Raw genomic sequence first — 288,358 nt, 5'->3', positions numbered from 1 at the left:
CGCATGAAACGTCTCGTTTTATAAGATTTATGCAGATGAAAACCTATAAGGACGTGATCAAGGGTCTACGGGGAAAAAACATCCTTTTAGTTCCTGAGACATCTATGCGTTAAGTTAATATCTCTAATTTCCTTAATTAACTGAGCCACAGTCATGGATGGCACAGAACGGATTAAACTATTGCAGCTTCTAAACATCCTTCACTGCAACCCACTGGAAACTTTGAGAGAATTGTACGTGGCTACCCATTTGTATAACAGCAAGAATCTCCTCGTTTGGGGCGAGCTCAGAGTGGTAAATTCTCATCCATCCGAGGTTCAAATAGTCAGATTGACTTTGATGGCGAATATCTCCATTCCGTCGTCTACGAAGTGCATAATCGCTAACTCCAAAGGCATTCAAAACCACCGAACAAACGTAAGGCCAATTCGATAATTTTGTTGAACGAATTAATGGTAGACTACTTGCGAATTTGTAATAATTAAAATGAAATAAATCGGGTTGAACAGTTTTTTTAAAAAGCATTCGAAAAAAAACGATAAATAAATAAAAAACAAATTTTTAAAAAAAGTGTAAATACACATTTGCTACTCACCCGTTCCCGTGGATACCAGACGATTGCATCTGTGCGGCGAAGTCCATTTTAAGAAGATAGTCGGTACTTGGTATTTTCGCACTCCTTTTCTTATTTTTTTTCTACTTCATTCTTGGTCTTTTCTTGATTTGTGAACATCTTTCACTTCCGATTCCCCACGAATCCCTCTTACTCCGTGAGATTCCAAATTTTGGGCATTCTTTATTTTCGACGACGACGTCCCAGAGATTCCGCGTTTCCCTTAGGAACTGAAACGAGTAAAAAAAAAGACGGTTGAAAATGCGCTGCGGTCGAAAGAGAGAAAAGAAAAAATTTCAAACCAGAAGACTTTTAAGATCTCCCGCCCTCCCACGAGTAATTTGATCCCCCCCGCCCTGTGCGTTTATGGCTTTTTTTCCCCATCCTCCCTCCCATATCCATCATTGAGGGTCGTCTTCAATTCGACACGCGTGCGCTGTTGGTTTCCTGCCTCTCCGTGATGACGGAGCACGGACATCAAAAGACGAAAGAAAATGTCTTGACGAATTGCAGACGAGAGTAAAAGGGGGGGAAGGAATGGATTCGATGAAATGCGGCGGAATGTCGTCACAAAGAAAGCGCACCAATTTTAAACCTTCATTAGATATTACATCCACGTAATGACCTGCAAGCCACCGGGGAATGTGTGTGGCAGGGGATGTATATACAATAGGAATGTACAGCACACGAACAGATAAAGTCACGCACCGTGGATACAACTAGAGTATACTATTCTGAAATGCAAATTAATTTGCAACCACTCATCGGATTCTAGAGGAATACTAGTACATTCAGGGTACCACTCATAATTTTAAGTAAAATCATGGAACCAGTGAGATGAGTCAATTAATAAATTTAGCCTCGACTACTTTGGTGCATATTACGAGGGAAGCAACCTGATTCGTTCATTTGTTTAAACAACTCGCGACTGCTTTGATTCGATAATTTTGATTCTTTCGATCAGATCCAGAATAGTTTCGATACTTTTCCGATACGACGCCGTGACGATAATGCTTCAGACTTCAGACAGCAGCGCCAAATGTGTGTCGTAATCACTTTTTACCGAATTTTTATCCTCATCTATACACTACCTTGCGGGCCGTCTCAGTAATGTATGGCTGGAGGTTTCAGGTTACCAGCCATACTAGATCTAATCTAGTACTTCAAGCAACATATGGCACCCCGTGATCCAATTAAGGGTTCATGGACGGAGGAGACCCACCTTTCACGAATGGATTGAAAACGGCTTGAAAGTCGGAAAGATTTTACATTGTTTTTTTTTCATTATTTTAACAGCTTCAGAGCTTCGAATATTTGGGAATTTATCTCTACGCAGCAGCAATATGCCATCTAGTGTCGTTATGATTACATTTTACTCTGCCGCACTGTTAAATTGTCTGATTTTAGAAAAGGGAAAAGGAAAATTTCACGGGTGAGTTCACAGGGGACTTAAAATACAACCTCATTTCTCAGGTTGTGTTTTACATTATGCACAATTGTATAGGCTATTTCCATTCAAAAAATAACTATAATGAAAATTACCAAGAATATCAACAATAATAATAACGTAACCAGGTTAATATACAATTCATTATTTGAGCATACATTACAAAATATTTCCAAGCTCGATAATTTACCTTATTTTCAAGACTTGACATTCAAACTGGACCCAATATCCGCATCAGCTCAACACGTCCCCTTTGGAGACGGAGGGAACGAGACACGCCGAACGATTTATGGCGTCCCTTAAAGTCCACCCAAGGTTCCCTGAGTTAATCCACTTCGGCCCCATTAAAAACTCACAGCCCCATGGCAGCGCTCGAGTTCCTTTAAAGTAACGTAAAGTGAGCGGTCGGACTAGAATATTTTCTGAAAAAAAATGTCCAAGTTACGAGGGATGCCCACTAGCTGATCGAGGAAGGCGTTGATGGTTGGAATTATGTAACTTGAGAGAAAAAATCCAGGAAGATTTGGATAGAGAAATATCATTCCCTCGCCGGGAGACACTTGATTGGAACTACGTATTCTGCTTGATTATACATGAATTTCCACTTCTGTACAGAGATGTTTAGTCAATGTTTTCCCCTTTTCCTAACCCCTTAAATACCCTCCCTCTCCATTATCCCTAAATTATCTCACCTGGCGCTTGCATCCCCTGCCACACACCTTTTTGGTGATCGCGGGGTATATATGTAGATGTAGATAGTTTCTTCTAAGATAGCTCTGGTAGTAGTAGTTCCTATGCAATGGGTTCAACACCTGAGGGTAATAACGCCATGAGGAATATATGAGTATTTCCATAGGGTTATGACTATCAGGTTTATGTAAGAAGGGTGGAGAGAGAAAACTGGCGTTCGACGTTATCGGCTTCCTTACTATCTTGAAAAATCGAAGACTTATTACTTACTTTAGATGCTTGGGAAATCAAACTTATTGTTCTGTAGTTCTTACATATGGCTGCCTTCCCCCATGGCAGTTTACAGGGTGCAACGTATGCAGATTTAAACATTTACAGAACTTATCCGTGCAGTACGTTTCATAAACTCAGTCCGACTGTTCAGGGATAAATATTTTTCTCAATCAAAGACCATGGTGAGTTGTCATAACGTACGATTAGTGTATGGAAGGTCAGTTTCGGCTGAGTTGCCATCGAGGAGAGGTGATAATTTATTTTACACTTATTCTCACAGTCGTCGAAGTCTCTGAGCATGATTCGTGTCGCAGAAATGGGAGAATAAATTATTAGATTCTTTGCCCGGAGAGCGCGAAAAATGTTTTATGTCCGCAGAAGTGGAATCTTATAATCTCTGTCCAACTCTTGTTTCAGAAGTATTTCCATTTAAAGATGAGCAGCACGGCAATTTCTTCATTCGCTAAAGCCACTGGAGGAAGTTGCGACATTTCAGCTACCCAGAATGTTCTATGAATCTATTTCCTAGCTCCTGGTGGGACACTCATGTCATAAAGGTCGAAGGGTAGATGACAGACGAAAGGTGACTCTCGCCTGTCCATCACTGACGCGGCTGCTATGGTCATTGAGGGATGAGGAGAGGAAATATAGTTATTTAATGCTGAGCGAGGTGAGATTCTGGGATAGTGGGGATTATTGAAACGATAATTATAGAGTAATGTAGAGCGGATATAAGTGTACAGCGGATGAGAAGAGGGCCAGCGAGGGTTACCAATAATATTGAATAAAAATTTACGGAGTAACGTTGTAAATATAAAGAAAGCGATTGACAGAGATTTATTGGTAGAAGTTAAATTTGAGCCAACAAATTTGATGATCGTTCAGCTATGGATACATGCCACCAAGAAATGGTAGGAGGATAGAGTCGACAGGTTATACGATCAGTTAGAGGATACAATTGCCAGACGAAGAGTAGGGATTAAAGCTAAATGGGAAATTACTTGAATTATTTAATTAATTATGTGGGCCCTGTGGCGCAACGGATAACGCGTCTGCCTACGGAGCAGAAGATTCAGGTTCGAATCCTGGCAGGGTCGATTTTTTTTAATCACCTAAATTATGGTATTTCAGGTTGAGGTGCTTAAAACTTAAGGTGCTTTACACAAGTCATTTATTCTCTAGCATTCGGGAAAGACGCTCGTTTTTCCCTGATCCAATACTTTCAGGATACCGACGTGATGGGAGGAAACATGGGATAGTGATGGCATTGTCGACAGGAGACGAATTATGAGCTGGTGTAGCGACAGGAACATGCGCCAACAATCAAAGATACATCTTGAAAATAATTAATTGAACCAAAAAATATCAAAGAGGGGTGGTCGAAATATACATAAAAATGTAATGTCTGGAGAAACTGTATGGTAAAGAACTTAATGCAGTAAGATTAGAAGTAGAATATGACGTAGATGAACATACCTTTTTCCTGAACATAGCTTTTTCCGTAGATGAACATAGCATAAGTCCAGGGTGACTCGTTGGCGAGATAGCGCGGAACTACTAAAAAGTCGGGAGGAGGAGCTATTATCTACATCTACATGATATCCTGGAAACTACCAAGAAGGTGCGTGGCAGAAGGTGTATCTATTGCGGGAATGTACAACACCAGAACAGATAAGGTCATGTGCTTTGCATGAAACATTACTACAGTAAAAAATGCTAACATATAAATCTATTTGCAACCACTTATTTGAAAGATAGAGAGTCATAATGGGTTTACCTGTCACAGCGAGGAATTTATTAAGAACCCAGACCCTTGATAAAATAACATAAAAATACTGGTGCCTTTTTGGATTCGTAAAATGTTTTTCTCTCGGCCAATTTGCGAATGCAACAGGATTGAGGTTACGGAACTCAATAGCATTGCCAGAAAAATCCAGGTTTCAATCTGAAATCCGTATCACGAACACAACACACCCGCCTGAACTGAAATGATACAGAGTATGATGGAAATATTCATGATAGGAGGGTAATCCCAAAAGTACCCGACCCAACAAAGAAAACACAAAACATTTGGAAAAAATGCATTTATTTTTCAATGTAATATCCTTTTAGCTCTATACACTTTTCCCGTCGATGGTCAATAATTACGATACCCTTTTTATATTAAGAACTGTCTTGCTCCTATAAATAACCATTAACTGCCGACATCACTTCTTCACGGTTGGAAAATCTTTGACCACCGAGCCATTTTTTCAAGTTTGCGGACTGAAAATAATCCTAGGGGGCTAAATCTGGCGAATAGGGTGCGTGAGGTAGACATTCAAACTTTAATTCACCAATTTTGGTTTTTGCAATAACGGATTTGTCAGCTGGTGCATTGTCTTTATGAAACAACACTTTCTTCCTAGCCAAATGCGACCGCTTTTGCTTGATTTCTTCGATCAAACGTTGCAATAAGTTAGCATGCATAATACTCGCCGTTGATAGTTTTTTCTTTTCCAAGACAGCCAATGAAAATTATCCCACGCGAATCCCAAAAAGCCGACGCCATGACCTTGCCTGCAGATTAGACGGCCTTCGCCTTCTTTGGAGTCGGTTCTCCCTTTTCAATCCATTGTTTTGATTGTTCTTTTGTCTCGGATGTGAAGTAATGGACCTATGTTTCCTCCATGGTTATGAAAAGGCGCAAATATTCTGCTTTGAAAATTTGCTAGACACTCCATTGAAACGTGTTCACGACACTAGTTTTGCTCGAGTGTGAGAAAACGAGGCACCTATCTTTTCTATCACTAAGCTATGTCATGTCCGAATTTTCAGTTAATATGCGATGTACTGCACTTTTTGAAATGCCTACTATGCCTGCTAGCTCGCGCAATTTCAGTCGACGATCATCCAGTATCACTTTGTGGATTTTCTTCACCGTTTAAGGAGTCGTCACCTCATTTGGTCGACTAATGCGATATTCGTCTTGACGGGTCGCACGGCCTCGTTTAAACTCTTCTACCCAATATTTTACTCTTGTAAACAAAGGAGCAGGCTCACCCAGAGTATAATCCAGTTCGGCTTTTGCATTAGTTGGGTTGAGGCCTTTCAAAAGATAGTATTGTATCCAACAACGATGACTAATTTTCTCCATTTTCACATTATTAGAGGATATAATCGCCTGACCAGGTGTAGGTATTAAAACTATAAGTAAAACCACTTAAATTATCCATTTCCCTACCAACGTAGGCCCTGTGGCGCAACGGATAACGCGTCTGCCTACGGAGCAGAAGACTCCAGGTTCGAATCCTGGCAGGGTCGATTTTTTTAATCACCTGAATTATTTTAGGATCAGGTGCTTAAAACTTAAGGTGCTTTACACAAGTCATTTCTTCCCTAGCATTCGAGCAAGACGCTCGTTTTTCCCTGATCGAAGACAGTCAGGATACCGACGTGATGGGAGGAAACATGGGATAGTGATGGCATTATCAACAGTACACGAATTATGAGACGGTGTATTGTCAGGAACATCCTCAAACAATCAAAGATAATTTTCGAAAATAATAAATTGAACCAAAAAAGATGCAAGAGAGGTGGTCAAAATATACAATATATAATGTATGGAGAAACTGTATGGTAAAGAACTTAATGCAGCGAGATTAGAAGTAGAATATGACGTAGATGAGCATACAGGGTTCGTCCGGAAAATAAGTGTACTGAGCTCAGGAAAAAAAAATTATTACACTTTTACATATCTTAAGCTAATATTCCTCAAAATAGGACCCTTGTGAGTCGATACACTTGTTCCAGCGGCGTTCCCATTCCTGGAACGCACATCATCGGGAACCTCTCGAAGACTCGTCGTCGACCTCTTCTCTGCCCTCCACGAACATTTTGTGCCACCTAAAGATCATGTTTCTGGACATGGCTGACTCCCCGTAAGCCTGGTTAATCATACCGACAGTTTCGGTAGACGATTTCCCAAGCTTTACCGCAAATTTGATGGAATAACGCTGCTCCAAAAACTTCGCCATCGCGTTCCGTGACGTGGGTCGAAGCGTGGAGGTTCGCGTTAACAGAGCTCCTCACTACACCACAGCTCAGAGCCGACTGCCTTTTTCAGCGTCGCTTGCCAACATACCCCCCTCCAATCGCAGTCCGTCGGAGCGGTGCTGGGCGCGCTTGGATCGGCGCGCCCAGCCCAGGAGTCAGTACACTTATTTTCCGGACGAACCCTGTAGCTTTAAGTCTGGGGTGACTCGTTGGCGAGATAGCGCGGAACTACTAAAAAGTCGGGAGGAGGAGCTATCATCTTCATCTGCATAATATCCTGGAAACTACAAAGAAGGTGCGTGGCAGAGGGTGTATCCACTTCCGGCATGTACACCACCAGAACACATAAGGTGAGGAGTGGAACGAAATAAGTTTGTAAAAGATGTCATGGTAAGATTAGTAGTTCGAATATGCTGCTACTTGGAGATATATGTGTTTAAACAATTACTAATTAAAGGTAATATGCTGGCGCAGTCTACAAAAATGTAAGTCTTCTCGGAGGGTAACAGGCTTGTATTGGTTTCCCACCCCATTAGATGGAACGGGCTCGAATACCGGAGGTGACAACTTTTCAAAGGCGTCCCGATTCCTATTACTAACATGTGGAGAGCACTTCAAGTAGTGTACCCCGTCCGTCGGATGGGATTTTTAATTACGTCATCTCTTGGCTTATTTCGTTCTTAGAAACGGTCAATTCCGACGCCGGGTTTCTCCTCCCTCATCCCCTGAAAATTCTAACTTTACCAAATTACCCAACTCCCAAACGCCGCGAATGTCCTCAGCTGTCGATCGCCTCCCACCCCATCACGAATGATCAACAGCCATTATGGTTGTGCACAAACTCAACAATGGGATGATTATTGAGGATTAGCTGTGTGATTTGTAGGAATTGTTGCCTGCGATCCTAAATGTATTGCAAAATTGGTCCCACTGTAACACTGATGTAAGTATTCTTCCAGCATATATATTGTATTCATAAATGGTAGTCTACCGTTTAAGGTAGATTTTGAATGCCCAAACTCTGGAAAATGCTTACGTCCAAGTCTAGCCAAGCAAGACACAACCTGACTCATTAAACAATACAACAAGTCCCCGTATACTTCCTTCCCCCATTCATTCCGTCCAACATCTTTGCCCTATTCCTAACCCTTTCTCGCGTGCCTAACATTCTTCCCTTTATCACAGTCTTCAACATCCCATCGTCAATCATGATGCTCTGTATCCGTCTTTTCTGCCACCTTTGGATTACGTCGTCGCTTGTTTCCCTTTCTGTCCATTTCATCTCTTCCATCCTTCTCCACATACAACATATCCCAAATGTCTCCATTCTACGTGTTCAATCTTGCCTCAACGACCACGTTTCCGCGCTGTACAGAGAGTGGTAGTTACGAATAAAAGAGTGATGCAAGTAAAATTGATTTAAATCGAGTGGACGGGACCTACCAAAGAGTAAATAACTGATAACTGTGCCGACAAGGAGAGTTTACAAATTTTGGAATAGAAATATCCCCTGATTCACACCAAGTCGTTGGATTAAAAATTTCTTATAACATACATGTGGAGAGGACGTGGTAGTCCACGGTGGGTAAAGTACTGTGCATCCTCAGTCCTTCACCCAAGCTGTGTGTGGTTTTCTGGGCGGCAGATACTCCTGGAAAACCATAGGTGGCACAGGGAAATGAACTAGACCTTCTTACATTGACGTGTGATTTTCACACAGCGTATCAGGGTTTAGTGGACCTACTAAGTAAGCTCTACGTACGCTTACCTATCAAACCAACCTTAGGGTTGACAACTGTGGTTTGGTTAGGTGGGCTAAGACGTAGACAAACGGCATCTTCTCAAATATCGTGGTCTACGATATCCAGGTTGTGAGTGGGGTGGGTAAGAGAGAGGGGGAGGGATATACCGAACTGCGGACACCATCGACGAGGTGGGGAAAAGTTATGAAACACTCTCAAAATGGCGGAGGGGAACGGACTTGACGCAACAATCGTCAAGCGGAGGAGAACGTAGAGAGGAGGGAGAGCTTGGGTATTGTGGTTGGGGGGGGGTGACAAGGGAAAGAGAACGGTGGACTGGGCAGGGGAGCAGGGTGGTGAAACGTTGGGACGAGCGGAGGAATTGAGAGGAGGGAGGTCGCGGACGGGACGAAAAGAGTGGGAAAGAGGGCGGGGAAACGGGTTGTCCTGAAGGAAAGGGGGACGGCCGTGATCAACAGCGGAGGGTCCGGATATTAGTGATTTAGGAGAAGGGTCGCCAGAGAGCGGAGTGGGGGTAGGGGACGGAAGGGTTGGGGATGAGGGGTAAAAAGAGGAGATGGCCTGCAGTGTAGAGGGAGAGAGAGAGACCCCTTTCATTCCAACCCAGTTCGTGACGTGCGTACGCCATTGAGTGGACGAGGACATTGGGGTTCGTGCTGCCACAGGAGAGGGGTCGGGGTGTGGGACTGGAGGAAGGGCTTAAGGCGGGAGGGGAGAAGGGAGGGCGTTCGGTCAAGGTGGATGTTGTACGAAGAGATGGAGAGAGGAGAAGCCGAGGATGAATGGGAGGGAGCTTTTGGTTGGTTGGTGACGGGGACAATTAACCGTCATGGGGTTATAGCGGGCGTGAAAGACTTGATTGGGGGAGGAAGGCGGACGGATTGATTGATAAAAGTCAATCAAATGGCGTGGGTGGGGGAGGACGGCGGTTTTTTTTAGAATGGTAGCAGGTTGGGAAAAGAGCAATCAATATTTTTTAGCACTTTTTTTTTCAAGGTCTCGAGTTCGGCTGTGGCTCTGCGATAGGTGCCCAATTTCGCATATCGTGCCTCCACGCGAAGAGGAGATCAAATTGATGACCACATGTTAACGCGATAACAACGCAAATTTCTCATCAAAATTTAGCACTTTCTAAGAGTTGATGACGGGACTACGAAGTGCATTCCATTCAAAATATGACAAAAATCACCCAATTCCGAAGGGAGGGATCTACATCTAAATGTATGTACATAATACCCTGCATGCCACCGGAAAGGTATGTGGCAGTGGGTGCATCCACATCAGGTATGTAATGCATATGAGCAGATAAAGTCAAGAACCACGGCATGAGACAAAACTAGAGAAAACAATTCTGATATGCTGATCAATTTGCAAGTACTTATTGGGTACAGAGGAATGCACAGAGGGTACCAACGCCTTTTCTAGCAGATTAATGAAACCTGGTTGACATGTAGCTTATTAAATTTAGCCTGGACTACTTTAGTACACTACACGGAGATCACTTAAAAACTAGTTCAAAGTGTTGGGCTCACGTAGCTGGTATTGGCCACCCAAACGAAAGAGAAAATGAATAACGTACAAATGAGTCGCTGTTATTACAGTCAGGATAGTACCTGCGACATACCCTGCAGCTGGATACTTAGATTAAAAAATAAGTATTCAAACCGAGGTGATATCATGAACATTTACATCATACTCTATATCCTATCATGTTTATTCAGGCGTTCACGCAAATATGTAATTGCAAATTGATTTGTATGTTAGCATTTTTTCCGTGGTAATGCCTCATGCATGACTGTATCTCTTCTGGTGCTGTACATGCCCACAGTAGATACAACTTCTGCCACGCACCTTCTTGGTAGTTTCCAGGATATGATGTAGAGAAATCTCCTCCCAACTTTTTAAGTAGTTCCGCGCTATCTCGCCATCGAATCACCCTGGAATCAAAGCTGTGTTAATCTACGTCATATTCTACTTCTAGTATATCTAATCTTGCTGCATTAAATTCTTTACCATACAGTTTTTCAATACATTACATGAAAATGTATATTTTGACCACCTCTCTTGGATCTTTTTTGGTTCAATTAATAATTTTCGACATCTATCTTTTACTGTTTGCGAATATTCCTGGGCTCTACCATCTCATCATTCGCCTCATGTCGACAATGCCATCACTATCCCATGTTTCCTCCCATCAAGTCGGTATCCTGACTGTCTTCGATCAGGGAAAAACGAGCGTCTTGCTCGAATGCTAGGGAAGAAATGACTTGTGTAAAGCACCTTAAGTTTTAAGCACCCGACCCTAAAATAATCCAGGTGATTAAAAAATATCGACCCTGCCAGGATTCGAACCTGGAATCTTCTGCTCCGTAGGCAGACGCGTTATCCGTTGCGCCACAGGGCCTGTGTTTGTTACCGGGATTGGATAATTCTAGTAATTTCCCCTTTAGCTTTAATACCAACCCTTGGTCAGGCAATTATATCCTCTAACTGATCGTATAACCTATCGTCTTTATCCTCCCTACCATTTCTTGGTAGCACGTATGTATAGCTGAACGATGATCAAGTTTGTTGGCTTTAAATTCTTAGAACTTTAAATTCTACCAATAAATCTCTATCAATCGCTTGCTCTATATTTACGGCGTTTCTCCCTACATTTTTATTCAATATTATTGCTAAGCCTCGCTGGCCCTCTTCCCATCCACTCTAAATTACTCTATAATTTCCGTTTCAATAATCCCCACCATCCCTGCACTCTCACCTCGCTCAGCCCTAACATAACTATATTTCATCTCCCCAACCCTCAGTGACCATTGCAGCCGCGTCACTGAGGCGAGGGTCACCTTTCGTCTGTCATCTACCCTTCGACCTTTATGACATGAGTGTCCCACCAGGAGCATTTATCATTGATAACGTCAGCATACCTCTAGGGGTCATCAGATCGCATAAGCCCTTCCACCACATTAATACGTAGTCCGTCGGGAGGGATTTTGAACTTACACATGACTACCAATTTTACGTCAACCTTTTGCAACCTGAGAAATAGATTCATAAAACATTCTAAGTAGCTGAAATGTCGCGACTTCCTCCAGTGACTGTAGCGGATGAAGAAATTGCCGTGCTGCTCATCTTTAAATGGAAATAATTCTTAGTTGGGCAGAGATTATAAGATTCCACTTCTGCGGACATAGAACATTTTTCGGGTTCTCCAGGCAAAGAATCTAAGAATTTATTCTCCCATTTCTGCGACACGAATCATGCTCAGAGACTTCGACGACTGCGAGAATAAGTGTGAAATAAATTATAACCTCTGCACGATGACAACTCAGCCGAAACTGACTTTCCATGCACTAATCGTACGATATGACAACTCGCGATGACCTTTGATTGAGAAATATATTTTTCGCTGGTCAGTCGGACTGAGTAAGTATTGAAATCTACATACCTTTCTCCCTGAAAACTGCCATGGGGGAAGGCAGTCATATGTGAGGACAACAGAACAATAAGTTTGATTTCCCACGCAGCTAAAGTAGTTGCAAGCAATAAGTCCTAATCTTTTTCAACAAAGTAAGAAAGTCGATCCCCAATGTAGACCACCCTTAGAGAAATTAAAACGTACTCGTTTTGCCCTAACATGTTGGTTGATGCCGTAAAATTGTAAATTTTCATGCTTTGTATCTCAAATATGAGGTTTTATAGGACGAGGAATATGCAATGAAAATGTATGATTGAGGTGTAACATCGCTTTAGGTAGGCCACGTTTGGAATGCCCGGCGAGTATTTTGGATCCATGGGAGAAAATGTTTTTCAGGATTTGGAAAATGTTCAAGCAAAATCCGTTGTGATTGTTAAATCATTTCCAGGCTAAGAGAGTAAGCGAGATGGGAATGTATGAGACAATAGGTCAATAGGCCCTTGATTCACAAAGGGAGTAGGCAAATCATCTATGACCTATTAAAAAGATACAGGACACCCGAGTTTTCTTGCGACGCTAAGGGAATTATTACGACACCAAAATATACGAGTGCTGTCCAGTGACTAACCTCCGTTATGCTATATAAAATATATTGGAAAGGATGCAGAAAATTTATCAGTTTCACCTGAAAGCTACATATCTCTACTATTTTATACATATTCACCAAACAGATTTAAACATTTTTCATGTCTCTGAATTAGTTTTTAAATTCATTCAGCAATAAAATTCTGCCGCCTGAGATCGCAGCCAAGCGATGACGGCGTCTTGAAGTTCCTCGTCGAGATGAGCACAAAACATGTTATAGGATAACTTTTCAGTCCTGTTTCCATGCAATAGAATCGTAGAAATCTGTGACAAACTTTCTAATTATTCCAGATATATTAAAATGCCCGTTTTTACGAACTTTTCGTCAATTTTCAGGTGCAGTTCATTGTACACCACAGACGGACGGCCACGTCTGTCATCATCATGAGCATTTATGTTCACTCTTAAGCAAACGACAGCACTGAAACACCACTCTTGTCAATCATCACATTTGGTCCATACAGAGCTAAAATTTCCTGATGAATGTCAGCAGGTTTGAAGCTTTTTATCAGAAAAAACCTTATCACTGAACGATCTTCAAATTTTTAGCGGAAATTTCAAATGTATTGCTTATTTTGACTCGATATTGTAAACAAATGACAAGCGGCTCGATCTTCTAACCGCTGCTGGTTGAGGCGCTCTGACCTACTGTGTGAGTCAATACAGCGATCATTCGGCTCCATCCACTACTTCTCACGCTGCACGGAAACGGAGGTTACTCTCTGGGCAGCCCTTGTATATAGATCGATTCGACCACTTTGGATGAAATAAGATAGAGATTGACACGTCTTGGACAGACTCAAGTGCACATTCTTACCTCGCACGACACAGGCAGTCATAAGACATCGAACCCAAGCACCTGAATATATTTACTAAAAGACATGTAATAATTTAGTCAATTATATTACGTAATGTATGTATATGTAGGCATGTTAGTGTATTTTTGTACGATTGTTCTTTTATATTAACTAATATATATTCAAATACAGGCATGAATTTATAGTTGTATATATACGATATGGCTGGTACCAACACACTTTTACTTCGTTTCGTCCCTCCATCCTCCCTTGAGGCGGCTTGCGGGGTATGACACAGACGTAGTTACTTCTTCCCACCTTGCCAAAGCCATTTATTGTTTCACATATGCCCATCTGTTCCTGAGATTCATATTCCTCGTTTTGGGAGAGGAATCCAATTGCCTACACTCACTCCTGACTTTCACGGTCGAACCCTTCCTTTCCTTCGCTTTTAAACGACTTCACACTTTTCGCACATGTAACAAATAAATAAATACGTACATAGACTCGCACCCATGCTATCAACATACATAGACTCGCACCCATGGTATCAACATAGCCAAACCAGATAAACTCACTTCTGATTTACTTCCTATTCATTGAGGCACGCAGAGCATGTAATAATTCATTTTTATTAGGCTGTAACGTTCTCGTAATGATTTCTCGTATTTTAGAGATGGTAAAACTCGAAGACACACGATTGATAGAGATTGAATTAGCTAACCCCGGAAGTTTTCACCACCCTGAAGTATAAATCTATATCTACATGAATTACCCGAAAACCACCAAATAGGTGCGTGGACGGGGGTGCAAGCACCAGTTGGGAAGGATAAGGGATGCGGGGAAGAGAAAGGACGTTTAACGGGGGGGTAAAAGGGGAGAAAGCACTTCAAATCCCTGAAAATACGTGCATTGGGGTGAACACATATAAAAGTTTTAGTGGGAATCTTGGTTTTAAAGAAGTGTTAATTTTTTACACACTACAGCAATGTAACCCCAAGAGTGTGCATTCAAGATTTCTAACGAAGTCTTATAGGAACCACGGTTGGGAAATTGGGTCCGCATGGCATAAAGAGTTCGCATCCCGATCCTCAAAACATCCCTTTATAGGCGTGAACCCTTATTTTTCGCATTCCGTGGTCTCTGGATTCCCACATGCGACACAGGAATTCCTTGGACGCTGAGGCGTTAAGGGGCAAGCGATGGACAACCGAGGGAGAAATTAATAGGGCATCTTGGAACCCCTTCACTGGTGGACACACCCCCTACCCCTCGGCGAGAGCCCAGCCTTCCTCGAGCCAGACCCTTAATTAATGTTAAACTCTTTAAGAGAGGGGAGATGTGAGGTCCAATTTAAAAAGGTCGGAAAGATTCCAGAAGATTCGTGTAGTCGTTTGAAGGAAGACCAAATTGAAAGATTTAGATCTGAGCGGGATATGGATCAATCACTAAGGGATGGAGAAGTAGGTGCTATTTAACTTGGGGGTTGAATTATACCTTCTATGCCAGATGAATGAAGTATATAAATCGTATAGATGTAAACGGATACGCCACAAGCCGAGTTAAGGACCTATGGTTGGAGGTTTTCTGACACCAAATATTTATTTATATAAATTCATGTGTGCAAATATATGAATTATTATTATTATTAATATAAGTAATATACCGCTTCAGGGAGGTTTTGGATGGAAACAAAAACCGAATAAATCTCTTGCCTACCAGAACAAAAAACTACCCGACATTCTACTGAACAACAAAGCCCCTCTTCATCTCCGTATACGTCCTTGCTCTCTTCCTTCCATCCAAAATCCCTATCCTATTTCTGGCCCTTCCTCGTTCTCCCAAAATGATTCCCCCTATCACAGTCTTCGACATCACATTGCCAATCAAAACACTCTGCACCTATCTTTCCGGCCTCACTTTGATTTCTCCCAATAATCCTCTCTCCTCCCCAACCTTACATACCACCTCCTCATTAGTTTTCTTTTCAGTCCATTTCACCTTCTCCATTCTTCTCCACACCCACATTTCAAAAGCCTACAATCTACTTCTAAAAACCTGCTTCAGTGACCACGTTTCCGCGCCGTACATAGCTACGCTCAATATCAAAGTTTTTACGAGCCTTTTCTTAACATCCTTGCTCAACGTTTCTCTTATCAATTCTCTCCTCCTTGTGAAAGCCTCTATGCCTAACCAATTCTTTTCCTTGCGACCCTACTACTTTGACTATTGTGGTCCAAAACGCTTCCGAGAGACGTAAACTGTTCCGTCTGCTCTAGTTTTTGCCCTCCTATTTTAAAATTTTACTTAGCAATTTTCTTTCTGGAAAATCGCAAAACTTTTGTTTCATTGATATTGATTCTCATCCCATACCTGTCGCACTGAATTTCCAATTCATTCAGCAATGCTTGCAACTCCTTGGCTGACTGACAAACTAAAGCTTGGTCATCAGCAAACCTAACTGATTTTACGAATTCCCCGCCCACTTTTATTCCTACCCCCAGTTCTTCCCATGCCCTTTTAATCATTTCCTCCCCATATTGGTAGAACAGCATCGGTGATAATGGATAATCTTGCCTTACTCCTCTTCCTTAGGTTGCCCATCCGAACTCTCCGTCGCCTACTCACACCTGAGCAATCTGAGAAATGTACAGATTGGGGATCGGTCTCCTTTCCCTCCAATCTATTCCTATTTTCTGCGAAATATTCATTAGTTATTCCCATTTCACATAAATATAAATATACTACATATATATATATATATATATATATATGTATATATATATATATTTGTATATATATATATATATATATATATATATATATATATATATATTTCTATTGTAAAACATTAATGGTTCAGTACTTCGTCTAATATTTCAGTGATAGAAGTCTAAATTATAACATTGTGAACAAATTTCATAATTTGAACACCATTTTCGCAACACGAACAATTTAACAAACACCGTTCCGTGCGGCAGTTATCGGCAGCAAGGAATGTTTTAAGGCAAATGGTTCAATAAAAATGCCTTCATATACATAATCTACAACTATAATAACATGAAAGTCACCGGGAAGGTGTGCGGCAGGGGATGTCTTCTACGCATACAAAGTGGATGGTAATATTCAATGCTGATGTGAACTATGCTCTTGAACACATGCATGCATATTTCAAATTGCAATAACCACGCTCTGCATTGTGTAAAATGTACATATTCTGGACGAGGACGGTATCTATTTATCGTCTGTGACATCCTAAGAAGATTGGTAACCAGAGTATTACAGGCATTAAGTTTTTCTATTTCATCAGAGCTTGAGATTTTTAATAATCATATAAATAATGTTAACCTTTTTCGTAACTCGACATGCACTGGAATTTTACTAAACTGACGATGCCCAGTTCATCGTCAAAATTTCTCGGTTAATCACCAGCGGCTCAATAGTATGAATGGTGACCTGACACCCCCTACTACAGGTCCTTGCGACTGCTTGCGGGGTAGTATGCAGTGGTAGATATTTTTTACATCGAGGACTGAAGCACCAAGGGTAATGGAACTTTATGCAGCCATGTCATGTAAAACAGAACGTTTCCATCCACACGTTCACTGTGAAAGAAGTCCGTTGTTAAATCAATACCTTTGGGCTCAACTTCGTGAAATCGAATCGCGTTATGAAGATCGAATCAGTTTTCTAGAGTTTTCAGGCGTAGGAATGCTATGTTTCGCAGTTTTCTACAAAAATAGCTACTTGAAGTTTTCACCCATGTGATTAAACCGATCGTATCGGAATAAACTTTTCCTATGATATCTACAAACGTTTTCATTCTACCCTCGAGGAGGGGCACACAACTGGGGGAGTATTTTCGGCTTCAATAAAGTAAAAAGGAATAAATATTACTTTCCCAAAATTACTTTTCAATACCTTTTCTCCTAAGAGCATAAAATAAAATGTACTGTATGTTACGTTTCGGTCTTGTGAGTTAACGCAATTGATTCCAATTTCTACATGATTTTCTAATCAACTGCCAGGAAAAGAGAGTATAAAATTATTTTTGTCCATAGTATATGAAAATGGCTGGCCACCTTGTGTAGATTTTCTAGACCCTCTTCTGTCTTCATTTCCATTGTTGTCAAATTCTCCACCGCGTGGCCTTTAGTTCGAACAATAGTGGATGATTATTTACGGTGGAAATTACGGGTGGAAATTTCTCTACTACTTATTATTATTACTTACTATAAGGTACCGGTTATCCCTATCCTAGAATACTCGTCCATAGTATGTGATCTATATGAGGTGGGACATATTAATAAGATAGAAAAAGTTCAAAGAAAGGCAGCAAGATATGTACTCGGAAGGTACAAAAGAACAGATAGTGTCACAGAAATGTTAGATATACTGAAATGGGAGAGTTTGAAAAAATAGAAGAAAAAGGAGTAGGTTAGGCGCGATGCATAGAATTGTTAAAAAGGATGAAGCGTGGGAAGATTTATGGCAAGGAATAGAAAAGCCTAACTTTAAGGGAAAAAACGAACATAGTTTCAGAATAAAAATAAAGGATGCAAAAAACTAATAAGAAAAAATACTATTTTTTAAATAGAACCATAATTGATTGGAACCAGCTGCCTGGAGGTTTGTTTGAGCCCTTTCCATCGAATTTTAGAAGTTTTAAGAATAAATGTAAAGCAGCCACTGGGTAATAAACTTCATTGTAGTTATTGTTTGTATGTGATGTGGACGGCATTTTGAATGTGATGTGGAAGTTTGTTTGTATTTGATGTGGAAGTGTCATTGTATGTAAGAATATTTTGTCTCTGTTCTGTTTTTCTAGTGCGTGTATGCATGTAATTTTCGTTGTAAGAGTTATCTTTGACCAAACTTGACCGTTGCCATTAGGAAAATCGCCTAATTGCAACGTAACTGTAAAATAATAATAATAACTCGTATATAACAATGGTAGACGAGTTACTTGATATCTATCTCTCCAGCTCTGCAAGACCTGTCTTAGTTTGGTGGCAGTCTATCGTTTTATGTCGTTGATGTCCATTTTCATTCACTCCTTTTCAGCATATCCGAGAACTTCTACGGTGGGAAAAACTAACATTCGTTTGAAACAGTTTTACGCAAACAAACATATATGGGTTTACACAACCATGCAAACGCCCTTACATTTTTTCACCTGGTGATTTTGGACCCCCTGCCGCACACCTTTTCGGGGGATCGTGGGGCATTTGGTTGGATGCGTAGATTATCTATCACGCGAACAGATACGTAATTTATGTAAGATCTGCACACATGATAGCCTCATCGTGCAGAATAAATATGGCGGAATCGCCTTTATGTCGTCCCAGCCCGCTTCTGCCCAATGGACGGTCACTCTTGGAGGGGAGCCACTACTGAGAACTAATCCTTGGATTGAAGAGAATTCCCGACAAAGGCCCCCCAAGGCAAACCAGTCAGCCAAGATGCGTGCAGCACGAGCAGAGATGGCATGGAAGAGGGATGGGTTTGGAAAGACCTGGTCATACGATATGCGCAATACCCCCATCTTTTTCACGGAAAGAAACGGGACTGATATTTCGCAAGCGACAAAACTGTGCGAATTACGCTCGTAGACACTCAACTTTGAATCGGTGACGCCTCGCTTGGTATATATACGTGACAAACATTTCGGACCCGTCCGAGAAGCAGTTGAATTAGTTGAGAAAGGAAAATTTGCAAAGAAGGGCAGCTACGTTTACAAATAAATATGTTACGTTAAGAGAGCAAGTGTAACTAGGTTAATCGAGGGAAACTAGGGTGGGGGTCCCTCCAGTCACGAAGATAGAAGGCTAGACTAAGTATGCTTAATACAGCGTGCGGTGGCATAATTTGCTTATTTGGATTGAATATGAATTCAAATCAGCATATTATGCTGCCGCATTTGGTAAAAAAGGTAGAGGACGCCTGATTTGACTTAAGACGCCAAAGAAATCATTATGACTCCTCGTTAGATCAGCAGATTCGACCATTTGGGGAAGATAAACTGTAGCATCAATTGATTCAGGGAGTCTTTCCATCCTTGCTCAATCGCAACAAGCACAAAGCTAAACAACGAAAAAACTAAGGGCGGTTAACCTAGCCACTAAAAACTAACCTAAAACCCCTATCCATTTAGTTAATTTGGGCAGTGGGTGATCTTACACCCACTGCCATACGCCTCCTCTATGGTTTGGAGTGTACGACGTAGATGTAGTGACAGTCTCAAATTCAAGACGCTATGCTCGCTGTCTAAAGATCATCAAAATGATCGTCTCCGATGAGGTTCTGAATGCCCTCCTGTATTCCACATCTACATCCAACTGGCATGGTTTGTGTCTGGAGATGAATCCACATAAGTCATGGACAGCGAGAGAATAGTTGAGGTGACTTACCGTGAAAGACAGGTGAATACGAAGACTTCTGTCACATAGTTGAGCGAAAATTTACTAGTGTCAAAATCGAGGAGCAGGCAGTGATTATCACCATTAGTAGAGAAATAATTCACATAAAAAGGCAGATAATAAAATATGACTGATACCTCAAAAAAATAAAAAAAACGAGCAAATACGTAAGGAAAGAAATGAATGAAAAAGTAATACTGACACAATAGGGATGAAATTTATCTCCAGCGGAGGATATCGAAACAGAATATCGTTAAATGACCGCGATAAATGAAGAAAAAATATTCGTAAAATTCTAAGCAGCCTAGAATGTTGTCATGGTTTTAATCTAATCCCCTATTTAATTGTTCATTATTTTAACTCTCAGCCGATTTCGCAGGTGTAGGGAAATATGTTCCCGGGTCAATTTTGTGGAAGTTCATGTTTATTAATGAAGAACACAATGTATCTTTCCATTGTCCTTCATTCCTCTCACCTTTTACACATTTACACTGTCCTTTATCCCTTTCCCCCCCTCCCCATCCGCAACGCCGATCGCAACCCCACTTTTCCCCTCCTTCTCCCCCCTCTCTCACCCACCCCTCCTCTCCCTCATGAATGGTATATAAATGGACTGCGACTTGATTAATATGTACCTGATGATGACGCTTAAGCGTTGGAACTAGTTGTACGTGAATAAAGGACAGTGGAAATATACATTGTGTTCTTCATTTAATAAAGTAGGGAAACACCCCTAAATACCCCTGTTTCCCCTTAATACCCCAGCGCCTACAGCTGTACTTCACATTACTTCCATCACTCGATATCTTTCAGTTTTAGCGGGAAACTAACTCTCAAGCACTACTTAATTTTGATTTAACATGCCCAAAGTGGAGTCACTCCCTGCCAAACTCCCTAGCTGTGGTTTAGAGGGCACCATGTGGATGTAGAAAAGTTAATTTTAGTTAGAATAGGTTTGTAAGCGTAGATTTTAGAAGTTAGAATAATAAATACATAAAAAAGTCGTAAATCCATGCTACCTTATGATGATTCAAATTCCATAGATGATGTAGGTTGTAGTTATTTCTCTTCCTCATTCTTCTTCAACACAACGACATCAAAAACTAATCCGTTTTGCAATCTACCTCTCCAGTCTTGAATGAACGGAATAAACTTTCATATTAAAATGGAGTTTCAAACTACGTATGCTGGACGTCTTCAGAAAACTACGGTCTCAATTTGATTTAAGACATTCAGTCTGTGAACAAATCTTCGATTTTGAAGTGGTTTCCATCCTAAATCCTCTGATATTTTCACTTACACCCACACAATTAGAAGCTTATTGTCAAATATGACGAAAAGATTAAAGTAAAGTGTTCTCTTTCGCCTCATTTACAATATGCTGCAAATAAAAGTGCTAGTCAATTGCATCCTCGTGAAGTTGGATTTATAGCCGGATTGGATCGCGTACAGCGTAGAGGAGCTAGATTTGTAAAACGTTGTTATGATAAACTGAGTTATGCATTAAAATTATCAGAGAAGCGGAGTTGAAGTTGGGAATCACTCAAGGAGCAAAGCCTAAATTACAGATTAAATCTCTTGCATCAATTTGAATGGATGTCACTTTAGCAATGATGCTGAAAATGAATTATTAGCCCCATCGAACAACAGTAGGAGAGATCATGTCAATAAAATTAAAAAAGAATAGCGTAGGATAGCTAAATTAAATATGCCATTTTTTTCCCACAAACGGTTATGGGATCAGAATAAATTTATCCGACTGAACTCGGGGGGGGGGGGGCATTATTTTTCTTTCCTACTCCTAAATAGCCTACTATATTTTCATTATCTAGCCTAGTTTTATTGAATATCCCAATTGTTACTTACAGCTAGTCTCGTACACGCTGAGAAGTATAGATCATCCCGTAGATACCGAAGTCCATGTACCTGTAATAATCATGACCTACCATTTTTGAATTATTCAATTGAACCATTTTTGATTTATTCAAATAAATTTACTGTGCACGTAACAAACAATGAGGTAAAAATTAAGTTTTAATGCAGCGTGCCTGGTTTGTAATGACACCCTCACACCCTGCATTACCTTAGCGGCGGCTTGCCGGAAACCGTGTAGAAATAGATGTAGATGAACTAGTACTTCATTCTGTCACGGTAGAGTCATTTTACCCAGCCATCTTTGTCATTTTACCCTAGTGGTCTAATGCAATGTGGGGCCACAATTATTCCCTTGGTCTTAATAAAAAATTCCACTGGTCGATACCTCTCTTGTAGTATTTAGCCCTTTTTCTCTGTTCGAGACCCTAGTGCCTCCCAACCCAGTGCCTTCTCTTAGTAACCTTTAGCAAACCTAAAGGAATTTCTCTCAATTTTTCCGATTTCTTTTTGCAGGTGTGCATGCATCCTAAACACTTCGCGTGACGCCACAACGGTAATGGTGTCAACTAAACTAGTGATTTTAAAAAAATCAAAAGCTCGATATAATATGTGCGATCACGTACAGAACATATTAATAGCACGAGCATAGTTATTTATAAAAGAAACATCGACGTGGTATCTTTTCACCGATAGGGATACCACCGCAACTTCTACATCACCTACAAAATACCCCGCAAGGGCGTGCGGCGGGGGTGTTATTTTTTTACTTTCCCAATCGCCTAAAATACCCTCCCTCATCCCTTCCCCTTTCCAACTTTCCTTTTTTGTGGATCTAGGGGACCAGTCAAATACGATAATGCCTCCGTGACGATTCGAAATGGCATTGGTACACGAATAAGTAGTAAAATAGAAAAACATTCACATTTACATAATTGACACAATTCAGATGTTCTAGGCTCAGATAAATAAACCATGCCTTGGCATCTATTCCAAAACCAAAGACACATCTAGTTCCCAATCGAGAGGAATATAGTATGCTTTATGCCAAAGTTACATTTTCATCATAAGTAGTCTCAATGACAAAATTACATTTTAATTACATTTTGGTAGGTACCTTAAACTTATCACATACCACCGGGACTTCCTCTACTTGGTCTACGTTATTTCCTTCGACAGTTATTCCTACTTCCAAAAACCCTTTAAATGTCTCCGTGTTCCCCTTTTAGTTCAAAATCTTAACATCTAACACAAGTCTCCTTAATATCCAAAGCTAATTATCGATGTATAATACGACCAACCACTTTTTCTGCCTTCTCCAAAATCCACCGAACGAATTCAGCACTGTTCCCACGATATTCAGTCTTTCTTAATTCTAAGTAGCTTGCTGTGTGGTGATTATTTCATCTAACCTTTATTTTATTGCCTTTCCTGTTACCAGCAGCTCGTTTCGTTGCGTTGAGAAGTACTTCCCTCGTAGATATCGCAGAGCATGTGTCTGTAGTTATCATAATTTACATTATTTGAATTATTTTAGACATTTATTGGCAACTGTCAATTAGGAAAACCTTAACTTTTGACGTTTCATGCATTTTTAATCACCCCTTCCGCCCACGACACACGCCCAATCTACGGTTTGCCGGGTATCTTGTATGAAGATGCAGATTCAAAACCTTCCACCAATGTTATGTAGAATAGAGTACAATTTAATTAATACCGCCGTGATTTAACACGCCCTATTCTGCTCAATTAGACCACTTTTGGCTCTCTTCATAACGATCGCATTGAGAGCTCAACGAATTCCGTAAAACACTCACCCGCTGGAAAGAAATGAGGGAGGTTGCGTAACACCAAGATTAAAGTGTTGTGTGTGTGTGTGGGGGGGGGGGGAATTGGAGATAGTTGTGGGAAGACGAAAAAGGAATTGCATTGTAGGAGGGGGAGAAAGAGGGGGCCGCAGGACGGAGAGGCCGGGCGAGGTGCCAACGGAGGGCGGGAGAGGAGGGGACCCACAGGCCCTGACCTCGTTGGGATGCTGGGACGTCGCGCGGGGGGAGGGGAGAAATAGGAAAGGGAGGATGGGGAGAGAGGGGATCGTTGATATGGAAGGGAGAGATGAGGTGGAGGGGAAAAAAGCGCGTAGTTAGGTCATCTACGACCGCCGCCCTCCCCCCTTCCCACACACCCTCAGTTCCTCCCCTTCTTGAAACCCCGGCCCCACACATCACCCCTCGACTACTGTCGTGACGTACAGACGGAAGTGACGTTAGAGATTGAAATGGAGAAGGCGCGGGCTAGCTGCTGATATCACAACTTCCCCGAGGAGAGCAGTAATGTTTCTAAAGAGAAAGAAATGCAAAGCATGCTGTGATCCAACGGCGGAGATGTCCAATGTAGTACAAATTTAAGTATCACCACGTATGTACTACCTTGATCAAAAAGTTCCCGGAATAACCACCGTGTGGCGCTCCCATCGTTCCGATTTGAGTTCTGTTTTTTTGTTAAATTGGTACATCTGTTGTTGATATTCCCTTTAAATCTTAGTGTCATAACTTGACATTTGCAAAAGTTACGTAGCCAAGAGTACATCTATCTCTGTGTGTGTTGGCGATTTTTTACAATTGCAGAAATGGATTTAAATTTGCAACAACGAACTTGTATTAAATTTTGCGTAAAAAACGGATTTAGTGGCGCACGGACGTTGGAAATGTTGGAAAAGTGTTTCGGCAACGATTCTCTAAAAAAAACGGTCGTTTACCAGTGGCACGAGCGGTTCAGAAGTGGTCGTGAGTCAATCGAAGATGATGAACGCAGTGGCAGACCATCGACATCGAAAGTCGGTGAAAAAATTGATAAAGTAAAAGAAATGTTGGTCAATAACCGCAAATTAACCATCAGAGAAATAGCGGAGGACTTGAACATTGCCTATGGATCCGCCCAAGACATTGTGGTTAATGATTTGGGTTTCCGTCGTGTAGCAGCAAAGTTGGTGCCAAAAGACCTCAATTTCATGCAAAAAAGAGACGTCGCAAAAGACATGATTTGCGAGGCTGAATCCGATCCCACATTCATCAAAAGGATCATTACTGGAGACGAGACGTGGGTTTATGAGTACGACACGCAATCCAGACATCAGGCAAGTGAATGGCGTTCACCAAATGAGCCGAGACCAAAAAAACCACGTCGTTTTCAGTCAAAAAAGAAGGCAATGCTGACGGTTTTCATGGATTACAACGGTGTAGTGCATCATGAATTTTTGCCAGAAGGCCAGACAGTAAACAAAGAGTATTATTTGGGCGTTATGAGACGTTTGCGTGAAGCAATTCGCCGAAAGAGACCAGAAATGTGGGCAGAAAACTCGTGGATTTTGCACCATGATAACGCACCGCCGCACAGTGCTATCATTATTCCTAATTTTTTGACGAAAAATGCAACAAATACCATCCAACAGCCACCGAATTCACCTGATTTGGCTCCCTGTGACTTCTTTCTGTTCAATCGAGTTAAAAAGCCATTACGGGGAACGCGTTTTAGCAGCCGAGAGGAAGTAATGGAAAAATCGCAGGAAGCACTGATGGACATACCGAAAACCGAATATAAAAAATGTTTCGAGGATTGGATCAAGCGCTGGCATAAGTGTGTTGCAGTCGATGGGGATTACTTTGAAGGGGACAATATAGATTTAGATGAATAAACTTGTATTTTTAATTTTCTGAATAAATTCCGGGAAATTGTTGATCAAGGTAGTATGTTCACCATCAAGGGTTTATTCTCAGAGAATTGCCGACTTCCTGACAGTGTTTCAGCCTTTCTGTACAGTGCACAAATTTCACCCTCCCTCAATAAACTTTTCATAACCTCACACTTCATTTTCCACCACTCTTCATTTGCTCTATGGATATTTGATACGCTCCTTAATTCATAATGTAACTCATTAAAACTTCCTTTCAGTGAATTGCATGGGTGCCACGTATTCCTGGAAGCATTGGAGTAGGTGTGCGTAGTATGGCTGGTGATCTAACACCCACTGCCACACGTCCTTTGTGACGACTCGCGGCTTAGTGTATAGATGTACATGTAGATATTAGTAAGGTGGAAGGGGGAGGAGTGAAGATTTGTCAAGTAGGGAACCAGGGTGGTTATTTTATATGTGGTACATTTATAAAAAGTGTATTTAAAGAATTCAATTGCGATTGTACGTTATAAAGATGCGAAAGAATTTGTTTTGTTCGTATCAACATCTCCATACGACCCTCCGTGAATACGCCCCGTCAAGCACACTTGTCGACCTAGTTCATTCAGCTGCTGTAAGGGGGTGTGGGGTTTAAGGTACTTGGAACATTGTAGTTGTTGAACGGGAGTGAGCGGTCTTCGCGAATTAGCCGCTCACATTTGTTCCGATTGACCACGGCCGAAAACCGCGCCATGCCGTCCACCACGACTTCAAGGGGGGGGGGAAGGCTCTATTGACCTGTCAATATGCGAATGAGCGCGACAATTGGTGGTGGGGAGTTTGAGCTTCGTCGTTGGGACGAATCCGGATGAATGAAAGGACAGAAGGACATCAACTCCGCTCCTCTCCCCTTCGAATGTCATGTCCTCCGAAGTCGTCCCTCAACGTAAAATAAATTGCACATTATCACACGAGTTGATCCTATGGTCGTAGCTTTGGCCCATCCGCGATAACCTAACCGACATTCAGTATCCTAATGCAGTTTTAATTATAAGAACTGGATCGTGTTCAGCGATAAGACAGCGAGACTTTTTCAGCAACGTTAAGAAAACTAGAGGTGTACAATTATATTTTGTTCTTGTTACCAGCAGTTACCAGCAGCACGCAAACAGTAGTATTTTACATCAATATTACTATGGTTCATGTGTATGTAGCTAAGGTATCTGCATTGCTTGAAATGTTTTTTTCAAATTTATTGGCAACTAACCCTTAAGTAGGCTAAATGTTTGATACTGCATACCTGATGTATCACCCCCTGCCACCCATACGTCTATACAATTTCCCGCAAGCCACCACAAGGACGTGTGGCTGGGGGTTGGTAGGGCACCAACATTACATACACAGTTATTTTTCTTTCACGCACTTATATAAATATTGACTTAAACACATGTACACATTCGTATACATACATGTATATGTACATGCTCATCGTTTACAACACACAATAACTGAATAAATCATTAAATGTTTGTGTTTACGAAAACATATTCAAGTTTTCGGGTTCTATTTCGTTATGACTGCGTATCGGGTGTGAGGGAAGACCGAGTATTTGAATGTTAGAGTAACGATGTCTATCTCTCTTATTTTATACTAAGCGGTCGAATCTATCGATTAGCCATCGAAATATTTAGGTGTCTCAAAAAAATCTCAGGGGTCCTATACCTTTTCAAAAGTCTCAGCGATGGCTTTCAGGGTTCCAAGTAGGAAAATGTGGAAAAAATGACTAAAATGTTGAAGAATTCAGCATGGGAAACACTCCTAAATCCAAAATTACTGAATAGGTGGAAACTCTTAAGTAAATTTGAGACAGTTCAGTTTTTTTCAAATATGTCCAACATATTTCGAAAATTACTTCGCAGAATGCGATAATTCGTATTTCGAACATGGGTACTTCAGTAAATTTTAAGCAATATGTAAAAAAAATAGTGGGCGAAGAGAGGGGTTTGTTGGGAGAAATCCTATGGAGGCAGGAAAAGTGGATGAAGGGGGTATTGACCGGCAGTGGGGTGTTGAAGACTGTCATAGAGGGGAGAATGTTAGGCAAGTGAGGAAAGGGAAGGAACAGGATAGGGATGTTGAACGGGATGAAGGGAGGAATAAAGTACTCAGAAATGAAGAGGGACCTGATTTAGAGTAGGATGTTGTGTTTTGCTAGGGGTCACAAATTATTTATTTAGTAGCAGTGTCCATCCAAAAACCTACCTTAACCCGTAGATTACCGAATAATAATGTAAAAAATAATTCCCATCGTTTGAATTAAACAATTTATCCTTACTCATTAACATTTAGTGCCCTGCAATATCAGTGGTGGGTGCCAGGTGTGGACACACCTTAGCTGAGGAGTGTAGGACATGAAGTGGTGGGTGAAATCAGAAGGGATCGTAGCTCAAATTGGGTAACCGCGTGTGGTAGGCAGGCAGCATAAATTATTATTAAATTCGATGACTTTTATTTAGGTGCAACATCAATTGAACAAATTGACCCACTTTTAATAATGATGCAGGTCATAGGCAAATGTTTTCCTCGGAGTAACGAAACCACAAGCGAGGGTACATCGTAAACAAATCTTAATATACATTCCATGAAGAATCAAATCAGCTTAATAAAATTAACTGGGATTTAGAAATTATCCACGAAATAATTTATGACTAACCATGCTTTCGACAGTAGGCTGTCTTGTTTAAGTTAGTTTAGGCAGGTTTCGATTAAGTTAGTTTAAGTATACAAGCTAACAATAAATCAAGATTTTTTAAGAAGATTATTGGGAAAATGAGATGAAAAGATTAAGGAGAAATATTATCTTTCTTTGGTTAGGCCTCGTTGAGAATATGCTGCGGTTATGTTATGGGATCCTATTGAAGTTGGATTGATCGCCGAATTGAATCGCGTGCAGCGTAGAGGAGCTAGATTTGTAAAACGTTGTTATAATAAACTTAGTGGTGTGACAACATTATTAGAGGAGCTAGATTGAAAATCACTCACATAGCGAAGGTTAAATTACAGATTAAATCTCTTGCGTCAATTGGAAGGATGTCTCTTAAGCAGTGATGTTGAAAATGTATCATTAACCTTACTTGGTAGGAGATATCATGTCAATAAAAATAAAGAGATTAAGAAAAGACACATTTAACATGTCATTTTTCCCTTGAACGATTAGGGATCGGAATAACGAAGTATTTTGGGTCAAAATTAGTCTGGTGTGTAATCACCCACTGCCACACGCCCTAGCGGTGGCTTGCAGGTACTATGTAAAAGAATATTTATGACCAATGTCATTATTAAGGGGTCCAATTGTTTCTGAATATGTAGAAACCATGTCGTGAGTAATAAAATATTATGCATACATAAGATTTAAAAAGTCGGTTCTCATATCAACCACCGTTTCCGCTTATCGTTAAATGAAACGAACACAAAAATTAGATAATTTCCAGCAAACTGCATCCTGGAAATCGTAAACGACAAGCAGATTTTGCCGTAAGTGGCATGTAAAAAGAGCAGGGTTATCGTATTTGACCCAATCATCTAGTGTGATAATGGTACTGCATACTAAAACACGAGACAGCACGAAGAGCAGTCACGCCTCTCTCTTGCGAGGCACAAAAATTCAACGCCAAGGTCCGGTCGAGTGTTTTTACGTGGGCGGAGAGGATCACTTAACTGCTGGGGTGTTTATTAGAAAGACCTAAGGAGATGGGGGCACTTCGCCGTCATTGATCCAGAGAGAGAACGTCTAACGATGTTAATTTAAGAGGAAAATGGATTGGCACGGGAGACTCGACACCTCCGAGTTGGAGGCGATCCAGAAGAAGGAAAATGCCTTTCCTCGTTGATTAAGAAACGTTGCTAGGAGTCAAATGCCTACCACGTGCACCACGGTTCCGCGAAATGGGGTGCACGCCCCCATGGTATTAATGCAAATGGATAGGCACTGGCGAAACTAGCTAGGAACTTGAGGGTTACATTCCCCGTCAACTCACTTAATGGCAGGTGTCCTAACGTCTCCCCCCCCGTCACGCCCACACTGCTACGTCCCCTGGTGCTGGGCGGTGGCCGGATATCCTACAGATAAAGGTGTAGAGCTAGCAAGTGGATTCGTGAATTTTCCGTCCCAAAATTTCTTAATGGGATACTTTATTTGCTTTCTTAGTGAAGCCAGTGGAGTTGTTACTAGCAGTACAGTATTCATCATTTGCATAAGGCTTATTGCATGGATGATGTCTGGTCGCCCCCCTTCCACGTGACCTCCAAGTGGATCAAGGGGTGTGGCATATTGGTAAAAGTATTGGAGTACCATATATGCCATTGACGCAGGTTAATAGGTATAGATTGGAGGCTGACGGAATGGAAGGTCAAGTTAACTGAAAGGAAAATAAACGAGGAAGTGCTAGGTGGGAGGAGAGAGGATTGTTAAGAGAAATCAAAAAGAGGCAGGAAAGATGTAGTGAGCGGTTTTAATAGCAATGGGATATTGAAGACTTTAATAAAGTGGAGAAAGTTAGATAACCGAGGAAGGGGCAGTAAGGAGATTAAGGATTACGAGAAACTGGGGGAGATGCCGCGACAGTGACTTTTTGACGGAGTCATCCGCTAGTATGCTACAATTGCAGAGTGTAAAAATAATTCGCCTTGACCGTGATTCGAATCCGAATCCCAAAATGTCCGGCCTAGTGCTTGAGCCAGTTAAGCTATCGAGGCAGCCTCTTACACTCTGAAATTTTGTGGGCTTTAAAGGAACAAGATGTTGTGACGAAATACCGTAAATCCATACAATGTCACGGGCATTCTTAGTCGTGCGCGACGCGCCACAGTCCACGAAGTTGAAGCCAACGTTTAAACACTGAGGGTGTTTAACCTTTGACAAATTACAAGAAACTGCGGGAGATGCCGCGACAGTAACTTTTGGACGGAGTCATTCGCTAATATGCATTACAATGCAATAATTGTAGAGTGTAAAAATCATTCGGACATCGCGGGATCCAGGTTCAAATCCCAGTCAAGGCCAATGATTTTTACACTCTGCAATTGTTGCATTAGAATAAGAATGTTGGATGGAATGAAGGGAGGAAGAACGTATGCACGATTGAAAAGAGACCTCTTGCAAGGTTGGTTGTCGAGTTGTGTTTTGCTCAGAATGTCTTTTTATACACACACACACACACACACACACACATATATATATATATATATATATATATATATATATATATATATATATATATATATATATATATATATATATATATATATTGGATGCTGCTAATATATATATATATATACATATATATATATATATATATATATATATATATATATATATATATATATATATATAAATTAAAAGAAGAACAGTTGTAGCGACAGGAGGCTAATCCGCAACCTGCACATGTCTCATACTGTTACGGTGTGAGTGAGGAACGGAGGGTCCCGTTGGGCAGCGTTAGGAAGCGGTGTAAGGCAGGGTTGCCCATTATCACCGTTTCTGTTCAACCTGTATGCAGAGGAAATGATTATAGAGGCACGGGAAGAACTGGAGGTAGGAATGAAAGTGGGCGGGGAATTCGTGAAATCAGTTAGGCTGGCTGATGACCAAGCTCTAATTTGTCAGTCAGCCAAGGGGTTGCAAGCATTGCTTGGTGAATTGGAAATTCAGTGCGACAGGTATGGGATGAGAATAAATATTAATAAAACAAAAGTTTTGCGATTTTCCAGAAAGAAATATGCTAAGTAAAATATTAAAATAGGAGGGCAAAAACTAGAGCAGACGGAACAGTTTACGTCTCTCGGAAGTATTATGGACCAACACGGTCAAAGTAGTAGGGACGTAAGGAGAAGAATTGCGCTAGGCAAAGAGGCTTTCACAAGGAGGAGGGAGTTGATGACGGGGACGTTGAGCAAGGATGTTAAGAAAAGACTAATAAAAACTTTGATATGGAGCGTAGCTATGTACGGCGCGGAAACGTGGTCATTGAAGCAGGAGGATAGACGTAGACTGGAGGCTTTTGAAATGTGGGTGTGGAGAAGAATGGAGAAGGTGAAATGGACAGAGAAGAAAACAAATGAGGAAGTACTTGGTATGGTGGGCGAAGAGAGGGGTTTGTTGGGAGAAATCCTATGGAGGCAGGAAAAGTGGCTGAAGGGGGTGTTGACCGGCAGTGGGATGTTGAAGACTGTGAGCGAGGGTAGAATGTTGGGCAAACGAGGAAAGGGAAGGAACAGGATAGGGATGTTGGACGGGATGAAGGGAGGAAGAAAGTACTCAGAGCTGAAGAGGGACCTGATGTAGAGTAGGATGTTGTGTTTTGCTAGGGGTCACAAATTATTTAATTAGTAATTATGTCCATCCAAAAACCTACTTAAACCGGTAGATTACCTAATAATAATAATATATATAAATTAGCAGCAGCCAAGCAGTTAAGGTGGATATGTGTTTAATAGACCCAGGTATTAAATAAACCACTATTAATTAAATAATTCGCGTTATTTTCTGAACACACCTCGTAGATGTAGAAGCTGTCATTTTTCCCACCAACGATAAGGGATCAGAATGACTGTAAGTGACCAGGCTAAGGGGAAAAGGTATTTCCCTTTTTTATTCTAAACGATCTAGTATATACAATTACTAAGAAAACACATAAGGAAACCCATTGAAAAGGGTGGGTTCACATGCAACGCAGTCACTAAATGCCAGGGAGCATTCCACTCAATTCATACATAAATTAAGTCTACGCATTTATTTACACGACACCCTGGCAGCCATCCGTCTCAAGGGTATGTGGCGGAGGGTGTTAGGCCATGAAGGGAGTTGAGGGGAAATGTAACTTGTAAGTTCCTCACTATTTTGGCTATTGCCTATCCATTTCTGTCTAATTATTTCCCCTATGTTTTGTCGAATCTATCCGTTGGGCAGTCTATCTCTCTTATTTTGTGACAATTGTCTGTTCTACCTATGTAATTAGGGGAGCTGGATTATATCTTATAAGTCGCATGCAAACCAAGCGATTTGATTCTTTCACAATAGTTTTTATCTTACTCTGACTCTTAGCATATGAAATGTTTTCTATTCATCAGATCACTTCAGTAATTATGTGAGCTTAATGTTCATTAGTACGCATTTTTTAACGACCTTGGAGGTCCGTCTCTCGGCTTTGTCCAATTCCGTAATCAGTGTTTTTTTAATTGTTTAATTTGAATCAAATTGCATATAACTTAGTAACTAACGATTAGAACCATCACCAACGTTCATTCTCCAACGGTGATTTTAGGGGCGCATGACCTGACTTGGTATGGTGGAGGTCTGTCGTATTAATGGTTGTGGCTCTTTTTTATCGCATTTTTTTCGCATAAGAGAGAACTAATTTATCAGATGAAATTAACACTTGTTTTGAGATAGGTCTTCCTCCAGCATGTATGCATATAAATTTGCACGTTGTTCGTAGTTTATTACTGAATATTTTTTCCCTTCCACTCCCATATCCTCCCTAAGCCCTTACCCTTGCATCATAGTGATAACACCCCTACCACACACCTCTTTGGTGGATCGCAGGATATTTACGTAGATACAGTACCCTAAATTCGATTATCTTGAACGTTTTGTGAGAACATTCGTCATCACACCCAAATATTCCCTGGTCATATTCCATTACATTCATATTAAACTTTGAAAATATTCAGATTAAAAATTTTACTTATTCACGAAAGGTACTTCATGCACATGCAAAAATACGCAATGCGAATTATTCATTCCCTTTATTGCGAGATTCACGAGTAGATCATTTGCATTGTTTTTTCGTACATGATCCAGAAATCATATAAAATGTAATGTACATTTAAATTGTTTCACCTCCGTAAATTTGCCGTGTTAGGTAAAGTTCGAAACAAGTTAGGCATTCATAAATTGCAAAATACTTCCGAATTTGGATTTGCTCCATTAAAAGGTTTCCTTTCATAAACACGGCGCTAGCTGACGATAGGCGGGACAGTTAGGCTCTTAATTTTGATTCCAATCGTACACTTAGTCATTATAGCACACAAATAGGCCTCCGGTTTCTCACCGAATCAAAAATATCACTATTCTATTACCCATTCCATCAAAAGGTGTTTAGCTCTTGAATAAATTGGAAGGTAGTCTCTTTAGCAGTGATGTTAAAATTGTATTATTACCCCCATCGTACAACGGTAGGAGGAATCACGTCAGTAAAATCCGAGAGATTAAGTGTGGAACAGATGGATGCCATTTTTTCCACGAACGATAGGGGATCCTTTTAAAATTTTTCGACCTTGGTAGGGTCATGTTCGGGTGAAATTATTCTGGTGCGTATTCACCCCCTGCCACTCACCCTAGTGGTGGCTTTCAGAGTATATACAAATAAAATAAAATAATCAGCCACTAAAACAGAAGTAGGCATGGGAAATTCGAATAATATTTTTTTTTGTAGAGAATGTTATCGATATTTACGATTTTCAGGAGAAATGCTTACATCACGTATGCCTTTTTTCAAAGGGGGGGGGGCGAGGGGTACGCAAAAATGAACCGAGTCCGAAAAAGTGGGAAAAGTGTCAGCTCCACATTGAATTCTTTAAAGTTTCCACACTAAAACAAAAATACTGCATGTTTTGGTAAAAAGATCTCTCTGGTATCTCGCTGTCGACCACATTCTGACGATATTCATCCCTCCGAAGCGACTTCCTTTTCTTCCCTCACTCGTTTCAACTCCAGAATCTCTTCCAGCATTCATTTCCAGCGATGCCAGCTCTCTCTCTCTATCTCTCCCTCCCTAATGCCCCTTCCTATTTCTGACCACGGATCCATTCATTCTCACCACTCCTTAGAGGTGGTGGAGGGAAAGGAAGAGGAAAGGATTCCTGCAGTAAATATAAACGCGGGGGAGTGGGAAGGGGTTTTTACGAGTGAGTCAGTCGCCCATCAACGCCCCTGCAGGCCTTCCCGCTACAGGGAATGTCGCGGAGGGTGAAAGATAAGTCCGCCACGGGCGGTTTTATATATGGCTGTGCGCTTAAATTACGAAAAGGGGTGAGACGAGGGGGTGTTCCTTTCCATGATCTTCTCATACGAAGACCAAGAGGGGTGGGGTTCAAGAGGAAGAACAACGAAAAAATAAGCTAATGCACCCACACAGAAGTATCTACATCTACACAATATCCGCCGTAAGGGTGTGTGGCGGGGGGTGTTAGCTAACCAGCCATGCATTCACAACCACGATCAAGACACATCCACACAAATATTGGTTTAATCATGCACTGGAAGAAAGTTAATCACACGAAAGAAAGTAATTGTATATTCAGGCAAATCTTATTTTAACTAACATTCAAATACCTATAGAAGCCACTTATATAGACAAGCACCTGAATCTATGAACGTGTCAGATGTCTGTGTGGCTTTTAATCTGGTTCCTGTTAGTAACAACGTTGATTCCTACTTTGTTACTACAAGGTGTGATCAAAAAAAGACCGGACTAATGTTATTCTGCGCAAACCGTTCCATGGATCCAAACGAGACAATGTGCGCCATCTAGCGACACATCTGATGACTAAAACGAGAGATGTTGCGTTTGTTTACGTCGAGTCGTTACGCAGCAGCAGCGGTACATGTCTTAACCTGTTCGTCGCCGCGTGCAACGGCAGCTAGGAAGGAGCTAGAGGAACAGCGTGTGTGCGTGAGATTTTGTAACAAACTTGGAAAAAGTGCTACGGAGACATTTGGAATGATTCAGAAAGCCTTTGTTAATGAAGCTATGAGTCGATGGCAGTGTTTTGAGTGGTACAGTCGTTTTAAATCGGGCAGTACCTCGACAGATGAATATTCGCGAACGGGGCGGCCTTCCATTTCGACAGACCCCAACCATGTCACATTGGTGAACGATTTGGTGCGGGCAAATCGCCGGTTAACTGTTAGGAAGATAACCGAGGAAGTGAACATTAGTTTTGGCTCCTGTTAGACAATTTTGACAGACATTTTAGACATGACGCGCGTTGAATCAAAATTTGTTTCCACCACGGTAACGTGCTGGCTCACACGGCGCTGATCGTGACAGAGTTTTTCGCCCGAACCGGAACTTCCGTGATCCCGCAGCCACCCTACTCTCCAGACGTGGCTCCATCAGACTTTTTTTTGTTTCCAAAGTTAAAATCAACCTTGAAAGGGCGCCGATTCGACTCTATTGCGGACATTATAACTCATTGTACGGCGGAACTAAAGAGTATCCCTTACCACGCAGGGTTCCAGAGCTGGAAGAAACGTTGGCAAAGGTGTGTCGTCAGCCAAGGCATGTACTTTGAGGGAGAAATGTTCGATTAAGCTGTATCCGTCGAAATAAACAAGTTATAAAAATCAGTCCTGTCTTTTTTTGATCACACCCTGTATTATGATTCCTGGTCGTCTTAGGAAAGAACGAATATGTATATTTATACCTTTTTCATCTCATCTTTGTGGTCCAGCCTGCCGTTGTGGTGTGAGGCCATAATATTTCCCTCTGCGTCTTACTTAAGTTTGAATAATGCCAGCAATTGTTTGTGAAGAGAGAAGTTAAATTATCCTCGTTCAAGAGCGTAAATATCGTGAAAATCCTCGATGATGCAGTTATACACTCGGAATTATTAAAGAATTCATTGATAAGGTAAAAAGAGGGTCGAAATGTCTCTCATGTACAGACATCTACATGTACATAATACTCCGCAAGCTGTCGCAAGGGTGTGTGGCAGGGGTGGGAGAACACTCCTCGTAAAACAATGAAAACGCCTGCCAAACAAACAAAAGCATGGCAATTCACTCACACGTACATATGTTCACGAAAAAAACATTTTTATCTAACAGGGAATGCATACTAATGTTCCTAATCAATCCTCACGTTCCGTCACTCAAAAAACATTATTTGTTCCGCCGGGAAAGTCGAGAATATGCGGGAAGTATGAAGTTATAAGATATTTTGATAGTTCCTCGGCATACAAAAATTCTCCAACTTTAATTGGAAAGGAAATACTAATCTCTTATAATTTGTTGGGTGAAGAGGTTACCAGCATTACATCCCGCAGCATAAGGAGTCCTCCTATATTCAAAGCATGCAATTTTTTTCATAATTCGCATGTGAGAATAAGTGAGTAAAGAAACGTTAAGAAAAATTACTCAAGACGAAAATATATTGAAGACAAGGCAGGGAATAACATCGTTAAAACTTCAGGTAAATATTTACAAATTAAATATTGCAACATCAAGTGAAAAACTCGCCAACATTTTGGATGCCTACCAAAGCTACATATACATCAACACAAATACCCCGTGATTCAACAAAAAGGTCTGTGGCAGGGGGTGCAAGCATCAGGTGGAAAAGATATGGGATGATCGAGAGGAACGGTGTTCAAAGGGTTAGGAAATAGGGAAAAACACTCACTGAATATTCCTGAGAAGGTCGTAAAAGGTGGTTATCATAGGGAGAACCCAAATCCATGTTCAGTCGTATGTGCGTACATGTTTATTTAGCTACTACAAATGAAGAGTTTTATCAACAGAAGATTCAAGGTTTGTTAGAAAAAAAGCTTATCATCCCTTTATTTTAATAATGATTCCGTTTCATTAAGGTTAAGTTAAATAATCATGCAAAAAAAAAGAATTACTAAAATACCAATATCCTTGTTAATAGCGGCTAGTAAATTGATCAGAGGCGTGGGTCATTTTAAAAATAAACCAAAGGAGAACTAGAGCCTTCGCAATACCTAATTACTAATATGAAAGACCAAAGGAGAATGGAGCCTGCGAAGTAACAAAGTACTATTCGCGTTGATTTGGGATAACAAAATGATCAGAAACGTGGGTCATTTGAAAGAAAGACCAAAGGAGAACTAGAACCTTCGCAGGACCCAAGTACTATTCGTGTTGATTGGGGATAACAAAAGGATCAGAAACGTGGGTCATTTGAAAGAGGGACCAAAGGAGAACAGAGTCTTCGCAGTAACCAAGTACTATTCGCGTTGATTTGGAATAACAAAATGATCAGAAACGTGGGTCATTGGAAAAATAGATCAAAGAAGAACTAGAACCTTCGCAGGACCCAAGTACTATTCGTGTTGATTGGGGATAACAAAAGGATCAGAAACGTGGGTCATTTGAAAGACAGACCACAGCAGAATAAAGTCTTCGCACTAACCAATTACTATTCGCGTTGATTTGGAATAACAAAATGATCAGAAACGTGGGTCATTGGAAAAATAGATCAAAGGAGAGCAGGAGTCTCCAAAATCGGGTACTGGGGTCGAATGCTATGCTTCACTAATTGAAAAAGGAAAGTCTATACAGAGAAGAAAAAAAGTGAATATGGTAGACCTTGAGGAAGATAACAAAAGAGCGGTGTGTTTAGGGCACACCTTTAAATCTAATGGGTTGTTAGGGATATACATGTAGTTAGAGAACTGAAGCCACGAGGAAGAGAAATGCCAAGTGAATGATACGGTAAAGTAAACAGGGGCTCTGGATGGAGGGAAGACTTCAGTCGATTCTCGGATTGAGAATACGGAGATCACGGTGCGTCTAAAAAAGTCGATCAGGTTAAAATCACAGGCAATCAGTCATTTCAGTGAAAGCATGCCAGCATAAATTCCAAATTTTTCATTGCAAGTAAGTACAAGGAGAAACATCACCTATAAATGACGCCAACCACAAGACCAATTTACAAACACCAGTTCCTCCCATCACACATATATATGAGGTATGTTCCAGAAAATATCCAGCCATGCATTATATTGAAAACATTGGCTATCTATAACAATTAGGCATTTGTCCCTAGGTACTTCAATTACTAATCCCAGCGTCCCTTCCACTTTTTATAACAATCACATCACAATAAAAATGGACATCAGCTGCCTCGTCGCATTCCCCTTTACCTCACCAACATCAAGAATTTCGTGCTACAGTTGCAGAGGACTTGCTCCCAGCCGCAAACGATGACCCTGGTTTTCTAACAAAGGTCATAACTGGAGATGAGTCATGGGTCTACGGCTATGACCCTGAAACAAAGGCCCAGTCCTCCCAATAGAGGGTTAACGATCTAAAAGAGAATGCGAAGAACCAGCTCATGACCAATCCGATAAAAGAGGACTTCGCTGATTGTTTTGAAAAGTGGAAGAGACGCTGGGATAAGTGTTTGAGATCCCAACTGGAGTACTTCGATGGGAACTAAGGCCTCCTAATTGCTCTAGGCAGGCTGTTTTTCTCAAAATATTGTATGGCTGAATCCTTTCCTTACAGACGTCGCAAAGTTGCTAATTTGGTCCTGTACGTAAAAGTAGTACGCAACGTTTCATGAAATCATTTGTTCGTCCGATATCCCATACTCTTATCAATTCCAGCTTCTCTTGTATTGACTGTTCATAAATCACGCAAGCGCTCTCCAACCAAATGAAGGAGGCATCATTTCCTGATCCAAAATGGATCAGGAAATGCCCCTAGAGATCATAAGTACGCAAAACGGGATAAGAGCCGAGGTGCATCAAATCATGGACCCGTAGTCAATTGTTCCAGGCTCAACTTTGTGGTAGTTCATGTTCATTAAATGAAGAACACAATGTATATTTCCAATTAAGAACAGTGGAAAATAAATATAGAAATATGTATATATATATATATATATATATATATATATATATATATATATATATATATATACTCATTTATATAGAAACAGATATAAGGAAAAGGGATAGGAACACACATAAAGGACGAACACAGGAGAGGTGGGGAAGGCGGAATCAAGCATATCACGAGAGAAAAAATATTTGTATTCTCGTGATATGCTTGATTCCGCCTTCCCCACCTCTCCTGTGTTCGTCCTTTATGTGTGTTCCTATCCCTTTTCCTTATATCTGTTTCTATATAAATAAGTATTTGTTCGCCGTTTGGCGGGATTTCGTGTTTGAATGTATATATATATATATATATATATATATATATATATATATATATACATATATGTATATATATATATATACATATATATATATACATACACATGTATATATATATATATACATATATATATATATATATATATATATATATATATACACACACATATATGTATATAAATATATGTATATATATATATATATATTTATGTATATTGTCTTCTTCATTTGATGATCATGGGTCCGTATTGAATAAGAATTAATTCTGACAGCAGAAATATTTTCCTCGCTGTTCGTCATGTAATGAAGAAGAGTTCGCGCTAAGACTCAGGACGATATTTAATAGAATGCTAAGTGAATGGGTGCTTCTCTCATCTGGCGATGATTTCGTCACTCCAGGGCTGATCAGAAATCAGGGGTCACATGAAAGAGGTAGGGGGTTATATGGAAAGCATAAAATTCACAACTTGAATTTGAATTGAATAAGTTTGTGCCCATTCCAACACAAATCAGTGGCTCAATGCTTAAGATCAATCACAACATCTGGTCTACGTAATGATATCGGTATTGTATACGTGATACACTGATAGGAGTATTTTTACCCTCAGCTCCTCATGTATTCGTAGAGAAGTATAGCTAACTTAGATATCGCAGTGCATGGACCTGTTCATACATGTATGCATTTTTTTAATAATCTTAGGGAGGTAAAAGAGAAATGCTGTCTTTCACTAGCTAGGCCGCATTTAAAATTTGCTGCTAGTATATGGGACCCTCATGAAGTTTGATTGATTGCCAAATAGGATCGCGTAGAGGAGCTAGATTTGTAAATTTGTTGTCATGACTGAGTGGCGCATCAAAATTATTAGAGCAGCTAGGTTGGTAATCACTCACGGAACGAAGGTAAAATAAAAGATTAAATCTCTTACATAAATTGGAATAATGTCTCTTTTTAGCCATTATGCTGAAAATGCATTATCACCCCCATCCTACTACGATAAGAGAGATCGTTTAATTCAAATTAGAGAGTTGAAGTGTAGAAAATATTTTGAAGACGTAATTTTTCCCACGAACGATATAAGGGAAAGGAATGCTGCCATCCGACCGCGCCAGGTGGAAAAGTATTTCGTGTTTAAGATAGTCAATGCAATGTAGGTGTACTGTTTTGAAATGTAAAATTTTTACGGTTTAAAAATAATTCGCCTCGACCGAGACTCTAACCCGGATCCTCCGAATGTCCAGCCGAGAGCTTTGATCAATTAAGTTATCTAGGCGTTCTTTTAGACTGTGAATTTCTAACCGAGGAATACAAGGATCCAGGCGCGAGCCCCGGGCGAGGCGAATGTTTTTTACACTGCGAAATTGCTGCAGTTCAATGCTCATCTGCGGACGACTCCGTTAATAGTGATGGTTGTGGAATTTCCCACAGTTCCCTGAATATATAGTCTTGCATAGAATATCATAAGTTTATGTTCACAATACACGCAAACACATACATTCGTAATTACAAACTGTTACCGAATATTACCCACGCATGAATAGATGTAAGTGAATGATATGGCCCTAATTATCTGCATTTATTTTCCAATAAGTCTCTCGGTTGTCGAATGGAGGAAATGTTTTATTTCCACGTCAATTAAGTTAAACACGAGTCAATTTTCACGCTTTATTACATGCATCTATCATGGTTTCAACACAATGCGTCATTATCAAGCCGTAATAAAGACACGCAGTGATGTAATAATGATTGTTGTTACAATCCAGTGCACAAGATGGCTAGCGCTAACCTTCGTGAATTTCTTTCCCAAGAAAATTTTAACCCCGCGGACATCATAGTTAGTGCTCATAGGTCAGACCCATTGCTACAATAAGTAAATGTTTTCGGTATCCACTGTTCGCAATGATTCGTTTGGTCCTTACTATTTCCCTTTAACCTCGCGCGACCAATTTTTCTGTGAAAAAGAATCGAGAATAAATTCCTCTGCGAAAACTTTTTTCTTGTTGCGACCCTCACATTGGCTTCCCGCGCAGTGTGCCAACTTCCCAATATTTCAGGTTTCGTGATTAAATAACCGCGTGAACTCGAGTGATCCCAGCTCCACCAACAGCTGATCCCAATACCTGGGCTGCGACGCTATCTAGCGGCGGCAAGCTGAAGTACTTCCATTGAGCCCGCCTTTTTCAAAATGATTGAGAGTCGCGCATCTGTAACTTAACTTCAAACTTCTCTGAATTTCTGACCATCTCTTCCATTGTCTCTCGTGAACGTATTAATTACAAACCCTAAACCTAATTTAAACACTACTTATTTGATATTTATTGTTGCAAATGTAAAAGTTGAAATAACACTTTACGTGGAAACATATCGCGTTTAACCTTCATGAGGATTCATAACCATTCCAATAAAAACTATCAGCTTACGATTTTTCAGTGCTTAAATGTCGTCCAACGAACTTCGCTGTCAGCCGTTTCGGGAATCAGACTGGCACAGGTATGAAAGATTCATCTCTCGTTCAACAAGGCATTAGAACTATGTTATCGCCCGAATTAATTCAAAACTAATAATATAAATGATTCCAGTTGCAGCTTTTCCGTTGGAGTGAGAAAGTTTGCTTCCAAATTTTCCATCCAGATTTCGTGCATACCGGTTGGTTGAGTGCTATTTACTTGTGTTTATAATCGTAATACCCGCAAATATTATATTCTTTTTCGTCAATTAGGAAATCGATATTTGTTTCATTTGAGTCGCCTTCTTTTGAGATTCTTCCGACCACAGTTGCTACTTCGTCATGAATTTGGCTTGAACATGACGGCCGGCACAAGAAATCGAGTTCTACGCCCCAGGATGGTTTTTATAGCCCGCAAATAAAAGTTTGCATTATAGAACTTGGAGTGAGGTCTATAATACATGTCATGTGGCTGAAGCCTGGTCTTTTTTATTTGTTTATTTCTGTACCCTGCGAGCTACTGCCAGGATGTGTGGCAGAGGGTGAATATACACCAGACTAATTTTTACCCGAACCTAACCCTACCGCGGTCGGAAAATGCTATTCTGATCCCTTATCGTTGGTGTAAATAATGACATCTTAAATCTATCTGTTCTACTCTTAATCTCTCTAATTTTACTGACATGATCTCTCCTACCGTAATAAGTTAGGGGTAATAATACATTTTCAAAATCATTGCTAAAGAGACATCCTTCCAATTTATGCAAGAGCTTCAACCTGTAATTTAACCTTCGCTCCGTTAGTGATTCCCAGCCTAGCTGCTCTAATATATTGGATACGCTACTAAGGTTATCATTACAAAGTTTTACTAATCTAGCTCCTGGGCGCCTCACGCGATCCATTTCAGCGATCAATCCAACTTCGTGAGGATCCCATATACTTGCAGAGTATTCTAAATGAGGGCTAACCAAGGAGAGATAACATTTATCTTTGACCTTTTCATCACATTTACAAGTACTCTTCTGGTAAATCCAAATTTTTTGTTAGCTTGTCCATATATTCCCTATATGTGTTTCACCCAGGAGAGATCGTTTGTGAGGGTAACCAGGTATTTAATTGAGTCTACACATTCCATTTCGGTGTTCCCGGTGCATTAGGCGTTCGGGAGGGAATTGCTATTTTTCCAAAAACTTATCACTATCCAATTTTTAAGTTTAATTCTAATTGACAAGTGTCTCACCCGCGCTGTTTAACATTAAGGTCATGTGATAAAGCTGTTGTGTCCTCAGGATCACGGATATCACGGTAAACCACTGCATCATCGGCAAATAAACGTATCTTACTAGTGACTACGGAGTCAATGTCGTTAACGTAAAGTAGGAATGAAAGAGGTTCGATAACACTTCCCTTGGAGAACACTTGAAGTACTTCTCCTGCATTTGAGCTATCTCTATCTTTTAATACTCTTTGGACCCGACCATTCAAAAAGTCATTAATCCAACCCAGAATTTCATTATCTTTGCTATATGCTTCTAGCTTTGCGAGTAGTTTACGATGAGGGACTTTGTCGAAGGCTTTCTTAAAACCTAGAAAAATCGCATCTACTGGAACATTGCTCTCTCCCGAAAAAAGAATATCATGATCAAAAAGTGTAAGTTGTGTCTCGCAGGATCTCCCTTTTCGGAAACCGTGCTGATTTTTCATCAATATCTTCTGACTATCGAGGTGTCTCACGATCTAACTAGCAACTACATGTATATTCCATGACCTTGCGCGAAATGGATATGAAGGAAAAAGGTCTGTAATTTCTCGGTTCCTCATTGTCACCGTTTTTAAATATTGGTGTTACATTAGCCGTTTTCCAATCTCTGGGAACATTGTGATCTACCAGCGACTTCTCGACTACTATTATTTCTAGGTACGGCGCAATTTCTGAAGCTAGATCCTTAAATATACGAGCGGGTATTTCATCGGGCCTGGAGGATTTATTCGGCTTGATATTTTTCAGCAAACGTACGGTTCCATTGCATGAGATTTCAATTTTGGCAATCGGTCGATTTGGCAAACTATGGGAGGCATTCGGTGAGATATTGGTGAAGACGCTTTGAAATAATGAATATAATACGTTGGCCTTTTCTAAACTACTGGTTAATCTTTCACCTTTATCATTTTGAGTGAATTTACAGTTGACTTATTTCCGTGAACTCCTCTGACGTACGACCAAAATGCTTTCGGATTATCTTTCAAAATTTCCGCTAACCTTTTCCTTTTGAATTCGCTTAACGCTTTCCGAAATTCATTCTTGGCATTCGCTCTAGATATTTTGTAATTATAAGTGATCTCATTATTTTTGTCGCTGAGATATATCATCACTAATATATATTAACTTGGCGTGACATAGCATTTGACGTCGCAATGCCTTTCTAACATCCGCGTTCTACCATCTAGGTTCCGTGTTATCTTTTATACATTTACTGGGAATGAACTTGTTGACAGCTGAGCGCGTGATCTGAAGGAAGTGAGTCCACGTATGCCCAGTATTTCGGTGATTACTATCTTTCTTAAAACTCGCAAATTGATTCTCTAGCACGCTCTATAGACCATCATAGGCTCCTTATTTAAACAAGTAAATTTTCCTTTTATGCTTCTAATTTCGGCCCCATGTAGCGAAAAAAATATTTGCGGTATTGCTTTCTTTTATTTAAGTACCTTACAAGTCACCGCTAGAGTGTATTGTAGGGGGTGAATACACACCAGACTAATTTTGACTCGAATAAGATCCTACCGCGGTCTATCCATGCGAATTAGTTACGCTAATTACATGCAAAAATACCTGAGTATCATTATTATTACAGACATTTAACTACGTGCATCACTAAACATAGCATATGCATGAGTTTTTTTGCATTGAGAGAGACATGGTGCCTAATGACCTATTTTGGTTTTTGATACTCCTATAGAGGCAGAGAAATAAGAACAAATGATTTAGTTTTGGGTTTAATGAATGGGAAATAGTAGGTGGACGAACAAAACAAGTTACCAAACCGAAGTTTGGTTTGATAAGCGATGATAAATCTCAACGGCATATTGGAATTCACACATCAAGGCAGACAAGTTTCTTTATTCTTTATGCCGCATGTGGTATCTCAGAAGGAATATGTGGTACCCGTAAAATCTCACAACTTGGGTGAATCTGAGGGTTACCAGAGGCGGGAATCGAACCCAGGCCGTCCAGTCATTAGTCCAATGCTCTAGCCGCTAGACTCCAACCTCTTGGGGAGGGGGACTAGGGGCACGCCACAGTAGGTGGGTTGGAAAATAATGAAAGAATAAGAGAAATTTAGAAGCTGAATTATTGGTATGCGATGGGAATTGTATTCACAGTTGCACGCTTCGAATTACACGAAGGAGATCGTTTATGTTAGAAGGATATACGTAATTTAAACGTCAAATGCCTATTTTTTAAAATTTACATTGTACCCTGCAAGCCACCGCTAGAGTGTGTGGCAGGGGGTGAACACACATCGGGCTACTTTGGACCCAAAATACTTTTAACTCCTAAAGCGGTCCGTCAACGCTATTCTGATCCCTTATGGTCAGTGGGAAAAATAACATCTTAAATCTATCTGTTCTACACTAAATCCCTAAAATTTTATTGGCATGATCTCTCCTACCTTAGTACGATGGGGGTAATAAAACATTTTCAACATCACTGCTTAAGATATCTCTTTCTAATTTATGCATGAGATTTAATCCGTGATATAACCGGGTCGCGGTAGTCCAGTGGGTAGAGCGTTCGACCGCTGACCGGAGGGTCTTGGGTTCGATTCCCAGGCAAGGCACTCTGGGCACCTGCAGCTCCACCCAAACTATGTGATTTTTCGGGTGCTTTGTCTTCCTGGGAAACCATAACCAGCACAGGGAAAGGAACTGGCCCCCATACCCTGATGTGTGAATTTCACACGCCGTCAGGCTTAGTACTTGGTGAACCATGCCATCACCTGCCAAACCGACCTTTGGGTTGATTATTGTGTTTATGGTTCATCAGTTTATCATAATATGGTTTTACATATCTAGCTCCTCTCCCATTGCACGAGATCTAATTCGGCAATCAGTCCAACTTTGTGAGGATCCCATTTATATTAGTACCATATTCTAAATGAGACCCAACCAGCGAAATCAAAAGATACCTGGTACGAGTAAGATTGTAACGCCTGTTAGTTTGTACGCGGAGAAGGCGACAGTTCGCCAATGGATTTGAACTGGAATTTATTGTATATAATAGTAAACTATCCCCTTTTTACACCAAGACAGTTCCTTTCTTTTGAAAAAAAATTACGGATTACTAAAAAAAGAATAACGTGGCTTATTTGCATCGGTTTTATGCAACCAGTACGAGGGATTATTACATGTGGGTTGCAAGACTCCGAGGATGTAAAGGTAGCCTACAACCATTTTTAGACAGACATGAAGTGACAACATTTTTAATAGTACATTAATTTCAAAATACATACAGGTATTACCTGTATTTTCAATTAAGTATGGAATAAAATGTACAAAACAATTCACTAAAAGTCTTGATGTATTTCCTATTCTCGTTTAAATGTTCCACTTAATATTATCATTAGGTAATCTACCGGTTAAGGTAGATTTTTGAATGGACACAGCTACTAAATAAATATTTTGTGATTCCTAACAAAACACAATCCAGCATCCAAGTCTACATCAGGTCCCTCTTCATCTCTGAGTACTTTCTTCCTCCCTTCATCCCATCCAACATCCCTATCCTGTTCCTTCCCTTTCCTTGTTTGCCCAACATTCTCCCCAACATCCCACTGCCGGTCAATACCCCCTTCATCCACTTTTCCTGCCTCCATAGGATTTCTCCCAACTAACCCCTCTCTTCTCCCACCATACCAAGTACTTCCTCATATGTTTTCTTCTCTGTCCATTTCACCTTCTCCATTCTTCTCCACACCCACATTTCAAAAGCCTCCAGTCTACGTCTATCCTCCTGCTTCAATGGCCACGTTTCCGCGTCGTACATAGTTACGTTATTTATTACCCAGTGGCTGCTTTACATTTATACTTAAAACTCCTGAAATTGGATGGAAAGGGCTCAAACAAACCTCAAGGCAGTTGGTTCCAATCAATAATAGTTCTATTTAAAAAAAAGAGTATTTTTTCTTATTTGTTTTTTGCGTCCTTATTTTCATTTTGAAACTATGGTGGTTTTTTTTCCTTAAAGTTAGGCTTTTCTATCTCTTTCCATAAATCTTCCCGCGCATCGTCATTTTTATAACAATTCTATACGTCGCGCCTACCCTAAACCGCGCTTTTGTTGATGACACAGCAATGTATACCAAATATGAAGTCAATGCCTGCTTATAATATAATCAGCTGATATAAAATTACATCTATTCACTTGCCATACACACTAGAGGCGAGGTAGCTTTGCGGGAAGGGATGACTGAAGAGCCTAGGTTCGATTCTGGGGGATGCCTTTTGGCACCCTCAACTTCATCTAAACTTTAGTTTTAAGTTACCAAATCTTCCGAAAACTACAAGCGGCACAGGGAAAGGAGCCGCTCGGCCACATAAATTACCCTTTTAAATAAGTGAATTTTACACGCCGTATCGGGTTAATTGCGAATTCAGCTTTAACCACATGAATCAAAAACTTACCCCCGGTATATGAAAGTTTTTTCTTTTACCGAGGTAGTGAATGAAAATGATAGGGGTTTTTTTTCTTAACCTTGACTTCAGTCGTATATTGTTATCGTAATACAACAGACGAATAACTAAAAGTATAAAAAAAAGTTGTTCTGAGGAGTTTTGATTGAAATCAAATGAGTCGGGCCGCATTCCCTGAAATGTTGACTGGTAGAAGTAGGTCATGGATATGACAATTGAGATTAAATGGCCGCGTGACAATAGAGAGTGACAATATAGAATAAATAGTTAAAAGCCATAACACAAGGAACTGACTTCTTATTGATAATATAGCAGAGCAAGGCCACAACCTTGTGATGTAATGTCTGTGCATCCCGATGATCCCACGAGCTGGGCTGGCGGGCGCAATGGTGATTGCTCCTGATAGGGTCACCCATGCAAGATAGGTCGAAGGTTAGGAGCCAGATGTGGGGTCTTCAGTAACGAACTCTCCTGGGTGAAGCATATACAAGGGATATGTGGACCAAATTACAAAAAAAAATATTTATTAAAAGATTATTAGGTAAACGTGATGAAATATTTAAGGAGAAATATTATCTTTCTTAGTTAGGCTTCGTTCAGATTTTACTGCAGTTACGTTATGGGGTCCTATTGAAGTTGGATTGCGTGCAGCGTAGAGGAGCTAGGTTGGAAATCACTCACGGAGCGAAGGTGAAATTACAGATTTAATCTCTTGCATACATTGGAGTTGAGCAACGAGGTTGAAAATGTATTATTAACCCCATCGTAGTACGGTAGGAGAGGCCATGTAGATAACATTAATGAGATTACATGTAGAACAGATATATTTAAGTTGTCATTTTTCCTGCGAACGATAAGGTATCAGAATAACGTTGTCGCTAGGAGGGAAGGGTGTTGTTTTGGGTAAAAATAGACAGGTATGTAATCTCCCCCTGCCACACACCCTAGCGGTATCTTGCAGGGTCTATGTGATAAAAATAAATAGTAATAAAAAAAGGCAGTGCATGCAGCTTCTGTTCCTTAGTAAGACAGCTGAAAATCGCCTGATCATATTGAGACGGCCATTGAGTAATGGTGTATGTTAAAACACTACAAAGGAAGGTCACGGGAAATTAAGTATTTAGCCAAGGAACGTGGCCGGGAACTTTGCGAGGTCATATTACGATTTTACGCAATGGCCCTGTGGCGCAACGGATAACGCGTCTGACTACGGATCAGAAGATTCCAGGTTCGAATCCTGGCAGGGTCGATTTTTTTCAACACGAGAATTATACTCTATGATGATCAGGTGGTGATAGACTCCATGCATACACATACCCCTTCCCTATTGTCCATGGGGAAACGATGAAAATGTTTTTTCCCTTAACTGACAATGATACACATTTACCGTCATCTTCATTTATAGAAAGCGAAAGAAACCAATTCACCGGGTAGCATATTTTTAAATAATTATTAAGTATATGACAGAATAGGAAACCCAAATACTAAAATGTTTCTTTCAATTCCAATCCTGTTTGATGTTGTAACTTAGTAAATATAATTAAATGCAACCAAAGGGATAAGTGACCACAAAGACATTGTTGCCGATTTGCATGGGTCGATTATTAGTAAAATAAGAAGGAAAAATAAATACTATAAAATAGTAAAATTCAGAAGGAAGCTACATATTTTAGAGAAATCTAAAATTACTCTTTTCCTCCTACACCTAAGTATAATTGCTATCCTTCCATCTCACCTTTTACAGCCCTAAAATATCTACATTTCCTATACCCATCTCTCTTTTTATATTTTCTAATGTTCCTCTCCTCATTCTCGTTCTAACATTTCAAGTCCCTATTCTAAATAATTAGGTCCTCTGCTGCGTCTTCGGTGCTTCTGCTGTCGCTATTGCTTTGCAAGGATTACGTTAGATGACGACCACGGAGTCTTGCCGATTGCACCGAGTCCCGTAGTTACCAGCATTCATTTCTAATAACTGTCTATCATTGGTTCATGGGATAATAATTGAGATGATTTCCCGTTGCCTTCCTCAATAGTGTTTTCAACGTGACACCATCACTCAATAGCTTTGGGGTCAGACGCCGTTGCAGCCGCCCCACTGAGAAAAAGACGCTGCACGGACTACCTTTCGTCTGTCTCCTGCTGCCTTCTGGCTTGAAATGGACAAATGCACACACACACTAATGTAGAAGGAAGAATCAAGATTTAAACGATATACTTAGGCGGAATACAAACAGAGCGAAAGAAGCGTGGTAAAATACGAGGTGCGATGATATCGAATGGCCAGGAAGTAAGAAGGGCAACTTCATTTAAACAAATATAAATCAGGAAAATTATTAATTCAACCACGGAAGATTGAAGAGCACATGTAGAAGAGTGAATGGTAATAGCTTCAGGCATAGAAATAGAATATGACGTGAATGATAGCTTAGGTCCAGGCATACTGGATGGCAAGATAGGAATTGAAATCAAATAAGGCCGCGGTGATCGACGACATTCCCGGGGAAATACTTAAAGGTTTAAGATAGGCCCTGCAAGCCTACTAGGCTGCGAGCTTTAATAGGTTGTGTGGCCGATCGTCTTTGCACACCACACTACCCTTAACCACCGTGTCCCTCTCGTATATGCCCCTCCATTAACGAGTACGTATCGATATGACTGACGTTTAACTTCGAAAAGGAAGGCCTGGTTTTGCCATATCGTCTAATCGCAAAGAATCAAGTACCTCAATGACACGCTAGATGACACGGGCGTCGCCTTTCCCTTCATTACTCCCCGCCTTGGAGTTGCGGACGAAGACTGGAAGAGGTCAGATGGAATTATTAGATAATCTACTGGTTAAGGTAGGTTTTTTGATGGACAAAACTACCAAATAAATATTTTGTTACTCCTAACAAAACACAAAATCCAGCATCCTACTCTACATCAGGTCCCTCTTCATCTCTGAGTACTTCCTTCCTCCCTTCATCCCGTCCAGCATTCCTATCCTTTTTCCTACCATTTCCTTGTTTGCCTAACATTCTCCCCTTTATTACAGTCTTCAACATCTCACTGCCGATCAATATGCCCTACATCCATTTATCCTGCCTCCATAGGATTTCTCCCATATGAAATATTTCTTTCTTAATATTTCTTTCATATCTAATATGGGCAGGAAAATCTTCAACTGCAAGGTTTATTGACGTTTCAGCAAATTCGTCCTTGTAATATCGACAACCTATCGACATAAATAACGATCCTAGATGTATCGAATTTGTCGACATTAAGAAATATCGACATTTCATTGATATTATAGCCGTATAGCATAGCCATGGAGAAACACCGCTCAACAAAGTGTTTTAATAAAGAATCTCATTTCTTGCAGCTGAAGTATTGCGAAAGTTGCGATTCGTGAATAATGCAGTTTGCTGATTTGCTTGAAAATAGACGCCCTTAAGTCTCAAGTCTCAAAGGATGAAATATAACCGTCATCAGCCGAGACTCAGTGATCCGATATTTTATTTCCGCAGCTAATAAATAATTCATGTCTTGAGATTTGAGTTTGGAGAACAAAGATCAATTGTGGCATTGACTTAAGACTGAACTGAGAAGTTTTTGGAACTTCCCGGTTTCCCTAACCTGGCGTCCCAGAAGTTCCACAGTGATACGGGAGATGGCACAGGTATCGCTTTGCCTTACTTTTCCACACCCTCCCCCTCTTCCACATTGGATTCTCGCAAGTTGGTGGGAGAAGGTTGAGTGCGATCGAAATTCGACTCCGCGGGGGGGTGGGGAATGTGCAGGACTTACTTCGTTCGCGGCCTATACACCGTGCTTCTATCGTGCTGCCCCCCCCTTCCAAAGAAAAGAGTGACGTCACGCCGGACATTCGCTCCGTTGTCAAATTTCCGTGACCCCTCTCTCTAACAGACGAACCTTACGAAGGAGTTTGCAACCCCGGGAAAGTCTGGCATCTACGCTCTCCTTCCCTCTCTCCGTCAGGCTCGTTGCCATTGGAGGAAAAAGCTCTGACGCCGTCGTGTAAATCCATGACGTCACCCTCATCTAAGAGTGAATAGGGTATTAAAATCGCGAGAGGTCGCGGAGACCGGTATCGAAAAGACCTGCGGCATGACACAGTGATTTATTTCTTTAAAAAAATACAAATGTAACATGGGAAGGAAACCAACCTACTGACTCAGTCAGAATTCACGAATAAAATCGAAAGCGAGGTATTACCGTTACCTCAGAATGGACAATTCGATGATTGCTTCGCATAAATCACTAAGGATACCACATTGGGCCCCCACTCAAAAAAAAATAATAATTTCGCACACCCAAGAATTTCACCAAAAAATTGAGATCATTACTTAAAATCAAGCCAACTTCCCGTCGCCAAGGTCACGGATAAAAAAAGCAGCCGCCGCCGGTCTCGACGAACGAGGAGGGAGATAACGAGGAAAACATGACAGCGGTGGCACCCTACGTAAATTCCGGGAGTCCGCTGGGAATGTCCACAGGAGAGACGGAGATGCAGGAAAGATGAAACATAACATGAAAAACGAGCACGCGTAAGAGGGAAAAAAATGAATTCCGCAATTGGATTCTCGTGAACGAATCCCGACTTCTGCGGAAAGATAAGGGATGCGTGGATGAGTTTATCGCGGGAACGAAAATTTTACACGAAGGAAAAACTAGTTTTCAGACGGCAGCGTGAGATGAAATTGACGCGGGGGGGGGGGGTGAGTGAAGAGAATTTGTTTAGGGGTTGGGGAGGGGTAGATTTGCAATATCAGTAGACGAAGGTATGAGAAAAGAGATAGAGTGAGGGATAGGCGGGGAGAAGAGAGGTTTTTTTAGCAAGGAAGTGGTTTTAGGGTTGAGGAAGACGATGGGAGAAATAGGGAGGAGTAGGAGAGGTTAGGGGAAGCGGAGGGGGGGTGGTTGAAAGGGGGGCATATACCACTGCAGAGAACGTGCGCGTTAAAATCGACCCCTCTGAACAAACCTCACTACTGGGTCCGTCGCGCAAACCACCCCCCCCTCTCTCTCCCTGCCCCTATCCCCCCTCTATTTCAGCCGCCCCCACCCCTGACTTTCTCCCCCTCTCCCTTCGCACCTGCGTATTTGGGAACACTGCCGCCGGGAGGGGGAAAGATAGACGAAGGGAGTGGGGAGGGGGTGTTCCCGGAGGAGTATAGCGAAGCCAGGGAAGATATTGGGAGTGGGGGGTTGGAGGAAATGAGAGGAGAGGGGCGGTAGGGGAAGGTGAAGAGTGGAGGGGGAAGGGGGATTTCTGAGACGGAAGAGGGGCGTTTCTACGGTGACGATCTCAGTCACTGCGGTAGTTGCTAGCCGGCCGGCAACGCAGTAGCTTGGGATAGGGTCTCACACGCGGGTAGGGTCTTAAGAAGGAAAGGGTTGCTGCTCTTCGGAAAGGATATACACATATATATATATTTATATATATACATAAGTCACAGAATAGTAGCGTGCAAATATATATATATATATATCTATATGTGTATGTAAAGAGAGGTGGGAACTTTTTTTTCGGAGGAATCCCCTTTTTACCACCTCCGATACCCCCTCACCGCCCCCCCCCCCCCCTATCTGAGGAGGGAGAGAGGACCGCAGGGTGCCGAGTGGGAGCGACGTTGAGTGGAGGAGGCCCGGGAGACCGAGAAGGTTATATATCCGCTGGAGGAAGGAGAGAGCGAAGGGGGAGGAGAGAGAAAGAGATAAAACGCCGCTGCAAAGAGGAAGCGTAACCGTGAAGATTCGCCCCGGGAGGAAAGCCAAAGGGGGGGAAGAGATCTTTCCGAACGCATTTTAAAGGGAGGATCGCTGCGGCCAGATATCTCTGATCCGTCTGTCGGGAGAAAAAAATAAAAGGGGGTTTGGTCGGTCGAGACTCGGGGAGCAGGAGAGCAGACAATTTATTTATACGTATATAACGAGAGGGACAACGGCAAGGAGGAGGAGTAACCATGGCGGACAAGGGAAAACAGGAGCAGTATTACACACCGCCACCCAAGCTGGGAAAATGGGAAGGCTGCAAGCTTTTCATTTGGAATTCTGAAACCCACCAGTTCTTCGGAAGGACAGGAGCTAGCTGGGGTGAGTATTGATTCTTCAACACCACGAGAAAGAGTTATTATGCGTTTTATTTTATTCATCCGTGTGTGTGTGTGTGTGCATGTGACTGTATGTGGTCAATAATCCATCTCGCCTCCCCCACATCTGTAACCTTCGTCCTCCAAATTAAGTCCCAATTCCAAACCAATACACCCCTCCCACATCAATCCCTACCTCCCCGGAATTTCCACGCGAGAAAGTAAATATTCCCGCGGAGGCTCTCTTGGAGAAGAATTTTTGCATGTGACTGTATGTGGTCAATAATCCATCTCGCCTCCCCCACATCTGTAACCTTCGTCCTCCAAATTAAGTCCCAATTCCAAACCAATACACCCCTCCCACATCAATCCCTACCTCCCCGGAATTTCCACGCGAGAAAGTAAATATTCCCGCGGAGGCTCTCTTGGAGAAGAATTTTTGCCGGAGTTAAGTCGGTCGACTTGACCGACAATCGTTTCGACCCCGTAGTTGAGGAAAAATCCAACCCCCCACCCCCACACACACACATACACAAAAATTCACCCAACCACCACCACTAACTGAGGGATAGCGAAAATGAATTATCTTACGTTAATATCGATGTATGCATGATCTATCGAAATCAATATATCGAATGGACTGAGATATCGGTGGCGACATATCGATGTGTGTTAATGTTTCTTTTTTCGCGCAATTTGCTAAGGGTATAAAATATATTGGTTTGAGAGAAGTGGAGGATTAACGGGGAGACTTGAAAACTAATTTAACGGAATTTTGCGTTTTTCTCACGGTCCAGAATGATTTTAAATGTGTAACTTTAAAAAAAAACTCCTTATTGAATTACCAGTCGGTCGGAACATTTTTTTTTACATTATCTCTCAAAACCCTGCCATTTTGTACGTAGCTTTTAGAGTAAGTATCTACTCCCTGTACCAATTACGTACAAAACGGCTGGGTTTTGAGGGTTTATGTTAAAAAAATATTCCGACAGACTGGTTTATGGAATTTCTAAAAATAATTGTACGAGACATTAAAGGCCAGTATCTACTCTTTCTCTAAACGTACGTTGTTTCATCCAAAATCTACTTTAACCGGTGAAATACCAGAAATAATAATTATCTTATCCGGAAATTTCATCGATTCTAGAATTGTTTATAAAATAAGCCTACCAGCTGAGAGTATATTTCTTCTGCGAAGAATTTACAGTAGTAAAAGCATGAACCAATGTAACCGAGCCCTCTAAATCTTGCAAAAAATACTGTCCATTCGGCGTAACTCAGGCGACACCTCGAATACATTCACGTACCTAACTCTTCCACTGTTTCACGCGATGTCGGTCGATAATTATTCATCGATGTATTTAGAAAAAAAATATCGATAGGTCACATGAATCGATTCATGGTTTGCCATCCCTACCCACCACCAACACCACCCCTCGCTAAATCCTCTCTCTCTCCGTCTCCACCCTACTCTCCCCTACCCCTTAACCCATCATGGCCTCAAACTCCTCCTCCACCCTACTTCCCACCCCCGCGCTCAAAGCACAGGTCGATAGGTTTGAGGGCGTTTCAGGGCGCGCTCGGGGAGGTCAGGGGAACGCGGGTGGGAGGAATGAGCAAAGGGGTCGCGGGGCGGAGGGGGTTGAGGGAGTGCACGAGAGAGAGAGAGAGTGAGTGAGGGGTGCAAGTTCCCTTCGGAGGGGGTTGAATGTGGGTGTGTGTGTTTGTGTGTGGCGCGTTGGAGGGAAGTGGGCTTTCCCGGCGAGATTATGTAGGGTAATGGGGGGATGGTTGTGTGTGGGTGTGTGTGTGGATGAGGTTTGTTGGTTGGTAGGGATTTTATCTTCTTCAATTTTCCTCGACCAAAGTACCGCAGGTTCCCGTTCACTTTCTTGTACCCTGGTTTCGAGATCAGGGTCTCCCTAATTCTCCCTTAAACTCACCCTCCCCCCCGCCAACGATGTCGCATTGTCCCCCCGTGTTGTCGATCGACTTCTGAATAGAATATCCACTGATCCAGAATTTCGCTTAAAATGAAGGGAGGGAGAGAATCAGGTAGGCGCGTTTCGTTATTGGCTTTAAATACCTGAGAAACTAACCTGCACATATTATCCTCATGCCGTTGATTCCGTTTACAATAGGTAGGACAAGATATATATATATATATATATATATATATATATATATATATATATATATATATATATATATATATATATATATAGGTATATATATATATAAAATATATATACTTATATGTATTCATTCAAATGGAAATATATAAGGAAAAGGGATAGAAACACCTATAAAGGAAGATCACTGGCGAGGTGGGGAAGGCGGAATCGAGCAGATCACAAGCGCAAAAATATTTCCTTGACCGGATCTTTCGACTTGCCGGGCCGATGCTCTAACCACTTGAGCTATCGTGTGTGTGTGTGTGTGTATATATATATATATATATATATATATATATATATATATATATATATATATATATATATACATATGCACACACGCACTCACGTGTATATATACATATATATATATATATATATATATATATATATATATATATATATATATTTTTATATACACACGCACTCACGTGTATAATTCCCCTTGCCCGGATAAACGATAGCGCGTCAAGTAATGCATTTTTCGCTCTATCCGCGATTATTCCTGAGGTAACCGACCCGTCGCTTTTTCCAATTGCATTGTGACATTCCTCAATCCTCCATTATGCCATCCCATTTACATTACATCCGCATATATAGTATTCTCCATATGCGTGCCCCTTGCGTTCCTAATCTTCCATTCCAATTATCCTTGCCTCCAAATGGTGTGTCTCATGCATCCATTGCACTGATTTTTCATGGCATTCCTTAGTACTTTCTTTTATTCCGTATGTCTTCATGGTCGCATTTTTCGACGGGATAGTCTCGTGCCTATTTAGCTGCCTCGTGCCATAGTCCATTAAAACAATATTAAATTAATTCCATCCCTTTTATTTTCGTATTTCATCATTTGGGCTCATCGCAATCGCGTTTTTTCACATTTTCCTCAGTTGTAGCGTTGTGAAATTAAATAATTGAAAAATTCCAAAGAAACTGCGGGAGATGCCGCAACAGTAACTTTTAACGGAGTCATCCGCTAATGTGCATTTCAATGCAACAATTTCAGAGTGTAAAAATCATTCGCCTTGACTGGGATCCCAGTCAAGGCGAATGATTTTTACACTCTGAAATTGTTGCATTTAAATAATTGAAAGCTACGCATTGTGGTTCTCCTTAAAAAATGAAGATTAATTTTCTCGCTTAAATACTTGCATAATTTTATTTTTAATGCCCAGATTTGTAAATGTAAATGAGAAATGACCTCATTTCTCCTAGACGACCCACTAATTTTCCATTATTTATAATCTAATTTCATTGCTCGTCTCCCTATCTTATAATTTTGAATTTGGAAACCCTAATGTCTTGATTTCATGACTCTTCGGGTTAATATTCCACCAGGTTTCTCCCGCACGATAGCTCGAAACCTTGAAAAATCACGTCTTATGTATGTAATGATCATATTAGCCAAAGGGAGTTTCAAAATTTATATTCCTCGGCATTACCTAGGAGCGAAAATGAATTAAAATTGGTTGGTAAATTAATTTTCATCTTTGTCTTGACAGCATTACCTCTTTTGTAATTTCCCATGTCAGGGTACCAGAAGCGATCGTCTAGAGTGCATTCACGAGGGTAAGTCAATAAATAAGTCGCAAACGTCAGCAAGACAAACACAAGAGCTGTTACGAACAGCATTTCATTGGGAACGCTTGGAACATCCACTGTACAGTCCACCGACTTAGAGCTCTTGTGATTTTCATATGTTCGGGCCTCCAATAAAAAATCCTTCGGGTGACCATAGACCTTAGAGGTTACTCGTTGGCTGCGATAGCAAACAAAATATTTCTTTACTGTCAGCTATCAAGGACTTAGAAAGAGATGGGATAAGTATGTCTGAATGTACAACAGGGTGAATAAACAGAAAAGTGAGATAAATTTTTCAGGACGTTACTACTTTGACTATTATTACCTGTATCCAGTTTTGTGAGTTACCAACTGATTTACCCTCGTATGACACAAACGCCATTTATTTCTTCCAGCACGAGAAAGTCAGGGTTAAATTTTGGAAGAGACACCTACGGTTTCATGCACAAACGTCGGGTTGACTAGTCCCCAAAGAATCGATCGTCAAAGACTCAAGACGGTATCCACTCTCGAGGGATCGATGTTGATAAAAAACAAAATACAAGGATACTACATCGTAATTCTTAGTTACTCCTTATTCGAGTTGATCACGGTAATCCTCGCACTGAAACGTTCAGTTACGGATGACAAAACATCGACCTGGGTTCGCGAACGTTCTTTCACTCTTCGTTCCAACACGCCACGCTCATCGTGACCACTAGGATGGTGGGGGGGGATGGGGGGGGGAGTTCCCTATAGCTTTTAGTCTGTTGAAATGGCCGTGCTTAAAATTAGAACTCTTAAAAAAAATAAAATAAAAACGAAAATGCGCGCGCTCACACACAAACACTCCGGGCGCCACTGGCGTGCGGTGAAGGGAGACTTTGCATCGTTGTGGGGGATAAGGGAAGTAGAATGATGCACGTATGATGAATTTTGAGAGGAAAAGTAATGAAATCAGACTGAAGGGGATGGAGTAAGGAGTTTCCTTGCGTTATCGACCCGTTTTTGACGCGCGATAAAAGGTCCAAATAAATACTGAGAATAACCATCGGAGCTGCCAAACTGAAACTCATTTTCATCTTTTCGAGAAAATTGAGGTGATTTATATAAGTAGTGCTCCTTGCCAGCGTACTTTTGGCATGCATGTGGTGTTTGTAGGACTTCATACGACATAAAAGTGTCAGACTATAGTGCGCAGGGTCACCCTATTCAAAAAGACAACCGTGACCTAGTATTTCCATTCTTCACATAATTTCTAGCTAGCTATTTAGAGATTTTATAAATTGCGAGTTCCTCAATGTCGAAAAAGCATTTCATTCTAATGCGATCCTTTTTAGAAATACCTGCTTCCTGATGCTTTCCGGATACTTCTTGAGGACTCAAACAGAGTTTTTACATGTAAGGTGAAATAATAACCGAGAAGTTCGAAATGACACTCACTTGTGCACGCAAGTATTTGAAAGACGATTTTTTTAAAACCTCAATCCCACCTCGAGAGGGTTTTGTTTTCGAATTGTTCTTACCCTTAATCCATCTTTATTTCATCCTTAGGAGGTTTTTAAGGACGCAAAAAGGTGTAAAGAAAACTTCGATCGATCGAATACTCTGTCTGTCTTCATGCTCGGCTGGTTCCATCGACTAATCATATCGTTCCGTTAATCGCATGATCATATCGTTCCGCCTGGGCAAGTATCGAACGACTCTTTTTCGTAATACTCATGCAGACAGAGGTGGGAGGGGGTGGGGAAACTTTCCTTAGCGAGGTATCGTGGATATGGGCACGATTAGGGGAGAGAGGGGGGGGTACTATCCAGCATTCACCGTTCGCGGCCGCGCCATAAATGAAAAAAATATACTAGTTTGTCGCGTCTATATATTCGCCCCTTCAATATAGGCCTACGGTATATCAAGGCGATCGAGTGGTGGCGGTTAGCGCGGGATAAATTCGGATGGGGCCACGTGATTTATATTTTTTTTATTTTAATTTTTAACTCCTCGATTGAACGCTGGACGCAGATCGTTTTCGTTATGTATTTCAAGAGTTGAGGAAGATATTAAGGAAAAATTTGAAAGTGTTTTCCATTTCCGTGAATGTGAGTCGGGACGATATCCTTGAGGACGTTGGGCGAATCACGATGTGGTACACCCTGGCGTTGTCGGATTAGGAAACGAAGGGGTTAAGAGAAGTGACCCACCAAAAAATTAAATAAAAAAAGACGTAATCATTCATTCTCCTTCCATCGATTTGAACCAGCAACTCCGTCTCGTCCCCATCAACTTCTTACTTAACCTCCTACCGTAATTCTAACGTGACTCTCGAACTAGTTCATCGAAAGAGTCGAATGGAATGGTGTTCGAACGCCCCGGGATAATGCCACAGTAAAATGCCCCATTTCAAGGTATCGAACGGTTTATAGGAAGTAATTGTTGAAAACTACCCACTATGCTGCAGGATAGAGGCTTCGCAGCCTGTGGTTTTTTTTACCATCAAATTTTTATCTATTAATTTTTTTTTCAATTCTCAGTTGTTTTCATGTCGCAAGTTTCAAAAGTATTCCTCGAGGACCAATACTGTTCCATATTTTAAGATTGCTTGGTATTCTACGGTAAACATGTACACCTGCGTATCCGTGTATCACTACTCAACCAGGAATTTTGCTCACCATGACGGAACTATCAGTTGCGAATGTTTCCTGACCTCCTCCGTCTTTCCGACCACTCAAGAAGGGTACGAGAGGATTTTTACTCGGGACAATTTTTTCGCACAAATGGTCATATTTTACTGCGATATTCGCAATTTCAGCCGCGCTCACTGCCGCTCATGAGTTCTTCATTGAATTGATTTTTCCGTCTAATATTATCAGTTTTGTCCATTATATATGTATAAAGATTTTAGTAGAAAAGGCTTGGTGAAACTTTGATGTGGAGAGTGGTTTTTTTACGGTGCCGAAACTTGTCCGTTGAAGAAAGATGATAGGCGTAGATTGGAAATTTTTGAATCGTGATTGTGGAGGATGGAGAAGGTGAAAAGGACTGAGAGGAAACAAAAGAGGAAGTTCTAGCCATGGCGGAGAAGGACAGAGGACTTTTGGGATAAATTTGAAGGAGGCTTGCAAGACGAATGCAGAGCATATTGATGGTCTATGGCGTACGAGAATACTGAGTTAAAATGAAGAGTGAGCGTTAGGCGGGCGAAATAGAGAGAGAGGAACAGGGAATAGGCATGTTAGACAGAATGAAGGGAGGTAGAAAGTGGGCAGAATTGAAGAAATAGAGTCCGGTGTCAAATAGTGTTTCGTTAGATTAAGCTAAGAAATGGATCGATGTTCAGTATATGTCCATCCAACGTCTTCCATAAACTGTAGACCACCAACCTATTATCAATTATTACCTAATTAATTCATCATAAAAATAAACTATAGTAATTCATCGTAAGGTTGGTTCGATAGGTGAAGACAGAACCCAACTTACACCTATCCCTACGTGATATGAATTTCACTCTCCGCATAATGTGACATTCATAGAGAGGCGAGATAGATTTATTTTCAAATGATCCAACTGTGGTTTCCTGGGAAGATATGGTACTCGAAAAATCACAGTTTAAATGAAGCTCCAGGGATGTCCTAATTCATTGGGGATTGAAGTCCGGTAATAGCACAGCTCTCCGGATGGATCACCACTGGACTTACGAGTTGAAGTCAATAAATGAAATCACAAGCGTTTCGCAAACCTAACCAGTTTTGCTAGACATTTATCGATTTACCCTCTTGCCTACCATTGGATCTCAAATGGCTGTGACGTTGAATGCCATCCAAAATGTCTTACTTATAAATTAACAAGTCCATTCATTCCATGATAAATTAAGGATAAATAGCGAGCAAAACGGGCTAAATGGATGGTTACCCACGATGAGGGTACCTACTAACGTTTTGCTGGACTCGAAATATATCGAATCTTCTGTATGAAACGAGTCCAATGTCCTTTTCGATCCGCTTCCATAGCACGCAAATTCATTGTCTTTAACTGTGTGCCCGACCCATCTGATCCCTCGCGTTCGTGTTTTACGGCGTCCCCCCCCCTCTCCTCTCTCACTCGCAGTTGCACCAACCACGAACGTTGTCGGTCGATATGGCTTTCGTCTGCCCCCGATTTCTACATGATTTGGAAGCTTCCAGTCTCGAAGCTCTCTCAAATTATCGAGGAATTGGACGTGAAACGACTCGATTGGAGAGATTTCGCTGGCAATACTGCTATAGACAAAATATTCATGAGGTGTGTCGATACCGAGGTAAAACCAACTAAAATCCCCGAGGTTTACGCTCGTGGTCTGCGAAAACCTTTCTGTTTTCGGTGAAGTGATATTAGAATCGTACTGCGTCAGGAAAAATGATCTGAAGAATGCCAAATCTGCATTCCTAGGTTTATAACTGCCCGTGCGTGTGCCGACTCGCAAGATTCGAGAAGAACTTGCTCGGAAGCCCGGAACTGTGAATGGCGCATACGACAATTCAGCCTCAACAATACATGCGATTGCCAATTGTTTCAACTATCGTTTAAATGACTGCGGTGTGCTGAACCTGTGCATTTGAATCAAGTAGTAGTATAAGTCAGCGCAATACATTGGAGGGCGAAACTTAAGATAAGCTGTTTCATGATTTCAATTTGAAGCCAAGAGATTACAAAAATGACTAGAAGAAGAGGTAGAATCAAGTATACGAGGATTCACCTTGCGAATGAAGCACTATATAGAGGAAATTATGATCAAGTAATGTGACTAACGAGTAATACATCAATCTTTTATTAGCGTCATTGCCCTCGCTTCCTGGGGTGAGAGTTGGACGAGGGTTTTACCCATGGTAAGGGACGAGTGCGATGGTATAGCTGGCACAAGGTAAATATTCGGAGACGCTTGCCTACATCATATGCGTCGCTATGCAGATCCGTTTCAACCTTCGACCCCGCTCCGCTAGACCCCCACGAAATCGGGGCATGTCACATTCGTCTAGTCCATTAAGAGGAACGCCCTTTCAAAACGACAGGCAACGCCCATCCCAACCCCCTTCCGCCCCTTCAACTATTGAGACGTCATAAGTAGTAACCCGCGTCAACGGGGGGAGGAGGGGGGGGATAATCTATCGCAAATTAACAATTGACTATCGAAATCCGATCGCTTCGGATCGATTGGTCCGATTCTTCCCTCCTCGTGGAGGGTTTCAAATGTTTTCGCGGGCCCGGATGAGGGGTGGAGACGAGAGAGGGAGATGAAATTGGGTGGGTTGATATTTTAGGAGAGGCCATCCACAAACCATTCCAAGGGGGCGTTGGGGTGGAGCGGGTTGTTAGAGGCGCGGCTCCATGAAACCGCGCTTGAAATATGCAATGGGTGAATGGAAGGGATTAATACTGAATAACCCACACGGGGTTGTTTCCCTTCCCAATCCCATGATCCTCTTGAACGGATGGCTTGGATGAATCCAGTACAATTTTCTCTTTGTCTTTGTTGAAAAGATTCCATTTCACTCGCAAGGTTCGATCCGATGTGAACGGATCTCTTTTTTTTTTGTAACAACTCACTAGCGAAAATAAGGGGATCTCTTTGTGCAATCCTTTCTTTGCCATCCCAAAAAGTATTCAAAGAAACCCTTGACTCTTTGCCATCCTTAATTCTAAAAAAAAATACTGCTCAGCAGAAAAAAATCAATATCACGCCCCAAAAGATTTTTTTACAGGGATCATCAACAAATGAATATCGCTTCATAGGCTTTTCAGGTGAAGAATGTCGGACGCCGTTAGAGGTATTAATAAAAGGTTTTCGATGATTTTCTCATACTTTCGAATCTAAATATGTAATGGGCAATCAAATAAATGATTGCTCCTCGATTTTCTCGATGGATCGAAATTGCGCAGAAGTAATTGACCCAGCAGGAATATTTTATCCAATTAAGATGGGAGGCCCACAGTAGAGTAGGAGGATAATGTTGGAACATCAGTCTGAAATCACGCGTTATTTTTCCCGTTACACTTCGAATTTACATTGAACAGCGAAGCCGACATGTTGGCACGATCCCCAAATTGGACTCTGCCACATGATAAACCCCTGAACCCTGAATCAAAGTTAAAAATTCCGACGCGAAAGGTCGTAGCTCTTAAGGTCAGGGTTCATAATGTCTTGTAAAACTGGATTTTAATTTTAAACTCCGGTTAAGGCCAGGTTTTTTGTCGTCCTCCTTAAATCCAATCGTTAAATAATCTTCACGTTAAAATAACGTAGAGGTTACCAACAAATTCCATTTTAAAGGCTAATAAGATTATTTATTGTTGAATGCGAAACTTTTTTAACCTTAGTAACACCGTCTTTCAGTTATTAAATAATTTAACGGTGGGTTTTGAACTAAACTAGCGGTCATAAAACTTGAGTTCTGGCCTTACCCGGAGGTTAAAGTTAATTATGAGTTTTGCGAGATATTATATAGCCTGAACTTAGAAAATCCTAAGACGTCCGGGAATATTTCATTTCCCCTCCATCTAATCCAGGGAATTTGAAGTTTTTGGTGAAGGTGTGTAATACACACATTATATATATATATATATATATATATATATATATATATATATATATATATATATATATATATATATATATATATATATATATATAAAATTTTATCAAGTGGAAAAGTACTAAGATCAGTTATTCATCACTGATTTGAATTGGAAAAGTACTAAGATCAGTTATTCATCACTGATTTGAATTCGGAGTGCATTTCAAAAACTTTTACTGCAGAACTTTCTTTCAAGAAAACCTTTTTCTCTTCTGGCACAACCAAGTGATTTTTCCTATCGCTTTGAAACTTTTGGGGTTTTGAGTATCCATTAACCAGTAAACCAGTGGTCAATCACAATAATTACGCCTTAATACATAAGTAAGTTGCCGGTTTGCTCTTGTTGTTTATTTCTGTCGCCTCCCAATTCCACATGCGTATAACACTCTGCCATGGTTTTTCAATGACCCCCAACCTTCTCTAATCGGCGATTCCTCATGCGCAAACCATCCGCGAATATTTCACAACTTTCCACACTCTTTGAGTGAGACGCCGGAGCAAAGACAAGTGGCCCTGACACATTCTTATCGAAACGTCGTAAATTCACTAAAGTGATATTACAGGTAGTTAGTTTTTTTTCCTACACATGGTAAGTTATCGCGTCGCTTACTTGGGCAATCAACGGATCGATCCACTCAAGTTTCCAGGTGTTTGACAATGCTGCTACATTTGGTATGATGTAGGTCGCAAAATAGTGTGAGGGGCTTCGAGTGTATGTATAAGCTTATTAAAAACAAGACTGATATCAATTCATTTTGAGGAAATTCCGTCCCCTTTTGCAGATTTCTTCCACGCTATACTTCCCTTGTATCGTATTTCAATTGCCTCTGTCAGATTCATGCACCTTTTTTCACACGTCCTCATTTTGTTTCTGAAACTTGTGAAATATATTTATCGCCTCTAGACAGTTTATTGGACCACGTCAACCCTGTGACATTCCCGGTTCAGTCCTTCCTCTAAAAACCATCGTTTTCATTCATTGAAGAAAGTTCATGAGAAGTTGTTGATCTTTAAATATTAGAAATTTTTGAGCGTCGAAATTAATGATAACTACGATGCCCACTACATTATAATGAAAGTAAATGTGGTCGATTGTACATTTTCTTTCCGTGTGTGCAGTGATTCGGTCTCAAAAAATGCGGAATTAAGAAGTGAAAAAAAAATGTAATTCGCGAGACCTCTGAGTTAATCGGAATTAAAATTCTTTTTTTTTCCCGAATCTCGAAGCGAAGGCGAAACTCCTGGACAGGTTATAACCCATTCCAAAAGCTTCTCGTTAAAACTGCGATATCCAAAATCATCAAGGTACGTAAGACAATAGATTGGAACTACGCCAAAGAAATGAGTAACTTGGGAATCTCACTTAAAAAGGGTCAACGAGCTGCTTCAGAAATTGCCGACCCGACCTTATTACCCTTTTTCGCGATTTTGTTCCAAAAAAATCCATTATGTAACAGCGATGTTACTCGTCTTTGATCACCTGAAGGTTCCCGATGCACACATACGTATATACTCCCCTCTTCGCGTATTCATGAAGGACCCTAACAGTCCCGCCCGCATTTGCCGGTGAGCCGCAAGGACATTTCTAGCGGTTTTTTACTTTCAGGGTTCCTTCAGGATTCATCGTCTAACCCCCCCCCCCCCACCACTTTGTGCGATGTGCTTCCTTATCTTTTAATCCAAGAATATCTACGAACGAGAGAACGCAACATAACCTAGAACAGGAGAATGATAAGACGAGAAATCTCAATTTCACCCCCGCCAATCGCGAGAGAGGATAGGCTGTAAAAACGAGTGCGCTAACGTTTTTACGACGGCTGCGGATAGGGGCGGACGGCGAACCACGGCAATAACTCCGAAGTCACGAGCGAAGTCGGTCCCAGTCTGCACGGACGTGCCCTCCCGCCGTAGATGGCGGGGCGTGGCGAACGGAATGGCGTTGTGCGGGCTAGCCCTTATCTCCGGAAAGGATTGACAGCGGAAGAGACTCGGGAAAGAGAGAGAGAGAGACGTTTTTCCTTTGCACCACTTATGGCACCGTGCACCCCCCCTCCCCCATAAACTCACACAATAGTTGCAAAGCTTGCGGCTTAGGGAGATAAAGAAATGGTTAAGGGAAAGGACGATGTCGCGCTAACTTTATTCTTTATCACTGCTTCAAAGAGCGTTTAGCGTTCGTCAAGGAGAGGAAAATCCGCTTCGTGCCTCACTAATTAACTCCGTTCGTCACTGACCATGGCCTAACTCGAAAAATGTTGGCATCATGAGCCAACTTTCTGTTGTTGTCGTGCACATCCCACATAGTATGTGCATATGAGGTGAGAGAGAAAGTATTTTAAATCAACGGGCTTTTTTTTGAACAATAAAAACTGCATCAAGGGGTTACTGCTTCGTCGTTCAGATATATACCGTTTCCTATGCATGTACAAAAAAAATACTGCGTTGAAACTAATCACATGATTCTGGTCAACTGGCATTTTTGTTTTATTCAACAGCCTCTTGTTTAAATAACTCTTATCTATAATAAACCGAGGGATTATTCATAAAAAAACAATTGATATAATTCCAGATAGATAACATGCAGTTCTGCATTGAGTTACGTTTTAATCGCCTCCATCAATGCCTTTTCTCACCCGGTAGTAGTAGTAGTAGTAGTATTTAGGGGAGGTGACCGACAGCTGAAGTCATTTGCAACATTAGGGATGGATACGAAAGGATGAAGGGTGGAGAGAAACCCGGCGTCGGCATTAGCCTACTCTTTACGAAAGGCGCCAAGGGGTCCGCAGTTTAACGTCCCATCCGACGGACGGCGTACTCACTCAAAGTGCCCTCCACAAAGCACCTCAAGTAGGGATCGAGATACCCCTGAAAAATATTCAACACCGCCGGGATTTGAATCCTGGCCCTCAGGGTGGGAAGCCAGTACGTTAGCCCCGGCACAATCTCGATCCCCATTTTCTCACCCGGTCTAAGGACATTCCACGACTGCCACACAGAAATGACGACTGTGGTCGACTCCAAAGACAAAAAGAAGGGATGCGAGAGTGTAGTTTCTTGGAAGGCAGGATTTATAAAGGGAGCGAATGAGGGGGGGGGGGATTTAAAAAAAAACAGTCTGCAAATTCCTTATAATACGGATTCCAAGGGATAAGCATTGAAATTCTAATCCGAAGGACGCTGAATTCCGTTTGAAGTACGAAACCCATGTAGGGATATCCGCATAACGTAAAAACACCCTTCACGTAGTTCCCTTTCAAGGTTGGCAAATCCTAAAAAAAACCTCATTTAAATTATGTCAGGAATCCCTTTCACTAATAATCTCCCACGCTGCTCCAACTCTGCTTACATCTGTCGCATGTACACATGTGTTTTTAAAATTATTTCGTTCGTGAGACTTATAATATTAAGGCTGAAAAATCCTCCAAAGCCTGAGTTTTAAATCCAGACCTAAAGCGAGTTAAACCGTCAGCCATTGCGTGGTAAATCCATCTCCACATTTTCTTTCGGTTATCCCATTATTCTCATTGAAAATAGTCCATCGCAGGTATGTTTTTTTCTCCCCAACCGTCTCAATGAAAGGCCGAAATGGAAGTGTTTTTTTTTTAATACTGTCAATTCGTGTGCCATATTTGAAGTATTCCTCCAAAAGAAAACCAAGAGATGATTGGGAACGCGGCCAAAAAATATTTTTGTCACTCATCGAGAATCGAGCGGGTAGGGGTCGCGCACCACATCGATACCCTCAGACCTAATTTATTCTGGCCGGCATCGGTGGTGATTCATGAAGAGGGAGACACTCCCTCTCCTCCCCAGTCTTTCTCTCCCTACCTCCCCCCTTACACAGATAAAGAGCGACCCCGAGGTTCGATTTGTATCCTTAACGTGACCGGAGAAGGATCCGGTCGAAAGGAGAATATACTACTCGTATGTTGGAAAAAGAGGAAAGTAAAGGCTTGCTGCCCATATCGACTCGACGCCCCCGTTCGTTGTCCGTTGTCCTGTGGTTCCAGACGGAGATTCATACCGTGAAACGATGCTGGCAGGTTGAGCGTTGGGGAACTACACACAACATAGACACACCCCTACGGGAGAGTCCTAGATTTCTACGCGGAGCGAACGTCACAGACACACCGCCCTAGTTTCTACATGCGGCGTCGGAATCCCGTCGCCGAAGACGGCTGAGAGGCCGATCAATACGCGTGCTAGGATGGAGAAGAAATCCCTTTTGGTGACCCCCTCCCCCCACCCACCCTATCTCTCTCTCTCTCCCGCCTCATTGGTTCGCGAAATTTCGCGCCGGTCTCCGGGAAGCTGAGCCTTCTGAGACCTTCAGTATCGCGCTCATGCACGCACGGATGTTCAACCATCGTAAACCACACATCTATCAACCTTCAGGTTGGCTTTTGGCGCAAGCAAACAGATAATCTACACCAGGTTAATCGTGCGCATAGTCTGTCCCAAAAAATAAATAGAATGAATCCAAGAAAATAATTCATTGCAATTCAAAGTACGATTTGCTAAAATTCTTCAAAATAGCACGCCTCGACACATCATTGATGCCAACGCCTCTGCCAGTCGCGGCACGCTTCCTGGGAGGGGTCGAAAAGAACCTACTTCGGACACCTCGTCACGGTTTCTTTGACTTTATCCAGCGTTCCAAAATGGTTGCCTTTGAGCTCTTTTTTATTCTTGGGAACAATAAGAAGTCAGGCGGTGCCACATCGGGGCTGAGGGGTGGCTTGGGCAGCGTTACCACCTTGTTACTTACGACCTTCCAACATTCCAATTACCCCACTATACACATCTTCTGACATATTTGGACTTATATTTAACAAACATCCTTCTTAGGTAGTCCACCCATATGAGGCCGTCTCTAACCGTCACCACTCAGGACCGTCACTAACAATTAGCATCCTGGTAATGTCCTGGTAACGATTAACAATTAACATCATGGACACTTGTCACGATATTCAACCATTCCATTGTTCCACTTCACACATTTTCTGCCTTCTTCGGGGTATTATCTAAAAATGTTTCTTCATAGGCGATCTGCCCCACTGAAGGTACGCTCTGGACCGTTATCAACATTCCCAGTGACGTTCCGGTAATGATTGATGCTTAACATCCTGGACATCTCAATCATTTGATACCAATCTAGACTCTTTCTTGCCTCGAATTGATTCCTTCCGCATTTCTTCACACCTTCTACAAATGTTCATCCCTTCCTCTTTTCCTCCTAACTTAACATTCTCCCTTACATCAAGACCTTCCAACATCACTCTACCTTTAAATATTTTCTCCAATCGACATTTTCTGCCTCCTGCAAATTCCAACAAATAATTTCCTCTCTTTCATCACATTATTTAAAACTTTTTCGTCTTCCTCCCAATCCTACTTATTTCATCCATTCTTCTCCACGCACGTTTCTCTTGCCGGTACCACAGAAATTCAATTAATATCGGAGTGACACGTTAGCTAAGCAGTAATATTTTTGCTAGAGTTTCACTATCAGCAGTAACAGCCTGAGGAATAGGGGATCTCCGCTATTGCCGCCTACTCATTTTTCACGTACTTGGGTGTGCAAACTAAGACGAAAGAAAAAAAAACTTCCTTCCAAAACACACTCCTTATTCGGCAAAATTCCACTGAAAATGTTAGAGTCACAGAAACAATACCAGCGACCGTGATGTATATATTTCCCGAATAGTTCGGTGACGACCAACTTTCCACTGGTCCTAGCGTTGCTGCTAAGTTAAGAAACTCATCATTCTATGGCGCTAAACCGTTATCTCCTTCAGTATCTTGCTTCGGCTATAAAAATGAGAATATAAATAGAATATCTAGATAGAGAATATTTCCATGCCAGGATTATTGTTATTAGGTAATCTACCGGTTAAGGTAGGTTTTTGGATGGGCACAGCTACCAAATAAAACATTTTGTGACTCCTAACAAAACAAAAAATCCAGCATCCTACTCTACATCATGTCCCTCTTCATCTCTGAGAACTTTCTTCCTCCCTTCATCCCGTCCAACATCCCTGTCCTGTTCCTTCTCTTTCCTCGTTTGCCTAACATTCTCCCCTCAATTACAGTCTTCAACATCCCACTGACGGCCAATACCCCTTTCATCCACTTTTCCTGCCTCCATAGGATTTCTCCCAACAAACCCCTCTCTTCGCCCACCATTACAAGTACTTCCTCGTTTGTTTTCTTCTCGGTCCATTTCACCTTCTCTATTCTTCTCCACACCCACATTTCAAAAGCCTCCAGTATACGTCTATCTTCCTGCTTCAATTACCACTTTTCCGCGCCGTACATAGATAAATATAAACGCTCGGATATAAATTTAAAATGACTGTTATTAATTTTGATGAAAATAATTGCATTTAACAAGTTTTGATAAGCCTTAAAAAAGTTTAATTTGGACAAAGTTATATTAGGATAAAAATTTGGTGGTTTTTGGGAGATACTGCGCGGTAGTGGGAAACCTTTCGTCCGGGTTCTCCTTAATGACGACAAGTGCCCGAAAGACACCTATACCACTCATAAACGTTGAGAAAACCTACCATTAAACCACAAATTATCACTCTGGTCAATCATTAAACAACAACAAATTTGTAGTGTTTGGGTTCACTCAGGACCAATAAATTAACCCAGGACCAATAAATTAATGGTTCCCAGAATGTACGTATGTAATCTAATTGACCTAAAGATTATTATCGTTCATGATCATTTACAGATATCTTGCAGGTGCTCAATAAGAGTAAGAAAATCAGATTTACAAGTTACCTTTTTGGATAATATTTATAGGTGCGATATTACATTAAAGGTCAGCGGGATTCCCTTCCGTTGCGAGGAAATATTCACCAGATCAACCTGGAAATTATCCAAGTCATAGTTAAAATAACATAACAGCAAAACTCTTCATTAGAGGTTTTTCTGGTGACCTCCGACGAGCATGTTTCGAGATGTGTCTGTGAAGAGTTTTATTTAGATCCAACTCCTCTCATGGGTATAAAAATGCATATTTCTCTTAGACCCTTCGGAAGCTTATCTTTTGAGAAAGCAATAACCAGGTCGACTAGGTAATTTAGAATATTTACCAGTGTTAACATTTTTTAGATAAAAAAAACAAATAATTATATATATATATATATATATATATATATATATAACGATTGTCCAGAAAAACTCATACGAGCGGCACAATAATGGGCTGACACAACATAACACAAATAGAAAAGAATAGACACATATAAAAGAACACTTACACGGTAAATTGTTCGAGCTTTCGGCCCTCTCAGGGGCCTTCTTCACCGTGTAAGTGTTCTTTTATATGTGTCTATTCTTTTCTATTTGTGTTATGTTGTGTCAGCCCATTATTATATATATATATATATATATATATATATATATATATATATATATATATATATATATATAATATATACATTGCAACGATACTTTGATCAAAAACTTATCTAAACACAAAGTAAGAACACTTGCGTAAATATTTGACGTTTCCACAGCAACGCCGCCATCTTAATTTATACATGTGTGTGTGTGTATATATATATATATATATACATATATATATATATTATATATATATATATATACATACATACATATATATGTGTATGTATATATATATACATACATACATATATATGTGTATATATATATATACATACCTATATATATACATATATATATATATAAAGAAAAATATATATATTTATACAGACACATTTTAGCCTTTCCAAAATACTGCTCTTTATCACTAACCCCTCAAGTAATATAATTAAATATCTAATAATGTACACACACATGTATATGAATGAATACATACAAGTATGTATAGAGGTAGATAAGAGGGCGTCTTTTCAAACAGAATGCATAAAACCAGAAATATGGGGCACGGGAGATGTTCCACACTCGGATTCGTGACGCGCCAAGCCCGGATATTATCCAGCCGCCGCTCCGCCCCCCAAAACTCTCACTCCCTTCCCCATCACGACTATGGGGAACGGCGAGAGGGGGGGGGGCGGCGCGCGAAGGGAGTGCTTCCCAAGTGGGACTCGTGCTCTGACCTGGTCTGGTGCAGAGCTTCCCCCCCCCCCACAATTGGGCCTCTCCCAAAGCTTGATTTTCCACGCTTCGCGCGAACCTCAAGGCCGGCGGATCGCAATGAACAGCATGGGGACGTCAGGAGAGCAAGATCTAAAGGTGGCTGCGTATACAAGTACTTTTATTTTGTATAGGTGCGTTGGGATTCGATGAAAATTTGGCTAATCCTTTCCTATAGACGGTAGACGTGTACGCAAAAAGCAAAGGTCGCATTGAACGAGGTTAATTTTATCCGTAGCACAAACGTTTTTCGAAAAACCCTATCGACATAAGCACAATGGCGAACGCATTCATTAATTTCAATGTTGGTATCCATGTGCATAGTATCTGGAGAGTGAGATTAAGGTACTTATGATCATTACAATTAAAATGATTAAAAATCGTACCGATTTTTTCCCCAATCCCAATCCCCAATCTTAATTTTCGTGCTAGGTCGATTCGAGCAAATATCTTCTTTGCTTAGAAAATGTACGTAGTTTCAACGGATTCAAAATAATAACTAAAGAATGCAGAAATTTAGAGCATAAATTTTTACCTTTTATGAATTATATATTTACGAAGTTCACTTAAAATAACTTATAGGTTAAGACCTAAAATCAGGTTCCCGTATTCCACAAGCAGAGATGTGAATTCAGATAAATGAAAAAGGCTCTCGATGACTCACAATTACCTCTCCAGACACCACAGCTTAATCATTAGTAGTTGAGCAGCTGCATGAGGACGGGTAAATCCGTATATTTCTTTCTTAAAGAACATGTACTTGCACTCATGCATATTACCCAGCCAGGAGTCGCACGGGGTGTTGGGTCTCATGGCGAAGGCGCAGGTCATTGGTAATTATTGTCACTCTCATATTATTTCCTAATCAAGTAGTTCATAATGTCCTACGTACCCTCATCGCGAAATATTACAATTTTTTTTAAAGAGGGTGTTAAGTTACACTCAATATATTGTGAAATATTATTACCCTTATTCATATTTTAAGTGGTAGTTAAGTTTTCCCGATTACGAACGAGAATCGAGTTCTGAACGTAATCGACAAAAAAAATTAATTAAATAGGGAATCGTAGTCCACAAGGATTCAATTCTAGGAAAAGAGTAGACTGTGGGACTAGTCGAGTAAAAAAAAGTCACGAATTGGGAGAATTTTATGAAAAAAAAGAAAATTAGGATAAGGAAAACTTTCTGTAACTAAAAAAAATCACGCATTTTACAATTTAAATTTTTCCACCGAACTAGATTCCGCAACATAATTAGGAATGGAATTCCATCGTTGCTAAGCTGTCACTGAAAATGACTTTTGGAAGGTTTTGTTTCAATAGATCGGAAATAAATGGTTGCTAGGTTCTGTTCTGGTGAACATGGAGAGATTTGTAATTATTTTTGAAAGCTTATTAATTAATTAAGAGGATAAAAATAAAAATGTTCCAAGAAGATATTTCCGACTTGTACAGGTACCTAATGTTTCAAATCAAGGAGTAAGATGCTCAACTTCACGTAAATCGAAGAAATGTAGCGAACTCTTGAATATCAGGAGGCGCTACAGCACAAAGTTATGCTCAACCGTCGAATCAATAAAGATGACACAAAAACAATAAAAATTTTAAAAAATTAATGATTTAACGAGTAAATGTCGGGTTTATAAAGGCAATACGTTTTTATCAAACTCAAGTTGGCGTAACGCCATACTGATTTTATTTGAAATATATAAAAAATTAAAAGAATTAATGATTACTTTCTTATATATCAATCAAATTAAACTCTGCCCGAGAAGAAAATTTCCCTCCTACTTTAAGAGCAGAAATTACTCCAAATCGCTTGCAAGATGTGGCTCTTAATTTGAGGATTCCGGAAATAATACGTAATGAACGCTGGGCACCGGGTGAAATAAATGAGTGGTATCGCACGCACTTTTATCTGACATGCACGATCTGATATATATATATATATATATATAATATAAATATATATATAGATATATATATATATATATATATATATAAATATATAATATATGTATAAATATATATATACTACCTTGATCAAAAAGTTCCCGGAATAACCACCGTGTGGCGCTCCCATCGTTCCGATTTGAGTTCTGTTTTTTTTGTTAAATTGCTACATCTGTTGTTGATATTCCCTTTAAATCTTAGTGTCATAACTTGACATTTGCAAAAGTTACGTAGCCAAGAGTACATCTATCTCTGTGTGTGTTGGCGATTTTTTACAATTGCAGAAATGGATTTAAATTTGCAACAACGAACTTGTATTAAATTTTGCGTAAAAAACGGATTTAGTGGCGCACGGACGTTGGAAATGTTGGAAAAGTGTTTCGGCAACGATTCTCTAAAAAAAACGGTCGTTTACCAGTGGCACGAGCGGTTCAGAAGTGGTCGTGAGTCAATCGAAGATGATGAACGCAGTGGCAGACCATCGACATCGAAAGTCGGTGAAAAAATTGATAAAGTAAAAGAAATGTTGGTCAATAACCGCAAATTAACCATCAGAGAAATAGCGGAGGACTTGAACATTGCCTATGGATCCGCCCAAGACATTGTGGTTAATGATTTGGGTTTCCGTCGTGTAGCAGCAAAGTTGGTGCCAAAAGACCTCAATTTCATGCAAAAAAGAGACCGTGTTGACGTCGCAAAAGACATGATTTGCGAGGCTGAATCCGATCCCACATTCATCAAAAGGATCATTACTGGAGACGAGACGTGGGTTTATGAGTACGACACGCAATCCAGACATCAGGCAAGTGAATGGCGTTCACCAAATGAGCCGAGACCAAAAAAACCACGTCGTTTTCAGTCAAAAAAGAAGGCAATGCTGACGGTTTTCATGGATTACAACGGTGTAGTGCATCATGAATTTTTGCCAGAAGGCCAGACAGTAAACAAAGAGTATTATTTGGGCGTTATGAGACGTTTGCGTGAAGCAATTCGCCGAAAGAGACCAGAAATGTGGGCAGAAAACTCGTGGATTTTGCACCATGATAACGCACCGTCGCACAGTGCTATCATTATTCGTAATTTTTTGACGAAAAATGCAACAAATACCATCCAACAGCCACCGAATTCACCTGATTTGGCTCCCTGTGACTTCTTTCTGTTCAATCGAGTTAAAAAACCATTACGGGGAACGCGTTTTAGCAGCCGAGAGGAAGTAATGGAAAAATCGCAGGAAGCACTGATGGACATACCGAAAACCGAATATAAAAAATGTTTCGAGGATTGGATCAAGCGCTGGCATAAGTGTGTTGCAGTCGATGGGGATTACTTTGAAGGGGACAATATAGATTTAGATGAATAAACTTGTATTTTTAATTTTCTGAATAAATTCCGGGAAATTTTTGATCAAGGTAGTATATTAGAATAACATGATGGACTATACAGAGATTTTGAGTCCTGGCAACTACGGAGCTCGGCCCAATCGGCCGTGTGTCGTGCCCGGCAGCGGGGGAGGCAAGGCTTCCGCGGTCATCATCCCAAAAAAATAACATATATATATATATATATATATATAGGTAGTTGTCCCGGGAAGTTAATAACGCAAGTTTGGTGCAAGTTTGCAGTGATGCCAGCAAATGTTGGGGTAGCGTTATGCTGAAATTCTTTTGGCGATCGAACATAAAATATTCAAACATTGATTTTCCCAACTTTAGTGCTGTTTCTCGGAACTGTGAAATTGGTCACTGTGCTTTCCTTACTCTTCCCGAAAGCATGATTTTGATAGCATTGAAAATCACCATACTTGAACTCACTTGAGTAAGATCGAAATATAACAAGTGTCGCTGTCTGTTTCATTGCAATCGCCCCTGGAATTCTCTTGATAATCAGCGTCACACCCATGATCCCATTAGTCCTACACCTGATTCCGTCGCCATCCTTGGACATTCGCACAAGAGGTTACGAACCCAACATCTTTTTTAAGCGACAAGCTAGGTACTTACATGAAGATCGCATGCAATAAAACTTCACTTCCAAATATCGTCTCTAAGTCCTTGTCCAGGACATTCCTTTACAATTTCATTGCACGCGATAATCCTTTCATATTTTTTTCTTCCTGCAATTTTATCGTAATCATTTAACGCATTAAAATGTTCATTATACCTCTTGCCAACAATTTAAACTACGGAACTTATTTGCTGTTTCAATGTTACTTGGCACTTGAGACGTGGTGAACTGCTACCGTAATCGCAGGTGGACAAATTCGTTCCGATGTGTACTCAGTCCTCGCTTCAAAATGAGAAGTATGCGAAATTGCTCCGATCCCCCCCCCCGTGGTTTCATTACGATCACTCTAATTAAGACCGATTTCGGACACCGTAATGAATGGGAACTGAACTCGCAGAGATCGAATTATCGATTTCGAAACAGCACGGAGGGCAGCCATTTCGAAAACAAGGACGAAACTCAAGGGCGGCGACTAGGGGATAGAGAAAAAAATACAAATAACAGGATATATTTAGCGCCATAGGGTACAGATACGGACGGCCCTGAAGTTTCATTTTTATTTATTTTTTTTTAGATTTTTCCAACACTGAAAACCTCATTGACACTTGAACTCACTGGAAAAACTTTCATTTCGGTTTTTTTCATGGAAAGGGTGGAAAAGTTACCCCCTTGCCATCATTTCCGTGACCTCTCCTCTCTAGCGGCGGGGACACTGCGGGTCCCTGGATTTCATCCTAGATACACCCGTCGGGGTGTACGGGGTTGAGAATGGTAAAGGGGGGGAGGAAGGGCGACGGGGAGGCTAACAGGAGCGGGGTGGGGTGTGCGGGGGCGAAAGAATTGATCCGACCGTCAACTTAGTCCCGTTGCCATGGTGATGGTCTAGGAAAGAGAGAGAGAGGGGGGGCGGGGGAGGAATTCGGGGTGGGAGGAGGCGGTCTGGCGTGTTTGAGGGGGGCGTGGTCTCACTCCTCGGCACCACCGGCGCCCCACTACGTTCTTTTTTTCCCTTAAACCCCACGGGAAGGCGCCATGAAGGAGGAATGGCGGAGATGGATAGGGACGGAGCGAATTACATTTCATTCCCACGCAGCATTCACGTGGTAGGGTCACGTTTATTTAAGAGATAAAATAATGTATTACGGTCGACGTTTCGCGCAACGCAATTGTAGGTTTGTGTCTATTGTTATTAAAATGTATTAATTAAAGAATTCAAATAGCATTTCCAATTAATGATACTGTATCAAAATATTAAGCACGCGAGTACACTCAAAAATAAGGTAAAGACTGGATTACTACAAAAATGTCGTGATAGGCATTCAATTCCTCAATATGTCAATTTTATTATGTATCGTTGGTTCTGAAAAAAAAACATATTATGCCTAATTTGAGAGGCATATTTCACTGCAAATATTTATAACTCTCAACGCAAAGATTCAAAGTGCAAAACAGAATTATTTCAATGTGTCCACATATTACCCCTGCCGAGAAGTTTGAATAACAGGTTTTCAGAAAGCATCTTTAAGATTAAAATAAATATGGGCAAGTAAAATGGGATGGGAGAAAATATTTCATTCGTTAAATGCGTATAACTAATTCTTAATAATAAAGAAGTGCATAGTGACATTAGCAGTCAACCGGTCAGCGTAGTTGTTCCTGGTCATAGCGGATAATAAACACACACACACACACACACACACATATATATATATATATATATATATATATATATATATATATATATATATATATATATATATATATACACACACACACACACAAACGTGCATTTCAATCACACAAAGGTTCTGCTCTTCTAAAAGGTATGAGTTATTTTTTAGCTATTTTTAGGTAGTTATGGTAATTTTTTGAAATGTTTATATTGATCACCTTACTGCGTATGTTTCTACCAATCGTAATAGAGTGAAATAAGTCGAAATCCCATTAAAAAAACCCCAACACAAAATAATTCAGGGAATACACCGAATGACCGATAATGGCTCAGCAAGCTAAGTCGATCTTGATAAGTAATCAAGAACTTAGCCTGTCTTAAAATGTCCGACTACTGCTGGTAGGATTCTCCGGTTTAACATCCCGTGTGGTGCCTTTGGTCACCATCCGCCTACATCCCAAGCCGTTTAATCTTCTCAAGCACCAACCAGGGTGTTCAGTGCGAAACTATTCGATTCGTTCGCTTAACAGAGAGAGAAGGCGTCGGCCATTGTTGTCCAATTTCGCGCCTCATGTGTTTTGGTTCGAGCAATGGGGCCCCTTTCATGGTGGATTGGCGGCGACAATGCGGACGCCATTTCATTTCGATGCCCGCCCATTGTAGGGAAGTGTAATAAGAGCCTCGATCTTTCCGGGGAAGCTGGCGCGGTTGGAACTCGTACCTTCCCATTCCGCTGAATACCTATACTCCACTAATATTAGGGTTTACTGTTTGCCATTCAAGCATAAAATCTCCTTACATCAAACCCGCCATCGAGTATGTGGGAGTAGGGTTTTGCAATATGACCACGCATTGACGCCATATCTTTTTATACATTTATTTCGGCATCGATATTATATGAATATATATATATATATATATATATATATATATATATATATATATATATATATATCCTAAATTCTCACATAATCGTGTTATTTTATCTTTTGCACACATAACATGGATGCAATTTTACATTATTATATTATTATTGCATTATATTTCATTTAATTGCCTAAAATGTTGCAGATTGAAATTTTTTAATATTATACTCAAAACAAACCTCTCTGTGTCCAAGTTAATTATAGATTTCCCCCGTTATTCAAGTATTCGAAAGATATCAGCGTCCACGTGACGAAAATGGAGATTATACTCCATGGCCATACATGACCATAATACCATATTTCGCCTCGCCATATGAGCATTAACTTTCACATCAATGTACCCGGACGGTAGGGTCTGTATACGATAACGACGACACTGACTTTTCAGACAATAGTGTACGGCTTGTCATACCCAATATGATCGATATTACCCATGGGGTAGTATCACTCCGCGTCGCACAAATAACGCACGCGATTGGAAATCCGAATAAATATTTTAAAAAAAGAGGACACAGTAAAACGAAATCTATAAGGAGGAAGAAACAAAAAGAGAGAGACAGTCATGAGACGATACGTAACTCTGAAGCCGAAACAAAAGAAATTTACCCTTAGGCTCGTCCCAAAAGAACTTCCTCCGCCATCTTGAGAGTTTATCCAAAACGGATTTTTGTCTCCAAAGCCTTTAAAATACCGAAGAATTTTAACTTCACGAGTTGTTGAAAAACTCCTCGACCCTATGTATACAAGGCCACTACGCCTAGATATTAAAGTAATATTTAACTCTTAAATAATCATGGCAGCCATTTTCTCTTTACAAAAGCGGAAGCGAAATGCCTAATGGCGAATTTTCATCTTTCAATTATTTCCGAAGGATTGTGAAGTGCACTTTAGAAGACCTCCACAGAACTCTCAAGGGGATATGAGATATTAAAGATTTTCCCTGGTCCATTCCATCACGCACCGCTGGATTCTCCTCTTCCGGTGGATGTGTGAAACACTCATACTCTGTGCGATCTATAGTTAAGGGTGACGTCACGACGGATTTCTCCAGTGTTGCCAAATTTCCTGGCCCTCCCAAATTCGTTTTCTCTCGGGAATCTTCCCGAGTTTGTTATTCTATGTACATTTGACCACATATGACTCTCTTTCTCTCTCTTCGGACCATGCCTCATGGGAGAGAAATGTAAATGATGTAGGATTCGTCATGGCGTCATTCTCGTTTCAGGTGAGCGGAATACAAGTCCTTCTATGCGTAAGGATTGTCATGGACATATATACATACATACGGTATCACAAACTGACCGTCATCAAATCATTCACGTTTCCAAGCAGTGTAGTGCGAATTGAAGTCTCCGATTGCGTATGGCGGCACATTGACCTAAGTGCCACGTACCAGGCGGGAATAAACAGAATCTGAGAGAAGAATGAATAGGAAATTTTAATCGACATGTAAGAGATAAACCGATGCTATTACAACTGCAATTATGAGGAATGTTAAAAAATAACCCTCACGAGTCTTCCAATTCAATTTTATCGAAGTTGTGTCGGTCAAAAAGGGTCTACAAATCCGCATTGAAAATTTCCCTACCAGTTGGATCGGTCATTTTTCTCGGATGAAATTTGAGTACGGAAATACGCCAATTGTAAAATGCGCCCGGCTTAGCGACTGGCGTCAAATGCCTCTCGGTCGCTCGCACGTGGATTCGCGATAGGTGATTCCCACCCATCACCGTTGGGTGGGGTCGACGAGAAGATGATGGCAATCGCTTCCTCGCACATGAGGGCACCCACGAAACAACCTCCCGTGACTGACGAAACGAACAGCAACACCAAGGCTGTGGCTAGCGAAGGGTCACCGAATACTGGATATAATCTGACGAGGAATACATATATGAAGGAATTCGTATGGATATTGAAAATATAAGCATAAAATACATAGGAGAATGCACTATGATTTTCAGCAGATATTAGATAATCTCAGTGTCCTTTTTAATCAAGAATTAAAATGTCTCTTGGGCGGAATGACGAAAAGGCGGTTTTTGATCACTATAATTTCCAATTAAATATAAATTTCCAGAATTCAATTATTGAAATGGCTGTTTTATGCTCTAAAATATGTTTTTTTGATAAATTGTGTGAAAAATTCGAATTGTATAAGGATATGCGATTGTTTTCTGTTCGTCTGAGTACGGCGTTAAATATGTGGTCACAAGTAATTGGTAGGAAACCTACGTCAAACATGAAAGTAGGAGGAAATGAACTATTGTAGCAGCGGGAGAAGTTCCAGTTGCATTAGGATGGTAGTATTTTAGAGGAAAATAAGCATTGCGAATGGGGACAAATCAGGAGAAGAATTTCGTTAGCGAAAGAGGCGAATGCAAGAAGAAGAAAATAAACAGTGAGTACACTTGAGCCCAAAGATGTGAACAACAATTTATAAGTAATGGCTTGATATATGGTGCGTAGTGCTTGATATGGATGTTAGACAGATTCTTTTGAGGCAGGAAGACGAGTCGTGGATCCAGAGGCCTTTTGAGGTGTGGCGGAGAAGAATGGCGGAGAGAATAGGTTGAACAGAGAGGAAGACAAACGATGAAGTATTTTATAAAGCATGATGGGCGAAGAGAGGAGGAATTTGCTGCCGAGAAAATCCGAACAAGGTAGAATAAAGAGTAAGGATGAATTATAGAAAGGTTATGATGGTTATTTTGGTAAGGCCGTTTTATTAAAGGTAGAACACGTTGAGTAAGCGGGGTACAGAGGAAATGAAGGAAGAAGAGACTGCTTTTATATACAGCATGGAGACAAAGGCAAAATTTACGAAGAAATAAAGAAAGAAATAGGAAGTTCCCAAGATAGTTGGTAATAAACAGTCGCTAGGTTTTGCTCAAAACTTACTTTTAAAAAAGTTTGAATACCCCGACTTATCAATTGATGTGATACGTTAAATAATTGATGGAATATTACTCAAATTTATTGGAGGCCATTATCGAAACTTTTTTCGTCATCATGGCTGCTATCAATGTTGGTTGAAAGAATTGTTCCTCCCTGATTCGTCTTACTGGATAGGTCTTACAGCCATTACTGTAAAATATACAACAAAAATATGGTGGATCCGTACCATATTAAGAAATCTTGTTGAGTCACTGAGGAATATAACGATCAAAATTTTGCCAATAATTTTCCCAATAATTTTATAACCCTTTAACTAATTTTACCGACATGCGAATAACTATTGTATCCCATCCGACGTCCCGAATAAGGGATCTCATTTCAATCAGCGTTCGCAATCGGGGTCTGTCTAACTGTTGAGGGTGCAGTCACCAATTCTACCCTATCTCTTGTTCAACCTAATTTAAATCTACAATTTTAAAATCGTAAACCGAAAGTTTAGCCAACATTTCTTTATTTTATCCGCGAAACAATATGATGAGATAAAAATGTCAATAATAGCTGGTGAAACGAAGGGACGAGGGCTTACAAAGTTATCGGATTTCTTCGTTGCAAACCCTCGTGGAAAAAGTCCCCCCCCCTGACGAAACGCAGTCACCCTTTTCCTTTCTACCACAGAAGGGTAAAAATCCTTGGGTATAGAATTTCCCTCCCTAGAAATGAGATTTTTTTTAAGACCATCCGAAATTTTTCCTTCGAAAAGGTTTTCTTCCGCACTTCCTCTTTCATTTTGTTTTTTTTTAAGTCCTTTGGAGCGACAAACGAGGGTCACCGAGGAAAGTTGGCCATATTGATTTTTTTTTCATTCCAAAACCATAATATGCTAGGAAGTAATTTTGTCCCGGCTATTTTCGAAGTAGCGAGTTATCACGCGTCTGATAATTCGTGGAACGTATTGCACCAAGTATTCGTGCGAGTAGATTTAACAAACAGATACGCGAGAAGGGTGAATAGTGCGAGAACGAGGGAGGGGTTGTCAGTGAAAGTCACGAAACGACTATTCGGACAAGGGTTACATTTCAAGTCTCAGGAACGGAACGAGAAAGTATGAAATAATGTATGACGGCGAGAAAAAGACGATGGAAACATTCAAAATTATCCATTATGGTGGACATTTATTAAAAGGGTGTGCAAGGAAATTCCGGAAATAACTCGAATCGGTGAGGTTTTTTTTAACCGTTGCCTATATCGTAAAGGAACTAAGTGAGTGGTACTTTTGCACGTATGCATATGCATGTTATGCTATGAAGTTTTCGTCAATAAGAAGTCGTTGGCAATGATGACGTGGCGCGAAATTCGAAACCTGAGTAGACATTCGTTTTTAAATGAGTTTAGGGTTTAATGTAAATCGGACATGGAAGCCGATTTTTGAGAAAACATTATCTCTATAATATATATTTAGTATTTCGCATTGACAACATTTGATATTTCTTAAGTTATCTAGAGATATTATAAAAATTTGATTATTATTAGGTAATCTACCGGTTAAGGTAGGTTTTTGGATGGACATAATTACTAATTAAATAATTTGTGACCCCTAGAAAAACACAACATCCTACTTTACATCAGGTCCCTCTTCAGCTCTGAGTACTTTTTTCCTCCCTTCATCCCGTCCAACATCCCTATCCTGTTCCTGCCCTTTCCTCGTTTGCCTAACATTCTCCCCTCAATTACAGTCTTCTACATCCCGCTGCCGGTCAATACCCCCTTCAGCCACTTTTCCTGCCTCCATAGGATTTCTCCCACCACTTCCTCATTTGTTTTCTTCTCGGTCCATTGCACCTTCTCCAATCTTCTCCACACCCACATTTCAAAAGCCTCCAGTCTACGTCTATCCTCCTGCTTCAATGACCACGTTTCCGTGCCGTACATAGCTACGCTCCATATCAAAGTTTTTACGAGTCTTTTCTTAACATCCTTAATCAACTATTTCTGTATCAATATCACAGTCATACACGTATGGGCGCGAGTGGGTTAGGTCAAATACTAATAATGTTGAATATCGACAGAGCTAAATCAGAAATATTACTTAATTTCGTTCTTTTCTAAATAAAAGTCATTTAGGAACATTTTCTTCAAGTTCCAAATTCGGTCTATACTCACACCAGTATGCCATCCAGTATCTTAAGCGAGAAGAAATATTTTCCGCGCCTCAGGCATTTTCAACCTGCTATCTACCACATCGAAATTCAGGCATCTGGATGATGTCTGAATTTCCCTGTGGTATATTGCAGAGCTTAGGCATGTGGATGAGGAGAAGAATGAGAAATTAAAACAAATAAAAAGGATATAAAAAACCAGAAGTGCTATGAATGGTATGAGAAGTGAAAGGTTTCCAGAAGGAATTCAAGGAATGCAGGAAAAGTGGATGCAGGGGATATTTAGTGGCGATGGAATTTCGAAAAAGCGGATTGCACTGAGGGGTGAAAATGTCAAGTACGGCGAGTTGGAGGGATGCAAATATTAGAGGCATGCTGTACTAAAGGAAGGGATGATAAAACTATACAATCCCTTCCTCTGATTATGGCGATTTGAAACTTTTAATTAAATTATAAAGAAATAAATAGCGGAAAAAAATGGAATCTGTTACATTTTTTCTCCATCTCCATGATGCTGTTCCACGATATCACGCCTGACAGTATTCGTTTTTACACGGAACGAAGGGTAGGTAGAAAATACATGTAGCTTTAATTAAATGGTCTATTTTTTGATAAAATGTCCAATTGAGTCCAATGAGCGTCGGGTTAGGCGGGGGTCACAGCAGTACCAACACAACTGTTTATTCCCTGGGGGCAATCAGTAAACCTATCTTGATCGATAGACTAATATTCTTAATTTTTATAACTAACTTAACTCAATGGATCGTAAAAGATTAAGAAAATCGAACCTGGGCGAGAGTTTCTCCTCTGGTTGGTCTCACGGAATGAACGGATTATGTAAGAGAGCCTTGGTGTGTGTGTGTGCGTGGCCAGCGGGGCTATCGATCCGCCGGCATCCCGTCGGCCCCTCGCGGGAGGTCTCTCTCTCTAACTCCCCGTGCAGCAGCGACGGCGGGGTGGTGGTGGTGAGGTGTGCATCACGCACCGATCGGGCGTCGAGGCCTCGCCTAAAATGGCCACCGACCGTTATCTTCAGCGCGACAAACGACTAGGGTAATCCAAACGGAATATGCATTGTTATACGTGTCGGTCTGAAGAACAAATGTACCGTTGGGACGAGGACGATCTAGACATGGCCGGGTTTGTCTGTGTGAGCGCTAATCTTTACGAAATATCTTACTCGTATCAGATGTGCATGCGGAAATTTATAATTTTTAATTTATTTTCATTTATTTAGAGGTTGCAATTATTGAAGAGTTTATTTTACAAGCCAGCGTTCGTTATTATTCTTAATATCAGTTGCATTGTTACTCGTGATATTGTTATGAACACTGTAGTCTACCGCTTGAGATAAGTTCATAATACCTGTACATCTATAAACAGCCTACACTACAATAAGCCATGTTCCCAATTCCGAATTCTCCCTGCCTCCCTCCTTCATTCCATGTTAATCTTTCCCTCCCGCTAACTTAGTATTCTTCTACGCCACAGTCTTCTTCAACATCCTTACTACCACTAAAAATCACCTGCAATCCTCATGCCTTGTTCGATTTCATCCCAACAACGTTCTCTCTTTATCTCCCATTATACAATGGTTAGCAATTTTTTTCGTTTATTTCCCTTACCATCCATTTTATTCTTCCAATATTTTCCAACCCCACATCTCAAAAGTCTACGACTGAAGCCAATTATCTTGACCAAGTTTCCGAGTCTTACAAAACTGAGTTCCACATTAACGTTTACGTTGAACTGTCATCATAATCTCCTTACTTTTTTTACAACTGTTGAGAATATTTAAAATATAAAGAGACTGAAATGCAGCAATTAACTCATAGTTCCCTTATAAGCAGATATTTTCCTCAACTTTCCAAAATTTACTACTCATCTTAGGGTCAAGTAGGGAATGCAGGGCGATGGACTTTTACCAAAAGTAGGAAGAAAGGTTATTCAAAAGTTTATGAACACAAAAGTACATTTCTAAAGCGATTTCTCCGTTGTTAGTCAACGACAAGATTGAAATACTATCAATACCTAGGATTTGTTTCGAATCTAAAACTTAAAATGAAATATGCAATATCGCAGTGCACGAAAATGCAGCATGGCCTTATATGTGGATCAGTTCAAAAAATTGAAAGTCCTCGGTTCGATTCCCGGTTCCAGAAAATATTTTTCTCCTTCAGATTCTCATTCTTTCTTCTTTTTCAAACTAAGCATGTGTTCGCCTTTTTAGTGTTTTTTTCCTATTAAATTTACCCACTGACTTAAGTGAAATCAATCTTCAAAAAAATGTTTTTTTTAATTCGGAATTGCCTTAAGTTAATATTTTTCACGATTTTTCTTTATTAAATCACCTATTTCCTTCAAAATATCATGGGTGATCGCACCTATTACTACAATGCGGAAGCGTGGATAATCAATTCTTAATCGCGAGCTTCGAATTCTTGTAATTTTAAGATTTTTTTAAATAACTACCTCAGGTCATGCGATAAATCCTTCGCACGTGGAGTGACTCAGATGAATTTTTCTAATGTCTGTCGTTCGTTTCTTTTCATCCAGGACAATTTTTGAAGCATCAAGTGAAAAGCTTTTAAGTTAATCTCACTGCGAGTCAAGTCGCAAAATGCTAGGGGAGAAAAAAAAACTCAATGGATGACTCATGCGAAACGTAATCAGTTTTTCAACTTTTTCCTCTTGTGCAGCGCGATCGCGAAAGAATGGTGGTGGGCATTTAATTTCGCGGTATCGCGGACGATAAACTTTCCTGCACATTCCAATTTTAATTGCGGGCGATGTATGTTTTACTGAGAAACGTCGAAAGAATTCCTATTGTGTCTTAGCACATGATATTTCTCACTTCCGCTTTTCATGGAAGTGTAAGACGACGCAGCAATCCGCTCGAGCTTGTTTTCCTCCATGCGATTTTGACGATCCCCTTAATGCGAACCAAGTTACGAGCATTATCGATATAGAATATATTTTCGATATATTCTATATGCAACGTGATTGATACTCACCGTCGTACCCCTCCCTAATGGTCGATATTGCTTGATATAACGAAAATTATTTCCAAGACCTTCCCCTCGATATACATATATTAGATATATGTCTATATCGTATATACAGTATGTACATATATACGATATACATAAAAAGATATTGTCTACGGTAGATATTTGAAAATGTACATCGAAAAAATATGGCCAAAAATGAACTAGGAGAAGAAGAAGCCGCCATCTTTCGTTTTTATCGAGTGGTTCCAACTTTTTAACAACTTCAATAATTGAATGCTTCTAACACGAAACTTTTTAGGATGGATTAAATACTTTTCATGAACGGATCTCCACAAATTTGTCTAAAATTACAGCATTTCGTATGACCTCAGACCCATAGGTTTCGGTTGTGCTTCGCGCCTCCGTATAATATTGAAGATTAAAGATTACATATAAGTCTTAATACTTCCAGGAGCTTCGACATTGTGACGAAGTAACCCCTGAATAATGAAGTTATATTTCATTAAGCATGCATTGAAGTCCAAAGGAAGGGTTTTAAGTCCGTGGTGATTGGGAGGGGTTAAAATGGAGAGTGAAACGACTAAAGAATTTTCACCGAATGCAAATGGCTTTCGCCGAGTATAAGTGCGCATACCAAAGTCTTTTTAAAAAAAAATTATGGCCGCCTCACAGCAAGGAGCAAAAAATTTAAAAGTTTTTTTTTGCGTTGGTAAGGCTACGGAGAGGTTGGGGAAATGCTCACGAGATGGGTACGCCCCACTGGTCCCTCCTCCTCCGGATACGAACCCCAACAAGTGCGAACGCTTCCAGTTGTCTTCTTGAGGGCATTCTGGCAACATTTTGCCATCACCCACAATATGATTAACATTATCAAATGTCCACTATTGTCAACTTTCAGTTTGAGTGCAGTAGCATTAAGGTTTTTAGATAGAATTTTAAAGTTCAGTTTAGAATTTTAAACAAAGCTTCTGTTCTAATCCTTATCATGATGTTGTATGATTGCTAACCTATTGTCCTTTACTCTCGTGCGTTGTCTATTTCTCCTTTGGTGGTTGAAACAGCTCCCTAACGCCATCTCTTGGCCAAAGAATCGTGGCACTTGGTTGCATAAAGCATCACAGATCTCAATGTAAATTACGTTTCCTGGATAGCTCATTTGGTTTAGCCCGGCAAGTGGAAAGATGCGGAGTTCAAGTCTCGGTCAAGGGAATATTTTTACACTCGTGATTTTCCTGATTCCGCCTCCCCTACCTCTACTGTGTTCCTCCTTTTTGTGTTCCTATCCATTTTCCTTATATCTATTTCTATGTTAATTAGTATATATATAAATACATTATATATATATATATATAAATATATATATATATATATATATATATATATATGCATAATGTATTTTTTCAGGGACTTGAACCACGATCTTTTAACTTGCCTTACCGATGCTCTTAACCATTTGAGCTATCGAGGTAACGTACACTGAAACCTGCGGGGAGTTTATGCAACCAAGTGCCCCGATTCTTTGGCCAGGAAATGACGTCCTTATCTTATCCTTCAAAGACCGTAGGTTGGCATACCCTATTTGCTCACTGTCAGATATTTCCATGTAAGACCTGGGAAGGTCCTTGCGGTTTCCAATAAAACAAAATGCAAATCAGGCTAACGTAAAAATTGGGGAAACTGGAAGTCTTTGTTGTTTTAGCAAAAGGTTTATGAACGATAACTTCCTGTAAACAGTCATTAGTACATAGTCATGTCACAACCATGTCGACAATGATGGCGACATTCTTCTCTCAGGATGCTATGGCTATAAATGCTTCCACTGTTGTAAACTTTCGTCCTTCGCGTTACCCTCAGCTTGTGTCTATGCGACAGAAATGTAACATTTGGCGCTATTGCGCTCGATACTTAACTAATGAAGAGTAACTTTCACGTGGCAGACATTCAGAAGCATTTTACGTATTCTCCTATCTCTACACATTTAACCTCGGTTCTTCTCTCTAACTAACCTCGCAAATTGCTAGCTTAAGGTTTCTATGGTTTTAACCGATAAAAACCGTAGGATGATCGTATGTCTCTATGCAATCACAATGTACTTCCCTTGAAGAGCAAAAAATGTCAAAACTGTGGGGTATCGAAAAGTTTCAGTCAAGTCAGGAGAAGTATTCTAAGCGTATCGTATTCATGTTCCAGATCGAGAAGAGTAAACCTTTAAATTCTGGAGTAAACCTCTTATAATTTGTCCTTGTTCACTAATATGAAGATTCAGTATAGGTCTTTATACATTCCAATCGCTAGCACCGCCAGGTACCACCGGGAACAGCCGCTTGGGACGAGGGGGTGCAGGGAGAGGAGGAGGGGGGGGCTTAACCGACGAAATATGATGTAAAAATTTACAGAAAAATCCATTGAACTCTTAGACATTCCAAAAACAAAAACGGGAAAGGCAAAAATCAATAAAGAGGGCGGCCAAAGCCTCTTTAGACCGAGAACATTATTTCCTCGCCGTAGATATATAGTATAGTATACCACCAAGAGTGGTGGATTTACGGGCCAAGAACACGAGGCGGGAGAAGTCGCTACCGCAAGACGACGACAGCGACACGCTCGGCCGGGGATGAAAGTTATGCACGGAAATCGTTAAAAGGCTTCAAATGTTGCGTTGTGGACACTCGATGTATGCACATATATGTGGGAGTGTGGATTTATATATGTATTTATTTATTTATATTTATAAAATACCGACGATGTCAAAGCACTCCCGAGACCCATATAACATATGGACGGCGCAATGGAACACAAAAATAAAATAGATAGCACATAAATGTACACTAACTTTTCAGAAAGCTTAAGCTTTCGGCCTTCTCTGAGACCTTCTTCAGGTCAGCCTCTTATTATTATTATCATTAGGTAATCTACCGGTTAAGGTAGGTTTTTGGATGGACACAGCTACTAAATAAATATTTTGTGACTCCAAACAAAACACAAAATACAGCACCCTACTCTACACACACACACACACACATATATATATATATATATATATATATATATATATATATATATATATATATATATATATATATATACATATGTATAAATACATATATATTTTCTATAAACTCACACGTTTCCGAATTTCCGTGTGCATATATATATATTTTTTTTTATGGTGATGTATCTCTATGACCCCTCGCCCTCACTCACATTTCCCTTCCGTGCACAACTTCGTCAGTCACTTGCGGTTAATTAATGCGCCGTCGTCTTACGAGTTGGCCTAGTGTTTCCTCATCTTTTCACGACTCCACCGTCGTCATCCCATTAAGAAGTCCTTTGGAACCCCAAAGCGGAAAGGTGGGAGGAGCCATTATCTTTCACCCTCCTCGCTGTATCCTTTTTCCCTCGCTCCATCGTGACGCCAGGGAAAGACGTCGAGAATCAGTCAATCAAAGAACCTCGTCAACATGCTTCGGGATAGCGCGGGGGAGGATTGAAAGCTTCCCGCCAGGAAACTTATTAAAGTATTCTACCAAACAAATTTCCCTCGAAGCACCTTCTAACAACTCACCCAAAGTCAAACATATGGTGGTGACGAGACACTTTGTTTTAAAATTCGGGAAACGGGGAAGTTTATTACGTATTCAATTCAATGAGATTCAACACAAGATTCAGGCGTTTCAGCCGGTCCTGAACTTTTCTCTCGGATCAGATTGGGGCGGATTTGATCGCTGACATCATCTCGAGTCGAAATATAGATAGTCGGTTCGTAAATCCACGGGCAGGGCGAGATTACTTCGAAATCTTAAAATTCCGAAGGTATTTTTAAATTTCATGCTACTAATCATGTTTCCTCAATGGGTGAACGACTTTGATACAACAAAGTTCGTTGGGCTCATTAGGGCGATTTTTTTTAAACGGTAACGATATATCGAGGGCAGCAGATTATCTTTGATACGATGTTATGAATGACATTTTCGAAAAACCGTATGAACGGCTCTGAATATCCTAAGAGGTCGATTTAAATCGATATTTCCGACGTTCCGATATTTACGACGTTTCGATATTATTAGATTGTTGATCCGATGGTGATTGGCATGGTGACATATTGTCGCCACAATGATATTTATTTTTTAATCGACGGCCTAAGGTGGAAACGGGCATCACACAGCCGTAGTTTCATTGCCCTTTCCCTGCGAATACGATGGCGCAAGGTATGGGGCCTTATGGAACCATCTTGATGTTTGGTTTTGTTTTCTTACGTTTAAATTGTCTGCAAAAAACATCAAACACTCTAAAAATTCCCTCGTTTTTACGACGTCTCTGGCGCTTTGTAGCGATGAAATTGATCCCACACCGCTATCCCGCGGCCATAAAGACTGGTAGCTGGACAGGGGTGCCAGCACTATCGGTTTCAAGCTGAGTTATTTTTCCTCGTTTCATTTCAACCATCTATGGACTACGCTTAAGCAATTTCCTAACACTTCCTCTAGTCCTTTCCTCCCTAGCCAACACTCCTTCATGCGCTGACTTCCTCGATCTTATTCTTCCTAATACATTCTCTTAGTTCCCTTTGTTTTATCACCAGTCTAACAGGGCATTCCCAGTATCCAGGGAAACGGGTTTAATAAAACCTTGATGCTTACATTTTCTGTGGTGTGGGAATGAACGTAGATGGATACTTTTGTGATTTAGATTCGTAATACGGAGGAAAAAGTTGTAAGAACTAATCAGTGACATCATCATTTTTGGTTATTAATTCGATTATTGCTTTTTATCCAAGACTCAGAAGGGTTAATCCACTCCAATTCCTCCATTCTTTCGCAAATACCATGTCGTCGTCCATCTTCCGTCACTTGTTTCTCGGTATTCTTATTCTGCATTCTTGAGAAGTTTTTCGATCAAATGTCTCCTTCGCATGTCTTACGGATGTGAATAATAATTCACACCAAGATAGCACTGGCGAACAAAAACAGAAACTCAGTTTGAGTTCCTTCTCTCTCTCTTGAGAAAGGTGGTTTGGCCACCGAAAGTTCGGAATACGTTTGAGTTTCATTTGTGTGCGTTTCTCTCTCTTTCTCTCCAAATATGTACATATATATATATATATAATCTGTACGTATATATATATATATATATATATATATATATATATATATATAATATATATATATATATACATATATATATATACTTATATATATATACACACATATTTATATATATGTATATATATACATATATATATATATATATATGTATATATATATGTATATATATATATATATATATATACATAGTATATTCAAACACACAAACATATTCCCCGCTCATATTTTGCAGCCGAGAATCCACCATCGCTCTCGATTACACCCATTATCCTTATCGCTGTTTTCACTCACCTTGCGAGTAATAAAATATTTCGCAATTCCCCATTGTTTTACGCGTGAAAGATGAAACGACTAAGTTCTTAAGTATGTGCGTGTGTTTGGATTAAAAAAAACAAGCGATGGACGCGGGAGGGAACTCGCCGCGGGTCCGCAGACAAGAGCCGTGATCTAATTCGGGGTTGTTTTGGGGGATGAGAGGCTTAAACTTCTTCATTGGTCTATAATTAAAGCCACACAAAGGGTGGGAGGGAGGCGAGAGGTGGGGCCTACGGTCGCCCTTTTGAGCGGGACAAGAGTGTGTGAGAGAGAAGGAGGTTGGCGGTGGAGGGGTTGGGAAACGGAAGGGGGCAGAGTTCCTGTCTCATTGAGGTTATCCTCCGCTGCAATGCCCGCGGAAACGCCTAGCATTCCTGCAGAGAACGTAGATTTTCTGAAATTGCTCATTACTTTCTAAACGGGTGACCGTTAATAAAGAAGTCGAGAGACAGGAATTATTTTGATAACCGACCCCAAAAAAAATAATAAAATATTTGTACACAGGTTTACCCTTCAAAAAATAAAACCCATTCTCTTGGTTTGACATAAGGGACGAAATTATCCTGAACTCAAACCAAATGAGAAGAAATAATCAAGGAAGATGAAATTTTACACGAATATTTTTTTTCGCAATAAATTTGTCCAAATCTTTATGAAAAACATGTAGCTATTCCGCCGGAAATCATGATTACGTATTTGGTGAGTTACCGCCCTAGCGAACGAAACCGGTACGACGAAGAAATCAAGTTTTCCAAGAGTAACTTAAAAACATTTCCATTACTCGCGTAGTAAGTTTCCGACCCAAAACTTATTCACGTAACATTTTATATTTGCATTTCTAATGAATAATTATCGACCTAAACCTAAAGAGCACCAGTCGCTTCTAGATGAATTCTGTTAATTCAATACTGATTAGAAAAATCTTCTAAATTTTCTCCGTTCCGTAGAACGAGTGCTCTTCTTTTGGTCATTATTCTCGGACGTTAATAGGCGCGCAAAGTTTTTTAATGCTGAAGTTGTTTTAAAATGTTGGCAACATTAGATTAATAATTTTTGCATTCACCTGGTTCCGAAGAGAGATAATAGCTAATATATAAGGTTAAAATTTTATTGGCAAGGGTTATAGTGAGCCTAGAGCTACATCTATGGGGGTAATAAGGTGATGATCCCTTAGCTCCCCCACATATCTTCTCTGCCTATCCCCCTAGAACGGTATTCTGAAGATTGTAGCCTTGCCGTCGAAACGTCAAATACTCGTATATAGATTAGTGTCTTTCCTTGTATGTCTGTGTTTAGATAAATTTTTAATAAGTGTTTATACATCTATTATACATATATATCATACATATATATCATACATATATATCATACATATATATGTGTATATATATATATATATCCCCTACCTTGATGTGTGAATTTTCACACGCCGTATCGGGCTTAGTACTGGGTGATCTCTACCATCACCTACTAAACCGACCTTCGGGTTGATTACTGTGTTTATGGTTTATGGTATATCATACATATATATGTATAACACTTTCACGTTTTAAATTCACGTGACAACTACAATTAGCCAATGAACTAGGATAAGAAGTAGAAAAGAAAATTATATTCTTTCATGAATATTTTCGGAGAGCTGAGTGGTAGTTCTAATGATTCCCCACCGGTAGAGAAAAAACGGGGCAACAGAAAGGATGAATAGAAAAAAACACTTGTTCGGATATAACCAAGGGCGCCATGAAGTTTCTCGAGGAAGAGCGCCCACTTCATAAAAAAATAAATCAAATGAAAGGATGAATAACCACTGACGAGGGCGTGATAATGGTGTGGCTTTTGCCATCACCACAGTGAGTGAGTAACGCCCCTCTTCCTTCAATTGTTCGGTGAATTACATGCCCCAACAGCGAGGGAAAAGTGTATCAGGAAAAGGATGTGTATTTGTTTGGGAAAGTAGACTCAAAGAGGGAAGAGGACTTGACGTGGACATTACAGAATCTGAAGACAGTGTTTTATATCGTAGATGGCGGTAAAATTTACGCATTGACTTCTTTTACGTCGAGTTACCGCGACTCTCTTATGTCTACGCAAGGAAAAGTGAAACTCCTTTTTTATGAACATATACCCTTAAGGTAGAAAGAAAATACCAGAGAAAATTTTGAATTGGAGCGTAGTTTTGTGCGGCTCGGAAACTTGGTCGTTGTGGATAAGCGTAGACTGGAGGCCCTTGAGACGTGGGTGTTGGAGTTGAATGAAAAACGAACATTATTAACGGAAAGGAAAACACACGATAAAACCCAAGGCATAGCATAAGGAAGAGAGATGATTGTTGTGAGATATTCCAAGAAACCAGGACAAGTAGATTCAGGTGATTACATCGAGAGGCAATGGAATGCTGAAGAAGACGAATGATATGGTGGGGAGAATGTTGCGAAAACGAGTTGGAGAAGTATGTTAAATCTTGAGTCATAGAATGAATTATTGCAATACTTACGATGGGGTCTAAGGACAACTCGTGACATGTTGGTTACGGCTTAGGAGTTAAGAAGTGTCTAGTCCTAGGGTCCAGCAAAAACTTAATATTAGCTGATAGGCTAATGATAATAAAAATACATTTAATGTGATAACTTTATATTTTTCTGTCGTCTCTTCTGCTGATGGTCCGAATGACACGATGGAAGAAGATGCGAGGTTCGGAATGCGCAAAGTCCAAAAATAAAAATACGAGAGCAGGAGAGATATTTAATGACACCACGAAACGCCGCCTAAAAATCACACAGGGGTTCCAGTTTACGAAGTCAATTACGTAACTCACGAGCGTGACGTGACGGCGATCGACGTTATTTTTTACTCGGCTACATTTTCTTTTCCCTTTTGACGCCATTAGTTCCCGCGGCGAGCGTAGGAAGTCTCTTGCATCATCACCATGTGAATCTCGGACGAGCTTCATTTTCTCCCCCACGCACTCGCAAAGGCGGTCTCATAGGAAGGACCCTTAGGGGAAGAAGATCTCCGGCCGAACGGGATGATGGGAAGGACGAAGACGGTTGTGCGTGTGTGGTGAAGGGGGGATGAGAGAAGGGGGGGTTTGAGGAGGGGAACAGGAGCCAAACAGAGAGGAGCCAAGATCTATTAATGGCGGTCCTAGCGACACAAAGGAGTGAAGGGGTGATGGAAGATTGTGACCAGCAGAGAGAAAGAGGAGTCACCCCCATAAAACTCGTGACGCGGACACAGTACCTACGTGCAGGGACGTCACTGAGGAATCGTTTGGGAGCCTTAGAGGGGGATACACATACACTATTAATAATAAATTAAAAAATAACACGAAAGACTCCCTTCGCGCGAGGCTAACCCGCGGAAACGGCTCTTTCCCGCGCCCGCCCGCCACGTGGTCTCTCGACAAGTGAAGCACGCAGAGCACGCCCCCGTGCGAACCTGGAGGGTATATCCCGATTGTTTGAGAGAGGTCAGGGTGGGGAGAGCATTACGTAATCGTGAGCTTCAATTGAAGCAAAAGAGAGACAGACAGACGGAGAGGGATAGTCAGAGAGGAAGAGTCGCGGGGTGTGTGTTCCGAAATTTTTGAACTTCCTTTTTGTGGGAGATTGAAATCCTTTTTTTTTAGAGCAGTTCAGGAATTCAAAAGGCGCCAATACGATTGCTGAAATCCATTCGAAAAATATTGAAAAAACGCGTTAAACAGCCGTAAGGTTTGTTTGATAGTTGAGGATAGAGCTCATCTAATACTAAGCCCAATACGACCTGTGCAATACATGTACGAACTGGGTATTAAGAGGAGGGAAGCAGTTCCCTGTACCTTCTACGATTTACCACAAAGATCTGTTAACCAAAGAATCGCTCAGCTTGGGTGAAGTGACCAAAGAGGTCGTCCAGAATCGAATCCGGGACGTCTGTGTCAGTAGCCCAGGACTATATCAGCGGTGAAAACTTGTATAGTTTTGCTTTATTCAGTCGCGTGGGGCAGAGAATAATTTATCTGGAGGTCTACTTTCTTGAAACTTCAGAAGTAAAAGTTACACGCAAAACGTAGTCATCCAGCTGGTCTCTTGAAAAAGTCTTGCCTTGCTACAACCGGCACATAAAAACTCGCTACTTTGACACTTTGTGATATTCAATTACAGTTATTTGCTGGGAAATTAACGGACCCACGGATATGTGGTCCTAAAACATTTTCCCAACAATAAGTTATCGCTACATTCCCAATAATTAGGCTACAAGTTTCTGTAACTCGTAATTTATATTTGTAAGTTGAAAATAGAGGAACTACAAATGATGAAATATGATTAAACTGAGACGGTAATTAATGAATTCACTGAAAACAAATCTGATTCTCGATGGGATTATTCGAACGCAAGCATTGTTTGACCTCGAAAAGGTGAATAGTACGCCCATGAAACGTTTCTCAAATAGGAGGGCGTTGTGCCTAACAATGAATGCAGTGTGTGAAAGCCATGGATTTGAGAGGCGTCACGAAAGTAACCTCTCTGCGCCTGAACTATGTTGAATTGAAATTTGCAGAAGTTCCGAAATCAACAGAGTTTCTAAAGTTCCTTGATCTTATGAGGATGTTCCCAAATCTTAATCCGCAATTGGTCCAATTTTTTTTACCAGTTAACTTAATCGAAGAAATTTATCAAAATTCAAGTAAGATCTGTTCGCGGAATCTAAAGAGAACTTGGTAAATATCTATAAAATATTAAGAATACATCTCGTACCTGAAACTGGAACAGCTATTCGTGTAAACAATTGAAATAATCTAATCTCTCTAGCTTTGATATCTCTTTCCAATCGTTCCTTTGACACAAATCTTCACTCGACCCATTGTGCTAGACTGTGATTGTTCACGTGTAGACGCATCCAAACGAGTGGAGTTTCACCTGAGATTAATATTATCAAGATTTTTAACGCCAAATAATGAACTCGGAATAGGATCAACTAACTCGTTCAATGACCCATATTATAAATGTTCGATTCATCCTGATTATCTAGAAAATCCTCCATCTTCACTTAAAATTGTTTTGAATTTTATCATTAACTCTTTGGTTACGTAGAAATTGGGGTAACCCAAAAAAAAGGTATTTTACCCTACTGCTCCTCTGGAGAAGAGATGGAAATTGAAACTCATGGGTCGAGTAAAATTTAAGATCATGTTCTTTTAAATTTTTCCTAAATGTTTATGAAGTTCGATTCGTATGCTACAGGATTTATTGCTTCAGCCGTCTCTGCTGTAAATCTACACAGGAGAGTTCAGGGGGTTATCTATTGAGATCCATTGAAAGCTATCGAGATTTACGAGCAAACATATCTAGTTTTTAATTCTATTACAATCTATAGCAATATTTTTCACGGTATTACATCAAATTTCACAAAAGGATTTTTCTAAAGCGTGTATCCCACAAGGTGGTTACATTATTAAAAAAAAAATACGTATTCCATTGTGACAAAATGCATTTATCGAAATTATACACCCAAGTTATTTTTTCGAAAAACGTAAGAAGGGAAAGTCTTAGCTATTTTGTGGAACGCTGAGCGCTCGAATTGGGACGAGATGGATCATCTTAAAAATAGAATTTACGGTCCAATTAAAAAGTGAGACAAGGGCGAACTCTTTCCTCACGGCGTAAATGATGGAACCCGAGAGGAAATCCAAGAGGAAGAATATCGTAGCATTCATTCATTTCGCATTGGTTGCTTCGTATGTTTGGAGTGATTAAAAAAAAAGAATCTCACTCTTTACAATGAATCCGATACAAATACCTCAAATTTCTGACGGTTGCGTCGAATATCAATATCCGTCGGGAATTTTCGAGAATTTCACTTTTTGATACTTTTTTATATTTGTGAATCCTTATCATCTCCTGCTACTTCATCCACCTGTCGGGTACTTCTGGATTTTAATTTAGTTTTCGCTGACTTTCCACCGAGACAAGGTTTCAGCTTTCAACGTTTCTTCGGCTGAATCCTTCATCATCCTCATGGCGTTGACTAAGGCTCAGGATGGTAGCAAAGTTAGGATCCAAACGTCAGCCATTGAAACCATGACCTGATCAACAATCCGCGAAAACCTCACTAGAATCGCGCGCTAAAAAAGGCCAAAAACGTACATATTTGTGGAGCGTTTATGGTAAAAATATCAAAGATGATAAAATAGGTCCAGGAATGAGGGGATCATAAATTAATGTGGATGGTATCTATCCCGTAAGTGAAAATCAAGAAATAAATGTCCTATTCCGGTTTGGTTATGTCGAGAGGGAATTGACAGATGTGGGACGGTTCACCAAAAAGATTAATGTGTGAGAGAAGATTTAAAAAAATATTTGAGAGAAAGATATATGCAGAGGTAGACTGGGAAAGTCAAGGGTGAATGGCGTCTATGATAATCTCAAGACGAGGAATATAGTATGTTAGAAGTCTGAAAAGCAGGACATGCATGATTCAAGCTGTATAAAGATGTATAAAAGCGACAGAGGCAAGAAGAAGTATGCAAGAACAGGGCGGTGTGGAAGGAAATAGTAAAAGTGGTAAGCTACCTTAAAAAAATTTTTAAATCAGGATTGTTTTTGCTGTTCCTTCACAAGGAAGGGAGCGGGGTCTGTTTTATCTATATGTACATATATATATATATATGTGTGTGTGTGTGTACGTAGGTCGCGGTAGTACAGTGGGCAGAGCGTTGGACTGCTGAACGGAGGGTCCCGGGTTCGATTCCCGGGCAAGGCACTCTGGGCACCTGCAGCTCCACCCAAGCTAAAGTGATTTTTCGGGTACCAGGTCCTCCTGGGAAACCATAACCGGCACAGGGAAAGGAACTGGCCCCCCTACCCTGATGTGTGAATTTTCACACGCCGTATCGGGCTTAGTACTGGGTGATCTCTACCATCACCTACTAAACCGACCTTCGGGTTGATTACTGTGTTTGTGGTTTTTTTATATATGTATATATATATATATGTATATATATGTGTATATATATATATATATGTATATATGTATGTATGTATGTATATATATATATATATATATATATATATATATATATATTCACACACGCACACCAAAGAATGCGCAACGCAAAAATGCCTCGAGGTTTTCACTCGCAATCACGTTCACCCTTCGTATCACAGAAATAAAAAAAATAAATCTCTTCCCTTCCCTCTCATCGCCTCCCCACTCGTAGAAAATGCATTTCTGTTCATGCCTTCGTTCGCGTGTGGCGAATGCAATCTATATTTCAGGCACTTCCACCCAACCCCCGCCGCCTCCTTCTCCACCCCCCAACCTGGCAGTGTTCTGAGCCGAGTACAACTCCGAGAATAGACGAGATATTTCACGTTCCTCTTTTCAGTCCTCGTGAATAACTTAAAACGTGCCCTCCGAGCCACAAGATCCGTCCCGGCCCGAACTCACTCTCCTTTGATGTCCAGGCAGCGTCTTCAAACATTTATTCAGCGCGCATAAGCCGTCCGACTCTCAACTAATCATCCCCCCGAGAGGACATCAGGAGGAGTAATAGAAAGGATACCTATACGAAGCGTTAAACGGAAAGACAACATGTGACAGGGCGTTAATTTGTTGTTCTCCTCATACCTCAGTTGTTGGACCCTATGACGGTAACGCCTTGCAATACAGAGCAGGAATATTGTATTAGCGAGCTGGAAAGATTTTGCCAATGACGTATGGTATGAACAAAAGGGGTAAAAAGTACGTATGTGATATGAAAAACAGTTTATTCTTCATCATGGGAGCTCTTATGGTATTTAGCTAACTGTAACACAGCAAGCAATTGAAACTTCTATATGTTCCTTGAACAGAATCACTAATAGTGATTTTCATTGGAATCTTAGTCAGAAACTTTGAATGACAGAATATTGCTAATAATAATAATAATAATAATAATGCTAAGTAAAGATATCAATCAAAAATTTACAAAGTTAATGGTTTAGTTCTGTAGCAATTAAAAAGTTAAATTATCGGTATAACACGATTAATAAATCGTCGGCATGAAAATGAATGTATTAATGCACAATTGAAGAAGTTACCCTCAGAATTAGCTACCGCTAGGGTGTGTGGCAGGGAGTAATTACACTCTAGACTACTTTTGACCCCTTATCGTTCGTGGGAAAAATGACTTCTTAAATCTATCTGTCCTACACTTGAGAAGACTTCTATTTTTTAATGAAGCCACGTGAGTTTTTTTCGCAAAAGGTAATCTGTGAAATTTCGAGGTTAACCCGGAGGCGCATGCCGAATCGGGGGGTACGGCACACCCACCTACTGTACCCGGCGTACCTTCGTCTCCTCACGAGGAAATCTTCTCAGGACTTCCTCCCGAGAATTGTTTGCCTCTTCGGGAAGCTCGGGTGTGGGGAAGGTGGATGTGTAATTGACCCCTGGAGAGTTGGACTCTCATCGGCCTCTTCGTCAAAAGAGATCCCGACAAAAAGGTCGACTCCTGACTCCTTCCGACCTTCTAATCTCTTCCCCCTCTCACCAGAGTGGGACGCAGGGCAATGCGTCGTTCGCGAACGGACCACGCGGAAGACACGCGACCGTTTCGGTAAAATACAAACGTACCCCCACCACCCTCCATCACTCCCTCCCCCTTTCTCTTTCTCTCTGCGATATAATTTAGGGGAAGGTAAACTCGGAATGAATGACATTTTAAGGTTAAACCCCTCGCAAGAGAATTAATTGAATATTGCAAAGTCGTCAAGAGCGAACTTCATCCCATATCTCCTTGAATGTTTCCAATGGATAAATATTCGAAATCGGTAGTCCTTGGATCCAACTGAATGCTGAAGATTAAATGAACTGACATGATGTGAGGAATGAGGAAGAGTAGATAGAAGAGGGGAAGAGTTAAAGAAAATATAGAACTGTACGACAAAGGAGAAGACCTAGAAGGGGTTGGACATATCTTGAGGCATCATGAATTAGTTATAAACATAATAATAGAAGGGGAAACCGAAAGGAAGATCCGGTAAAGTAAGACTAAGATACAAGTAGATAGTAGGCAAATAAAGAAGAGCGTAGAACAGAGAAGATATCAGGCAGTCAGGAGGTAAGAGGGAATTTCAAACATTGAATAGAAAAGAAAGGAAGGCAGCTAACAGTACACCAATCTTAGGATTGAAACACTAATGATGATCACCTTACTCACAACTCCGAGTATGGGACCGACTTCCCGTTCATTGAAACGCACGAAGCAGAAATTCTATTAACCTAACAAACTTCCTCAGGCATTCGAACTATAAATCTTGGGAAACGTGTCAAATCTACGTATTTTCCCCCCTTTTCGTCTATTCGTCTCACTTCTGAGAAGCGGGTGTTGAGAACCAATGTGAAAAAATACGAACAGCGGACTGAAATTCACGCGATGAAGTGATGGTATGAGATGGGAGAAGTTTGCTAGGATACCCAGTGGGCATCTTAAACTTTTAATTATTACCAAAAATGATCGAGATAGAAACTTAATTTTTTATTTTTTATTCTCAAGACTTCTCTACGAAGTTATACATATCTCCCAGCGTTTCGTAATCTTTCGAAGGTTGCCATTGTAGTAGAATGCAGCAGATTGCGTAGAAAACCATTGTTCCAACTCTCGAATGACATCATTTTTTTTATCAAATCTCCAATTTGGCAATGGTTTTTTTTGAGTTCTGGGAATAAGAAAATGTGGCTTAGAGCGAGATCTGGAGAAGAGAGCTGATGTGGCCAAATTCGAAAGCCATATTGCTTTGATAGTCGGTTTTGTTTGTTTTTCGCGGGGCTTTGAATTATGACTTTTTCAATCCCTGAGTCCGTTAAAAATCCATCTCAACCGATAGAAATACTACTAATTGTAATTCGCATCTACGGATTTATGTATCTTCAGTTACGGCAGTCAAGAACTAAACAGTAACAAGTCGTCGCCCGTTGACCTAATCCCACAGCTCGGCTCCCAGCGGGCAGGGAGAACATGTTCCCAGCAAAGGTCATACATCAACCACAGATGAGGGTAACTTGAATCGTGACAGAGTGAAGACCAGGCAGAATTTTTCTTAATTTGTTCACAATTACGGAAATATGTCAGCGAACTATTTCCCACGGAAACAATCAAAGATCTGACTCTTTCTCTCTCTCTGGAATCACACCAGAAGTGTTAAGACCGGAGGAAAATAATTTATTTTTCTTCAAAAAGAGAGGCTAATTTTTCATTCACGTTTTCCATACCTCGGAAATAATCCCAACCAACAAACAACCTTGAGCGAAAAAAAAGGAGTGCGATGTGGCGCTCAGGGAAGAATGATCCATATCAGTGAATCGATTCATCGGAACGGAGGAAAGTGCTGTAGCGAATCGGTCATCGAACTGTCCGAATCGCTCAGAACGGCTCACGCGATCCCTTAACTCATCTTCCTTGAGCAGGAAAATAAATAAATATTATAACGCTCCTTATAAGATTCCCTTCCGCTTCCACCGAGAGAAAAGCGTTCGCATCTTCTGAAAGATGAAATGTACCTTCTTTAATGATGCACACAAGCCCGCACGTCACCGCTCGTTGGATCAATGCGGGTCAAGGACGCAGATCTGGTACGGGAAGGACACACGAGAGGATTGAGTGACGGGACGGGGAAGGAGGGAGGGGAGAGGAAAATATCGCATCAAAACTTCTACGCATGCAGGCGCTTCTATTGTTTTCCCTTCTTGATCCACATTTTTTTTGTCATTTCCTCCATCCGACTGCTTCCATCCAGGAGGTTGAAATCTAACAGAGGCGCCACCTGCGTTTTTTTTTGTGTGGTCCAAAGTCCGCCATCTTGGTGCGTCAATTCGGTCGCTTGGCTTCCGTTACTCTGTCCCCGTTCGTCGTCTGAATAGACGATAAATAGCCTATAATCTACTTTCAGAGGGAAGTCCGTAGAATGGTAATGGTTTTTCTACATTGCTTACTGTTGTTCCTCCCAAGTTTCATATCGGAGAGTATGACGTAGCCTGTTGAAATCGTATTATTTCCCTTATAATTGCGCATCGGAATGCAATATGCAGTAGAGTATTTCATCCATGTAGGCGTGGTCAAGCCTTCCCCAGCATCACCCTATTTTTACCCCACTCGTATTACACTTGCGGGATCTTTGGGGCACTCCCTCCAGCAAATATTATCTACACATCTACATGATACTCATCAATTCATTGCTGGAGTGTGTGGCATGGGGTGATTACACACCTGGAATGCCATATCAAAAATAAATGTTATCTTAATCGTTAGGTATTATTTATATTTATTTGAATTGTTTAAATAATGTATATAATGTCCACTGCAGGTACATGCACTACAGTATTAATTGAGCTACACTTTTCTACGCTTACGAGGGACCAAAATCAGCATAACTAAAGCTAGATGAGATAAAGACAACATAATCGGGTTACTTCTATCTTTCGTTTATGCCCACTAGCACTAATAGTTTGTTTATTATTTTTCATAATCAGTCATCTTCGCAAGATCTTTTTAGACTATCTATGACTCTTCCAAGAATGCCGATCGATTTTTTCTCATCCCGATTTGATCACAATTCCATCCTTCGATATACATATTGCAAAAATTCCACCCATACAAACCGACACGACTCTTGGAGTCTAACATCGACTCTTCAATCAATAAATTATAGAGTACGCTGGTTGAGAAATATGTCTATCATCTCATAGCGAACTATTTTAATTTGTTTTCTGTTGACTCTCCCTTCTTGCTTTTGCTGCCTCATGATGACAACGTGTATTTATGACCGATTGTAATTTTCACAAAATACTTCTGAGCCATTGGAAACCGAAACAAATAATACTGGAGAAACGTGTAGGCATTAGATAAATTTACAATAAAATAATTTCCACTGTTTTGGGTTTGACAGAAAATTTGATGGTCATCAGAACTTGAGAAATTTTTGACTTCCAAATTCAGATTACCCAAATGACTATAGTTATCAACCCGAAGGTAGATATGATAGGAGAGGATAGAGTTAACATAGTACTACAACTAGTAAAATGACGTAGCTTGGGTGAAGCCGAGAGTTCAAGAGACGGGTCCCATCTTGGTTGCAACCCTGGAAGGAGAAGAGGGGAAGGAATAGGAAGGAAAAATTATGAAATTGGAGGAGACGCCTTGAGATGCCACGTTGAGGAAAGATGGATTTGAGCGATTGGCGGTGGTGATGAGAGGCAGGTTCGATTGACTGAGACGGCGACGGAGGGAAAACATCTGCGCATCTGGGGAGCGTCAGACAAGAGTCTGATGTTTCACAACGCGCGACTTCGGGACCACCACCACATCTACCCTCTTCGACTTCCCCGCGCAATACACCCCACCCACACCCCCTTGCGGCCGAACTCGGAACGGATGCAAATGACGAGAGAGGGGCGCGTCGACTGCGGGAACTTGTCACGGTTTAATTCCGTCGCAGGAAGTGCGTGGAGTAGGGGAGGGGGAGGGGTGAGTGTGTGACTTGAGTGGTAGGGGGAGGGATGGTGGGGGGGGGGCTTGGAGGGGGAGAGAGAGGAGCCGGATTGAAATCGCTCCCGCACGCTGAAAAGCTCCAAGGAGACGCGAACTCTCGCGGGCGTGCCTCAAGCGCGTGGTCCAGATCGCGAACGAACTCCATGACGTGTCCGCATGCGTTGCGTAGAGATGGACCCGTTTTTTCTGAACTGAACACGCTGCTGAGAGAAAAAACTCTTTTACGTGGTGAATCCGCCGTTGAACGAGCAATTAAAAAAAAAAGTGTCAAACTATTGAAAATGACAATATCCGATGGAAACGCGACGATTGAATTACTGGACACACCTTACTACGTTACTTTTGAATTTAAATTATTTTATTACTTGGTGAATTTTTTAAGCTAGCATTGGATTCGTAAGGCGTGACCACAAAAAGATATTAATGACAAATTGAGTGAAACACAAAGAAATTGTTATTGGAAATTTCACCTCAAGGTGAAATGTCCGCTAAGTTTACCATGGCCACTAAAACCTCTCAAATATCGTCCAATCATCATTATACTCTTGCTGAAATATGACTAAAGTACGTGTGTGTATGTATATAAACACACACACACACACACACATATATATATATATATATATATATATATATATATATATATATATATATATATATATATATAATAAATTGGACAGCAACAACAATATAGACACACATGAAAAGATCACTCACACGTTATTTCTTGATCATTTCGACGGAATTCTGCTCCGTCTTCATCGGAAGATATAGAAGTAATAATAATGATTGCTTCTAGATCATCCGATGAAGACGGAGCAGAATTCTGTCGAAATGATCAAGAAATAACGTGTGAGTGATCTTTTCATGTGTATCTATATTGTTTGTTGCTGTCCAATTTATTATTCAACACTTTCGTGTTACGTCGACGAAATCATATATATATATATATATATATATATATATATATATATATATATATATATATATATATATATATGCGCACACACACGCATATTTGATTGGTAATAAGATGCTACGACAGTGACTTCATTGCCAAGCAGCCATATTATTAAATCGGGATGTATTCTGCAGAGTAATTTTCGGCCAAGAATTCTTTTATCATATTTAATTCGCACAAAATGAAAACCAATTGACATAGAGGACAAAAAGTATCCATTATTGTTAACCCTTGCGATTATGATTCACAAGAACGGAGCACAGACATTAAAATCATTTAAGAATTTATTCCCCCGCTTTGGTCTACGTTGATGGACAGCAGGATAACCCACTGACAATAAGAGGATTGGCATGTGAACATACCGTCTCAGAAATGACTAGGTGTTCCCCAAATGACCTTCAGTGATCACGGAAGGTCATCCCGGGAAGACGTCGATAATGTAGCGTAAAGATTTCTAAATGGTGAGGGGAAATAAAAATTAGAACCATAAAAAAATGTTCCCGAAATTGACTTTTTGACCTGGTTTTTTTAATGTCTCGTAGAACTGAAGGTTAACTTTAACCTCTGGTTAAGGGAAAAACTCAGCTTTATGACCGCTAGCTATGTTTAGAACCGTGCGTTTAACAGATCAATAACTAACAGAGGATGTCACTAAGGTTACAATGTTGTCATACAATATTGAGCAATCTTATTTGTTTATTAAATCGGTTTTGTCAGTAATCTCTAAATCGAGATGACGTTCGAATTTCCAAACATTTAAATTTAACGAGACTTAAAACCGGTCCTTAATCAAGGAAAAATTTCACCACATAAATGTGCAGCTAAAACAGAATTTTGAGTTGAGAAAAATAGGTAATCGGCTGAATGAAATGAATGTCTTGGGATGTATATTTGAGAACTTCAATACATGAGAGGAATGAGATGAAGAGTTATAGTTAAAGTAATAACTCAAACAAACTTCTTCCAATAACGTGGAGATTGGTCAGCGTGATAAATTCAGTGAGTTATAAGCATTGCCTACATGTCTTTTCATTATGCGAGGGGAAATCAATTAATAACTCGCAAATCTGGATCGAGGCAATAATAATCAGAGTAGTAGCTTCCTGAAATTTATTTCGCGTTTCTATCTATTCCCCCTGTTGTACATTTAGAGACGTTTTCCCTATCTTGTAACAGGTACTTGATATCTGGCAGCAAATGAGTCTTTTGTATGCTGTCGAAGCCAGCGAGTAACCTACAGTGGAACTCACCTCCCCACTCAACTCAGTGGAACGGCTTCAGGCAGTGTCCCCATAAGCCTGCTTGATCATATCGAGGGTCTCAGTTGCCGTCTTCCCGAGTTTCGCACAAAACTTCACGGAATAACGTTGCTCTAAATTCAGATTCATATTGTTTTTCGACGCGGACAAAAAACTTGCTTCACTAAAAACGGTGTCCTCACTCAACGTCAGCCCGCAGGCGACTGAGGTTGGTGTTGGTCTGTTGCTAAGAGCCCTCTCCACCTTACCCTGCCAGGCAGACCCCCCTCCACCGCTCCGTTCGCGCCAGAGAAAATCAGTCCTACCACTTTTGGGTGCCGCCCTGTATAAGGCATCATCCAAAACGTCGGCCATTCATATGATTTTTTAGGGGTGTTTTAGGATTTTTTTTCGAACTGATGAAAATCACCGGGACACAAGTCGGTGGGACTGTACGGTGGATGTTTCAAATGATCCTGTGTGAAATTTTGTTCGTAACAGCTCCTGCGTTGTAAATCTTACATTTGCGACTTATTTAATTGCTAATCCTCGCCAAACTTTACGCCAATATGAACAAAATATAGCACGGTAGTGTCCTAATGAAGCAAGCGGGCGTAAAGTCATAAGTGAAACTCAATAGCATAGTGTGAGAAGAAAACTCTCATTGAGTACGAAAACTAACCATATATTTTCCATTTCCCTTTCGTTCATTCCCTAATCAATTTTCCCCTGTTCTTTCCCCCGTGGAAAACGACCGTAGGCAATTTCTTATTCTTTCTCCAGTAAGAGTTTTCCTCAAAGACGTAGAAACTCCGCATAAGAAGGCGGTGAAAAGGACTTCAACTCGTAATCATTATTTTTTTTGGGAGCGGCAGGGAGTTTTTAAGTAAACAAACGACATGAGGTTGTTATACTAAGAAGAGGAACTCAAATGTAGATGAGGTTCCAGCAGGGAAGGATGTTTTCCTCTTGGAAGATGGAGAAAGAGAGGCAGAAAAAAAGTAAGATACTCATTCTGCAGGTTTAGCAAGATCATGGAAATCTCCACCAAGAATCTCCTCATTACGTCGCTTTAGTTAAATCTTAAGGGTGGCCGCTAAAAGTTTCTAAACCCGTTTGCCATCTCACTACCGTCATCCCTTGACGACGCAATTTGAAGTTTCAAACTGACATCACGCTGACTTCTTGCGGAATGGGTTTTTTTGTTTGTGTTCTTTTTTTATTGAACTTTCTGAAATATTTAAAATTATATACCGTATATACCTGTGTCAGTTTAAGTATCTTGTCCCCCAACGCTGATATGTTAATTTCACTCCCCTTTGGGCTTAGCACTGGGTGAACTCTACCATCACCTACCAAACCGACCTTCGGGTTGATTACTGGGTTTATGGTTCATGTAACCGTTTGTAGATCGACCTTTAAATAAAATTTTAATTTAAAAATCAATGGTTGACCTATATACGAGAGTGACATTTATGGTACGTTAAAATAGTTGTATTGTTGGTATAAAAAAGGTCGTTTTCTGAATTTCAATTCCATTACCGCCGGTTCAATTTCCGCCGGTAGGGTGTGTGGCTAGGGCTGAATACGCCCCAGACTAATTTTGACCCGAATATGACCCCACCGCGATCGGACAATGTTATTCTGATCCCTTATCGTTCGTGGTAATAATGAAATCTCAAATCTATCTAGTCCAACTATATCTATCTTATTTTATTGACAAAATCTCTCCTACCGTAGTACGATGGGGGTAATATCACACTTATAATATCGCTGCGAAAGAGACATATTTACAATTTATGCAAAAGATTTAATCTGTAATTTAACCTTCGCTCCATTAAGCGATTCCCAACCCAGCTGCTCCAATATTTTGGATACGCTACTAAGTTTGTGATAGCAATATTTTACAAATCTAGCTCCTCTACGCTGCACGCGATCCAATTCGGCAATCAATCCAACTTCGTGAGGATCCAATATACTAGCAGCATATTCTAAATGAGGCTTCACCAACGGGAGCTTACCGATCAATCCTTGGATTGATGGCCCGTGATGATGAAAATTCAGCATTCTCATCAATGATCCATGGGCGGCGTACTAGAAAAGGCGACCCGATTTCCATTCCGATGTCACCACGCACCTAGGCGTCATTCCTAGGCGACATACTCACGGATGACGTCGGTTCCTCCACTGCAAACGGAGCGCCGTCGCCTCTTTCGAAGCGTCCCACATCGTGTGAAATATGTGCCCCAGATCCTGACTGTTGGACCGCTACGACATTTTCGCGATAATTGGATTTCTCTCACCCTATGTGTGTCTTCCCCTTTTGGGGGTGATTTATCACGGGAGAGAGAGAGACTCTGTCATCGCAGGAGTCTGTCTCGCGCCGCGATATAATTGCTTTCCAAGACGAACGAAATGGAAACCTTCCCCATATACCTCTCGACATTTTTTTTCGACCACCTACCTAGTAACATGACCTAATTTGTGGAAAGAAGACAAGCTTAGATTGGCGTTATTTGAGTTGAGGATGTGGAGAAGGATGAAGAAAAAAGAAACTGACGGAAAGGCAAACTCAGAAGACGCTGCAGGCATCGTGGGTTAAGAGAGATAGGGAGAAATTCGAAGGAGACAGAACTAGTGAAAGCAGGAGATTGATTATATTGAGACGCAATTGGATGCGGAAGAATGATAAATGTATAGAAGGGGTGGGATAGCGGGGTGGCACGGAATTGGAACTTAAGATATGAATCAAGAGATGTAGGAAGTATGCAGAGCTTAAGAACGAGTTAAGTATTACAATATGTAGGATATGGTTTAAGGATATTTTTTGTTGAGATATTAGTAAGGACTCAGTAGTACAGTTGTGCCCAGTTACAGGGCCCATCGATAAAAGTAATTCGTAACTCTGGCACAGAGGTAACGATGAAATCACGATTAATTAATCGCTCTGTTAAAAGGCAATCTCGCCTTGAGCTTTCATTCGGCTTATTCCGTACGTGGACTACAATTCCCCCCCGCACCCCGACATCTCATTCACGAAAATGATTTCGGATGCCCTGAAATGTTTTTTCGCAATTTCTCGACACGTCCGGAGAGCTGAAGACTTATACGATTCAAAGATTTCTCGAGCTGTTGACCCGATCTATAGTCGCGAATTGAAGCAATTTTAAGTGTAACTGTAATATTTCGTTAACGTCCACATTTTTGATGGAGCAGTTTAAAAAAATAGACACTTACCTACTCACTAATGCTGCAAATAAAAAGAGCACGGATATAATCAAGCTGGGAGACTGAGTATCTAAAATCATAACGAAATATATTGTTTCGGTGTTTATAGTTAAAATGGTAACGTGAAAACGTGCATTCGACTGCGCTTTTTTTACCGCTTTAGATTATTTGAACTATATTGTAAAAGTTTTCGTCATTATTTGTGCTACACGAGTAGCATTGGTCAATAGCATTTTTTTTCTCATCATCACCAGAGACGCATTGTTGATAGATCCTTCTTTTCATGTTTATTTCCTAATATTGTACTATTCTTTCGTTTGAGTACCATTATTTTCTGTGATCTTTCTCAGCGGCATCCTTTTTTTTACCCTAAGCACGCACGCCTTATTCATGCTTCGTCTTATACCATTGTATTTCCCAGACTTGCAATACGTGTCTCGCCGTTCACGCTACAGTTCTCCATTGTGCGATTTCCCTTTTTTTTCGGCGCATCCTCTCGTTTTGAAACCACCAACCTTCTCCTTATTATGTTCCTACATTTTGGTTTTCTGTGACAAACAAGCTGTTCAAACTCTCTCCGGGGTTTGCAAAGCATGCTCCTCCCTCTTCACTGTCCGATTTCTCACGTTTACGGAGGAAAAATGGAGGAAAGTAAAGGATTTCCATTGGAATGATCCCAGAATCCCGGATGTTTCTCTCATTGATAAAACCTCGGAATGAACGTACTCGCGCTCTTTTTTTTAAGTCCATTGAACTTCTCTCGTCGAAAACACAAAACGAACTCCAAGAGACGTGAGCGAAAATCCACTTGACCTGATTAATTTTTTTTATACTTGATATTACGTATCTAAGAGTTCAACACTTCCACGACGATAATTTCCGATTGTTGTCGCCATGTAACTAATAACAGGTGTACACGGTCTAGTATCAGACGAAAGGATTCGAGATTTTTCGGAAAAAAAATTCCGTGTGATTGTCTCGTACCTCCCTGTGTAAATGGGTAATGATCACCAGACGACGTACGTATGTGATAAGTACCCTCATATCCAGAGAATACGCTTGTATCTGATGGCAACACTTTCTTAGCATCCCTTACACACAAAGTTTAGAAGGACATTTATGTACGATACTTGGCCTGTCATGGAGGTGAAACGACAGTATTTCCTGATGAGCTTAAATGTCAAAACTGCTGCTGCGGTGATTTTGGTTAATATAGTACGGAGAAGGTTGTAGGAATGAGTTGGTCTTGAAAAACTATGGAATTGGAATACAAGTAATTATAATTACTTAAAAAAAATAATATTTAGAATGATAATACGAAATGTATTCATATGCCAGTAAACTAAAGAAGCAGCGTTAACCAGGGACGACATATATGTATAAAAAGGACTAATATGAAACATAGAACGCAAAACAAGGTCACACAAATTGTTTAATTTTCGATAATACGAGTTGTCCTCTCTAAAGAATAATTACTCAAGCAATATGTGTTTCCTTTTATTCTTTTATTTCGTACTATATTTAATATTATATAGCATATATTGTATATATTATACGCACATTATACATACAATATATATATATATATATATATATATATATATATATATATATATATCCGGCTCAGGGAAAGGCTCTGCCCCCCTACTCTGATATGTGAATTTCACACGCCGTCGGGCTTAGTACTGGGTGAATTCTACCATCACATGCTATACTGATCTTCGGGTTGATTACTGTATGGTTGATATATATATATATATATATATATATATATATATATATATATATATATATATATATATATATATATACATATATATATAGCACGGCACAATATAATACAAAAATAAAGTAGACAACATATTTACATACATATACACACACACATAAAATAAACAAAAATTAGAATAAACAAATAGACACATTGCTTAACTTATTATATTTATGTATATACTCGAATTTAAGATGAGAAGTAAGGCCCCGAATGAGCATTGTCAACGATAGTCTCACGGCTTTGGGCACTCAAGGGCATTGATGATGCCGCACTGCACCAAAAACCGAAGTATTTAAGAGAACAGAGACCGGAGGAGGGCAGACAGAAAGCCATCAATGCCCTTGTGCAAATGGATTTAGGCCTCTCATTCGGGACGTTCGTCTCGATCGACTATCCGAACACTTCGCGGGTCTGCTTTGCTTCCTGAAGCAATTGGATCTCGAATGACACGCAACTCATCAGGGCAATGGTAATAATTATTCCGAGCGCGGGTACTTGTATATTCGTTTGGAATAAGCGGAGATATCCATGACGGGAAGTGGAAGAATGCATAATGAAATGCAGAGTGGAGGGTGTGGAAGCGGGGGTGGAGGAGGAGGAGAAGTGGAGCGGGGAAGGGGGGGGGGGAAGAGACTACATGGCCCCAGAAACGCAGCGCGTGCGGAAGGTCCCATTCGGCAACCGACCGGTGACGTCACGACGAGGCGGTTGCTATCGATCCGGGATTCGCTCGCTGCGCCCATACCCCCTCTCCTCCCACTCCCCCTCCCTCCCTCCCACGACCACCCCCCTATCTCCCTTCATGCTCTGGAAAAGTCGTCGGGTGTGACCCATGGTCTATGGTATCCACCCTGCTACATTGTTTCCACCAAAACGTTTCGTTTTAACATTAGGTAGGTCTGAATGTAACTCGCATTTTAAACGGTAACTCGGGAAATTGAAGCAATATTGTTATTTACGACCTCCTAAAGTCGGCAGCCTTTCTATCATTTTCTGCAAAGTTTATGTGACTTTTTTACCAATCGTTTAAATTAAATCGTGAAGCAGAGATGGGAGAAATTAAAACGCGTGAATTTCAAAAGAGTGATCAAGGTCAGAGGGGCATGTCGGGAATTTATCCCACTGAAAAAGCTGAGATATTCATTAAAAAGGAATTAATTCAGCGTAAATTGACTGGATTAAATTAAAATAGATATATATATATATATAAAATATATGTATATATATACATATATATATATATAATATATGTATATATACATATATATATATATATATATATGTATATGTATATATATGTATGTATATATATATATATATATATATATTTATATATATATATATATATATATATATATATATTTATATATATATATGTGTGTGTATATATATATGTATATGTATATATATATATTTATACATTAATTCGACAGTTACGACATAAAGTCAAAGAGATACGCTATTAAATTTCTTCTCTGCGTTTATTCTCCCAGCATTCCAATAAATTATATTCTGTAGGATTTCCGATCGTGCGGTTTCCCTCGGGACTGCAAGAAATGACGGACTGCTTCGTTTAAACGAAGCCCAAGGGTGCTATCACGGATTAGGGTCAATGACAATGAAGGTTTTACCTTTGAAAAAATCGGTCAATTTTTCGTTAGCGCAATCAGCGATTAAGATGAGGGAGTTTGTCACAGAAGGGACAGGAAGATTTTTTTTATTCCCTTAAAAAAGGATATCCTTTATCTATACATCATCTTACTGGTCAATCCGATATTTAATGGCAACCTACTTCGCTAATTCTCAAGACCTCCTCGCAGTAAAATGATTCTTTTTAAATGGATCGCTGACGTCTCGATCGCTGGCAATTCTTCTTTCCGCAACATTAGTCTTTCCCGACGACTTCGCCCCCGTATTTCAATCGACGTGGATTCATTGGGTGCTACCAATGACCGCGGAACGGTTCCAGATACTTGTGATGAATGGGGCACATTATGAGTTAGGCAATTAAAAAAAAACCACATTCGATTCCTGGGCTGTATACGCGCGGAAATCTAACGTCGGACTGGAAATCTAACATCAATGCTCCATATTCTATTCTATTAGTCGATTTCCGCTGAATACCTGGTGAGTTTTAACGTATTTTCGGAATTATTTTCGCTGATAATACGCACATTTGACAGTCCAAGGGACAAATAGAATCTCTAATATTTGGGACTGAATGTTGGCAACTATGTTTCCTGCCGTCCCCAAAAAATAGTGATCCTCCATATTTTTTTCAATATAATGTTTTTGGATTTGGAGAAGGATGGAAAAGCTGAAATCTACAGAAAGGCAAACAAACGAGGAAGTGCTAGACAGGGTATAGGGGAAGGAGAGGGGATTGTTGGGGGAAATCCAAAGAAGTCAGGGAAGATGAACGCGGAGCGTTTTGACTAGCGATAGGATATTGATGACTGCGATGGTGGGGAGAAACGTTAGGCAAGCGATGAAAGGGTTTGGAATAGGATAGGGATGTTGGACAGAATGGTGGAATTATGCGAAACTAAAATTGTTAATGTTAAGTCGGATGTCAGGTTCTGTTTTTTTGAGAGGTAACTAATAATAATATGCCTCTTTTTGTCGTACACTAATGAAACATGATCACATTCAAATTCAAAAATACGAAGACCTAAAACTCGTTTTCACATGTGCGCAGTGTGGGCAGTCAAGAAACAGGCTCCAGGCTATCCACATGGATTAATGGTTCCCGATAATCATATGGTATAAAAAAATAAACTTAAAAAAACTGCTGTTTCACAGAATAACATTGTCGGGATTTGCATCTTATTTTAACAATTACGACCTCATTTAAAGTGCTCCGACTTTCTTATCCCTTTTTAACAAATTCTTAAAGACTAATCGGTCGAAAAAAAGTCTTCATTTTATTCATTTGGAGCAAATCGTTGGCCTACGACGGAAAAATAGTATTTGGCTGCACCTATTACGACTATCGAATTGAATTCAGTTGATTTAAGTGATTTTACCAGCAAATTCGGATCAAATCGGAACCGCATTCTCCTTTAAAGAGGATCCTTCGTTAATTTCTATGTGAATCTTTACGTGAAATATATTTGGTTTAGTGGCTTACTTCTGATTCGGAGGAGAAAGTGTAATGAAATATAAACTTAGAAGCACATGTAAATCTGTATGAGTTATTGCAATTGTATAATAAGCAATTAAGCATCACCCCTCTTACTCTACAACATAAACGGTAGCTTGGATACGCGAACCTTGAGCTGAAATCTGAGAAAATTAAAAGTTCCACTAATGTAAGTGCCATGCTTAACTCAAATCCACGTCTTATTCATAACTAAACGTAGCGGAAAGAAAGGTATGTGTCATCAACAATAAGACATTCATCTCGCTCTAAACATTATATTTTGTTTTCATTTTATCCATTGCAATGACACAATCATATTGAGGGCGGGAAAAAAAGTTATTCCATTCGGTCGTCACTTCCGCTCAAGATTCCGAGTGGCAGAATAAGAACCTCAGCAAAGAGAGGCGTGTTATATTTCCAATAATCGATTCAGAAAAGTGGGGAATTTATTGATGGAATTGAGGCCATGATAGAGAGGGAGAAAAAAATTAAAGACAGTAAACCTAAGCCCGAAACGGATCCCAAAAATACACATAAACACACACACTAGAGCGATTTCGATCGAGATATCCAATTTACGAAGTAGAATATTTTTACAGACATTTCTCCTGTTCATTCATGCGGCCTTGGGCCGCAGTGAGAATGTAAAATAGAATATAAAATAGATAGAGAGCGGTGTGAAGATGTCAATTTCTTTTCAGAACGCAAACGAGGATAAAAAAGAGGCACGTCTTGATTCAAAGAAAATTCACCTTGGAGAACACATTTTCGTTCTCCATTTGGCTCTAAATCAGAAATCTAAATATGGCCTTCTAAGAGGCTACATTGCTGTATGTGTGTGTATGTATATGTGTATACATATAAAAATAAATAGAAATATACATATATATATACATATATATACACATATATATATATATACATACATACATATTTTTAGTACATATATATATATTATATATATATATATATATAATATACTACCATGTTCAAAAATTTCCCGGAATTTATTCAGAAAATTAAAAATACAAGTTTATTCATCTAAATCTATATTGTCCCCTTCAAAGTAATCCCCATCGACTGCAACACACTTATGCCAGCGCTTGATCCAATCCTCGAAACATTTTTTATATTCGGTTTTCGGTATGTCCATCAGTGCTTCCTGCGATTTTTCCATTACTTCCTCTCGGCTGCTAAAACGCGTTCCCCGTAATGGTTTTTTAACTCGATTGAACAGAGAGAAGTCACAGGGAGCCAAATCAGGTGAATTCGGTGGCTGTTGGATGGTATTTGTTGCATTTTTCGTCAAAAAATTACGAATAATGATAGCACTGTGCGACGGTGCGTTATCATGGTGCAAAATCCACGAGTTTTCTGCCCACATTTCTGGTCTCTTTCGGCGAATTGCTTCACGCAAACGTCTCATAACGCCCAAATAATACTCTTTGTTTACTGTCTGGCCTTCTGGCAAAAATTCATGATGCACTACACCGTTGTAATCCATGAAAACCGTCAGCATTGCCTTCTTTTTTGACTGAAAACGACGTGGTTTTTTTGGTCTCGGCTCATTTGGTGAACGCCATTCACTTGCCTGATGTCTGGATTGCGTGTCGTACTCATAAACCCACGTCTCGTCTCCAGTAATGATCCTTTTGATGAATGTGGGATCGGATTCAGCCTCGCAAATCATGTCTTTTGCGACGTCAACACGGTCTCTTTTGGCACCAACTTTGCTGCTACACGACGGAAACCCAAATCATTAACCACAATGTCTTGGGCGGATCCATAGGCAATGTTCAAGTCCTCCGCTATTTCTCTGATGGTTAATTTGCGGTTATTGACCAACATTTCTTTTACTTTATCAATTTTTTCACCGACTTTCGATGTCGATGGTCTGCCACTGCGTTCATCATCTTCGATTGACTCACGACCACTTCTGAACCGCTCGTGCCACTGGTAAACGACCGTTTTTTTTAGAGAATCGTTGCCGAAACACTTTTCCAACATTTCCAACGTCCGTGCGCCACTAAATCCGTTTTTTACGCAAAATTTAATACAAGTTCGTTGTTGCAAATTTAAATCCATTTCTGCAATTGTAAAAAATCGCCAACACACACAGAGATAGATGTACTCTTGGCTACGTAACTTTTGCAAATGTCAAGTTATGACACTAAGATTTAAAGGGAATATCAACAACAGATGTACCAATTTAACAAAAAAAACAGAACTCAAATCGGAACGATGGGAGCGCCACACGGTGGTTATTCCGGGAACCTTTTGATCAAGGTAGTATATATATTATATATATATATATATATATATATATATATATATATATATATATATATATATATATATATATATATATATCACGTGGACAGCAACAAACAATATAAGAACACATAAAAAGAACACTCACACGTTATTTCTTGATAATTTCGACGGAATTTAGCTCCGTCTTCATCGGAAGAAACAGAAACACTTCTGTTTCTTCCGATGAAGACGGAGCCTGATGGTGTGCTACATTGCTGGACCCACCTGGTGGACGGTATACTACATTGCTGGACCGTTGTGGATCCAGGGTCTCGTTGGAGGTCAGAGATACTCTTTATCGAACGCCCCTCTCGTACGAGCTGGAGTCGTAGGATACCTCAAGGTCATTTAGGGGTCGCAGTATCGAAATGAGTTGAGCGCTGAGCCCGACTGACCGTTAAAGTCTGGGTTCGATTCCGGATGATGCCTCTGGACTTACCCTCTGCTTCATTTATGCTTTGTGATTTTTTTCGGGTACCCGATCTTCCTGGGAAACAACAATCGATAAAAGAAAATGAACTACTACCCCCTCATATTACCCTGTTCATTCGTGAATTTCTGTTTCATTTGGTCGTAGTATTAGGCGTGCTCCATCCTTGCCTATTTCACCAACATTGGGGGTGATTACTACTGGTTTTAATGTCAAATCCGACAGTTTTGTATTCGACATGCTCAGAGAAATATCCGTTACTCACACGGGTTGAAATGAAGGCATCAGTTAGGCCGAGGGAGAGGAGGGCTTGGATAATTCCAACTCGCATTCATTTATGACTTTCTCAGCGTGAACTCATTACGTAGTACGAGGAAGGAAGAGCAGGGCACGAAGCCAGAGGGACCTCTCCCTCTCTCCGCTCCAATCCTCCTCAACCCTTTTGACCCTTTATTGAGGTCTCGAGGAATCAGAGGGCAAAAGGGACGTGACGGAACTGGGGCCTGCCTCCAAATGGACGCGAATAGGGTCAAGGTGGGTGTGGCAGTCTATCCGAGAACCGCTTTATGAGAGGAGGAAGCTGGTGATGGTGTGACCCGATCACATACGACATTAACTACTACACACGCGCGTGAGCGTATCTAACGTCAAATTAAAAAAAAAGCAGAATATCTCATGGATAAGTATTATTGTGGATAGGCGTATATCGCACAAGTTATCGCTTGATATTTATCGAGTGAAATCGAGCCCATTGTTGCCGCTAATCGACTGAAAGCCAATTCAGTTAGTCTAGCCCGTACGCCATTAGATGCGAAATCGAACAAGAGAGAGCGCCGTTAGCAGGTCTCCCACACAGGTTTATCGCTCGATAGTTCATCGAGTGAAATGGAAACCATTTTCGCCGCCATTCGACTGAATACCGATCCGTTCGCATAGCCCGTATGCCATAAGACGCGAAAGTTTAACAAAAATGGGTTTTGTTGGTGAGCCTGGCAACAAAACGTATCGAACGATAGGTATCGAGTGAAAATGGAGGCCATTTTGGTCGCCATTCCACCGAAAATCAATGTTTCCCAAGCCCGGAGGCCATAAGATGCAAAATTCGACAGTGACGGATGATTGATTCCTCTTTAACTAAGTAGAGAACTATTAGTAGTAATTTTCTGCTAGATAAATAAATAGCTAGAGGAAAATTGCTGCTATTCGCTGTTCGAATTCCACCATATCACGCCTGAAACTACTCAATTAATTCCTCATGACTCTGAAAAAGGTACCCCAAGTCTTACGTAATCTACTCGTACGTCCTGGACAAGTGTCTCATATCTGATGATACGCGTGCACATATCCTAGTATTTGAAACAGCTGTCGTCCCTATATTCTCAAGGGACTCCGAATGTTTTTTTTTGGAATTTCGTGGAGGAAAGAGCTTTTACGGAAATTAAAACATGAAATTGGTTTAATATGGCCTCTCTCAGAGACCAAAAAAACAGTTATAAGATGGAAAACCTTCAATCCATCAACGAAATAACACGTTACCAAGCCCCAAATTTTGAAAACGGTCTTATTAGTATTATGATCATCTAATAGTAAGAAATTGAATCCAAACTAAGAAGAAACCATGACAAAAATGACGCGAACGTACCCAAATTTCCATTTTAACGTGATACCAAATAGAAGAGGAGCGTATCTCGAAATTGAAAAAAGAAAACTCGAAGGGATTTTTCTCGGTTTAAATGGAATTCATCGTTAGTGTTTTTTTCATTTTCAATGGGATTTTAAAAAAAACTAAGTAACTCGTCTTTTTTATCAAGTTTTAGATCTCTTTCTTCAAATTATCAAGTATTCACCTTGAATATTTGAAGAAAGCGAATTGTTAATTGCTTGAATTCCAGTTGTTTATTTATATTCAACCCTCGGAGACATGTTCCCTAACCCGATTCCTAGTTAGGTAAAAAGAAATCGGAAAAAGGGAACTTTTTAATGCATGTACCTTTTCAATGTGTTATGTAAACTCCATAGAGTTACGCCGAAGACAGCAAATTTCATATTTCTTTACTTTCAATATAAAGATTGACATTCAATAGCAAGGAGAAACTAGATTTTACGGATGAGAAACTTTAGAACTACGTGTTCTTGCATGAATGTATGCCATGTTTTTTTGTGGGTATTATAAATTTGTGGCTTTTGCATGCGGTTTTATTTCTTTTCTAAATTACGGGTGGTGTCCTATCACCCCCCGCCACACTCCCTTGCAGCGGCTTGCGGGGTATTAAGTAGATGTAGATGTAAATGTAGAACTTGTAGATAAAAGTTAACCATAAATCGTAGTTTTCTCGATTTTAACTTTTAGGCAACACAAAAATGAAGTTTCTCTTGAGAATGTAACGTGCGTTTTCTCATACAAGGAAATGAGATTTTTTTTTAGGGGATTTAATTATAACTATCTCCGCTCGTTTAAACGATTGACAAGGTGTTCCTGGCTATTCGAAACCAAATAATCCCGAAAGAAAGTTTGTGTAGAAGTTTAACCCAGAAAAAAAGAACAAAATCGCCATTTTAAAACGATTCTCAATCCCAAAGAAAATAGGAACATAGCTGTACAAATGAAAGTGCCTATTTCTGAGAAGCAGACAAGTCTTCCCAAGTAGATTTTTATTATAGGGAAATTAAAGACAGTCATTGAGGCGGGGGGGGGGGGCAATTAAGACAGAACGCGAAATCGTCGAGCCTCGATAACAATGGTATTTTGACGTCACGTCCACGATGATTCCTCCATTTTATGCATAACAACTGGGGTATTATAGGAGTCTCTAACGTCACATTCCCGGTATTGTTGAGTAAATAACAATCACTACGAAACCCAAATGAATAAGCCTCCAGGTTGACGAGAGACAAACTTGGTTTTGGCGGCAATTTTCGCGATTGGGTCACCAAATATATTGCAAGAAACCTGTCAATCATTGTCAGACAGAAAATTAACCACTGCCATCAACCCCGTAGGTAGTTTTGATAGGTGAGGATAGAGTTCGTCCAAGATTAAGCCCAACGGCGCATGAAATTCACATATCAGGGTAATAATTGGGCCCAGTTTCCTATTCCCTATTCCGCCTATGATTTCCCAGTAAGTTCCGGTGCCGGAAAAAATCACACAGCTCGGGTGAAGTTGATAATGCCCCGAGGCGTGCACAGGAATCGAACCTGGACCCTCCTGTCAGTAGCCCATAGCTCTAAGGATTAGCAAGTCCCCTGAGACAGAAAAGTACTTAGGCAACTATTATGGGCACAATGATGTAGAATTATGATTCAACGTAGCCGGGTATTCCACAATTTTTTCTTTGACAAGGAAAACTCTGGGTAAAGCCCCAATGCGAGGAACACATAATAGTACACCCCTTACAGTTACATAATAGTCACACCCCTACACATTGTGAATATGCAGACAAAGTAATACGTAGGGGGAGACTGAATGAGTTTAGTATACGTATTCCGCCAGTCCCACTCAACAACCAGAATAGTCCCGAATGTTATACGAAGAATTCAACGAGCACCTCTGGGAACGCGTGAATGCAGACTGGAGACGGCCAGGAATACGTACGTATCACCTTGGCGACGACGTGACTTTATGACGTCAAACTTCCCTAAGCAACGGAGTCGTTACGTTTTTTTTACAATGCTTGTGGCGCAACTTTGGAGATTTAATGGGTATGGTGCGATTAGTAGAGTCTGACTAAACTTGAGGAGGAAAACCTAGGGACTCGAGCGTCACAGTGAGAGTAGAACGAGGAGGAAAATAGTGTCGATGGAACTTCCATTCCGCCTTCACTCCAGTACGTGGAAGCCAACAATACGGGGACTTATCCTTCGATAGGTATTCTGTTAAATGACGTCCAATGACGTCACATTTCTCCGTAAACGATAATCATCACCTTGGGAATGCTTTTACGTACGGAATACAAAATTTTACGTAGCCATGGAGCACCGTTTCTGAAAGCTACAAGTCAGTTTACAATTGTAGCATGATGCCTAACTTCGGTAATGAATGGGTACAGAACTTATTACTTCCCCTTGTTGCTACGCTACGCAGTATTGGAATGCGAAAATGTTGTCATTGCATCCAAGATTCATTCCCAGAGAACTTGTAAATAGGCGTGTACCTTTCAGTTTCCCACTGTCACATACCCTAGCGGTGGCTTGCAGGGTACTAAAAAATACTAAAAACATTCAGTAACGGGCCCCTGATGTCTTAGGGTATCTCTTTATGTGCCGAGATGAAATGAGAAATGAAAATGACCTCTTGGACTGGGAAATAAATTTCAGAAATGGATAGGTAACCTCCATTCTTCATTAAACCTTTATTTATCGTTATGATTAAGGAAAATATAATTTTTAATGTTGCATGCCTGGTGAATAAACACCATCTGCCACACACCCTAGCGATGGCTTGCAGAGTCCCATGTAAATAGATATTATACCTTTACAATGTGAATCGGATTTATACCAGTTGTAGCTTTCTTTATTTTTTAACACAAAAAATTTGACCTATAATCTGGTGAACTAAATATTTCATCTTATTTATATCAATTTTTTTATTATAGGGTTATACAGGTATGCATGTAAACATTTGTAGGTTAATTTACAATTAGCCATTTAGTTATTATATTTTAAAATTTTGGTGAAGGTTTTTTTTTGCCTTAAGACTTATGGAGGATTTTCTTTGTCCCTATATATTTTTTTTACTTCACCAGCTAGTCGTACTTCTTGTTGTATTCCCTTTTCTTGGGATTCGTAACTATGGTTCCATAACCATTAAAAATCACTTATCTTCTTCCTTCTCCAAGATTAAGAAAGTATTCTCACAAGTACTTATTTTAAACACCCTACGGAAAAAATTATAAAAAAAAACTACGCTCGTATGTGCGGATATAAGAGTCACATGGTATATATTTGGCCGTTTCGGCGAGCCCGTGGTTTTGAATGAATTACCCATGAAACTATCACATAATTGTAATCGTTTAATGGGATAATTTTTTAATTTTGACTTTCACACGGTCAATCAAGGAAGATTGGGAGCTGTTTAGTTTTTAACACACGAATCGTATTATCTTTTTTTTATCGCCGCTATTCAAACCGAGTTCGCCCTTTGACCTTAAAGTGAAATATCATTTCTTTGACCATGTCCGTTGTTTTGCCGGCTTGAAATACAAAAAAATAAGAAATTATGTGAGGAAGTAATTTTGAGCGCCGTCGTCATTCTAGAAAGCACGGGCGATTTTCCGAAGCGTTTTCTTGAGAGGATGATTACTCTACTTTTGAACAACTGCCAGCCATATCGCTCTTGCTACGGTTACGTACGTTATACGTTAGAGGAAGAGAGGGAGAGAGAGTCGATGGCCAGACATCCCTTGATTTGTGAAGTCATACTCCCTTAAGAGATGAACTTCAATCTCACCCATTACTCCAACATTAGGGGGGGATTAGGCAGTCCAGGAAATATTGGATTCAGACATTCTTTCGTAAACGACGAGAAAATTTTGATGATTGATTCGGAAGGAACTCAAGAAGGAAATAACACTGAAAGGTTTGATAACTTTTAACTCTTGTCGGAGACAGAAAGGAAAAAAATAGTGCGAAACGTTTCCGCGCATGTTTTTCATACGAATTGTTAGATTGGCTACTGTCCTACACCAGTGGACAGAGGACATACGTGTGCTATCGAGCGGACGAATGAAGAAGGAGAACTCTTTATGGAGAGAAGAGAGAGAGTGAGTTATTCCTTCGAGCACCTGATGCATGTTTGGCACGAATTCAAAAGCCTTGGCTGCATTCTTTAGGCGTTCATCAGGAAAGCAGGAGCAAAAACCATGAGAGAGAGTTTATACGGGACTGAGAGAGCAATACCGAACACATACCTACTTTCTCATGAGTGGTAAGTAACTTACAGGAGTAGTACTTGTACCGATGACTTAATAAGGGAATAGAATTTCCAAAATGGTCGCACTTACGTTCGTTATTTCTCCCATAGGGTTATGATAAAATAAGTAGTTGACATTTTTATACGAATTTGAAAACTACAAGCTTTTTAAAAAAAACACTAGAAACGACCGGCCTGTAGATTTATGTTGCTGAAAAAAAACGTTTACCTGCGCTTCCTTAAAATGTAGAAACAAAATATTTATTCCTACCATCAAAGGTAGAAAGGTCGTTTAAAAAACATACATAAATTGATTGCCCATGTAATTCTGATTCATTGATCCGGATATGTCAAATGTCCAAAAATCAAAATATATTGCAGTTATCATTACAATTACTTAATAATCTTCAAAATACATTCCTCCTGCATTGAAAAACCTGTAGTTCGGCACGTCTGCCACTCATCAAAAGCCCGCTGGAAGTCGGTTACCGGAATACTGTTGAGAACCTTTGTCTTCGCCGCTTCAACCGCCTGGATGGAGTCGAACCGATATCCTTTGAGCTCTTTTTGAGCTAACCTTTGAGGTAATAACGTTGTCGAGAAAATCTTCATCTTCCTGGACGCTGTCCAAAATTTATTGCGAAATTTCCACCCGCGAAAATTTTTGTTCCTCGCTCAAGGGTTTCGGCACCAGCTTCGCGCACACTTTCCTCATCGCAAAATCCTCTGTTACAATGGTATGGACGGTTCCAACTGAAAGGCTAGTCTCCTCACTGATAAGGGCGATGGTTAAACGCCTGTCAGAGTCTAAAACGTTTTTCACTTTGGCCACCTAAGCATCGGTTAGAGCGGTCGTCGGGCGTCCGACGCGGTGCTCGTCTTCGAGAAGCTCCCGGTCTTCCTTAAACATTTTGTGCCACTCAAAAACTCTTGTGCGGCTTAAGGCATCATCCCCATAAGCCTGTTTAATGAATTCAAGGGTCTCCAACGCGGATTTCCCGAGTGCAACACAAAACTTCACGGCGTAGCGTTGCTCGACGGTGCGCTCCATGCTGGCGCGACGACACCACAAACAATCACACGTCACAAAAATCTACCTCCTGTCTCAACTCATACAGGGAGGCGACTGAACTAAAGTGCGCCTGGGTGGTGGGGGACCCCTCTACTTAGCCGACCGGTCGGACCCCCAATCCAACGGTCCGTTGAGGCTACAGCGAACCAGTCCCGATACTTATTGAACGGGCCCTGTATATTATTAAATTACGTTACATTTATTAAAATAATGACTCTATTATGGACGGTGTCGAAAAATGATTTGTTTGATATATATATATATATATATATATATATATATATATATATATATATATATATATATATATATATATATATATATATATATATATATATATATATATATATATAGAGAGAGAGAGAGAGAGAGAGAGAGAGAGAGGTGTAAGGTTGACACTTAAGGTTGAGCCACGGATTCTTCAATGAACAGAAAACCCTCGTTTTAAGAAGACTAGCATGTTGAATGGACCCCTCTGACAATCCCACGAGCGAGGGAAAGAGGAGTGAATTATTACTTCCAGCAGGCAATAAAAAACCTGAATCCCTTAATATTTTGACTGGCACGTGTCAAATGCGTGGGGCAGCCCCATGACCTACGCCGGCAGGTCGTACCCCTTCGCCTCCAGAGAGGGAACACTTGGAGAGACGCCGAGTGGTCTGGAGCGATCCGAAAAAACAAAAGACTCATGCTGTATCAAGAGGTCATGGTCTGCGGCCATAACTTATATTTCTTCCGTCCGTGACCGCCGAGTGCTCAAAAAATATTTATTAATTTAAAAAAAAAGAAGAATCCCAATCTCGCCGTCGATGAAGCGGGAGAAGACCCCAATGCGATTGTTGCGCCACGGAACGGCATTACTTCCCTTCCCGCCCAGGTCACGCTCCGTCACAGATTGATGACGACTCCCGGCGCAACAATGCGTTACGTACATTCTTAACTAGTTTCTCTTATATTTTATTTCCCTTGAGACGAAAGTGATCTTAAAGCCAGGGAATCAATTGTATCTCGTGTTCAATTTTAGCTCTATGCACTTACGATCGCTGTGGTAAGAAAACAGAATGCCTTAATGCGTGAAGTTTTTTTGAAAATTTTGGACGTTTTCAGCGTGACGCTGCACTTCTTACAGGACTTAAGCTTCCAAAATGTCACACTATACCAGACCTCTCCATTTGAGTGTAACGTTCGTTACTTTCAGCAGTACTTTCACTGCTTTAAGTATTTGGGGGCATAACGTTAATGCGTTAGCCATCACTTGCTATCTACGAACCCGACAAAAGTGTCATTTATGATTATCACAACGAAAATCCTAATACGATACCATAATGAAATCAAACAATATTGTGCATTTTCAAATATCTACAGCGATCGGCATGACTACTGTATTCCTACGCCGTAAAATGTTGGATGTTTAATTTGATAAGCGGTTTTATTGACGCGTATATTAAGTGATATACATTTTTCAAGATAAAATCAAATTGCAATGATTTAATTAGAGGAGGATGGGCGGCATTTGGAATCCTTGAGTTTGTACGTATTGGCCTGACTTATTTGTGAAAACGTTTTACGGAAAATTGGCATACGTGAAACGGCCTTCAGTAGAAAAAAAGTAGTAGTTATCATCAGAGTAGATAAAAGTGTCGATTATTTCTACAAAAAATTGTGTTGACCTTTACAAATACTTGTTTGAATCGCAAACCGGAATTTACACCACGTTCCCGGGGGATGTTATTCAAAAGATTTTCTCTCCAGATCAAATCCATAGGATTTTTCCACATAAAATTTAGCACCGATCCCCATCACCGTCATCTCACACCCTCCTTCTTGTTCTCTATGGAGGGGCAGTCGTAAATCAAATCGAAGACGAGCACGGTTGGAGATCGCACGCGTCTCTTCATATATTTTTTTCCTTATCGCATTCCCATTGTTCTCCCGCTATTTGAGACAATAAATCAATAAGGCATTGGAGTCTTGAGTCTCGCATTATTACGCATGTACGTGTCTAAATGCCATCTTGGCATCTACTGAGTCTGTACCCTCTCTTATCAAAACCGAACGAAATCAGGGGTATATATATCCGAGTGAACCTCTGAAGAGAACTCAAATGCAAGGATCAGTAGATTCCTATGCAAAAATCCGCCACTGGTTTAGAGTCTGATAAATCCGCAAACACCGAGTTTCGCGCCAAAATGGATTGTTTACGTCGAGTTAAATTGTTGCGTCAAATTTTCCGCGCAACAATATTATCCGAATCGAATGGGACAAGGTGTCCTTTTAATATGATGCAACCTCGCGAAAATTGCATTCGATCAATTGAAAAGGTTTACTGTGCAACTCATATTCGAGTTGGTAAAAAATATATCCTCTACCACCTCTCCTGGGGATTTGAAAAACTTCCGTGGCGTCCAAATCCTTGTTTATTTATTTTCAGTTCTTGTTCACATGAATTTGAATGGTATTTTCGCCCATCGCACCTCGTTCACAGTTTGCGATTTTGCTACAAACAATCACAGCGCAACGTATAGGAGAAAATTATCGCCGTGTAGAGGATATCTAACTTTTTAGAGCGTTGTTATGACGAACTGAGTAGCGTATCTAAATTATTAAAGAAACTATGCGGGGAATCACTCAATGGAGCGAAGGTATTAATTTACAGATAGAATGTCTTGAATAAATTGGAAGGATGTCTCTTTAGCGATTATATTGAAAATTAATTATTAGCCCCGTCGTACGGTAGGGGAGATCATGTAAATAAAATTAGAGAGTTTTAAAAGAGTAGAACAGATAGATTTAAGATGTCATTTTTCCCACGAACGATAAGGGATTAGAATAACGTCGTCCGACCGTGCCCGGGGTGGGAGGGATTATTCCCAGCTTCCTCCTGACAATGTATAAACGCCGTCCTCTACATCCCATTGCCTCTTTCAGTGTAATCCCTTGCATCCATTTATCCTGCCTACGTCGAAGTTCAGCCAATAACCGTCTCTTTTCCCTCCTACCATGCCTAGAACTTCGTTTTTTTTCTTCTCTGTTCATTTTATTTTCTCCATTCTTCTCCACAATAACATTTCGAAACCCTCCTCTCTAAGTTTATCCATAACAACCAAGTTTCCGAGCCAGTATAAATCTACGCTCCATATTCAAGTTTAAAGAAGTTTTTTCTGCGAGAAAAAAAACATTTCGTACACAAGGATCGTTCGATTTTCACAAGGATAAGAGTTGGGGCTTCCCTCCTTAAGACTTAAAAAATTTAATGTGCATATCTTTCTATTAGGAGTTTATGCTTACGATATGCACGACAGCAGAAGGGAGACTTCTTCGCGACTTGATGAGTTCCTTTGCGTCTAAACCAAGCGCGGGTTGATAAGGGAGAAGGAAACGAGATAACGATTGGTGTAGGAAGTCCCTTATCGGAGGCCCTTATTGTCACTCACGTATTGAGGTGGCGCTCGAGGCCATGCGTCCCGCAGGGGGTTTAAGGCGACGGCATGTTTAAACCGTGAAATCATCTCATCTCTTCGCCTTTTCGAAACCTTTCCCATTGATATTTCGACCTATCGCCACACATTTACGTCACTTCAAAGCATTTATCATTCACCCCTGCTAGACTGTTGAAGAAAATACCAGGTAACACGCCAACAATAAACACGAAACGCCCATGGATACAATGTAATCACTTTCAACATTCCAATGACACAAAGGACATTACAATTTCTCTGATGCAGGATTTTTTTGAAAAATTGAGCTTATGGTGCCGACATTTTTTTTCGAAAACTTTTTATTAATCGCAATAAAATTCGTATCAATCGCCGATTAGATATTTTTTTTCTGATGCCATAATTTTTTCAACATTTTCGAGGAAAAAGCTATCGTTTTTTACGAAAAAAAACTTGATTTTCTGGGATAACAATAATTTTTATGTTTTTTCGTGAATTTATTTCATCAAAACACTAATCGAACACTTCCAATAACCTAAAACGAGTGCTACGGGTGAGAAAATTTTTTTCGCCCTTCTGCAACCATATGGAACGTTTTAAACTAGTGGGCAGAGCACTGTCCTACTAACCGGAAAGTTCGGGTTCGATTACGGATTGACCCTCCACTTCACCCAAGCTGTGTGATTATTTTTTTCGATGATCAGATGATTCCGGGAGATCACAGTGGATGGAACTGCTGCCTAATACCCTGTTGATGTGTGAATTTCACCCGTCGTATAGGCTACGTCGCAGAACTATACGTACGTGGGCTCCATTCACAACTACGTATCAAACCAATCAAATTTCAATCCGTCACCGTCATTCCCTTGGGTAAACCATCAACCTTAACTTGCAAACCCACAACTGTTAGGCCCAAGTCCCGCTTCGAACATTTTGGCTGAAAAAGCAAGTCCAGTTCAGCGTATCCGGAAACACGCGAAGCCTATTCTGAGATCCCTAGGCATTTGAGGGACGCCAGAAGCATTCTAGAAGAAAAAAAAAGAAAGCGAAAGAATGGGGACAAATTTGTAAAAGTGCAGACGCGTTTCCGGTTCCGACGTTCACGCCTGTGCGTCCTCACATCGAAACGACCGCCGCGCGAACAAAGTAAACAGTCCACTCAAAAAGAAAAAGAAGAAACAGCTCACCCGTAGAAATCGTCCACGTCGGTCGCCCTAAATCAGCTCAATGGTCAGCCTTGAAGGAAGTCGCCACCCACGCTGGAACGCTATAAAAAAAAAAGAATTTTGTTTATGAGTACGATTATAAAAAAAACGGCTGAACCCGCCATGATATTTTATTTACAAGCACTGAATGCTCATTCAATGGACTTTGAATTGTCGAACCTCGACAATGGAGAGTTTGTGACGTCAGATGGAGACGATTGTTGTGCACAAACCGTCGACATATGCTGATTATTTGACGTCAAAAATTAGTCCTTATCAGATAATCGAGAAAATTTCGAATCTTTCCTCAGGTTATCAACATTTCCGATTTTGACGTCAAGAGCACGGAAAAATCCCGATTTATAACGCGTATAACAAGGATTTTACGTCAGTTTCGTCACTATCGAGAGTCGGCATTCTCGGGTCTATTTGTGACTGAAAAACCCCTTCAAAGGCATGCCGGGGTAAAATATATTCCCACACTAATTCTGTATGTTAAATGGTGATTTTTTTATTGCGTGGTTAGCTATGAAAGATTTTTCTTAGCCAAATGTTGGAGCGTGAAACTTAAAAATAGATGACAATGTAAAAACATCCCAATTCCATCTCATGTTCCTAAAGTCGATAATATTAGCGCGGTTAAAGAGCAGGAAAGTATAAATGCATTTCAACATGTGGTATACCTGTACAGTGGATTTACCTATTAATGTACATCAGTTTCACAAAAATTTAAATAAGAAAAAAAGAAATCCCGAGGTTTGTCGATGTTCATCTCGAATATTTATTACGACTTTTTTCGTTTATTATCTTCTGACATAATTCTGATCTTCAAAATGCAAAAAAAATGTTTAAAGAAGACATATAATTCGTATTCTATTGGTATCATCAGAAATTGTATATTTATTTAAATATATTTTTGGTGAATTGATAGAATACATCAAATTATGTGAGAAATTAACATCCACATCTCATAAACTATTCAATCTTCAGAAATACGCGCTCTCATACGTTAATATTAGATTTGAGACCCTCGATCGCTTTTTCATAATAGATTAAGGACCTTTAACCATTTATCTTAATTAGATTAGGGATCTTCAATTGTAAACTTTAGATCATATGTAGAGACGTAAGGAGGAGAATTTGATTAGGGTAAGAATCTTTCGCAAGGAGGAGGGAGTTGATGACATGTATAGGAAGTTAAGGCAAGACTAGTGCAAACTTTGATATGGAGTGTGCGGAAACTTGGTCATTAAGGCAACAATAAAGGAATAGATTGTAGAGGTTTCTGAGATAATATGGGTGCGGAGAAAGGTGGACAAGATAAAATGGACGGAAAGGAAAACAAGCTAAGAAGTGAGGGTGGAGTGAGGATTGTTGGGAGAAATCCAACGTATAACTATGTATATATATATATATATATATATATATATATATATATATATATATATATATATATATATATATATATATATATATATATATATATATATGCACATTCACGTGTATATACATATATATTGTCGTAAGTTAAGCGTTGATGCACCCCATAATAGACGAATATGAAAGACGTTTACACCGCTGGTTTATCATTTTGGTTTGTGTGTGTATATATATATATATATACATACATACATACACATCACAGAGTTTAAATTTCGGTGAGGATTAGGAGATATCATTAAATAATCGCCAAGGGCACTAAAGACCTCCTGAAAAGGCGTCCGTAGTAAAAGCCCACCCAAACATCGCCATTCCCTCGGAGCGCTTCTCCGGGCTTCGAATTGAGTCAATGTGAAAAAATAAACAAGTAATTTCATTAGGGCATGACTCATCCATTTATCCATCTGCATGCCTCTTAAGGGCTCCGGCCTCTGAGACTACACGCGTCATCCCTTTGAAATAAGGGCACTCGCCGACGTCGACTCGCTGCGGAATATTGTGTATGTATGTATGTATGTGTATATATATATATATATATATATATATATATATATATATATATAAACATAGCTACCAACAATAAAAAGGACACTGAAATATATATATTTCCTTTTCGGCGCTCATGGCGTAATCCATCGAAACAGGAAGGGAGCTAAGTCCACTTCGTCATGACTTCAACATAATGCCTTAACCGTGACATTAAATAAGGGTCTCTTTTTTATGTGTAATCTATATTTATCTTTTTTTACTGTTATATTTGATGTATGTATATGTGTGTGACTGAGTACATAACGTATATTTAATTATATGTACATTCAATATTATAATCATATATATACGCACACATCACACACACACACACACACACACATATATATATATATATATATATATATATATATATATATATATATATATATATATATATATATATATATATATATATATACTATATAACGCATTACTTAAGAACTGCAAATATTGAAATTGACAGCAACGGCCTGAAGGCGTTTTGCCCGGGATAATTTCGCCTTAAGGCCCCAGCATCTGGAAGACCACTGTAGTATTCTGAACCTTTCAACCAAAGCAGATTTAGCTCTCCACCCACGCAGGTCATACTCCGCGAGATCAGCGCTATTCTTTCAGCGCCCGGAGACACTGGAGTCACCCGCCCGCCGGCAGCGGCGAGGCTCGGGTCGTCGCATGGGGTAAATCGCGAAGCTGAGAAATTGAAAAAAAAACCGTATCCGCGAATTTTTCTCTCGAATAGATTGCAAGAGCGTGCCCAGATTAGAGGAGCTGCGGTATACTGTAAGCGTGCTGAAGAGGTGAAGGATCAAAGCAGATATATAGATAGAGATGATGACATTTATTCTTGGGTCGAGATTCTCACATGGCGATTCTCTCCTTATTTATTTTTCTTTTCTTGTTCTATTTCTATCGTAGCTCTTAACTTAATATCTTCAATGAAAAATTCTCTAGGGTGTACGGTTTATATCAATTAAACACTTGCCACGGTTCTTCGAGATTATGTAATAGATTGGAAATACCAAGAGAACAGTTATGAACCCGAGGGTCGGTTCAATAGGTTAGAGTTGAGCTCGCTTTGTAATAAGCCCAACATTCATGGTTAAATGCACACATTAGCATGGTAGTAGAGGTGGGCAGTTCCTTTCTCAGTGCTGTTGGTTTTCCTGAGAATATCAAGGGCCCGAAAAATCACACAGCTTGGTCGAAGTTGAGGATATGCCCAGAAGCATCTCTGGGAATCGAACCCGAACCCTCGATAGCGAAAGTCACAACCACTAGACCACCGCTCCGTAAAAATCCAGGATTTGGATTTTACCCTGAGTACGTTATTTCACTCATCCGAATAGAATAATTATACGTATTTATATTTACATATTTATTACATTACTATATATATATATATACACACACACACACACACACAAACACACACACACACACACACACACACACACACACACACATATATATATATATATATATATATATATATATATATATATATATATACACAAACGGTTAATAATGTAGTAGTGACACGTCACGTCGGCGCAAGGGACAGGACCCAAGGAGGGACGGCGGAAGTGTTTCCCGCAGTGCTTACGAACTCCTTCGGCCCCCTCCTCCCCACTCGCCCCTCATGGTCGAGAGGTAATGCTGACGAGGAGGGAAGAGAAGATAATGGAAGAGAGAAGAAAAGGAGCGAGACCACGAGTGGGTCCTCCTCCCTGTTGCCATAGTGAATGCAATCCCCGCCCCCGCAGCATGCAGTCACGATGGGGGGGTGGAGGAGGGGAAGGGGTTAAAAAAACAAAATAACGACGTGCGGGGCTGTGAGGGAAAAAGTAGCATATTGCATATGGAGAGACTCGGCATCGTCGCATCAGTCGGCTGTTACGTATCGTTATCCCCCCCCTTCCCTCCTCCACCCCCTCCCCCAACCCAATAAATCCTCGTACCCCCAGAGGACCTCTTTCCGCTTTTAATCGCGCTCGCAAAACTCTCCACAACCTTAAGGCCACCTCATTTCCCCGCTCACTCGATCGCTCACACTCAACGTTGTGGAGAAGGAGCCCGAACATCAATTCGACTCTATTCCGACATAACGATCACTTTTTCCATGCCATTATAAAATTATTAAATGCAATTAATTGGGCGCTGAAGTCCAGTGGTTAGGACGCTGGACTACTCTACAGTAGACCCGGGTTCGATTCTCGCTGACAAACTGGGCAAACTCTCGGATTCACTCGAACTGTGTGATTTTTTCGTGTGCTAAATCTTCCTGGGAAACATAGAAATGAACTGGTCACCCTTACTACCCTGATGTGTGAATTTCACGCGCCGTATCAGAGAATAGTACTAGGTGACCTCTACCCTCGCCTATCAAACCAACCTCCGGGTTGAAAAATGCAGTCTTAGGTGATCTATCCAATAGGATTTGTTTTCAGACTGTTTCCATGAAAAACAATACTATCACGCACAAACGCACGTGTAACTTGAGTACTTTCTTACAACGTAAAAATTTTTTTCCTTACATCATTTCCTTCTTTAGTTCATCATGCTTAATTCCTCAACTCAAATAACTTGATAAATGATTATTCTTATCCTCCCTCTTCCTCCAATGTCAAACATCTTTCCTAAAAATCACGGCCTAAGTTATCCTCATGCGTCTTAAAATTTCTCCAGTCACCCTATCGTCTTTCTCCGACGTACCATGACAACACTTGCCTCTCTTTTCTTATCGCGTCGTGAAATTTATTCGTTTGTCTATGTACATCCCTGGCAAAATTATTATATCTATCCTGCTCCATCACAAATATTTAAAAAAAATCTTCAATCTACCCTCTTTTTTCAATGATAAAATTTCTTAACTGAATGATTCTACGCTCAATCTGAATGTTTACATCTTAACACATAGTCTTAAGATCTTCGTAAGGGAGATTGTTGAGTAGAAGCGTTGTCGTGATGGAGAAAAGATATCAATCACTCAGTAAATTCTAAGACTTTTACTTTATAACTCTCTCCGACGAGAACTATTTGAATTTAAAGTTAATTCTTTTTCCAACTACGTGTGAAAAATTCAACAAGCCGTGTGTCATAAACCTTTTGCGATTGGATTCAATTTTCTACGTTGAATTCAACAGTGAGAGTCAAGGACCGTTGATAAGTTTTTGGGCAAACCGTAATGTTGGTTACCAAAGATACGCATTCGTCAGGCAAGGAATGAGTTTCCTCTATCATTTGATGTTTCTCTCCCGAGCCATCATACGCGTTGCATCCTGGGAATGCATCATAATGAGTGTGAGCACGCTTAATTTGTGTTGCAAACATAAAGTCTTGTACCAGAAAGCTATTTAACAACTATTATTTCATCACGCATAACAAAATGTTAGACCCTTAGTTGAGAAAACTGTTATACGATTACCATTGTTATTCGAAATCACGATGTAATGGCGAGCAATCAAAGGCGTCTCAGGTTATTTTTTCATTTTTACCTAGTATGCATACGTTCTACGTATGTAGAAAGTAAACACAGAAAACACCTCACGACACGATGTTTATGCTTTGCTCAGATAATATATTACCTTGATCAAAAATTTCCCGGAATTTATTCAGAAAATTAAAAATACAAGTTTATTCATCTAAATCTATATTGTCCCCTTCAAAGTAATCCCCATCGACTGCAACACACTTATGCCAGCGCTTGATCCAATCCTCGAAACATTTTTTATATTCGGTTTTCGGTATGTCCATCAGTGCTTCCTGCGATTTTTCCATTACTTCCTCTCGGCTGCTAAAACGCGTTCCCCGTAATGGTTTTTTAACTCGATTGAACAGAAAGAAGTCACAGGGAGCCAAATCAGGTGAATTCGGTGGCTGTTGGATGGTATTTGTTGCATTTTTCGTCAAAAAATTACGAATAATGATAGCACTGTGCGACGGTGCGTTATCATGGTGCAAAATCCACGAGTTTTCTGCCCACATTTCTGGTCTCTTTCGGCGAATTGCTTCACGCAAACGTCTCATAACGCCCAAATAATACTCTTTGTTTACTGTCTGGCCTTCTGGCAAAAATTCATGATGCACTACACCGTTGTAATCCATGAAAACCGTCAGCATTGCCTTCTTTTTTGACTGAAAACGACGTGGTTTTTTTGGTCTCGGCTTATTTGGTGAACGCCATTCACTTGCCTGATGTCTGGATTGCGTGTCGTACTCATAAACCCACGTCTCGTCTCCAGTAATGATCCTTTTGATGAATGTGGGATCGGATTCAGCCTCGCAAATCATGTCTTTTGCGACGTCAACACGGTCTCTTTTGGCACCAACTTTGCTGCTACACGACGGAAACCCAAATCATTAACCACAATGTCTTGGGCGGATCCATAGGCAATGTTCAAGTCCTCCGCTATTTCTCTGATGGTTAATTTGCGGTTATTGACCAACATTTCTTTTACTTTATCAATTTTTTCACCGACTTTCGATGTCGATGGTCTGCCACTGCGTTCATCATCTTCGATTGACTCACGACCACTTCTGAACCGCTCGTGCCACAGCTCGAAACAAAATGTCGCATGTGATTACTCGTACGACTCTTTAGCTACTAATATCTCGATGAACAGCTCTGTTGAGTTCTCTCTCTCTGGGAATATATAATCGAGATTTTGTTTCAACAGGCTTCGACGGAAATGGCTCGCATTGTTGTCGCGTTTCTAACGCAAAAACAGCAACTGAAGCCGTGGGCAACGAAGCAAGAAGTGTGGCAACGGCGAGCACATTTTCGATCGAAACATATCGATGGATAGGGATAGGAAAGACGTGTCAAAAGTTTTTTCCAGGGGGCCGAAAACCGAATGGTGTTAATTCAACAACACCCATGGTCGAGGCAGGTTTGGGAACATGCGAACTATAATGTAACCAGCACGTAGGTGGCAACCCACACACATCCGACTTAAAAGGAATGGAATTTTTTAACATCATTCCCGCAGATTGACTATTTGTAAACCTCATCATCATATTGGTCAGCGTTAAGTAGGAAAAAAAATCCACGTTTATTTCAAGTGTCCACACGATTTTGGTCGTAACTTTCGACGGACCTGGTTAGGTAATCAATGGATAACAAACCAGATAAACCAAACGGGATGGACCGTACCCGAAAAGAATTGACTCTAAGTCCGCTATCGGAGGGAGGTCGTCTTGATATAACGAAAGAAGACGACTCGAGTTAATTTTGTTGGGGAAGGTGCAAACAAATTGATTGGGTGCGAAATGGCCATCAGCAAAAAAAAGACCACCAGGTTGTCGAGGATCGTTGATGGTGAAACAACAAGAGAAACCAAGACGACCTCGCTATCGTCGAAAGACGTTCTTCCCTTTCCCACCCCCCCCCCTCCCAAAGGCACTGCCGGCCGATCACGGCAATAATGACGGCAAACAAACGATTGCGGAAAAAGCCCGGCGCCGGTGCTAAGCGCGGCGTAGGTCGTGGGTAAGGGGGCGAGGAAGAGAAACGGCACCATTCGCTCACTTATCACTCTCGTTCATCCGTATAAAAATCACGCCTTCTCCCCGGGCCGGTGTCGACCTATTCCTAATTGGACGATTGATTATCACCAAGGGGAAAGAGAGAGGGAACATGAAAAAAAATCCTCCTTACCACACTTACACCCGTTTCTCGGGTGTAAATTACCGTCTCTTTGTGTTGTAGGAACGAATTTGTCAAACCAGAAAAAGAAACTGCTTTGGAAAAGACAGTTTTGAATGCGGTGAAGTATATAGGGTGAAGACGCCCGTGAAGAAAGGAAACGTGATTCTTATAATATTCATTCAATTGAATCCATAATATTTTGGTTCGCGTGAATGACTCAAAAAGTCATGGATCAGCAATTCATTGCGTTCAACAATGTGTTGACTCTAATCCATTGTTATCCGGTCGGAAGAAATAAATCTTTTGATCTTTAGCAACAATAGTTATGATTGTTTGTTGGTCGATTGTAAATTGATTGTCTATCAAAAAAATAATATCTACATCATCTACATAATACCCCGCAAGGGAGCGTGGCAGGGGGTGGAGGTCTAACCAGGTCATGCTTAACTCTTAAGCCTACTGTTTGAATATAAAGCCATGCGGTCTTCATGAAAATATTAAATGGCATAGATACACAACATCTTCATTGTAAGTCATGTAGGAAATAGAACGGCTGAAACCGCTAGCAGAAATGGGATATTAACCCGAAAAATTATACATCGTTGTTAAGTACATTGGTAAAATTCGAACAAAACGTTATAACTAATATATTTTTAGAGTTAAGTTATTGCCATGCTTGTTAAACCCTGTCCTGGGAATATTATTTTCTCTCTGTAGGTGACATTCGGAATTATTCCACGCTGAACTCTATTCCAAGTGTTCAAATCACTCATTATCGGTAAAAACGAACAAGAAACATCAAAATTTGAGAATCTAGGCAACGTAATTTTATAACATCTGGGTTATAATGTACGCTTAATATTCTCCAAATTATCCGAAAATGGCGACACTTAATTTATAAATTTAGTCATCCTTTTTTAATTAATTTTTTTTTTATTGAATTAAGATCATAAACCTCGAAACACTTTCTTTTATTATTATCGTTAAACGTAACTCACCGATTAACGGTAGGTTTCCAATAAATAAAGGGACTGCGTATCAATACTATTCATTCTAAACTAATTATACGGTTGTATGAAACCCATGTCGACCGGCTACACAACAAATGGCCTAAAAAGATGGCCGAAGAGAAATTAATGGCGGAGGGATTAGCGATATTAACGGTAGAAGTAACGAAATATGTCGACGGGGAAAGAAAAACGTATTATTATTAAGTAGTGTAATCTTTAATGTTGGTTTTGGATGGACACAGACTGAAAAACGAAAAAGTTCCTTGTGTCTCTTAACAAAAGACAACATGACATCCGTAATTGTGATATTTCCTTCCTCAATTCCGCATACTTGATAAATATTCTGCGTACTTAATACTACAAAAACTTGACACCTTTATTTGACACCTATATTTCTTGCCTCAATCAAAAGACAACCTGACACCCCACACCAAAATAAACCCTAATTTAAATTCGAAAAACGTTCTACCCGCATTCATTCCGTCGAATATGAGCCAATTCTCCTTTCCTACCCGTATCTCACCTGCATTAACTCCTCTCCTCTAGAAATCGCTCTATTCTTCAACATCCCATCGCCTCCCATAAAAATGCTCTGAATCCACCTTTCCCCTTCCTCCTTTGTATTTTTCCCAACATCCCTCTCTCCTTCCCCCACTATACCTAGCACTTCCTCGTTTGTTTTTCTTTCTGTCCACTCTTTCTTCTTCGTCCTACTCCATACCCTGTCCAATTCCTTCATTTCAATCCTTCCAAATAGTCTCCAATCTACGCCTATCATCTTATTCCGACGATCATGTTTCCGCGCTTCACAACCCGATGCTCCAAACGCGAACCAAAATCATGCACGCGCTTAACTCTATCAGTAATAGTTTATTATTATTGAATATATCATTACAAACTGCGAAAAACAGACCCTTGTGATTTTTTTACTCTACTTACGGTGTAAAACACTGATTATTTTCAGAAAATATTATCTCTTATGTATCCGAGAATATTGGTTTCCAAAAATGATTGGAAGATAAGATAAACATCTTAATCTCTTTTGATTAGGTGACAGACACTTAGGACAAATATTGTCCCGTAAAATCTCAAGTAGGTAAATACTTTTCTCATATGAGTACGTATCCACATTAAGATTAGAACGATAATGTCGTCGCTTCTGTATCTTATCCCGAACCTTACGAGTTTAAATTGCATCGACGTAAGGGACTTCTCGGAGCCAAAATGTTGAAATCGTATTTCATATCGTTTACTTAAAGTTTCCGACTTACTTCACATATTGGACGAAACACAAATCTCGATTGATTTTCGAACTCTGGCCTTGTGAGATAGTGTTACTTTTGTTACGGATTCCATATTTTCGGAGTTATTTCGTTCATTGGGAAGTACGAGGGTCATCCGGAAAGTAGTACCCGTTCGTGAAATAAAGACACAAAAGTAAATATTAACAAACATAAAAAATTTTATTTGAAAGAGGATACTTTAAACTACTTCTCAACATAATCTCCAAGCAAATTAAGGCATTTGTCATAACGTGTGACAAGTTTCTGTATTCCTGCTGCATAGTCCTTCGCCGCCAGCTCATTGAGATACGCGAGGGACCCATCTTGCACAAATTTTTGCATAATGCAGATGGTGTTTAACAATTTCATGAACAATTGTTCGAGAAACATTGGGAAAATGCTCACAGATGTCATCAATTGTGACGCGCCGATCGTTCCTCACGAATTCGTCAACTGAGTTCACCAGTTGGTCTGTAATGACAGACGGTCTCCTCGAACGCTCATCGTCGTGTGTGTTCCCCCTCCCCATGTTGAAGTTGCGACACCACCGCCGAACAGACGACTCGTCCATTACATTGTCTCCATACACCTCCTTTAATTGGCGATGAATATCACATGGGCGAACGTTTCTTGCATTGAGGAATTTAATCACTGCCCTCACTTCACAACTGGCGGCGTTCTCAATTTTTTTAAACATTGTAAACAATCACAGAAACAACACAGGCAATGCTAGCGTCACGCAACTTGGCTCAGAGAAGGCAGACAAGCCACTGAAGCTATCTGACCTCGTCCAGCGGCTACTCGCGTCGTCAGCACTTCATGCGGCACGAACGGGTACTACTTTCCGGATGACCCTCGTATCTCCATCACCGTAAGCATTTCGTCGCGGTGTCACCGCTAAAACCCCCTAGTCTGCTAACTTACGAACATATTTTCCTGCAGCCGCGATTCAAATCCCATCTACAATTTTTTTACCCTCTTCAGCAAATATTCTAGTGAGGAATTTTTTTATTTTCTACTGGACTGAACGTTTTTATTCAATGTGTTTTTTTTGTTTCCTATTTTTTAAATTCTTTTTTCGTACGATCAGTCAATTTCATTTCACTCTTTCGTTCTCTTTACGAAATCTTTTCCATTCATAAGTCTTCCGGATTTACGTAGTTTTTTTGGTAGATGCACTCGTGATGAATGTATGATGCGATGATCGACTCATTCATTCATTCATTCACTCATTCACTTAAAAGACTCATGTCATCACTGCTATTTAAGATCGTACTACAGTTCAGTCTTGCCACAATCTGGCAACATTCAGCCGGACACATATTTATATCCTACAAACATACTGGAACAGAGAAATCACATAGAATGGAATTAGATAGAGGGAGGGGGAGGGAAAAACGTAGTCATAGGGTTGTGGGGGCATTAAGGAAGGGGTTCTTTCTTCGGCACGACTTTTAACCTCTCCCTGCGGTAGGGTACATCCGTACCCTTTCGGTGGATCACGGTTTGTCATCCGTTTGAGTGGAAGTATTTGGAGTAGGTGTGTGTAGTATGGCTGGTGACCTAACACTCCCTGCCACACGTCCTTGCGACGACTCGCGGGGTATGTGTGGATGTATATCTCGCAAATCGTTATTTGGAGTGCGTCAAATCTATTCCTAGAGATGACTCATGATTTCCTACATAAATCAGCGTTTATTGCGGTCAAACCAAACCTTTTAGTGAAAACAGACCGTACGTATATTTGTTGCCAGATTTTAGAAGTACTAAATTGACATGATGTGTAATATTCGATGACATAGGAGATGAATAGATTAATACCTATTATCGTATTCTCTCCTTTGTAGTATTACATTGATTAATTACCCTCAAGCTTTGTGGATTGTCGAGCGATGGGTCACCTAAAGGATGCGGGATAGAAAAACGTGTAAGTAAAGTGCGACGGGGCGACCGATATCAAAGTGATCTATGAATTAAATATTGGAAAATCACTTTTATTCGCAGGGAATCCATCGATAATCCATCATCCATCTATGTGATGGATGACGTAAATGTTGCCGCGCATGCGCTGCGGGTGTTGCGGCATTTCTCTCGACAGGTCCACCCGCAAAACCCCGCGTGAGATCATCCGCATGGTATCCATGACCAAACAATTAGAAGGTCAGAAAACGACTAATATCATAACCGGAAGGTCCTAGTTCGTTTCTCGGAGAGACCCTCAGCTTCATCCAAGCTACGAGGTGACTTTTTGGCTACCAGATCTACTTGGGAAAACATAGGTGGCACAGTGAATGGAACTGCCCCCCTCCCCCCAATCATTATAACCCTAATAACTGAATTTCACACGCCGAATAGGCCTTATTACTAAGTGAACTCCACCCCCACCTATGAAACTAACGCTTGGGTTGTTAAACTGAGGTTATATCCACTAGGGTTCTAGTGGATTTACCAAATTTGCTGACAGCGTCTTCCATTAATCTCCTAGACAAAATCTTAAGAAGATATAAAGAGTTTAATTTGAGAGTGAGAGGGAGGGGACGAAAGGATAAGAAGAAGGACATGAGCATACGCATGGGATATTCTCCGTATTCCGCAATGGGTAGAGCTTTATAACGGAGCTCGAATCTGTCCACTCCACGCAATTATGTGCTCACATAGCATGTGGTCACGCGCGTGCATGCAATGGATACGTACTTTCTTTCCCTATTCGTACCTCCCTCGCCCTTTCTGCTTGCGATTCCAGCATGAAGGGAGAGGAGGAGGGAGGGGAAAAGGATACCGAAGGAAAAAGGGCGTGTGGGGGGGGGGGGTGGTGAAGGGTATGATGCAAATTTGACGGAAGTAGGGCAACTGCAAAATGCTAGGGAGGTCGCCACACCAAGGGGGATGGATGATAGGGAAGGGGAGGGGGGTGAGAGAGAGAGAGGGGGGGTTTGGAGAGATTTCGCTCCACAGCGACGGAGGACGTGCGTATCCCTCCGCGCCAAAAACAGAACACGCACGCGCGATCGAAGCGCACGCTTGCATGTATGGCCGCCGAGCGCGCAATAAAATTAAAAAAAAATGAACAACGAGAAAAGATTTCCTATGATCCAATTGCCTCGGGGACAATGGAAGAAACTAGAATTGTAGGGAAAGATCAAATTAAATTTCATTCGTAGAAAGGAAAATATAATAAGCAATTAATTTCTAACTTTCTACGGATAAATTCACATTCGTGCGCCATTGTTAGTGCCAACAGTAAACAAATTGTAAATTTCTCGGTAGCCATAACCGTTTAAGTTTAGATGGGAGACCTAAATAATTGAAATATTGAGGAAGAGGACGGTTATAGACGGAGGAAAACCCGGCGTTGAGTCACACGCGCCCAGTTAAAAATATATCTATGAAGGCCGAACCATGCAGCAAGATGTATTTGCCGTAATATATTCATTGTTATGCTCTGTCGTTTTGTTATTAATAAATAAAAGTACTGACGTTTTTGCAAAAATTTCTGTTATTTTTAAACGTGTCAACTTAAGATGTAAAATCTTCAGGTTTCTTCATTTTTTTCCGTCTTTCTCGAAGGGAACAAAAGGAGGAAGTGCCTGCTTTTGAGGAGAATTAAGAATGGCGTGAAGGAATGGAGATTTGAAAATAAAGGGTTGTAATTGAATTAACGCTGAATAGGGAAGTGCAAAGGAAACGCAACTGCTGCTAACAAGCTACCAATCTTCTGATCTAATGATGATAATGAACTGTGTCTTATGCCGTTGGCAAGCCTGACGCACGCGAGTATTATAATCCAATGCACTCGAGAGGGCCTTACCCCCACCCCTTCCCCGTGTGCACTCGATCATGAGTGCGGGAGAGGTCACGACTGCGAAAGAGGAGGGGGGTGTGGGAGAGGCCGGAGACACGAAACAGACCATCTCCGTCAGCACTCATTCCCTCCACGTTCATGCATTTGCTTTTCATAAAACCAAGCGGCACTGAAAACAAATGAAGATGGCCGCTGCGTGCCTTCGTCAGCACGAGGGAACGAGTTTCAGCGGGATGAATGTGAAGCGATCTCGTGGCCAATGTAGGCTAGTATCTCATCCATGATAGCAATCCAATTATGCAATCACTCGCCTGGCGGAAGCTACAATACAATCGATCCGGTAGCGCAACGCGGTTCGTACGAAAATCACGCTTATTGTTTTTCAATTGTTGGCAGGGTCGTCATATGTTTCGTATGCGCCCGGCTAATAAATTAATGCAACAATTGACGAAGGAGAAAAAACTTAAACCAAATTGTTTTCGCCTGATATTAAATTATTCCCTTTCAAAACTTGGTCTCGTCATATCCTGGTGCCTATCTCCAGAGGCGTGAATATCTCCAGAAGAGGAACCGAAATTTTTAAAGGCCATAAATTCCCCGATTTCTCCAAAAAAGCCCTCTGATTTCATCGTTTCAATACACCATTTTATGAGCACATATTTTGAATTGTTCAAGAAAACATATCGCAAATACGTAAATACTTCTTTCTTTTATTTTCACGAGGTGGCCTCCTCGGTAACTATGAACATGTCTCCAAACTTCTGGTTCGAAGCATAAAGCTACAAAAAAATGCTGCCATTTAAATTGTACATATCACTGCATTGGTTACGGATTATTTAAATTCTGATTTAAGCCGAGGTGAGCTCATTTTAAGCCAGTTGTGCACAGGGTGAATCATATGGAATCGTTATTATGCTACGAAAGTGAACCATGGGATTGAAAATAGAACCAGGAGAAAGTATTTACATCTACATAATACCCTGCAAGCCGTCGCAAGGACGTGTGATAGGATCACCAGCCATTCTACACATATTCCCTCTATTTCCTCATGCACCTGGCACCCCGCGATCCACCAAAAACCGCGTGGAAAGAGGGCAACCGAAAACCAATCTACATCTACATAATACCCCGCAAGCCGCCGCAAGGGCGTGTGGCGGGGGGTGTTAAGTCACCAACCGTAAAAAGGAACAATACCACATGCAAAACAACGACATGGATGATCATGCAACAAGCCTATGTATATTACGAGTATTGCATGGTAAGCAGCTATTACTATGCCTGCACAAAGAGGGCAAGAAAATACACTAAAAGAGGGCAGGCACACACGCAATTCAGACACTTATTACTGGTTAGTACCCTACGCATTCCGGACGGACAATTCACACATGCAATAGACTTTACAGGGACCTGTATATAAATTCATCTTAACCCCACCAGGCGAAAGGGCGTACGGCGGGGGGTGTTAGGACAACAGACTCGGATAGTGTTTTGTGGAAATAAATCTTGTAAATCCCTATTTTCGACCACGTGAACCTATTATTTACTTAGGTGTCCCCCCATTTTATTGTTGCCACGAATAGTGCGCGGGAAAAACGAATAATTGATTATATCAGTTCGACAATCTAACTCTCTAATTTTGTGAGAATTGTCGGCCTTGCCAATTTAATTAGGGGGCCTACTACTTATACCTACTTAATGTCGAATGCAAAACCACACGCTTTGTTATATCCTTGTAATAAGTTTGATCTAATCCTGAATCTTCGCATATCTAAAGGTTCTCACCCCAGATTCTTTATTAAATGTGTAACGCTTTGTTGTTCTTTGACCAGGGATAATATGTGCTAAAAAGTTGTTTTGCAGAACTAAAAAAGTCAATTGCGATTTACCCTGACGTTCCAAGGAACTAAAAAAAATTGAAACGACAGAATTCATTCGCGATCAAACGACCTATGATTTATCATCGTTTTCGTTCTTATCGATTGACATTATCGAGTCGAAAAACACGATATTTTTAGTAATTCTAGGAAAGGTTGATGGAAAGCATTTTGATTGGCGATTGAATGGCTAAGAATACTGTAATATTTCGAGACGTTAGGCATGCGAGGTAGATAGAGGGAAAGGAGAGGCGTCTGTTAGACGGAATAAAGGGTGGAGGGAAGTATTCAGAATTTAAGAATGGATCTATGTAGTGTAGGGTTGTTGGCAAGTGTAGTGACGATGTGTCCATTCAAAAACTACCTTGTGCAATTGACAACCAAATAATAATTACGGCAATACTAATCACCTTGCAAGTTTAGGCCAGACAGCATGTTGGGACACTCTCAATGGCCCTCTCGGAGAACTGAAGAATACAGATTTAATGTAAAGTTTATCAAAAAGCAGTCGTTAGAACTAAAGGAAATATTTTCTTAAGTTCATCGTTCGAAATTTAAATTTAAAAGGATAAGTGCAGTGACACTTTGTTTCCGCTTTAAGTTTCCCTTGTGAGGAGATAACTCTTACTAGAGCTTGTGAACAGAACTGTATAGATTTGAGAAACAGGTCAAGGATGCGAATACCATCCGAATTTTGATGGGAAGGTGCTCTCAAGTCACTCGTATAATTAATGCATGGCGTGGAAACTGGGCTTTAGGGCGGCGCTATATTCATTTTTCAATGTCCAAATTCGATATAAAATGAAAAGCGATGGTGGCGACGGTACCTTTACAGAAATATCCGGAGTCTTCGAAAATATAACATCCATATTGACAACATTCTTCACGTCTTCCATCGAAGTTATTTTCATATGCCGCGCCACCATTGATATGGAAGTCTCACCCTCGATATGCCTACCGGTTTTAAAAAAAAATAATTATCCATATCGGTCGATATGATATAATATCTAAATGGTGTCGATATATCGCATAGACACAACTGGGATTCGGTTCAATATTTTAGGTAAACCGCTTGTTGTGCCAAATTTTGTGTACGGATATCTGTAAAAGAGCGAAAATTATTTAATTCGGTAGATTAAGGGGAGAAATAAACTCGTCCATGTCGCAGCGATTCCAAAGTTTCAATTTGGTGTTAGCTTTGGCGACTGACGAGTAGCAATATGGTTGAAGCGTGTACTGTTGACGGAGTTGAATGAATGCCAGACGCACTAATCTGTTCAGTATTAGCGCTTCCTGGCAACAATGAAACGCATTGTTGTTCACCGTCGTTGGCAAGCGCTGAGAATCCATTTTATTGCTCGTCTCAGTGTTGGCCAACGATAATGGGACGTACAGGTTTGTCCCTCGTACTTCATTACGAACGCTCAATGGCGCCATTTTCATTACACGAAACGTAACATTTCAGGAATTTCCACAATATATATGATCTAATGTAATTATAATTTATCTATTTCTTAGTTGAAAGTCCATTTAATGAATTCACGATACTTCTATTGTGATATGATAGAGTGTCCTTTCAATAAACGACACTTTCGCCATACTCTATTGTCTTTCTCGCATTCTGTCACCTCTTTTGGTAAATGGTAAATTATTTAGCCTTCAAAGATATGCGTGTATGAATAGAAAAAAACGCCCCGCGAGGAGTTCCGAGCATTTCAAACGGTTCCCCGACGATGAAAGAACATGACTCCTATTAGGGCCGGGGTGCTAAAAAACGCTTGGCTAGGCTCAGTTTATCGGCTAGGGAAAAGCGGTAGTGCGGGTTGAATGTGCTGATATTGCAATAGCGAAAGATAGAGGAAGGAGGCTGTGGGGGGTGGGGAAACAAGGTCTCGCATTCAGTAATCCTAACGCCAGCACGATAAGGTTTTCGAGGCGTGAGAGATGGAGTCTGTTTTTCCAATTTTAAAAATTGAATTGCGCAACTTTGATCGTTCGCCGATAGAAGAGGATAGTTTTCACCTTCCGAGTAGAGAAACGTGCCAGCATTATGATACTTAAAAATCTATACTGGATACTTATAATATTGAATTAAGAATATGGTGTATATATGTATATATGTATATATATATATATATATATATATATATATATATATATATATGTGTGTATTATTAAAAAAACATCTATATGGTGTTCAGCAATGTTCGATGCACCCGCATATTTATGTAGTTAAAATTATTGTTTTGAAAATAGATTAATAAAAATTAAAATAAGTCATTTTAATATTTCGGTGGTCCCAGGCATCTTCGTCGCGTTATACAACACTGGTGCGACACTTGGCAATTGGAATTAAACTTTAAAAAAGTAGATTTGAAGATTGAAGCTCATGCGTAAATTGGAAGGCAGTCTCATTATCAGTGATGTTGAAAATGCATTATTACTCCCATCATACTACGATAGGAGAGATCACGTCAATAAAATTACAGAGATTTTTAAGATGCCTTTTTTTCCACGAACGATAGGGGATCGTAATTCTATTGTTCGACCGCAATAGGGTCATGTTCGGGTAAAATTATTCTGGTGTTTATTCACCCCTGCCACACACCCTGGCGGTGGCTTGAAGGGTAAATAAATGAAATAAAAAATTATATATATATACGCATACATATATATATATATATATATATATATATATATATATATATATATATATATATATATATATATACACGCATACATAGGTGTCAGTAGAGACGTTTAATTAATTTAAAATTGCAGACTTTTTACATGTGTCCAATTGTCAAGCTTTTACCGCATATTTGTGTTTTATGCTCCAATCTGTTCTTAAATATCTCTTACCCTGTGACGATATTATTTCTTTGTCCAATTCAGAAATGTTTGATGGAACATTGCAACTATCAAATTTCATCGAACTGCATTTATTTGTATTATTTTTATCAATAATAATTCAGTATCATTTCTGTAGAATTTTTACTAATTTGTTGGGTCAATACTTTTCTGAGCTGTGCTCTTCATCAATAATTTTAGAAATTATATTGGCATTAACAATTCAGTTCGCGAAAAAAATATATATTGGCCGCAAATCAAAATTCTTGGAGGGTTTGTATGAGAGATGAAACTGATAACGGAAGTCTACTGCGTCCTTATGCAAGAGGTATGCTTTTTTCCTCCCTTCCCTTATCTTTCTAGTACGCTTGTGTTTACACTACGAATCAAATTGCGTAAGCGACCAATTCAACCAGACCGAGCGTGAGCGCTTCTTAACTTATTGTCAGTGGGGAGAGAGATGTAAGAGTGACTGTGGACATAGCGTGGTACTTATGCACACACACACTTCAAGCTTGCGATTGAAGGAGGTCGCCCACCCAACCCCCCCCCCCACCATCCAGGTGGCAACCCTACACCCCCCTCCGTCCGCCCCTTCCCCCACCATCTCCCATATTCATTTCGAAACGGCAAACACAGGTTTTCCGCGGAGCTCCGCATCCTGTGTTTATCTCAGTTGCGATAATTGCCTCTGCATATTTCTCCTTTACTCTCTTCCCCAGCGCACAAAGATTTATCGTCTCCTTCCCGATGATTGGTTGGGAACACAAAAGAGAATCGCCTTGCGCACCTACCCACAGACCATTGGAGCTTCCATACGTGTGGAATGAAACGAGTAGCTTTCCCAATGGGAATGGTAGGCTTTTCAGGACACATCTTGGGCGCTTCCAAGCCCTGCACATTAATTGAGGTACTTACACACAGATTTTTCAATTATATGAAGTTTATGACTGCCGAGTTATGCATATAAATAAACCATAGCACAGTAATCAACCCGAAGGTCGGTTTGGTAGGTGATGGTAGAGTTCACCCAGTACTAAGCCCGACGGCGTGTGAAATTCACACATCAGAGTAGGGGGGGCAGTTTCTTTCTCAGTGCCGGTTATGATTTCCCAGGAAGATCTGGTACACGAAAAATCACATAGCTTAGGTGGAGCTGCAGGTGCCCAGAGAGGCTTGTCCGGGAATGGAACCCGGGCCCTCCGGTCAGTAGTAAAACGCTCTACCCCTGGACTACCGCGACTCACATTCATATATATATATATATATATATATATATATATATATATATATATATATATATATAATATTTCTGTATAAAATATAGTATAATATGTGGGTATGTGTATGCAAGTAAATCGTATAGTGAATTTACATTATGTTTCGCCAGTAGTTTTCATTCCTTTCAACATTTCCAAATTCTGCCAGTCCAATTTCTAATGAATTTTCCAATCAAAACTCCACTCTACTAAAACAATAAAAAAAATTCTGATCTCAAAAGGTTGTTCTCAAATGTCTATTTTTTTTTTAATGTTACCGATAACATCTTCCACTCGTTGTGGCACCTAGTTAGTCCCAGTATAATTACAAAAGGGGATTATGATAATACTCCTGGCATAAATAGCCCACGAAATCTCTATCGACCATCTAAGAAGAGGTTGATATGCGTCGTGTCGTGACTGAAATGACGAAACTTCCTATCTTAATGCGGTGAATCTAGAAATGAAGAATTTATTTATCGAATTGGACAAGAATTAATAGTTTACAAATTTATTTTTCAGCCAGCATACATTTAAAATAAGAGCAAAATTTTATATTCGAAAGTCTTATGCGGTTGTTAGTCAAAAGGTTGTTTGCGATCTACAATAGTAAATAATAATTCGATAGAAAAAGAGTAATACCGCAGCATTATCAAGATTTTGTTACCATAGCAAATTATTATTACAAAATAAAAGTGTCTTATGATCTTAAATATTTGGAGAAATGTTTCCATGAATGACAATTAGCTTCTATAAATTAATTTCATACCTAGGCGAAAGTGTTTCGAAAAATCTTCATTTTTGTTTTTTTCAACCTCCACTGTGTCTTCCTGCCAAATATGTCGGCAGCAAGTCATCTTTCATACTTAATTTTGAAGATTTTAAATCTTAATGTCGCCAAAATAAGCTGTCTATAGGTTGTTTGTTTGTATCAACGAAGTACGAGTATTACCAAATGATTTCATAGAATTCCTTCACAACCATATCATAGGAAGGGTCAGTTATATTTTTTTTTGTTTCCACAAACGATGTTAACAGATGTTAATAATTTCTAAAAACAGAGCCAGATGACGATCATCTACGAGTAAAAAATTTCCTGTAGATAACATACGACATGAATGACCAATATTTTATAGTACGATCGGATTTTTGAGCCAGGCAACCTTTGATTTTCATCATAAAAAATGGCATTAATCTTCTGAAATATGAATTATACATTATGCAATCTTGGATTAATAGCTTGAATTATTTCAAAATTGGTATTTTTGGCATGGATACCACTGGAATCAACTTGAACCAAATTAACAAAAGGTTTTTTTTTGAATCCAATAAAAAACCCCATTCTATATCCGTTTGTACGACTGTGCGAATCCAACAATAAGAATTCTAAAACCACACGCTTATTGCAGAAGATGTTCGCATATTTTATGGAAGTCCGAAAGTGATACTTTTCACGGATCTTCCAAACTCTAACCCGAAACAGTCAAATGTCTTTTACACTTTAAATCAGGACTGCAGTAGATTCTTGCACACATTATTTCCAATCAAAAGGACAAAAATATGGCCACATTCCAAAAAATATTACCATATTTAGGACTAAATGATGACTAAAGTGAGCGATGAGGACAGATGAATTATCATTATTAGTGTTGCCATTAATTCTTTCATTGATTCTACCCCATGTAAACCGTAGGTCAGCAAGTAGTTATCTTTGTACACATGAGGAAGGGCTAACAGAGTGGAAATGAAATGGCAATACGTGGCGAGCATCTAACCATCCATAGACAAATAATGCTTTCCGTCCATACATAGGATAAAACCACCAATGCTTAGATTTTGAGGAGATGGTTAAGATAGATGGATAGAGGTCGTTAAGGGTAAGGATGGATAGGAAGAGGAAGATGATGACAGAAAAAGGGACCATCAGAAGGGGCGAAATAAAAGGGTGAAGTTGGAGGGTGGTAGAGAAGGGGTACCAGAAGTTTTCTAAGCGAAAGGTAATGGCGAGAAATAAGCCAAAAAGGGGAGGAAAAAAATGGGTTATGGTGTGATACATATGTAAATGTATATATCGTATATGTATAATATATATGTTTATATGTATCCATATGCAAGATATTGTACATTACATACATACATAAATATATATACGCGATTATATATTTTTTACTCATCCTACCTCACACAAACATACACACACACACGTATGTATATACATATATATATATATATATATATATATATATATATATATATATATATATATATATATATAAACATTGTAAAGGATAGATAAGGCAAAGGGGTGAGATATCCTTAATAAAACGTTCGGATGGAGGGAGAGTGCGGGGAGGATGGTGAGAAAGAGGTGGGAAAGACCCTAAGGGTAGGAGAGAGGGGGTGGCTAGGCGCCCCCTTCCACCCCCCTTCCCAACCCCCCACCCTGAGCCTCGCCTTTCTGGGTCGGTCGATAGCGTCAAGGCGGCCTCTATGCCAGCAAAAGTATTGATTTTCGTACAGCACGCTAAACGCGGGGCGGTACGCAATCCGACTCCAAAAGGAAATGAGGGTGCCGGGTAAATAATTCGAGACGACCACGACTTGTTCTCGGGGAAACCTACTCTCTCTTATTCTCTTTTCGGTCTAAACGTTAGTCAATCAGCGCTAAAGCTGGATTGTAAAGACACAAGCGTGATTCAGAAGAGATCTAGTGATCCCAGAGAAGCTTGCCAGGGAATCAAACCCGGCCCCTACAGTCAGTAGGCCAACACTACCCCTGGACTACCGCATTCGATATATATATATATATATATATATATATATATATATATATATATATATATATACACATACACATATAATATATATATACATATGATATATATATACATATATATATATATATATATATATATATATATATATATAATAGATATATATATATATATATATATATATAGTGGGCCGCGGGAGTCCAGGGATAGAAAGTTGGACTGCCGATCGAAGGGCCCGGGTTCGATCCCTAGCAAACCTCTCTTGGCACCCACAGTTCCACCCAAGCTTTGTATTTTTTCGGGTACCAGATTTTCTTGGGAAAACATAACCGGCACAGTGAAAGGAATTGGCCCCCCTAACCTGATGTGTGAATTTCACAAGCCGGGGCTTAGTACTGCCTCAACCCTACCTATATATATATACGTACTGGCTTCCCATCCTGAGGGCGTGGGTTCAAATCCCGGCGGTGTTGAATATATTTTTCAGTGGTATCTCGATCCCTACTTGAGGTGCTTTGTGGAGGGCACTTTGAGTGAGTACGCCGTCCGTCGGATGGTACGTTAAACTGCGGGCCCCTTGGCGCCTTTCGTAAAGAGTAGGCTAATGCCGACGCCGGGTTTCTCTCCACCCTCATCCTTTCCTGTCCATCCCCTATGGCGCAAATGACCTATGTATATATATATACACGCTTTGCGTTCTCTCTTTTGTTCGATTGTTTTCTTTTGCCCTACATTTTCATTAAATCTGTCACACATTTTCTCCAAAAGACAAGGTACACATATAGGTGGACGGTTGTTTCCCCAATAACTAAGGTACAACAATCTTCTCAGTGAAATCAAGCGGTCCTTACTCTAGCGCTCACGCAAAGGTCTCTCTATAGCCTCTGCAGCCTTCACCAAAACCACCCGCATACATTTTTACTGCTTTCAACCAATTACAAATCCTGCAGAGAGAGGTTTCGAGGGGGCGACAGAGCAGCGGTTGTGGGGGAGGTAACGAGGAAGGGGGTGGTTGTGTGGGTTGGCGTGCGGGAAAGTAGGCCCGCCTAACCCTTCTTCCAACCCCCCTCCCCCTTACTTCCACCCCGAGGGGACTTAAAGAGAGGCAGGAGGGAAAGTTGGCGAGGGAGGGGGTGGGAAAAGGATAGGGGGACTATTGCCGTTCGATCACGAACCGAGGACGCGAAATGGAAGAAGGAGAAAAAAACAACCTTCGCGCGACCTTTAAACCCGGCGAATGAAGCTACTAACCCCAGTGGACTGTCGGTACGGGAACCGGAATCAAACGAAAACAGTTCGCGGAAATGCGACTGAGTTCTAGATACAGACCATTCTTCGCCCGCAGTCCGTTTCATCGCGCCGCTTATCCCCGAAAGGATCTGCGATGACCGAGACCGCCTCATTCGCCGATAGGCAATACGTGTACGCACGGAAACCTTGCCAGCGATTAAGGAGTATCTCTCTCCGGGCGAGAGAAACGCGACGTCTTCATACCATGGCTATTCCTATCCATGAAACTCGCAAAAATTTTCTCCAGAATTGAGAATCAAAATAGCATAAGAGGTGTGCCCAAAGTTCTTAGGTGTCTTTTTTCTGAATAACTACACGCATGAAAACATAATTGAAATATTCTGTTACTAATCAACATTATCTCCTTGGAGATTCCCATATTTTTCAGAACTAAGACGCTATGGTTCCATTGCCGTCGGGAACGCTTCTGTAGAATAGATCCCTATTTGTTCTGCCCAGAAAAAATGCTAATGATGGTCTGAGGGTTGATTTTCACGCGAAAAAAGAAATAAATAAATATATATGTATTTGTATATTATATATATATATATATATATATCGCTGCGAGACAGGCTTTTGTACCGTATTGTTAAAAATATAAAAGAATGAAGGTTCTTTCTAAAAACTAAAGTTCCTTGAAATCAGCAACTCTGACAATTTTACGAAAGCGATTCTTCATTGCATTCGTTCCGCAATTTTCTCCTGAACACCCAGGCAGACAGCGAATTCCACAAGACTTCAGACGAAGGATTTATCGATTAGCGGATCCCTGACGTGATCTAAGCGTTTCACATATCTCGACGCCAGGAAATCTAGTCTTCATTATAACCATCTCCCTCCGTATGACCAGTCCTGACGCGAGTCGCACACGGACGCATTGTCTGAATATATAATGGGGCACTATATTAATGGAGCCTTAAAGAGCACCCATTAAGGAAATGATCCGATTTTGCAGCACTTAAGCTCACAATCGCTGATCAATAATTTTTATTTCAAGTTCGCGATCAAAGCAGGTTTCGTATTTTCAAGATAAAGTTCATTGAGCGTATAAAAACGGAAATGGTTGTCACAGCAACCGTGAGTTTGTTATTATAATCATTTGACTTAACGATTAAAAAAATGACTGATTAGTGTACGTTTAAACGTGTAGGATTTAAAATCATTAAATAAAAAAAGATAATAACTTAAAATATAAGTACTTGAGGATCTCCGACTGCAACCAAAAACTTCGTAGCTTTCAAGAAAAAAACATAGTTCACCTAATTTAATTATGTAAATGGAAAAATTCAGGCGTATCCTCAACATTCAATGCTCACATATACGTATTTCAGTTATAGATCAGTGTATGGAACGATTAAGCCAAGAAATGTGAGTTATTGTCAATGGAACGTTGCATTCTAATTATTCAATTTCTCACTACGATGTAGGCCGGGAAGCTATTCCATTTTTGACTAATTGATTCAACTGGTAACTATTACCAGATTTTCATCAACTTTTCTTACCTTTCTGAGAGAATATAACGACATTAAACATTGAGATTCAACGGAAGATGTCACGAACTTAAAACAAAAATGTCGACGAAAAGGAAAAATGTCTTTAAAATAGTCAATCTCTTTCGCATTGACATATTAGCGATACATCGGCGTCCTCGCATTGAATTTACCTTCTTCGGACGCGGTCGCTCGGCTTTTCTCCGAATACGCGAACACGTGATTAATCGCCAACTCAATTGCTTAAAATCCCTAGATCCGAACCCTGTCGCGAACAAAAGAGAAAAGGATGGATGCCCATTGTCTCCGTCAATAATCGTTTCATTTTTTTTTTAGAAAAATAAGTGATGTTTTTTTAATTGGAGGGATGGATTATGTTAAGGCATTTAAGCATACGGGCATTTTCTCGTGAAAAGTTGAAAGAGCAAAGTCTCTAATACATTCCTCTTACTCGCAACCAAGTTTTCTTACATGCCTTACTTTGGTTGGAGTAAGACGAAAACAGAGAAGACCCTGTTTTTTTATTAATATAATATCAAGACAGTCGAAAAGAATGTTTTTTTTTACATTTTTGAGAAATCGAAATTAAGGTGAGATACGTGATGACAATAATGATTCAAATACAGCCCTATTAGGCTGTAGCGACAGTTAACTAATCTAATAGATTAATTCCGGGGGTTTTAATATGTTAAAGTTACCAAGTTAAATCCTGTTTATCGAAATTTCACTCCTGTCTCTTGGTTAACATTGAGAACTACATTAAATAGCATATGGTTCCAACTTTCAGAACAACGCAGCACACCAGATGAGCTAGATACGTAAAACGTTTTTTTAATGACAAACTGAGCAGCGTATCAATATTGTTAGAGGAGCTAGGTTGGGAATCATTCACGGAGCGAAGATTAAATTACAGATTAAATCACTTGCATAAATTGGAAAAAGATATCTTCAGCGACGATGTTAAAAATTTATTATTATCCCCATCGTACTAGGGTAGGGATATATATCATGTAAATAAAATTAGAGAGATTAAATGTAGAACAGATAGATTTAAGATGTCATTTTTCCCACGAACAATAAGGGATTGGAATATTATTGTTCGACAGCGAGAGGGTGAAAAAATATTTTGGGTCAAAAGTTTAAAAACAAATTTAAAAAATATTATTAAATAAAAGTTATAAATATTTTGGCTCAGAAGATAAGAGGGAAGTCACCTACTATACACTCACTGGCGTTGGCTTGCAGGGTACTATTGGTTTTTTAACCTGGGAGATTAAGTAAAGGGTCGAAATAAATCCAACTAAATAATTATCCTTTGCCATGCAATTAATAAATTCAATGCATTTCGTGCTTTCCGTTTTGTCAATTCTTCAATTAATTCCCTAAAAATGACCGATCGTCTCAAGTTTTTCTCCGGTCACTGGAAACCGGGCAGCAGTGAATGCCAATCGGCTGAAGGCATCGAAGGTGATATGATCGCGACGATTACCAGCCGAGCCCACACCAAAACTGGGGTCGACAGGAGAAAGGGAAAGACCTTTCCAGTTAACCTCATCTCTCCCTTGACCCGTGACCTCAACACGAGGACGAAGCGGAAAGCAATTGCACCTTTAAAATGGGCCAACTTCTCTCGTCCACCATCGTGCTGACCATAGGGGGAGATAAAACTCGCCGTGCCAGGATACAAGGGAATTCTAGCTGCGATCGAATAATTAACTTTTGAGATTTAATCGAGTAATTATACCCCGACAATCGGTCGGTGCAAGCATGCAAGTAATGTCGCATTTAACAAAGCGCGCTCTCTGATAACAATGGTTTTGGTTTGGATAGTTTGAAAAGGTGTCCCATTTCTATCACATATTGGCAATCCTATTGTTGATGGAAGTTTTCCACTGGGTCAGGGGTTCCATGCTGGCCCATGCGTCGTTTCGACACTCGACTCTTAGCCTCGTCTTCAGGGCAGATGAGTCGTTCCACATGCACCGAACGGCAGATCAGTCGTTCCATGTTGGGCAACATTTCGACGTTTGACTCGAGCATCGTCCTCGGGGCAGATTAGTCATCGAAAGGCAGACGACCGACCAAACGTCGGCCATCATGGAACCCCTGAACCGGTGAAAGACCTGAGAAAACTGCACCCAACTGCTGGGACAACACCAAATCATAATCCTATTGTTGGTTTGTGGCACGTCCTATCAATCTCTCCATCCCTTCACTGCGCCATGATGTCTTCCATATCTTGCTTCCCTTGTTTCAACCTTAGCTTTCCACTATGGTACTTCGTTCCCAAGATTCCCTTCACCAGGGTCATAGAACTATCGTCATGTTTCAGGACGAGTCCCGTTAGTTTGCCCTCTTCATCCTGTCAGCGTCGTCCCGAAGACTTTTCTCCCTTAGTCCACTCCCTGAAGGAAGTCTTCAGCAGTCGCTCGGTTCATCCACCTTAGTTTTATCAGTTATCTGCCAATTCGATCGGTTCAAATCTTCTTTTCTCCACCGCTGCCTCTATTGCTACACTTCTAGCAGCTGTAATTCACGTTATGCACGGGTTTTCATGAAGCATACCTCATATCAAACAACGTGCTGTTCGCCATTAGTACGTAAAGTCAACTTCGCTCCAGCGATTGAGCTGATTATCACCCGACTTGATTCTTTCGTCCTCCACCGACCCTCACAAGTCGCACATCGAGATTCATTTGACCAAACGGTTGGAAATGCTTAGATTAGATCGTGATGATGACTCTCGATATAAGTGGAAAACGTATGCTTAAAGAATAAAAATGTTCCCCAGTTTTCACAGCGTTGGAATGCTCGATGAAGAGTTAATATTAAAAAGAAACTAGTAAATAGCGCAGCGCTTAAAGAACTTAGAAAAGTTGACGAACACGTTATCAAAATGGCGAAGCGTCTTCTTGTCCTTAACGCCGTTACGATCCTTCAAAGAGGATAAGGTTTTAATGTCCTGCGATTTCGAAAGTATGTCTGTGATTTCGTTCTCACAAAACAACATCCATCATCCACATTTTCTCGATATTTTTTGGCCAAGAAGCATACTATAGACTATGGAATAAAACCACAACCAAAGGTCTACCACAGTTGGGCAAATTTAACAATGGAGACACACTTCTGTCCATTCCCTGACGAGTTCTGGCGGTTTTTTTTAAAGTATGGAGTGAAATAACAAGTATCTCTTCACGTAAGTCCCGCATGTGTTATTAAGCTGAGAAAAGTATATTTTTTTACTTATCGACCACATTTGGGGATTATCTATCACTTACCTATCAGTTACAGTACTCTCCATTATTTCATCAGGATAGCATACTATATAGTTACTGAAAAGAATGTTATGAGAACACAAAAAATATGTCCCGTTAGCATTGAAACTATATCAAATAATCAATGCCATTTGTTTGGACTTCCTCTCGTTTGTCCGATAACAAATTCTTCTTCAATTATGCGAATTTCCCACCAATCTTCATGCCGCCTTAATAGCTTCCCTCTTCCCCTCTTACCTTAACATTCTTCCCCTTTTCATCACCGTCTTATCAACGCCCCAAATACTTCTAAATGTAGTACTCTTAGTACACTGTAGTCATCAGTACACTTACTCTGCTTTCAACAGATTTTTCCCAGCAACTACCTCTTTTCATCCAAATGTATCAAAAATTCTTCCAAATCAATCAATTATTCATCTGTAAGTCATCTTCCTCTTTAAGTCAGAGTTTCCAGAGTTTCAAGAATAGGGTATATACCTGGTTACTTGCTCACCCACTATACTCATTGGATGAATTCTTTTGTGACAATTTTCATCACATTTAAGAAAGTATGTTTATATGTTAAATAATACTTATATTGACGACATTTAATATGGTTGTACCATTTTTAAAATGAATAAAGTATTATTATTATTATCTTCCATTTTAAAATTATTTTCTTTGCACTGAAAATATCCATTATATCTGAAGGTGTCCTTAGGTCATCCGGTTCATCTGTTCCGCATCACGGTCCATATTGTCTTGACTTGATGTGCGTACTAGTTTATCACAATTCGTCTGCCCACTTGATCTTCAGCTCCAGAGATCCCAGTATCGAGTTTTGCAGGTCTACATTCCTCTCTTGCCTGCTTTTCCTACGGTCTATGTCTCCGACCCATGAAGCGTCTCAATGCAGACGAATTTTTTCTCTCTCTTACCTCTAATTTGTTCCCAACCATCCCCTTTGAACATTTTAGTTACTGTTTCGTCTTGAACCCTTCCATAGATTAAGTTATTCTGCTTTTCGGGCTTAAGATAAACGAATGCGAACGAAATAAACAAGTGAAAACAGCTGAGCGATTACAGAGCAAACAGTTACGAAATTGTCACTGCAACGAATAGAGAGAGAGAGGGGGGGGTGGGGATCGAGCACAGGAGTAAAGACCAGCAAGATAAAAAAAATGATTCAGTCTTCACTAAAGGGCCGGGTACTTAAATTCTAAGGCGAAAGATTACCAAATCGACAAACATTGGCGTGGCCGTAGAAAGATTAACCGGTGTTGCGAACTTCCTCATCGACGTCGCTCGATCCTTTACGATCAGTGGATAGCGTTGGGGAGTCTCCTTGGAGAATATTTTTAAAAAAATGTCACGAAGAATGGAAAACGAGGCAACGCAAACACCACGTATCTACAAGAGGTGACGACGCAACAGTGGTTATCGCAAAAGGCGGCAAGACTCTATTGCAACCATGACAGCAAATAACGTGAGGGCGAAGAATTGGACAATGATGTGCTCTTTGAGTGTTATCCATTGGATAAGGTACGGAATGCCATTTGGAAAAGTGCCGTACAGGCACTGAAAACGCAGTCAAACGAACCCTCTCTTTACAAATTCATAATAATTCGGTAGGGAAACAAGGAAGATCTCTAATTTCAGCGAAGTGTTGTTAAGCCAACTATGACACCGCGCGTGAAGTTGGCTTTGCACCTAAACTAGAAATTTTAGCTCGAGAATCTGTGAAAAGCCAATCAAGATATGGGTAGATAGATACACGGCATTTTTAACTCAGATCTCCTTAGTCACAAGAGAATCTATCTCATTTCCGGACTTCATAAAAAAAATGGATGAGCTTGTAAGGTTAACTGTAGTAATTAACATTTTGCCAAGTTCGTGAGCACTCCGAATGAGAAAAGAAGTTGGGGTTCCCATTCTGTTTATTTATGCTAACCATTCAAAGCTTAGCCATCATACTAGTCGCATTGGCAGAAAAGTATACCGTACATTCTACGACAATTGTTATTTTGAGTAAATGAAACAGTTTCTCGCGTCACTTAGAGGAAATTCTTCATATTGAAATCAAATTTAAAATACTTCCTTCATTTCCTCTCTCCCTCCTCTTCCCCTCCGTCCAGAGCTACATATACTGTTTTAAATTGTATTTTTACCTGATGATGTTATACCAAAAGTTTTTTTATGTGGAAAGGCGAAGTATTTTAAATTTAATTTCATTTTGAGTAAAGTTTGTGAGAACAGGAGAAAGTATTTAAGGGAAAAGAAATGTGGCACAATGCACTCTGTTGACTTAGGCCAGTAGTATCGGCGTCAGCGTTGGCAAACAGCGTTTTTGCATTAAAAGTTCCAATTACAACAAAGAAAGGCAGTTACAACATTGGCGATTTCGTCCCAATAAATGTAGTGGTTTTAGATGGAAGAACGAAAGCGATAAAATCCATTCACAGGTATACACACCTTTGAAGTTATCTACCAACAGAATCGACAAGAGAACCCACTTCAATAAAGTTGGCTTCACCTTCACATAAATCAAAAACCAAGGGTGATTTTGGATTTGTTGAGAGGGAAAAAGAGATAAAACATTTTTTTGCACGACTGATTTCAATAAAAATATTTTGGTGTTGCAATTAAACTTCTTCAGGGGTAGCCAGTTTGTGTATTAAATATTTTCAATTCAATGTAAGTTATTATCCAAATATATACCAAACTGTAAAATTTTGTGAAATGTAATTGAGATAGATGAGTTCACTCAAAATGTTTCTAATTGCAAATTTCAACAGCAACCTATATGTTACATTTGAGTAATCAAGCTACTAAAAAGCCTTTTATAAGTGCTCCATCCATTACTGATAAGATACATCTACATAATACCCGCAAGCCGCCATAAGGGTGTGTGGCGGGGGGTGTTGGGTCACCAACAGTAAAATGGAACAATACCACATGCAAAACAACAACATGGAAAATTACACCCACAGCAGCGCACACACTCATGCAAAAATCCCTTCATCCAACACTCATGAAAACACATATACCATAAATCAACAAACAACTGCACCCCAGGCTGCAGTAAGAAAGCCATCCAACAACACGCAAGCCAGGACACAGCAAGCAAGAAAGCAAAACTCCACCACCACATGAACATGCACCACAAAACATCTATCTCCTGAGGAGATAGAATAGATATGTCATTTGAAGTACATTAACAACAAAAATAAAATATACGAGACAATACGTCATATTTTTAAGCATTACAACTTAAACTGAATGGTGATATTCAATCTTAATTATATTAATAATATTTAAAATTTTAAAGGTTAAAAAACAAATTAAAGTTTGATGATAAAACCTTGAAAGTAAATGTTATGGTTTTCATTTGTATAAAACCTTACCCTTTGTATTTCAAAGTGGCTAATTCCCTTCCTTTCTCTTCTCTATCTTTGCAGCTAAAATCGTGCTCTTCTATATCATATTCTACACTGCCTTGGTTGGTTTCTTCGCCGCCATGCTGGTCGTATTCTACCAAACACTAGATACAAGGATTCCCAAGTGGCAACTTGACAGTTCTCTTATTGGCAGCAACCCAGGTGAGTGAGCAAAGAGTTTGTTTGTTCTTAAGATGTTCAAATGTCAGCTTGCGGTTTGTGATAACTCGTTGAGCTTCCAAGTCTGAAAAGATATCACAGCAAGGTAAAATTTTACAATATTTTTATCGGCCTGACACATTTCTATGTTTAAACATCATTATCAAATGTATTGAAGCGATTTTTTGGAATCAAGAGGGATTCCCTACAAAGTGTTGGTGACTCAGGGACAGACAGTGAACAGTAAATTAGACATGGAATTCCTAAAAAGACTGTGGAAAAAAGTACGACTCGTCAGTAAGAAGATCTTTACCAAATGGAGGCTGCACCATAACTATGCGCCATCCCGGCCAACTTCCTCATTAAGTACCGAGTACCTGGCCAAGCACAAGGTGGCAATGCTATCCCAGCTGAACTACAGCCCCGATGTAGCACCACCCGACTCCTTTTTGTTCCCAAGAATAAAAAGGAGCTTGAGAGGCAGCCATTTTGGAATGCTGTATAAAGTCAAAGAGGTCATGACTAGGTGCCTCAACAAAGTTCCCATCAACGAGTTTTAGAAAGCATACCAAAACTGGCAAAAGTGTTGGCATCAGCGTGTCAATACCCAAGAGTGCTATTTTGAAGAATTTTAGTAATTACTTTGGTACTTTAACCTGCAATAAATATTTTTTCCCAGAATTATTCTATTTTTATTGGGACACACCCTGTATTGTGAAATTTTATATCTAGTTGTAATATCTTTCAATGTTTGAGATGGAATATCGCAAAGTTAGGGCTTCTAAAGTAAACTATACTTTGAGCTCTGGTTAACATAGCAAATGTGACCAAGTAGTTTATTTTACTTCTCTACCTTACTCCTCTGATTAGCACCCACAACTCTTAACATGGGTTTAATGTCATCAGCTCCAAAATAATTCTGTTTGATTCCATACAGAGAGTTTGCAGACATTATTCAAAAAACATGACACATTGGAAGGTTTATGATAAATGGGTATATTACGAATTCCTCTAAGAGTAAAAAATATAAAGGTTTCATGGCATCACATTTGATTATACATGATTTTGCTGTGCTCATGCATATTGCATTAGAAAAATGGATACATAAAATTATCAGCTAATGAGTTTCCTTTAATGGTCTTTATTGGTACATAGCTTTAATGGTATATAGAATATTTAGTCTGTGGCCCAAGCATTGTAACATGAAATCTTTCCTTTACTTTTTTCTATGTAATTTACCTTACACCTTCTTGACAATAATTTAAAAGTCAAATTTTGTGCTAAATTAATACAATTATGCTTATAGACAGAAAATATTTTAAAAATCCATTTTGGTGGTTGAATTAGTGAAAAAGAATTCAAAAGATTCAAAATGGTTTCAATTTATTTTTTGTGATTAGACGACATATGTATTTGGTTGTTGAGATGTCTTTTTCTATGATGATATGTACTTTATCCTAGTCCAATCGTGAATTTTGGTAACTAAAGCATTTTTAAGGTTAACATAATCACTAATAACTCTTTGAATTGATGGCAAAAAGACATGTAGATATTTTCATTTTTAAGTGATTTGAATAGCAGGAGGGAAAAATGAATAAATATAGGATTCTATTACTTAGACAGAGTCTATCTTTCAATTTGGTTGCAATCCTTGGACCTTACCACTGCATATAATAGGGTGTGGATGATTCCCTTGATACTTAACAATAGTAGCACAAAGCATATACTTCATGACTGGCCTATCAGTTTTGGGCACCTAGTGTTTATTATTCTTTTAATTCATGGAAGGAGAACATCAAGGCAGCGTAAGAATTGAACTATAGTAGAGGATCTTGTAGATAAGCTAAACCTTCCCCCATGTCATAAACATACTTTGATTATGGTATGAAATACTTTGATTATGGTACAGAGTAATAATGCATGAGATGTAAAATGGAGGCGTTCTATTATTAGAGTAGGATCCTCAATATGTCATCTTTGTCATTGTTATTCCATAATCTCCATTAATACCTTTCCCATTTACCTAACCATCCTGAATGATTAAAGAAGACATTGTCAGGCATATGGGTGTAACGTAGGCACAATGGTTAGGTTGTAAGGAAACCATGAAATTCCTGGGCCAACAGAGATTTATTTGTTCACTGCAATTGAATAACATTTTCTCCATCTATTTCATGAATTATTATTGGTTTGAAAATATTTCAAGAGATAAAATTTTGATACCATGCATTGCTCAGCATTGGTTTCATTTCATTGATGCCACAATCAAGTGAAAATTTCAGTGAGATCAAGTGCTTATTTGCATCATCAAAAACGTATTTCAACATTATCCCTCATCATCACTAATTCTCTAAACCCTTAGATTGACTTATAGCAGTTCCCATTTAATTTTTTTCTTTGGAAATCTTTTTTTTTTTCATCACAGTCCCTCACAATGATGTATTTCCATCATTTTTTTTTCTTTTAATTTATCTGTTGCTTTCTTAAGAGGTTGTTTTTTTCCACTGTATCTTCCATTACATCCTTCAGTGAAATATTTAATATTATTAAAAATACACATGTGCTGATAGACAGTGTCAGGTGACACACAAGTCCCAAATAATCACAAAAGATAATAGATAAAATCAGACTTCAAAACACAAATCTCTTTCACAAAACGAGAGAATCCCCATCTCATTTACATCCATCAATCAGCAATAAAAAAAGATAAAAAAATTAAGCTATTACATATAATACAATACACCACACATCAATCAAATCATTACATATATTCCTTACATCTTTTCTTAAAAGTATACACTCAGTTAGGAAAGGGCTCGAATATTTTTGCAGGTGAGGTGTTCCAATCAACAATTTTTTTTTTATAAAAGAACATTTCTTTTTATTTGTTCTTTGTACCCGGCATTTCACCTTAAATTTGTGGTAATTTCTCCCTATAAAATTTGGGTTCCCCACCTCTTTCCTAAGATCCACCCAAGCTTTCTCCCCCTTCAGAATTCGGAACATTCCACAAAGTCTGCTTACTTTCCTTCTAGTTTCTAGAGGTTCCCAGCCCAGCGTTTCTATCATGCCAGACACACTCTCCATCCTCCAATGCTTCCCCAGTACATATCGGGCAGCCTTTCTTTGCACCTTTTCCAGTTTTTTAATATGACCTTCTTCATGAGGGTCCCATACAAGAGAAGCGTACTCTAAAATTGGTCTTACTAGGGTCTGATAAGCCTTCTCCTTGGTTGCTCTAACTTTCCCTTTGAGGTTCCTCATCACCCAATGAAGAGTTTTGAAAGCTTTCTTAAAGATGTACTCCACATTTAGCCCCCACCCTAAGTCCTTAGTTAAATATCCACCTAAGTATTTGTAAGTATCACTTCTAGGAATGACATTTTCTGAGAATTTATATTCCCTAAATATGTTGTTTAAGTGTACTGGAATCGTACTTTTTATAATTTGCTGAAAATGTCTTCTTTTGATTTAAACATTCAAATAATCAAGTTAGTTTAAATGTGGGGAATTGTTTCAGACTTTACTATGGAAGTTATCAATCATTGTGATAATGAAAAAACTTAGTTAAATCCACTTAATGATTTATTAATACCAGACCCAAGTTTCATCGCAATATCTCCCCCCCCCCCCTGATTGCATAAATTCCTGAAGCACATTACCTAAGCCCAAACTCAATTGAAACCAAAAAGTTTGTATTTCGATGCAAGCAAAATAAAAATAGATCATTCATTTTATTTTGATTCATCTTACATTATTAATGTAGGTTATTCTAATTTATTACTCCACTCTTAGGTAAGAACAGGGAACATATTATTAAGAGACTATGAGCAATAAAACTCAGCAGTTACTCACAGTTCCATTCTGATGAGAAAATCTCATTCTTCCAGTAACTATGGATATATCTATGCTGATTAATGCCAAACTATGTGAATGATAAGGAAAGAAAAATCTCCTTTCTAATATACAAATATATATACAATTGCAGAAATGTAAGTTCTTCATCATAAAGGAAGCTAATGGTATAATATAGTATTTGTGCCAATTCTGTACTCTTGGTACAATTTTGTTAGGCAGAAGACCATTGCAGCATTTTTAACATTAATTTTCTTTGCGTTCCTGCGAGATATGATACATTGTGTGGTGTAACACTTTCACTTTTCTGCTCAATTATCATAGGTAATATTTATGCATGAGTTAAAAAAAAATTCACTGCATATCCTAATCATTGCTCAACCACATCTGTAGAATGATGATAACCAATCCTGGCTATATGATCTGGCTAAGAGATCAACCCGCATTACAAAAACATTCCATCTTCCCAAATACTGCACGGCTATATATGAGAAGTCATTCAGTATTTCATCCTGTAAACTATGGAATTGTTTGCCTAATAAAGTAAAATTATCCAGGAACATATCCCAATTCAACGGGAACATGTTTGAATATCTGTCTACCACACACTACCAAAATGACCTTATTACTGTTCTATCAGGCTAAATATTTAACTATTGTTCTTTGTATTTGTATGTATGTATTGTACTATATGTTTCGTTCAACTGGTGTTAAATTATGTTTTGTGACTGGTTTAATTACCTTATTCTATGCATTATGTAAACCTGTTTCACTCCATAGGTTTCAAAACCTCATGTAACATGTATTCTGCTCCAAGGGACTTTGCTCCCAGAGCAATAAAAATTGTTTATTATTATTATAAGTCACTGATTCTTGCATCAGGTTGGTAAAATTGAATACACACAGTTCTTAAAGACTATTTAGTGCAGTATTTATTGGTGAAGTCATTTGAATATTGAATCTAGCAAATTTCATCACCATTTCATGACAAAAATTTTTGGCCCAAAGAGAACTGGAAGATGGTAAAGGTGAACAAATGTTGATTGTCCCTCATTACACGCATTGATGTTTTATTAAAATTCCTCAAGTCCTGATGAGTCAACCTGCCAGAATTAATCACTGGCAAAGAGAATGTAGGTAAATGACAAATTAGGTCAAGAGAGAGAAGCAAAACTTAGCAAATATGCCTAATGATTAGCCCATGGATCAAGCCATGTTGCCAGGAAAATTTTTGTATCTTTTCCCGAAAGCTTTTTCGGGCCTTTCATCAGAGGTCACGACCTTTCATCATGGTTGAAGAGGTTCATGTTGTTCATATTTAAAGAAGTTACCCCAATCATAAAAGTTCCTAGAGTACCTATAAATTTGATGCAGAATACAATAAGGGATCTGTTGGATCCAGATTACTTGGAACTAAGGTGGCAAGTGTATATATGCATTGCCTATGATTTGCTCTTGACCCCTGGAATTACTGCAGAGCATACTGGAAAAGATATTCTATACAAACACATCAGTTAAATGACAAAAAAAAAGTAGGAAAGAACGCAACAGTGATGTCACTGAAACCTTCTGTTGCTGAGACACTGACTCTTTCTAGGGGATGATTGTGCATTGATGGCAAACAAGGTGTTAATCCCACCAAAAAAGAACTGTTCTTGGTATGTTGCGTGAAAGTTATTCTGGGATATGCTGGTGTTTGAATTTTGGCTAGGAATTACATGTGGTGACCTTTAAAAATTAAGGCATTGAATGGAATGTAGGAAATTGTGAAGCCTGTTTATTGGTGATCTGTTTCCTAGTTTCTTGGCTCTAAACTGACGAGTCTTGGCAAAGAGTACTTACATTTGGACTTTTTTGTAGCTACAAAAACATTATTTTTTTTATTCTAATGAATTTTTACTGAATATAGGCCTGGTTAATTCCATCTGCTACCCTAGAGCACACCATAAACTGTCTTCATTGTCACATGGCCATTTTCGGTATTTTTGAACAAATTTCTAATAATTTAAGGTCTACCAGTTCACCAGAGTTTGAGCGATTTTGAGCACTTGTTGGTATTTTATTTATGCATTTCAAGTCCTGCTGAGTCACTGAATATATGGGAAAATACAGCATTGATATGCTTTGTTAACTTATTTTGTCTCAACCAAGTAAAGTACACATACACCTTTGTATATGATCGAGATTTTTCTGTAATATAGTATATTAAAAGTAAATTCTTGTTTTTTCTAATGTGATTGCAGGTCTGGGTTTCCGTCCCATGCCACCTGAGAGCAACGTTGAAAGTACTCTCATCTGGTACAAGGGCACTGATGAGAAAAACTACAAGTACTGGACTGAGGAGATTGACAATTTTCTTAAAGGTAAGACATAGATTTGAAAAAAGTAGATGGGAGATAAAAAAATATTTAAAATGTATCATTTTTATGAGAAGGAACTTCTGAAGCATATTACCTACATGAATTAAGGAAGAGATTTCAAAGATATCTCAAGTTAAATATAAATTATTGCAGAAAATAATTGCAAAACTGACTCATTACATCATTAACAGAAGCACACATTATTGGGTACTAGTATTTCCATTTTTGAGAAAATCTTTGATGTTTCATCAAGTGAACATGAGGAGTTTCCCAGTAGAAGAATATAAAATTAGTCCTGAACTCATTTTTTATTGATGCCAGAGTAAAATGGTTTACTCTGCCACCATTCACCCATATCTATCATGTGTTAGAGACCTCTGAGGTAAGTCAAGGGCTACTATCTCTTGGAGCATTCACATTACAATAAAATCAATGTCATTTTTGGGGTTTCAATTAGATCTCAAGGTAGAGATCATTATTTGAGCATCTTAAAATCCTTTCTCTTTCTTGTGTATATTTATATTCTACATTGCTCTGTTTTTGTAAAAATAATTTTTTCTTTGTTCTTAATAAATACTAATTTCTATAATTTTGAGATTTCAATCCAACTGGTTAAAACCTAACCTGTTTTAAGTAAGGTCCTCACCATTCTCCTTCTCATATTTACAATAAACTTCTAAAATTTATTATTTCTCCAAATACTTTAAAAATAAAATTGTGTACCCCTTGCTAAGCAATTTGTATTGCGTTGTGGATGAATTCTTTGATCACAAACTCAAAATGTGAAACTTTGGCTATCAGTTCTCTGAAATATTGTTCATTATCTCAATGTGCCTGTATTTATTATCCTATTTCATGTATTTTTCCTTTGTGTCTATGTAAATAGTCCAATACTGATGAATTCTATTTTTTTAAAATTTGATCCACAAGGCATTATTAATATAACTATGATCATGGTGCATATGCCACATACTAGCTTCTGAGTAGTTGTAACTAATCACTGCCATGATTAAGAGATGAGCCTAAGACATAGTAGGTAACAGTTTTCGAAATAAAGTTAAATTTAGCACCATGAATCGTCAATGTCTGTTTTTCTCATTAAAACAGAGATAATGGCAAAATTGATATGATTTAGATATCCATATCAACATTTAATCCTGTCCTCCTGGAAAATGTAAAGTGTTTGCCTAGTGTGGTGTCTCAGTATCTTTTACTATTGTATATTGTATTATAGTACAGTATTCTTGTAGCCTTGTACAGTTAACAAAACTACATGAATGGCTGAAATATAATTGCGTAAATAGGTTTTCCTGGTGGAAACATTTTAATTTTAGCATAATAACCTCAGTGGTGAAACAAACATTATTATTATGGGTAATTTATCATGTAGAGATTTTAGAGAGTCCATAAAAACTATTTCTATATGTGCTTGGGAATTAACAAAATATTTGAGAACAGTTTTTGCTCAAAATTATTTTCATCAAAAGCTATTCATAGTTTCTACTTCTCATTCATGCTGTTCAAATATGCATTTGTTGTTTTTTTACTTCCATCCCTACCTACTGGACATCGGTACTCCCTTCTATAATAGCCTTCATCACCCAATTAACTTCAACTCCATCTTTTCCAATAGCTTCTTCACTTCCCTAATCTCCAAGGCTTTCTTCAATTTTTTCTTCTTTACCCCACTCATTTTTTCCCATACCTACTTAATTAAATTCTCATTTCTAAAAGTCACAAAATCATGCTCATCCCCATGTCTTAAAGATTCTGAAGAGAATGATGTATACCATTTCTGGTAAATATTCATGTGACAAAATTTTCAAGGATTTATCTTATTATCATGAATATAGAAAATGTAAATCCATCACTTTCTTTCAAAAATGCCCAATTTTATAATTTCTTGATAAACATAAAATTAAATTCAATCTCCATCTAAAGTTGAAAACTCAAGTTTTATGACCACTAGTTAAGTTCATAGCGAACCTTTAAACAGCTCAATAAATTTGTTACTATGCTTACCATGTTCACATTCAATAATGAAGTGATCTTATTTTTTTCATTAAATCGGATTTGTCAGTAATCTCCAAGTTAAGTTAGCGTTAACATTAACTTAGGACTGGATTTAACGAGAATAATAAGAGCAGGCCTAAGTAAGATTGTGGGAGCACATTGCTCATAACAAAAAAACTTGCCTCCAGTGTGAAAACTGTAAGGGAATGATTTTTGAGAGTGTGAAATTGATTTGAAATGAAAATGTAATGGGCTTTCATTACTGCAGATGGGTAGCAAGATTAAATGTTGAGAAAAATTAAGAGTTCAAAGCAATAAAAAATTTTTACTTTCAAAAACCTGTAAAATAAATCAATAAATATTAAAAAATAAATCATAAAGCATGCGTAGTAATTTAAAATACATTATTTAAAACATAATAAAAAGAAAACAAGGCTAATTGTACGTTCAAATATTTGTCACTCGTGGCATTGTGGAGAAAACACAATGATGTTTTTCATTCATTTATTTTTCCAGTGTACAAGAAGCCAGGTCTTCTGCCCGGAGGTGGTCAGAACAGAATAACATGTGATTATGACCAGCCTCCAGCAGCAGGCAAGGTCTGCGATGTGGACATTAAGCAGTGGCATCCGTGCACCCATGAGAACAACTACAACTACCACAGCTCTGCCCCTTGCATTTTCCTTAAACTCAACAAGGTAAGAGAAAACAGGAAATGTTTCATATAAACACACCACAGTCATGTGCATTAAGCAGCACTACACTACACGAGGACAATGTAAATAACCTCTTTTCTTTAGCTATGGAGATTCATCCATACCAAGTTTAAAAAAAAACTACTGTGGATTGCTATTGTTTGGTTCAGTCTATCAGGTTCATATGAGTACTTGATTGTTAGGTGGTTCAAAACTGATACCAGTACATGTGGCATTAAAAAAAAAAGAGATAACCGAAATTTCGGAGAGCTCATTTGAACATTGCTGATATTAGAAAGGCTTATAATAATCTCTATGGCTATTCTATTTTTTCTGCTCAACAAATATGATTCCTTAAAGCAGTTTTTTTTATTTTTGCAATTGTGCATTGATAAAAACTTTCATATGCGCAATTTAGCACTGAAACTTATTTAAATATTTGTCAGTTATGATAAATGGGGTATTAGAGAAAGAAGATGGCTGAGTTAAACATTGAAATAGGAGTCATAAACTAGAGCAGGTGGAATAGTTTATCTATCTGAAAGTTTTTTGGACCAAGACGGTGAAAGTAGTAGGGACATAAGGAGAAGAGTTAAGATAGGCAATGAAGCTTTCACTGGGAGGATGGGGAATTGATGACAGACACGTTGAGTAAGGATGTTAGGAAAAGACTAGTAAAAACTTTGATATGGAGCATAATTATGTACGGCGCGGAAACATGGTCAATGAAACAGGTGGATTTGAGGCTTTTGGAATTAATGGTGCGAGAAGAAGGATGGAAAAGGTAAAATGATGAGAAAGGAAAACAAATGAAGTGCTAAGAATGGTTATGGAGGAGAGAGGATTGTTGGGAGAAATCCAAAGGAGGAATGAAAGATGGATGCAGGGTATTTTGAATGACAATGGGATGTTGAAGACTGTGATAAAGGGGATAACATTTAGCAAACGAGAAAGGGGAAGGAATAGGGTAGACATATTAGATGAACTGAAGGGAAGAAAAAAGTATGCATAATTGAAGAAGGCCTTGTTGTAAATGTCAGATGTCAGGTTGTTTATTTTTAGGAAATTCAAAATAAATGCAATGTTGTACAGTTGTGTCCACCCAAAACCTAAATTAGCTAGTAGAATACAAATAATAAAAGTAAATAAGGGGATAAAACAAGTCTAATTAAGTGATGAAGGTCCCAGGAAAAAAACAAAATCTACTAAATTTTGCCTTTCATAGCAACAACATATGATAAAATAAGTTCCTAACATTTGGGCAGCACTGATGGGTTCCATATTAATTTTGTGAGGCAGATTTTTAATTGCTAACTGGGGGGAAATGGATCTCATTCTCTCTAATGGACCAATTACGTCTCACTTGTCAGTTGGTTATTGTGTAGCGATTTATACACTTTCAACTCTTAAAATAGTATTACCGCAGAGAAAACTATAATTAAACAACTTTATCTTCACAAAATATCTAGGAAACTTGAGCTCTACGGCTTCGTAAATTAACAAATTAATGGAAAGGAAATTTGAGTGTTTGTGTCTGTAGTTAGTCACTGGGGAAGAAGACACATTGGGATCGAGATGGCGTGGGGGCTATCGTACTGGCTTCCCACCCTGAGGGCCTGGGTTCAAATCCCGGTGGTGTTGAATATTTTTCAGAGGCATCTCGATCCCTACTTGAGGTGTTTTGTGGAGACACTTTGAGTGAGTACGCCGTCCGTCAGATGGGACGTTAAGCTGCGGACCCCTTGGCACCTTTCGTAAAGAGTAGGCTAATGCCGACGCCGGGTTTCTCTCCACCCTTCATCCTTTCCTGTCCACCCCTAATGATGCAAACGACCTGAGCTGTCGGTCGCCTCCCCTAAAAACTACTACTACTACTACTCAAGTAATGATCGGCCTACCACTGAAAAAATAAACCGCCTCTAGGATTCGAACCCTAACCCTGTGAGTGGGAAGCCAGTGCATTAACCACCACACAAATGACCTCAGCTGTTGGTTGCCTCCCCTAAATACTACTACTGCTAAAAGTAACATTCCCGCAAACATTTAATTAGGGAATTCTTGTTGAGAGGTTGTGGATGGTCACTGTCATGGAATTTCTTTTCCCACAAACCATCACAACAAAATTTTTTTAATTGCGGGACAAGTGGTGCTAACTTATTAATGGTTATAGGAGTTTTCCTTTAATTTGTAAATTCACAGATGTTGATGCAGTATATGGTGAAAGAGTTTCCATCAAAGTTATGCTTGGAAAGAAACCATATATACAGGAACAATTTTATGAGGAGATTCAAGGTTTCTCTTTATCTAATTAATGCACTTTTTGTTTTCTAGATCTTTGGATGGAAGCCTGACTTTTACAACGACACAAATGCTCTTCCAGCTCTGATGCCACAGGACTTGAAAACTCACATTGAAACCCAGAAGAATCAAGAACCCAAATCCGTAAGTTTTAATTGCTCTATCATTTGGTATTCTTCATTTTGGAATATAATGCCGAAGCAGCAGTTTCTAATTTTAGTTTTCAACGATAGGAATAGAAAAATCATGGTCACATGTCTATGCATGATTAGTGACAGCATGCGAATGATGTATTAAATATTTTCTATAATGTTAACCATCGAATACATAAAATATTTGGAACAAAATTTCTTTAAATAAGTCTCCAAATGAAAAATAATGGCTATGACACCTCATTTCTTTTTCAAATCTGGAATATGTCTGTCACTTATGTGCAGTATATTTGTTTTGAAATAATGTCTGTGTGGTAATAATAATAAATGTCTTTCAATAAATGTATTCAATGGTCAATTACAAGCATTGAGTATTGTCAATAGTGATATTATGTACAAATATTTAAAAAAATAATAATAATTACTTTTCAGTTGACATAAATTATAAAGTGGGTCTTTAGCCATTGAGGAACTCAGGCAGGAATTTGAAGCTTTTCATTAAGTAGTTTTTCAGGTATTTTTTGAAGATTAATTAAGATGAGATATTTTTTACTTCAGTTGGTATTTTATTATGGACAAAGGGGACTTCCAGTGCATTGGAAAACCCCTTTTGGCTTCATTTTAAACTAGTTTGAAGATAACAACATGTTTCCTTCAAGTATCACAATGGAATTTTTTAGAAATACACGGTGATACTTCCTTACAAATTGGATACAATGGAGAATGTACATGAAGGGCAGGAGGAGTATCCCTATTATCCCATTGAAAGAGTGTTTTGCCATGGGTCTGTAATGACACTCTACGGGTAACCTTTTAAATCTCTTTTCTGTAAAGGAAAACTTTCGGTTGACTAACAATTATTATCCCAAAAAAATGATAGCATATGTTAAGTGTGAGTTGTTTTTGCCAAAGTAGATAAATTTGAATGTGACAATGGAGATGATGCTCAAAAGTTTGGGGTTAATGTAAATTCCAGGGACCCTCCTCCTCCTTGATAAAGTTAATGTGAGTTGAACAGTCAAGATTTTTGTATAGGATGTTGTGAACACAAAAAGTACAGTGTGCCTGAAATGGACACTATGCACATTATGGCATTCACCCAATAGATGCTAGTTATAATGAACTCAATGCTAATCCCCCCCCCACCTCTTGGGCACTGGCAATATTGCCCCTCTCTTTCCCTTCCAAGAGTCCAATGACCACGGGCCAGTATGACATCCTCATATACAATGGTGATCAACATCAGATTATCAAGAACAATTAAACCCTTTGATAATTTCTTTCAAAATATAGCTAACCCCTGAAGGGTACAATGGAAAATAGTTCATAAAAAATCATGCTTTAAATTCCTTAATCATCATGAAAAAATATGATTTAAATGCTCTTTGATCATTATTTGGGTGATAGCTACGAATTGGCACAACTTAAACATAGATTTTGTTCATGATTAGAAATTTAGTGAATGACATTTGTATTTGCCCTTCATTACCTACATTTTCAATAATTGTTTCCTTCATAAATTTTTCACAGAGATACAAGTTTCCTTCATGATCACGAATGCAGTAATTTGTAATAATAAGTCTTTTATTTTACAAGCAATAGCTAAATAGGCTGCCAAAGTTCATATATATATATATATAAATATATATATATATATACATATATATATATATACACACATATATATATATATATATATATATATATATATATACACACACATATATATATATATATATATATATATATATATATATATATATATATATATATATATATATATATATATATATATATATATATATATATATATATATATATATGTGTGTATATATATTAAATATATGTGTGTGTGTAATATATATATAAACCAACCCAAAACCATATATATGCATACATATATGTGTATGTATATTTTTATATATACACAAACATATATACATTAGGAATTGGTGGATACATAAGAATTCCTGTAACATAAATAATATATTTTCCTTGCAGCACAGAAAAAATGCATATCTCTATGATTCTCATGACTTGTTTTTTTTCTTTTGTGACTGAAGAAAGAATGGGTAAGAAAAATGAGTAACATTACTTTCAGTTTCCATTTTCTGCTCTTGTATAGTCTGCTGCTAAATATATCAATATCATCAATCTGTACATATTTTACCCCTTTTTTAACCTTATTTCATAATGTAATAACTTGTGTTTCTTATCTTTTGGTATCTATTTCAACTCAAATAATGCTAGTATCACATACAGAAATGATCAGTTTTACAATAATAATTCAGGAGAGACATAATTTTGTCATAAACTGAAATTGATTGAACAGCAACAAGTAAATCACAATTTTCAATGAAATGACACTAGAATAATTAGTTTTTTTTTAATGTGAACATGCCTCCTATGTGATTAGAGAGACGATATCCTGGGCATTTTTAAAACAAGTTTATGATTAGAAATTTCCCCTCTTGTAAACTTTGCTCATCATTTTATGTTGGCCGTTACCATTTGAGTGTTAGCGATGATGGGTACCATCTGTATTTTGAAGAAGCAATTTTAGTTGTTGATCCATGAAAAAGGTAATAATCCCAACTGCTGATTCATTGTAAAAATGTCTTAAAGTTGCTGCATTAGGTGAAGCAGTTCATGATTGTGTACATAAGAGAGTATACATCTATTCCTCGTGTAACCGCCAACTTTTAGTCAATGAGAATAGTTACTAATTGATTACATAGTATGTACTTTTCTCTTATAGCTTATAAAAGTAAATCATTCCTTCCTTGTATATCTCTGTTCAAATAATGTAGAATCATATGTACTAATTTCTTTTTGTGGGGGATCAGGGTGGTGAGGTGACTAGTGTGCGGGCTTCTCATCTTGCAGGCCCAGGTTCAAATCCTGGTGATTAAAACTGGCGATTTTTCGATCCTGGATCCTGGTGATTTTTCGATGGTATTCCAATCCCTCCTAGGAGTGCTTTGTGTAGAGCACTTGAAATGGTGTCTGTTGAATTGGACGCTAAATTGTGTGACCCCTTGGTGCCTTTTATTAAGAGTACACTAATGCAGATGCCAGGTTTCTTTCCATCCTTCCTCCATTCTCTGAATATCCTACCTACATCAAATTATCCACCTATCCCTAATGATTCAAATGGCCCCTATCAGTCACCTTCCTCGAATAACTACTGATTCTATTCCTTTTTTGTGATTGCGTATACATTTGCCATGCTCCTATGCAAGAAGCTTCCATGAAAAGAGCAAAATTATGTATGTAACAGCATACGGTAAGCCTCTTTGTATGTAGGTGCCTACGTACAAACATTCCTGGCTTTCATATTTTTTTAACTCTGCTAATATAATATTTTAGATGTAGCTATTAGTTTAGACCAATATTTAATATAACTGAAAATTGTGGGGAACCTCACAAGCTATTCATAAATTGACTTAGGAAATTTAGATATGGTATAATTGAATTTGAAATGGTATAATGATTACTTATTAGTTTCAAATATATATGCTAACATTCCATTGCAATAAGAATTCTTGTATTGAGTACATATTTGTGAAGACTGTAGAAATGAGTAGGTATTTCATAGAGTTTATGACAACTGTATCAAGGTATTGTCCATGTATTGTGATATATATACTCAGGTAAAAGATAACATATTTTGAAGAAGTTTTTCAGGTGTCAACATATTAACATTTAATTTTAAATTTCAGATTAATACTGTTTGGGTGAGCTGTGAAGGTGAGAATCCAGCTGACACTGAGAACATTGGCCCGATCCAGTACATTCCTCGCCGTGGATTCCCCGGTTACTTCTTCCCGTTTATGAACACTGAGGGTTATCTCAGTCCTATTGTTGCCGTTTTCTTTGAGAGGCCTATAAGTAAGTTTCCATGTTTTATACCTTAATGTCTATTCGAGGTCATGTGATGAAAGATTACAGTGAAATTCACATCACAAAAAAAAACAGCAGAAATGTGCTCAGAGAGCATCATTCTTACATCAGGAAGCTAAACTGACCTCAACATTCCTCCGCAGTGATTTTCAATTACATCCGTGGCTAAACTTTTGCATGTACCTCAGTAGTATTTTATTCATAAAATTACATTTCCTACCTTTATCCGATTGATTATCAATGGTAATCAAAGATTTTGTTGGACATTGGTCGCAACTTTATGATAACCCTAGGAAGGAGAGGATATGAGTGGGAATCGGAGGTCATAGGGAATTCATGAAAAAGATTTTGAAGAGCAATGTAAAAATACCAATGGTTCAGTTCACAATCATTGTGTCTTTTTCCGAGGGAAATTTATCATGAAGTGTCAAGATTTCCTCGGGAAATGTGTGAAACTATCTGCTAATTATTTGCCATTTTCATAATATGATTGCTTTGAACCTAATTCAATATGATTAATCAATAGTTCAAAACCAGTGCTTTGATTTGAATTTTATGTTAAACAGAAAAACAATGATGCGACCTAATTTGTATGCATTGGGTACTGGAATAATCCGAGTTTTTTTAATTCAAGGACTTCACGTAAAAAGAGAAAAACAATAAATAGTATAAATATTCCCTCTCCAAAATCTCTATTGTGAAAATATTGCATTCATTACATGTTTCCCCATCAAGAAATATCTTTCCCATATTGTTGTTTAATTGTTTGTGACTGCTGAGGAGCTGTGTCTGCAAGGTCTACCTTTCTCCTTCACCCATTGCTCACTTGCCCTGTTGACCATATTTCCCCACTTATTTCTGTCCTCTTTATCCATTTTCTGCTCTAGCCAGCTTCAAATACTGATTTTTTTGGCTTCTTCATTAATATTATCTTTGATGGTATATTGGCAGATCAATTTTTCTTCCATTTATTTTACGGTACACCTACGAGGCCTTGTAGTCTGATATGAATGGGATTTGCGGATTCCCAAATCCACGGATTTTCTATGTTTCAATAATTTAAATGAGCCCAGCATTCATTTAGTTTTCCACAATACTCTGAATTTTGTACAACTTGGGTTCCATTGCTTTGCAAGGTGATATTATTGCATCCCAACAAAATTTGGACTGTACAAAATAAAAACTATTATGGAAAACTAGTGTTTTGCTTAACATAAAGCAATTCCACCGAGTGACAACATATACAATTAATTTTCTTCAATAACTTCAAATGAATCTTACCAATAACTATGTATATTTTACCCAAAATAAATTAATAATCTATGCATTTATCATAATCAATTTCCCAGGGAACACCACTCCCTTAGATATTTACCATGCATCCATGGCTGCTATTGCCAAAAATGACTAAATATGTATATTGACACCAACTTCTTGTGGTGGAGAAAGATCAGGGGTGGTCTTGAAGGTAAAATACCAACAAGGTTTTCTTAAATCTGTTATCATCTTGAGCTGCAAACTATGATTGGTGATTCATGGAATTTTCATGCAAAATTCAAGAAGGCAAAATAATTTTTGCAACCCCAACGTCAATGTCATTTTATGAATGGTGCGCAAGGACATATAGTTCTGAATAAAAATGAAAAATCAAACACACTTGTGATTTTGAACCTACAACTTCAACTAGGGGGCTGTCGACACAAATACATATGTCTTATGCCATGGTGTAAGTGAGGATTGATTGGCAAATTGTGACAAGATAGATAGTCATAATGGACGTCATATCTCACTGGCATTTTTTGAAATTGGTACACATGAAGATGAAATAAAAGTAAGCTACTTTCTAAAGAAACTTGTTGAAGGACAAATATTCAAATGGTCAGATCACAAAACATATCTAAAGTTGATCATTTGACGGCTAAACTGAGTGGTTGCATTTGTGAACAGTACATACTGAAGCAAGAGCGCTCAAATTTTCCACATGCTCTCTTTCTGTTTGATAACAGTTGGTCTAACTTATTAAGAGGCATTCATATTTTTTTTTTTTTAATCTCCTCATAATCTATATCAACTTGCATTCTTTTCATTGATCATCAAAAGGGATTCATTCGATTGTTGTCTCAAGAGATTGTGAAGCTTTTTAAAGGTGATTTTTCCAACAAGCCCACAAACTTGTATCTGTATCTTAATATTCATTAATTAATCATGCGGCGATTTAATAAGTTGCTGGCGTATTTTTACATTTTTTAGAGTGATCTAAAAAACTGGTCCAGTTGTATTTCATAATCCACACAGTTTCTTTTATTTATTTATTATTTTAGAATTACGTTGCAATTACGCAATTGTCCTAGTGGCAACAACGGTCAAGTTTGGTCAATAATCACTCTTACAACGAAAATTACATGCATACGCGCACTAGAAAAACAGATAAGAGACAAAATATTCTTACGTACAATGACGCTTCCACATCACATACAAACAAACTTCCACATCACATGCAAACAAACTTCCACATCGCATACAAAATGCCGTCCACATCACATACAAACAACATTTTAATAACTACAATGAAGTTTATTACCCAGTGGCTGCTTTACATTTATACTTAAAACTTCTAAAATTGAATGGAAAGGGCTCAAACAAACCTCCAGGCAGCTGGTTCCAATCAATAATAGTTCTATTTAAAAAAGAGTACACTTTTTAAACACTTTTCATTGAAGTCAAAAAGTTGTACAATATATGATACCTTTTGAGAATTCAAACTTGGCTTAATCCATTCAAAGATCAAAGGGTCTACATAGCATTTTCCAATGGATATTCATGCTTTAAAATGATGCCACATTTTATAAAACAACATTTTGAAATTTTTTAGTTGGAATTTCGTATCGTGCTAACTGTCTGTCTTTCAAAGAAGCTTCAAACAAGCCACCATTGCAGCAACACAGTTTATAAGCAAGGTTATTCAATGTTTTCATGACTTCATTGGGATTTTTTTTCCTCAAAGTAATACTAAAAGTAATAGTTGCCTTAGTATCTATGTACATCTATGCACTACCCTGCAAGCCATTGCCATGATGTGTGGCAGGAGGTGTGTTAGATCACCAAAAAGCACCCCCCCAATCTACGGGAAGGGTACATGGATTGGGGATGACTGGACATCATTCATGCAACACCCCTTATACATATGAACAATATTATACTGTTAGTAAGTGCTAAAAAGCCTGCACTTAGAAGACAAATAGAGAAACCCATTAACTAGGAAGGGCGCAATGCAGTCACTGATTACTGGGGAGCATTCTACCCATGCAGATTGGAAAATTTGGTAACACATTAGCTCTATATCTCTATCTACATGAGCCCCCACTGCCTGGGCCAAGGAAGCATGGCAGTGGGCTTTAGGATGATACCCATGAAGTGAGTTCAGGGGGGGAATGTAATTTGTACGTTCTCAACTATTTTCGCCTTTGCCAACCCATTTCTATCTTAGTGTTTCCTGTTAATGTTGATGTGGTGAAAAGTGCACAGGAAAAACAAATACTTGAATTATTTGTTGATGACTGGGAAAAGTTATTTGGTTCTTTTAAGATTGTACCTTTAGAAAAACTTAATAATCCAGCAAAAAAATGGAGACTGATATGTTTTTTTTTGCCTTTCTCATTTCCAGCCGGTGTCCTGATCAACATTGAATGCAAAGCGTGGGCCCACAACATCTTCCACGACCGAATGGAGAGGCGAGGATCTGTTCACTTTGAGCTTATGATAGATTAAGCGAAATTAAACCCCCCCCTCCCCAAAAATCGCCCAGCCCTCTTCTCTTTGATTTTTAGCACACAGTGACTTTTCCAACTCAACGCCATCGCCTCGACTGTGATGAGCAGCTGAATTACCAAGAAAAAGAAAACTAAAGCAAAAAGCCCTCCTAACAAAGAACAATTGAGAGGATTGTGCAAAAAAAATACATGATAATAATTTAAAAAAAAGGGAAGAGGAGGGAACATAGGGAAAATAATAAGTAATGTGTTGGAGGAGTGTTTCAGGGAAGATGTACGTATATATAAATAAGAATTATATATATATATATATATTTAGATGAGCAACAACTGCCAAGAGTGGAAGGATGTAGAGTACAAGACAGCAGTGTCATCGTTTTGAGGAGGAAGTGGTTATAGAGGACCAGAGGATGCTGTGAATAATGAAAAAAAAAATAATAGGAAAAGATGGAAAGGGGATGAGAAACGTGTGTGTTGGATGCCTGCGAGATTTGCCCTTTGACCTTGGGAAACGAAAATGTTATAAGAGTACAGCGGGCGCAAATGGATTGAGCCGTAGCCTAAAAAAAAAAAGTATATAAAGAAAGAGAGAGAGAGAGGATTGTGTAAATAGTTTACGGTATTAAGGAAAAAAAATTTTAAAGGAGGGATTTTTTTTTCTCGTTAGCCTCAGGTGTGATAACCAAGTAGAGATGAAGGTGATGACGACAATGAAGAAGAAGAAATGAGGGGAGTACGAAGTACTAGATAAGGAGGGAGACTCAAAACTTCTTTTAGTAAGTGCATTAGTAAAAGTGAAAACTTAATCTCTGCTTTTAACTGGGCTCTGCAAATTAATCAAAGGGTGGGTGGCAAGGAAAAAAAAAAATATGAGAATAATCTGAAAGTCATAATGCATCATTTATTTTGTACACAGTTTTTTTTTCTTTACTTTGCAAAAATGGCACCATTGCTCCCATCATACCATTTTTTTTTTCCTTCGTGTCGTCCTGTTAGTCCTGCAAGAAGGCCAATGGTTTATAGTAACTGCTGAAATTTAAAAAAAAACTACTACTACTGGAGGGTTTTCGCAGTATTTCTTCGAAAGTGGCTGGCCATTGTTTCGAAGCACACTACCTTCCTCACTCGAAATGATCATTATACAGAAAATGTTGTTAAAAAAATGTATGTAACATACTTGTGTGTATATTTATGAAGATATGTGAGATTATTTCGGAGCAGAAATCAGAAGATCTTTTTTGAAGAAGCCATGAAGAGTTAATTGGGAAATACTGACTGAAGATGGCTGTGGGAAGGACTGAAATTTCTTATTGGTTATACTCCCAACTCTAGTCATGAGAGGAGCTATTACTACAATCTTCTAGTACCAAATGGGACAATTTGTTTTAAACTGCTATCCCTCTCTATCACTCTAAAAAAAAAAAAGAAAAGGAAATCTCTTTGCAAAATCAATTCCCATTTACAGCCCTCTTCTAAACCTCCACCAGTTGTGAAATAGATCAACACAATGTGTTCTAGATTTGATGATCAGAATTTTACAAGGTTCACCTAAGTACACTGCTCATGTTTAGAGTGTCTTTTCTTTATTATTATTAGTTGTGTGTTTCTGTAAATATAAACAGTAAGGACAATGCTCTATAGAAATGTTCTGAATATGATGGTTGTCCATATCAGATGATCCTTGTAGTTATGAAGGAAACAGCTTGATTTTTAAACAATTACTTACAGTCTTTGTTTTTTTACTGTAGGTTAGGTCCTTAAAAAGGGATCTTCCTCATAGTGTTGAAATAATTGTTATGATTAATGATATAGAGCTGAAAGTACTTGCAAATGGCCAAGATTTCATGAGGTGCCATGATTTTTCTCTGGCAGGAAGCCAAAACACAATTTTCTTCAAATGTCCCTCACTTAAATTTTAAACAAGATAAATGCAGTAGGCTGGGGATCTGTGTCTTATGCACTTTGTCGTTATTTTGGGAAATCATGGTTTATGGTTTTGCCTGATAACATTTACTCAGATTCCTTCATTGTTATTCACCCAAATTGTAAAAAAAAAGAAGCCTTTGATTAGCAGCCATTAGACTTGGGATTCCTTCCTATGGTATGCAGTTAATTGTGGTATTATATTTTATAACAATATAAAAAAAGAATGTTTACTGTTTAAATGTCTATTCAAAGTTACTGCACCATGTGGAAAGAGTTTGTGATTAATAATAACAGACTATTAATTAATGGACCCCCTAAGGGTGACATGAGCTTTTCTGCGGGTGGTCCAAATGATGTCTTCACAATGGGACTTGTGAAACTAAATATATTTTTGCTTTGATAGAGAAAAAAAGCCATAATGGAACACATAGATAACATACACCCAATGAAAATATGCTATGTTCTGTTTTAATGTACAAGGCAAGAAATGTACTTCAAATTTCTCAAAACAAAGGCAATAAATGTTATTATTTAGATCCCCAAAATTGCATGTAATTTACCATCAAGTGGATGAAACTTTCTTAAACTATAAGGTTTGCTGAAGAAATCTTCGGTTGGAGGAGGTGGAAGAATACAACAACCCTGTCTGTATGATTTTTATGCACAGTGGTGCAAGAAATTATTTTATTACTTTCTTTAACCAACTTTAATGGAAACCCTAACTGAAATCAACAGTGTGTGTAACAATATCTGATCAATGCTGGAAATTATTGCATTCCTATGACCCCTTCCTACATTCATGACTTCCCTATTTTTTTCAATGATTCCAGAGCTGTATATCCCTGCAGAAAAAAACAAACTAAAAGCAACGCATAAAAAATTCCTTTCCGACATGTGTATGGAGAAATTATAATATGAGAACATTAGATCACAGTTCATTTCAGAAAATATCTGTTTTCTCTCAATTGACAGTTTTACTGCAGACAAGCTTTGAATCTTTTCCTGTTATATCTAAGGTAACCAGTTCAATTTATTCCCATTAATGTTCGTTGAAATGAAAAAAAACTATGATTTTTTTGGATATAATGGTGGTTAAGAGAAATTCCTGAATGCTTTTAAATATTATCACACTGTTATAATTTCCCTGAACTGTAAATTAGCCTCTTATGGTTAATATACTATTCATAGCTATTAAAGTACAGCATTGAATGAGTGAGAATTTCATGATATAGTTTGCAGCATTTAGTCACTTTTCTCACTTAATTATCTACTCAATGTTTTATGAGGTTTTCCAAGATATATCAAAAAGGAAGGATGCCATATATAATAACAGAGACAAAGACTATTACAATTTTCCACTTGATAAAGATTTATTCATTACTAGTTTCGATGCACTACATCATTTTCAAGTAATAGTCTTCGTCTCAGTTATTGGTTCTAGTATAGACTTGAAAATGATGCAGTGCATCAAAACTATTCGGAACATCAAATTTGAATCTGTAATTTAGATGCCATATATCCCTATTTTTGTCGACACGTCCTGATTTTCTGAGTAAAAATTACCATCCACTAACAAATTTAAAATTTTCATAATTGTACACAGTTGCTTATTTGCTAGGTTTTTATGACCTCCTGTCCTCATATTCCATCAAATTAGCCACATTTTGGAATATCAAAATATGTCAAATCCTACCCTAAAATATAAACAAACTTCATTACATTGCATACCAAGTAATGTGTAATGTGATGTGGAATTCAGGCCCATACAGAGAGTCGTTCCTATGTGAGCTTTTACTAAGGCACAGTTGAGAACAAAGGAAGGATTTCTGTATTAGAGGTGGAAGGCTATCTTTTTCTACATGAAGAAAGCAAGGGTTGACCCAGAATTCCTTTTGTTTTGAGTGCTCAAACAAAGGAAATCTTCGAATGCAAAGAGAGCTTTTTTCTACTCTCAGTTCAAAGAAAAGAACATATCAAACAAGTGTGAAGGCATGGAATTAGCAAACCAGGTAAGGTGTGGGCAAGCTCCTTTCCCCATGCCATCTGAAGGTTCCCATAAAGATCTGAACCCCAAAAGAATCACACTGCTTGGGTGAAGCTGAGGGTACCTAGAAGCATCACCCAGACTTGAACCCAAGCCCTGCAGTCAGTAGCCCAGAGCTCTATTCTATGAACTACCATGCCCACATTGTAGTACAGAGCTAATAACTAATATGATATCAATATTGTACCTTGCAAAAATCCTATATTTTTAAGGGCAAAAGAAAAATGGTTTAAAAACAGATTTTTCACTACGAAAAAACAAAACATTTAAATGGCATAAACTTTCTGGAATGTGAAAATTCTCATTTTACACAATGTACAGCAAAAACATTTCAAAAAAGAAATTGTGCTATACTACCTTGATCAAAAAGTTCCCGGAATAACCACCGTGTGGCGCTCCCATCGTTCCGATTTGAGTTCTGTTTTTTTTGTTAAATTGGTACATCTGTTGTTGATATTCCCTTTAAATCTTAGTGTCATAACTTGACATTTGCAAAAGTTACGTAGCCAAGAGTACATCTATCTCTGTGTGTGTTGGCGATTTTTTACAATTTCAGAAATGGATTTAAATTTGCAACAACGAACTTGTATTAAATTTTGCGTAAAAAACGGATTTAGTGGCGCACGGACGTTGGAAATGTTGGAAAAGTGTTTCGGCAACGATTCTCTAAAAAAAACGGTCGTTTACCAGTGGCACGAGCGGTTCAGAAGTGGTCGTGAGTCAATCGAAGATGATGAACGCAGTGGCAGACCATCGACATCGAAAGTCGGTGAAAAAATTGATAAAGTAAAAGAAATGTTGGTCAATAACCGCAAATTAACCATCAGAGAAATAGCGGAGGACTTGAACATTGCCTATGGATCCGCCCAAGACATTGTGGTTAATGATTTGGGTTTCCGTCGTGTAGCATGCCAAAAGACCTCAATTTCATGAAAAAAAGAGACCGTGTTGACGTCGCAAAAGACATGATTTGCGAGGCTGAACCCGATCCCACATTCATCAAAAGGATCATTACTGGAGACGAGACGTGGGTTTATGAGTACGACACGCAATCCAGACATCAGGCAAGTGAATGGCGTTCACCAAATGAGCCGAGACCAAAAAAACCACGTCGTTTTCAGTCAAAAAAGAAGGCAATGCTGACGGTTTTCATGGATTACAACGGTGTAGTGCATCATGAATTTTTGCCAGAAGGCCAGACAGTAAACAAAGAGTATTATTTGGGCGTTATGAGACGTTTGCGTGAAGCAATTCGCCGAAAGAGACCAGAAATGTGGGCAGAAAACTCGTGGATTTTGCACCATGATACCGCACCGTCGCACAGTGCTATCATTATTCGTAATTTTTTGACGAAAAATGCAACAAATACCATCCAACAGCCACCGAATTCACCTGATTTGGCTCCCTGTGACTTCTTTCTGTTCAATCGAGTTAAAAAACCATTACGGGGAACGCGTTTTAGCAGCCGAGAGGAAGTAATGGAAAAATCGCAGGAAGCACTGATGGACATACCGAAAACCGACCGTAACTTTTGCAAATGTCAAGTTATGACACTAAGATTTAAAGGGAATATCAACAACAGATGTACCAATTTAACAAAAAAAACAGAACTCAAATCGGAACGATGGGAGCGCCACACGGTGGTTATTCCGGGAACTTTTTGATCAAGGTAGTATATTAAATTTAATATAAACCCACTCACTTGGATATTGGGAAGCATTGATTAAACAATTTGAATGAAGGGAAAACTAACTATTAAATTTTGAATTTTATGGGAGAAGAGAAGAAGCTGCCTAGTCAAAATTTGAAGGAAAATGAATGGAGGAGATGTTGAGAGTTGATTTGCCAAAGGTCATGGTAGAATGGAGAACGTTGGGCAATTGGGAAAAAAAGAAGGAAAGGAATTGATGTTTTGGTAGAATAAAGAGTTAAATAGTGGTTTTAAAGATGAAGCAGGAAACATCATTAAGGCTGGGGAAACATCAATGGGTGTGTAGGTATTATTTTTGAGGGTCTATTCAACATTCACTTTGAATAGGTTGGGTGCATCGGAATGCAGGTATCTTTTTCATGAAACAACCACAGCAGTTCATCAAATGGTTGATTTTAATGAGATGGAAGGCAGAATTCACCCGATACTAGCAAAAAGCATGAAAATAATTAACTTACAGAGAATTGTACCATTCTGGGTGGAGAGCCAGTGCCATGGTATCTTCTATTATTTCCCATAAATATTAGTATTAAGAAAATTAAATTGCTTGTATCTCAGATGCGGGGGTCTAGAGACTCCTTATAATGTCCATGTTCAAACACACATTTCACTTCCACACAAACTCCAAATTGCACACTAGAAAATGATCATGGAAAAAAGAAAATCCTGGTTAAAGCAAGAAAACTTTCCCTTCCGAAACACAAATGTCATTCTACCTAAAGCATGCGTTTTTGCCCTTTCAATAACCGACGGACATCGACTACTAAAATTATTACGATCACGTTAAGTATTTTTCATCAAAATTTACTTTTCCTTGGCCAAAATTTAGAAAAAGATGGAATTTTAAAAGAAAATATGCGTTTGCTTGATTGTATGAGCCTCTGACGAGCATCGTATGAGAAACACAGAGTTGCAATGGCCAAGTTCCGAAAAATACACAAATAAATAAATTTGTAGATAAATGCATGGCACTGTTCAAAAAATTACGGAATGAGAGGCACAGAAAAAGGATATTAAATTCACTAGAAATTGAATGAACTTACCATTTCTCAAGAACTAAATGGGATTTAAAATATAAACACTTCGGCGGTAAGATTGTATGCCACAAGGAAGAGTAGTTACAGTTGCATTTCAAATTATTCGCAATGGAATAAAAAAATGTTCTTTTTGAAAAGAATGAAAATACATTGGGCGGGGAATGTACGTTTCACCACAACAAATCAACCGCCCTTATTTTGGAGTCGAACTCTCGACATCACACACGAGGTACATAATTCCATGCAGTAAACGGTATGTTACGTGAAGCGTCATGTAGTTATCATCTGTAAAATGTGACATTTTCATGCAAAAATAAATAGAACTGCTAAAATTGGCAAAACCAAAACGACGAATCCTGAAAAATCAAACGTACAGAAACAAATGACTCGTGGATGTGGCGCTCGGCGGACTAGAACCCAGTGAGCAGAAATACCATTAATGAATTATTCAGCCTTTAAAATACATGGCAGTATATTTCTGATTTCAGCACGGACTCGCAGCGTGACCCTTCAAGTAATTTCTTTTCCCTCCCAATGCATGGTAGCAGGGAATAGGAACATAACCGTAAGAATATTTATTGAAAGAGCTTTGTAGAGCGTTTTCCCATCACGAGAATTTCATTAGGTTTACTCCATTTGGTATAAACTTGAAGGTTATTTGACATTTTATTTGAAAGAAATATATTGCAATGAAGCGGTAAATTTCGGAAATAGTGCAACAAAATGTATCTTATAATTTTCCCCCACGACAACATATTTCAATTAAATGATAGATTAGAAGGTCGCAAACAATGGCAAAAAGCTTGACCGATAACATTCAAAGAAATTTATGGACGCAGCCATCACCTAACCTCATATGACTTTGAGATTTTAAAATTTTTGCATCCCTTCACGAGAGGCAAAATATTCTAATAAGAGTGTCGTGAAAATCGTTGTTTATTTACTTAAGGGGCAATTTAAGCAGTCAATTCCCTTGGCAATAATTCAATAGAAAAATAAATGGTCAGAAACAGCATTGACCTACCTTGAACCATCATGTGTATATTCATAAATTAGGACTTAAATGCCGTCTTGGTGCATTATATAAACAAATTCTAGTCATATTTAATGCTTCCACTGAGCATGCAGACAATTAAAATCAGCCAATTACCTTAGAATAAATTTCTTTTGCTTGTCCCGAAGCGGATTCGTTTCTTTGAGTTGATATTAATCGTTTCGAAAGTTTTGGAGCGAAAAAACGAAATTTTCATTGTTCAATTATCCTGCCCATAGTGCAACACTGACAAGTCATCCAGCCGCTAGTTCATACTAAATTTAATTTAACCCGAAAGAAGGGAGCCGGTGCCTGAGTCTTTTGCAATGGAATTTTTCGTATATATGCTCGTTCTCAATGCCTGTATGGTGCCATACTTAGTGCAGGGTGATGGAAACATTGACTCTGCTCCAGGTTGGATGAGTTGAACCATGAATAGCATATTCAGGAATTAAAATGAGATTTCTCATTGATTAAATGTTACGACTCCAGCTGCTTAAGAGTGAAATTTGTATGAGCATTTTTAAATAAACAATGATGAGAAATATATTAACTTATTTGTGTGCTTTTAAGGACTGACTTTCCATCCCGAGCCTCCAAAACAGGACACCTATGAAAATAATCTTATATGGTACAAGGCGCATGATGAGAAAAATGTAAAGTTCTGGACAAACAGACTTGATAATTTCCTTGAAGGTGAGAGCAAAATAAGTGAAAGGAAGGAGTCTTTTAAGTCGTTTGAAACAAATTTCCCTCCATTACTGGCACGTTCTTGCTTATTACTTGACCAATAATAAGACCAGTTTCATTTAACTGATAAATTAAGACATTTTGCGCAGACCATGACTTTGGTACTTTCACAATCGTAATATTGAGGTTTGTCAGTGGTAACCAGTTATTTGAATGAACACCGCAATGAACTGTCCAATCATTGATTTAAGGTAGCTATCCTTTGGTATAACCAATAGGACACTTCTATAAGGATAGATACCCATAGTCAAAGTTTGTGGAAAACCATATCTGGTTGTTACAGTTTTCAAGAAATGCATCAATCACAAGAGTTGTTGTGAAATGGTATTATATTAAGTACAAATACACTGAAAGATGCATTTATGGGTAATCAAAACGTGTTGTAATAAATTTGCCAAGAAATATCTTTCTTGGGCTAACTTGGGAATTGTATATATCAGAATTGGAGTGGTTTATCTTTCTTTTAATGTCCCATAGAACATAATTTTGGAGGATTGGTTTGTACTGAAAGAATCTTATATTCCTCAGGCCATAAATTAATTATGAAAATGTCTTATAAAGTGGCCTTCATAAGTTAACTGAATGTGTGGTATGTGTTTTTTATGTAACAAATACATGTAGAGAAGCTATCAACAGAGTAAAGATTTAATTTTCAATTGGACTAGCTGCAATAATATAGCTCAAGCTCTTGCAAAATAATAAAATTGTGGTATGAAAGTCCATAGCTATCTATTTATTTCACACAATGCACTTCTATGCATCATTATCAATCACTATATCATACAATAAACGATAAAGATGTAACATGGAAACTAAAGCTTCATTTAGAGGAAAGGCCTAGAAGAAATCTTAAAATGTAAATTAGTGTATTTGTGGTTGTTAAAAACATGTATCATGTGAAAAATAACATGATAAATTATCTTTGCCATTTTTTTTAACCTTTTCTGACTATTCTTTTGTGTGATGAAGCGATTATGAGGAAATTTTTTCCTTTGTCAGTGTACAAGAATTCAAGTCTTCTCCCTGGAGCTGGAAAGAATAAAATGACCTGTGATGATCATAATCCCCCATCAGCAGGGAAGGTCTGTGATGTGAATATAGATCGCTGGAGTCCTTGCACCCATGAATATGGTTATGCCTATCATCATCGTTCTCCTTGTATTTTCCTTAAGCTCAATAATGTAAGTTTATGATGATTGGTATTATTTTATGTTCACTTTCCTAACCAATATCGACATTATCCCTGTTGATATCTTCCATCTATTTATAACTTGTGAGAAATTCTACTTCTAAATTATATCCTGCAAGCCACCTCTAGGGTACCTATGTGGCAGGTGGTGATTCAACATCAGGAATCCGTATTTACCTATCAGACCATAGCAACAATAGAAATCATTTTGGCATTCCAGATGGTATGTTTCAGGAATGGCATTTTCTATATGCATTAAAAAAATTATTATCTCCATATTAATATCAAGTGTCAATGTAGTAGTATGTAGTTTTATGGGAGGCAACCGACAGCTAAGGTCAGTAGGGCCATTAGGGATGGATGGGAAAGGAAGGGTGGAGAGAAACCCAGGGTCGGCATTAGCCTACTCTTGTCAAAATGCATTAACGGGTCCGCAGTTTAACGTCCCTTCCGCCCACTCAAAGTGCTCTCCACTAAGCATCTCAAGTATTGGTCAGGATGCCACTAAAAAAAAATCTGCCACCTCTGGGATTTGAACCCTCACGGTGGGAAGCCTTTATGTTAGCCATTGCATCATCTCGATCCCCAGTTTCAATGTCATAATCTTTGATAGTTATATAGTAAAACAAAGGAATTTCATAATGAATAAGTTAGAATTTGATGAAAAAAACATTTACAAAAAATTTATCAAAAGGCCCAGTATTGTGAGGAGGCACTAAAACTGAACTAAAGACCAAAGGTTGGGATATGCGAATGCATGGCATATGCCAGCTCTTGCGTGATTCCAAAAAGTTTTAAGGCCTCTTAACTTAAGGTCATTTAGAAGATTACAATTAGTAATACTTATATGTACAATCATTGCCAAGTCCAACATTGATTAGATGAAGAAATCCCTGCTGATTTTTATTATAAGTAAGTTTTTTTGTACTACGATATGGAGACCATACATTACAAGTTAAAGCAAACTCAAAGTTGAGTTATGACAAGAAAACGGAATAAATATTTCAATGAGTTAATGCTTTTGAAATTCCTATTGTTCTCGGTGACAAATCTATAATCACAGTCATAATCTTCCTACACTTTCAACACAGAGAAAGCATCTTGTAATGTTCTTTTTGCATAATTTATTTTAGCGATAAAATTAATTTATCTCTTTATGATAACAGTTAAGGCTTCTTCAGCCAGTGCTAGGAGTAGCGCTCTTTCTGAAGTTCCTTTCTTTTGTAGCTATCAAAAGTATCTGCCAATTTATTGAGTAATGTGGGACTGGAGTGAGTATTTCAATATCTATGATTTATTTAATTCATCTTCAAATAAATTTAAAAGCCTGAGATGTAATGATGAATATTACGTCTTAACTAAAAGATCTGATTTTAGACTAGTTTTTATATATATTGTTGATGTTTCAACTTCTTCATGTTCTGCCATGTGGAACTTGAATTTAGCCATGAAATACAAGATTGTTAGATTTAAATTTTAAGTGTGTTTACCTTTATCTTACTTTTTTAACCATGTCAATGAGGAAAATTGTGAAAGGGTTGTCTTGCCCATTCGTAAATATATTATTATATTAATCCTAATAGTTTAAAGGCTTTGGATATACAAATAACAGTATGTATGAGCATTATAATAGTGAGAGATGTATCCATTAATACACGATGATCACTAATCTAAGTAAATTTTCCTAAATTAATACCAGAAATTAATTATAGATAGGAAATTGAAGATTTACGATGGTGAAAAGTAATGGTATTTAATTTGAATACATCTATAATAAATAGATAAAGAACGTACTACGGCCGAGTGCATGGAAAGAATGTAAAACCCAAAGCCGTACACTTAAGGGCACTTATAGGTGGAATAAAGAAGGGGGTGGGAAAGTTATTGTTTGGCGGGAGGTTTTTCGGCACTTTTCCCCACCAGCACTGTACTTTTGTGTCTTCCGAGTTTGAGTGACGGGTCACTGGCGCCGGGTTTCCAACCCCGTAAACCCTGTGTGTGTGTGTGTGTTTGTGACTTGCGAAGGTCAATTTGTTTGCAAATACCTGAGCGAGGGAGTAAGTGTTATATAATTTTTTATTTTATTTTTTCATTTGTTTGAGTGACGGGTCACTGGCGTCGGGCTTCCCGCCCCGTAAACCCTGCGTGTGTGTGTGGTTGCGACTTGTGAAGGTCAATTTGTTGTGCAAATACCTGATCAAGGGAGTAATTGTTAAAACTATTTATTTTATTTTTTCATTTGTTTGAGTGACGGGTCACTGGCGTCGGGCTTCCCGCCCCGTAAACCCTGAGTGTGTGTGTGGTTGCGACTTGTGAAGGTCAATTTGGTGTGCAAATACCTGATCAAGGGAGTAATTGGTAGAACTATTTATTTTAATTTTTCATTTGTTTGAGTGACGGGTCACTGGCATCGGGCTTCCCGCCAAACAATAACTTTCCCACCCCCTTCTTTATTCCACCTATAAGTGCCCTTAAGTGTACGGCTTTGGGTTTTACATTCTTTCCTGAATACATCCAGCGAGAATTTGATATTTGAAAACCATGTAACGAGGAAAACTATGTTGGATTGAAGGTTGGAGCAGTCAAGAATGGAATAGATCGTGTACATAAATCACTTTTTATAAAATATAAATGAGCGCATTTGTGCGTCATTGAAAGAGTGAATATCATTGATGAATTAATTGAACAAAAGTGGACCCAGAAGATAACCTTGAGGTACAACAGATTTGGAGCCAAAAGAAGTTGAGAAAAATTGTATAACTTTCACAATTAGAAATATCTGAAGTAGTAGCCATCCAAGGGAAGAATATGATCATCTAAGCCAATACTGCTTACTTTTGAGATGAACAGATAATGATAGATTTATCAAAATCCTGAGAAATGTCGATGTAAATGGCATTACCTGATTTTTTATCAATAACTTTGTAAATATACGAGGGTCATCCGGAAAGTAGTACCCGTTCGTGCCGCATGAAGTGCTGACGACGCGAGTAGCCGCTGGACGAGGTCAGATAGCTTCAGTGGCTTGTCTGCCTTCTCTGAGCCAAGTTGCGTGACGCTAGCATTGCCTGTGTTGTTTCTGTGATTGTTTACAATGTTTAAAAAAATTGAGAACGCCGCCAGTTGTGAAGTGAGGGCAGTGATTAAATTCCTCAATGCAAGAAACGTTCGCCCATGTGATATTCATCGCCAATTAAAGGAGGTGTATGGAGACAATGTAATGGACGAGTCGTCTGTTCGGCGGTGGTGTCGCAACTTCAACATGGGGAGGGGGAACACACACGACGATGAGCGTTCGGGGAGACCGTCTGTCATTACAGACCAACTGGTGAGCTCAGTTGACGAATTCGTGAGGAACGATCGGCGCGTCACAATTGATGACATCTGTGAGCATTTTCCCAATGTTTCTCGAACAATTGTTCATGAAATTGTTAAACACCATCTGCATTATGCAAAAATTTGTGCAAGATGGGTCCCTCGCGTATCTCAATGAGCTGGCGGCGAAGGACTATGCAGCAGGAATACAGAAACTTGTCACACGTTATGACAAATGCCTTAATTTGCTTGGAGATTATGTTGAGAAGTAGTTTAAAGTATCCTCTTTCAAATAAAATTTTTTATGTTTGTTAATATTTACTTTTGTGTCTTTATTTCACGAACGGGTACTACTTTCCGGATGACCCTCGTAGTTGGCATAAGTGAAAGATTTTGTTCAAACAGTGGAGCTACTACAAAAACCACGTTGTTGAGGAGCTATACACTCCATAAAAATAAGTACTAATTGGTGTGTAAATTTTGACACATTAATTTCACTTTATAAGGACAGGGATGACATAGCTAGTCTTCCAAATTTCAGGGAATTAACCAGTAAAATGAGTTTTATTGAACAGAGGGTAAAGGTTTAGCTGAGGATAGCATACATGCCCTGGTGCTAATGTAAATCATGTACATACAATAGCATTTAGATATGATATTACATATTTAAAGCTTTGAAAGTGATGAATGAAAATAGTGATCAAATGAATGTTTTAGGAAAAATAAACTTCAAATCTGTTTAATTCAAAATAATACTATTGTGAACAATGTACACAAAATGTTAGCATGCAAATTGCTGATAAACGACTCTAACCACCCAAGTTTGCAATATTAATATGTACATTCATTGACCATTTCACAATTTTACATTTGTGTTTCATATGTTACCTTAAATTTGCCAGCGGTGACACTGTAGGAGTATTTTATTTTTCAAGAATCAATGAATCTCTCTCAACCATAGTCATTGGCATTTTTTCAAACTATCAAGTATATTTCATATAATTGCGCGAAGACAGGCTAAGGAATGGTTTGATGTTAATCATTTACATTTAAATACTAACAAAACTCAGCATATTGTGTGCATTCCTAAATAAAAAATAACTGATGTTTAAACTGTTAAAATATGAGGAATTTATATTGATACAAAACTTAACTGGGAGACTCTCATCAGTCAGACCTGTAATAAACTGAGTAAAGCTGTTTATATATTAAGAAAACTCAACTTTCTCATTTCAAATGAGTATCGTTTAACACTTTACCATGCCTTCTTTCAATGTCATTTGAATTATGGTGTTCAGTTATGGGGTCATTCCCCACATGTTAAACAAATTTTGCTACTACAAAAGAGAGCTATTCGCTCTCTTGCTAATATACCACCATATGATTCCTGCAAACCTTTATTTATTAGGTACGGAATCATGACTGTGTTTAGTTTATATATCTTTAAGGCTCTTATTCATGTGGAGGTCAATATGGAAACTTACCAATTAAGATCTAATATCCATAACTACTCCACAAGAGGTAAAGGGAATATATATACTTCTTATTTTAGATTATCACCAACTTACAACACATTTCATAATATGAACATACGACTGTATAACTATTTGCCTACTCAGTTGAAATCAGACGGTATCCAGAGTTTCAAGAATAGGGTATATACCTGGTTACTTGCTCACCCACTTTACTCATTGAATGAATTCTTTTGTGATAATTTTCATCGCATGTAAGAACTTATGTTTACATGTTAAATAATATTGATGTTGACAACATTTAATATGGCTGTACCATTTTTCAAAATGAATAAAGTATTATTATTAGAATTGACAACTTTCAGGATATTGTCCAGTACCTACATATTAGTCAAGATTAATTGAAATATGTTTGTATTTGTATTGGTTCAAATAATTATAAAAATAAAAAAATTCTCTTAGAAAAAGACAACTGAAATAAAATAAAATTTAATTAAGTTGCAAAAAAGTTTCCTTTCAATTAATTATTGCTCTTTTTCTTTCTCAGGTATTGGGATGGAGACCTGAAATCTATAATGGCAGCCTTCCAGAAAGTATGCCGAGAGACTTGAAACATCACATCAGTTCGTATAGAAATTATAAAGATAAACAAGTAAGTAATAATTAGGGTAATATTTTATATTCATCATAGCTCCAAGTCTCAAGAACAGGAATCCAATTTTATACCAGTAAAATGCTACTAACGATGTTCATCATTGCATATTTTTTTACTGCATTGTAGTGTTACCGGTGATTTAAGCATATGTCTCAATTGGAGTGCTATTTTACCCTTAATAAAGTTTGGTATAAGTAGGTGAGCAACAGTTGTCACACTAGAATATTGTGTTTAAATAATTACAGACTCTCCTGTGTGTTTCTCTTTCTCTGATTGCCTAAGCTTCTCTATCTGAGAGAATTATGATCTATCTGAGAGAATGAGATGTGCCCTGGTCCATGGCCATGTAGTTTTTTTGAGCTAATAAATATTATATCCACCATTCTTTATCTATATCTGACTTGGAATAAGTAGACGTCATAAATATCTTCAGAAAATGGAGAGTGCTGTAATATCTGGGATGGACAAAATTATGGAAATGTTTTGAAAAAGGATCCAAGTGAAGTAATTAGTAAATTTTTAATTTAATCCTACAAATGATTAATGCCCATATTATTATTTGTAACCCAGTCACTATGGCGTTCGATGTCATTTTGTAGTATTATGCGGTCATTGACTTGCTCTACCCTTTCTGTATATAATACAATCATCAGCATATAGTTTTTTTTTGGGAATATAAATAATTTGGTAGATCGTTTACGTAAATTAGGAAGATTAATAGCCTAAGGACACTGCCTTGTGGAACTCTTGCTATAATGTTTGCCTCTTATATAAAAATGCATCCCCTATTTTTACTTTTTGAATTCTGCCTGAAAGAAAACTTTTATCCATTGCTTTACCCTTAAATCCTACGGTAATGACTCCAAATTTAACAATAATCTATCGAGAGACACTGTCAAAACCTTCCGAAAAATCAACGATTACCGCATCAACATTCTTTCCTTCATCTATTGCGTCGCCGATATATTGGCTCTATCCGAAAAGCTGCGTTTCACACGAGTATCCTGTTCTAAATCCATATTGGTGTTTTAATAGCCATCTATCTCTTGTCTACCATTCCCGAATGTGGTCGGCGGTTCTTTTTTCCATTCCAAACAACTGATGTTTATGGTTATAGGTCTATAATTCTTAACTATTGTTTTATCCCCTATCTTGAAAATTGGTGTAATGTTTGCTTTTTTCCAATCATTGGGCAAGGCATCATTATTTAAGGTTACTTTGAGTAGATTACTCTGGTATCACCCAGTTTTAGAATGCCATTTGACATATTGTCCGGTCCCACTGACTTATTTTTCCTCATCATCTTTACTTTTTTCACAAAATACGAGTCCTCCAAGATAATACTGTTTGTCGAGGGAAGTGAGCTGTTTTGTGGTGTTACCCTAACAAAGTAAAAGCGTACACTTTGAAATAATACAATGTCTATCTATTAAATAAATGTAATATTATAAATGAATGCTCAGTCCAGATGTTAATGAATGGATGGATAATTTTCTGTCACTCTCCTGAAGATGTTACCCAGAAACGAAACCTCGAAGGTGTAATAAAGTTTTTTTACCTGGAATTAACGATGTTTTTGAGTTCTTTTTAATCATGAAGCAGTTCCATGAGGACACACCCAAAAGCATAAACACAGTAATCAACCAAAAGATCGTTTTGGTAGGTGATGGTAGAGTTCACCCGGTACTAAGCCCTGTGGCATATGACATGAAATCCTCATACAAGGGTTAGGAGGGCCAGTTCTTTTCTCTGTGCCAGTAATGGTTTCCCAGGAAGACTTGGTACCTGAAAAATCATGCAGGTTAGGTGGAGCTGAGGGTGCCCGGGAATCGAACCCAGGCCCTCTGTTCAGTAGTCAAATGCTCTACTCCTGGACTACCGTGACCCACTTCATCCAAAACAATATCCCCTATTTGTCATTTAATATATCAAAATGCAGTGTTATAAACTTTCACCATTTACATATTTACTGCTTAAGAAACTACACTTTTAACTCCTTTTAAAAAATCTTCCCAACTATTGTATTACAGAAGTATCAATCCCAGTATACCATGGTATATTTTGAGTTCATAGCTCGATATGGCATCGTCTGCTGGTGGAGTTCAGCGCATGGAAACATCAATAGAATACTCACACTTCAAAAATGTGCATTAAGGGTTATATTTAAACTAAATGCCGGAAAATCCTGCAGGGAGTATTACAAATGTCACAAAATCATGACCATTCCCTGTGTATATATGTATAATGTGATTTTGTATGCCTGCCCCAAAACCCCTTCACTGGTCAGAAATAGGGATGTTCACAAGTACGACACCAGGGGTAAGGATAATCTTCATAATGGCCATTGCAGAGTAGCAGTACTACTAAAAACCCCAGAAGTTTCAGGAAGACTGCTGTTTAATTGACTTCCAGAAGAGTTAAAATGAACACTCCCCCGAGAAAATAAATTCAAAAAAATTTTACAAGATTTCTTTTTAAATAATGTTTTTTAAGCGTCCAAGAGTACATAAAAAGAGCCAATGTAGGGAATTCTGTTTTTTTAAATCTTTAATACTCATATATTTCGTGTACATTATTATTCCTATGAATTTGTATGTATGTTAATACACCTATAAATGTAATTGAATCTTAACGAAGCCCATACAATTATGTATTGTTCTATGGCGAATAAATCTATCTATCTTTACAGCCAATGCACCTTTTGAAGTACACTTAGACTCCAATGTGTGTGATAACTTGAAAAACTTGGGTTTTATTTTAAGAACTTGTCATTAATTTAACTACAGAAAGTTTCCTTTTCTCTATAGGGAATAAAAAATATAACTGGCATAATATTTAATTTTTTAAAGTATGCTATCTTGTGTTGTGTATAATTTATAAAACTGCTTTTTAACTCTTAGCTCAATACACTGTGGGTGAGCTGTCAGGGTGAGAGCCCAGTTGATGAAGAGAACATTGGCCCAATCATGTACATTCCTCGTCGTGGATTCCCCGGTTATTTCTTCCCATTTACGGATACAGAGGGATATCTCAGTCCTCTGGTTGCCATTCACTTTGAGAGGCCTATGAGTAAGTTGCTCTATTTTATTCTTTAGCTATTGTTATGGACACAGTGTTACATAGAGTAAACTCTTGATTATCCGTGTGCGGATTATACGTTTCATGGATTTTCCATGCTATTCTCTCGTTCTAGTACCTCAAAATTTCAATAAAATTACAATCGTAAAGGTAATAATATGCTTTAAAACTTCACATTATACTTTTTCAAAAAAGTGCAAGTGTAAAATACGTGGGCTTTCTTGAAAGTTGTTAATTTCACAAAATAGAAAGTTGTCAATGGTATTTAATGTGTCAATTTAAAACATTTTTTTTACTATCCCTACCTTCCCATTATCGTTTCATTCGCATTCACAATTAGCCCTGAGAATTTTATATTCTCTATAAAGATTAGCAATTACATAGCTTTACGATGCAATAAATAGGTCATTAACCATCTACAGTGCATTATTTCAATCAGAATCTTATGACATATATGAATCCGTATGAGTGATCCTTTTTCAGTATTCATCCTTGGCCAGTCAATATTTTTTTCATGGCTACATGATTGCCTACTCACTTGATGAGTTCTGTGTTCTAGTAAAACTATAGTTCCACCCCTAATAAAAACGGCTGAAAAAAGGAAAAATATTGTACTTTCCATTGCTAAAAAACACGATTTCATCACAAAGAATGAAAAAGGAGTCTCTGTACATATCCCTTTCTATAAAAACCATAATTTCCACACATTTTGGTTGTCCATGTTTTCCAATTATCCATGCATTTATTACTAGCATTATTATTAGCAGGAATAATTGAGAGTTAACTGTACTTGACAATTGCTAGCTCAAGGCTGAAACTACTGGAATTTGTTAGTGAATATCTATGATGAATTAATAACCCTAACTAACATCATTCAATATCATTAATTTGTTAGTCTATCATTTCAGAAAGGTTTTTGATAGACACAGACTGAACACTGTTATATTTTGTAGCTTTCCCTAACAAAACAAAACCTGAAACTCAGCACACCACAATAAGCCCCTGTTCATTTCCGTATATTTCCTTCCTCCCTTCATTCTATTCAACATGTACCTATCCTATTCCTGCACCTTCGTTGTTTGCCTAATATTCTCCCCTCTATTACAATCTTTAACATTCAATTGCCAATCAAAACCCTCTGTATACATCTTTCCAGTCTCCTTATGATTTCTCCCAACAAGTCCTCTTCTCCCACCACACCTAGCACTTTCTCATTTGTTTTCCTTTGCGTCCATTTCACCTTCTCCATTCTTCTCCACACCCACATTTCAAAAGCCTCCAATCTTCGCTTATCATTCTGTTCGCCGAACATGTTTCCACACCATGCAAAACCAATCTCCAAACAAAGATTTGACAAGCCTTTTCCTAAAATCCTTACTCAACGTCCGTCATCAATTCCCTCCTACTCGTGAAAGCATCTTTGCCTAATGCAATTTTTCTCCTTACATCCCCTCTACTTTGATCATTTTGGTTCAATATATTTGCTGGGATTAGTGGACTACTGTGCTTACAATAAATAATATTTTGTTCAGTCTCCTCCACCTTGCGAGGAACTACACACATCACCACCTTCCAATGATATGATTACAAAGAAATGGAATTATGAAGTGTAAGACTATTGATTATTTTAAATTGTTTCTTTTGTGAAATCAAAACTACAATTAATGAGTTAAAATTAAGAAAATGTATTGACGAATAAACTATTTATTTTTATATTTTAGCTTTCTTCTGATGCATTTGATTTTGTACTTGTTTTCATAGCAAATGTGTATGGAAGAAGAGGGTGTACCTGTATCCCACTAATAAAAAATTTGATTCTCTTCTCTTTTTTGACCTGTAGCATAGCAAACTTGGTTGTTTTTACTTGCAGAATCAATCGCTCTCAATGGTTGCCTTATTAGTATTGATTGCAGCTTTCAGTTTTTGCTCTTGTGAGACACTTCCATAATGTGAGTGGAGGTTTAACCCTTCATTTCAATAAAAATATTTTGGCCATTCCACATCACCTTTTTTTGACTAGCATTAGACTCGTGAATGAAAATTATTTCTTTGCCAAAACTTTTGCATTTTCATATTACAATTTATTTCCTAATTGAACATGGAAGTGCTCTGCGAGGTCTGATTTCTCTCCCACTTATTCTTTACAAATATCTCCAAGTTCATTGTTTGCATTTTTTCCCTATATGCCATCGCAGGAAAGTTAATTTGCACATGCTGCCAAAGCTGACGGTAATTTTGAATAGTTGATAATGTAGGAAAAATATCTCACACAAATTATTTTGACTTGACAAATGGAGACCAACTTCAATTTCTCTTTTCTACTTTCCAGGTGGTATAATCATCAATGTTAAATGCAAGTTGTGGGCTCCTAACATATCTCATGACCAGGGCCAAGGTACCCTCAACTTTGAACTCTTGGTGGATTAAACAAAATGAATCTCTCATAAAAAATTGAACAGCTCTCTCTTGGCCCTGGCTATTATCTCTGTGCCTTTTCCAATTTGATGCCATCACCTAGATGGTGATCAGTAAGTGAATTGAATTAAAAAACGAGGTGTATTTCATTATTATTAGTAAATTTATATATCTCATAAAAATAACATCAATGGGTCAAACAAATAAATTATTATATTGAAATGACTAGAGAAAAGGGGTAAAAACGAGAGGGGAGTGTGTGTTGAGTTTGATGTGTTTCATAGGAGAAGTAAATATGTATGTTATGGGAATTAAAAATATACAAATATAGAATTGTTATGTTTTTATGTACAATATATAGAAATCTCAGGTCATTCACCCATTATGGCTATGTGATTTACTTGGTATGGCCCATCATGGCTCGCTATGACATGGTATACATTTGGTATACCTGTGATTCCACAACCTTATATTATTGTACTACTGATCTCCATGATAATGGGATTACTTAAGAAATAAGTTGACAGTGGAATATGTAAGTAATTTTCATTAAAGAGTAACTATTCCTTTCCAATGCATAATTCATTTTAACTCAGAAGTTTGAAAGTTAAGATTGTGAAGTAAAAAAAGAAAAAGATTAGGCAGATGTCAAAATTTTAAGAACCTAATAGGAACTTTTGAAATTTCTTTGAAAATATTTTTCTGAGCACACAAAGAGAGTGTTGTTCTTAACTTACTGCCATAGTAGACGTGCCATAGAAGATCTGAATAAGGAAATGAAAGAGGAAAGGTAGAAGTGATATTGAAACGCAAGTGTGGGGTGCAATTGAAATAAAACCTATCAAATATATTGTTATACATTTAAGTGGAGAGCAAAAATGCATTTTACACTTAACAAAATTAATAAAATGAATCACACAATAATATCTTAGTAAATTTGGATAATTCTGAATGAAATTATTATAAAATTTTTTTTAATAGGGTTTGATGAAAAGATTTTCATGAGGAAGTGGGAGGGTGTGCATTTCTTCATATGTAAAGCCCACCTTTGCTTCATATAGAAAGAGAAAATTGGCTGTCTAGATAGAGACTTATTGACTTTCTGCAAACCACCCATTTTCCTGTGAAAATGAATGATTATGGCATAAAATATGTATCAGTCAGCTCATAATTGGACATAAATTAATGTTAACTTCTTACATTTTATAAACACCTTTAGCTGTTGGAAAGCTAACATTAAACATTCAAATAGGAAGGCCAAAATTAGAGCAGGTGGAAGAGTTCATCTATCTTGGAAGTATTGTGGACCAAATAGCCATTACACGAAAAGAAGAATTGCATTCGACACTGAAACTGCCTCAAGCACTGAAAATGCATGAAAATTTAGCCATTCACTGTTAATTCAATTGACTCACTTTCATAATACAGGGTCGCACCCAAAAGTGGTAGGACTGATTTTTTTACAAGAATTTTATTGACGATATACTTACATCGACTTAATAATCTTCAAAGCATGCTCCTTGAGCTGCTACACACTTAGTATAACGTTGCTCCCATTCCCCGTACGCCCGCTGGAAATTTTCTTTTGGGATGCCGTTGATGACCCTCGTCCAAGCCTCTTGAACGGCCTTTATCGAGTCAAAACGTCGTCCCTTGAGCTGTCTTTTCATCAGGGGGAAGAGGAACAAGTCCGGTGGTGCCAGATCGGGAGAATAGGGCGGGTGCGGCAACGTGGCACTTGGCAACGTGGTGTTGGTCGACACTCAAGAGTTTTCGGCACCATCTTGGCGCACACCTTGCGCATGGCCAAATCCTGTGAAATAATGCGTTGGACGTTGGATGCAGACAGACCCAACTGGTCTGCAATTTCTTCACTGGTTAAGCATCGGTCTGTGTTCAGCAGTGTCCTCACTCTGTCCACATTTGTGTCGGTTCTTGCCGTCGACGGCCGTCCGGAGCGATGGTCGTCTTCAACGAGCTCCCTACCCTCTTTAAACAACTTTTTTCACTCAAATGCTGTGGAACGGCTTAAGGCAGTGTCCCCATAAGCCTGCTTGATCATATCGAGGGTCTCAGTTGCCGTGTTCCCGAGTTTCGCACAAAACTTCACGGAATAACGTTGCTCTAAATTCAGATTCATTTTGTTTTTCGACGCGGACAAAAAACTTGCTTCACTAAAAATGGTGTCCTCACTCAACGACAGCCCGCAGGCGACTGAGGTTGGTGTCGGTCTGTTGCTAAGAGCCCCCTCCACCTTACCCTGCCAGGCAGCCCCCCCTCCACCACTCTGTTCGCGCCAGAGAAAATCAGTCCTACCACTTTTGGGTGAGACCCTGTGGAACCTAAGTAGTAAGCTATGATGTTGCTGGTATAATATGCCAAGTATTATGTACTTTGATCGGTTTCACTTGAAAAGAAAATCAGCAAAATGAGCTGTGCTAAGTTTCATTAACACCTCTTCCAGATTTGTAGGAAAATATTATGTGAATTGTGTTTTTAACTTTGAGAGAGTAAATAGCAATTCAGCCATGATCACTTCACAAGGAGGAGGGAATTGATGACAGAGACGTTAAGTAAGGATGTTTAGAAAAGGCTCGTTAAAACTTTTATGAGGAGCATAGTTATGTATAAGGCGGAAATGTGGTCACTGAAGCAGGAGGATAGATGTAGATTTGAGGATTTTGAAATGTGGGTGTTGAGAAGGTGAAATGGACTGAAAGGAAAACAAATGAGGAAGTGCTAGGTATGGTGGGTGAATAGAGGGCATTGTTGGGGGAAATCATATCGAATCGAATCTCCTCCCAGCATTCATCCTGATCTCTTGACCTTGGTTTTTATTTCAATTGTCTTTTTCAAATTTGTGTCATCACCTTGATAATGAGGGGCAACTGAATTAAAAACAAAACACCGAGTGTACCGTATACAAAATAAAGTAAAAATGACACAAGGGGGAGGTATGGTAACCAGATAAATAATGACTTGGGAAAGAATGAGGAGTGTAAGATTTCCACCTCTTATACTAAAGCTAGGCATATGGTGGCTCGAGTTAAATTTTGTTTTGAAAAATTATGTAAATTATCAACATTCTCGATAAAACTTAACCAGATCCATCCAACAACCATGATATCAAACTCTTGAGCCAATTCAGTAATATATATTAATTTTAAGCCATTCATTTTAATTGTTTATCTTTGTAGGTTTACAGGCACAGTGATCGAAATCCCAACTTTCCTTTTCGAACGAGCAAATAGTGAGTTGAAGCACTGATCAGGTGAGGTAAACTTTACCTCATTAGTATCCTCCCCAAATCAACTTTTTTTCGTACTTATTTGCTGTATTTTTATTGCTATATATGTAATTTCAGTGATAGCTTCTGCCATAGTTGTAAGCATATAAATCGCCCATTAATACATGAAATGGATATTCTATATTAATTCACATAGTAAAATGTCTTTTTTGTCACACATCATTTTGTCATATCTTATTGCATGATTCATTCAAACCCTGGTGACGTATTAGAGCTGAAGTTGACACAAACTATAATCAGAAAACAAAAGAAAGTAAGAAAAAACCTGCCATCCCTTCTATTCTCCCACTTGTTCCAGTTTTTCGCCTTAGTTGCATGTGGATGCTGTTTCTTTCCACAGCACATTTGTTTTCAAGTTAATTTAATGTCTATTAATTTTCATGTAGCATTTTTTTGTGGGTACAATAGCCATTATATTAATGGTCACTCATATGTACACTCAACTGGACCTTCAAAGCTAGTGAAGAGGGAGGTAATTTCATTTGCATTAATTTTTAAAAAGCATGTCTTCATAAAGAGTAACATTAATTATAAAATTAACCAGTTGCCAAAATGGATATCTGACCTAACACTCCCTGCATCACACCATATTGAAAAACGTTTTTGCAGATGAAAAATTCATGTGGAGTCGTGGGATCATGAAATCGCTTCAATAGATATGGGGATCAGGCTATTATGTTGAGTTCCTGCCCCAATGGATATGATTTGAATCTTGGAGTAGGCAGAATTTTTCAGAAGCATCTCAACTCCTACTCAAGATGTCATGTGGAGAGAGCCCATGAAAGTATACCATCCGTTGGATGGTATGTTAAATAGTGGGACCTCTGGTAATCTTTTGTTAGGAGTAGGCCAGTGTCGTGTTTCTCTCTACACATTCTTATACCAATCCCTGGCAATTTTCTCCCTACCAAATAACTCTGCCTATCCCTTTAGGCAAATATGACCTTGGCTGTCAGTCACCTGTGTAATAACTACTACTACAGTTGATGATCTCTTTCATCTCTCAGCTTTGTAACCTCTTAGCTGTCTTCTCCTTTAAGTTATTACACCTATTAAAGGTAGGTTTCATATGGTACCTAATGACTAATAACTTTTTAAGTATTGCAAGAACTTCCTCTTTCTTTGTCCCACATTAATAAGCCTGAATCTTTCCGGCAAAGCAAGCCCTTACTAAGGCATAGGTGAGAACCCGAGGAAGGATTTCTGTACAAGAGTTATAAGGCTCTCTTTTTCAAAGGGAGTCTACATGAAGAAAGCCTTCCTCCTTCGTTGAGTCAAGCTTTCATCCACTAAGTACTGTTCACACTGCTGTGATAGCAGAGTTACAACGGCTACGAAGGAAATTTCAGAGCGTTAAGTGCAAATAGCTCAATAAATGGTGGAAAAATGGTAGGTATCTGCTACACTGGTAGAGGAATACTAATGAGATGGGTATTCCCCTTCTTTGCTCCATCAGCTTTCTCTCCAATCCAAGTGATTCATTTCTAGCCTTGGCATTGTTTCATGTGATGCTTATGAAGAAGAAATCCTTCAATTGCATTTCTTTTACAATGGTGGATCTTCTTCACCGTGGCTTGGGTGGAACATGAGCTTCTGCTGGATCGAATTCACTCACCTTCCTTTCAAGCTTTTTTTCTCACTTTGCTGCCTCCACTTGAAAAGCTCCTGAAAGAAACTGAAAAGAGAGATAAAATCCATCTTAAATCTGCATGGTATCCATAAGTCCCAGCAGGTAGGGGGTGTTGGGATACCAGTTGTGAATAATCTATGTATGTATGGGAAGGAAACCAAGCTTGGTGGTTTAGAAGTTTGTAAAGTGAGATAGATCATTAGTCATACTGATGCTTCCTTCTGTTTTCGCTGTGGTCAATATATATGGTAAGTAATGAGAGTTCCAATAAAATTTGGCATTCTTCTTGAACATTTTTATAAGTCTTTCTCTAAGACCATTGCATTCATTATTTTGTGCTAGTCAGGTACTTGTTGTGGACAGTAAATAGCTGACTTAATAGTGATTCCACCACAAGTTATTTATGCTAGGTATAAAATAAAACCATTTATAAAAGAGATATGTACCTCTGAGCGGTGATCATTGTGTAGGTTTCAAATGCATTCACTTCAATTTCAAAACCTCTCTTAATTATTATTAATAAAAAAACAATAAAACTCTACATTGGTTCTTCACTTACCTCTTTAAATGAATAAGAGTTTGAAACAAAACCATGGACTCTGTTACCATTGCTTGAGGTGCCATAACCAGAATTTGTAACAACAAAAAACACCATAGTAATACCATCTCCTAAGGGAGACTTTCCTGAAATAATCTTTTCCTTGCTTCAGCCTTTTCCTTTTGTAGTTTTATGATTTGCTACAATCCTATTTCTAGTCTATACTATGCATGGGAAAGTCATTGAAAGTACACAATTTTGCTAATGCTAAGTTTACAAGGGACTGAAGTAGCAATAGAACTCCTTTATGAATATGACTTTCCTAATCACTCATATCTTTTGGTGTTGTATCAAAAATAAATGCGACACTTCCATGTCAACTACTCAGTGAACACAGCATTTTTTTACCATTTACCATCATCATGATGCATTTTTGTCCCAACAAGATTTTCCATCCTTCAATTTGAAATGTAGTTAGGATTGAGTTCATTGAATTGGGTCTCCATTTTATGAGGTGTGTTCTCATCCTAAAAATCTTCCATTGACAATTTATGTTTTCACTAAATGATGCCATTTTTAGTATTTGATACGCTTCTTAACCTAGCTTCCTAACATTTCTTTATAGGTCACTTCCAGCAAAATAGGTGTAAATTCTCTGCCTGTTTCCTGTGGTCATAATTCAATGAAAGAAAGGAAGCATCAATTATATAAAACAAAGCTAAACTCTTTTTACTCTTATGTTTACATAGGCATTTATACAACAACATATTTTTAGAGGATACTTTTGACTTAAGGGGTTTATTTGGGTCACTGTCAGATTTCTAGAAATGAAGCCTTCTATTACGGCTGAGCATGAATTAATTAATAATACACAAGTTAAAGTGTGTATCATGTAAATGATCAAAACAGACACACTATTTGGTTTTAAAGAACATTTTCTTAAATGCTTAAAGGGTTTGTTTAATATATAAGCTGAACATCATCAGAATTAAACTTCATATAAAATTAAATAAATTAAATAAAAAATCCTCCAATTTATATAAATTAATAAATATAAAAAAAGTATGTCACAACTTGCACAAAATGCATTATTGAAGTAACTTCCCGGACAATATTTCATATATCATCCGTTTCCTGAAGTACGGCATGTTGTCTTGCGAGAACGGGAATGGGGGATATGTGCGACGGCATTTTGATGACCCTTTCCAACCACTGACCACTCCCCGTGACAAAGTCTCCGCAAACATACAGGCAAACACCCCACAGTCGTATCCATTTCTCTGCTGCGGTATGTCCTGAAAGTGAAAAGAAATTAAAACCTTATTGCTCCGTATATTCTTCAAATGAGAGTTTGAGATTAAAGCTTCATCCAAACTTGTTAGGAATTAGGGTGCATGTCTTTAGATACCTAAATGTAAGGCAAATTTTTGATAAATGAAAGATTCCCAAAAATACATATGACATCTGTATGAGTGTGTGTACTTTAGGTTGCAAAGGGTAGGATAGATGGCTTTGAGACGTGGATGTTGAGAATAATGGAAACTATGAAATTTACGGAGGGGAACACAAACGAATAAGTGCTTGGCCATGACTTGAGGAAGAGAGATGGTTGCTCGGGGGAAAGGAGGAAGTAAAACAGGAATCAGGGAAACCTATTGATTAGGAATGGAATGCAAACTGCAGTGTAGATGGGGATAATGTTGGACAGGCAAGACAGAGTGAGGAAAAGAATATTCATTTTGGATGGAATTAAGAGGCTTAGAAAGTATGCAGATTTAAAAAAGGACTTATTTAAATATGGGAGTGAAGGGCAATCAGTTTAGTATTTCCTGAGGCTAATAAGCACAGCAGTGTGTGATGACTGGGCCTATCGAACACCTACCCAAACATAGTAAACTACTACTAAAATAATAACAAAAGGAGTTGACATTGATTATTCATATTGAGTTAAAGTGAAACGAAGAAACTGATAATTTACTCACTTGGATCAACTTAATATTCCATCCAGAACTATCAAACTTCTCCTTCTTCTTGTCAGATTTTTCATCCTGCAAATATTTCATTAATACCTGAAAAGAAAGAAAAAAATTAATTATTAGAATATAGTATACAGCATTTGTTGGGGATACATGCTTATACATAACACCAGGATTTCTAAAACCTGATTCTTTTTTAGGCACCACTATATATTTACGCATTACAACAGAGGCATCAACATGTTTTAGAGCAGTGTTGTCACTACCAATGGTTCTGGCACATCCCTACACATTATCAGAGTGTATGGTAGAGTGGAGGAAAGATTGCGAAAAGAGGGGAAGAAAGCATGCATGAGCAATGTACATTAGGTAATCTACTGGTTAAGGTAAGTTCTGGATGGACATAACTAACAAATAAATATTTTGTCTCCCCTAACAAAATACAACCCAACATCCTATTCTACAACATGCCCCTCTTCACCGCTGTATACTTCCTCCCTCAATTCAACCCATCCAACATCCCTATCCTATTCCTGCCCTATCCTTGTTTGCCTAACATTCTCCTCTCAATTACAGTCTTCAACATCCCACTGCCGATCAATATACCCTTCACCCAATTTTTCTTGTCTTCTTATGATTTCTCCCAACAATCCCCTCTATTCACTCACCATACCTAGCACTTCCTTATTTGTTTTCCTTTTGGTCCATTTCACCTTCTCCATCCTTCTCCACACCCACATTTCAAAAGCCTTCAATCTAAGTCTATCCTCCTGCTTCAATGACCACGTTTCCGCACCCGCACCGCACCGTGAAAGCCTCTTTGCCTAGCGCAATTCTTCTCCTTACGTCCCTACCACTTTGACCGTGTTGGTCCAGAACACTTCCGAGATACATAAACTGTTCTACCTGCTCTAGTTTTTGCCCTCCTATTTCAATGTTTAGCTTAGCCTTTTTCTTTCTAGAAAATCACATAACCTTTGTTTTATTAATATTGATTCTCATCCCATACCTGTCGCACTGAATTTCCAATTCACTCAGCAAATGCTTGAAACCCCTTGGCTGATTGACAAACTAAAGCTTGGTCATCAGCAAACCTAACTGATTTTACGAATTCCCTGCTCACTTTCATTCCTACCTCCTGTTCTTCCCATGCCTCTTTAATCATTTCCTCTGCATACAGGTTGAACAGCAACGGTGATAATGGGCAACCCTGCCTTAAACCTCTTCCTAACACTGCCCATCCAGACTCCCAGTTCCCCACCCGCACCTGAGCAGTCTGAGACATGCACTGGTTGCCTTCTGTCCCTCCAATCTGAGCCATTTCCTGCAATAACCTCATTAGTTTTCCCCAATTCACTCTATCAAATGCCTTTTTGAAATCTACAAAACAGGTAAATACTGATCGTATTCTATATTCCTTGCGATTAGTTATCTCATTACTGCAATGGCATCATGCATGCCTCTCCCCTTCCTAAACCCAAACTCTTCGTCCCATAAGTAATCATTTGCCCTGATCTCCATTGTTTTGTTGATGATCCTGAGAATCACTTTAGCTACATGGGAAATCAAAATTATTGTTCTATAGTCCTCACAGGATGTAGCCTTTACCTTTTTCGGAATAGAAATCAACACTGATTACACAGTCTTCCGGCCAGATTCCTTCTTCATAAATGCTACAAATCAGTCCATATTGACTCTTCCTCCCACAAATTCTATACCTTTATGTAGTTCTGCAGGAATGTTGTCCACCATAACGGCCTTATTTGATTTCATCTCCCTTAATGCCCTTTCCATCTCATCGTCGAGAATACCTGGACCTTAGCTATCTTCATCTATGTCATATTCTCTTTCTACATGTATGTCTAAGCTTGTTGGTCTAAGTTCTTTACCATACAATTCTTCCATATATTCCTTCCATTTCTCTTAGATCTTTTCTGTTTCAGCAATTATCTTACCCAATTTATCTCTAACAGTCAACACAGATTTTCTCTTCTTATTTCCTGATAGTTTTAACCTTCTTGTATAGCACATCAATTTCACCCTTCCTCTTCAAACTTTTCATATCCTCACTCCCGTATCTTCCACCATGCTTCTTTTGCTTTACTTGTGACCCATTTAAAATTATTTTTTAACTCTTTGTACTTCTTTCTGCCTAACTCAGTGTTTACATTCTTCCATTTTCTTCACTCATCCATCTTTGTAATCATCTCATCTGTGACCCATGGTTTCCTTGTCCTTTTTACCGTTAACGGTTCTTATAGTGTCTTTCGCGGCTTTTGATACCCCTTTCTTGACACATTCCTATTTTTCTTTGATAGTACTCCACTCTTTTCCCCTATTCAAGTTTTTTTCTACAGCTTGCTAATACTCCTTGTCAATCCAGTTAATGCTTCTACATTCCATTTCCTAAGCCTCCGCCCGTGCCTTATCTTTTTGAAACAGATGCAACACTTCATGACAACTAAATTTTTAATCAGTCTGTATCCGCTCCTGGAAAGCTGTGCAAATTGATCACACAGTTCCTAAATCTGTGCCTAATTATTATATAATCTAACTGATACCTATCTGAGTCACCTGGCATATTCCATGTATACCTACACCTTTTGTGGTGTCTAAACCAAATGTTGGTGATGGCTAGCCCCTGGCTCCTTCAGAATTCAGTTGCTTTCTCTCTGCGGTCATTTCTTGTACCTAAACCGTAGTCCCCCTCCTCATCACGATCTCTTCCTTCGTCTACCGGCACATTCCAATCCCCCATCACTATCAAAAGGAGATATAAAATATCTTTAATAAAAAATAGCTTATCATAAACATGGGATGTAAAGGCATTTAGTATCATGTTAGGTGTGGCTTAAAAGTGCAGCAGTGCTTAATTAATGACTACATAAAAAACTTAACCAGTGCACTACTGCTCATTAAAAATATTGATTGAATGATTAAATAAACTCCTGATATGCACTAATATGATCGATAAAAGGCGGTATCCTTGAGGGGTGAGATGAACGGCATGCTGTCACCAGTGTACTGCCTTCCTAACCGAAGGGCCAAAGCTTAAATCTCAGCAATGACAGAATTTTTAGGAGGCATCCCAATCGCAATAAGCACAAAAGTGACAGAATCATGAAATAATGACATGAAGGAGGTGTAATAAAATGTTTTTTTTAAAAGCACATCACATATGCATCACATTTTTTCATCAGCATTAGTTAAACTCACTCGTCTCCCTCTCTACCCTCATCTAAAAAATGTGAGCAATGGAGATCAGAAAATACGGCACGAAGAAACCTTGAATGTGGAGTAAAAATTAATCAAATCCAATCCTGAGGTGTGAAAAAAATTCAGTTTTTTTAAGTAGTCACATAAAAAAAATGCCACTTCTGAAACTTTATCAACCCAAAATATTTGTAAGGCATGCATAATTAATTCGTGATTATATAAAAAAATTAATATTCCCTTAGTAATCTATAACAATAGATCATTATGACAATGATCATCATATAATTGCAATGTTAACATTCTGAAAAAATCTAATATTAATCAATCAAAAGTGATAATCATTGTGTTTCACACATGATTAGGATTTTCATACTTGCTGAAACCATGAAAGATTGGAAAGGTGCCCTGGGGCATATAGCAATCGGCTTCCAACTAGGAACCTGGGTTGAAATCCAGGAGAGACCTTTGGAAACACCCAGCTAGGCCCAAGCAGTATGTGAATTTCTGGGTATCAGTACTCCTTGGCTATCAGATGTGGCACAGGGAAAGGAAATGCACCCACTCCCCATTTCTTTGCACCCACTGCCCGTTCCCTTTGATATGCGAATTTCACACATTACAGAGCTTAGTAGCATGAGCTAGAGTTAAAGACTCTGATTTAAAGTCATAACTGAATCACTTTATAAAAATGTACACTCATGGCTACAAGCAAGAAATAAAAAAATCTCACCAAATGCAGCAGGAAAGATTCTAGCAGGTTGAGACACATAATGAGAAACTCTTTGGGTTTTATCCAAAATATTTCCTTATCGTTAGTCTGATTCCCAGGTTTTTATGGAATTCCCAGATGGTTGAACACTTTTTTGCAGAATTGTGAAATTCTCAACTTATGTACCACAAATAAGCAAAGCCATTCCAACCCAGTACAAGCATCTTTAATCAGCACAACATAGAAAACAGAAATATTTTATCAAAGTGGTCAAATCACAATGTAATTCACAACCTTTTTAGCATGAGTTGACTAAGTAAAAAAAAATACTGGGTGGGTAAAATCAACAGGAACATGAAGCAGAAACACCCACCACAGAAAGTCTACACTCTTAATACAAGGATTGAAAGGATTATGACAACTCTTTTACCTGTAAAATATTCCTTTTCCTTCCATTCATGCTATCATAATAACAAATGGTTTGCTGTCTGAAGTCCACAACAGCAAGTGCCCAGTGAATTTCCAAATGGAGGGGAACGATCAGCATATCTTTTTGAAAAATATCCACCTTTAAATACAAATCCATTAAAAAAGAGACTCGTAAGTTTGTGATAATACATAAGAAGTAATACACTCATAAATTGATGAAAGAGGCATCTTGAAGTTTTAACATATTTTAAGTTTTAAGTCACTCTCTCAAATATTAAACATAAATGTATCCAATTATCATTTTTATGCTATGCACACTGACCTAGAATGATCAAACATTATTAGGGAAATTATAATTAGTTATGTACATATGGCCGCTTTACCATAGCTTTACAGTCACCTCAACACAGGACTGTATGAAGGACTGTTGAAATAATTACTCACTTTTGTCAAAGCAATGTCACAGTTCAAACTGATGGCATGAGTCATAAGTCTGAATTATTTGAGTATGTCTGAAAAATGTCACATTTTAGGCATTACTCTGTTCAATTAAAAAATCTCCCTCTCCCTCATTTTTATATGATATGATGTGAAATTTAAAAGGAAGTAGCGTAGCCACAAAATAAAAAGCATATAAGGTACTGGTTATCCCTATCCTAGAATACTCGTCCATAGTATGGGATCCATATGAGGTGGGACATATTAAAAAGATATAAAAATTTCAAAGAAAGGCAGCAAGATATGTACTCGGAAGGTACAAAAGAACAGATAGTGTCACAGAAATGTTAGATGTACTGAAATGGGAGAGTTTGAAAAATAGAAGAAAAAGGAGTAGGTTAGGCGCGATGTATAGAATTGTTAAAAAGGACGACGCGTGGGAAGATTTATGGCAAGGGATAGAAAAGCCTAACTTTAAGGGAAAAAACGACCATAGCCTAAAAATAAAAATAAGGACTCAAAAAACAAATAAGAAAAAATACTCTTTTTTAAATAGAACTATAATTGATTGGAACCAGCTGCCTGGAGCTTTGTTTGAGCCCTTTCCATCCAATTTTAGAAGTTTCAAGTTTAAATGTAAAGCAGCCACTGGGTAATAAACTTCATTGTACTTATGAAAATATGGTTTGAATGTGATGCGGATGGCATTTTGTATGTGATGTGGAAGTGTCATTGTATACAAAAATATTTCGTCTCCTATCTGTTTTTATGTGTTTGTATGTAATTTTCATTGTAAGAGTTATCTTTGACCTAACTTGACCGTTGCCACCAGGAAATTCACCTAATTGCAACGTAATTCTGTAAATAATAATAATAATAAATAATAAATATATTATCTCTTTTATCTTACGTAAAAACTAACAGCAGATTTTTCCTTCGTCAAAAAAATCATTCTCATTTCAAAAGAACTAATAATTACTTGCATCACATGTCAGTTGGAAGAAAAAGGATGGAATTGGGACGCAAGGAGACAAGTATGCATTTGTGCAACAGACTTCCTGTTGTCCTAATAAAATTGATCTGTTAATGAACAATAACATGCCTAATTTTACTTCATGAATTATCCTATTTGTTCCTTAAATGCTCACATTTATATTACAACACAACCTGAGGGGTCTTATACATAAAATATTGTAAGGCACCATTGCATTTTGATTTCTCAGACAAATAAACATTACTATTATCATACCTAATTCCAAAATAATCAGGATTCCTGTAGTGCCAAATATCAAAATTCAATACTGAACTTAAAAGTAAAAGGAAGTGATATATGGCCATTTCGTACCTAGAAACATAACTCATACATTTCTAAAAAATCGAATGAATCCACATGTAACAAGTAACTATATTTGTTTTAAAATCATTGAATTGAAACTTTGGTTTTTCAGTAAAGAGATCACAGAAGCAGTCAGTCATAGTGCTTGCATGCAATTGTAAAAATTTAAAAGGAATAACTAAATCAGCTGTAACACAAATCACTGCAAGTTCACTGCAATTATTTGTACAAGAAAGGGACTTGGAAAAAGAAACCAAAAATGGGTGATATTTCCATTACCTCAAAGAAAGGATAAGAAAATCTTTATTGGCAGTAATTCTTTCACCATTGTATTGATTAGCAGTTAGATGAAAAAACAATGCATATTTGAGATACAAACAAGCTCTTCATTCTTTTATAACAAAAAATGACTAATATAAACCATAAACCAAAAAACAGTAATCAACCCGAAGGCCGGTTTGGATGGTAGGTGATGGTAGAGATCACCCAGTACTAAGCTCTATACGGCGTGTGAAAATTCACACATCAGGGTAGGGGGGTCAGTTTCTTTCCCTGCGCCAGTTATGGTTTCCCAGGAAGACCTGGTACCCGAAAAATCACTTTAGCCTGGGTGGAGCTGCAGGTGCCCAGAGTGCCTTGCCCGGGAATCGAACCCGGGACTCTCTGGTCAGCAGTCCAACGCTCTACCCACTGGACTACCGCGACCCACAATAATATACTTAAATTCAATTTTAAATTGCATCAAGTTTTAGAAACAACTCTTTGGCATGAAAAAATTGCAAGTTGTAAAGAATGAAAGTGAACATTTACAATATAAAGACTCCCTACACATTTAAAATTGTTGCTCGCCTCATCACTACAAGAAAGTCATTTATCTTCAACCTTTACCAAATGAATTGATGTAAATATACAATTTTTGCAATTTTATGTTCCTTAAGGTACAATTTCCTTCCATGAACAACGTCACCCCAATTCAGAGATCAACGCAACATATATCTAACGTTCTCATAAAGCCTCAATTCTGGCCACTTAAAAAAGACCTTATTTCACATGAATTTTCACATGGAATAAAACATCTGAATGCACTGTTGCAATTAAGACATCACTAAGTATAAAACTTCCTCTGATTTCAAACATTATTATAACCTGCATATTCCAATAGGTATGCATACCTTCTTGGTCCACCTTCTTATGGATGAGTATCCATTGCTGTTAAGTTTGGGGTAAAAAAATGTGTTGAAACAATATACTGAGGGGTAATCATCACTTTGCCCACGCTGTGTCAGCATGTCCATGTAATTGTTAATGACCTGAAATGTTAATGCCATTAATGAACTTAGTCAAACCTCAATCACAGATAAATATATAAGTTAAGTGAGTTTTTGATCCTTTGCAGAAGTAATTAGAGGCAAAATTCCATTACTGAAATGGCATATGACATTTTTTGATAAAATTTACTTTACAAAAATATTATTTTTTAATGATGCCATGCATAGTTCTTATTCAATCGTAGTTTCAATAAGTAACTCACTTTTAAGGTGATCTGGTGAATAATGTTACATTACCAAGTTATTTTTTTATCATAACCATCAAGTCTTCTCACAGGATAAAGTTAGAAAAAATGGATTGGTTATGCACATATTAAACTTAAATTCTTAACATTCTTTGATAATGAATTAAGTCAATGAAAATGGGATGCCTACTCTCATTTTATTAAAAATGATTTTAAATGTATTGGCTGCCATATTATTAAATTGTTCCAGAGGAACAAGAATTTTACGCATTAAAATTAATATCAAATGTGCAATGGAACAAGATTAGCATGATATCACCACAGCTATGTATGCATTAAATACATCTGATAAATGAGAAACTATTTTCTTGATGAGAACATTACAGTTCTTTTACGCATATATATAGCATCTACTCAAGTTTTTCACACCATTGTTCACAAAATGTAGCCAACTTATGCCTTCTCTCAACAAAGCCCAATTTGTTAAAATAATCTGCTTATCCTGAAAAGATGCACAAAGGCATAAAGGAAAATTGCTTTCTCCTGGCATATTAATGAGACAGGAAGTGACTCGATGTCTACAAGCCAAAGACTGATAAGCACTTTTTCTCAGTATTCCCTACTGTCTTACTTTCATGACTCCTTATCAGATGCAGATGTATTGATTTTTCTTTTTCACCAAAACATTGTAATTGCTTCGATTTGCTTTTCATTTTGCGTAAAAACACACGACTTGCTGGAAGTTCTATTGCTTCCTAGAATTTCCTGCTGAATGTGCACTACAAAGTTTTTCATACAATGCCAATACACCGGCATTGTCTCTTAATTATTTTGAACACTAGAGTAATAGAAAAGTATTTCTCTATTTTAAAATTACTGCATTTTGCCAAGCAGTTTACTTTCCGCATATGCGCACATGCACATGTATACTGAGAAAGTTCACGGGACTTCCAAGTACAAGTGAGCTGAAAGTATGATATGCATGCTGTGAAATATGCTGAAGGGGAATGGAATGTGATTATGTTCAACGGTTTGGTGTAAGCATAGCATATATGAAGTACAATATACCAAGCACAGATGAAATCTCTTGCTTAAATTGGATTTCTCTTTAGCAATGATGCTGAACTAGTATTATTAGCTCCATCATACTACGGAAGGAAAAATCATGCAAATAAAATGAGAGAGATTAAGTGTACAAAAGATAAATTTAAGTTGTCATTTTTCCCATGGATGATAGAAGATCAGAATAACATCCGACCATGCAAGGGGGAAGAGAGTTTTGGGTTGGAGGTAGTCTGGTATGTAATCACCCCCTGCTACGCACCCTGGTGGTGGCTTCCAGAGTACTATGTAATAATAATAAACCCTGGTTTGCATGTTTTGCTGGTTAACATATGCAGACTCAAGGCATTTAACTATGAATCAAAGTATGACTTAACACAACTCAGATATATAAATTCTCAGGTTCATTGCTTTTGGTTTGAGACTTGAAAATATAATGAAATACTTGTAGTTTTCTGAAAATGTTTTTGCTATTAGCACCAATTGGCAAAATTTGTAATAATCCCTCACAAGCCATGGATGGATTCCTGTACATCGACCACAATATTCTTTACTAGAAAATTTACTTTAGAAACAAAACTGAAAAAAACCGCTCCGACTGATGAGGACAACAATTTGAAAATCACCCTTTAAGACAGCACTGTCATTGCAATAATATTTTCACAAGAAATAGAAACAAATCTCGTTTTCTTACCTCATCATTCAACCAATTACTGTCCGCTAGAGTTTGAATGTCAGCACCAGTGATAACATTCGCTCCTAAACGTGCCAAAACACAACCTTTACCCTTCTGTAATGCACGATGAACTGTATCCTGCAAAAAAATGTTTCATTGACACATTTTTAATTTGGAATAAGTGAACATGTCTGCAACTACACAAATACCCCACCATACACCAAAAAAGGTTCATGGGAGGGGGTGTGTAATCAGCAGGTGGATTGGAGAATGGGAGAGATTGAGGAAATGGTGGATGGGAGAGATTGAGGTTGTTCAAGGGATGCGGAAATAGAAAAAAAAACATTCACTTAAAATTCCTGAAAAGGAACATGCATAGTGATCCACACACATATACATGTTATAGACAGAATTAGTTTAAATATGGGTTAATTTGATCCACCACAGAAGTTCTTAGGTAAAGTAAATGGGAGGGAATGAATCTCAAGCCCTAATGTAATAGATTGCCTACATACCAAGACAGGTAATGTAGAATTGGAAAGCAAGGGGAAAATTCTATTAATTCACAGCCATTCAACTTACAGATCCCACCCCTGAGACCACAAATAGAAAATATGGCTGCCAGCTATTGGCAGTGGACTTGGTATTGGATTGGTTTAAAATTCATGCATTTAAAACACATGTACACCACAGACCGAGAGAGAAAATATTCAAACAGGCTTCCTCTTGCCGACCGTCGTGGCAATACATTTACAAAAACTGCCACAACCAACAAATACCATAGTAGATACATGGGAAACCAAGATTAGGGACTAGGTTTGGTAATTCAAATTATAATGGAACAAATTTGCTTTTATTTACTCCCAACTTGAGTCATATAGATGAAAATTGAGACAGAAATGTTTCTTCTCTTTTTCCATTAGCGACTGAATTCTTGAAAAAGGAAGGGATCACAGTAATTGATATTGAAATTCTGTTGATTTAATCACTCACTGGACTGCCACTACAATAAGGGCAATGAATTTGAATGGCAAATTTCAATCAAGACAACGGCCAAAATAAATGGATCTCACAAGCAAAAGGGACCTAAGTTTTATTAGATTCCTCCCATTTTCCATTTGAATTACTCATTCACACATCAAGTTCTTAACTTTTTTTTAATTGGCCATGTTTTTCCCAAAATTTTGTAGAAATTAATTATGATTCCACACTTTTTCCCGACAATGTGCCCACATTTCAAAAAAAGTGTTTTACAGAAAAAAACAGTATTTTACATCAGAGTTCATGTTGAACACTTAGCAAATGAAACAAGAAAAAATGATGGGAACACTGACATGGGGAGTTCTGTCATGAAAACTTCCAAAAATTAAACTCAATTTGAGAGATGCCCAGGTGGAAATTTTAGAACATCCGGGGCTGTGCAAGTGTGAGGATTTTCCAGTGTAAAAATCATTTGCCATGACTGGGATCCAGATTTAGCCTCAGTAATCCACAGACCAAGAGGATGCCTCAGTAGCACACTGGTTGAAGCAGTCTACCAGAAACAGATGGATCGTGGTCCAAATTCCAGTCTAGACAAATAATTTTTGCACTGTGAAATTCTCTCCATTATATGCACATAACCCTGCTTAAACCCTGTTTCAATTCCGAATACTTCCTTCCTCTCTTCATCCCATCAAACATCCCTATCCTATTCCTGGCCCTTCCTCATTTGCCTAACATTCTCTCCTCTATCACAGTCTTCAACATTCCATTCCCAATCAATATGCTTTGCATCCATTTTTTCTGTATCTTCATGACTTCTCCCAGTAATCCCTTCTCCTCCCCAACCACATCCAGGACCTCCTCATTTGTTTTCCTTCCTGAAGTTTTAACAAGCCTTTTCTTAACATCCTTATTCAACGTCCCTGTCATCAATTCTTTCCTTGTGAATCCTTTCTTGTGAAAGCTTCTTTGCCTGATGCAATTCTTCTCATTATGTCCTTACTACCTTCTCCATTTTGGTCCAAAACACTTCCGAGATATGTGAACTGTTCAACCTGCTCTAGTTTTTGCCCTCCTATTTTAATGTTTAACTTAGCCTTTCTATTTCTGGTAAACTGCATAGCCTTTGTTTTATTTATGTTTATTCTCATCCCATATCTGTCGCACTGAATTTCCAATTCATTCAGCAATGCTTGCAACCCCTTAGCTGAATGACAAACTAAAGCTTCTACTTTCAATGTTTCTTTTAGTGAAAGCATAATTAGTAAGGAATAAAAACATCGGCTGTCACTGACATATGGTGAATTGTTCCTCATTTTACTAAATAATAGTTTAGTTAAAAAACAAAATCTATATCAATGCATTCACCTTGACTATTAAAAAAAATATTTTTACAGAGTAAGAATACAGAAAATTAGATCAATTATTATATCATTTAGAAATAACAAGATAAAATTGTCCCACCATTGAAAATCACAGAATAAAAATGGCATTTTGAATTTCAGGTTTAAGAGCTAGGGATGAAAAAGCAAGCATCTAATGCATATGCCTGCACATTTATATGCAATAAAGGTAGAGCCAATTTATTTTTAAAACATATGTAATAGCTAATAAAATTAAAACAAATTAGAGAATCTACCTTTTCACTTACCAGCATTTCATTTGTTAATTCTGGCAATTTCTCTTCTACCTCATCTATTCCTTCTTCTTCCAATATAACATCAGTGATTTTCACATACTTCTTCAACCTGTCTTCCAAAGATATTTCTAACTTATGCCTCCTTTCAGACCATAGTTTCTTTTTTAAACGCTCTCTTCCAAGCTCCTCTTCAATTTTACTCCTTTCGTAGCTGAATTTATCAACTCTGAAAATAAAATGCCAAAAGGGAATTAATTCACTAGTTTGCAATGGGTGGCTAGTCCAAGGTTAGACGAAGGTTTCAATTACTTTTATTCAATTTTCAAACACAATTTTGAAATGTGTTTCCCAGTAACACATCATAAAATATTTCATAGAACTAAATGTAAGCCATGGCTAACTGATGAGATCCGTTACTACTCATCTATCCTTAAAAAACTTGCTATCTACAGTAAAAGTTCAAACAATCATGAACAAAGGTTACTCTATAAGGAATTTCATAAGTATTACCGTAAACTGATTTCTACCACGAAAAGAACCTATAATGATAATAAGCTACTTAATTCCAATAACAAGTCCAAAACTGCATGGGAAATAATTATTGACTGTAGAGGTAAGAAAAATCCACAACTCACTCTCCCAAAACTTTGTAACCCTGAAAATAACACTGCCATTAGCTATTCATCTCTAGCTAATAAATTTAACAAATACTACGTATCAGCTCCTTGCCTAACTACTTCTCCAGCCAATGTGCTTTTAGCAAATGCACCATCGTCAATGTTTGCCAAGCCCTGTTCTGAAACCAATCTAAAAACTATTGTCTCCTCACTCAGAAACAAATCCAGTACTGGCCCAGATGAAATTCCTGGTAAAGTTGTTCATCATTGTTTTGAAGCCATAAAAGCACCCCTTTTATTTTTAATTAATGAATCTTTGATACAAGGGATTTTCCCATCCCAATGAAAAGAATCAAAAGTAGTGCCCATTTATAAAAACCATGGCTGTGTAAATGATTTGAATAACTACAGACCAATAGCCGTCCAAAATACATTTGCTAAAATATTCGAAAAAGCCATGTATATGCAAATAGCATCTTATCTCGAAAAAAACTTCCTACTTTCAAATTCTCAGCATGGATTTAGATCTGAAAGGTCTACCACAACTGCCATATGTCAGGCAATTGACAGCATACTTAATTCATTAGATGCTAAACGCAAAACTCTTGGAATGTTTTTTGACTTGTCAAAGGCTTTTGATAATGTAAACCACAATAGACTACTAATTAAACTCAATAGAATAGGAATTAGAGGAAGTCCTTTAAACTGGTTGAAGTCCTATATTCATAATCACACTCAAAAAGTAGTGTTATCAGTTGATGGGTCAAAATATTCATCCGAAGCATACCAAGTTAACAAAGGTGTTCCACAAGGCTCAACCCTTGGGCCACTCCTCTTTCTGATTTACATCAATGACCTACCTAACTGCTTACCAAATAATGATGGAATAATACCAGTGTTGTACGCTGACGACACTAATGTAATAATATCAACACAAACATTTCCCAGCCTTGTGGATAAATCTAAGTCTGTCATACTTGCAATAAACAAGTGGTGTACAGACAACCTTCTAGACTTAAATGTAAATAAAAGTAAAATAGTAAACTTTACACGCAATAAGAACATATCAGATGATCTGCTGGTAAAAATCAATGACCTATCAATTGAGCGTGTGACAGAATGCAAATTTCTAGGTATTTCTCTATGTGCAAATATTTCTTGGGATACTCATGTAAAAGCCCTCCAACACAAGCTCAGTTCAACTTGCTACTTATTAAGACACCTGTATGAAACTACAAGTAAAACTGTACTACTCAATTTGTACTATGGGGAAATTTACTCAAATATAACCTACAGTATAATATTATGGGGATCAGCTGCTATTTCTCAAACCATCTTTAAAATGCAAAAGAAAGCTATTAGAATCATCGCCAGGAAACCTCACAATGCTCCATCAAGGCCTATTTTCTATGAATTAAATTTGCTACCACTCCCATGCATCTACATTATGCTTTTAATTCTATATATAAAAAATAACATCGGCAACTATTCTCTTAACTCTGCCTATCATCATCATTACACCAGAGGCAGGAATGACTTCCATTATGGGAATATAAGAACTAAAGCATTGAAATCAGGATCCAATGAAATGGGCATCAGATTATTTAACAAACTACCCAAAAGTATCAAGGATACACAGGGAACTGCTGCATTCAGGCATAAATTAAAAAGATATCTACAGCGCAATATGTTTTACTCGGTTGATGAATATCTCAACAATATTCCCGACCAGTAAGTTCATACTTTTAGTTTCTAGCAATGGTAATGGTCTGATTCATGTTTGTGATCAATGATTTTTCTGAATTTGATATTGTATGTGCATGTTACAGCCGATGTTCATGGGTTTGTACCAAACACTTATGTAACTATGAGCATCTATTCTTTTATGTATCTTAACTGAGCCTGTGTCTTTGCTCCTCATTGACGTGCCTTATATCATGTACATACTTCACCCACCTGGTATTTTTTGTACTGTGATCTCTGGGCAAATAAAAAGTAATAATAATAATAATAATAATGGCTAGGCTATATCCAAGGATACTTTGGGAATTCACTAATGACCAGACCAGTGGGACATTGGCAAGGACATTCATTTGAAAATTACTACCAAGACTACTTTGGAGATTTGACAAATTTTCAGAATGAAAGAGAAAATATTTAATAAACACAAACATCCAATGGTGGAAGCCAACAATAGAAAAGAATTTAAAGATGCCCTGAGAAGGAGGAAGAAGGTTAAAACTGTAGGACCAGATGGCATACCCATTGAGTTGTGGTTACAAGGTGTGATGAATGTGTCATTGACTGGGTTACTGAACTGTTCCAATCAATCATGAGTGAAAAAATTGCTGAAGGAAAAGAAGACAAGAACCTTCATGCATATTTTGAAGAAACAAAGGAACATGACCAAAAAAATATAAGAACTAGCATGAAATAAAATTAATGTCACTTATAGTGAAGCTATGAGAGGAGATGATCAAAGTCAAAATTACAAAGCAAACATTGAATGCTGCAAATGAATTTTGATTTATACCAATAAAGTAAGAATATGGATGTGATATTTGTCTCTAAAATAACTGAGGGAAAGATGCTGGAGGGTAAACATAGACCTAAGCCTAGTGTTTACTAAGAGGAGGCCTTAAAAATGGTGCTAAGAAAAGTTAATTGGTGGGTTCTAAAGGAGAAGGAACTCCTGAGACATACAAACAAATGATATAGGATATGCACAAGTGAGTATAAGTCTGAGTGGACCTGTAGCTAGGGTAGCCAATTATTTTGATGCAAGAGTGTGACCTAGTTAAAGCTCAGATTTAACCCCGTACATGTTCTGTCTTGATATTAATGCTTTCACATAATACAATGAAATGAAATGCACATCTTACATTGGATAATTGGAGTATGCAGGATTGACAGAACAGATAATTAATGCACTGTCCATCCCAATTACAGAGAAAGTCAACAAAAGGACAGTTCAATGGTGTTTCCATTACTTGAGGTGAGATGAATATAATGTGGGCAAGAGAGTATTCATGATGGTACTCGTGCATTGACATTAGAAAAATTGGTAAACAAAGATCTAGAAAGGTAAGCATCACAATTGCAAAAATAGGCCAGGAGAATGTGGCATAAACAAAAAGACAGGACAAATGTACAACTTTCCAATTTTAGCCCTTCTATAAAACACTATAGAAAATTTAGCAGATAAATTATTTGTAAGACTTAAAGGTTTAGGAAAACATGGAAGGAAAAGTTTTTATGGCCTAATTCTTAGCAATTATAATTGAGAAAATTGACCGGAAGATTTTTTCAGAGTCAATTCCTATTCCAAAAAGGTGAAAGGCACTCATATGCGAGGACTACAGAACAATAAGTTTGGCTTCACATGCAGCAAAGGTGGTATGAGGATAAAGAGCAGGGCAAATGATTACTTAGGTGAGGACCAGTTTTGGTTCAGAAAGGGGCGATACATACTAGTATAGTATGTACATAGTAGTAATAACATCAGATAGTTTAATTAAAAGTATCAAGAGAGGAATTTTGTTTTCAAGGGATTTCATATCCTTGAAATGATAACAGAATTTCAATTACAGACATTAATCTCCCATAAACTCTAATCTGATGAGAAAATCATTAATACACAGACATTTATCGGACAGTGTTATCACATTTTTGTAATTGGATGAGGGAAAAAATTTTAAACTTGCCTGTACTTACATATTCTTTATGTATTGATCATTTGTAATAGGATTCATTTTAATCATGTTTTCCACTGCATTCGGAAGAGCACAAGAAGGCTTTTCTTCAATCTCTACCTTTTCTGAAACAAATTAATAATAATTTCTCTTAAATCATCACTTAAAAACAATAATGTCTCCAACATTTGAGTTTATAAGTCTAAATAATGATACTTTTGATGAATTCTTATAGAAATATCTATTCAAGATTCTACATGAAGGTAATGATATTCTAAATGAGGGAGACTATGAAATAATAAATTTTGGCCATTAACATTTAGTCCTTTTTCTGAATTTCCTTAACATTTCCCTCAAAATGCGGCAGGGATCAGTAATTGAAATGCTATACACTGAGATTTGAGAAATTCACTGACATCATTATATTGTGCTTCAAAAAGGTTTCTTGGTAAAATCGGAGATCTTCAGTTTCCACCTTCCAACATGAGTAAAAAAAATGAATTACTAGTGAAGTAAGGCACCTGATGTCACATCTAACAGGAAACATTTAGCTTCAATTATTTCAATTTCCTTGGAGCCACCGGCTTGCATTATTCTAATTAATTCTATTATACTGTTGATTTTCACTATTGTTTGCAATAGTGATTACAATGCTTAGGTCAAAGTACACTCAAAACTAAAAAGATCATCCTTTTCACAATTTTATTCCAGAATTTTCAAAGAATTGAAAAACGGAAGAACCCAATCCCATATTTCTAGATATCCTCTATAGAGCGACAACTAAAAACAGGTTATATGCTGAAGGATTTTAATCATTTAAGTTGCTAACCTCTGGATACCTTTGGAACACGCTCCCTTGTCCTCTGGACATCAACCTTCATAGGTAAAATTTGGATCACATCATCATCCTTCCTAGAGGGCAAAATTTCAATTGAGTCATTGCTGGGTTTCTTCTTGGGGAGGATTGGTCCACGGGCCTCATCCAAATGCTCAACTTCCTGCACATCTTCATCAGAGAGATCAACTGTCTCAACCACCTGGGAGCTCTCCACTGCCTCCTTTCTCTTCAACAGCCGAGAGTATGAGAAGTTCCTCTTCAGTTGAGATTCGAACAATCTGCCAACAAGGAGAAAACATATGCATGTTACAATTATCCACAAAAACAGGAAGAAACCTATGGTCACATAACAAAATTATCAGGTTGCATATTGGCAGATGGTTTGAAGACATAACAGAAGACGTAGCATTGAGAACAGAGAATATCTTTATTAATTAAAATGTTGATTTCTTAATTTATATGCAGTTACTCATGAGTTAACTCTGTCGGGTAAAAATGAAAATTATAACCTCATCTACTGCTTTACAATTAGTAGAATGACACAAACCAGACACTTTCATACTTCGGGTAATGCCGACCGCAGAGCATAATAAAAATGTATCAGTACAATATAAATTCTGCTAGATTTTTAGCAAAAAATGTTATTTTTTCTAGAATAAGTGATATTTACTCCAAAAGAACAGAATTCCATACAGAGATCCATAGCATAGGGTTACAGTTTAACTCAGAGTTCAAGGTTATGAAAAAGGAGTACCCATTGATATGCAATGCTTACACCATCTACACATCCAATAACATATGCTGAGCTTTTCTACATTTACTAAGAAAGAGAGAATGATGATTTACAAATGATCTTAGCAGAAGAACTTCATCTCATAAAATAATAACACATTTTGAAAACATTCACCTACATTAATCATTTAATTTCATGGGTATAATGCACAAATAAGAGCAATTTAAATTAATTAATTACTATAAACAACCTACTTAAATGCTTGGGAATCAAATCGGGTCTTCGCCAGTTTTGGAGCAGTCTCACTCGTGAACCGTTGTAACATGTGATTGTAAGCCTTCATTTCATCAATAGCTGAACACTGAAAAAGAAAGACAATAATATTTGCTGCAGAGTAGAACATAACACGGCATACAGAAAAAAACATACTCCATTTCAAATGTACATTTTACTGCATAAAAAAGTTATCATATTAGAAGAAAACATATTCTTTCATCTCCAGAGCCGGTGAATTCATCACTGTCACCTCAATGCATCCAGGAATGAAAGAAATAAAACATTCAATCGATTCTCTTCAACCTGATACTTTGCTAGAGGGGGAGTGTGTTGTCTCAGGATGGTGCAGAAGACAATATCATGTTTTAATACTTTTTCCCAATATTCAAGGATGTAAAGAAATCCTATAACAAATACTATCAACAATTTATCTTGGCCAAGGCAATACAAGTACTGCTACTTTGAAAACCCTCAATACTAGGAGTGCAGAATTATCCATTCCAACTTGTATTCACAAAATTTTCAACTAATTAACATGGAGACTTGACTCTACACCTCCCTAAGTCTTCATGGATAGCCAATATCATGGATCTCATATATTGAGGTGATATTTTCACCCATTAAATGTGATATTAGGTTTAAAAGAATGTTCCTTTCTGACTCCAGCATTCAAATACTATGAAACCTGTTTCAACACGCTTGCTTCTCTCTTCTAAACCATTCATTCATAAAATGTTAAGCAGGGTTTGACAGCTTGATGTTGAACCTTCTGGTCACCCTTATACCACCCCCTCTCACTTCTCTTTTCTCCACCTCTCATGTGCCCACCTCCCACTGAGCTTTGTGGTGAGATGTGAAGCCTTGAAGATGTGACGAAACTTGAAGTCAAAGCATGTTTGGACTTAAATCCCTAAGCAATAATCAGAACACTATCGAAAATCTTTCCTTCAAGCATATTTGGTTGAACATTGCATTTGATTGCTATCAATATGAGTCACATGGAGTTGACTGATATGGAACTTGCGTGGTGTTGGACTGATTATAAGACACTGACTCCCAAGTACTGAGGATTCATTTTCAAGTCAACAATTTCCTCTTCTCCATAATCAGACCAGGTCGATCCTGACATTCCCTTGGAGAACAAGTTGTTCTTTTTAAGTTTGCATTGATACTGCAATAGGAAAAAAAAATATTTCCTAGATTCCTCAGTCAGCATTATTCTCACAGTACTTGAAAATCATTTCAATTTCTGGCCTTTCTTGAATATAATTCTATTCTACCAATAGATATTTCAAATATGTGTCTGGGGAAAGAGGAAACTACTGTGATATTTGGGTTACAGGCCAACCAAGTGTTAGAAGCTGATAAAATTCATTTTTTGGAACCAGGCACCAGAATTGAAAACCCGCACAAGGCCAAAGAACATGCCAAATACTCTAAATTCACATTTTTTTCTATCACCACTATCAACTCAGAAAATGACTGAAAATTTCACGTGGATCACAAAATCAATGGTTTTAAGTTCCATCAATAAAATTATCACAAAAAATTTGCAACAGTGTCCATACTAAAAAGAAAGACTTTTACTTTTCCACAGATTTTATTATATGGTACAACGACTTGTGGCATCATCAGGTACGTCATCATCAGTACCTGATGATGCCGCAAGTCAGTGAAATGCATTGTACCATATAATAAAATCTATGGAAAAGTATAAGTCTTTCTTTTTAGTATGGATATTAAATACTTCCACAAAGTGAAGCCTGAAACAATAGAATATATTTGCAACACTGGTTGACATTTGAAAAATATTTTACATACTACAAATCTTATTCAAAAATATATCCAGTAATGAACTCCAAAGTTCTTAAAAAGGATATCCCTACAGAGCAATAAATAGTCAAAATAAAAACAAGCGCGAGTGAAAAATAATGGTTGAATTTAGATAATCTAGGAATACTCAGCAGCATTTTTTGATGCATTCCTTTTGATGAAATTATTATAAATATTTGCGATATGGAAATAAACTGAATATATTCATAACTTACGGATTTCAAACATATTTATGGAAATCACCAATCATTAGTATCACATAAAATTTCTAAAAATTAATATTATGATCTATAATTACTAATGCAATTAAGAATGTCTTACCAATGCCAGGGCAGAGGGCTTCTTTTTTATTTTATCATCTAGTCCTTTCCACCTTGCGCACAACTTTGGTTTCACACCGAAGTACGCGGGAGGTGGGGGTAATGACTGTTTTAAAATGGCTGCTCTCGATAATGTCCCAGCTCGAATTCTTCCTTGCACTGATGGAGAATCAAGCTTGGTGACAGATGAAGTTATCTTTATTTCATCGGTGGCATTACTCTGATCCATAGATGACTGTTTTACAACAAAACTTGAACCACTTGGTCTACTTTTGGGCACACCAGTTTCTCCCTGCATTACATCTGAGATTGACTGTCTGTATTCTTTCTTCAGCACTGGGAAAAAAGTGAGGAGATTACAAAAATACTAAAAACTTTATCCTGAAGATTACTTCACTCCAAAGTCAATGACCGAATCAAGTATTATAATCATTTACACTACTCAAAACAGTCAAGTAGTGGATTTGGAAAGAGAGTACGCTAGAATTCAGGCTGTAGGGTCTGTCCCAAAAATAAGTAGAATGAGTTTTTTAAGTAGAAGATCATATGACATGCAATACTTTGAATAATCATTTGAAGGCGCCACATGCTTTTAGGGTACATGTTTACAAATCACAACTAATCAACCTTATTAATAATGTAATTATAATACTGGATAACTTATCTTTAGCACTGATGCAAATCACAAACATTAACACAATTGCATAAGTTTCATTTGCCAGGGTTTAAGAGTAGGCATGCATGACAATCTAACGAAATATCTACCACTGAATTGCTTCATACTTAACTTTAAAGGCCAGGACCATGCCCTTATCATTTCCAATGTATTGTATTCACCCTTCCATTGTTAAGTCATCAAACAATACAGCAAATAGGCAAATTACATAGCATAGATCATACTAGATTCAATTATATATGAAAAAAATAGGCATGGCAATGTTGCTTGAAAAACTATAAAATTCAGTTTGTAAATCATAGTTTAAAATCCTAAGATTTTTCTCTAGTTGTTTTTCTTAAACCATTTGAAATTCAAATAAAAACAGAAATATTCTTGTAATGAAGACAGTGATGCATCCTACACAATTTAATAGAGAACAGCTTATTAAATATCTAAAACTAAGTTTCCATACTTGATCCACTCTAATGTACTACTGTGGCTAACCTAAATATATACCTTGTATGCCTCCAAGTCCTAGTACGTTAATTTTTACTTTAGAATCTTATTCAATGAGGCACATATATGATACGTGATGTAAGAAATGTATTATTATGCTCATATGATTGGAGTGTAAATTCATGCAATTTAGTTTAGCAAGGAAGAGGTGTTATACTGACATTGAAAAAACATTCGGCTTCCTCAGTCAAGGTCTCAATTCTACACTAATTATCAAAATGGGATGGAAAATACATGCATGGAAATGACAATGGCAGGGGAAAATATTCAAATGAATCGAGAAAAGTGTATAAACTGTGTTTACACTATGCTACAAACATTCAAATGCTGGAACAGAGAACATTCTCACATCAGTCACTAGACAGCATACATGCAAACCCTCACCCCCTATCTTTGTCTAGATTTAAGAATTAAAACTGAAATTTCTCACAATTAACTTTTTTGTCTACACTAAGTCAACTTATCTTTATGCATTTACATACAATAATAAAATATGCTTGAGCAGAATTCAAGGCCTTGTAGCTTTGAGAAATGGGTCTCAGTTATCAAAAGCCATCTCTCCAAAATAGGGACACAGCCCATTATAACTTGCACAGACCCAACCGAGTACAAGGAATTTGAGGTACCAAGTTATTTCATACCTGTGAACTGTATGGGCTTTGTCCACGGAACATGGACCCTTTTCTCCTGTGGCTTCGATGCATTCTTGACAAATATCACATCATCATCGTCCACCAAGAGCACCTCCTTATTATGCGATGACTTGGTTTTCCTTCGAACCTGCTGTTGTTCTAAGACTTGGTCCTTGCCAAAAGCACCTTCCAACTTCCTAAAGCTATGACTGAAAGGCTTCAAATGGCTATTGTCATTAGGATTATCCTCTATGACAATGACATCAGCATTAGATTCCTGACACCTGGATTTAATATTAAACTGGTTCTCCTTGCCTATATTCTTCTTCTCCCATGAGAACACCTCGTCTGGACATTCCCTCTACAACAGAATTTTCCCATTATGTTTTTACTTCTTGGAAGCATACATAGGAACTCCACAAAGAAGAATTCAAAATGTCCACAATTTCTATTCATTCTTACCGTTAGCACATGGTGACTCCTATCAAGATCTGACATAACTGGTAAGTTGAGGCAAATGGAACCTGAAATCAATGCAGGCACTCTTATTAATATCAACACACACCACTCCCTGAGCAAATTTTTGGCAAGGATCTTCAAAAGTTTGCAAAAACAATTAAAGTAAATTTGCTAACTAAATATCCCTGTAGCACTAAAATCTTTCCTCTATACCTATTGTCAATGAACAAAACATGCTAAGTTAAAGTCAACAACCTCGATTAAGCTGCGAGTTAAATATAACCGCTGCGAATAAAAATATAACCGATATTTCTTTTTCACACTCTCATTTGAACTCCTAATCATACCTGGTGTCCACTACTCCATACTCAAAATAGGCAACATGAACACGAAGAGTGTGAGACAAGTTTTCCACGGGCTGCAATGAAGCCAGAGTAACACTTTCCAAGCACAATGATAAGTGTTCAATTGTTGTTTCAAAATTATAATGTGATCAAAAAGAAGCGCTGATAAATAGGCTGTTTATGATCATAGTTTAAATTAACTCACTAGAACGATTGTTAGCTCCAAGAGGTTTCTCGATGCGTCTTATTTTCAAATTTGTTGATTCCGGGCACTCCTTTTTGCCTATCCTGGAAAAAATAATGCCGTTTGAGATGCGTGTGATTATTTGAAGTCGCATAATAGGCTACATCACTTTCAACGTAAATCTAATGCAAAGTAACTCCAGTCCAAATCCTGATCGGTGAACTGGCATCAGACATAAATATACTTTACAATCTTCTTGGGCGAGTATATCGTTCGACAATATGGAGCTGTGACGAAAATGACCACAAAAACCCGATAAAATATCGAAAATCCCAAACTTTGAAGAATTATGACTTTTGGAGCAAACGTCACCAGAGAAAAAAATGGTGCGTACGTGCAGACAAGATAAAATGCAGTCGATCGACACAAACAGGCACACCTTTAGTACTTGAAAGAGCTACAAGAAATATTTACCAAACAGAGCCCTATTTGAAGAAAATTTGACACCAAATTAAGCATCATAATTATACTGCGATTAGGTATGATGCAACCTAGATTTTCCAATTTTATTCCCCACCCACATTAAATTCTACTCCAACATTAATCTGTGGACAATATGACTTAAAGCAAATATTATGGGACTTAAAGCAAATTACATGGGTTGTATTCTGCGAGGCAGACTAAATTATTATTACATCGTAAACTAAAAACTTTCAGGACAATGATACATTATTTAAATGGAACCAACAAAAATCGAATATTTTGCTAAAATCCGACCAGAGATTTAAAAACTCTTACACATATAAAAATCTATTAATTAGTAAATTTACCTTCTTTTCCTACTGTCGGTATCTATGCCAAATAATAACTTCACACGTGAAGCTGTAAGAACATACATTGCTGATAACATTATGGTAGACTATATAACAACGGAGCCGATCCGCTAAGGCGTACAAGGAAAACTCGGCATTAATTGTTTTACGGAAAGCACCAAGCCTAAAACTTCCTAATCCCACCACTGACACATTGACCAATTCGAACTTTTACCATACTTTTAACAAATGAATAAGGAAACCCTGTGAGAAGGCAATGCTGCCCCCATTGAAAAAACAGTTTTGTTAGGTACTACGTGTTGCCAAATTTTATTAAATGTGGAAATTCAAATGGATGCTCGTTAAACTTCTAGCTTCGTGTCAACAGTTGCCCGCGTACGATACACTGGTAGAGGATGGAAAATACATTAGGCTTGGAAAAATAGACGGTAGGGCATTATGGATCCTTCTGCTGAAGAAAAATTGCCTATAAAAATCCTACATAATCGACAAGTTACACAATTGTTTGCTTCTATTTCTCCACGCATAATTTGTGGCATATCTCTGTGCAGGTTGTGTAGACAAATGGTGTACCTTGTGTGCTTCATTTAGGGTGGGCACCCTCAATTGGGTCAAAGCTGCTGTTTTCTGATCACTCTAACCTTCAGGAAAACGATGCACCATGTGCACACAGGGAGAGGAACTGTCTCCCCTACCCTGAAGGCATTCGTGGGATATATAAATCTCAGAAAGCAATTTGAAATGTCCTCTCACCTGTTGTATTAAAGTTAAGGGTAGTGATAGTGGTTAAGCATTGCCTGTCTATACTTAAAAATCATCAAATTTTGCTCATTGGTTTAGTCAGATTTAACATCTCTTGACCCATGACCCTGTACACGCAACTCAGATCACTGGCTAAATCACTTTAGTCCAACAGGAGAAATAATTTTTTCATCTTGTCACAAGAAGTTTGATATGGCCAAAAGAACAATTCTTTTGGAGCTTTAATGAACTGGATGACATGAGTTCATGAATGAAAATTGAGGAGTGCATTCAGTCTGAGTAAATACAAAGGAAAAACCCCTTTAAAAAGGAAGTAATGTTTCTGCACCCTGCACTTTATTTCAGTACCACAAATGAATCAAAAGAACAAAAGTCATTAATATTGCTTATTGGTAGCAAGAATATAAATTGCATATGATGAGTATAGAATGAGAGGATGCATAGTTCATTACAATGCTAAATGATGAGGTTTTACTATATACTAACAATAAAAATATATATTTCTTTAACTCATGCCATTAAATTCTCTCATTAAATTGAAATTGGTATATCACTTATATAGTTCACTCATTATAATAATAAGCTGTGATCACCAGATTTTAGGGTATTCAACATATGAGGGTATTTTTTTAATGATGTACCATTGCAGTAAATACCACTTTATTCATAGGCCCTCAATAACAAAATATTCCAAGGCTTCATACTAAATATTACAATTACTAATTTATTAGCTCTGCATACTTTCCACCTCCCTTGATGCCATCCAAAGTGTATTTTCTATTCTTCCCACCACCTTCCTGTCATTCTCCCCTGTATAACCAATGTCAGCACTTCATTGCTACTCAGTATCACTTGCCTTATCTGAATTTTTGCCACCAGCTGACTCTCTGCCCTGACCAGACCTAAAACTTTATTCTGATCCCAACATTACATTTTTTTCAACAGCCACATCTTAAATCCACATTAACCTACTTCACTCAACGACTCAACGAAAAGTTATTCTGAATGAAAGTGAAAATGTAAAAAAAAAGGCCTCTGTTACCCCTTTGATCCGCGCTGAAGCAAGCTCTACGTCCCCAAGTGTTTTTCCATCCGGAAAAGTTATTCTAATAGGTGATTCCATTGTGAAACATGTCCATATCACAGGAGTGGAAAAAAAAGTGTTCTGTGGAATCAAAGCTGAGCAAATGAGTCGAAAGGTGGAAGAAATCGCTCAAAATGTGAAAACCAACGAGATAGATACGATTTTTCTTCATGTGGGAACAAACAATCTTCGAAACTCAAGATCGCCTGATGAAGTAATGGGAGAAATGTACGAGCTCACTAGGTGCACAAAGAAACATTTCTCCAAATCAGTTATTGTGGTAAATAGTATTTTACGTCGACGAGATTTCGACCTTAGTTATATCCAAAACGTAAATGATAATCTTAGATGGGCTGGTGGTGCTCTTAAGGTTGTATTCTGTGACGTAAACAAACGTATAAATGATCACTGCTTAGCTCACGATGGCTTGCATTTAAATCGCAAAGGGGCATATCTGTTATGTAAGGCAATTGAAAATGTAGCAAATATTTGTGCATACAAGGGAAACGGAAAACGGAGGTAGCCCGTGTCAATATAATCAGTACCCCCAATCAAAATACAAAAAATATAGTTGATTGCACAAAAAATTGCTCTGTAAAGCTTCTACATCAAAACATTCAATATATAGCAAATAAAAAGCTGGAAATTGAGATCCTATTGCAGGAAGAGAGGCCGGATTTTCTTTGTATAACGGAGCACGGCCTAAAAGATAATGAAATGAAAAGTCTAAAGCTTAGGGATTATTTTCTTGTCGATCATTTCTGTAGGGAAAGAAACAAAGGTGGCGGTGTTGCATTTTTCGCCAAAACTTGTCTTGAATCAGTAACCAGAGCATATAAAAACTTAAAAAATAGAATCGGCGAAGAAAAGGGATTTGAAATAACCTTGTGCAAATGGTCTAAGACAAATGAAACTTATTTTTTTATTGGTCTGTACAGATCTCCAAGTTCACCAGTCGATGAATTCCTCAAAAAAATGGATAAAATACTTGAGAAAGTTGTCAAGAAAAACAATAAAATTATCATTGCTGGGGACCTGAATATAGATGTCTCAAAAGATAACAGCTCTACTCAAAAGCTAAAAGAAATACTTCTCTGCTACAGTGTTCAGCTAACTATTTTTACCCCAACCAGAGAGTCATCTCACTCAGAAACTGTTATTGACAACATAGCTACAAATCTACCAGAGCATAACTTCAAATCTCTAGTTTTGGAAACTACTATCTCAGACCATCATGCACAAATTATTGAATTTAACGCACACACTCTAACAGATAGAAGTGACAGAAACACAGATACAGTGTACACACGTATATACTCACAGGAAAATATGAATCTATTTAAATGGGAGTTGAAGAGTGTTGACTGGGCAGCAGTACTAAATGCAACTCTAGTTACAAACAAGTTCAAAGAATTTCAATCAATTATTGAGTACTACTGGGATATTTGTTTCCCATTGAAAAAGCTAGCCATAAAAAATAAATCTGCAAATAAAGGATATAACTGGATAACAAATGAGGTTCTGACTGCTAGAAATAGGCTTAACTACTTAACTAAGGCCAATAAAGTGGATGCCAGTCTGGTACCCTTAAGAAATAAAATGAAGTCCGAGTACAGGATGCTGCTTAGGAAAGCAAAAAATGACCATGTCCAACAAATTATTTCGAATTCTACCAATCAAACAAAAGCGTTGTGGTCTGTAGTAAATAATGAAAATTCCAGTAAAATATCAGAGCCCGCGAAAAATAAATGCTTCTCAATAACAATTGATGGAAAAGAAATTAGAGATCCTCAAAATGTGGCAAATGAATTCAATAATTTCTTCGTAGATATCATTGGCGAAACAACAGCGCAGAAAAACATTCTAAATGATAGCATAGAAAAATTAATGTACATTAGTGAATCAATTTACTTAAATCCCACCACAGAAAATGAAGTCAGAAATGTAATCAAGAAACTAAAAAACAAAAAATCCAGTGGGCATGATGGCATATCAAATTATCTAATAAAACTTTGTCAAGAATCCTTCACTTTACCTATTACCAATATAGCCAATGAATCGTTTCTAACTGGGCAATTTCCTGAAGAATTAAAAATAACCAAAGTTATTCCACTACACAAAAAGGGAGCCAAAGACCAACTGAATAATTACAGGCCAATCTCACTAATTTCATGTATTTAAAAATACTTGAAAAATTGATGGAAGAAAGACTATTAAAATTCCTCATAAAAAATAAAGTTCTTTCTCAGTCACAGCATGGCAAAAAATAAAAGTGTAGAAACTGCATGCAGTGATTATGTCACTAAAATTGCCCAAGCTTTAAGTGATAAAAAGCATGTTATAGGGGTTAACATGGATCTATCAAAAGCCTTTGATTCTGTAAAATCTAGCATTCTTTTAACTAAACTAGAACATTATGGTATCAGGGGAGTAGCTCATCATTGGCTTACATCTCTTTCGGAAAATAGGAAACAGTATGTAGAAATTGTTGGAAAAAATGGTGCTACCTACAAATCAAAAATGAAAACTATTAAATATGGTGTTCCACAAGGTTCTGTATTAGGGCCTTTACTTTTCCTGGTGTATGTGAACGACATTGAAAAAGCTATAATCTCTCCAGAGAATAATAACGTGGTGCTCTATGCAGATGACATAAGTCTAATAGCAGGTCATACTAAATCATCTCAATTAGAAATAGACATGTATGCTATGGCGAATTCAGTCGCTCAATGGCTGCATGTAAATAATTTACAACTAAATGCAAGAAAAACAGTTTACTTGGTATTTAGTAATAGAGACCTTCAGTCAAATATTTCTGTAGAAATAGAAAACCAATTGATCTCTGAGTTAGAACATACCACTTTATTGGGTTTAGAAATAGACAACAAGTTAAGCTGGAGGTTTCAAATGGAAAAATGTAGTAAAAAATTATGTTCAGCCCTATTCCTTTTAAAAAATCTTGCCAACTATTGTAATACAGAAGTATTAATCCCAGTATATCATGGTATATTTGAGTCCATAGCTCGATATGGCATTGTCTGCTGGGGGAGTTCAGCACATGGAAACATCAATAGAATACTCACACTTCAAAAACGTGCGTTAAGGGTTATATTTAAACTAAATGCAAGAAAATCCTGCAGGGAGTATTTCAAATGTCACAAAATCATGACCATTCCCAGTATATATATGTATAATGTGATATTGTATGCCTGCACGAAAACACCTTCACTGATCAGAAATAGGGACGTTCACAAGTACGACACCAGGGGCAAGGAAAACCTTCATAATGGCCATTGCAGAGTAGCAGTACTAAAAAAAACCCCAGAAGTTTCAGGAAGACTACTGTTTAATCGGCTTCCTGAAGAGTTAAAACGAATACTCCCCCAAGAAAATAAATTCAAAAAAATGTTAAAACATTTCTTTTTAAATAATGTTTTTTATAGCGTCCAAGAGTACACAGAAAGAGCCAATGTAGGAAATTCAACTTTTTTAAATCCTTAATACTCATATATGTCATGTACATTATTATTCCTAAGAACCTGTATACAATTGATGTAATTGAATTTTTGACGAAGCCCATACAATTATGTATTGTTCTATGGAGAATAAAACTATCTATCTATCTAACCTAATTTCCAAGCCAAACAAAACAACACTCCATGATAAAGTTTTGATGGTTTTTTTCTTAAGATATTTACAAAGATGCCTGTCATTAACTCCAACACCTCCGTAGATACATCTTTACCTAACACAATTCTTATTTTAATGTCCATACTAAACAGCACACCCTTTGTCATATCCCCACGTCTTCGAGGGAATATTGGCGACAAAAGAAAGTAATAAATAGATAAAGAACGTACTACGGCCGAGTGCATGGAAAGAATGTAAAACCCAAAGCCGTACACTTAAGGGCACTTATAGGTAGAATAAAGAAGGGGGTGGGAAAGTTATTGTTTGGCGGGAAGCCCGATGCCAGTGACCCGTCACTCAAACAAATGAAAATTAAAATAAATAGTTCTACCAATTACTCCCTTGATCAGGTATTTGCACACCAAATTGACCTTCACAAGTCGCAACCACACACACACTCAGGGTTTACGGGGCGGGAAGCCCGACGCCAGTGACCCGTCACTCAAACAAATGAAAAAATAAAATAAATAGTTTTAAGAATTACTCCCTTGATCAGGTATTTGCACAACAAATTGACCTTCACAAGTCGCAACCACACACACACGCAGGGTTTACGGGGCGGGAAGCCCGACGCCAGTGACCCGTCACTCAAACAAATGAAAAAATAAAATAAAAAATTATATAACACTTACTCCCTCGCTCAGGTATTTGCAAACAAATTGACCTTCGCAAGTCACAAACACACACACACACAGGGTTTACGGGGTTGGAAACCCGGCGCCAGTGACCCGTCATTCAGACCAATGAAGTATAAAATAAAAAATTATATAACACTTACTCCCTCGCTCAGGTATTTGCAAACAAATTGACCTTCGCAAGTCACAAACACACACACACACAGGGTTTACGGGGTTGGAAACCCGGCGCCAGTGACCCGTCACTCAAACTCGGAAGACACAAAAGTACAGTGCTGGTGGGGAAAAGTGCCGAAAAACCTGACACCAGGTGTTTCGCCTGCTAAGCAGGCCTCTTCAGAGAAGAATGATTAGTCGGAGCCAAAATATGTAAGTAACAGTTAAGTAGGGGAGGGGGGGGATGGTAACGGACAGGGGAAGTTTCATTTGTTTGAGTGACGGGTCACTGGCATCGGGCTTCCCGCCAAACAATAACTTTCCCACCCCCTTCTTTATTCTACCTATAAGTGCCCTTAAGTGTACGGCTTTGGGTTTTACAAAAGAAAGTACCCCACGAGTCGAGTGGCTACCTCGAGGGTAAACCGGGGCTTTTAGTTTGGTGGGTTATGACATGGAGAGGAGTTTGATGATAGAAATGGGGGAAAAGAAAGAACTAAAGAAAAGTACAATGGCGGTCCTGATGTAACCCAAATTTAATGTAATCTAGGCAGAAACAGAGGTTACAGCAATGTATACTATATCCCCATGACACAGCTTGGTGCTTCCAACCAGAGGGGCCCAGCCCAACCTTCCTCTTGGATCTCGAGTCCCAGACTGGCTTCTTCGGGATCACATCAGTTACCATCATCGTTATCACCATCCTTCTTCAGGCAGAAAGGGGGGGGAGTTCGGCATCAACCACTGGTCCGTAGTCCACGGCAAGTCACCAGTTATCACTGTGGGTCTATGTCCACATTGAGTCACAAGCAGTGACTCGGCCCCACGCCATTACTTGGTCGGTGAATCATATGGCAGAACACGCAGATGCAACACCTTCTCCAAAATGCTTCCTAAATAGATAAACCATTCTTCCTGTTCTACTTTCTGCCCTCCAGCTATTATGTTTTTTCTTAGCCTTCATATTTCTTGAGAATATAATTACATTAGCTTTCTTGGGTTAAATTTTCATTCAAAAGCTATCGCACAGATTCTGCTATGAATGATTGTAAAGCTTTTGATCTGATTTATCGTAAAGCTGATTGGTTAACTAACAATTGATCATCCACAAATCTAAATGATTTGAAGATCCCCTTATCTACTTTCTCTCATACACTTAAAAGAAATTTTAAAAAATTAAGCTATTACATATAATACAATACACCACACATCAATCAAATCATTACATATATTCCTTACATCTTTTCTTAAAAGTATACACTCGGTTAGGAAAGGGCTTGAATAATTTTGCAGGTGAGGCATTCCAATCAACAATTGTTTTTTTTATAAAAGAACATTTTTTTTATTTTATGTTCTTTGTGCCCGGCATTTTACCTTAAATTTGTGGTCATTTCTCCCTATAAAATTTGGGTTCCCCACCTCTTTCCTTAGATCTGCACAAGCTTTCTCCCCCTTCAGAATGTGGAACATTCCACAAAGTCTGCTTACTTTCCTTCTAGTTTGTAGAGGTTCCCAGCCCAGCGTTTCTAGCATGCCAGACACACTCTCCATCCTCCAATGCTTCCCCAGTACATATCGGGCAGCCTTTCATTGTACCTTTTCCAGTTTTTTGATTTGTCCTTCTTCATGAGGGTCCCATACTAGAGATGCATACTCTAAAATTGGCCTTACCAGGGTCATTGTCATGTCAATTCCACTAAGTTGAATGTAATCCCATCCTTTCTAGATCTTTGATTTAAAAGTAACCTATTCCCAGAGGCTGACTCTTTGAATACAGTAAACAAATACCCCATTTTAATAGAGTGAAGAATCACTGCTCAATCAAGATAGGGCAAATAAACTGTGACGGAAGGGGCTGATGGTTCTTACCCAGTATATGATGATTTGATTTGGCACGAGAGTAACATCCTTAAAAAGCTACACCTATGCCCTTAGCTCTGACGGAACAGCAATAGTCCACAGAAGAACCACTCAAGTCAAGGAATGAAAATATTCTAGTATGGAGCGACCCTATTCGAGTATGGTATACCCTAGACTGGCTAATCTGGCCAAAAAACACCTTCTGGGATAGCAACATCAGTTCCCAGTGAAAGAGTATTTTCAATACCTGGACAAATTATTTGTGAAAGGAGAAGTTTTCTCAAACCCGGCACTATACAAAAATTAAAACACTATTTTTGAAACCAATCATAATCTATAGTTGGGTAGTATATTACTACTATTGCACCAGATTTTGTTTTTCGTGCATTACTATTCAGATGATACGCACTATATATCTACATATTTTTCCCTCATACAAGGGCAAAGAGAGTAAAATTAAGTCAGTCAACTGAGAAATAGAGAGTAGAATTTGGATGTATTTATCTGTTTCACAGATTTTGAAAATGCATTTGATAGAGTGAATGGGGTAGAATTAACTGAATGATGCATATTGGTTCCTAACAGAAATACATGGAATGCATCACATTGCTTGCAAATATACCAGAAAGACAGAAATTAAAATGTAATTGGAGTTTGAATACCAATGATAGTCACAAATAAAAAAGAAAACAGAGAACAGTAATAGCGTAAATAAGATAAAATTATTTATTAACAGAGAGAGACAAGAATTAATCCACAGTATAGAGTTGATGTTCACACAGGAACTGATGTAGTTAAGATTTAAATGACAAATTTTCTACTTCTTTTAGTTTTCCAGGTAATACTTTCTGGAATTTGACACCATCATAACAAGGTTTCTAAGGAAAGATTGTTAAGTTATGAGTAGCTATCCTTAAAACATTCCACCCTCTTGTACTGAACTTATAATGAATGTAATTCAGGAAATAGAGGCGTAGATTGGAGAGACAGGAGACCTATCTGCAACCTGAACATCTCTAAACTGCCCAGAAGTGAGTCCTGTATGGAAAGCAGGATGGGTAGCATTAGGCAAATGATTAAGACCATTATCACCTGGAGATAGGAGTCTAAATCAGGGGGACTTCATAAAATCAGTAAGGTTTGCTGATGATTAAGTTTTAGTTTGTCTCAGTCAGCCAAAGGGTTGCAAGCATTGAAAAGTTGGTACAATAGGTATGGTAGAAAATAAATGTAAACAAAACGAGGTTATGCGGTTTTCAAGCAAGACAAAGGCAAAGTTAAATATTAAAATAGGAGTTCATAAAATAGAGCAGGTGGAAAAGTTCACCTGTCTTGGAAGTGTTTTTGACCAACACGGTCAAAGTAGTAGGGACATAAGGAGAAGAAAGGCATAATGCAAAGAAGCTTTCACAAGGGGGAGGGAGTTGATGATGGGGACTTAAGTGAACAAGGATGTTAAAAGAACAGGCTATAGGAGTTCATAAAATAGAGCAGGTGGAAAAGTTCACCTATCTTGGAAGTGTTTTTGACCAAAATAGTCAAAAGTAGTAGGGGCATAATGAGAAGAATGGCATAATGCAAAAAAGCTTACACAAGGGGGAGGGAGTTGATGATGGGGACTTGGAGTAAGGACATTAAAAGAGCAGGCTCATTAAAACTTTGATATGGAGCATAGTTATGTACAGCACGGTAACAGAAGCTGAATGATAGGCATAGATTGGAGGCTTTCCAAATGTGGATGTGGAGGAGAATGGAGAAGGTGTAGTGGACAGAAAGGAAAAAAATGAGGTGGTATTGGGTATGGTAGGATAGGAGAGGGGATTGGTGGGAGAAATCCTAAAGAGACAGAAAAGATGGATGCCAAGCACATTGATTGACAATGGGATGTTTAAAAAGGTAATAGAGGGGAGACTGTTAGACAAATAAGATGTGGGTAGGAATAAGATTGGGATGTTGGATGGAATGGAGGAAGGAAGTAAGTATTCAGACTTGGAAAGGGGCATATTGTAATCTTGAATGTCAGATTGTATGGGTGCCAGATCTTTTCCCAGTGACATCTATGGTTTCCCACGAAGATAAGGTACCTGAAAAATCACAGTTCGGGTGAAGCTGAGGGTGCCCAGAGAAGATACCGTCAACTTCATACACGTATGTGTGTGTATATATATATATATATGTGTGTGTGTGTGTGTGTATACTAACACACCTACATATTCACCGATTATTTACTTATGTTTTCTAATTCCGTATTATACCATTGCGAATAAAGATTTGACCTATTATTGCTTGAAAGCAACTCAGCAGACAACTAAGAAAAGCCATATACATTACTTGGACAAATGAACACTATGGTCGTATTTGCTGTAAATTATGATTTTAAATTAATCAGCGCATTGAATAGAAATTGCTGTATTTTATTCCTTGACGTCATAAATTTTAAGGGGCTGGATGCTCTTCAAAATGGGACACAGAAATTCTTTCCAAAAAACAGTAAAAATAACTTTTTTTATCAACTGCCGGCATGGGTAATCAGTAAATTGCGCGGTGAACAATTGGCTTATGTCTACCAGATAAAAGAATAGGTACTCATTCTACGAACTTGGTCAGAAATAGTTTAGGAACTGGCATTAAGCTTAAGGAAACACATTTCACCAGGACCTTTTATCCACGCCGCAACCACGCAGCAACTGTTTACATTGCCCTCCTCATAGCCAGTTTCCAATTTTACCAACCAAAAGAACTTTAGACAATTTATTATACCGATTATACAATCCGGTCAAAATTCCAACAGGTATTGACACACGTAAAAATGTTTCCATGTACGTAAGTTTGGAGGTCAATTTAACAGTTTTTAAAGCAACAGAAACATGACTTTCTCTAGCGGGATCAATGCAAGCATAATACTTATGTGACTATCAAAAAACATAATAAACCATTACGAACATATTTCAAATTACACAATGCAATCAGGAATATAACTGAAGAGGACTACGCTAGCTTTCTTAAATGCTTAGAAAGTAATGTAAATATATAAAAATCAAAAGTTTGGCTATGTCGCACCATCATCTGAAAAAATTGACTTGATTATTTGTGCGAAATAACTACAATATAACCTAAACTATAACTAAATATAACCTAAAATATAACAAGGCTAAGTATACTCAGTGTCAACACGAAGGCGACATTTCGGCGACATGAGTAAATGAGTACAGCGGTGGTGGGTAAGGAAGAAAAATTACTCATTGTCCCTGCACTAAAAAAGAGAAAAATACTTCAATCTGAAAAAGGACACACCCAACGTTAACCCACCAAAAGGCTCCCAAGTTATTTTACTCTACTGTGAAGAATTCGAACTTGGCACGATGGAAGTCGTATAGTTCAATCCTTCCCTGGACACTTCCTTCAGCAAAATATTCAAGCATCGGAATTATCAAACAGAATTTATAAAGTCATGCCAAGACATTTGATAGGTAGCCTTTCAAGTCTCAAAGAGTAAAACCAGATTATGCATAGACAGCTGACATAATAATCTGTGGGGCCCCTCGATGTATTTTATCCGAAAAAAATAAAGTATACCTATTAACTACTACAAAAAACAACAAGTACCTCAAATGGTATAATGAATACCAAAAGACCACAACCAAGTCCATTACTACACATGGCAACCATGCCGACGAGGCTCTCTCTTTATTATGGCAACATTGTGCTATGTATTCGTGCATTCGCGCCCCTGGTCTTTCGTTGTTCATTTCTTGAGTAGGTCAACATTACTACGACGAGGAGTTGTGAAGTTTAGATTAGAATCTTCTATTAAAATATTTGAAAATGGTCAGAGTACGTAATAATTAGTGGAAATAAGGAAAATAGTTGTTTCGGGCAACCACAATGCTGTCAGCATTTTATGATTATACTATTGCACGGGTGAAGTCTTTCTTTGGCATAGAAGTGGACAGTAGGAAAAGAAGGTATTTTTTTATGAATAACTGATTATAAATAATTTATTTCTGGTCACCTTTATTCACTCCGTTCTATTGGGGTACATTACATATATAACTTTTGTGTGCTGGAAATAAATACCTCTAAATGACCTAAGGCTAATATTAATGTCTGTCACTATGTATATATTTGATGTGGTGTTTTGGCTTTCCTAATCCTAACACAAATTAGAATAGACAGCTTAAAGGTTCCTGTAGTTGATGAGCAAAGATAAAATAATTTGGAGTCCTATACTTTGGTAGGATATCCTTAATCATAATTCAAACTTATTTATGTAATGCAAAAAATTGACTGGAAAGATTTTCTAGCATTTTTTCTGATGGCCGTTCACCACTCAGGAATATGGAGAAGTGTTACTTGGCAGCAGGATAACGTTGAAAATTATTCAACCAAGCCAATTTTGTGGCATGAAATAATCGTATCTCAAACGGGATGTTTCTTTTCAGGATAGACGAAACGGAGATTCCGGAATCATCAAATGCTAAAATAAGGCGCATCGATAAACCTCTTGGAGATAACAATTGTTCTAGTAAGTTAATTTAAGTTATAATCCTAAGCAGCCTACGTGTTAGCACATGTTTTCGATCATATTATAGGTTTGAAACAACAATGGAACACTTCTTATTGTGCTTGGAAAGTATTACTTGAACTTCATTGCAGCCCGTGGGAAACTTGTCTCACACTATTTGTGTTCATGTTGCCTACTTTTAGTATAGTGTAGTGGACACAAGGTTTGTTTGACAGTTCAAATGAGAGTGTGTAAAATAAATATAGGTTATATTTTTATGCATAACTCGCAGCTCAGTCGATATTATGTGTTGATATTAATAAGAGTGCCTGCATTGATTTCAGATTCCATTTGCCGTAACTTACCAGTCATGTCAAATCTAGATAGGAGTCACCATGTGCTAAGGGTAAGAATGAATAGAAATTATGTGGAGTCATTGTTATATAAATTATGTTCAGTCCTTGAATATGTTTCCAAGAAGTAAAAACTTAATGGGAAAAATTTTGTTACAGAGAGAATTTCCAGATGAGGTGTTCTCATGGGAGAAGAAGAATATAGGCAAAGAGAACCAGTTTAATAGTAAATCCAGGTGTCAGGAATCTAATGCTGATGTCATTGTCATAGAGGATGATCCTAATGACAATAGCCATTTGAAGCCTTTCAGTCATAGCTTTAGGAAGTTGGAAGGTGCTTTTGGCAAGGACCAAGTCTTAGAACAACAGCAGGTTCGAAGGAAAACCAAGTCATCGCATAATAAGGAGGTGCTCTTGGTGGACGATGATGAAGATGTGATATTCGTCAAAAATGCATCCAAGCCACAGGAGAAAATGGTCCATGTTCCGTGGACGAAGCCCATACAGTTCACAGGTATGAAATAACTTGGTACCTCCTTGGAGTTGGTTTACAACTGGGACCCATTTCTCAATGCTACAAGCTCTTGGATTCTGCTCAAACATATGTATTAAAATTGTCTTTAAATGTGTAAAGAAAAAATTATATTTTGTGGATGCAAAAGTTAATTTTCAGACATTTATCTGACTCTAAAAATCTTGATCAAGTTAAGGAATGAGGGTTTTCATGCATGCATTCAAAATGCAACAATATCAAAGTGTAAAAATCATTCACCTTAACCATAGTTTGAACCCAATCTATTATATCGATGTCTGGTTGAATGAATTAGCCTGTTAAGCCAACATCATCTTACCCTCAGAAAATTTTTCGGAATTTAGAAAGGGGATGAGTATACATTGTGCATTAGGAATAATGAGGCCTCATGTATGAAGAAATGGTGTAGCCGGAATGCATTTAAATATGCTCTTGAATTTTGAGGAAGCATTTGACAGAGTGTACTGGGCACCATTAATGAACATAAAGCTTGCAATAGAAGTTGAATTGTGAAGGAAACGACTTATCTGGAACCTGACCTACCTACCAAGGTGAGGAAATGGACAGTCTGGTTGGGAAGTGCTAGCCATGGGAGGAAGAATGATTATCATCGCATGTTCTTTTCAATATATTAGTGGATTAAATTCCATGACAGGTATACGAAAGGCTGGAATGAAAGTTGGAGGGAACTCGTTGAATCAGTTAAATTTGAATGTGATTAAGTGCTAGTTTTTTAGTAGTAGTACTCGTACACAGTGAAAGTGCATCGCATCCAGCTGGTCTTTAAGGTTCTAATCATTCTTCAGCTAGCAATCAAGCCCCATGTTTTAAACATTTCCTTGTATCATTGGCACCGTTCCCTCAACCCACTCCACATCTCTCCCAGTTTTTGTATCTTTGGCATATGAAAAGAAACTATTGTAAGAATCAATAGTTAGCCAAATACTTGCAAATCATTAGCAGATTGCAGATGCCATGCGATGGGCATAAAATGAGAATAAAATCCAAATGACCTCAGCTGTCGGTCACCTCTAAATACTACCACTACTACTTCGTAAAATAAACTAAATTGCCGGCCCCGGTGGTGGCGGCGTAACGTCCTCGCCTACCAACCCAGAGGTCGCGGGTTCGATGCCCGCCTAGGTGGATTTTCCTCCATCTAGGGCTTGGTTTTATGTGGTTGTCTTCAATGCAATGTGTGTCATATAAGGGTTAGGTGGAAGAAGGGACTATACGTCTCAACCTCACCAAATTAAGTCGATAAATAAATAAAAAATAAATAAGAAAATTAAGGTAACAAGATTCTCAAGAAATATGTATATATTTATGTGTGTGTGTGTATATATACACGAGGGTTATCCGGAAAGTAGTACCCGTTCGTGAAATAAAAAGACAAAAGTAAATATTAACAAACATAAAAAATTTTATTTGAAAGAGGATACTTTAAACTACTTCTCAACATAATCTCCAAGCAAATTAAGGCATTTGTCATAACGTGTGACAAGTTTCTGTATTCCTGCTGCATAGTCCTTCGCCGCCAGCTCATTGAGATACGCGAGGGACCCATCTTGCACAAATTTTTGCATAATGCAGATGGTGTTTAACAATTTCATGAACAATTGTTCGAGAAACATTGGGAAAATGCTCACAGATGTCATCAATTGTGACGCGCCGATCGTTCCTCACGAATTCGTCAACTGAGCTCACCAGTTGGTCTGTAATGACAGACGGTCTCCCCGAACGCTCATCGTCGTGTGTGTTCCCCCTCCCCATGTTGAAGTTGCGACACCACCGCCGAACAGACGACTCGTCCATTACATTGTCTCCATACACCTCCTTTAATTGGCGATGAATATCACATGGGCGAACGTTTCTTGCATTGAGGAATTTAATCACTGCCCTCACTTCACAACTGGCGGCGTTCTCAATTTTTTTAAACATTGTAAACAATCACAGAAAAAACACAGGCAATGCTAGCGTCACGCAACTTGGCTCAGAGAAGGCAGACAAGCCACTGAAGCTATCTGACCTCGTCCAGCGGCTACTCGCGTCGTCAGCACTTCATGCGGCACGAACGGGTACTACTTTCCGGATGACCCTCGTATATAAACCATAAAAAACCATAAACACAGTAATCAACCCGAAGGTCGGTTTAGTAGGTGATGGTAGAGTTCACCCAGTACTAAGCCCTATACGGCGTGTGAAATTCACACATCAGGGTAGGGGGGCCAGTTCCTTTCCCTGTGCCCCTTATGGTTTCCCAGGAAGATACGGTTCCCGAAAAATCACACAGCTTGAGTGGAGCTGCAGGTGCCCAGGGTGCCTCGCCCGGGAATCGAACCCGGGACCCTCCGGTCAGTAGTCCAACACTCTACCCTCTGGACTACCACGACCCAGTGTGTATATAAATATATATTTATAAATATGTGTGTGTATATCTATATACATATATATATATATTTATGTGTGTATATCTATATATATATATATATATACACACACAAAAACTCACAGCGTTTACAAAAATGCATCGATCGCAATGGCGATTATGTAGGAAAATAGATAATTGATCAATCTGTAAAGTGATGTTTTTTTTTCATAGAAAATAAATGTTTTTTTTTTCAATTTCTAAAAAAACTCAAGACCTTAATTTTGGGATTACCCTCGTATTTGATGACTCTTACGTACATGATATGTATGGTCAGTGGAAAATAAAATATTATTATTATTTCATCAATAAACTCGGTGTGAAGTAGCCTCACTACATAGTTTATTTTCATAATGATCTCTCCTTTTTTTCCCCAGATCGAATTAGCGATTACACTCAACCCTCATCAATTGATACACAGAGGAATTTCAATGAGTCAAGGTATAGACCAAGTGGTTCACTTTTTTGTGCAGAACAACAATTTCCATCCCTGCAGACTAACAGTGATTACACAGATGTGTGGAAGAAATCTCCATCTGTCAGCAAGCTTGATTCTCCCTCAGTGAAAGGAAGAATTCGTGCTGGGACATTATCAAGAGCAGCCATTTTGAAAAAGTCATTGCCTCCCCCTCCCATGTATTTCGGTGTGGAACCAAAATTGTGTCCAAGATGGAAAGGATTGGACGATAAAATAAAAAAGAAGCCCTCTGCCCTGGCGTTGGTAAGACATTCTTAATTGCATTAGTAATCATAGGTCAAAGCATTAATTCATGTGAATTTTAATTTATACCAGTGGTATATCAAAGATTGCCATACATTTATTTGAATTAATTGTAAATGGGATAGAAATACTTATAAAAGATTGCCTCAAAGTAACTGGGGAAGGCGAAAGGGTGTGGATTCCAAGCAGAAAGACGTTTCTTTGACTTTGACTCGAACCGCTGACCAAAAACAATTTATCTTTGACTCTTCATGGGGTCAAGGATATGTACCGTATTTGCCATTGTATTGAATGCACTTTTTTCCCCTAAGAATATGGCAAAAATATGAGGGGCAGTACTCAAAGTAATGAGTTGAAATATGTATCTAAAACCTCTTGTTGAAAATGATGCACCTCTTTAATTTTTCTATTTTGTTTTGTCTTTTTGCTAAAGAATGGTTGCTAATAAATCTTTCCATGATTTTTTTTCTGTTCTGTAATAATAAAAAGTTGGGTGATATATTTTTTGCTTAACTTTGAACGAGGGAGTATTCCAGTAAAATGAGCTCTGATTATGTCTAAAATTATGTTTATCCAATGTTTGCATGCATGTGTTATTCAATTAAATGAAAGTTGATGAAATCATGAATTCCATTTGGGTTTGAATGGTCCAACATTGAGGTAAGCTACCTTAGGGTGTATGCTAGCAGTTAACTTTGCATTCTTCGTTACTGTAGGGATTTTAGTGAAAACAGTGGGACATGAATAACACACATTGGCTTGTCAATCATTCAGAAGTTTGGTGGGGGGGTGTGTGTGTGAGGAAGTAGTCAGAAAGGATCAAATGACCACTAGCCCATTGAAATAATTGAGTTAGCAAATCAAGGAAAGCAAGGGAACAGAAAGATGTTACTTTATATTCAAATATTGTAATGCATTTTTTTAATGAAATATTTTCTTACGAATCAGGAAAACTATTTTTTTTGTTGAGATTTTTTTGGCAGAGCGTGGGCCAAAAACAATGCAGATTCTGCTATGATATTGCATTCAAGCTACAAGTGATTACGTTGGCAAAGAACTTGCAAACGACTCTGGAGATGTATTTCTGGGTCTTGAGATTGGCGAGGGAAAGATAATGTTCCCTTGCAACATTTTTATAGCCACAAAAAATTGTAAATTAGTGAAAGAAATCATTATGGAAAATCATGAAGATTGCTGAATTTTTTTTTAGAAAAGTGTGCAAAAAAGGGGGTGCATTTTATGTGCTGGTGCTTCCTATTTGCCGACATAAATGTTAATAATCACTGAAACCCACCAGGGAGTTAATGCAATTGCTCCAATTGTTTATTTCCTTCATCCCTGGACACTTTGAAGTGACAGTGATAAATTGTCACTGGTTCTGGACACAAAAAAATTTGTTTTCTTCTAATTCAATAACTTTTTAATGCGGTAGAATGTATATTGGAAATGGAGTATGTTTTTTTACAGTTTCCTGTAGTGTGTTTATTTTCTGCGATGAATTTCCTTTTTTTTTCAGTGTTCAGCTATTGATGAAATGAAAGCCTACAGCCACATGTTACAACAGTTCACAAGTGAGACTGCATCCAAACAGATGAACACCCAGTTTGACTCACAAGCATTTAAGTAGGTTGTTTGTATTATTTTTAATATTTTAATTATTTTAAAAGTGGCTCTTATCTGTTCATCCTGCCCATTAAGTTGAATGAATTGAAGTGAAATTTTTTGAAATGTTGTGGTATTATTTTACGAGATTTTAAGTTTTTCTTCTAAGATCCTTTTTTTAATCATCATTCTCTCTTTCTAAGTGAATGTAGAAAAGCTCAGCATATGTTATTGAATGTGTGGATGGTGTAAGCATTTCATATCAATGGGTACTCCTTTTTCATAACCTTGAACTCGGAGTTATACTGTAACCCTATGCTATGGATCTCTGTATGGCATTCTGTTCTTTTGGAGTGAATATTACTTATTCCAGAAAAAATGACAGATTTTCTTGCTGAAAACTTGGCTGAATTTAAACTTAATTGATATATTTTTATTATGCTCAGCTGTCAGCATTCCCCTATTTATGAAAGTGTCTGATTTGTGTAGTTCTCCTTGTGGTAAATCAGTAGATGAGGTCATAAATTTAATTTTTACCGGATAGAGTTAACTAATGACTAACTGCATATAACATAAGAAATCAACATCCTGATGAAAAAAGATCCTTTTATATCTGTAAACCATCTGCCAATATGCAACCTGATAAGTTTGTTATGTGGTCATAGGTTTCTTCCTGTTTTTTTGGATAATTGTAACATGCATATGTTTTCTCCTTGTTGGCAGATTGTTCGAATCTCAACTGAAGAGGAACTACTCATACTCTCGGCTGTTGAAGAGAAAGGAGGGAGTGGAGAGCTCCCAGGTGGTTGAGACAGTTGACCTCTCTGATGAAGATGTGCAGGAAGTTGGGCGTTTGGATGAGGCCCGTGGACCAATCCCCCCCAAGAAGAAACCCAGCAATGACTCAATTGAAATTTTGCCCTCTAGGAAGGATGATGATGTGATCCAAATTTTACCTATGAAGGTTGATGTCCAAAGGACAAGGGAGCGTGTTCCTAAGGCATCCAGAGGTAAGCAACTTAAGTGATTAAAATCCTTCAGCATTTTCAGTAAAAGAGAAAGCAAAATATGATAACAGATAAGGACATTCCTTCCTTAAAAAACAAAATCAACATCCCTATTTTTTTACTTTCAATTAATGTGTGTTAAGGGGGACTTGATGGAATAGATGTGCTGTGCTATCAGGAATCACTACTAATAGTGTCCAGTGTAATCATTGAGTTCCCTTAGATCACAGTATCCAGTATTTTAAGTCCTTTTTTTAAACTATCTGGCAGTATTTTGAGGTAAAAGACAAATAAATGAAGGAAAAAAAGATAAATTTTCACTGGAAAAGTTGTGAATTGGTATCCAGGAAATATTAGTCACCCTGATATCCCTTGTGTGAATAATGAATGGAAATTTCTATATGTATTCATGAAAAATATCATTGTTTAGATATGTAAATTCAAATGTTGAAGACATTAATGTTTTAAGTGATGCTTTAAGAAGAATTATTGTTACATTTGTTTCAGAAAGGGTAGAGGATGATGTCAAGCCTTCGTGGACTCCTCCAAATGCAGTGGAACAAATGATTACTAAGAGTCCTGTTACAGATGATCAATATATAAAGAATATGTAAGTAGAGACATGTTTTTAATATTTTACCTCATCCATGCTACAAAAATGTGATAATTCTGTCCGATTAATGGCTGTGTATTTAGGCTTTTCTGGTCAGATTAAGAGTTTATGGGAGATTTATGCCTGTGGTTGAAGTTCTGTTGTCATTTCAAGGATATTCCTTCCTTAAAAAACAAAATCAACATCCCTATTTTTTTTACTCCTAATTAATGTGTGCTAAATGGGAGCAGGGCACTGATAGTAATTGATTGTGCTGTTTTAAATGTGTTAATTTCGTCCACATCAATTTTATGTCAGATTTTACTGAGAGGCGATAACCAATGGCAATACAGGTCACGTTGGAATATAATATCTGTCTATAAGTCTCTCATTTATTCGTATTCTTCGTATTTAATCTGTATATCACAAGGGAGTCCTGCATACTGTTTAGTTTTTTGTTCAATCCAAACTCCCAATACTCTTTTTCACAAAATCCATGCCCATCCATCTGATGTCCTTACTAATATGGCATCATGCAAGCTTCTCCCCTTTCTGAATCCAAACTGATCATCCTCTCCCCTCCATCTCTCAATTTTGATTATCCTGAGCCCCACTGGCTGTGCATGGGATGAAACTTATTGTTCTGCAGTCACATATGGCTGCCTTTCCCTTTTTTGGTTTAGGAACTGACATTTACCTGGCAAAATCCTCTGGCCTAATTCCTCCCTCATAAATGCTACAAATTAGTCCATAAAAACTATTCTTCACACATTTTCCTAAACCTTTAAGTAGTTTCGCAGGACTGTTGTCCATCCCCTATTTCTATGTCTAACCTTGCTGGCCTATTATTATTATAATTATTATTATTACTTTTTACTTGCCTAGAGATCACAATACAAGGTGGGTGGTGTATGTACATAATATTTGGCACGTCAAAGAGGAGCAAAGACACAGGCTCAATTAAGATACATAAAAGAAATGATGCTCATAGTTACATAAATGTTTGGCACAAACCTATGAACATTGGCTGTAACGTGCACATGCAATATCAAAATCAGAAAAATCATTGATCACCGACATTATCTTTACCTCGTACATCCTCTGTGTATTATTTCTATTCTCTCTTGAATCTTTCTTGTTTCATTCAATAATTTTAATTCCAATAATAATAAATTCTCCTCTTGGCTTTTTTTTTTTTTTAGAGTAGAGAAGTTTACCGATGAAAGAGCGAAAATTGGAAAGGAGCTTGAAAAAGAACATTTAATAAAGAAACTTTGGTCTGAAAGGAGGCATAAATTTGAAGTATCCCTTGAAGACAGACTGAAGAAGTACATGAAAATCACTGATATTGTTTTAGAAGATAAAGAAATAGTTGAGGAGGAAGAGGAATTGCCAGAATTAACTCAGGAAATGCTGGTAAGTGTAGAGATAGTTTCGCTAATTTGTTGTGCATTCACATCCACTATCGCATGTATTTGTAAAGTTGGTGGCAGACTGAAAAAAATTCTTTGTTTTTAGAAATTGGTGATGCTTCTTTAAGTTTTGTTGTAACATAATATGATGTTGAGTGTACTTATGCTTTAGGATTGACTGTAATCATTTTCCGGTATTTAAATTCATTGCTACGTTTGTAGTGGCTACCTAGTGAGTGAATAATTTAATTAGATTTCATCATAGATATATTGTCCTAGGAATATCCCTTCCTTTTGTCAGTCAATCATTATCAAAAAGGGGGAAGGACCGATATCTGTTTCAATTTTCATGTATATCGGGGTAGTCAAGGGGTAGAGCATTGGACTACTGACTGGAGGGCCCGGGTTCAATTCCCGAGCAAGCCTCTCTTGGCACCCTCAGCTTCACTCAAGATATGTGATTTTTTGGGTACCGCATCTTCCTAGGAAACCATAACCGGCACAGGGAAAGGAACTGGCACCCCTACCCTAATATGTGAATTTCTCACGTCGTCTGGCTTAGTACTGGGTGAACTCTACCATCACCTGCCAAACTGACCTTCGGGTTGATTACTGTGTTAATGTTTTTTTTATTAACTAGATATAAACATTAAGTTTGGGTTGATAGGTATAGGTAAAGCTCACACAGTACTTATGGCATGTAAAATTCACATGTCTGGGTAATAAGGGGGGGGCATTTTCTTTCCCTGTGCCACATATGGATTCACGAGAAGACCTGGTACTTGAAAAGTCACGCAGCTTGGGTGAAGCTAAGGGCACCTAGATGGGCATGCCCAGGAATATAACCCGAACCCTCGTGTCATTAGCCCAATCCTCTACCCACTGGACAACCATGTCTGTTCATATAGATTGCTTGACTTAAGAGTAAATTCAAACAAATTTGTTCCGTTCTAATGTGGACCAGAACTAGTCCCTAATCTTGATTTCTAATATACCTACTGTGGTTTATTCAAGTGTTGCATTTTTCATGAATGTGGCCCCACGATGTCGAAGAGGATGCCTGTTTTCTTATATTCTCACTCTGTCTCCTCTGATGGCCTTTTGCAATATGTTCTATTAAGTATGTGTGTTCACGGATCCATAATTATAAATGTTTTTTTTTACATTTTCTCTAATGAAACATTTTTTTTGCAGGATATCGTTCACAATGCATTACAGAAGGGTAGAGGTTGTGTTTTGGCACGGTTGGGAGCAAATGTTATTACGGGTGCTGACATTCAAACTCTAGCGGACAGTAATTGGTTGAATGATGAGGTGAGAAAACAATTTTTTTGGTATCCTGAAAAGTTAGGGAGAATGTTTTATTTAGTAGCTGTGTCCATCCAAAAACCTACCTTAACTGGTAGATTACCTAATAATAATAATAAAATATATACATACATATATATATATATATATATATATATATATATATATATATATATATATATGTGGGTCATGGTAGTCCAGTGGGTAGAGCGTTGGACTGCTGAGCTCCACCCAAGCTAAAGTGATTTTTTGGGTACCAGGTCATCCTGGGAAACCATAACCTGCACAGGGAAAGGAACTGGCCCCCCTACCCTGATGTGTGAATTTTCACACGCCATATAGGGCTTAGTACTGGGTGATCTCTACCATCATCTACTAAACCGACCTTCGGGTTGACTACTGTGTTTATGGTTTTATGGTTTATATATATATATGTATATATATATACATATGCATATTTATATATATATATATATATACACATATATATGTATATATATGTGTATATATAAATAAATAAATAAATATATATATACGCACATGTATATATATATATATATATATGTGTATACATTTATATATATATACACACATATATATATATATATATATATATATATATATATATATATATATATATATATATATATATATATATATATATATATATATATATATGTGTATACATATATATATATATATATGTATATATATATATATATGTATATATATATATATATATATATATATATATATATATATATATATATATATATATATATATATATATATATATATATATATATATACTTATGTCTTGTATTTTTCTCTATGGTGTTTAGTCAAGGTCATTGATGACATTAACATTTCAGGTTATCAACAATTACATGGATATGCTGACTCAACGTGGACAGAGTGATGATTACCCCTCAGTATATTGCTTCAACACATTTTTTTACCCCAAGCTCAACAGCAGCGGTTACTCATCCATAAGAAGGTGGACCAAGAAGGTACGCATATTCATTGAAATGTGTCGCTTGTAGTAATGTTGAGAAATTTTATGCTTAGTAATGTCACCATCGCAACTGTGAATTCAGATGTTTCATTCAATTTGAAATTGTGTGAAATACGGTCTTTAAGTTGCCATAATTAAGTTGTTCTGAAAATATTAGATATTTGGTGTTTTAATCTCATAATTGGGATGACTATGATTTATATTATTCAATGAATATGTTTTCTTCCGTCAGTTCATTAATTTAATACTTGTTTTCTTATGTATTATTTTAAATTTATATTTAAAAGGTGGATATTTTTCAAAAAGATATGCTGATCGTTCCCCTCCATTTGGAAATTCACTGGGCGCTTGCTGTTGTGGACTTCAGACAAAAAACGATTTGTTATTATGACAGTATGAATGGGAGGAAAAGGAATATTTTACAGGTAAAATAGTTGTCGTAATCCTTTCGATTCTTATATTAGAATTTAGAATTTCTGTCACTTCATGTACTTGTTGATTTTGCCCACCCAATAATTTTTTTACTTAGTCAACCTATGAAGAAAAGGTTGTGAATTACATCGTGAAATATAGTTTTTGACCACTTTGATAAAATATTTTGACTGTCTATGATTTTCTGATTAAAAATGCATGCACTGGAATGGAATGGCTCATTTGCTGTACAAAAGTTGAAAATTTAGCACCTTAATAAAAATGTATCCATCCATAAAGGAATTCCATAAAAAACCTGGGAAGTAGACTAAACAAAGGAAATATTTGGGATGAACCCCAAAGAATTTCTGATACTGTGTTATAATCTCCTAGAATCTTTCCTTCTGTGTTTGGTGAGGTTTTTAAATTACTTGCATGCAGCCATCAATGTACATTTTTATAGACACTTTTATAAAGTGCCTCTGTCGTGACTTTGAATCAATCTTCAACTCTAGCGCATGGCATACTAAGTTCTGTAATGCGTGAAATTCTCATATGAAATGGAACAGGGAGTGGTTTCATTTCCTTTGCCTGTGCCACCTCCAATAGCCGAGGAATACTGGTACCGAGAAAATCACCGACTGATTGGGTTTAGCTGGTTGTTTCCAAAAGCCTCTTCTGGATTTCAACCCAGACTCCCGGTTAGAAGAACTACTGCTTGCACTGGTCCACTGCATCCCCTGGGATGCTGCCAAATGCTTCAACATCCCACATTGCAATAAATCATCGTTGCCATGCTCATTTTATTATTATAAATTAAAATATGTGCATGCAGACATTTTCAACTGGTGCACAAGTCCTTAGACAGTTGAGCGAAGTTGAGTCAAGATTCCGGTGTTGACGCCCTTTACGCTATGGCGTCCAATGTTGTTATGCTCTCGTGTGATGTCTGTAAAAAACACTTCGAACACACTGATAAACTAATCTGCTGCGATTACTGCACAAGGTTTTTTCATCCTAAGTGCACTGGACTGAAGGACCTGCCACTAAAGGCGTTTTTGGAGTGCCATGATCTATTTTGGCAGTGTTTTTTCTGTCGAGCGTCCGACGTCAAAATTTCTAGCATGGCGTCAGACATTGAATTTCTGAAGCGAGAACTAGTGAAGCTGAAAGCAGATCGTGAAGTTATTGCTTTGAGTGATAAATGTGTGGTCTCCTCTGCTGACCGCCAAAACTCTGAGAAACCCACGACACCAGGCACTCTTGGCCAAGTGACGTCATATTCCGAGGAAACACCCATCCACAATCGTCCGTTCACGCGAGGCTTTAAACGGCAGAATGCATCTGCTGAGCCTGCCATGCCCTGCGTTCAACAGCCTACCTCCCTATCGTCTGAAACTTCTTCTGAAGCGATCATCTCTCAACCGAGTGTAACTATTTCACCTAATCCTTCCTCCAATTCTCCTAACGATGGCTTCATTGAAGTGAAAAAGCGGCAATGTCGATCACCTATTATGGGCTCCTCCAATAACAAGAGCTCTATCTCCGGCATCTCGCGGCGTTCTCATGTTCATGTCTGGAATTTGCATCCTGACACGACGAAAGACGAAATCATGTCCTATCTGAAGGTTAATTTGCCGGATCTTCTTGATTCTGCTGTAAACATTGAGCTACTTAAGGTAACCAGAGGCAATTACACCTCCTTTCATTTGTCTGTGAATCAAGATTTACATGAAAAGCTCCTTACCCCAGAGTTCTGGCCAAAAAATATCTGTATCGGAAATTACTCTTTTCGGAGACCTCGCCCGGAAATTGCGGCAGGATAACCACGCAATTAAAGATTCTCCATATTAACATTCAGTGTTTGCGCAATAAACTGATTGACCTTGAAGTATTTACAAGTGAACATAACCCTGATGTGATTTGTGTAAATAAGCACTGGCTTCAGAAGGGGGAACTGCTTTCGTTCCGACTTACTGGTTACGTTCTCGCCGATGCTTTTTGCTGAGCAACAAGCAAAAATGGTGGTCTATTAATCCTAGTGTCTGTGAGACTGACATATTCCTCAGTGCCACTTATCCAGTTCTCCAATTCCCTTAATGAAGATCACCTGTTCGAGTCCAGTCTGTCTCGTATCAAAGGAAACAACCGTGATCATATAATTTTTACGATTTATCGTTCTCCAGTCAGTGATTTCGATGTGTTCCTTTCTAAATTTTATACATTGTTGGAATTAATCCATAAGTCTATTCCTAACCCGATGCTGATTATAACTGGCGACTTCAACTGCAACCTTTTAGAAAGCTCTAAAGCTAAATATGATCTGTTTGACATTCTGTCTTCCTTTGGCCTTTCTGTTACTAATATGGTAGCCACTAGAGTTTGCAGAACTGCTTCTACTCTTCTAGATGTAGTTCTTACAAATTCCAGTGCAGAGTTATCTGAAACCGTAACAATCGAGTCTCATATTTCTGACCATTTTCCTCTCCTAGCCACTTTCACCTTCAGTGATAATAGTAACAGCAAGACCATTTTCAGAAGAAAATTTTCCGATGAGAACATTTTTAACTTCTTTGAGCTGCTAAGCTCCCATGACTGGTCGAATGTTTACAGCGATTGCTGTTTTGACAACAACTTTCTTTACTTCTATTCTACTTACCTTGAATACTTCAATTTTTGTTTTCCCATTGTGCCAATTAGGTTCAAAACCTCAGTTTTACATCATAATAAGAAACCCTGGGTTACCAATGAAATTCATAATCTTGCAAGGTACATGAAAGATTTAGCAGCATATTTTAGAAATAAAACTTGACTCCTTCAGTCAACACGAATACTCCACTATGAAAAAGGAATACAGGACTATTCTTTATAATGCTAAACGATCATATAACAATTCCCGAATTACTAATGCCTCTAACAAATCTAGGGAAGCCTGGAAAATAATTAATGAATCCAAATCTATCTCAAATGTCAACTCTGACATTGTACTTCGTAATACTTCTGGAAAGTTAAATCAAAATACTATACAGATGGCATCCTCCCTCAATGAACATTACCTATCTCAGATAACTCCTACAAATCAGTGTAACAGTGGCAAATATCCCCTTACTTCCAACTCTTGTAACTCGCTACTCTTATATCCCTGTTCAGAACATGAATTAACTAAGGCAATGTCCAAAATTAGTAATAAATACTCTGCAGGTCTTGATGGAATACCAGCCACTATTGTTAAGAAATCTTACGAGGCAATTAAGCTTCCATTATTATTTTTAATTAACAAATCTCTAAAGGTAGGGAAATTCCCTGCCACCTTGAAAGTGGCGAAAGTCTTGCCCCTTTACAAGGGCAAAGGACCTAAAGATGATATGAATTCTTATCAGCCCATTTCATTGCTCAACCAATTTGGTAAAATATTTGAATTTTTGTACAATCGTTTAATATTATTTCTGGAATCCCATAACTTACTTTCTCCCAACCAACATGGTTTCAGAAAACTCAGGTCTACATCCACAGCTATAAATCAAGCAGTTAACAAAATAACTTCTGATCTGGATAATAGATCTTAATCTCTTGCCTTATTTTTCGATTTTTCGAAGGCGTTTGATGCTGTCAATCACAACCTCTTACTTCGAAAAATTGAATGCCTGGGAATAAGAGGGACTTCCCTAGACTGGGTTAGATCCTATCTCCTGGACAGAAAACAATGTGTAGCCTTAAGTAAACAAGGAAGAGAGTTCCTTTCTCCAGTAAAAAGTGTACTATGTGGTGTACCCCAGGGATCTGTCCTGGGCCCAATCTTGTTCCTCATGTACGTAAATGATCTACCAACATTACTGAACTCTGTACCAGGCGTGCCGCCTGTTGTCTATGCTGATGACACAAATGTCCTCGTGTCTGCCTCCTCTGTAGACACACTAATATTAACCTCTGCTTTCGTTACCCAGCTGTTACATGAGTGGTGTCTCCTCAATTCCCTCCTCCTCAATGTTAGTAAATCTTCTTTAATTTATTTTGCTAATAAGAATAAATCAGCTGCTTGCATAACTGTAATTATTGATAACGAACCTATTGTACAAAAAAGTAATTCATGTTTTCTAGGCATCTCTATTGACAGTCGTCTGTCTTGGGATGACCATATTCTCAAACTTCGTAATAAGTTGAGTTCACTTTGTCATCTTATCAGATTCATTAGGCATACCGTCAATACTGAGGTCTTATTGTCTCTTTATTTTAGTGAATTTTACTCTCATGTTATTTATAGTATTCTTTTATGGGGCCCTTCACCTAATGCAAATATTATATTTAAAATTCAAAAACGGATCATCCGACTTATTTGCTTTGCTACTCATGCAGCATCCTGTCGTCCCCTTTTTAAAAAATTGAAAATTTTACCCATTCCCTGTGTGTATATGTATTGCGCATCTTTGTATGTCAAAAGCAACTTCTCTAGTTATCTTTCCAATGCCAACGTTCACAATTATAACACAAGGCATTCTGCTGACCTCCACCAAAACTTTGTCAGAACCTGTACCGCCGCCCATGGACCTAAACATATGGGCCTCATGATTTTTAATAAACTTCCTAAAGAACTGAAAGCACAACATAAGCTGCCTATATTTAAGCTCAACCTTCAGAAATATTTACTCTGTAAAATGTTTTATTCTATTAATGAACTTCTTGTCCCATGAGTTTCTTTGTATTTAAACATGTAATTAGTATTTATCATTTCTTTATATAACATTGACCTGTCCTATATCTGTCCTTGTTTTTTACAATTGTACAAATCTGCTGGGCAAATAAAATTACTAATTTACTTACTTAGAATCAAATCTGATTTTGTACAGTACAATAACTAAAGTGAACATAAAAAAACCAATCATTCATGAAATCATAAAAAAAGAAAAAAAATAAACCGCTATTGATTGGATGGCCCGGGTTCAATTCCTGGGCAAGCCTCTCCAGGCACCACAGGGAAAGGAACTGGCCTTCCTATCCTGATGTGTGAATTTCACATGTCATCGGGCACTCTACCATCACCTACCAAACTGACCTTTTGGTTGATTACTGTGTTTATGGTTTTTTTTTGCATGGATTGTCGAGGATAAATGCAAAGTGATACCGCACTTGGCCCAGCATTATACCACATCTAATATCATGCACTTTCCAGCATCACATCTGGTCCTAAAATGCCCATAATGTTTTCTCAGCTTCATTTTGTCATACATGATTATTGTTCTCTTCCCTCTTGTCTTTCTTACTTCAAATATCTTCCCACTATGTCGCATTATTCTTCAATATTCCATTGCTTCTCATTACCTTGTGTATCTATTTAAACTGCCTACTTAGAAATTCTCTGAACAACCTTCTCTGGTCGCACCCTTGATCTTTTCCATTTGTTTTTTCTATGCATCCTCTATTTTTCAAAACCTTACCTATCTATGCATATCCCCTAAGATTCATTTGTCCCAGTTTAGGAGCCATGCAAAACTCTTCACTCTCCATTAAAGTTTCACTGATTGTTTCTTTAATTAAGTTAAGACAATGAAGTTTTTTGTGTGAAAAAAATTATATTTACTCAGTGCATTGTTTCTTTACCCACGTGCCACACTCAAATAATGTTGCTTTATAATTTTCTGGACAGCCTGTCAATAATTCAAAAGCCTTTATTGAATTGGCGACTGTTAATGTTTTTAGTTTTAGTATGAATTTCATATGTCAATTGATATGTTTACACTTATTTTGTGAAATTAAAAAATTTATTCTCCAGTTCCCATTTTTATTGTTTTGAATATCCCTTGAAAATTTTTTAAATTAAAGCATGACTTTCCTTTCCCTCTAACATCAAATATTGTTTGTTTGAACATCAGAGCATTGTCAGGTATCAGGACTTGGTATTTTTTTGTATGACCAAGTTCAATAGATTGTTCACTTCTGGATGCTGTGCCAAAAGCATCAGTTCTGTAACCATTCAATGATTTAAATCAACTTTAACAATAGTTACCACATATTAAATATTTTTTCACATAACTTGGGTACAACACTAATGCTTAAACATCATCAAGTGCAGTAAAACAGAGAAATTACTTTTGTAAATATGTGATAATTCCTGTTAGTAGTGCACTTGGCAATGATGCTTAAGAATTGCAATCTGAATCAGGCAAAAAACTATATTATCCATAGTACCTATTGCAAATATTAATTTGAATCATTGAATTGTAGTGGAAATTCAGAAAGAAGTTTTTCCCTTTTCTCTGAAATGGCCATACTTGTTAGTTCTTTAAACCATATGATAAAATCTTGCTCTTTTCCAGAAGCTGTGTAATGTGGTGATGACGGCACCACCTTGCTAAACATGATACAATTTTAGTTCATAAGATGTTATAAATTTCTACAGTTATTTACATTTATGAAGCATTTTATGTGATATGATAATGTGAGATCTTTGAATTATTTGATGTGTGTCTTATATGCCATATTGTCTATTTCATCAAGTTGGTGAAGTTACCAATATTAAATGATATAGTCAGGATATATTAAATATTATGTTATAAATGTGATAATGTTCTGTATGCACAATATTGATATTATTATTTCTTATTATACCCAATAGGTTATTGTCATGTTGCTTTATATTACCCTAATCTCAATTTTTCATCTATACAGAAAAAGCAAATATTCAAAAATTAATTTTGCATGTGCTGGTTATTTCACTCTTTTCCTTCCCCTCATTTCCTCTGATGCATATGGATGTTCAATTACCATGGGTAGTGACACCACTGCTCTTAAAGATTTTGTTGCCTCTGTTGTAGTGCATGCAATTGTAGTGTACCCCTCTTCAACTTTGATGGTGCCTAAAAATGTACATCCAGGTTTAAAAATCCTGCTGCTCTGTTTAAGCTTAAATGCACGACAAGAGCTGTAAACTATTTACTAATAGTTCATTTATTATATCTTTTCAGGCATTAATGAAGTATTTGCAGGATGAAAAATCTGATAAGAAGAAGGAAAAGTTTGATAGTTCTGGATGGGATATTAAGTTGGTCCATGTGAGTAAATTTTCAGTTGCTTCGTTTAACGTATCTTAATCATTGTCAATTACTTTTGTTATTATTTTAGTAGTAGTTTACTATGTAAGGGTAGGTGTTCGATAGGCCCAGTCATTACACACTGCTATGCCTATAAGCCTCAGAAAAAACAACACTAAATGCCCTTCACTCTCATATTTCAACAAGTCCTTTTTAAATCTGCATTCTTTCTAAGCCTCTTAATTCCATCCAAAAGGAATATTCTTTTCCTCACTCTGTCTTGCCTGTCCAACATTATCCCCATCTACACTGCAGTTTGCATTCCATTCCTAATCAATAGGTTTCCCCAATTCCTGTTTTATTTCCTCCTTTGAGTTTCCCCCCAGCAACTATCTCTCTTCCCCAAGTCATGGCCAAGCACTTGTTCGTTTGTGTTTCCCTCTGTACGTTTCATAGTTTCCATTATTCTCAATATCCACATCTCAAAGCCATCAATCCTATCTGTAGTAATAAACTTTGCTGCCATCAGTGCACAAATTTACACAGGTGTCCTTCGTATTTCTGGGAATCTTTCACTTATGCAAAATTCCCAATTCTTCCTCTTTGGTCTTTCCTTGTTCTCCAGCCTTAGCATTAGATGGAATTAGTATTTGTTAGAAGAGGAGCTGCTGTATTTCAGTGGTGTAGGAGAAGGAGGAAAATTTTGTTGGTTGAGATATGGGAGTTTTGAGTGCAAGTGGATTTCGTTCTCGTTACAGTATCGCCCGAGTGTGATGTGCAAGTGATTACATGAAAATTGGAAATCATATTTTGTCTGAATCATGAGCACTCATTTGAAGAATCCTGGAATGATAAGGTTTTTATGTCTTTGACTTACAGGACATACCACAGCAGAGAAATGGATACGACTGTGGGGTGTTTGCCTGTATGTTTGCTGAGCATTTGTCACGGGGAGTGGTCAGTGGCAGTAAAGGGTCATCAAAATGCCGTCGCACATATCCCCCATTCCCGTTCTCTCAAGACAACATGCCGTACTTCAGGAAGCGGATGATATATGAAATATTGTCCGGGAAGTTACTCCAATAATATATTTTGTGAGAGTTTGGACAAAGTGACATTTTTAAATCTATGTTTATTAAGTTAATTGGACGATTTTTTATTTATATGTTTTGGATATAAAGAATTCTTGTTTCCTTCTGCCCATGTGTGAAAAAAGTCTAAGCATTTAAGAAAGTAACCCTTGAAACCCAGTTTGTTAATGTCTGTTGCTGTCATTTTGCATGTCACCTACATGCATTACATGTATATTAATCAATTAATTCTCAGCCATGATTGAAGACTTCAATTGTGGGATTTTTAATCCCAGGATCCATTGGATCCCAATGAAACTGTTTTGGAAATCAACCGCTAATAATGTGTTATTTGATAAATACCAATGTAAATATGAAAAAGAGTAAAGCTTTTTGTATGAATTGGTTTTCTTTCTTTTATTAATGTAAATGCCTCTGAAAACATCCATAGAGCATGCAATTATTTTGCTATAAGTGAACCGGGAAGAGATGTTTACCTATTATATTATCAGAACTCGACTTGATTTGTGCCCAATAGCTACCCTAAGAAAAGTTGCTGGCCATATTTTTTTATATAGTTTGCTGCATGATCATATTTACTGCCTCTACTTCTGGAAAAACTAGAATTTTGCACACCTCAGAGTATAAAAAACGTAATACAGTAAAAATTCCTTCTTTGTCCAAGGATTTTACATGTAATTTGCCATTATTAAAAATCATGAGAGACCATTAAAATGCTTTCATTTTTAATTTCAAAAATCAAGATTGCCATACAGCATGGTCCATGTGGATCAGGGGTATGCAGGTATACCTTCGACCTAGCTGATTTGCAGGAGAAATACTTACAATTAAGTATATGTTCCTGCAACCTAATGTCTAGCTGGCACAGAATTTTGATCCAACAACTCACAGGTACAATATCCTCGGACATAAATTAGAGTATGAGCAAAAGTAGCATTTGTACAGGGAATTAATTACCCCCCTGCTGTTTGTGATTGAAAACATCCTGGTGGAAAGTTAAAATTGAGACTTTCTATCATAATGTCCGTTTAAACTATGCATTTATCATCGCGCCTAAAGGAAGAGATGAAATTGTGCAAGAAACAAACACTACAGCATTTATTAATTGCCTGTGCATAGTGAAATCATATACAGGTTGTCTTCCAAAAGTAATGCAATTGAATTACCCACCCCGGTCCTAACGTCAGATTGAACCATTTGGGAGGGGGGAGATGATAAGCTTTGCCGCGAAACCAGTCTCAGTGCTCTTCAAGCTGTGGAAGCGGCAGAACATCAGTTATTATGAACCTCTGCGTGCTGACCGTGTCACAAAATAAATGTAATAGATGGCTAAGCAACCTTACGCGATTACTAAGTTTTGCGCTTAACTGAAAAAATCTCTTGAGGAGACTAACAAAATGATTCGTGAGGCTTATGAGGACTCTGCTCTGCCTTACTCACAAATTTTTAGGTGGTTAAAGACCTTTAAGGAGTGCCTGGAAGAGGTTCACAATGAACAATGCTCTGAGCGGCTGTCAACCAGCAAAATGGACAACAACGTAGCTCGTTTGACAACCCTTGGATTTTGACCGTCGATTGAGTATCAAGATGGTTGCCAATGAACTGAACTTGTCATCTACTGTTTGTGTTTTTCATTGTCACTGAAGATTTAGCAACGAGGTAAGTGTGCACCAAGGTATTTGCCACAATGCGCTATGAGTCTTCAAGTTCCTGGCCAAACACCAGGTGCCAGCACTGTCCCACTTCCCTATTGTCCTGATGTCGCCCCAGCAGACTTCTTTTTGTTCCCTCGGATTAATTCAGCCCTGGAAGGAACCCATTTTTCATCCATAAAAGAGATCCAATTAGCCACAGCGAAGACCTTGCGAGAGGTTCTGGAAGATGCCTTCCAAGGCAGAGTCACTGGAAAAAATGTGTAGAGGCCCTAGGGCAGTACTTTTAAGAATTTTAAGTAATAATTGCTGTTATTTTGAACAATTGGTGATCAAGAAAGAAATCTAAAATAATAAATTCCCTTTTCATTTAAAATAATTCCAGCACTGAGTAATCACAGTAAATGTCGGTTTATTGAAGCAAGAAATAACTGCAACAGAACCTACCGAAGTAATCCTCGGCATGAGTGTAGCCTCATGCCTCTGCTCTTACAGATTCCAAATCTGTCTCTCAATGGGTTGCCTCTATACTTAAGTTCCCTAGGTTGACTGATTATTCTTGTAAGAACATTGGAGCAGAGATTTGGGGATTAAGCATCCAAAAATCCATCCAACAAATATTACTTTATTATTTTACGCAGACCTGGTAGCAAAAAACAGTAATTAACCGGTAAATGGGATTGATAGCTCATGTCATATTAAGCCCTAACGCCATTCATTCACTCTCCCTCACAGTTGGACCTATCTTCATCAGAGCTTGAAGCAACCAGACCTTATCTTCTAACTTGGGCATAAATAATCCTCCTCCTACCTTCGGTCAACCATCTGTGGATGCAGAACACCAGCCTCCCAGTTTGATTGTCAACCAAATAAATAAATTACGTCAGTTTACATCCAAATCAATGGGGGCCTCTAAGAGGAGAGTTGGATGAACATATTGTTTCACTGTGAAAGAATACCAACCATGTGGTGTAGTTGAAAGCAACTAGTTTTTAAAAAACTGCGCAGATGCTCAATCTCAATTATATTTTACCCAGTAGAAAGCTTCTTTCCGGGAATTTGCTACCACCAAGTTGGAAAGACGGGAGACTGCCATCAGGAATATCCTAAATAATGCAGGAGTGAGGGCATTACTACTAATGGTTGGATTTCTCCAACTATTATAAGTTATCTGGCACTGAGAAGACATTTTATTGAAGAAAAATGCATTTTTTTAATCATTCCAAATTGATTGCTTACCCTATACTGACAACATACTTCAGTTAACTTTTTATAGAGATTAAATGGGTTTTAATGTCCTGTTAAACAAAGCTGCAGCCAAATTCCAAAGAAACTGCGGGAGATGCCGCAACAGTAACTTTTAACGGAGTCATCCGCTAATGTGCATTTTAATGCAACAATTTCAGAGCGTAAAAATCATTCGCCTTGACTGGGACTCGAACCCAGATCCCTCAATATCCGGTCAAGTGCTTTAGCCACTTAAGCTACCGAGGCGTCCTCTTAAACTCTGAAATTTTGGGGCTTTTAAAGGAACTAGATGTTATGACGAAATACCGTACATACAATGTCACATGCATTCGTAGTCGTGCGCGAGGCGCCACTGTCCACGAGGTTAAAAGCCAACTTTAAACACGTATGGTGTTTTCCCTTTGACAAATTCGGAAAACACCATACGTGTTTAAAGTTGGCTTTTAACCTCGTGGACAGTGGCGCCTCGCGCACGACTACGAATGCATGTGACATTGTATGTACGGTATTTCGTCATAACATCTAGTTCCTTTAAAAGCCCCAAAATTTCAGAGTTTAAGAGGACGCCTCGGTAGCTTAAGTGGCTAAAGCACTTGACCGGATATTGAGGGATCTGGGTTCGAGTCCCAGTCAAGGCGAATGATTTTTACGCTCTGAAATTGTTGCATTAAAAAGCTGCAGCCGTTATGAGTGACAGTGTTGGCAATATTAGAGCAGCAATAAGGATATGTGGGTGACAAGATAATCCTTGTTTTGCTCATTCTCTTAATTTGGTGGTGCACAGGTTGGTACATCAGAAATGAAGTCCCTGCTTACAAAAATTAAAAGTAATTAAAACAGACAATAAGTTTTAATTTTCAGTAATAAATAAATTCACCATTAATACTAAAATATACATTCATAATAAAGATGCTGCTACTAAATCAATGTAAGTACTATTCAGTAATATTTTTTTAAAGCATTAGTGGCCGCAGAGCAAGGAGATCCAAGGGTTTTGGCCACCATTAGTGACCAGGGAGCTACAGCTACCTGTAAGCCCCTAGTATAGTAATGCCTAATTAAATATTAAACTAATGCATTATTTCAATTGTTAATTACTGCAACAGGTAATCAGTCAATTAGAGGTAGGTTTCTACTATCCCTGGGAACTAGTACAGATCCCCATGGACTTAAAAGCACTTTTGCAACTTGGGACATATTTTCCCTTAACTTTTTACCTTCTTCAGTTCTTTATTTTTGACATTTTATGCCATCCAAAACACCCACATTTTCTTCCCTTTCCAGTTTGGCAAACATCTATCACAGATTTCTATATCTTCTCCCTCCAATCCTGTTACCTTCCTTCCTCCTAACTCGACTCTCTTCTCTAACCACGCACACTCTGTTTGACATCCTCTTATCCAGTTAATTTTCTCTACCCTCCAAAGATTCCCCAATTTATATGGACCTTAAGTAATCAAGGATATTCATTTTTGAAAAAGTTGAAAGATATTAGAATTGCAAAGTTTAAAATAGTTGGGTAAGCATGCATTGCACCAATCATATTCCCTAGAGATATCAGAGACGAATAAAAGAGGTACTGATGAGTTAAGCAGCTCATTGATTTACAGTTGTTGGGACCTAATGGGGGATTGACGGAGGCATTGATTATTAGCTTGGCCTCATGTCTAAATGGTGCTTAGAGAAACAAGTCTGGATTAAATTTTGAAGCACGTACAATTCAACAACCCTCACGCCCAACATCCTTCAAGGGGGTGGAAAGCCTCTTCTCGTCCAGACGGCCTTCTCCTCTTACTTAATCCTAAATTAAAGAATACGCATCACAGTTACCACTCATTGCCAAAAGTGATCCCTCCAAGATATAAAACCAGTACCCGAAAAATATTCACATGTACCACCACCTCTCAAGGTAGGAACCTTAACTGTACACTACCATTCAAAGACATGCCCAGAATACATTAATAATGACCATCAATCTAAGAGTGTAAATATGGCCTAACATGAGCACCACCTTTGAACTGTACCTAATCCATCAGTTGCAAGATATAATAGCACACAGTTAAACTATAATGCAAAGAATTTTTAAGAAATCATTGAGGACTAAAACAATTATATACACCCGAGCACTAGAAGAATACTCAGTTAATGTAAATAGTAAAGAATTCAAAAAGAAGAATTGAGAAGTTAAGACTTTGAATTATGATGAAACTCTTGCAATAGTCCTGTGCAAAGGTAATCATGTTATTATCCAAGGGTTTTTTTCCACAATGTCAAAAGTCCATTACAAAAAAAATTTGATCTTCTTTAAGTGATTTATTTTTAATAAACCCCATGATATTCTAGTGTTTATCTCATGGGGTCTAACAAAAAAAAACCTTTAAATTAAACATTCAACAGAAGATCACCATGTGATTCTCATTCAGGTACACGCATAACTGTAGCAAGTAAAATAATGTGCATTATTAGATAAGGAAATACTTGCCACTGATTGAACACAACCAGAACACTGAATGTTATAAGTTCTTGTTTCTATTAACATTATTTGACCAACTCAAAATCTAGGGACAAAATCACTAGGTTTTGGACAAATTTTTAGGGCCGGACAATTCTAGAATACGGGAACTTGGAAAATGTACACATTTCACTATCAAGATTAATAAAACAGATTGAACAAAGGCATCAGCATTGGACATCATACCATTTGGGTTAGAAATGGCCCGTTTAAATACCTGTCAAATTTACTTTATTCCTTCAATATCTGTACAATCTGTACAAAATTATCAATTTAATACATATAATATTATTGTAATTTTTTTCAACACAATCCCAAATCCAAAAAAAAACAATCAATTACTATAAGAATAGATCAAATAAATTTCCATACATCTGCACAAAAACACTTAATATGATGAATTGTACAGCTTTATAACTAACAAAGTAAATGACAATAATAAAACCTAAGATTTAAGAAAGACAAATATAACTAATTTAATATCCTCATGGAATGAACAGATCCTGTGTAAGAGAAAACAAGCTTGGTATTTCAGCTTCAGCCATTCTCAACCGACCTCCCCTACATATTTACCAATTATTTAAGCCATATTTTTGTCATGGATTTGTCATTTTTGTAAAAAAAAAACGCGTTTCGCATTCGCACTTCAAAATAGGTTGTCAAATAATTTCGAGGCAGTTGGCAAAGTTTTATTATTTCCAAAAATTAAAAAAAAAATATCAAAGGGGGCTTCACAATCAGGACTAGAATATGAGCCTAGCATGCCAACAAATACCATCACTTAAAATTGCACATGAACCCAATTTAATGAAACAGTACGAAACAAAGCAACTGCTATAACTTGGGAAAATTTATGACTCAAGTAATATTCTACTGCAGCAATTGAAATCAGTAGCACGTTATATATTTATATTATTTATTTTTAACTTAAAAAAAAACTGAGAATTGCAAGTTAATACCCTAATTACTAAACATGAGAATATTTACAGATCACATCACACTTTTTTCTTTTTAAAACTATTATGATAACTATGCCAATTTCATAACCCCTGATTCAGGGCACAAAAATGACTTCATTCATTCACCCACCACGACAAAATGCACTCATAACAATGAAACAGCCGGGGCTAAAAACTATCTCAGATACTGCTTTACCTCTACAAAAAAAATCCCTCTTTTGTTCACAAAACCTCAATTATTTTCTTATATGCTTAATATATCACAAAAATTGATTTTATATCTTTTTAATTTTTTATCCTTTTCCATCCAATTTGGATATGGAATGCCATCATCTGTTGACTTTAGGGCAAGGCGAGACCAATGATATAAAGTTTACCAGCTTTTTTTTGACAGTCACACATGAGTTCATATTGCATGACAGATTAACTTCAACCCTCCAAACACATCCCACTCAACCAAATAAGTGAGCAGTCAAAACCAATTAATCCAAGTCCACTCAAAAAAAAAACAATTATCATTTTCACATTGAGAGATAACCACGAGCATGAGACCTCCTCCTGCCAACCAGATATGCAATCAGCACCCCTATGACCAACCCAGCCAACGCACAACCAACTGCAATCGGGACGATGTCAGAAGTATCCATTCCAGGACAGTCGTACACTGAAACATAAAGCAAAATTTTCCCAATGAAACAGTGCAACGGGTGTACACATCTGGAAAACCTCAACATAAAAAAAACAATGACAACGTTTTACCAATCATTTTAAGCAATTGGATTTAACATGCAATAAAAATTTTACTTTAACTTCGATACAATTCAGGCCGACTCACAAAAGAACATAATAACTTCAAAATGTTTAACATTCGTAATGAGCATTTATTCACTAGACTGCCTTTTTTTTACTTTTTTACATCTTGCACAGAATTTCCTCGCCTAAATTACAACCAGTTTCCTCCAGCCTACATGGGAGACAGGCCAAACAAATTTCCAATGATGTAATAATTATCACATCTCCTGTAGAGTAGCATCTTATGGCCACTCGTTTCAATTACTGATTTCTTTAAAGCAAACAATTGATAATTTATTAAGGGGAAAACATGAGAGAATAAGGAAAACAGTGAAGGCAGCACGTTTTAGATAACACATGAATGAACACTGAAATAACTGCCTGTGAAACACTTAACTTATCTTAAATCTTTTAACAAAAAAACCCAATATCCAACAACACTACGGTAAGCCCCTCTTTGACTCCACACAGTTCCTTCCACCCTTCATTCCAACAAAAATGCTTATCATGTTCCTCTCCCCTACTGCAATATTCCACATTCAAATGCCATTCAATCAACACACAACGCATCTTATCTTTCATGTCTCCTTATGATTTCGTCTAACAATTCCTTCTCTTCTCCTACCATACCTTACAATTTCCTCATGTTTTCCTTTCTGCCCACTTCACCTTCTCTTATCCTTCCCAACAGGTACTACAAATACCACCTTAATTTTGTCCTCGTTCTTGATAATAGTGCAAATCGCTTATGTAGATCACATGCCACACTTACACCCCGTTTTCGACTATCAATCATTTTACTTGTAATTTCTACGGTCATTTTCACTTTCTTATGGCTGTCTCCAGGGGGCTTTTTTTCTTTGGGGACATTTTTTTAAAACTATGCACTAAATATTATCAAAACTTTGCACAAAAAAATTACAATTAATATGCCTAAACAAGTTTGGAATTAATGAGCGATCATTTATTTATTGGGCATTAGTCTGACAACAGCACATTTTGGCCTTTACATTGGACTATTAACAAATGATAGCAATGGACACAATTGTAAACATCCATTCCCTAGGTAGAGGGAAAATCCACCCAGGCGGAAATGGAACCCATGACCTTTGGGTTGGCAGACAAAGATGTTACCCCATTGCCATGCTAGCAATGACACTATGATGCTAGCGGATTGAAAGCTAAACAAAAACAACTAGTAGGCACACAATCATTTCAGGAATTCCCCTCTCCTTGTCACTTGTTTTCCAAAAATTTGCTTGTCAAACAACATTTTCGGGCAAAATATTTTTGCATATCATGCAAATTACTCCCCGCAGGAGGTGCTCGTTATGTGAGTTTCTGCTGAATTTATTCTTATCCCATACCTTTCACACTGAGTGTGTGCTAAGAAATGCTTGCAACCACTAGGCTGACATACAAACTAGACCTTGGTCAACAGCAAACTTAACTGATTTTACGAATTTCCCACTGACTTTTATTCTTTTCACCAGTTCTTCCCATGTCTCTTCGATCATTTCCTCCACATGAACGTTGAACAGTACCAGTGATAATGGACAACCCTGCCTTACTCCTCTTTCCAACACCGCCCCCCATCCAGACTCCCAGTTCCCCACTCACACCTGAACAATCTGAGACATGCATTGGTTGTGGATAAGTTTCCTTTACCTCCAATCCATTCCTATTTACATTTGTCTTACAACAAATTTATCAAATTTAATAACTTAGATCAGGGATATTCTCCATGCGTATCTGGGAATGAGTAATTTCAGAACATACAAATTCTAATTTCAAGTTTAATGACAAAATAAATGCTTCAATTTAATTCCATTGCACACCTTCATTGTTCTATTTTATTCATGAACTCAACACACTTGTTTTGTGAGGAAATTTCATTCAGGAAAAGCACTTGAGATATACATAGCAGTTAGAACTGGTCTTAATTCTAAATTAAAGTTAGGGGAAAAATCAAAATGTCAGGCTGCTCTCGAATTAAGTCCAACATACTGCTTCATTTCATTATGAATCTAATGGAAACTCAAAGGGTTGACAAATATAAACCATTTGTTTTATTACTTCAAAAGACTGAAAAACTTACCAGTTCCAAAATTTCCAGAGGTGCTGTTCACAAAGGCTTGTAGTTGGACTTTGGAGAAGGCCAGAATAGCACTCCTGTCTGAAGCATTCACTTCCGAGAGGTTGACACTGACCTTATGGGAGCACTTATAAGAGCTTCCAATCGGAACGGCTTCAACAGCGAACAATCCGGACCCATTCCCTTGGTAATGCACCATTCCTTTCACTGAAACAAGAAAAAAGGGAAACAATAATAGCAATATTATCGTTTGACTCCCCGATCATGGAATCTCAGGGACTCGAAATTTTACCCAAGCAAAGAAAATTAATAGAGCATCAAAAGGAATTTCCTTATTCTTGTAGCAAAAACATATTTCCTGACCACCAACCCATTGTATGTATTATAGAAGATAAAGGGATTTTTATAAATCAATGCATGTTGTTTCATGCAGATACTCACATAAAGAACACAGTTTAATAAGCCAAATGAAAATATTAAATGCATCAAAAGCAAGTGAACACTCGGGAATTAACAGTAACCCTTGGAATACAACGATGTCAAAGTGTAAATACGCATTAATGGATGACTCCATTAATGGTTACTGCAGTGTAATACCCCCCAATTTCTTTGAATAACCTTATGAAGTAAATGGTCATGCACAGTGTACTAATTCACAATTCCCCTTTCCACCTTCTTACCATCTTAACTCACCTATTACATTCAAAACATTTCTTGAATAGTATGGGGGAAAACCATAAATAACATACCATCTTCCTTTAGCCCTTTACACTTAATTAACATTTTTTTTGTATTTAATTAAGGCAATGCAACCACATTGGCTGTAAGTTGTTCCAGTTCCTTAAAAAAGTTTAACGCTCACGGAATGGCCAAATGCATTTTTACAAAGCAATGGAATGAATAGCAACCAACAACTATTTCGTACTGAGTTGCTTACTTGGAAAGGAAGAGAATATTTCCCATGGGACTATCTGATACTTGCTTACACACATACATGTATGTGCATGGCAAGGCCATATGCAGTCTAGTATAAATGACAACTACCTAAAATGCACTCTGATGAATAATTATAAGAAATATTCCTACAGCTGTGTCTCAATTTTCTTGAGTAATTGTGACTAAGATTAACTCATTTTATGATACACTCATACAACAAAAAGGTAATGTAATAACATGAATTCAGATAAAAATATTTCATTTACATTCCTTGACACTGCATTACAAAATGAAATTTGAGGTCCAACACTTAATCAACAACATAACAGCGAGCTGGACATGTAATGTAATGAAGAATTTCAATTGTGACAGAAACATTCTACATTAGGCTGTAAGCTCAAAAATATCCAGCAGTACTAGGGAATTGATTTTACTATTCTGTAGCAATGATTAAGATTGGATTTTTTCAATACAAGGGTTAGAATTTTCATAGCGTGAAGAATGTTATGTTTAAGCCTGTAAACAAGTCAAATATGAGCCAAACTTGTCAACAAGGCAAAGACCTAGTTTAAACAATCCAGTACAAGTTCAAAGGTAAAGTTTCTCAGCTGTCTCAGATGAACCTGATCCAAATAGATGGTTAACCTACCACGACAAACATTAAGGTGAAATTATAACCATCCAAAGGCCCCAGGAGAAGCAAAAAATGTAGACTATCTACTATATTTAAAAGCAGCACATTCATGAATATGTCATTGCAGTCATATTAACACGAGATCTGATAAGTGGAGCTGCATTCAAGATTTTTAGGTTAAGGAAATTAAGAGAGAAAATGAAGTACATGGTTGATTCAAATGGTTCACGGATTGCTTAAATGACACTTCATTGCACAAAAGGAACATTTGGTACCCCACAGAGAGAGAGATTACATTTCCCATGAGCTTTGCAGAATACAAAAGATATCTATGAAATCATTAAAAATATTTATCTATGAGGTGATTGCATTAGAAGAATATTGGAAAGCCTAAGTTTAGGGCATAACAGATTTCATGGATAATTTGGCCCGAAAACATAAAAAGCCTGAAACATTCTTATTGGATACAAAAAAGAGAACTCCACACAAATTGAACACTGCATAATTGAGTCCTTGAGTCCATGCACAGTTTGCGTTTATGTCATTATTACCAGACAATACACGATTAAACTAGCATTTATTTGCTTCTCCAAACAAAAAAACACAAATGGACATCCAACATTACAATACACCCCCTCTTCTATTCAGAATACTTCATTCCAACATCCCTATCCTATTCCTGCCCCTTTCTCATTTGTCAAAAGTTCTCCCCTATATCACAGTCTTCAACATCCCACTGCCAATCAATATGCTTTTTTTACCACCTTATTATTTCTCCAAACAATCCCACTCTCTCCCTACCCCCCCAACCATACCTAGCACCTCCTCATTTGTTTTCCTTTCTGTCCACTTGACCTTCACCAAACCCACATTCCAAAAGCCTCTAATCTATGGCTATAAACCTGGTTCAGTGACCATGTTTCCACACCGTACGTAACTACACTGCACATTCAAGTTTTCATGAGCATTTTTTTAACATTTACCCAATTTCAATGCGTAAAAATCATTTTCCTCGACCGGGATCCTGATCAAGACGAATGATTTTTACACTCCGAAGCTTGTTGAATTGAAATGCATATTAGCAAATGACTCCGTTAAAAGTTACTGTTGCAGCACCTCCTGCAGTTTCTTGGAATCCTTACTCAACACCCCTCTTTGTCAATTCCCTCCTTGTAAAAGCTTCTTTGCTTAATGTAACTCTTTCCCCTTCTGTCTCTACTGATTTGACCATTTTGGTCCAAAACACTCCCGAGATACGTTAACTGTTCCACCTGCTCCAATTTTTACCATTTTAATTTTTAGATTAGCCTTCCCCTTCTGCAAAATCACATTACCTTTGTTTTATTTACACTGATTATCCACACCGTACGTAACTACACTGCACATTCAAGTTTTCATGAGCATTTTTTTAACATTTACCCAATTTCAATGCGTAAAAATCATTTTCCTCGACCGGGATCCTGATCAAGACGAATGATTTTTACACTCCGAAGCTTGTTGAATTGAAATGCATATTAGCAAATGACTCCGTTAAAAGTTACTGTTGCAGCACCTCCTGCAGTTTCTTGGAATCCTTACTCAACACCCCTCTTTGTCAATTCCCTCCTTGTAAAAGCTTCTTTGCTTAATGTAACTCTTTCCCCTTCTGTCTCTACTGATTTGACCATTTTGGTCCAAAACACTCCCGAGATACGTTAACTGTTCCACCTGCTCCAATTTTTACCATTTTAATTTTTAGATTAGCCTTCCCCTTCTGCAAAATCACATTACCTTTGTTTTATTTACACTGATTCTCATCCCATATCTATCGCGCTAAATTTCCAATTCACTCAAAACCAGGGCTGCAATGATTACTAAAATGAATTCTGAGGATGGTAGGCATGTTTTGTGCTCATGGGCATCTTGCTGGGGGGCTACAGGGCATCTTGCTGTACGTCCAAATATCCTTTTGCCCAGCATGTCTTTTGACATCACAGACAACTACCAAAATAATATAATTTATGCAATTTTCATTGTCAAGGGATCCGTAATCTCCATTGTCTGGAAATGACATAGACAAGTTCCAGTCATAAGCACATGTAATCAAACCATTTGAAAACTAAAACACCTAACTGCACCCTAAAAGAATATCATGATCAAATCACTGCTCTCATGATAGATGATGGCCTAACATTTTCCAAACATCCTTAGTAGCAACTATCAGAATAATATGTACATTTGGATAAATCAAAGGGCTAATGTAAACGTCCAGTCAGATTAAGACAGTCAATTACTCCAAGTCTTTTCAGGAAGTTTGGAATGCAAAAACGTTACTTGGTAGCATCCAGCACTTTTAAAAACTACATGGACTCAGGCAATTCCTGTGTTTATTTCTTCACGTCACCACACAACCAATAACTTGCCTAGTAAACAACACCAACACATCACTTAAGACACCAGCAGAACCTTCTGTTATGCATCCAAAGCACCAAAACATCCCATTGCCTGCGGTACTTTTAAAAAACAGACTCCTCATATTTCCTTCATTGACTCTTTGACAATTTCACTTGCACTTTTTAGCATTCGTACAAAACTCTCACAGCAATGAGGTATTCTACACACAGACACATGCACGTAATCCATTTTCCTTGTATTTATGTGGTAACATGGCTTATGCTGAGGCCATTGTAAACCATTTTCAAAACTGTTAACTGAACAAGAGTTATTCTTCAAAGACAATGCGGGATATGCTGCAACAGTAACTTTCAACAAAGAGTCATCCTTAAATGCACATTAGGGATCCCTGTCATGGGAAATTGTTCTTACACTTTGAAATCGTTGCACTTAGGAGAGTCATTATAGTTGTGCACTGACCGGGACCAAAATAAAGCTTTACATCAAGATTTCCCTATTACATCCACTTGTAAATTAATACATTAAATATAAAATGAAAATTTCCACATTTATATTTAATGGAATACAAGAGGCATTACTGCTGTATCAAGCAGTAAGAAAGTTCCTCGTAGTAGTAGTGTTTAGGGGAGGTGACCGACAGCTGAGGTCATTTGCGTCATTAGGGATGGACAGGAAAGGATAAAGTTTAACGTCTCATCCGCAGTTTAACGTCCCATCCGGCGGACGGCGTACTCACTCAAAGTGCCCTCCACAAAGCACCTCAAGTAGGGATCGAGATACTTCTGAAAAATATTCAACACCGCCGGGATTTGAACCCGCGCCCTCTGGGGGGGAAGCCAGTACGTTAGCCCCCACACCATCTCAATCCCCCAAGTTTTCAACTTCCCACAGAGATTGATAGTGTTCTGCTAGCTCCTTGGCCATAAAGATTTAGGCTCGCATTTTGTACAAATTGTATTTGGCCGCTGTGGTTTGTTTCCTTCTTCTGGCTATGGGTGGAACGAAACGCACTGTTCCCATCCTTAATGACATCGTATGGCTGCTTTCCCTTCTATCCTTTTAGATTTGTTGTTTAGATTTGAATCCACTTATGTCTGATCAGTAGTGAAACAGTTTGGACTTCTTCAGGACCAAAAATAATAAAGCTAATTTTGAGAATGTTGTAAAGAAAGTTAACAATTTGCATGATTAGCCAAAAATGTACTCGTGAGAAAGTTGGTCCCACTGGTTTTTGTGGGATAATGATCCACCTCAACTGATTTCTTGCTATCACCATCACAGAATTGTTATTCAGTGCATCGTTCTGTTTTGACTTTATGTAGTTACTATGAAGTGATGTATTGCCCATTTAAATTGTTCATCTCTGGAATTTCATAGCACCACATCATAAATGAAGAGAATGATGTGATTCCCATTTAAATCCTCAGGGCATTGTTCAGGTCGGTGAGAAATTGCACAACCATCTCATTTTATAAGTTTCTTAATATGTGAATGTACCTCCAATAAATATGCATCATACATATATACATTAATCAGTAACCTTTCTGAAAGATGCCATCTTGTTTATCTGTAAAGGTATAACAGTTGCTATTTTTGCCATTAATAGTACTGGGAGAAACTTATATGAATCAATAAAGCTTTTATTAATTCAGAAACATCTATTTCAATCAAGGAAACGGAAGGAATCAAATTATTAATCTGCCATTCATTCATGCTATTACTTGAATATGACCTCACTCACTATTAATGGGACAGAAAATAAGCTGTAACCCACCAGTTAGCAATGTAATAAATGTATAATAAAAATTCTCCAATCCAATTCCCTAAATTTCTGACTCAATGCAATTATGCTAGATGCAAAACCTATTCCATCTTTGTCACAAATTCCCTTCTGCAACAGCACCTGCTCAAATATTTGCCGTCCCTGCAGACTTCTTCCTGCATTTCTTGATATCTCAATAGGCTATTAAAGTTTGTGATTATAACTCTTGAACAAATAGAGGAACTTTCTGGGGAACGAGATGGTGAGGTGGCTATCGTGCTGGTTTCCCACCCAGAAGGCCCGGGTTCAAACCCTGGCGGTGTTGAATATTTTTCAGTGGTATCTCGATCCCTACTTGAGGTGCTTTGTGGAGGGCACTTTGAGTGAGTACGCCGTCCGTCGGATGGGACGTTCAGCTGTGAACCCCTTTGCGCCTTTCGTAAAGAGTAGGCTAATGCCAACGCCGGGTTTCTCTCCGCCCTTCATCCTTTCCTGTCCATCCCCTATGGCGCAAATGATTTCAGCTGTCGGTCGCCTCCCCTCAAAACTACTACTACTACTACTAGTTGAAAACTTTTCTTCCATGTACTCAAGTCAAGCGGTAACTATGAAATCATTCACACAGTTACCATCACTTTTAGAAATACATTAAATAATAAATAACCTCAACAGCAATTTCTAATCTTAACTATTACTTCCATTTATTACAGAGAGACTCGGGAGCACACTTCTTTTGTTAATTGTGAAATATGTTAGAATGACAATCACACTTGGAAATTTCTACATGATTGATGGACTTGAAAATGTTACAACTCAGATGTTCAGGACTGATAAAATTTGTCCAATTAGGAAAAATTATAGCAAATTCACCCTGAAGCACACTTGATTTTCCACTGAGATATCCTGATGGACATGAAATGTTACCTCAAACAGGAGCTTACAACACATTACCTTTAATAAAAAAAATACGTGTATCTTACCTGTGTTATTGGGGAAGGCATCACCAGAAACATTCTGGGTCAGGTACAGCCGAGTGATGTTGAAAGTATTGCTTTCATCGTAACGTTTGAAGGTGATATCCAAGTAGTTGGTGTTGTTGCTCCACCAAAGTCTCACCTGGGTGATGTTGCTCTTAATAGATTCATCATCACATTTTCCAGTTAAGTTGGCATTCTTAGCCAGATTCAGCTGACCCCATTCCAGTGTCTGGAAAAACAAACGTACGGAAAAAAATTCAGTCTAAATGTATGAGACTTCCTCATTACAAGACATCTACATATTAAAAATATGAACAACAAATGTAGATGGGTAGGCAGAACTTTTAAAGTGTATTCTTATACAGCGCTAAATAACTCAATAGATGGAGTACTTTTAAAATGTACGAGGATAAGTCAAAAAATAAGTCTTAAATGATCAGAAAGACAAATGCAGGAGCTGCTATGAACAACATTTCATGGGTAACATCCACCATACAGTCCACGGACTTAGCCCCAGTCATTTTTATCTGTTTGGGCCCCTATCAAATCATTTCGGTGGCAGATGCTACGTAAACAAATGATATCTTTGCTGCTGGCAATCAAGGACTTCTAAAGAGATGGGATTAGCAACTCTAAATGTACGAGGGTCATCCGGAAAGTAGTACCCGTTCGTGCCGCATGAAGTGCTGACGACGCGAGTAGCCGCTGGACGAGGTCAGATAGCTTCAGTGGCTTGTCTGCCTTCTCTGAGCCAAGTTGCGTGACGCTAGCATTGCCTGTGTTGTTTCTGTGATTGTTTACAATGTTTAAAAAAATTGAGAACGCCGCCAGTTGTGAAGTGAGGGCAGTGATTAAATTCCTCAATGCAAGAAACGTTCGCCCATGTGATATTCATCGCCAATTAAAGGAGGTGTATGGAGACAATGTAATGGACGAGTCGTCTGTTCGGCGGTGGTGTCGCAACTTCAACATGGGGAGGGGGAACACACACGACGATGAGCGTTCGGGGAGACCGTCTGTCATTACAGACCAACTGGTGAGCTCAGTTGACGAATTCGTGAGGAACGATCGGCGCGTCACAATTGATGACATCTGTGAGCATTTTCCCAATGTTTCTCGAACAATTGTTCATGAAATTGTTAAACACCATCTGCATTATGCAAAAATTTGTGCAAGATGGGTCCCTCGCGTATCTCAATGAGCTGGCGGCGAAGGACTATGCAGCAGGAATACAGAAACTTGTCACACGTTATGACAAATGCCTTAATTTGCTTGGAGATTATGTTGAGAAGTAGTTTAAAGTATCCTCTTTCAAATAAAATTTTTTATGTTTGTTAATATTTACTTTTGTGTCTTTATTTCACGAACGGGTACTACTTTCCGGATGACCCTCGTACAACTGGGTGAATATGAAGTAAAGTGAAATAAATTTCAAAAAGATACTTTGATTGCTTATATACCTCTATCCAGTCTTATACGTTATTTATTGACTTACCCTCTTAAAATTAAGATTATGATAGAGGAATATGTATATATAAAACATGAAATAACCCTCTTACAACAACAAATATCCTAATTCCATTTAATCCTAATTTGTTTCATTTCTACTTGTTTTTGACATAGTCTCCTTGAGTAATCACTAATACAATATTTTTATTAAAACATACCATAATCTTACTAAAAGTAAAATGCTTATTTATGCATAGAAAGAAGGTGGCTTCTGCCATACTTAGAAAAATACTGAGCAATTCACATAGCAACAAGCATTTTGCACATATTATTGGGTGGGTATTTCATCTTATACAACTGGTTTTTTTAGGCTCATCCCAACTTTTAGTCCAGCTCTATATCCTCCTTAATTTCTCTTCTTACATCTTTTCCCAACCACCTAATCTTGAACTAATCCTTCTGTCCTTTCCTGTAATATCTGCCTACCACTCCCAAAATCACCCATCCAATTCTCCTATTGTTAACTTTCAAGGGCCTGCTAAGTTACACTTTCCCCCAGCATCTGAAACAGTCTATGGTCCTCAATTTTGATCTTAATTTATGAATACATTACAAGAATCATTTTTATTATTAATTTATTTATGATTTTACTGCAATTTAAATAAAAATGCAGTTTAAGAATGTCACTTATTCTCTGCCTCTTACTTGAATCTCCTTACTGCCCAAAAATTACCCAACAATAATCATGTGCGACACTTTCAGTAAATAAAATTAAAATTTTTAACTGCAATATTCTTCTGAGATTAGTACTCATATCAACAATTATCAAGGAGTGCAAGGTGGGCAGAGGGCTAGGATATGATCTTACTCACTAGTTTTAACACATGCCCAAATAAAACCTTTGATGAGGAGGGAAGGGTTTGGACTGACAGTAGGCTAGAAGTTAATTAGGACAATTTTTTAAAAATGGACAAGCTTTAGCTAGCCATTCACAGAGACTAAGTTAAAAAGTACCTATCAAATGATGGGGAAGGATAAGAATTGTGGCGGTCAGAAACGTGCTTCTTCAAAAAGGAGGGAGTAAAGGAATTCTCAAAAACAAAGGCCTATTAAAAGATGCTTTGATTTGGAAGAGAGCATAGTATTGATGTAAAACATATTTGTTGAGAGAGGACATAGTGATGAATGAAATGTGGAATTTATTGGAGAGGTGAGGAAGTATTTTCGATGGAGACTCATATCACCCAGATATGTGAACAGACGAAGATATTATGAAGCCATAGAGTATTGAAGACAGCAACTACACAAGGCGTGCTTAAAAAGGCAACATGCATTCAATTTTTGATTATTTAGTCTAGTTGTACTGGTACACATGTCCCAAACATTTATTTAGTTTCAACAATATTTAGTTTTTTATTCTGCTGCTGTTTTGGAATGGTCGGCAATTTTCTGCTAACAAAAAAAAAATGGATCAAAGACTTTGAATCAAATTATGTGTAAAAAACAGATTTAAGTGCTCCAAAAACACTTGAAACGTTGACAGTGGCATACGGAGAGTCTGCTCGGAGTAAAAACATATTTACAAGTGGTACAGACTCTTCCAAGATGGCCAAGAAGATGCCAATAATGAACCCTGTTCAGGATGCCCCAGCACGTCAACAAACGGATGAAAACGTTGAAGCAGTGAAGAAAAGTGTCTTGAAAAATCATCAAATCGCTATAAGAAAAGTTGCCAAGGATGTTGGCTACCAGTTGGATATCAGTAGGCTATGCCAAACATGCCTTGTGTCATGCAATTTTTTTGTATGTTTTGGGCATGAGACGTGTGTCAGCACAGTTATTTCTGAAACTGCTTTATTTAGACCAGAAGAACTGTTGCATGAACGTCACTCAGGAGCTGTTGAATGACGTTAATGATGATTCTGATTTGCCCACAAGGATGATGACTGGTGACAAATCAAGGGTAAATGGTTACGATGTCAAACCCGAAGCCCAATTGTCCAAATGGAAGAACCCAGCAGAACCAAGACCGAAAAAAGCAAGCCAAGTTTGATCAAATTTCAGGGTCTTGCTCACTGTTTTCTTCTATTACCGTGACGTAGTGCTTCAGGAGTTCTTACCACAAGGTCGTGCAGTCAATAAGGGGTATTACCTTGAAATTATGCACCAAGCACAAGAAGCAATAAGAAAAATGTGTCTGGAATTGTGGATAAACTATTCATGGCTTTTAGCATCACGATTATATACCTGCTCACTCATCTCATTTTGCTTGTGAGAGATTTTTTACCCAAAAACAACACCACAATTTTGTCTCAGCCACCATATTCACTGGATTTTGCCCCGTGAAACTTTTTTCCTGTTCACAAAACTAAGAGAAACTAAGAAAGGAAGGAGATTTGCAACGATTGAGGAGATAAAGACTGCATCTGCTGGAAGAGCTATAGCTAAAGAGTAAGGCTATACCAAAAAGTCCCTCGGCTACATACGTTTTGAAGGGAACTTCTGATTTTTTGACTTTATAAGAACAACTTCTGTGAATATATGTAATACCCTCTGCTCTCACTCAGCCTAGGCTGAGTCCATTCAATCATAATGAGAGAAACCACAGGGATGATTACAAAAGTGTGACCAACCCTTGAAAGTCATTTCTAATGACTTTGGGTTTGTAATACAAATATTTTGTGCTGCATTTTACCATTAATGTTAGATATATGTATGGGGGGAGACAATGGTTGCCATCTGGATGGGGAGGGGTTTCAAAATTTTCAAATTTGTATGAACACAAGAAAAGGAGCCTGCTATGTTCATTCCACATGCCTCCTAGAATGCCCACTTATAGATTTCAATTCCTGACTTTTCACAACAAACTGTGCTGTCCTCATCTTTTCCTACAACCTGTGTGCCTGTGACTGGTATAACTTACGACAGGACAGCTTAATTTAATGGTATGTTGAAATGAAATTACTCACTTAAAAAAGTTAATAATTTCATTTCAACATGTAATGTAAATTTCAAGAAGTTATGCCACAGGCAACAAATTTTAGGCATTTTTCGACCAACCTTGTTTGAGTGAAGAACAACATCAAACTTGAATAAATTTCACAACCACACTTGGTAAGAAAATGATGAATATTTACAGACTTACTCTAAATTTTCTCTACAGATTTGACAACCTGGATTATTACAAGTACATCAAATCTACCTTTTGAGCAGATTTTGGTGGTTTTAAAGACAATAGAAAAGGGTTGGGGTTTGACCCGAGAAATTGTATTAGATGAAAAGCAAACCATTACAATTCAAACCTCTAAAATAGGCAATTAGGCCACCCGGGTTAAAAAAACAAGGGAAACCAACTCCTATTTGTAGACAGCAAATTATTTCGAAACATATCAAAACCCAAGGAGCTTGTCTGGGGTGTGTAACGATATAAACTGACCTATCCAACATACCAAACAGCCGGTGGTTGCTGTAGATCATAGATGCAACAGCAGTCAATAAGGAAGCTTCAAAATACTTCCCTTTGGATACGAGAAACTATTTTCGGGTATGGATTCCATGTCTTCATCAATTAAATACTTCAATTTGACACATTCCCCACTCCAATGACAACCCTACATTTTGCAAATGAGACGGTTATTGCAAAAGTAATGAAATTTAAAAAAATAAATATTGATTCAGCCACAAATTCCATTTCCAAGGAGTGGATGCAGTGACCAACGCAGAACATTGGAAAAAAAACACCAGCCAATTCATCAAGGTTACATGGGTCAAAACACTTTTGATAGCTCTTCATCACACTGATGTTACACTGAAACCATTTAAAAACCAGAACAGTGAGAGTCACAAGAACGAAACTGACGACAACACTAGAAATATTCAAGAAATAACACCCATCCACCCAACATGATCAAACTTTCCTACCTCGTCACTGGAAGCTACGACGTCCTGGATTGTGAAACCAGATCACCATGCAACATTTTCATTACACCAGTGGTTTACTAAATGAATGGCGAGGATACGAATTGTAATCTCGTATTTTTGGCGGAATAAATTATTCACAATATGGTGGTAATCAGAACACTCAAAACAGATTAACCATTCCATTAATGAAAATATTGCTAGTCATATAGTTATCATTACTGTCATTTCCGTGCAACGAAAAATGCCTAATAAGGGACTTGGCTCCCAAGAAACATTTGATTAACACGAAAAATAACGGGGATGCCCAAACCGTTGCCACTATGAAGTTTGGTATGTAATTACCATTATCAACATTCTATTGCTTCGTAGCGCATAAAATTTGTTCCATTTTCCACACATTACAGTTCAAATAGGCCTTACTAAGACTATAAAAAATGATGACAAAAAGTCTTTCAACGTAATATCAACCCGACAACCATTCTTTCTAAAAAAAAAGAAAATATTTTTAACCAAGGAAAAATCAGAACGGACCATGCAGTTTAAGTGACAATAACTGGGTACAATGTGTTCCCTGAGAAAATTCACCATACGCGTAAAGATGGACATCATTAAATCAACAGAGCTCCTGTTTCTCAAGAAACATGGGGGCATTGCCTTAAATTAGCCATTTTTATTAACTATTGAGTTGATGATCAAATGGAAACTTCGCTTACCTTATTAACCGTGGATATATAAGGGATCTTCATGCGTAGAGCCATGCGCATAATAACACATGTCAGATTTGTGCTGGAATTACTTAATGCCCATGATCCAACTTCTGGCTCGGGGAGAGGTGCCGGTGGTGGTACTGGGGGTGCAGCTGTTGTAGGGGGTATTGAGGTTGTCGACGGTGCAGTGGTCGTCGATGTAGTAGTTGTCGACGGTGCTGGGGTGGTGGATGGAGTTGATGGGGTGGTGGATGGAGTTGTTGGGGTGGTGGATGGAGTTGTTGGGGTGGTGGATGGAGTTGTTGGGGTGGTGGATGGAGTTGTTGGGGTGGTGGATGGCTTAGTGGTGGTTGACGGTTTCGGGGTGGTCGTAGGAGTTGGGCTAGGCTCGACAGTCGTAGTATCTTCCGAAGGTGTGGTAGTAATTATTACGGGAAGATCAATTGCTTCGGTTGCAGGTGCATCGGTGGGGTTAACTCCATCACCACTTGACCCTACAAAAAATATTAAAATTTATAACAGCTCAATGAGAAGAAACATTAAACGACCACAATTAAGAAGCAGATATCACATCGTGGTGACAACCAATGACTTATCAAGGGACTACACTTACAATTATTCACAAGAAACAATGTAAGTTATTACACTAATGTACACCATTGCGAAAGATACTATCTTCAAATCAAAATAGTGGCTGGGCTGGACTAGAATAACTACCCTCACCACATAATCATACAATTAAGTCCTCAAAAACCGGGATGAATTGAAAATATCAGAACGACTATTTAAGGGCGACTTGTAATTTTCTGCTGCGTATGCACAACATTCAGAGTGACCTGTAAGTTCGGTTTCATTTGGACGAATAATTATGTTAAGTTACGTTGTACTGTCGGTTACAATCACACAGTCAAACCTTATTTATCGCATGGCTTTTCCCTACTACAAATCTAGTCTTTCTAGAGCCTTCTTTGTCAGCCATTAAAACTATATCTTTTCATATAATTTTAGGTTAATAAATACACGTTATTGTTAATTTCAAAATAAAGACTCGATTAGACTTACCTTGTGCTATTATCAAACAGAAAAAAAAGCCAACAATGTAAAATTTTGCAGACATCGTGCTCTACCTTCCTTTAATTACAGTACTACCGTTCCCTCTGAGATATGTTCTCGTGACTACTCCGCTCTTTAAGTTGCTGTTACCTAGTGAAACATACTTTCATAAATATTATTTCCCTTTATATCCTTATAAATATGTGAAAATAGCAAATAATAGGGAAAAATGCGATATTTTAAGTTTTAAATGATTGTCTTTTTCTTTCATTTTTAGGTATTTAAGAACAAATACCATGGGGACGTTTCGGGAACAGCCACCGAAAAACATGAGCGGTAAATTTGAA

The 288,358-nt window shown here is 38.3% G+C and overlaps 5 protein-coding genes and 4 non-coding genes across 11 annotated transcripts; 6 read left to right on the top strand and 3 right to left on the bottom strand.

Moving 5' to 3' along the window:
• Positions 1-4,048: 4,048 nt before the first annotated feature.
• Positions 4,049-4,120, top strand: TRNAR-ACG (transfer RNA arginine (anticodon ACG)). Its single transcript has one exon. It is a non-coding gene; the product is annotated as a tRNA-Arg (tRNA).
• A 2,133-nt stretch (positions 4,121-6,253) lies between these two features.
• Positions 6,254-6,326, top strand: TRNAR-ACG (transfer RNA arginine (anticodon ACG)). The gene has a single exon. It is a non-coding gene; the product is annotated as a tRNA-Arg (tRNA).
• Positions 6,327-11,152: 4,826 nt separating this feature from the next.
• On the bottom strand, positions 11,153-11,225 carry TRNAR-ACG (transfer RNA arginine (anticodon ACG)). The gene has a single exon. It is a non-coding gene; the product is annotated as a tRNA-Arg (tRNA).
• Positions 11,226-48,927: 37,702 nt separating this feature from the next.
• TRNAR-ACG (transfer RNA arginine (anticodon ACG)) lies at positions 48,928-49,000 on the top strand. Its single transcript has one exon. It is a non-coding gene; the product is annotated as a tRNA-Arg (tRNA).
• A 4,079-nt stretch (positions 49,001-53,079) lies between these two features.
• LOC139699094 (sodium/potassium-transporting ATPase subunit beta-2-like) lies at positions 53,080-183,190 on the top strand. Its single transcript, XM_071598104.1, has 7 exons — positions 53,080-53,850; positions 161,536-161,676; positions 167,772-167,891; positions 170,418-170,599; positions 172,928-173,038; positions 176,769-176,937; positions 180,614-183,190. Exons 1-7 carry the CDS (start codon positions 53,721-53,723, stop codon positions 180,715-180,717), a joined length of 957 nt encoding a protein of 318 aa, XP_071454205.1. The 5' UTR covers positions 53,080-53,720; the 3' UTR covers positions 180,718-183,190.
• A 5,526-nt stretch (positions 183,191-188,716) lies between these two features.
• Positions 188,717-201,913, top strand: LOC139698966 (sodium/potassium-transporting ATPase subunit beta-2-like). Its single transcript, XM_071597961.1, has 6 exons — positions 188,717-188,884; positions 189,044-189,166; positions 190,220-190,401; positions 195,744-195,848; positions 198,752-198,920; positions 201,259-201,913. Exons 1-6 carry the CDS (start codon positions 188,797-188,799, stop codon positions 201,354-201,356), a joined length of 765 nt encoding a protein of 254 aa, XP_071454062.1. The 5' UTR covers positions 188,717-188,796; the 3' UTR covers positions 201,357-201,913.
• A 5,639-nt stretch (positions 201,914-207,552) lies between these two features.
• Positions 207,553-232,930, bottom strand: LOC139698783 (uncharacterized). Of its 3 annotated transcripts, XM_071597694.1 has the most exons (14): positions 232,730-232,930; positions 231,921-232,003; positions 231,375-231,436; positions 230,922-231,273; positions 229,108-229,442; positions 226,932-227,038; positions 225,936-226,222; positions 225,129-225,231; positions 220,810-221,023; positions 218,193-218,312; positions 216,096-216,233; positions 213,151-213,288; positions 208,802-208,888; positions 207,553-208,114 (listed from the first exon to the last, which is right to left on the bottom strand). In XM_071597694.1, exons 1-14 carry the CDS (start codon positions 232,807-232,809, stop codon positions 207,908-207,910), a joined length of 2,313 nt encoding a protein of 770 aa, XP_071453795.1. In that variant the 5' UTR covers positions 232,810-232,930; the 3' UTR covers positions 207,553-207,907. The 3 variants fall into 3 exon arrangements, with proteins under 3 accessions (XP_071453795.1, XP_071453796.1, XP_071453797.1); XM_071597695.1 differs by lacking the exon at positions 231,921-232,003; XM_071597696.1 differs by lacking the exons at positions 231,921-232,003; positions 232,730-232,930 and adding an exon at positions 231,719-231,747.
• An 11,755-nt stretch (positions 232,931-244,685) lies between these two features.
• Positions 244,686-265,289, top strand: LOC139698967 (uncharacterized). Its single transcript, XM_071597962.1, has 14 exons — positions 244,686-244,884; positions 245,362-245,444; positions 245,768-245,829; positions 245,936-246,290; positions 249,114-249,457; positions 250,974-251,080; positions 251,783-252,069; positions 252,574-252,676; positions 253,861-254,074; positions 255,265-255,384; positions 256,251-256,388; positions 256,681-256,818; positions 263,764-263,850; positions 264,709-265,289. The coding sequence occupies exons 1-14, from the start codon at positions 244,805-244,807 to the stop codon at positions 264,913-264,915; spliced, it is 2,325 nt and encodes a 774-aa protein (XP_071454063.1). The 5' UTR covers positions 244,686-244,804; the 3' UTR covers positions 264,916-265,289.
• A 5,257-nt stretch (positions 265,290-270,546) lies between these two features.
• Positions 270,547-288,135, bottom strand: LOC139699100 (macrosialin-like). The gene is made up of 5 exons (XM_071598118.1): positions 288,021-288,135; positions 286,965-287,452; positions 280,885-281,110; positions 274,182-274,385; positions 270,547-271,955 (listed from the first exon to the last, which is right to left on the bottom strand). Exons 1-5 carry the CDS (start codon positions 288,073-288,075, stop codon positions 271,813-271,815), a joined length of 1,116 nt encoding a protein of 371 aa, XP_071454219.1. The 5' UTR covers positions 288,076-288,135; the 3' UTR covers positions 270,547-271,812.
• Between the last annotated feature and the right edge of the window lie 223 nt (positions 288,136-288,358).

The sequence above is a fragment of the Hetaerina americana genome, unplaced genomic scaffold (genome assembly GCF_022747635.1).
Source record: "Hetaerina americana unplaced genomic scaffold, ioHetAmer1.1.p SCAF_9, whole genome shotgun sequence".
NCBI classification, from domain to species: Eukaryota; Metazoa; Arthropoda; class Insecta; order Odonata; family Calopterygidae; genus Hetaerina; species Hetaerina americana.
Note: the sequence above shows the minus strand (reverse complement) of the source record. Positions and strands in the feature narration are given on the sequence as shown.

Bases quoted from the DNA above. Each gene is read 5' to 3' on its own strand.
- LOC139699094 (XM_071598104.1), top strand. From the start codon at position 53,721: ATGGCGGACAAGGGAAAACAGGAGCAGTATTACACACCGCCACCCAAG. The intron at 53,851-161,535 runs GTGAGTATTGAT...CTATCTTTGCAG, and splicing joins AAGGACAGGAGCTAGCTGGG to CTAAAATCGTGCTCTTCTAT. The intron at 167,892-170,417 runs GTAAGACATAGA...TTATTTTTCCAG, and splicing joins GATTGACAATTTTCTTAAAG to TGTACAAGAAGCCAGGTCTT.
- LOC139698966 (XM_071597961.1), top strand. From the start codon at position 188,797: ATGGAATTTTTCGTATATATGCTCGTTCTCAATGCCTGTATGGTGCCA. The intron at 188,885-189,043 runs GTTGGATGAGTT...TGTGCTTTTAAG, and splicing joins AAACATTGACTCTGCTCCAG to GACTGACTTTCCATCCCGAG. The intron at 195,849-198,751 runs GTAAGTAATAAT...TTTAACTCTTAG, and splicing joins GAAATTATAAAGATAAACAA to CTCAATACACTGTGGGTGAG.
- LOC139698783 (XM_071597694.1), bottom strand. From the start codon at position 232,809: ATGTTATCAGCAATGTATGTTCTTACAGCTTCACGTGTGAAGTTATTA. The intron at 232,004-232,729 runs GTAAATTTACTA...TATTTTTTCCAG, and splicing joins ACCGACAGTAGGAAAAGAAG to GATAGGCAAAAAGGAGTGCC. The intron at 227,039-229,107 runs GTAAGACATTCT...TTTCTTTTTCAG, and splicing joins AGCCCTCTGCCCTGGCATTG to TGTTCAGCTATTGATGAAAT.
- LOC139698967 (XM_071597962.1), top strand. From the start codon at position 244,805: ATGCTGTCAGCATTTTATGATTATACTATTGCACGGGTGAAGTCTTTC. The intron at 244,885-245,361 runs GTATTTTTTTAT...GTTTCTTTTCAG, and splicing joins GTGGACAGTAGGAAAAGAAG to GATAGACGAAACGGAGATTC. The intron at 245,445-245,767 runs GTAAGTTAATTT...CATTGATTTCAG, and splicing joins TGGAGATAACAATTGTTCTA to ATTCCATTTGCCGTAACTTA.
- LOC139699100 (XM_071598118.1), bottom strand. From the start codon at position 288,075: ATGTCTGCAAAATTTTACATTGTTGGCTTTTTTTTCTGTTTGATAATA. The intron at 274,386-280,884 runs GTAAGATACACG...TTCTTGTTTCAG, and splicing joins TGCCTTCCCCAATAACACAG to TGAAAGGAATGGTGCATTAC. The intron at 271,956-274,181 runs GTAAGTTTTTCA...TTTATGTTTCAG, and splicing joins CTCTGGAAATTTTGGAACTG to TGTACGACTGTCCTGGAATG.